The sequence below is a fragment of the Neovison vison genome, chromosome 4 (assembly GCF_020171115.1).
Source record: "Neovison vison isolate M4711 chromosome 4, ASM_NN_V1, whole genome shotgun sequence".
Taxonomy (NCBI): domain Eukaryota; kingdom Metazoa; phylum Chordata; class Mammalia; order Carnivora; family Mustelidae; genus Neogale; species Neogale vison.
In genome coordinates this window covers 138,282,449-138,570,806 of record NC_058094.1, presented here as the reverse complement: position 1 = coordinate 138,570,806, position 288,358 = coordinate 138,282,449, and the positions used below count along the sequence as shown (strand labels likewise).

General features: G+C 43.0%; 1 protein-coding gene across 4 annotated transcripts; it reads right to left on the bottom strand.

The window, feature by feature from the left end:
- Positions 1-115,467: 115,467 nt before the first annotated feature.
- LOC122904684 (contactin-associated protein-like 3) lies at positions 115,468-272,138 on the bottom strand. 4 transcript variants are annotated; one of them, XM_044245777.1, is made up of 23 exons: positions 272,034-272,138; positions 260,348-260,541; positions 213,484-213,631; positions 206,038-206,241; positions 197,410-197,594; positions 196,189-196,332; positions 192,759-193,020; positions 187,291-187,437; positions 178,185-178,356; positions 169,937-170,043; positions 165,861-165,980; positions 155,151-155,351; positions 151,792-151,948; positions 145,668-145,795; positions 138,518-138,688; positions 137,382-137,600; positions 134,739-134,978; positions 133,965-134,195; positions 132,615-132,748; positions 131,714-131,801; positions 119,963-120,193; positions 119,667-119,738; positions 115,468-115,741 (listed from the first exon to the last, which is right to left on the bottom strand). In XM_044245777.1, exons 2-23 carry the CDS (start codon positions 260,471-260,473, stop codon positions 115,548-115,550), a joined length of 3,681 nt encoding a protein of 1,226 aa, XP_044101712.1. In that variant the 5' UTR covers positions 260,474-260,541; positions 272,034-272,138; the 3' UTR covers positions 115,468-115,547. The 4 variants fall into 4 exon arrangements, with proteins under 4 accessions (XP_044101712.1, XP_044101711.1, XP_044101708.1 ...); XM_044245776.1 differs by lacking the exon at positions 119,667-119,738; XM_044245773.1 differs by lacking the exons at positions 119,667-119,738; positions 260,348-260,541; positions 272,034-272,138 and adding an exon at positions 222,934-223,001.
- Positions 272,139-288,358: the final 16,220 nt, after the last annotated feature.

The following is a 288,358-nucleotide window of genomic DNA, read 5'->3' as shown; positions in this document are numbered from 1 at the left end:
GCAGGAGAGAAGGCCCAGCCCAAAGAGTAGGATCAGCAAATAGGAAATGACCAGAATGGAGCCGTGGCTTCGGCGTGATGGAGGGACATCGCCACAGGGGACATCTGCCTCCTGTGAGCTCTGAAGCATGCTAAGTAAGCAAGGTGGTTAATGAGGATTTTCAAAACTTGAGGGTAAGGTACACAGCTAGGTTAAATCGTATGGAGGAAAGTTTTTGGTTAAAATAGCATAGTCCTCGTTAGGATTTAACTCAATAACCTCGACGTACACTTCATTCCAAACTCAGGCTGAACCACCTTAACCTCATCAACACTCAAGAGGGCTCCTGTGGGCAGAAGCTTCCTGTCCCCCTTCCAGTTGTTTCTGCTAAACTGCCTCCAGCCTCTTCTGACTGGTGCACTTGGGGGTCTCTCCACTCTTCTGGGCTTCTCCATCCACTGCGATGATCTCCGGCCAGGACTTTGGTAGCGATGCCTGTCTCACCTAGGGTCCTTCATCTGCTGACTTCCGGCTGCTTCTACCATGACAGTCCCCAAACCTGAGTGACCCCCCCGTCTCTCCTCCATAGGGTTCTGGTAAAAATGCCATAAGATATCAACTGCAACAAATTCAGTCCTCTGCAAATTTATAATTTCTAGTATCACCTGTTGCCACAGTTTTGCTCAACATATGGAAGTCAGTCTCCGTTGTGTTTTTCTTTTTCTTTTTAAATTCCCTAGTAATTCCAATGACATCATCTTCGTATCGTCCAACTCATGACCTTCTTTGCTCCTGGATGTCCTTAGATGAGCTCGGGCCTGCAAGTGTTTCCACAAACTCCATTTTTCCAACTTCAAAATGCTCTCTGGTCTCCTTCCATAGGAGCTCCTCTTCCTAAGGGAGATCTCCAGCGACGCCTGCCTTTTCCACACACAGTTCTCTTCATCATTTCCTCCTGTCAACTCTGAAAATGTGCCCCATCCATTATCCCAGATATCACATATCTCATCCCTCTCTCTCTGTGGACTCCTTTTACTCAGCCTAGAAACAAATCACTCACTTGCACAACACAGACATCCACTACAGGCTGAGAGTTTACGTCCACCTCAAAAACCAGAGAGCCTTAGGTGACACTACCTTAAATGAGATTTTTAGACAGAGTTTTAATATTATTGTATGAACCTGAAAATTGATAATCCATGTCTGATTAATATAACTCTCAATCATAGAAGCAGAAGAAAATGCCCTTAGTTATTCTGAGGAAAATATAAATTTCCAAAAGAAAATTTTAATACAAAATTTATAGGGTAGATTTTATTTGGACTGTGAAGTTGTTTATGGCTGAATGCAATATAATATCCGCTCACTTGTCATTTCAGAAATATTGCTTGCTGTTTCAGGAGTACATCTTTGAAAGTGCAAGAAAGTTATATACTTTGTTTGTTAATTTAATAAAAAAAATCTTTAGTTTATAGTGGCAGTTGTCATCCAGTGATAAACATCAAAAGTGGATTTTCCAAGAGGATGTATAGCTAAAAAGAAGCAAATCTAAAGGAATTAATACCACTTGACCTACCAGGCAATGAATATTTCCTCAATATATATTCGTGTTTTTAAAAGTGTAATTTAAAAGCTAAAAGCTACAATTCTCATTCTTGGCAAAGAATATATGCATTGACATTTTCATCCATATAATGCTGAACTTTGAGAAACTGGTAAACATGCATTTCTTAGGCTATTTTCAAATAACCGAATGTAAAGGCACTAACTGGAACGTACACTGATGAATGATGTTCCTGTTAAAACAAAGCCCATTTTTATCAGGAGGGAGACAAACCATAAGAGACTCTTAATGTCACAAAGCAAACTGAGGGTTGCAGGGGGGGAGGATGGTAGGGAGGGGGGTGGGGTTATGGACACTGGGGAGGGTATGTGCTTTGGTGAGTGCTGTGAAGTATGTAAACCTGGCGATTCACAGACCTATACTTCTGGGAGAACAACGGTGTTATTTCAGTAATTTCAGGGGGTTTTTTTCCTTTGATTTATTTTTGAACTTTTGCTATAGAATTAAAAGCCAAAAAAGAAGCTTTAGGGTTGAGATAGAAAACTTCTTAGGCACTTAAAAATAAGAGTAGGAATGATCAGTTATCAACAAATACCTAAACACTTGTGTGATAAAAGCAAAATTCCACTGAGTAAATGTAAAGCGCCAGTTAACTATGTTAAATGATTCATGACTAGGACAGCATCCGCATCCCCTCGTGGGGAGCAAGTAGAAGAGAGTTCCACAGAACTCTGCAGAATGGAAGGTTTTTACAGGCAAAAAGAGGGTGAAAAAAAGGAATTTATTAGCAAGGAATGCATTGTTTCAGGGGAGCTCACCCTCTGAGGGGAACAGAAGGGGCCTATGGAGGGATTATCTCCTAGTGCTGACCAGGAAATTCCAGTCTGCTTGGTGAAAGGTCAAGGGGTGGGAGGGGGAGGGTAGTGGTGATACTGTGCTTAGGGGAGGTTTTAAGACTCCACTGACTAATTTGGGTCCTTAACATCATTAAGTGACATCATTTTGGGCCTGTGATTTTCTTCTTAACAACTGGAACATATATACCTTTTGGCAATGAAAATTTCAGCACCGCAACTAAAGTGGAAAATTGAGGCAAATCATTAGGCCACGAAGCTTATTTACTTCTTCGGAATAGCTTGAATATTTTGCAACTTAACATTTCTCTCAATAAGGAAGAAAGCATGTTCTTTGAATATACTTCTCAATGTAAGGACTGTCGTGTGCCCATTTTCAGTAGATTTTATTTATCATGCAAATATGATAATTATGTATTTTTAAAATATAATGGAATATGAAGTGTAATACTGATAATATGAACTCAATATAGAGGAAAAGATAAATCCAGTGTGGTCTCTTTTCCCACCTTTTCCTGCACACAATCCTAGTTGAGAGGTAAGCCCGACACCCAGCCATTTCCCCCCTTACACAAACCAGCACACCTACCCACACACCAGCAGGATCATACTGACACCACGTTCCTTATCTTGTCTCTTCTAGCTACCTAGTTTGCTTAAAAAAGGAAGCAAGTAAAAATAAAATTTATCTTCTCAGAGTTCTGGAAGCTAGAAGTCCAAGATCAAGTTGTTGGCAAGGCTGATTCCTTCTGAGTCTGCTAGAGGAAATCTATGTCAGGTCTCTCCTAGATCCTGGGGGTTTGTTAGCAATCTTGTGTGTCCCTTGCTTTGTAGATGTGTCACCCCAATCTCTGCCTTCAAGTTCACATGACATTCTCCCCATGTGCATATTCGTCTCTGAATCCAAATCCCCTCTCTATCAGGACACCAGCCATATCGGATTAGGGGGTCCATGCCACCCCCACATGACCTCACCTTAACTCTATCTACAATACCCTATTTCTAAGGTTGCTTTCTGAGATACTGGGGATTAGGTCACAAATTTGGTGGATAATTGCAATTCCACAAAGGACTTTGACTGTGTGTTATTTTATGGAGAGAACATAATGAGCGCACCATGCCTCACTGAGCTGGGTCAGTCCTGAGCAACCATGGGACTGAGCAAGGGTGGAGCAGGTCTCTTGCACCTGTTCCAGTGCCATCAGAAGATGGTGGTAGCACAGGTGCTGGCAAAGGAAGGCAACTATTGTCACGTATGGTAATGATGGGGCTTGGGGACAAAAAGCCTTTTGCATATAAAAATTTGAAGTCAAATCACAGACATGACAGTTCTTCAGTGAACAGAATTTATACAGGTACTCAGTCTCTTGAGCTCTTGCTTGAGGAAGCCATCGGTTGTGACCACCTATCTTGAAGCACGTGTACTATTCAAGCGTGACTGTGTGTGCACATGCAGAGACGTGTGTATGTACAGATATATGAAAGTGTGTACATACACATGTAGGCTTTTCATGCTTCTTGAATGTTTATTGATCTGTCACTACCGCACTTTGAGTCAGGATGACACTTGGTCCAGCGTTCCTTCCATTTGCTCCAGTGGGACTGCCTCTCCTGTAACTACAACATGAGAACATTTGACTCTGCCTGTATTTTCAGTTATCTACAAAATTTTGGTTTAAGAGAAATTCCCGAGTTTTGTAAAGGAAGAAGTCCCTGACTTATAGAGAATCGGGGGAGTACTTTTAAAATCAACCTGATGGAATTCATATGAATTGGGTTGGGGTTTGGGAGGATTGGTTGTACCATTAGAATTTCTCCGCTGGGTATCATCTGAGGAATCATGGAGACCATCATGTGGTCTCATCACAGAGAAAACCAAAGTCCCAACCCATGCCAGTGGGATCTCAAAACGCCCGCACTCTCACAGTGTTTGAGTTGGAGGAGATGTGAGTAAGCAGTCTGCTTTTGATATCTGTAGGTGATGAGAAAGGCCCATTTGATGCAGTAGAAGAGCATGAAGACAGCAAGATGGGATAAAGCTGGTTTACAGTAACGTCCCTCACTCCACAGGCTGCGTTCAGTTTTCCAGGGTCAACTCTTGTATCTAGATGCCAGATGGAGTCCATCTCTTCCTCAGGGGAAAATCTAAGGAGCAAATACCATTTTCCCCAGGATTAGTTTCTCCTACCTTCAGTTTCAGATGATAATTAGAAGATCATTGATGCCTTCTAGTTAGAGAAATTCCCATAGAAGAGAGCGACCAAGGAAATAAAGATCTTTTATATCAACTAAGAGTGATATTTTTTTGATACCTTCATCTACAGCAGCCTCAGTAAAACAGATAAGAACAATACACGTGCCCTTTCCAAGGGGCAGCCTTTTATTTCTAGACAAATAGAAGTAGGTCAAGAGCCAAGCCCATGTTTTAAGTAAATAGAAGAATAGGAAGGTGAGCCGCTGTAGAAAGCCTGAACATGTTTCATGGGCTTAAATTAGGTGAGAAAATTTTAGGCAAAAATGAGGAGTAAACATGTGAACAGCTGACCTAGATTCTTTGAACAGACTTCTGTAAAAAGGAGCTTCCCTGAATTTCTACTGATTACTCCTAGATCCTATTACTAGTAATTTAAAGAAGCCATTATTTGGTTAATTGATTAAATATAAGAGGATGGGTGCCTGGGTGGCTCAGTGAGTTAACCATCTGCCTTCAGCTCAGGTCATGATTGCAGGGTCCTGGGGTGGAGCCCTGCTGTGGGCTCTCTGCTCAGCAGGGAGCTTCCTTCCCCCCTCCCTCTGCCCTTTCCCCCACTCATGTTCTCTCTCTCTCAAATAAATTAATAAAATCTTAAAAAAATAAAAATAAAAAAATTTAAAAAGAGTAAGAGAAATAAGAGATTTTATCTGTATTTCCTTCGCTAGAACCTTTCCTTTATTTATGTTGTAAGGGCCTATTTAGCCAGAGCGATTCCATCTTGGATTAGACCGTCATTTTGTTGTTTATGCAGTAAAACTTAAACTGACCCTGCCCCGCCCCCCCAACCAGGGGACTTACTTAAAAGCAAGCCCGGAAAACCAGTCCCAGGTAACAAAGCCCAAATACAAAGGTAGATCAGGCCATGGTGGAGGTATCCAATCAGTGGGGCACACACTGTCTCCCTAGCTACCAAGGAGTGTGGGTCCCGCTTTTTGGGTGCCAATTCTGACCAAGGTGATAGGCTAGTTCAAATATCTACTAGGGTAAATTGTAATTCAATTGGTCACTTATGTGTGACCTAGCATGACTGTGCAGTTTTCTCTGTGTGTTGCGATCTCATTGGCCACCTGTGTGTGGCCAAGCTCAACCACATGGTCTTTGCCCTTAAAAGCTAGTCTGTGGGGCAGAGAGAGGTCGCTCTCTCTGTAAGAGGCACGGCCCTGGCCGGTCGGTTTGATTCTCAATGCTTGGCATGAAATAAAGCTTTGCTTGACCTTCGCTTTGTATCAGTCTCGTTTCTTTGATCATGGACCCAACATTGTAGATACAAGTTTCTGACCAATATTTTCCTTTTTCCTAAAGAATTTATTTTAACATTTCATGCAAGGCAGGTCCACTGGCAAAAAAAAAAAAAAAATCTTGATTTTCATTTGTGGGAGAAAGTATTTTCCCTTCACCTTTAAAGCATCAGTTTGCTGGATACAATATTCTGGTGGGTGACTTTTTGTTTCTGTTTTTATTTTTCCTTTCAACACTTTAAATAATTCACTTTCTTCTTGCTTGTGCAATTTCTAAAGAAAAGGTCCAACATGACGCTTCCCTTGCTTCTCTGTACATAATTAGTTTTTTCCCCTCTTATTTCTTTAAGTGTTTTTCTTTCTCTGTGATTTCCTGCTCTTCAGATCCGGTGTCCCTGCGTATGGAGTTCTGGGTGCTTGCTTTGCCCGGTGTTCTCTGAGCTGCTGGGGCCTGGGGCTCCATGTTTATCATGAACTTGGAGAAATTCTCGACAATTATTAATTCAGACATTTCCTTTGTGCCTTTCTCTCTCCCTCCTGTGTCTGTAGTTCCCATGACCTCTGTCACACCTCTGCTTACTTATCTTCCTATTGAGATGTAAGCGACATCCTGCATTTTCCACTGAAGCATCCACCTGCTGCATTTGCAAAAATCAGGGCATCAGATTAAGGGTTTGAACTCTTTCCTAGAAAATGCCTTTCTCCAGGGGAGACTGCAAAGATGTTGTGCACTGGCTTCCATTCTCTTGGACACACCTCCTTAGACTTCTGTAAGTATGACAGAAGCTTGCTCCTGAGGCTAAAGCTTGTGGACAAGCAAATAGACCCCTTTCTCCAAAAGGCAAGGGTGTGTTTTGTCTATCTGAGCAGAGCACTGGGAGTCTTCCCAGAGCTCTCTTTCACTGTTGCATGGGACCCAGAAACACAAGCTCCCTGGCCTTTCAGAGCCAGGTGATGTAGGGGTGACCCTGAGGTGGCAGTCACAAAAACTAGGTCACCGGACATAAACACTAGGGCACTGGACACCTGTAAAATCTTCTTTCTGGAAGATACTGCACAGCAGGGGAAGAGCACAAAGATGGACCTACTGGCTGGAGAAAGAAGAGAAGGAACACAGACATGGCACCCTCTGGAAAAAGGAGAAGAAGAGGGGGAAAAAAAAGAAAGAAGTGAAAAGAGATAAAAACTGTTTTAAAAAGAGAAAAAGAAAGATGTTGGCTGTCAAGCTTGAGCAAGATGAGATTATACCCACCAGCTGGATTGTAATGATGGCCCCCCTGGAAAAGGAGAAAAGATGGTACCCACTGGCTTCAGAGAAGCAGGGAGAAAGCAGAAGATGTGCCTATGAGCCTCTGTCCCTACAGTGTTTTCTTCCAGCAGGTACCTGACCCTCAGACTCACATTCCAAAAATAGCAAATGTGTCCCTTTCACAGAAAACCTGGGTGCTTTTCAAAAGGCTGTCCAGGTTCCTGGACTGGCTGAGTCCATGGACTAGCCTGTTAAGAGCCATTTTTCTGGTCTACCATAGCCCTGAAGATCTCATGGGCACAAGCCCCATTGTTTATCAAAGTCAGATGGTTTTGGTGCCAGTCTTTACAAGTTGAGTTGCCCAGTGTGGGGTTGAACACTTCACCCTTGAGGGAGAACTCTGGGTATTGCATTCCCTCCCAGCTGTGAGTTGCCACACCAGTGGTGGGGCTTATGGTGAGATCGCTGCCGTGCATTCTACTTACGGACCAAGTTCTTCAGTTGTTGCAGGTCCATTCTGACTTTGTATTTCTTTTGCGTCAATCTTGGTGATTTGTGTGTTTCCAGAAAGTTTCCCACTAGATCTAAGTTTATCTACTTTGTAGGCAGGTAGCTGTTCTGAGCACTCCCTTGTGAGTCTTACTTCATGTAAGATCTGTAAGATCAGTTGTAATACGTCTTTATCATTGCTGATTTCAGTGGATGTTTCAGCTGGTCTAGACAAAGTTGCTCATTTTGTTAATCTGAGAAAAAGCTTTCAATTTTGATTTTTTAATTTAATTTTTGTTTTAATTTTGTTGATTTTGTCTCTTTTCCTCTTTTTTTATTTTTAATTTTTTTAATTTATTTTCAGCGTAACAGTATTCATTGTTTTTGCACCACACCCAGTGCTCCATGCAATCCGTGCCCTTTCTAATACCACCACCAGGTTCCCCCAACCTCCCACCCCCTGCCCCCTCAAACCTCTCAGATTGTTTTTCAGAGTCCATAGTCTCTCATGGTTCACCTCCCCTTCCACTTTTTAAAATTTTATTTCCACACTATTCTTCATTGTTTTTTCCCTATTTTCTGGTTTGGGGCTCAGTTTATTTTTCTCATTTCTCAAGGCAGAAATTTAGGTTATTAATTTTTTTCTTTTTTAATATAAGCATTAATAACTGTCAATTTCCCTGTAAGCACTGCTTCCGCGGCTTCCCATATGTTAAGGTATGTTGTATTTCTGTTTTCAGGCATCTTAAAGTATTCCCTAATTTTCCTCATGATTCTTAACTTGAACCTTTTGTTATTCAAGAATATCTGGTTTAACTTGCACTCATTTGTGAATGTTCCAAGTTTCTGTTGATGGCTGACTTTTAATTTAGCTTCATTGTTGTAGAGAGCATACTCTGTATGATTTCAGTTTTTAGAAGTTTATTAAGACTTTTTTTTATGGCAAACCAGATGGCCCACCTTGAACAGGGTTTTGTGTGCCTGTCGGGAGAAAGCATACTCCATTGGGGTGTGGTGCAGGGCTCTGTAGATGTGCGTTAGCTCTAGTCGGTTTGTTCTGACTAGGAATTCTAATTGATCCTCTGGTAAGTTGTTCCCCGTGACTGAAAGTGACACTTTGATAGTCCCCACCCACTATTGTTGAACTGTCTACTCATCCCTTGAATTCTGTTAAGTTTGCCTTCATATATTTCGGGCTTCTGATTCTAGGTGTCTACATATTTATCATTGTTATATCTCTGTGAAGGATTTATTCCTTTCTCATTATAATATATTCCCCTTATCTCTAATGAAATGTTTTGCTTTCAAATCTATTTTATCTGATATTAACATAGACATTGCAGTTTTTTATGATTTGCTATGTGGCTAGTATACCTTTTCCTATCCTTTTGCTTTCCATCTACTTGTATACTCAATCTTCAGAATTTCTACTATAGAGAGTATATAAGTTGGGTCTTGCTTTTTTTATAGTCCAATCTGAAAATCTCTGCCATTCCATTGGGTTGTTTAATTCATTTGTATTTAATATTATTGAGAAGGTTGAATTTAAATTGGCTCTTTTGTTCTCTTTTCCTTTGTGCAGTATGTCCTTTATGTTCTGTTCCTCATTTATCAACTTCTTTAGCATTAGGAGGATATTTTTTGTTTTAAAATATTATTTCTTTTAATGATTTTCAACTCTATGCTTTTAAGTTAATTTCAACTAAATTAACTCCAGTGAGATAAATATTTTGATCCTATATAGCCTCTGTCGTTATGCACATAATCTCTATATATTATGATAATGGACACATTTTTATAATTATTGCTTATAATTTTATAAAATTTAATAAAGTTCAGAGGAGGAGAGAGCAAGTATATATTTCTAGAGTTTGTTGTATTAACCTATTTACTGTTTATTTTCATTTCTTAATGTGTAGCTAAGTTACCATCTAGTATTATTACCATTTAGTATTATTTCCTCATTGCGATACAATCTTTTTTTTTTTAAAGATTTTATTTATTTATTTGAGAGAGAGACAGTGAGAGAGAACATGAGCGAGGAGAAGGTCAGAGAGAGAAGCAGACTCCCCGTGGAGCCGGGAGTCCGATGCCGGACTCGATCCTGGAACTCCAGGATCATGACCCGAGCCGAAGGCAGTCGTCCAACCAACTGAGCCACCCAGGCAATACAATCTTGTTCTCACCTTCCTTCTTTTTACTGTTGTCACATGTATTAAAGTTTACAGTTTATATTTTATAGTCTCACTAATACATATATAATGTATACTTCTTATTTATTTATTGAGACAGAGAGAGAGAGAGTTTGCAGGGTTGCAAACAATGGGAGGGGCAGAGGAAGAGGGAGAGAGAGAATATCAAGCAGTTTCCCTGACACGCAGCAGTGCAGAGCTAAGGCAGAGCTTGATCTCACGACCCTGAGATCATGAATTGAACCAAAATCAAGAATCAGTTGCTCAACACACTGAACCACCCAGGCACCACAGATATATTTTTTAAATCTGTTAACAGAAGAAAGGAGAATAAGTGTGCAATTATATTGTCTTGTATAATTATTTACATAATTTTCTTTACCAATGGTCTTTTTCCTCCCTATGGATTCACATTACTGTCATATTTCTTGCCTTCAGGCTGAAGAATTTCCTTTAGAGTTTTGTTTAAATCAGGTTGGTGAGTAACAAGTGCTTTCAATTTTTGTTTATCAGAAAATGACTTTATTTCCCCTTTACTTTTGAAAAAATAATCTCATGTGATATAAGATTCTTGTCTTAAGGTTTTTGTTTTTTCTTTTTTCCTTTCAATTCTTCAAATACACCATTCCTATCTTCTGGTTTCTACTCTTTTTGATGAGAAGTGACCTGTTAACTTTACTGCAGTTCCCTTGTACATAATAAGTTGTTTGTGTCTTGCTGTTTTCAGGATGTCCTGTATCTGGTTCCCAGCATGTCGAGTCTGGTGGGTCTGAGTATAGATCTCCGTCCCCCGGACTACCAGGAAGCCCCTTTGTAACACTTTGATTTTGAACCTTGGCAATGGTTCCAGGCAGGAAGTTTAGCTTCTCTGAGCAACACCTTTGCTCTCTTGATCTTGTTTCTACTTCACATTTGTTGGGTTTATATTTTTTTTTAAGATTTCATTTCTTTTATTAGAGAGAGAGTGCACGTGAGAGAGAGAGAGAGAGAGAGCAGGAGCAGGGACAGAGGGAAAGGGAGAGGGAGGAAGCAGACTCACTGCTGAGCAGGGAGCTGGATGTAGGACTCGATCCCAGGACCCTGGAATTATGACCTGAGCTGGAGGCAGACGCTTAACGACTGAGCCACCCAGGAGCCCCTTTAGGGTTAAAAGAAAAACAAAAACAAAAACAAAACAAAACAAAATCCATGAATCCTAGTTCTAAGAACTCTACCTTTCTGAACAAGTCACTCAACTTCCCTCATCTGTAGGAAAAATACGACAGCTGAGCCTTCTTACTGGATCTTTAAATTATGTTTCCAGGACTCCAGCAATCAATCGCTGGTATACGAAGCAATTTTAATGTTTTCATATGTTTTTGAGTGGGATAAACAATTTGAAAATGCTTTAAAAATGTTTTCCCTTTGCAGATTTTGAACTTCGGAAGCATGTCATATGTGTTGCAGAGCTCTGTGATTTTGATCACTGTAGATCTTCAGGGGCTAGGCTAGCTCAGAGCCTACAGGTGGAGGTTTCTGTCTGCCTTTGGCTAATCATGTGACATTGGTTCCAGTCAAGGCAATTTGTACCCGAAGTTTAAACTCAAGATTTGGTATCTGGAAATGTAAGGGGACCCTAGGGCTTTTCTGGTATCTTAGCTGAAATCATTCTAGCTTACTTAAAGAGCTAAGTGGTATGATTTTATGGAAAAGATTATTGTTGGCATAATTTTATCTTCCCAACAAGGTAATCCCCTTCTTTCTTACAGGAAAACAATATGTTTTTGACAGCAGCTCTGCATTTTAGCCAATGTCACAGAATGCCCTATTATTGTCTAACTGAAAATCGTTTTGTTTTTGTCTTTTCCCTTTGGAGACCTGTGTTAGAGGTTATGAATGGGTCACCCAAGGGAAATATTCAAGGAAATTACAAATGACAATTCTTTAAAAAATTAAAGTAAGTCTATGAAATATTACAATGTCAAATATAATATAAATGATTGCAACTCTAATGAAAAGTTGATTATCTATTTAGCAATAAATTTAAGGACAATTATTTTAAAATATTATTGGGTTTAAATAAATTGCAATCATATTGAGGCTATGAATAAAACAACACTAAAGTTTGCAAAATAGCATCACAAAAATCTGGACACCTACGTACTTGGATATGGAACCCCTTAGTCATGTAAGTGATAGTAAATGAGGTAACACTATGTTCCAATTACTCTATATGAAATGGTGCATAAAAACATTATGTCTAGATGAATCAATGTTTAAAATTATTTAGAATCAATGTAAGGAATTTCAAAAATTACTTTCTATTGGCTTTTCATTCCATCACAGATAATTTAAGATTTTGTGCTAGATTATTGTTTAATAGATGTTAAATCAATGCACTGGAAAAATGTAAACCTAAGTCACTTAATCTGCATACACATTGATTTTTCTTTTTTAAAAAACAAGTTCCAAAACTCTTTTTCTAAAAAACCTTTATTTTTATAAAAATGAAATCTAGCAATTGCTGTTATTATATAATATCAGATTTTTTAGATGATCTACCACTACCAATAATATCACCACTATTAGTTGAAAACCTGCTAAATTCTAGGCTTGTTAACATAGAACAATAACCATAGTTCATACTTTGAAAACCGTTAGATTATTCCAGGCATCACTCTAAGCATTTTTTCTGTAATAATTTCTTAGTCTTTCTGTTGTTATCACCATTGCCTAACTAAAACAGACACAGAGAAGTTAGCCACCTGCCCACTGTCACACAGTGGAGCCTATATCCGAAACCAAGGCTGACCGGGGACTAACCCCAGTGCTGGTCCTGTCCATCCTGGTGTCATGGAGACTAGAATTTGAGCACTTGTTTGCTATTCATGAGGTCTGTAAACTCACAGACCACTTAGATGCCCTGAGCCCCACTTAGTTTGTTTATAAAATTGGTGTTAACAAGAACAACAATGACACCCATCTGATGATGCCGTTAAGAGAAGGGAGTAGGATATGCAGGTAAGATTCTGATCTAATGGCCTGCACATGGCTCGTGGTCAGCATCTGCCTGTCTCTCACCATGCTTGCCTACACTTATCACTGTCCCACAGTCCTCATGTTGCAATTTGTCTGTTGTTCTCAGCCTCGCCAGTCATATATGTTAGATCTCCAAAACCAAACCACTTCTCCAGGGTTTTCAAGTTTCTTGACTTTGAAGACATCATTTGTGACCAGAACAGTACAAAGTTAAGAATAGATGTGAAGGAACACGAATGAGGGAGTGAATGAGAAGTCAGCCCCTGATGTAGACTTATTGATTGTAAAATGCATCTCAGTTTCAAGAAAAAATTCATTGATTGACTTGAATTTTTCCTGGATATATTAATTATTTGTGTAAATTAGGAGATCATATTTCTTTTTTTTTTAAATTGAACTATAGTTGATACCCAATGTGCATTAGTTTCAGGGGTACAACATAGTGGTCGACAAGTCTGTACGTCATGCTGTGTCCCCACACATGAAGCTCCCATCTGTCACCACACAAGGCTTTCACAGGCCCCCTGAGGACACTCCCCATGCTACACCTTTCATCCCGTGACTTATTCTCTCCGTAACTGGGAGCCTGTATCTCCCACTCCTCTTCACTCATTTCGTCCATCATCCCGACCTCCTCCCCTCTGGCAACCACCAGTCTGTTCTTTTTACTTATGGGTCTGTTTCTGGTTGTTTATCTGTTCTGTTTGTTTTTCAAGTTCAACATATAGGTGCAATAATATGGTATTTGCCTTCCTCTGCTTGCCTATTTCACTTAGCACAGAGATGGTATATTTTCTTTCCAGTGGTTACGAATATCTGTTGTTTCCCATCTCATTCTATTGTATAAAGTTAGCATTCAATAATCATTGCATTTACAAGTGATTGGGCCTTCTTTTTAAAAAATTTTATTTATTTTTATTATTACATTCAGTTAACCACTGTATAGTGCATAATTAAGTTTTGATGCAGTGTTCAGTGGTTCATCAGTTAAGTGTGACACCAGCATATTACATAATATATATAATACATAATACCCACATTACACTGTGTGTTAATAGCACGTGCCCTCCCTTATACCCATCACCCTGTTACCTGTTACCACCACCCTTGTCCCCTCTGAAACCCCCAGATTGTTTCTCGGGGTCCATAGTCTCTCATGGTTCATCTCTCTCTGTGACTTCTCCCCCTTTGGATTTCCCTCCCTTCCCCTATGGTCCTCCGTGCTATTCCTTATGATCCACATGTGAGTGAAACCATATGATAACTGTCTTTGTCTGCTTGACTTATTTCATTGGACCTAATCCCTTCCAGTTCCATCCATGGTCTTCTTAAATTTTATAAAAATGTGTGATGTTCACTATTTAGTATGGCCATTTTTTCCTACATTAAAATAAACACAACAAAGGCATCTTACATGACTTTAAGTCATACTATACAAAATTCCACCAATAGAAAGAAGTTCGACATTCTAAATAGATGCCTATCATATACAAGGCCAGAAGTGGGACAGATATGCTATTTTTAGGTCAGAACTCTTTGAAAACAACAGAAACAAAACTCAAGCAAGTTCATGGGCAAAAGAGAAAGTATATTTACCTAATTTAGAAGTTGAGGAGGGACTGATTTGACTTCAGGAACATTGATATTCAGGGGTTCAGTAAGCAGGTATCTTCCCTCTTTAGATCTCCCGGTTTTTGTTTTATTTGGTTTCAGGGTGGTCCCTGGAAGTTCCCGGCCATTGTCCTTGAGATTTGATCTTTTGGTCTCTTCTCCCTTTTATGTTACATAAATGTCCCATATTTGTGGTCCATTTCTATCAAAGTAATTTATACTTTACATTTTTAATTACTCCATTAGAAAAGTTGACTCGTGATTTTTAGTTGTAGAACTAATTACTTAACACAGGGTGAGCATGTTTGCCATATTGTTTGTTCAGGAGAGGTTGTGATATATTTATGAAAAATACTTGAGAAAGAGTCCAAGGTTTGACATACGAGCAGTTGGCCTCTGTCTGTGGTCTGATCTGTTCAAACCAGGACCTTCAACCTCTGTAGGACTCAACACGTCTGCATAAGTGAGAATCAAGTCAATTAATTTTGACAGACTTGCTCCACTGCCTTCAATTCAAAACTCAATAACACTTAAGTGGGTAGGAGAAGAATCCATGAAACAAGATGGGATAGGGAGGGAGACAAACCATAAGTGACTCTTAATCTCACGAAACAAACTGTGGGTTGCTGGGGGGAGGGGGGTTGGGAGAAGGGGGATAGGGTTATGGAAATTGGGGAGGGTATGTGCTTTTGGGTAAATTGGAAGGGGAGATGAACCATGAGAGACTCTGGACTCTGAAAAACAATCTGAGGGGTTTGAAGTGGCGGGGGGGTGGGAGGTTGGGGTACCAGGTGGTGGGTATTATAGAGGGCACGGCTTGCATGGAGCACTGGGTGTGGTGAAAAAATAATGAATACTGTTTTTCTGAAAATAAATAAATTGGAAAAATAAAAATAATAACAATAAAAAAAAAAACTCAATAACACAGAGTGTTCCAGAATCAGATAATTCCAGTGACCAACAGAACTGGGATTTTTACTTAGTTACACAAAGGTCCTGCCTTGTTTGAGTTTTCAGTGAAATGAAATGTTTTAATTTAATCTCCTAGAGCATAGATCTATAATATACTTATACTCTGCTAGTGCGAAGAAATCTGTTCTTCCATTGATGTGAGAGTAATTTAAATGGACAATTACTGCCACTAATGGCTCTGCACCTTTTCTCCATGCATTTCCAGCATGTACACTTACTGTCCAAGGGGCTTTGATGAGTGTTGCACCAGTAATGTAAAGAATTTGACATCAGTATTCCAGCAAACCTGGAGGAAGGGAGTGAGAACCAGGTCTGTAAGGCATTTTCCCCTGTTTCAGGAAAAGACAGAAGGAAGGTGACTCAATCCTCTCAACTTGTAAATATGCTGCTGAGAACCAACCAATACATTCTTTCCCTAGCAGGTGTTTTCAGCATGATATTCATTGTTGTTTAAAATTCTCATGGTTAAAAACAAACAAAAGAAAACCCCGAACAAACAAACCTGGATTCTACTCCAATATTACACTGTATGTTAGCTAACTAAAACTTCAATAAAATTTTGAAAAAAAAAAGTTACATAGGAAAAAGTCAGAATTTTGCCAAAAAAACAAAAAAAAAAAACAAAAAACAAAAAACCTGAAATCTCTGGATTTGTTGAGTATAGCTCCCTGAGAAATGCGATATAAGCTAAGCAACTAAGTATAAAATGAGGCTAATTGACAGCCCAATTCTTATATAAGTGAAGAGACCATATACCTCGATTATGACCTAATATGTTCAGGTGCCTGGGTGGCTCAGTCAGTTAAGTGTCTGCCTTTGGCTCAGGTCATGATCCCAGGGTCCTGGGATTGAGCCCTGCATCGAGCCATCCCTCCCCATCCATAAGGTTCCCTGCTCAATGGGGAGTCTGCTTCTCCCTCTTCCTCTGCCTCTCCCCCTGCTCATGCTTATGCACTGCTCTCTCTCTCTCTCTTAAATAAATAAATTTAAAAAAATAAAGAAGACATAATATGTTAATGTGAGCCACACCATGTTCTCCCATCCAAGTACTAACCAGGCCCGACCCTGCTGAGCCACACCATGTTCAATGCAGGAAGAAAACTCAGAAAGCATCGTTACAGATCCTTGATTATCTAAGGCATGTTTAATTCTTCTTTAGCTTCAAAGAATTGCTAGACAATTCTTTGTCAGCAGGGGTTTTTTGTTTGCTTGCTTTGTTTTGCTTTGTTTTGTTTTGTTAGGATATTTATCATGTCACTGCAAAGTCTTCAGAGCTTCATTATTTCTTTTTTTGTTTGTTTGTTTGTTTGATTTTTTTAATTTATATTCAGCATAACAGTATTCATTGTTTTTGTACCACACCCAGTGCTCCATGCAATCCATGCCCTCTATAATACTCACCACCTGGTACCCTGACCTCCCACCCCCACCGCCACTTCAAAACCCTCAGATTGTTTTTCAGAGTCCATAGTCTCTCATGGTTCACCTCCCCTTCCAATTTCCCCCAACACCCTTCTCCTCTCTATCTCCCCATGTCCTCCATGCTATTTGTTATACTCCACAAATAAGTGAAACATATGATAATTGACTCTCTCTGCTTGACTTATTTCACTCAACATAATCTCTTCCAGTCCCGTCCATGTTGCTACAAAAGTTGGGTATTTGTCTTTTCTGATGGAGGCATAATACTCCATAGTGTATATGGACCACATCTTCCTTATCCATTTGTCCATTGAAGGGCATCTTGGTTCTTTCCATAGTTTGGCGACCGTGGCCATTGCTGCTATAAACATTGTGGTACAGATGGCCCTTCTTTTCACTACATCTGATAAGAAGTCAACTGTTAATCTTCCTCAGGTTCCCTTGTGCACGATAAGTTCTTTTTCTCGTGCTATTTTCAAGACTTTGTCTTTCTACAATTTGACTGTGGTGTGTGTAGCAGAGATTTCATTATGTTAGAGAGAACTTGAAGTATGTTGAGGTTCTTGGAGTTGTAGGTTAATGTTTTCTATTGAATTTGGGAAGTATCCAACTTTTTTTTTCTTTCAAATAATTTTTTGCTTTTTTTTTCCCTCTTTTCCTTCTGGGACTCCCACTACATCTGCATTTGTACACATAATGGTGTCCCACACAGATCTGAATTTCTGTTTTTTTTTTCTTTATTTTTTTCCTTTCTATTATTCATATTGGAAGCTCTCTATTGATTTATCTGCAACCTTGATGACTTTTTTCTTCTGTCAGCTCAAATCTTTTGTTGAGCACTTACAGTGATGTTTTTCATTTGAGCTATTGTGTTTTCTGAGTAGACTACACAAGACTGTGGGTCTACAAAGAGGAATTTGTCTCAGACTCTACTCTTCAGGATGTTGACGTCATTAAAGCTAGAAATACAAAGGACGCGGCAGATCATTTAGAAGAATATTCTCATTTTACAGAAAAAAAGATAGGAGATGAGGGCCATTAATTTATTTATCTAAGAGTTATACGTCCCCCAAATTGCAGAGTTTGCATTCGAGTTCATCGGTCCTTCATACAGTGGGAAGGCCATTCCAGCAGACAATACACCCAGAGCTCTAACACATGCACAGGTCATTAGCACAGAAATATGAAGTTATTCACAGAATGAGAGATGAATAGAGTGATAATATACTCGTGTTCCACTTAATTTACCTACCTGTTCAGTGCAAACTTTCAGAACACCTATGGTATGTGAGCAACTTACAGAATCGTAACATCTAAGATATGAGCATTTATAAGTCCATGGACTTTGGCACAAATCCTATGCACTCTGTACGTGCCCTCACAGGATAGGTATTGCTACAATCCCCTGTTAGGTGTGAGATCTACACCTTTAAGAGGTTACTAATAATAGCATTATGGAGCCCTGAGTTAGAGTCAGGCACTGAGTGTTCATGGGATCCCCATACTATCCTTCAAAGGTAGATATTACTATCTATGGCGACGTTTTCTGCATTTAACAGATAACCAACAAAATCACAGATTAAGTTAAATGACCTGCCCAAGATTAGACATGGAGGAAGTGGCCTGTTGAACCCCAGAACCTGGCTTCTTAGCTATACCACTTAGCTACCAGGTGAGGTTTGCTCTCACTCTTAGCAGCTATGTTGCACCATATGTATGCAATAGACTTCTGCGTGCTGAGTACTACAACAGCCCTAAAGCTATAAAATCAGTTTCCTGGCGCTGCTATAACAAAATCCTAAAAACTAGGTAGTTTAAAATAACAGAAATCCATTGTCGCATAATTCCGGAGGTAAGGAGTCTGAAATTAACATGCTGGCATGGCCCTGCTCCCTCCACAACCTCCAGGAAAGGATACCTCTGTTGCCTTCTGGCTTCTATGGGTCCAGGCATTCCCGGCTTGGCCAGTCTCTGCCTCTGTGTTCACATTGCCCCGATCCTTCCGTGTGTCTCTCTCCTCTTCTTACAGGGATACCCATCACACTGGATTAGGAACCCATTCTGCTCTGTGTAACCTCACCTTTTTTTTAACCTCTAATTTTAGAGAGAGAGAGCATGTGTGTGAGCACAGAGAGGGGCAAAGGGAGAGCAAGAGAGAAAATCTCACATAGACTCCAGGCTGAGCACACGACCCTGAGATCATGACCTGAGCCGAAATCAAGAGCTGGTCTCTTAACCAACTGAGCCACCCAGGCGTCCCCAGTGTGACCTCAACTTGACTTAGCTAATTACATTTGCAACAACCCTATTTTCAGATAAAATTGCATTCTATTGTACCAGAGTTTTGAGCTCGAACATTATCTCTGAGGGAGGACACTATTCCCCCAGAAATAGCTCCTGAATCAGAATGTCCCTTGGATGAGGTCCACAGAAATACACACACACACACACACATGCACATGCACACGCACACACACATGTGCACATGTGCATGTACTCTCTCTCTCTCTCTCTCATATTGTATAATCATGACATTTGAAAAAGAATCTGAGGGTTTTGAAGGGGTGGAGAGTGGGAGGTTGGGGAACCCAGGTGGTGGGAATTAAGGAGGTCACATATTGCATGGAGCACTGGGTGTAGGGCATAAAGAATGAATTCTGTTATGCTGAAAAGAAATAAAAAATTTTTAAAAAATGTTAGGGTTTTCTTTTCCTGTTTCTAATAATTTTGCTTTTTTATTTTGGTAAGTACACTAACGTGAGATCTACCCTCTGCAAATTTGCAAGCGTACAGTCTATGCCATCTGGAACTTGTTCGTCTCACATAACTGAAACTTTATACACATACAGCCAAGAAACTAATACATTTTTTTAAAGGCTGAGAAATAAGTGATGAATTTACAACCTCAACAAAACCTCTCTTTTTAATTTTGCTTGGTCCATGTTTGCTTGTCTAAGAATAGTAAAACTATGATTTATATGCTGTTCTTTACATAGTTCTCATGTTTATGCTTCTAAAGAATCTTCATAGATAACAAATGTATGACTTTCTAAGTTTATGGCTTCATGTTTTACTGTTTTTATTTTCTATTCTCTCATTATTAGATATTTAGTGTCTTTTTATTAATTTGACCAAAGAGGCAGTACTATCATTGACATTTTCAAAAACATACTTATTGCTTTTAAATTGACATGTAGTATAAATTCTTGGGAGCAAGATTTGATGAATAAGAACATGTCCATAAATTATAATGAAGCACCATTATATACTTGACGTATGGCATCATTTTGTACTGCCAAGAGCCAAAGGTGGAAAGACTCCAGATGACCATAGTGGGGGAAGAGATTTAAAGAAATGTAGCGTACCCATAGCATGGTGTTCTTTGGGGCATGTGGAATGACTATGGACACCTGCTACCAAACATGGGTAAACCTCTGACAATACCATGCAAAGGGAAGGCAGCCACGCTATAGGCCAGAATCGCATGATTTCTTTCGCAGGAAATGTCTGGAGTGTGCAAATCCGTGGAGACACCAAGTAGACTCCTGGTTGCATAAGGTTAGCCTGGGGGTGCAGGGCAGCATGCAGACTGGCTGATGATGGGCACAGGGGTTTTGTTTTGGTGATGGCAAAAAGGTGTTAAATGCAGCTGCAGCGAGTGGGCACTCCTCTGCAATATTAAAAGCCACGGGGTTGTGTGCCTTAAATGTAGATGGTGTAACACATGAATTTATCCCAGTAAAGCTGTGAGCACAGACAGTGCCAGCTCTGCCAAGGACCCCAAATCAGAAGGAAGGAAGTCAACCCAAGCTGAGGAAGGCTTCCAATGCATGCTTGCTCCTGTTCAGGAGTCTCTATGTCCAGAAAAAGCTGAGAGTAGGGACGTTTCCAACAAGGGAGCATAGAGACACTCATTCCACATCAACAAAGCCCTGAATCTCCCCAAAAATTCCTCATGAGGTATGTGGAGGCAGGCAAAGCCTGGAGGCTCTTGAGGGCAAGGACTAGTCTCTCCTCAACCCAGGGTCCAAGGACCTTTACCAGTATCTACTATATAGCAGGTGCTTAGTAGTTTTTCACCTGAACTGACCTTAGTTTAGCACTATTTTTCCAATTTTTGAGATAGTGCCATGAACTAAAAAACAATGACAAGTAAAGCATAAATGTAGATACTAAAAAACCTACTTGTAGCTCAATTTAAAAATATATCTTTAATTCCTTTTCCTTATTATTGATAGGGAAGCCTGGGTTTAGGTTTTATTTTTCAGATTTTTAAGAAATCAAGAAATTATCTAGAGGAGTTTGTAAAACAAGGTGTGTGTGTTTACAGAGGGCAAAAGAGTCAGAAATTAGAACACAGCAGTTGGCTCATGGGTGTTTACTAAACATCCAGGCACTCATCCAACATGTGGAAAAGGAGACTCGGGATTGCCAAATAAAGAGAATTCCTATCATATCTCAAATGTTTGGGTTTGAAGAATGCACAATTGTGCCTTCACATTTTACTCAAAGGAGCTTGGTCACTCTTAATCCATTGGGTTCTTTATCAGGAAGGCTTGGTCTCCTGTAAGACATCAGCTCCATCAAATGCAGGAGACACTTGAGGAAGAATCCTCCTTTCACTGTCCTCAAAACAGAAGATGTTTCAGTCATGTCGCCATATGCCTCAGACCAATCCCCTTCTCCATCTGCATCAGCTCATGGGACTCACTGAGGGGCAGAAAAGGTAACCAGAAGCGGTGACTAGTCCTTCTTAACCTTAGAAACAGAAAACAAACAAACAAATGGACAAAACCCAGATACGAGATCAGCGTTTAGAAGCCCAGAGGCCCGACTGGGCTTCTAAGTGATGAGGAGCATCTGACATGCCTTAATGTGTGCGTAGTAGTTGCTGAGTTTGCCCGCTGATGAGGACACTCTCTGGAGGAACTCTCCACCATGCCTTATCTGGTTTCAAGGGTCTTAACGAACCTGGTGTCTCATATGTAAGAAGAATTTAGGGGGAGGGAGAAACAGTGAGCGGAGAAAGAGGCTCCGGGGAGGTGGACCTTCAGGAGAGTAAATGGATGGACCCATGGAGGAGGTCGAGGACACACAGAGAGACCCAACATGAAGAAAGTGACAAGGACACAGAAAAAAGGGGCCAACACAAAATAGGGATGAGGAGAGAAGCAGTGGCTGAGGAGAAATGAAGCTTGATTCTTTCGTAAGTTGGGGCTCTTTGTTCTTTCTGCAGATGTGTTAGCTCTAGGTTCCTACCCCAAGGCATTAGCAGGGCTGGGGCTCAGCAAGGAGAAGAGCGCTGATCTTCAGTTTGAGGAATGGCTCTGGGAGAAGCAGGGACCCCAGCTCCTCACGGGGACACACTTACCCAGAGCTGAGCCCCGAGAGCAATTGCCTGACAAGTGGTTGCGGGAGGTTGTTTGCAGGTGATAGAAAATAAAGGCCACAAAAACACCCATTAAAAATGGTAGGAATTGAACAGATAAAGAGGACCTGGTGCGGATCGAGAGGGAACAGCCCCCGAAGGCAAGGAACTGAGCTGAAATAACCATCGTCACGGAGCGATGAGCAAACAGTCCCATGGATCCAAGGGTGTAGGTGAGGGAGTCAGATGCTGCCCCTGGGTCAGCCGCAGGGTGTCTTGATGGGAACTGGCACCATCAGTGCGTTCATCAGTTTCGTTTGTAGATAAATGACAAATAGAACGACTGAGGGAAAATACTGGAGAACGTGCTGGGTGCATAGTATATGCTCAAAAAAGGAAGTTGTGGTTTTATTCATACATAAATTTGGATAAGCCAAGGCCAAATATTCAGATTAACTAATACTCTGCTTTAACAAGTAAAAATAATATCAAAGTACTGAAATTCACAAGAAGATTTTTCTGTTGTATTAAGAGAGAGTCTCCCCAAGGCTATGGGACTTCTTACTCAGGTTGAATAAATCAATACAGTAATTCTTCAATTTGTATATTGTTTAACACTTCCCAAATCTGATGCTATTTCCCTGGGTTGATAGACACCTTTTGGAAGAAAACAGGACGGGAATCAGGGGGTCATCCGAACAATTAAATAAAGTGATTGACAGAGAAATTGTCCTTATTTAAAGTAATAAATTTAAGAAGTGACAAAAAGGAGATTAGACAGATTATTCTATCATTTTTGTTTGTTCAGATTTAAAATTCTCATCTTCCTGTTAAGTACTGCTCTTTCCGTTAACTCCTGCTACAGCTTGTTTCTAGAACGAAAAGTGGTAAAAGACTTCTATGCATGTGAGTGGAAGGTTGTAGAACTTGAGTCTCCTAAACACAGGTAATGCCAATTTGAAGAAAAGAATATTTTTCCCTTGGAAGATTCCCCATGTGAATGTGAGTGACTGCATTTATCTAAAATACAGTGAGAGGATTAAAGGAAGGCCACCTCCTCATTCCATTGTAAAACTGCTGAAATTAAAATGGAAACAAGTAACTAGGATATCAGTCAAGATTTATCAAGACTGAACAAACATGCAGGGAAAAAAAATTAAAAACTGTAGGATTCTGCTGGGGCCTAAGACTTACGGGTTCTAACTTAAAATTAATAGTTGCCACTTACCTAGTTATTACTTATGGTGTAAATGACAGAAGGAAATAAATGGGTTTTTTCTACATGTGTTAGACTTCCCTTTGTATCATGAGCGATGTGCCAGGAATATGGAATTATTTGATTGTTCTTAAATCCTCATTTTCACATTTTTCAACATTGTGAAATGTTGCTACATACAAAACCTAATTAAGAACAAACAAAAGAGGGAAAAAGAGGGAAAGTTTTTATTTGTTTTCCTTGTTGAAGCATTTAGAAATGACAAATCTGTGCTTGGATTTTCTTTACGTGCTGTGGTTTCGGTTCGTTCAAAAGACAAACTGTTCTGTCAGATCACCGGTTCAGAGCACATCTCAGCAATGGGCTCACTGAATAGAAATCACATCATTCTACTCCCCATAAAAGACACTTGTTTCTCCAAGCAGGAATTACACCATAGACATTGGTTTAAATGGCATTTAGCAGAAGAGCGCTTCCACTGACAACTCTTAGAGGTCTTCATGAAAGAACAAAAAGGGAATAAAAGATGTAGTTGTTGCTTTTTTTAGTGTTGTGGGGAAATTCAAATATTAAAAAGGACAGATTATCTACCAGTCGTGGTGCCTCTTGTCACCCATGTGTGTATTAATTAGCTGTTTCTGCAGAATAAGTTACCCCCAAGACGTTCGTGGCAGATTCAGATGACAAATATAGAACAGCTGACACCGCTCCCGAAGGTGAGGAATCTGCTTCTGGCTCGGGATCTCTCCTGAGGTTGTAGTCAAGATGGAGTCCAGGCCTGTGGGATTTGAACATTTGGCTGAGGAGCCCATTCCCACATCCCTCCCTTCGCTGCGGGCAGAGTCTTCAGCTCCTCACCTCTCCATGGGCTGCCTGACACAGTGGCCGGCCCCAAGGACACCAGATGGGAGAGAAGCCGTAGGGTCTAGTCTCTAAGCCCCAGCATCCTTACTCTCTCGTTGCAGGTGGGTCACTAAGCCCAGGGAGCACTCAGCAGAGTTCACCAGGTCAGGGTGTGGCGAGCAGGAGGTGGGGCCATTGAGCACCATGGAAACTGTTCCAGCAGCCTAGAGGAAGCAACCAGGAAATTCGATTCCCTGAATTCGAGAAATAGCTTAACCATATTTAATTAACTTCCTAGCTCAAAAAAAAAAAAAAAAAAAAACATTGTTTGTTCTCTTCAGTTTAATTTTTTCCAAATGCGAATTGTGTCCTACGAAAGCTCTGTTATTCCTGAACCAGAGCATTCACCTCAGAAGTAAACCTCAGACCTTCCCATTTACATAGATTTCTGCAATAAGCAAGCATCTAGTGAGAGAGCCGTAGCCTCATTAAACTTCACCTGGCAGAAAGACCCTTGATTTTAAGATAAACATTCTGTGAAGGAATGCACTGCAGAAGATACAGACTGTCACAGACAGTGAGCGCCCATGTCACTGGCATTTAGTGTTTCTCAGAGACCGGGACAGGCCAGAAGGGCTCTTGGAAGCACTTCATTTCTGTAATAAGGATCAAGTGTCAATGAGTAGGTTTGAGCTAAATTTCCCGGCAGTTCTGTTAAAATGGTGGTTAAAATACAGGTTACAATTTTCCACTCTCCAGTTTCCTTTGTAAAATAGAAGTTGGTGACTTTGGTTAAATTAGATAATTACTCTAAGTGGCTGATACTTCCCTAGGAGCAGCAGTGAAATGTACATACGTCCGTGCTTCAGTTTTTAAAGGACAAGAGTCCTGTTATCCTAAAGCAGCGGTACTTAGGATATTTTTGTGTTTTAGTTCCCAGGTTCCTTCACATTCTGAATGCCTTTTAAGGGCGCTAACAAACTTCTATTTGTGTGGATTCTGACTATCAATTTTTACCATATTGGGAACTGAAATTGAGAATCTTAACTTTTTTTTATTGATTGATTTGAAAATAACAATAATAAACACATTTTATGTTTGTAACATGTTGGTTTTGCCATGAAATGAATTCTGATTTCACAGACACCCTGAGAGCAGACATAAGTATGGGAATATAAAGGAGCATAATGAAAGACAAAACTTGGAAAGGGAATCTGTTTGCCTTGGCTTGTGGTTCAAAAATCTGTGAGACATTTTAATGTCCTAGCAAGTTCTGTTCCATCATGGTGAGTGTGTTTGCCTACAGTGTGAATGGTACCCGGTTTTCTATTGCCACCAGGGCATGTTACCACACACTTAGAAGCTTCCAGTAACAAACACTGACTTACTGTCTCGTAGTCCCTAGGCCAGAGGTCGAGTCACAGAATGGTTCATGCAGGCTTCAGCTTCGATTCTCCCAAGCTGAAATCGAGGTGCGGGCAGGACGGGATTCCTTTCTGGAGAACCTGAGGGAGAAGCAGTTTTTAAGGTTATTCTTTTAAAGAATGTATTTATTTATTTTTGAGAGAGAGGGAGAAAGAACATGTGTGTGCACACGTGCATGAGTGGGGTGAGGAGGCTATGGGAGAAGCAGGCTCCCCTCTGAGCAGGGAGCTGGATGCAGGATTTGATCCCAGGACCCCGGGATCATGACCAGAGCCGAAGGCAGACCCTTTTAAGCTTATTATTAATTCAAATACTGGCCAAAATCATTCCTTGTGGTTGTAAGACTAAGTTCTCTGAAAGTTCTCTTCCTCTCTGGAGTCAACTGGATATTGTTCTCGGCACCTAAATTTCTTCAGACAGAAGGAAAATCATATGGGTCAGAAACTCAGATCTACATGAAGAAAGAAAGAGCACTGGAGAATGAACAATTACAAGTCAAGTTTAAAAAGTTCTATTTTTCTTATCCTTAATTGACTTAATATATAAAAGTCTGTTTAAAATAATAATGAGAAGTGCATTGAATTATGTTTGTTTTGTATACATAGGAGCCTATTATAATTTATGCCTCTATATAAGTGAAATAGCTAACAACAATGATCCAGGGTGTGGGAGGGAGAAACTAGACATCTTCCGTTACTACAAGGTATTTGCACTACTAGCGAAGTGGTATAGTATAATTTGAAATTTGAGTTGAGTTAGTTGTGAGTGTATATTGCAAAGACTAAAAAATGTTTTAAAAAGAGTCATAACTGATATGCTTAAAAGAGAAAATGAAATCATATTACGTTCAAGTGAAACCACAAAAGGCAGAAAAAGAGGGGAAGACAAAAATAGGAACAAAGAACAAGAGAAGAATTAACACCAAACCTTTTCAAACTCTTCCAAAAATTAGAGAGGAGGGAAGAGTGCCTAACTTATTCTATGAGATGAGGTTTACTCTAAAACCAAAGCCAGACCAAGACATGATGAGAAAACTGTAGACCAGTATCTTTTGTCAATATAAATGCAAAAATTCCTCAGTAAAATACCAGCAAAATAAATTTAGAAAATATTATTTTAAAATTATATACCATGACTAGCTGGGATTATCCCAGGAAAACAAAAATGGCTCAACATATGAAAATCAATAAATGAAATACACTACATTAATAGAATAAAGGAAAAAAGAGCACATAACCACCTGAACTTATGCAGAAAATGTATTTGATAAAATCTAACATCCTTTAATGATAAAAACACTTAAAGAAAATTGCATTAACATGACAGAGCTCATATATGAAAACCCACAGCTAACATCATGCTCAGTGACAAAAGTTAGACTAACAGCTTTTTCTCTAAGGTCAGGTACAAGGCAGTGATGTCTACTTTGGCTACTTCTTTTCAAAATAGTACAGCATTAACTTGGAGACTGGTTGAAAGCACTCCAAAAGAGCAAAGGATCGCGGGGGGAAATTGTGGGAATCAGGGCGGCTAGGGACCGGGGCTTAAGTCCCTGGTCCCAGACGGCCTCCCCGGTGCTGAGGCAGAGAGAGTGCAGCGGAGAAACCAGCTCCTGGTCCCTAAGCCACCAGCGCGCCTGAGAACGCGTGGGGTCCATCTCCTGTGAGGGGATGGGAGCCAAGCCGGTCTGCAGAACGCGCGCTAGCCCTACCACAAAGCTCGAGATAGGCGCGCACTTCCCTCAAGCTCCCCTGAGTTACAGAGGCCGGGCCGGCGCTCTTTGACCGGCGCCATTGTTTCAAAGTATTGGAAGTTCTAGCCAGAAAATTAAGCAAGAAAAAGCAATAAAGGACATTCAAATTGTAAAGGAGGAAGAAGTAAAACTACCCCTACTCACAGATGGCATGACCTTATATACATGCAAAATTATAAAGCATCTCCAAATAGCTATTAGATCTAATTGAAACCAGCAAAATTACAGGATATAAGGTGAACATACAAAAGTCAGTTGTATTTGTCTGTGCTAACAAAGAACAATTTAAAAAGGAAATTTAAAAAACTATTCAATTTATAACAGCATCCAAAGAACAAAGTACCTAGGGAAAAATATAATCAAGGAGATGTAAATTTGTACACTGAAAATTCCAAGAGATAATTGAAAGAAACGAAAGAGGACCTAAATAAATGGAAAAACATCCCATATTCTTGGATTGGAAGACTAAATATTATTAAGATGGCAATACTATTTGAAGCAACATATATATGACAATTCATGTAAGGGTAGATATTTAAACCAATGGAGTAGCATTGGGAGTCCAGAAATAAATCCATCCATCTTTGGCTAACTGATTTTCAACAAGGGTATCAAGACCATTCATTGGTGAGAAGAATGACCTATTTAATATCTGGTGTTAGAATAAATATTTACATAAAAAAGAGTGTACTTCCACTTCACACCATATTAAAAAATAAGCTCAAAATGTATAAACAACCTAAAATATGCAAACTGTAAATATAAAACTATTAGAAGAAAACAGAAGGATGACTATTTAAAACTTATATCTGGCAGTGGTTTTTCAGATCTGACACAAGCAACAAAAGAAAAAATAGATACATTGGACTCCATCAAGTCAAATCCTAGCCTCCAAGGTCATTGTCACGAAAGCAAAACAATAATCCAGAGAATAAGAGAAAATATTTGCAGGTAATACGTCTGATGAAAGTCTTTTATCCAGACCACATAAAGAATTTTTATAATGCAACAAAAAATAGACAAACAACCCAATTTAAAAATGAGCGAAGGACATGAATAGACACATCTCCAGAGATGATGTATAAAGAGCCCACGGGCACATGAAAAGATATTCAACATCAGTAGTCGCTGGGGCAATGCAAATCAAAACCACAGTGAGAGACCATGTCACACCCTGCTAGAATGGTTACAATAATGATAATATAGTTTTTTAAATGAAAAATAAGTGTCAGTGAGAATGTGGGCAAATTGGAACCCTTGTACATTGCTGATAGGGATTCCACTCCTAGTTACAAATTAAAAATAAGTACCCAAACAAATCTTGTTCATCCATGTTTAAGGCAGCACTGTTCACAACAACAAAAATGGGGAAGCAACCCAAATGGCTGTCCATAACAGATGAGGCAAAAAATGTTTAGTATCTGTACACAATGGGATACTATTGTGTCATAAATAAGAGTGAAGAATGGATGCCTGCAAATACTTGCTATCTAGATAAATCCTTGAAAACATGTGACATAAAAGAAGTCGTCCACAAAAGACTACATATTGTATGATTCTGTTTCTATGGAACTTCCAAATTAATTAGATCTGCGAAGACAGAAAGCATATTGACTGTAGCTAGGATCTAACAGGAGAAGCAAGTGGGGCGTGGCTATTTAATGGGTAGGAGATATTTAATGGGTAAGAACACATTTCAGAAACTGAGACAGGTGTTGGTTGTATGACACTGAATTTTCTAAATATCACTAACTTTTCATTTTAAGAGGTTTCATTATTTATTTATTTATTTTTTAAAGATTTATTTATTTGACAGAGAGATCACAAGTAGGCAGAGAGGCAGGCAGAGAGAGAGAGGAAGGGAAGCAGGCTCCCTGCCGAGCAGAGAGCCCGATGTGGGACTCGATCCCAGGACCCTGAGATCATGATCTGAGCCGAAGGCAGCGGCTTAACCCACTGAGCCACCCAGGCGCCCCACTGACTTTTCATTTTAAAATGGTTAATTTTATGTTATGTGAATTTCACCTATATTAAAAAATAACAAGGAAAACACAAACCAAAATGAAACAACGAAATGGGCAAACTTGACAGATGGCTTTTTTAGGACTGTGTGTGCTGCCTGCTTTCCACTCAATTCATTCCCAAACCTATGGGAAGGGGAGTCTATACTCTATAGTCACTTCCTCGTGTGCACATAGAAACCAGTGTTCCAGCAATGTCCTCTTTCTGCAATTCCAATGGACTTGCCTCAAGCAGACAGAACTAGCCTCTTATTTTCTCTCTTGAGCTTTACTGACTTCTCTGGTTCACTGGACAACTTATGTGCTTTCAACCATTTTATAGATTAAGAGGAAATAAAGAATTATAGGTACAAGTTTCAGTACAAGTTAAATAGTGATTTTTCTCACAGAAGAGAGGAAGGTTATTTTTTGGCACTGGGATGAGTGAAGACTTACAGAAGATGTGACATTTCATTAACTTAATAAGTGAAAAGAGTGAATGCTCAGTCTCATTGTGACAAACATGGGGGAAAGGGGGATAAGAAAAGGAAAAGAAGATAAAAGTGTATTTACAGATAGGAAAGCAAGAGACCTAGGGAGAAGAACCCTCTGACTTCACCATTTTAAAAATAAGATTCAGGGGGGACAAGATGGCGGGGTACTAGGAAGAGGCGTCTTTTCAGCTGGTACCCCAAAGTGAGCTGATTACCTGCCAAAGAACTCCAATCACCCATGAAATCAGCCTGAGATCAGAATTATACACGTCTGAATCTCTACAGGGGCAGAAGGCGCCAGTGAGCAAGTAAAGCGGAATGGGAACGGCGGACTGATATCAGAAGATAAACAAAAGGAGGAGGGAGCCACCAGAGGCGACCGGTGGGAAAGTAATACCCCAATACAAGCGAGAGTCCCCTGCGTCTGGGGACCAGCATTAACTTGGAGTCTGGTTGAAAGCACTCCAAAAGAGCAAAGGATCGCGGGGGCAAATTGTGGGAATCGGGGCGGCTAGGGACAGGGGCTTAAGTCCCCGGTCCCAGACGGCCTCCCCGGCGCAGAGGCAGAGAGAGTGCGGCGGAGAAACCAGCTCCTGGTCCCTAAGCCCCCAGCGTGCCCCAGAGCCCGTGGGTTCTGGCTCCTGTGAGGGGATGGGAGCTGCGCAGGTCTGCAGAACGCGCGCTAGACCTACCACAAAGCTTGAGATACACGCGCACGTCGCTTGAGCTCTCCTGGGTTACTAAGGCCCGGGGGCGCTTCTTGACCCATGCCATTGTTTCAAAGCCTAAGCCACACACACCAAACTCTTCCCCAGACAGAGGCACGCAAAAGCTCAGCCTGCGGCTTACGGACCAGCGCCCCGTTCTCAGTGCCCCAGACGTGCGCCCGACCCATAGCCGCCTCTGAAAAGAGGTGCGCGCAAGCAGGGCACTCCCAGCCCCGGCCGGCGGCAAAATCTCAGTGGGCGATCGCTGCTTGGAACCTCTCTGGCGGTCAGGAGCTCCCAGACAGCTGCCACTGCCATGGCTTTGGGGACGAGCAAAAGATCCTGCGCCCCCAGGGTCTGCAACTTGGAACCTGCACTGCCAGCATCCAAGGGGGGATTTATTCAGCTTCTGCACCCAGACTGAGGCTTCTCTCTGAGACGGAGATCAGGAAGTGTTCCAGGGTGCACCTTGACTGCACCAGAGTTGATACATCCAACTACATCTGTTCAGTCTTCTCCCACCAAAATGACTAGGAGGAGGAATGCCCAACAGAAGAAAAATACAGAGGATGGACCTTCTGCAACAGAGCTATCGGCTATCAACATAGACAATATGTCGGAAAGAGAATTCAGGCTAACAATTATCCAGGCAATAGCTAGGTTGGAGAAAGCCATGGATGACCAACCAGAATTGATTAGGGCCGAACTGAAAGCGACCAGACAGGATGTTCACAATGTTACGGCGGAGCTTAAAGCTACCAGGGAGGAGGTCCACAATGCTCTCAATGAGTTCCAATCTAATCTAAACTCTCTCAAAGCTAGGGTAACTGAGACAGAAGATAGAATTAGTGATCTGGAAGACAAACAGAGAGAAAGGATCAGGAGCAAGCCTGGAACAAACAGCTTAGATCCCACGAAAGCTGAATCAGGGAAATAAATGACGCCATGAAGCGTTCCAACGTCAGAATTATTGGAATCCCTGAAGGGGAGGAGAAAGAAAGAAGTCTAGAAGATATAGTGGAACAAGTCCTTCATGAAAATTTTCCGAATCTCGCGAATGAAACCAGCGTTCATGTACTAGAGGCTGAACGGTCTCCACCCAAGATTATACACTCCAAAAAAACATCACGACACCTGATAGTCAAATTGAGACATTATAATTGTAGGTATAATCTCTTGAAAGCTGCCAGGGCAAAGAGGCTCCTTACTTACAGAGGGAAGCCCATCAGAATAACGCCAGACCTGTCCACAGAGACCTGGCAAGCCAGAAGAGGCTGGCAAGATATATTCAGGGCACTAAATGAGAAGAACATGCAGCCAAGAATACTTTATCCAGCAAGACTGACATTCAAAATGGATGGAGAGATAAAGAGTTTCCAAGACCGGCAAGGCTTAAAAGACTATGCAACCACCAAGCCGATACTGCAGGAAATATTAAGGGGGGTTCTATAAAAGAGGAAAAATCCCAAGAATAGCATTGAACAGAAATATAGAGAGTCTACAGAAAGAAAGACTTCAAAGGTAACTCGATGTCAATAAAAACGTATCTATCAATAATCACTCTCAATGTGAATGGCCTAAATGCACCCGTAAAACAGCACAGGGTTGCAGATTGGATAAAACGACAGGACCCATCCATATGCTGTCTACAAGAGACCCATTTTGAACCTAAAGATACATGCAGACTGAAAGTGAAGGGGTGGAGAAGCATCTTTCATGCCAATGGGACTCAAAAGAAGGCTGGGGTAGCGATTCTCATATCAGATAAATTAGACTTCAAACTAAAGACTGTAGTCAGAGATACAGAAGGAGACTACATAATCCTTAAAGGGACTATCCACCAAGATGATCTAACAATTGTAAATATCTATGCTCCCAATATGGGAGCAGCCAATTACTTAAGAAAACTGTTAATCAAGATAAAGAGACATATTGATATGAATACACTAATCGTAGATCTTAACACGCCTCTTTCAGAATTAGACAGATCATCGAAGCAGAAAATCAATAAAGAAATAAGAGCATTGAATGACACATTGGACCAGATGGACCTCATAGATATATACAGAACATTCCACCCTAAAACAACAGAATACTCATTCTTCTCAAGTGCACATGGAACCTTCTCCAGAATAGACCACATACTGGGTCACAAATCAGGACTCAACCGATACCAGAAGACTGAGATGATTCCCTGCATATTCTCAGATCACAATGCTTTGAAACTGGAGCTCAATCACAAGGAAAAGTTCCGAAGGAACTCAAACACCTGGAAGCTAAAGACCACCTCGCTTAAGAATGCTTGGATCAACCAGGAGATCAAAGAAGAACTGAAACAATTCATGGAAACCAATGAGAATGAAGACACTTCGGTCCAAAACCTATGGGATACAGCAAAGGCGGTCCTAAGGGGAAAATATATAGCCATCCAAGCCTCGCTCAAAAAAACTGAAAAATCCAGAACACACCAGTTGTCTCTACACCTTAAAGAACTGGAGGATCAACAACAAATCAAACCAACTCCACACATAAGAAGGGAAATCATCAAGATTAGAGCTGAGATCAATGAGGGAGAAGCCAGAGATACAGTAGAACGTATCAATGAAACTAGAAGATGGTTTTTTGAAAGAATCAATAAGATAGATAAGCCACTGGCCACACTAATCCAAAAGAAAAGAGAGAAATCCCAAATTCATAAAATTATGAATGAAAAGGGAGAGATCACAACTAACGCCAAGGAAGTAGAAACAATCATCAGAAGTTATTACGAACAGTTATATGCCAATAAGCTTAGCAACCTAGATGAAATGGATGCATTCCTGGAAAAATATAAACTAACAAAATTGAACCAGGAAGAAATCGACAACCTGAATAGACCGATATCTAATAATGAGATTGAATCAGTGATCAAAAACCTCCCAAAAAACAAGAGCCCAGGACCCGACGAATTCCCTGGGGAATTCTACCAAACCTTCAAAGAAGAAATAACACCTATTCTCCTGAAGCTGTTTCAAAAAATTGAAGCAGAAGGAAAACGTCCAGACTCTTTCTATGAAGCCAGCATTACCCTGATCCCCAAACCAGGCAAGGACCCTACCAAAAAGCAGAATTTCAGACCAATATCACTGATGAATATGGATGCTAAGATTCTCAACAAGATCCTAGCCAACAGGATCCAACAGCACATTAAAAAGATTATCCACCATGATCAGGTGGGATTCATCCCTGGGCTACAAGGATGGTTCAACATTCGCAAATCAATCAATGTGATAGAACAAATTAATATGAGAAGAGAGAAGAACCACATAGTCCTCTCAAATGATGCAGAAAAAGCATTTGACAAAATCCAGCATCCATTCCTGATTAAAATGCTTCAAAGTATAGGGATAGAGGGAACATTCCTGAACCTCATCAAATCTATCTATGAAAGGCCCACAGCAAATATCATCCTCAATGGGAAAAAGCTTGCAGCCTTCCCATTGAGATCAGAACAAGACAAGGATGCCCACTTTCACCACTCTTGTTCAACATAGTATTAGAAGTCCTAGCAACAGCAATCAGACAACAGAGAGAAATAAAAGGTATCCAAATTGGTAATGAAGAAGTCAAACTCTCTCTCTTCGCAGATGACATGATTCTTTATATGGAAAACCCAAAAGACTCCACCCCCAAACTACTAGAACTCATTCAGCAATTCAGCAACGTGGCAGGATACAAAGTCAATGTGCAGAAATCAGTGGCTTTCTTATACACTAACAATGAAAATACAGAAAGGGAAATTAGAGAATCGATTCCATTTACTATAGCACCAAGAACCATAAGATACCTGGGAATAAACCTAACTAAAGAGGTAAAGGATCTGTACTTGAGGAACTACAGAACACTCATGAAAGAAATTGAAGAAGACACAAATAGATGGAAGACCATTCCATGCTCTTGGATCAGAAGAATAAACATTGTTAAAATGTCTATACTGCCTAGAGCAATCTATACTTTTAATGCCATTCCGATCAAAATTCCACCGGCATTCTTCAAAGGGCTGGAGCAAATAATCCTAAAATGTATGGAATCAGAAGAGACCCCGAATCACTAAGGAAATGTTGAAAAACAAAAATGAAACTGGCAGTATCATGTTACCTGATTTCAAGCTTTACTACAAAGCCGTGATCACCAAGACAGCATGGTACTGGCATCAAAACAGACACATAGACCAGTGGAACAGAGTAGAGAGCCCAGATATGGACCCTCAACTCTATGGGCAAATAATCTTCGACAAAACAGGAAAAAATATACAGTGGAAAAAAGACAGACTCTTCAATAAATGGTGCTGGGAAAACTGGACAGCTATATGTAGAAGAATGAAACTCGACCATTCTCTTACACCGTACACAAAGATCAACTCAAAATGGATAAAAGACCTCAACGTGAGACAGGAATCCATCAGAATCCTAGAGGAGAACATAGGCAGTAATCTCTTCGATATCAGCCACAGCAACTTCTTTCAAGATACGTCTCCAAAGGCAAAGGAAACAAAAGCGAAAATAAACTTCTGGGACTTCATCAAAATCAAAAGCTTCTGCACAGCAAAGGAAACAGTCAACAAAACAAAGAGGCAACCCACGGAATGGGAGAAGATATTTGCAAATGACAGTACAGACAAAAGGTTGATATCCAGGATCTATAATGAACTCCTCAAACTCAACCCACACGAAACAGACAAACACATCAAAAAATGGGCAGAAGATATGAACAGACACTTCTCCAATCAAGACATACAAATGGCTATCAGACACATGAAAAAATGCTCATCATCATTAGCCCTCAGGGAGATTCAAATTAAAACCACATTGAGATATCACCTTACACCAGTTAGAATCGCCAAAATTAACAAAACAGGAAACAACATATGTTGGAGAGGATGTGGAGAAAGGGGAACCCTCTTACACTGTTGGTGGGAATGCAAGTTGGTGCAGCCTCTTTGGAGAACAGTGTGGAGATTCCTCAAGAAATTAAAAGTAGCGCTTCCCTATGACCCTGCAATTGCACTCCTGGGTATTTACCCCAAAGACACAGATGTCGTGAAAAGAAGGGCCATCTGTACCCCAATGTTTATAGCAGCAATGGCCACAGTCGCCAAACTATGGAAAGAACCAAGATGCCCTTCAACAGATGAATAGATAAGGAAGATGTGGTCCATATACACTATGGAGTATTATGCCTCCATCAGAAAGGATGAACACCCAACTTTTGTAGCAACATGGACGGGACCAGAAGAGATTATGCTGAGTGAAAGAAGTCAAGCAGAGAGAGTCAATTATCATATGGTTTCACTTATTTGTGGAGCATAACCAATAGCATGGAGGACAAGGGGCATTAGAGAGGAGTAGGGAATTTGGGTAAATTGGAAGGGGAGGTGAACCATGAGAGACTATGGACTCTGAAAAACAATCTGTGTGGTTTGAAGTGGCGGGGGTGGGGTGGGAGGTTGGGGTACCAGGTGGTGGTTATTATAGAGGGCACGGCTTGCATGGAGCACTGGGTGTGGTGAAAAAATAATGAATAATGTTTTTCTGAAAATAAATAAATTGAAAAAAAATTATTTTTCAAGAACAATGCCTAAAGAATTAACATCTTCATTTCATTTGAAAAAAAAAGTATTCATACTGAATACAATATCATTACAGAGCTCTCATTTTACTGGCCCACATAAGACCACATCTGCCTGTCGGGGAAGGGATGACTCCTTTAATCCTTGCCACATGTGGCTTTGACAATGGATCCTCGGGGGTACATTTCTCAACATTGATATAAATTATAATTTCTGTCAAAAGACTGACATACTGGTTGGTTTAGAAAGGTTTGTTTTTTAATTCAAGATAGGCTTGGCTGGTTTTGACACAAGTCACATCCTCAGAGACTGTCACATTTGGAATCTAAGAGTTCTATCTTGCTGGAGATGTGGATTTAAAGCTTGCTGGTGTGAATTTGAAGCATGATTGCTTTACAGGTGCAGTAGCTTGACAAGGTAGAGTCATCAACTGTCCTATAAAAAAGTCACATTGCTGTGGACAATACACAAACCTCACCTGCAGGCCTTGTGAACCTCAGGGCTGAGTAAAAGGAGACTTCATGTGGCTCTTACATTGTACAAAACCAGCAGAATGGCTTTAATTTTCAGGCCTGGCACTAAGATATTATTCTGTCAAGACTGGCATCTTTGTGAATTCCTAGTGTTTGTTTCCCCATTCTGATTCCATGTCCACATGAGAAGCAAAAACTGGCATAATAATTAAAATTACAATACAAGAGAACTATTAGAGGGATCTCACCTATTCTCTGGAGAGTTAGATAAAATTTAATGAAATGCTCAATTCTATGTTCTGTGGAATCCCAGTACTTTCCTCCAAACTCATGAAATTTTCCAGATGATAGAAAATCTCATTATCTTCCTGGATGAGAATTTCTGTTTCTTCATTTCATAGATCACTTTGTATCCATGATGCATATATATTAAGTCATAAATGAAACTAATTCCCTTCCTCAATTTCTGCAATCAAGCTAATGAGGAAATAACAAGATTGTCATAGCAATCAATACTGGGCCACAAAATATGAAAATAGACAAGTGGACATCTTGGAAATGTGAAATGACATTGAAATGAAAACCAGGTAAACCTCAAAAGAGATGAGTAGAAAATTACCAGAATTAGTCAATTATAATAGAATTAATAATTTTAAAGTTTATTCTGAAAAATAAATTTCACTTATTCTGAAATGAGGTTTAATGTAATGTAGCTAGAATAAGGACTATACTCTGAACACAGTACAGTGATATTAAGAAACAGAAAGTTAAATAAAAGTTTTAAGAGAGATTGAAAATGTCACTCAAGATAAACCAAATAAGTTACTGGAGTTTGAAAAGTAGAGAATAGCAAAGAAAGGGGCATTATTTTATCTTGTCTGCCTAATTCCAAAACACAATACATCAATCAATTTTGAAATGACTACATGCTCTGTTGTCCCTCAGTTCATTTTGTTCTTGAGCTGGCAATGAGCTCTCCTCCACATTTCCTTATGATCTGTACTATGTCTCTCTTTTCTTGTAGATTTCCTTTCTGGCAGTAGAAGTTAAAAGGAAAAATGTTGCTCAAAGCGTGCTATACAAAAGGATATCGCCAGAGGCTGTGATGAAACACAACAAATCCACGGTCAAACAAATTGGGAAATCAGTCTGCCTATGAAAGGCTATGGGAAGTTCCACAGCAAAGAAACATGCCTGGCCTAATTATAAGTCATGTTCTAAAATGACTTCATTTTGGAACTTCTTTTTCACTTGTAAAATTGAACGATGCCAGAACTTCCAGCTCTAACCGAGGAAGGAAGAAGGTCTGCCACTCCCTCCCCACAAAAGCAGCTATACATGAACAAAAGTAACAAAACAATGCTTTCAGATGTCTGGGAAATCAACCAAAGTCTTGAAACAATCTGAGAATTGTCCCTTCTCAGAAAAGTGCTAAGTCTGGGGTCAGAACAGAGGAATCGCAGGCGCTCTAGCCGGGGGCTCAGTGGGTGCAGACAGGCTGACATGAAGTGGCGGGCGGTGACAACCACCAGCTTCTCTCCCATGGTAAACAGAGCTCGCTGGCAGAAAGAAAGGGCTCCAGTTAGCCACAAATACAGCAGATCCCGAGGCTGTCTTCAGGCACAGAAAAGAGGGGAATGAGCAAGCACAATGTATAAGCCAGGCTTGAAAATGTCCCAAACCTTGAACTTGTTCTTCCAAACCCACATACACTGGCAGAGGTAAATACCTCATGGGCTTGAGGTCTTGGAGCACAATCCGCTCAAGCTTCAGATTAAGCAATGCGGATGCAGGGAAGTCAGAATTGTAAATTAAGAATATAAAAATTTTTTGAGCAGAGACATCAGCTTCTGCACGCCACAGAACTCACAGAGTCTGTCAAGACAGGATAATAAACAGAGAAACCAGCAAGTGAACAAAACCAATAATAATAGCAACCAAAGAGGAAAGTCAGAGTCGAACTCTGGTATGTTATGTAAACTGTTCAGTTTTTAACCAAAACTAGGAGACGTGGAAAGAAAGAGGGAGCCATGGCCCGTGCTCGAAATGAAAAGGAACAAATCCGTTCATATATGCCCAGATGTTATACTTGTAAGAGTGACTTAAAGCAGCCATGACAAGTATGTTCAAACAAGTGAAAAAAACCGGACATAAGGAATTATAGTGTGAAAATAATCTCTGTTTGAATAAACCAGTAGAGAATCTAAAAGGGATAAAATTTATTTGTTAGAGAAATGATCTAAGGGAATTTCTGCAGTTGGATAAGAATAACTGAAATGAAAAAAAATCACCTAAGGGGCTCAACATCAAATCAAGATAGCAGAAAGAAAAGCGGGGAAATAGCATCTAGATAAACAACAATTAGCTTATCTACAGAACATGGGAAATGACAGAATAAATCCCAACAGGAGAGACCCACGGGAAACCACTGAGTGCACTGACCTGTCATACAAGTCTCAAAGGAGAAAACAGAGAAGAAATGTAGAAAACATATTCTAAGAATGAATGGCTAACAACATTCCAAGAAACTCAACAAATCCCATGGAAAATAAATATAAAGAGAGCCACACCTACGCACATCATAGTCAAAGACAGAGTCAAAGGTAAAAAGAAAATCATAGAAGCAGAAGAGAAGAAAGAAAGAAAGAGAAAGAAAGAAAGAAAGAAAGAAACTGATGACTTGTCACACATAGGGAAGTATCGATGGGATTCATCATGGCTGATGGACATTTAACCAGACACGATGTGAGGCAGAGAATATTGGAATGCCATAACCAAAGTGCTGGAGGACAAGTGGGATAGTCCACCAATAATTCTATTTCCAGAAAAGGGATTTAAAAAAAAAGTGAAATAGAGACATTTCCAGATAAATGGAGTGAAATAGTTTATTGCCAGCAAAAAGGACATACTGGAAATATTAAAGAAGACCTGTTGTCTGGGAAAAAAATTTCTATCGGATGGCAACTTGAAACCATGGGAAGAAAAAAAAGCCATGAGAATGGTTAATGTGTGGGTTAATATAAATATTTTATAAGCGATGTTTTTCTTATTTCTTCTCTTACCTATGTTAAAAAGCACGAGATTGTGCAATTGATAATTATACAGTATTATTAGACTTACACAAAAATGGAATATATATGGCAATGATAGCACAGATGTGGGTATGCAAATGCATCTATATTAGAGAAAAAGTTCCTATATTTTACCAAAATTAAGTTCTTGCTAATTTGACCTAGGTTGTGAAAATTAGGAAATATTGTAACCCCTACAGCAACCACTAAAAACAAAAACAAAAACAAAAAAACTCGAAAATATAATTAAGAATCAACATAGTCTTTAAAATACTGCAGTGAAATAAATTTATCACAAAAGGTGGTGGCGAGTGCAAAGACAGAGGATCAAAAGACAAGATGTTTTCTGACTGCCATAGAATCAGAAATTGATGGCAAAAAGAACGGGGGTAAACCTAAACATAGGTGGAAATTAAAGAACTCATTTCTAAATGACCATTCAAAAAAATTCACAAGAGAGTTTGGAAAAGATCTTAAACCAAATGAGAGTAAAAACATGACCTGTCCTAATTTATGGGGTACAGTTTCTGTAGGGTTGAGAGAAAAAACCTATATATGTAATGCTAATGTTAGGGGAACAGTAAGGCTCAAATTAACCACCTAAGCTCCCCTTCAAGAAACTAGAAAAATATGTAATAAAAAGTCTGACTCTTTGATGTTTGACTACTGATAACACTTAACATCTCACTGTCCTGGTTCCCCCTCTGCCCACCATCTGCACAAGCTGGTAAGAAAGTCCCTGGTCTCCTTCCTTTGTGCCCATGGGGAGTTGAAATACACCTGAACATCCACACCCAAGCCCCAGATCCTAAGCACTGTCAGAACTGCAAGTCAGTCTTCTCTTCCTGGTTTTCTCCAGCAATTCTCATTTCTGCCTGAGAGCTGCCTTTCCCTCTGGAGAAACCTTCGTTATGCTAGTAACAGACGTTTCGGCTCCTCGTGGTGCAAGCCTGTGGCATCATCAGTTTTGACATCCAGACCAAATTTGGGGTGTAGAGGAAATAAAACGGAGTTCCATTGAGGGGAGGAATCCAGTTAGTAGGACACAGCAGCCTGGATGGGGAGGAACCAGACATCACTATGGGAGGATGGCAGTTTGTGGGGGGCCACAAAGTAGCACAGAATCTCAGAGAGAGAGGACTCAGGGGTTAGCAGGAAGTGCTGAATGTGGCATTTTACCTGACCTCCTCTACTGGGCAGGAGGGAAACTCACAACTACCAAGAGAAGCGCCTAAAATTTGGCATATCTTAGCAGATTGATTCTTATGTTACTATAGCTTAAGAAATTTATGCAAAGCAAAGCTACATTTATTGATTTTTGTTTTTTTTTTAACAGTGTTCCAAGATTCATTGTTTATGCACCACACCCAGTGCTCCATGCAATACATGTCCTCCTTAATACCCACCACCAGGCTCACCGCCCCCCCCCAATTCCTCTCCCTTCCAAAACCCTCAGTTTGTTTCTCAGAGTCTATAGTCTCTCATGGTTCATGTCCCTCTCCAACTTATTTCAATTCACTTTTCCTTTCCTTCTCCCAATGTCCTCTGTGCTATTACTTATGCTCCAAAAGTAAGTGAAACCATATGATAATTGACTCTCTCTGCTTGACTTATTTTACTCAGCATAATCTCCTCCAGTTCCATCTATGTTGATACAAAAGTTGGGTATTCATCCTTTCTGACGGAAGCATAATACTCCATAGTGTATACGGACCACATCTTCCCTATCCATTCATCCGTTGAAGGGCATCTTGGCTCTTTAGACAGTTTGGCGACCATGGCCATTGCTGCTATAAACACTGGGGTACAGATGGCCCTTCTTTTCACAACATCTGTATCTTTGGGGTAAATACCCAGTAGTGCAATTGCAGGGTCCTAGGGAAGCTCTATTTTTAATTTCTTGAGGAATCTCCACACTGTTCTCCAAAGTGGCTGCACCAACTTGCATTCCCACCAACAGTGTAGGAAGGTTCCCTTTTTTCCACATCCTCTCCAACACATGTTGTTTCCTGTCTTGTAAATTTTGGCCATTCTAACTAATGTAAGGTGGTATCTCAATGTGGTTTTAATTTGAATCTCCCTGATGGCCAGTGATGATGAACAGAAAATGGTCACCTTTTAAATGCATGATGAATGTATAAATATGTTTACAACATCATTTAGTAAAAAAATGAGGTCATGATTTATTTCAGATGCTAGGCAGTTGTCAAATAGTATTAACGTCTGCAAATCAATAGATGAGCACAGAAGAATTACAGCAAGGTCTGTGACACAGATGGAAGCATAATGGAGTCCATCTTTCATCAACTTAACCAAATTCCTCCTGTTCATAATGTCTCTTCCCATAGGATGAATGGGCTTTGCTGAGGCGTGTGCACAAGCTGTCTCCTACTTAACAGCTGCTGAGGGCTGTGTGCTGACAGGGAGCAGCCAGATGGTTATTAGAGAGGCCCCTCGCATGAATGACAACTCTACGCAGAAGTGACAAGACATAAGCAGACTTCTCATCTAAGTTTAAGAGCGTTGGAGGAAACAGAGCTTACAGATAATGCGGATGGAGGGTAAACATTGGCCGCACTTAGTTCATGTTTGGCTCAGTGAAAGCCAAAGCCCAGGGTTAGGGAAAGCCAAGCCCAGGTTCAGTGAGGAGGAGCCAGGAAAGCTAGCAGAGACCTCTGGGAAAGCCTTGGGAGTATGGCCATGCTGTGAGACAGCCTCCTGGAGTCAGAGCAGACAGAGCCTAAGGGGAGCATACCAGGCTCTGTGTTGAGTCCCACTCCCTAGGATCAACTAGGGTGGTTGGAGGGGCCTTTTTTCTTGGCCATGTTGCAACCTAGTCTCAAGGGGACCCTGACCTCCATCATCCAGCAGGAAAAAGTGAGTCCATTCTGCTAGAGATGACAGATGTGAAAGAGGCTCACCTAAGATTTCTCTTCTGTGAAATCCAAATGCCAGTCCATTCCAGTAAGATTCCATAGCCTCTGCTCCAGCTGCCCAGTGACAGTCTCCATGGGACAGCACTCAGCAGTCCATGGGTAAAGCGTGCACCCTGTGTCATTCTTCTGCCCCTGTACTTAAAGCATCATGAGATTTACTGGGGATCCAGGAGACAAACATAACCATTTGGCTGCATTTCTTAACTTAAAAAATCAATCCCAAAAGTTGCTTATCAAAGCAGATTACATATTAGTCATTATAAAAAATTTAACAGATATGCACGGTACTCAAAACTCCCAGGGCCCAGAAGCTAAATCAAGATATAATGAAGAAGATCAGGAGAATATCAACATCTGAAACCATATGTTTTCATGCAAAGAGAAGCGAAGCTGAGGGAAATGAAAGCTAGAGGGAGAGATGCAGAAAGCAAAAGAAGAGAAAACCCAACTTTATGTTTTGTGTGTGAGAGTGATGAAAAACCCTGCCTGCCATTCAGAGACAAAGAAAACAGTAAAACTTCTTAACTTCACAAACTGAACAAACCATAAATCACTCAGTCAAGAATCCTATCCAAATTAGTGACGTGTAGTTAAGAGAAAGTTCACAAAGTACTAACTACTTTCTGGGTGAAATTTTAGTTGTGATTAAATCCAGTGTCTAATGCATGATGAATTATCATGCTATAAAATACCATGATTTCTAAAATCACTTTTTCTTCATAAAATTGGAGGTTCTCAACTTTAAAATTAATCTAGGGACAGCTCAATGAAAAATGGAATGTAAAATAAATGATTAAAATGTAACAGGTCTATTCACATGAAGTAGACAATCAGGAGGGAAGTGAACACAATTTGATGTCACTGAGGAAATACCAAAAACTTTGTTTCCTTTTAAAAAAAAAAAAAAGATGTTTGTGACTCTGCACCAGAGAAAGAGAGATAGTATCCAGTAGGGTTTTTTTCTTTTAGAAGAAATTTCTAAACCACATTTTATTCTTACATGTACTATTTACAATCTAATCTAAGCTTCTGGTAAAATGTTTTTGTTGTTTTTCTTTCCAATAATAAGCCATCATTTTTAAAATAAAGTCAAGTGTAATGGAAACACATAATTCTTAGTATTTATAATATTTTGATAGAGTTAATGGTGGAGATTCTGAATTTATAGACACTCGTGGAAGTCTTCTCCTTAGAATTTTGACTGTATGACTTCTTAGTTAGCCTGGCTAGAGGCTTGTGTGTTTTATTGATCTTTTCAAAGAATCAGCTTTTTGTTTTGCTGATTTTCTCTGTTGATTTCTTACTTTCAATTTCATTGATTTCTGCTCTAATTTCTATTGTCCCCTTACTCCTCTTTACTTTGGACTTAATTTACCCTTCTTTTTCTAGTTGATTAAGGCGAAAATTTAGATCATTGGTTTTTAGATATTAGGTCTAAATATAGATCTGTGAAGAAGGAGTTTCTTAGATCTTTCTTCTTTTCTGATGCACACAGTGAATGCTATACATCTCCTTTGAAGCACAGCTTTGGCTGCACCTTGAAGACTTTGATGAGTTATAGTTTCATTTTTACTTCATTGAAAATTTTTAAAACTTTCTCTTGAGATGTCTTCTTTACCCATGTGGTATTTAGAAGTGTGTTGTTGAATCTTCAAGTATTTTGAAATTTTCCAGCTATTGATCTCTACTCTGATTTCAGTATGGTCTGAGAACAGACATTGTATAATTCCCCCCACCCTTTTTTTAATCTGTTAAAGTCTGTTTTATGGCCCTTGATGAGGTCTATTTTGGTGACTGTTCCAAGAGAGCTTGACAGTGATGGGTGCTCTGCTGGTGTTGGATGAAGTGGTCTGTAGGTGTCCAATATGTCTGGTTGGTGGAAGATGCTGCTGTGTTCAACCTTGTCCTTACTGCTTCTCTGCCTGCTGACACACCCTCTTCTAACTGACAAGGGTTAGTGTCTCCAACTATAATAAGCCCACTGATTTATCTTATTCTTCTTATGGTTCTATCAGTTTTTGTCTCATATGTTTAAATGCTCTAAAATACACTTTCTCATTATGTAATACTTTTCTTTATTTGTTTTACATTTATAATCTCTACACCCAGTGTGGGGTTTGAACTCATGATCCTGAGATTAAGAGTCACATGTTTTCCTGACTGAGCCAGCCAGACATCCCAGTGCTTTTCTTTATCCCCTGTAAACTTTCATTGTTCTGAGGTGCTCTGTCTGAAACTAATAGAGCCACTTCTGCTTTTTTTTTAATTAAGGTTAGCATGGTATATGTATCTTCACCTTTCTACTTTTAATCTATATGTCTCTTTATATTTAAAGTGGGTTTCTTTTAGACAACATATAATTGTGCTTTGTTTTTTGATCTACTGATGGTCTGTGCCTCTTAATTATTGATACAGTTGGATTACTATCTACCATATTTGTTACTACTTTCTATTTGCTGCACTTCTTTGTTCCTGGTTTTGTTTTCCACTCATTTTCTGCACCGTGTGGCTTAAACATTTAATATGATTCCATTTTCTTTCCTTTCTTAATGTATCAATTATAATTATACCTCTCTTTTTTATTAATAGATTTTATTACTTCAATCACTTTAATTTCTTATTTTTATTTTTTTACTTTAATTATTTTTAATTGGCTTTGTCATTTTTTGTGCCTCTTATTGTAAAACCACCATAGATGTCTTTTGGAATTAAGTAGATATAAATGATTAATAAACATAGGGGCAAAATCAATTTAACATATCTATTGCATCTAAGAAAATGAAAAGTCAGCTCTTTTAATCCAGAGAGAAATAAGAAGACAGAAATTACATCTAAAATTAAAAACGCATTTTAAAAATGTAAATATTAAGTCTGGTTTTATAATTGTATCTTGACTTTATTTGGTTTATGTCATCTGGGACATTGACCTCATGATTCAGGGGAAAGAGAAGAGCCAGAGAGAAGGATCTCTAAACACCATGCAGAAGAAAGTAACTGAGAGTGTCAACGTGTTCAAATAATTATAAAAATCAGGGCTAAAAATATGGCACTGGACTTGGAAAATGGTGAGTCACTCATTGGCTTGGAGAGAAATTGGATGTTGTTCCCATAGGGACAAGGTGTCTCCTGTTGGAACCTTTACTGGGGCTCTGATTTCTTGAAAGAAATGCTGAGAAAGCACTATTTGTCTTAATTATATCCATACTATTCAGACATTTCCCATTCTCCATGAACTTGGATCATATTTATAAAATACTAGAATAAGTACCAAGGTAAAATTTATGTGAGAATTTCCAATGACTATGCACAATTTTGAGAGACTTTAATGCTTGATGCATTTAAATAAGATAAGCAAAGACTTATTCTATTTAGTTGGGTTATTTATTTAATAAACTGAAATTCACAGGATTTTTTTACTTAAAATTGGAAGTAAATTTGGAAAATGGAAGTTTTGTGGAAAAGCAGTAAAGCTTGGATTTCACCTGAACCACAAACTCAAAAGATTATTTCATTTTAAAAGAACACAACTGAAAAAAAGAAAAATCCAAGACATGAAAAACATGGATAAGGTCAGAAGTAGCATCTTCTGAATGCAGAATTGAGCAGATAATGTAGACATAAGGAATGAGGTAAAATTCAATGAAAAATCTAGAAATGCATTACTTTGACATTTTGCTTCCCCAATAGAGACTTGGGGAATAGTATCTGCTTTTGGGTTGTGTTTCTAGTAGGTGTATGTCCAAAATCTTCAATATACACATCAGGGAAATGAGGGGCCGGCAGGGGAGGAGTATCAACGGCTTCCAATTCAATTCAAAGGATTGTAATATTTATCTCTCCTCTCTCATCATATCTTTTTAAAAGGACAGTAAATGGATTTATGAAAGACATGTACCCACAGGTCTATAGTAAAATAGAGAAGATAATAGCAAAATAATTTTGCAAGTGAGCAACAAACCCAAAGAAACCAATCCCAGGCTGGGAGATGGAAAGCTGAGGACACCTAAATCCGTGTTGTGAGAGTCCCTGGAAGCTGGGAAGCCAGAGATAGCCCATGTCCCTGGAAGTGCAGGCAATGGGGCCGTCAGCAACACCCCGCCCCAGGGAATGTGTCTGAAGGCCAGAGGGTGACACGGGGCATTAACACCTGGCTGCTGAATCATCAGGGGCCATTCTGGGGGCTGGCCACCTCAGTCAGTATCGTCTTCCCCGAGGGAGAGTCAATGTGAGAAAAGACCATCTTTGGTAAGAATTAAGTGAAGTCAGCCTTAGAAATGAGAAATGTTAAATGCAGTTTTCAGAGCTTTGTCAGAGATGGAGACTGGAGAAAATAATAGAAAAAGGCATTCAAGCAGAAAATGAAGATGCTAGGAAAACCTTACGCTGTAGGTAGTTGTTACTCACCTGACTGATTTCTTCCTCTCAGACCAATGGACTGACTTTCAGACTCCCAGACTCCTGAACAGCTATTTTAAGAGTTACAGATAAAAGTTCAAGGTTTGTGAACTTGGCATGTTGACATCATGTAATTACTTCCATTTGTCCTTCTGCAGTAATGGTGGATCATATTGTGCCGAAGTTCATGAGTCGGTCAATAATCTGGGTTGTTATGTTGGTTAATTATCACTGCTGTAATAATACCCACTATTTACCGATAACCATTATGTTCCAAAACACCAGGTGAAACTTTTTATCATGACTCTAAAAAATGTACAGGCTTGACCTCTCTGGGCATCCTCTCATGGTCCAGACCATCGGCTTCTAGCATATATGACGTGGTTCTGAGATCGGCTGAGCAATGGCCAAGCCCGCAGTTTTGGACCCTCCCCCACTGTAAGGCTCACTTTTTCCTCTCGTCAGAGTGAGAGTCTCAAGACTGGTCCTTTCTTCATGGCGGCTTTTCCGCTTTCCTCTGTGGAGAACCCGCAAAGCTAGAAGACCATGCTAAGTGAATCATGTGGCCTCCACCATCGTAATTAATGACTTCTTCCAACAAATGATGCTTGTTTTAAAGAGCAGCATGGGTATGGCGCAGTCTCTGCCCGGTCGATTCACTAAAACCCACATGAAGCTTTAGAGGTGGCCAGGTAATTTATCAAAGGGAAACGGGAAGAGTCATGAAGGGTATCTTGCTCCATTGGTAGAAGGATGGATGAATGCACAGAGGAATTCTGAATGAAGCTAGGATTACTGCACGACAGAGGAATGCTGCCTTCCCCCTGGCAGAGAGTACTTTGAAGGGAGGAAACCTGGACAAGGAGCAGAAGAGAACACTAAAAGAGAATAGGATGGAGAACAGAGGCCAGTGATGGGAAGCTGCGGAGAGGACACTTGGGGGCGGGGCCTCATCAGAGACAAAGCACAGCCCCCACCTCTCCCGAGCACACCTGCCCCCCTCAAGACCCCCTACACAGGGCTGGTGTAACTTAAATTACAGAACATCCAAAAGCCTTTGCTCGAAGGCCTTAGTGTGCCCCACAGGAGACAACGGCAGGAGCAGGTGTGAGTCTAACCCAAAGGAAGAGCACAGGAGGGTCCTATGGAAGCCGCGGAACCAGCGTCAGTGAGGTCCATTTGTATTTTAAAAAAATAGCCTAGCACTCTGATCTCTACTTTATTTAGCACTCTTCTGAAAATACAGTGCTTCTAATTAACTTAAAAATGGAGGAAGAAAATTGCAGCCCCACCTCTGGATGGAAGGAAGCCCTCAGGCCGCACCCCAGCCTGGCTGCGTTGCAAGCCAGCCCAGCCTGGATCTGCCCCACTCGAAGTCACTGAGCTGCCCTGCCTAGTCAGCAGCGAGCAATGCTGAGGAGTTGTTGAGGAGTTGTCCCCCCATCAGATGACCAGACCCCAGGGAGTGACGGGGCACCCTGGTGGACAAGTTATGTGAGGGTGGGGCCAGGAAGGCATGGTTTCCCTCCCCCTTGCAGTACAGGACTATGATCTCCTTTTGCTGGTTTCTAAGATTTCAAATTTAAAAATCCTTTTATAGCTTCTTCTCCGTTGCAAGTGATGGAGAGAAAATAGAGCTAAGGCCATGGGCTGCTGTCTACCAGTTAGTGGGTAGAAGAAGGGGACATATTTCCATGATGATAAAGTAGGTATCCATAAGTCAGTTTCCCAAACAGGATGCCTCTTTCAAACAATACTTGCATTTCAAAGTAATGATGTCTATTTTCCGATTTTTACTCATAAATAAAACTTACTTATTCTATGTTGTATCTTCTAGTTGATGGTGTTTTGGAATCTAGGAGATATGGAGGGATGAGGCTTTATCTGGCCTCAATAGGGTAAACATTTACTGTTGGGGGTGAATGGGGAAAATAAGAAAACAATGTCTGTGAACGTGATCCTTGATATAAAAAGGATGATCAGAGGAGGACAAGGGGAAGGAAGGAAGGCTGAAGGTTTTACCCAGAAGAGGTGGAGGAGAAGGTGAGGCTCCCCCCCCCGCCTAAAGCTGCTGGTTTCCCCATTGTGAAGGACAGATCTCTGTTAGGACACGCAGTTGTGCAGTCACCCCTTAGCTGGAACCCATTTATGATCCGTGTGGACATATTTAAAAGAAGAGTTGTTAGCCATCCAGAGAGGGAAGGATCTTGAAACTTGGGAGGTTAAAAGTCAGCAGCAGGGAAGAGAGACAAAGAGGAGAGAACTGGAGAGGCCCCATGATTAGCAGAAGAGACTGTGGAGCCTGTTGGAGGAGGGGAGTTGGAAGCGAGGAAGAGAGGTTCTGCATGCCCTGCAGGACAGCTTCTGTCTGGGACAGCATGTGTGAGCACCTGATCTCCTCCTGGCTGCTCTGTCCACAGTCACGTTGGGCTCAGGGAACAGCTCAGAGACCCAACACCGAAAAAGGGAGCAAGCAGTGTGAAAGGCACAGCTGTACCCACCACGGATACATACTTTATTCGGCCGCCGTTGTTAAACAAAGTGAGCCGTCAAGCCACGGAGGCCACCGAAAGGGTCTTGGCTCCCTTGGTAAACCCTGCCTGCCTGGCCGTTGGAAATCAAGCAGGAAAGAGGCACTCTGGGAGAAGTAATTAGACACAAAACTTCTAAGAGGCCGGCAGAGAAAACCTCAGGGTCAGTGTTAGGGTCAGGGTCAGGGTTAGGGTTAGGATCAGGGTCAGAGTCGGGGTCACGGTCAGGGTCGGGGTCAGGGTCAGGGTTAGGGATTGCCAAGACAGAAGGAAATCTCACCCTTCCATACAGCCGTGCATTATACGTGCATAATCTTGGAGTAAGTGACAAGCTGCCCACAAGGACAAGGACTAGAAAGTGCCATTCATCACATGCAGCTCATCCTCAGCACTCCTGGCCCTCAGAAGGCCACCTGTGTTTGCTAGTTGCCTTTATCCCGGGGAAAAAGAAACTTCTCGTGTCTTAACGATAAGAGATCATTCGTACACTTTGGGCCAAGCAGTTGGGTCAGTCTCCTACCCTCCCACTGAGACTGGGAGATGGGGCCTCACCTTTCTCAATGATTACATTTTAGAGACAGTTCCTGGGTCCCCAAGAAGAGCGTCTTGGGTTGTAAAGTGGCCAGAAGCTTGTGCAGTCTGTACAAGGATTTCAACTCATCTGAAAAGCAAAGGGCAAGGATTGATAATTACAGGGTTTCTAAAGGAAACGTTCTCAGAAAAGGGAAGGAGAACATACTTTTGCCCTCCTTTCCACCTGGGACAGCTAAAAAACACCTCTTTTTTTTTTTTTAATTGGTATTTGCCCTATAGCACCTGAGCATCTGAGATTTTACTTCAAGAACAGAAAATTTCCAGGCCTTAGAAGCTCCAAGTGTGCTCTGTTTGCCCCATAGGGGATTCTTCATTTTTAAGTTTGCCATCAAAATTTAAATATCACACGATGGCCCATGAAATCCAGACTTCCTGCATCTCAGAGAATTCAGAGCATTTTGTAGCAGTCAGCTGGACCTAAAATTAAAATATTAAAATACCATCCCAGGGTTATTTCAGAGTGAATTTATTTACTGTTAATGAGATACACACTAGGCTAAAATCTACATTGCACAGTACCGGGGCTGAGGACATTTCCAGATATGATAAAAACAATCACTTGTTGAGCACCTGTCATGTGTCGTGCTGTTGTAATCATCTCCTCTTCACCCCCTTGGTAAGGGAGGGATTTCCGCCCTAGGGTGGCAGGGATGGCCGCACACACAGTCTGGACAGACCTGAGGGGCAGCATTCAGCACCCACGGACTGGGCAGGGGAGGTCAGTGCACACACCAGGAAGAGCACATGGGGCATGCCCTCGGAACCCAAGAGAGCCAGCAGGTTGCCGGAGGCAGCTTTGTGGTGACAAGAGGGTGGGGCACCAGATCCCGCCAGAGGCTGATCCTGCAGCCTGTCAGGGAGTTGGAATCTGCTACTCAGCCCAGAGCAGCCACCTCGCCTGGTCTGCTGGACGAGGAGGACTGTTTGCCGGGGGGGAGGGGGGGGGCACCTCACCCATGGGTGCAGAGGGGAGCTGGAGGTTGGGCTGTCTAAGGCTCTGCCCACTTCCCGTGTCACTCACTAATACTAACTTGGACCTATGGCCACCCTTGCATATAGACTATTTCAGGGCTCAAAGCCCCTTTGTGAAGTAGTCCTTCTCTCATGCCCATCTTACAGAGGGGGAAGCTGAGCTGCATCCCTGGAAGAGATTCAACCACAGTGACGGCCCCTACAAGTAACAGGGATGAGCCAGGCTCCAGGCGCCAGGGCTCCAACTCCTACCCAGGGAAACAGATAAAATGACATTGTCTCCCAAGTTAGATTTTTATCAAAATACTTGTCTCTATTATATAATTTTACCGTTTTACCATGATGTAGTTAAGCTGTGTACCAAAAGGTACTATAGGCTTTCATTTCACTGAACCAAAGTGAAATGAAATTTTTAGTGTCTTTGGTCATAAACCAGTAGTTCAGCCCTTAAAAATGCTATGAATAAAAATAAATAGATAAAGGTCAGAAAGCCATCTAAACATTAGAACACCGTCTTCGCCTCTTGAAGTTAATATATTTCCAGAGTAAGGTGCTTTGATTCCAAAAATTGTTTTTACTTCTTTTGAGCCATGATGGCTAAATGATGACACCAAGCACTGATCCATGGTTGGTTCATGGAATAATTACTCCAGAATGCAGGTAGTTCCCAAGAGCAACTGTCAGGAAATGTGGAGAAAGACTTTCAAGTGGGTAAAAAAGATTATTGGGTGTCATCTCTAACACATTTTTGGTTACCTCTTCGAATGAACTACTTTATAACGCTGCAAGTTGTAGCATATTTTTATAGCAATGCAAGTCTTCCTATCCTTAGAAATGCAAATTTGTCCCTGGAAATGCAATTGAGAATTGTCATGTGGACATTGGGCTGCTTCTAGCATTCCTGATACTTGTAAATATGCCTGTGTGTGCTGAATTCTCTGTTTAACTACTTGTTACATTAACCTGGTTCCCTTGTGGGAAAAAACATCTTGGACACATGTTTATCTTTTTATTTACACGACAGTCATTATTTACCCCTTTCTTTTTAACAAAGTATTGCTTCGCACAGCTGTCTATTACAATGTTGCCTTTGATCTTTGAAATGACACCGTCCGACTCTGGTATAGATGTAATTTAGATTTGTATGAGGAAACACTAACCTGCCGTGAATCAGAAAACAGATTCTTTTTGGTGCTTTAAACATGTCAAAACTAGTTCTGGTCCTTAAAACTGAATATCTAAGAGTCAAAGTCAGTAAAGCACGTGGAGGAGGAACTTGGTTTTGGGGTGGTGATAACAAGTGTCTCGTCAATCCGCAACAACGTGGCACCTAAAATCGGAGTCATCACTCGTGTCCCAGTGTGAATTAGTTCAAAGCAGCTAACGGAGGTGCACTGGCCGCCTGCACAGTTCACCCTCGAATGAAACTGCTGGAGTCAGGTGTGCTCTGCTCCTCTCAACGCCCTGGGTGAGCGTTGGGCTGGGCAGGTGCACCAACAGCTGCATTCTTTGTCTGTTTCAGGCTCACACAGTGTGTCCTTGGCCTTCCAGGGTCTGGCGTAAGTGGCTTTGACAAGTGGCTTGAGAGGCCCCGTTGGGCAAAGACAATTCAGGCACAGTGTTCTGGTTAATTTTCACTGTAATTTAATTTCAAACTTAGGGAAGAGTTTTGAGAGTAAGACAAAAAATTACTCTTTCCCCATATTGTTATTGCTAGTCTTTGTTTTCTGGATCCTAATGCTGTATTTGCCCACTTCCTTTACATTCTTCATTGCATGTTTCTAAGGAGCATAGACATTCTCCCACCCAACACTGTACCATTATCAAAATCAGAATATTTAACTCGATACAATACTATTAACTAATGCACCATCCTGCAAACATTGGCAATTGCACCAACAGAGTCCTTCATAAATTTTTAAGTTTCTTGTCTGGCACCCGACGCATGATCACAAATTGTCATTATTTGTTTGCTCCTCTTCGATTCAGAAGAGTTCCTCTGCCTTCTTTTGCCTTTCTTGACCTTGACATTTGCAAAGATCACAGGGCATTCTGCGGAGTGTCCCTCATGGGGCGATGGTCAGATGTCCTCTCATGAGTGTCAAAATGTTATGGATTTTGGAAGTAACAGCAAAAGCCATGTGTCCTCCACAGTACGCTGTATCAAAAGACACATTCTGCCCATCTGCTCCTGTTTTGGTCACTGTTGTAAGGGCAAATACATTTTATTTGTGTCATAAATACAGTGGAAAAAGTTTAAGGGTCTCACGACCAATCATCTTTATTGGACACAAGAAGTGGTTATTGGACACCAAAAATGGCATTTGATGATAAATCTGTAATATGCAAAAGAAGATCTCCATCCCCCTGCTCTTGAGTCACGTGGACACAGCTTCTGGCTTCTTGTGGAAGACATGGTGACTGGTGAACTCTTCTGACCTCATGCGTGCACACCCCAGAACACTGTCTGGCCAGGGTTAGGATACGTACAATGCCAAGCTGAATGGTTCCCTGTGTTTGTGCTGAATAACGACAGAGAGTAAATGAGACAATTTTTCACTGTAATGAAAGACTTCACAAAGCCGGCTTCTTTTTTCTCACTTTTCTTTCTTTCTTTCTTTCTTTCTTTCTTTCTTTCTTTTTTTTTTTTTTTGGTTTCTTCCTTTTCCTGCCTTCCTGTCTTTTTTAGTCTTAGATTCTATTTATAGTTATTCCTTTAAACACTCTTAAAATACAATTACAAAATAAGAAATGCCACTTGCCACACATCTATGCCAATCCATTATAATTTGACTATAGCTTGTTCTATAGTGGTCTTTAAAACAAGTCTAAAGGTTTGCTGATTTGCACTGCATTTACTCTGCAAAGACAAATAGTGGTTGTATTAATTTTGATTTAAGGTGATGCATTTTGTTCTGATTTAATCTGAGAAGCAATGAGTCTCCCATCGATATGTATCATATAAGAGTGTGATTTCACCAAGAAAGCCCAGCACAGCAGCTTTCTTCATATTGATGAAATATTAATTAAAAGTAGTCAAATATATTTTGCTTCCAACAATGTGTAGAGAGAGAATTGGTTTTCCAATGTACCAATTTCGAGCATGTTAAATAGCTAGATAGTCATGAAATTTTATGCAAATAATGGTTAGGAGCTAACTCATAGGATATTATATATGACATACCTAAAAGTGGATATAAATTACATTCAGCCTTCTGGTGGTATCTGGGGAATGAATTTCTGATTTAATTAGTTCTATAATTTCCATTTCAGAATTTATAAGTGTTGAAAATCATCCAATGGTGGCAGATAACTTTCAGCTGATATAACTTTATTTAATTTAGCACCCACCATTTTGAAAAGAATTTTAAACTAAATATTATATAACCACATGAGTCATCTTCTCTAAACTTTTTGCTAATAGTCTTTAAAGCACAACTATTTGAAGTTGTAAGAGGAAACATTGTCCTTTATGTTATGAAGCATAAGGCATTTCTCATTAATTTCATGTAAATCACATTCACTAATATTTTTAAAAGTCATGATTCATGGGAAACCGTGTCTTACAAAGTGAAGAACGTGCAGTTCAGCCTTTCTGATCCACACACACTAAGAAAACGCTGTACTAGGAAAGACCAGCATTGCAGTGACATTTCTCTTTGACACTGTGAAGGAGCACAAATACATCTAGTTCAATTTAAATCGTCTCTGTCTCCTAACCACTGTGCTACTGCAAACACATAATATGTTTGGAGAAAAACCTCTTTGGGCTCTAGAGGAAAAGTTTGAATATTTTTCTTTAGTAGATGGAGTTATATACAAGCCTGACTCGGCAGTGACTTTGTCAGATGTGATGGGAACTCAGTAGGACTTGTCCGTCTCTCAGTGATGCCAACCTCTCATTTTGGAGGCACATTTCAGGCTAAGGAGTTGCCCACCTTGTTTTTCCAGCTGCCATCACTCTCCCTTGGTCCCTCACCTTTCATTGGTTCCATCTGCTGTGTGACATTCTACCTGCCTCGGGATAAGTGGGTCCAGTGGGAGGTGGGACTTGAGGTTAGCTGCCCTTGCCTCTGGGGTTGAGGTTAGCTGTCCCCTGCCTCTGTCTAGATTTTTCCAACAAGCTGGTTAGCTGCTAAAAGTCACTACATCACCTTGAAAGAGAAAGAGAGAGAATCCTTGGCCCTGATGACAAATATTGTTGTGTTTTTTAATACCAGGAGTTGCCTAAAAAGATTTTCCAGGGAAAAGCTATCTGGTCATACTAGAAAGGCAAGGGCAGCCTGGGCAGCATAGAGGCTGGTGTCATCAGCTTGAACCCAGGAAGCTTAACCCTATGTTAAGCTGTGTCACCCGGAGGGAAATGACTCCTGCTTCCTTCTCAGAGAAGCCAGCTCAGGAAGCAGCCATGTCTGTCCAAGTAGGCACATATGCTCCTGTTCACTAACACCTTGGACAGATCCCCACAGCACCTCCAATGGACCAGGAAGTATGGGGAACCCTGGGTGCACAGGGGCCTGGACACTACATGCCCTGTCATCCCACGGACCTGCTTTCTCCTGAGGAGGTGGACACTGACAAGAACAAACACAGATGACATTGTAGACACAAGGAGCCTGGGGGGTCTGTCCAGAAAGGTCAAACCAGTTCACTCAGTCAGTGTGTCTGGGGTGTTCAGTCAAGGAGGGGATGAAGAATGCATATGTGTGTGTGGGGGGGTGTAGGTGTGTGCTGTGTGGTGTGGGTGTATGTGGGGGTGGGGAGGTGAGTGGGACTGAAGGTGGGACCAGAGGACTGGCTTGTGATTCGAATAGTGAGCATTTACTAAATTTGCCTGATAAAGAGCTCTGATTTCTATTTTAAGCTGGTTTGTGACCTGTGGGGTTCAGGTTAGAGAATAAACATATTGTTTCTTCTCCTCCATGTTCTCTCCAGTACAAACAATGCCAGTTGCTCTGGTGTTACTGCTGGTAATTCTAATTATTCCACAGTTTCATGCTCGTCCAGGCAGATGCAGGAAACCTCTTTAATTAAGTGCATCCAAGGAAATTCAGCTCAGCAAAGTCATGACAAGTATAAGACAAGGGCCTCGGGGCTCCCCAGGTCGTCCACCAGCCTAGCCTCCTAGAGAACAGGTCTGACCCAGACCTTGTGCATACAGCTCAGACATGCTCGGAGGGGGTTTGAATGGTTTTCCAACCTGTGTCTCTGAGTTCCTCTCCTGGAGGAACTGGCCAGCTGGGCTCTGGGGCTAAGACCCACCACTCCCCCGGGTCCCCTCCCTGAACAGAGCAGGAGAGCCTATGAGTTCTATTTCTCAGCCTCTTAGTTTAGCTTCTCTTCCATCCAGGTCCCTGTGTTCACACATCTTGACTCCAGGTATATGAAGACCATTAATTCGACTATGCTCTTTTTATAACTTATCATGACTTAATTAAAAATGTTCTTTGCTGTTTTGTCTTCTTTTCCCCGGGATGATGGGGGTGGAGATTTTGTTTCCTGTGGCTGTCGGTATGTGACCTGTCACTCTTTGCTTGTGAACCCTGAAACAGTGTGAACCCCAGAAGCCTAAAGGAAGGCATGGGCTCCCCTTGCACCCACCCCCACCCTCCAATCCCTGGAAGTGAACCTTTGTCAGTTGGATACCTCCAAAGCAGGAGGCTCACAGAGCACTTGGAATTCATGCTGGGGGCAGGGACGAGTCCAGTCACTGTGGGGCTGTGGCCCTGCTGCACCCCTGCCTACAGCATTGCACAGACAGGTTTCCTACAGAATGGGGGGAACCCTGGTTGAGCCCTAGACTTCTCATCCACCTGTGATTTGTCTATATCTCCCAGTTAATTTCTACCTCCGCTCTGGAGACTGTTTCCGTGGCTGATAGTCAAGAACCCCATGTTTGCAGAATTCGTCTATGCTGAAGGTGATGTCATCGCCCTGACCGCATCAGACTCCACTTTGGAGTCCTGGACCTCCATCCTACGAGGCGAACCCTGATTTTGCAGATTTGAAAATGTCTTGGCGGAGTTGTGGAACTACAGAGCCTCAGGACCAGGGTTCAGACGTGGGTCTATACACTTCAATTCAAGTCAAGAGTATTAACTCAGGGGTCCCTGGGTGGCTCAGTCGTTAAGGGTCTCCCTTCAGCTCAGATCATGATCTCAGGGTCCTGGGGTCAAGCCCTGCATTGGGCTTTCTGCTCAGCCTGAAGCCTGCTTCTCCCTCTACCCCTCCCTCGACTCACATTTTCTCTCTCTGACAAAAAAATAAGTAAATAAAATATTTTTAAAAAAATAATATTAACTTAAATCCTCTATTCTAGTTTTTTATGGGGAAGAAACAAACAAGGTGTTGGAACTGTTTAGTAAAAAGCTAGACAACTAGTGGAATCAAGTGCCCATGGAGATTTCATGCTTTCCTTGTCACATGTGACTTCCATCGGCAGTCACAAGAGTTCACACCCCACCCCCACCCCAGACACAACGGCTCTGGAATCATCTTCCAACCATAACGGTAAACCTGGTTCTCACAGACTCAACACATCACCATCTTGATTCTTCCGGCTCTTCCTACACTCTCTGCCCCAGGGACAGCTAGTATCTGACATCACAGACAAATCCACCTAAGCCTCAGGCTCATGCATGGTCCATGGAAGAGGCAAGCAATGACCCATGTGTGTCTAATTCCCAATCCTCGATGTGGCCTCCTCCCCACATGAAGGTCCTGTAATGATCTATTCACGCTATGGACAGCCACTGCAGTCATCCTTGGTTAACAGTTACAGAACAGGAGTGATCCCACTCCAGCAGTCCAAAACCTCCTCAGAAATTCTCCAAACAAAGAAGGATGGATGAAGTCAATGCGTTGCTGTACTCTCCGAGTTGTTGCTGTCTATCCTTATTAAGAAATGGTTGCTTGATGTCACTCATTCACTCAAATACACACAGACCGCCTTCTCTGTACCTGGCCCTGTCCTTGGTCCTGGGAGATGCAATGATAAACCAGAAAGAAACGGTCCCCCCCCCACCCCACAGAATTTCCATTCTAGCCATGGAGTGAGGGCCAGACTCTCTCAGTGTGGAAGGTGAAGGAAGGGAAGGTGCACGCTACAGACTGAACACTGCTTGGGACACTCGTGCAAAGTAAGAAATGTACACCATGGATGTATACAGGGAAGCACTGGAAAAAGTGTACATATCTGCTACAGGTAACACATTATATGTCAACCGAAAAAAATGTCATGAGCCTTCCAGTCAATGGTTAGAGACAATTTCCATTTGACTCATAAACAAAATAAAGGCAAAAATGAAGATAAACTTTGGGGGTAAAAATTAAGATGTGAACATTGACCAAACCCATGAGCACAGAAAAGCAGAGAGTCTGGGAGGAGAACAATTTGATTTTTCTTACAAAGGGAAGATAATGTCAGGACTCTACAGTTTGTTGACACTGGAATGATTTTCCTAGAAACAGGAGGCAGTGAGGGATTCACATCTGCAAGGCTTCAAAATAGCTCTTTTTTTGTCTGCTTCTCGGGAGTCATGTCTGAGTTGGCCCCAAATGCAGCTTAATTCCTTTCTTATTGTTTGTGCTGCTCTGTGAGCTGCATCATTTTTGCATTCTTACAGGGCTTTGGGCCTTATCTTTGTCAACAAGGCACAAAATGAGAGTACTGCACACGTGTGGGCAGAACCTTTCAGCCTGCCTGGATACTCCCAGTCTCTCTATTGTTGTTGATGCCCCTGGCCAGTGGAGCCTGGTGTTTGTTCTGTCCAGAAAGCATGTGCACCAGATAAGGTCACTTTAATTAAACTTGAAATCAAGAACTGAAGGAGATGCTTACACTAAGCCCAGCACAGATGAGCTCAAAGCTGTTGTCTTGAGTGAAGGAGCCTTACACATAAATTCATCCTGGATGTGCCCATGCCTACAATGTTCTAGAACCAGCAAGTAAGGTCAGGGCCCCGGCTGGCGCTGAGGAGGAGTGGGGGGTCAGGGATGTGGCAGCTGCTCAGATTTGATGGAGAAGACCTGACGAGTGGTTTGCTGGGGTCTGTGGGTCCACACTCTGGTGCGGGCAAGGCTGCCCCTCCCCTATTCTGCCCACAGCCGGTGATCAGGGCGAGGCTCTAGGGCAGACCATTGCTGCCCACTGGGAGCCTCCTACCAGAGCAGCTTTGGCTTCTGGACTCCCCACGGGGCTGGCCAAGAATCCCCAGCACAACACTGCAATGAGACTCCCACGACTCCCTACACCTCTCGCAGGGTCAGAGGGCACCGTGGTCAGATGGCGTCTCCTCCCTTCGTCCCTTCCCAGACCTTTACCCGGCAGGTCTCTTGCGTGTTTGGTCCCATCCTGGTTCCTCTTCTCAGAAGCCCACACAGACACAGTGATGGAAGGCAGAGCCAGATTTCTCATTAAAAGAAATGTTGTGACCAAATGCTGAGACCTGGGTCATTTTATATGCACGTGGAAGTCTGCAGGAAGTAGCAGGTGGACATTTGCAACTTTCTCTAAAAAGTATCCGAAAGGGACACCTGGGTGGCTCAGTTGTTAAGCGTCTGCCTTTGGCTCAGGTCACGATCCCCAGGTCCTGGGATTGAGCCCTGCATCGGGCTCCCTGCTCAGTGGGGAGCCTGCTTCTCCCTTTCTCACTCCCCCTGCTTAGTTTCCCTCTCTCACCCTCTCTCTCTCTCAAAAAGAAAGAAAGAAAGAAATACAAGGGTACAAAAAAAGCAAGGTTAGTGATGTTAATGGTGGAACCTGAGCAGGGGGAGTGATGGATTCTCTCGGGAGTGTTGGGAATGTTCCCATTGGGCTGGGAGGCAGGTGCCCACCGGTCAGGACGTGATGAAGCAGGAACACTTCCTGGCTGCTCACTTTCCAGCCAGATGTGGCAATCACTTGCAGACCCTTGGAGAATGCAAGTGGTCCCACAGGTGGGCTGAACCCTATCCCTCCAGAGGCACCCCTCTTGGGGAATGATCCAGGAGGCAGAGGCAAAGCCTGAGCTCTGACTGTCTGCTTCTGATTCTCATCTTCCTGGTGAAACTCAATGCATGCGGGATGAGGAGACCAAGGCTCTGTGCCCCTTCTTCCCGTCCTCTTGGGCACTCTGCCTGTCGGGGCGACTCACCCCAGTCAGCCACAGAACTGCTGGCCACGGCTGAGGGTCCTCCAAGCTGAGCCCAGCCTGGCTGTGGGCGGGTAAGGGGCAGATTCTGCATGAGGTGTCCTGTGGGGTGTCCAGGGCCAGTGCCGGTCTTCTTTAGCCCAGAGCGTGAGAGCTGCCAGGATGTGAGGGGTCATCCTCTGTCCACAAGTTCTCGGGTTCCCTGACCACCTCACCTGTGACACACACAGGGCTGTGGGTGGCACACAGCATTGGCCATCATCACAGTCAGGGGCAAGTTTGAAAAGAAGGAGAGCAAACATTGCTTCCTAGACACGCACTTCTTGTCTTTGCTTACCTGAGAGCCTGGGGGGATCACTCCCGATCACGCTCAGTCATCCCTGGGGGGATCACTCCCGGTCCCGACCACTGAGTTGCAGGGTGGAGAGAGCTGGGGCCTCCCTCCATGCGGGGAGCCCCACATCCCGTGGGCAACACAGCCATTTGGGGGCATCTACTGTGTATTTAAGACTCCCTGGCATCCTCGCAGCCTTGATCAGGATGCAGGACATGGTGCTCAAGTTGCACACAACTGAAATCAGGCTGTCCTGGAAACCAGGACCCAGCTCTCTTAGTAGTATCGCTGCTGAAGGGCAAATCAACCCGGTGCAAAATCAACCCTTCGTCCTCGCTGTGGCAGCAGACACCTGCCGACTGGGCAGTGGCTGTGCTCATGCCTGGGGCCCTTCAAATGTTCCACCAAGTGTCTCCACCAGCAACAGAGCTTCTCAGGGCACGAGACCGTTCAGTGCCCCCCACCCCCCCGGTGATCGCCCAGCAGGTGGCCCCATTCAAGCATTTGAAATCAATATTCTAGAGATGGAAAAGACTCAGAAAACTGTCCGGGGTGGAGGAAAGGCACATAAAGGAAGGGGAGTCAGTTAAGGGCAGACAAATCTGTTAATCGGGATCTCTCCTGCAGAATTTATGCCTTAACTTTCTTTTATTTTTCTTTCCCTTTTCTTTTATTTTTTGGTAAAATACCCGAACAAAGCCACCTTTGCACAGCCAGGAGATTTGGAGATAATAGGGAAAAGATTTCAAGCCACTGTGAAAACTGCTGGGAAAGAAAACTCATGCCAGCCGCCTTTAACACACACACACTCACACACCCTCACACACACAGAGTCACACACACACTCACTCACACATACACTCACAATCCCAAACCAGCTCGTTGCCCCTGTAACTGCAGTGGGGCCAGCTTTGTTACACGATAAGGAAGGAAGAACCATGGCAGGTACCAAAGGGCTCTCCGTGGCTGGTTAGGCCTGTGAACCTAAGCTCCTCCAACTCACAGGGCTGGAGTTCAGTGAGATGCTAGACATGTTTCCAAAAGAATACAGTTGAAAGACATTTACAGGATAATAGCACCATTCCTGCACATTAGGCACTTGGCATGATTAAAGAAATTCATATTAGTGTATTCCCAGTACAAGACACTTTAAAGTTGGTGAGCAAATTTTCAGCTCTAATGCTAATAAAATATTTATCCTTCAAAATCTCAGATAAAATATGAAATAGATTAATGATGTAGGAGAGCACAGACTATGTACGATGTTCTGCTCTAAGCCTCTGGCACATCCCAGCGAGGCTTGAATGTGATGATCATTCCCATCAGTCACGGAGCTCCACGTGCAGCAAAGTCAGGCAGAGAGAAGTGGGGAGACTCAGGGGCGTGTTCACTCCTGCCAGGTTCAAGGGCACGTGTGTTGCACATGTGTCCCTCAGCCACTTTACCTGGGGGTGGTCTGGTGCTGCATGGCCATGGACGCCGGTGAGGGCAGACTCCTTCAAAGGGCTTTGCACCAGACATGAGTTCCCAACCCTCTGTGATTCATCCCAAAGCACGCCCCTCCCTTGCGCTCCTCCTGGTAGTTGAAGGTCAACTGAACTCACCGTGTGCATCCAGCCCCGAGAATTCCGCCGACCGGAGCCTGTGAATTTCATAAGGGGTAACTCACTTGTCATGCTTGACCTTTGTATTTGCAGTAAAACCTTCTCTGTCTTTAAAATCAGATAGGGAGGTCTGGGTGGCGCCTTGGTTAGGCCTTGGGCTCTTGGTTTCAGCTCAGGTGAGGATCTCAGGGTAGTCTTGAGATCCAGACTCATGTTGGCTCCATGCTCAATGGGGGAGTCTTCTTGAAATTCTCTCTCCTTCCTCCTCTGACCCTCCCCACTGGGCACACACATTATATTTCTAAAATAAATAAATACATCTGTAAAAAAAATAAATAAAAATCAAATCAGACCACAGTATTGGTTAATCCAGCACAAGGAGCCTCAATTAATTGAGCCCAGAGTGGTGTTGCACTCTTATGACCTCTGGTATCTCTTTCCTCTTCTTTTCACTTTTCACAGCATGTGCTAATCACCATTGAAAGTTGCTCAAACTTTCATCTTAGTCATATGTAATACATGTCCTTGTTCGTCTAAAATTCAATGACATCCCTGCTCTGGGCCACTGTGGTTTGTCTTCTCTTCTCTAAATTTCTCAAAAAGTAAATTATATTTTATGATTAGCTGGATTTTTTTTCTACGTCTAAACATTTAAAATATACTTAAGTGATTTTATAAAGTACTCGATATGCCATCATTTTGCAGAGTTCCCCCAGAAAAAGGTTATTTATGTGAGCATAACATTCATAATATTTATATTTCACTCTATTAATACTATTTACACAACCTGGATCTTAGCTTTCTGTCCAAACTTACAAGGACGGCCCTAGAAGCATTGGTTACCAACCTGGCTCTCCTAAATACTCCAGCTTTTTTAAAATGAGGAATTCTGCATGAATGATGGCTTCTGCCATGTGATGCTCTTTTATCTGTCAGTCACAGACATTGCTGGGGCACCGTGAACAGCTTCACTGTCTCCAGGGCTCCTCTGATGCCACCTGCTTCTTCCTTCCAAAGCTGGAGGCATTTGCAGGAGGCGGGACACACAGCCCCATCTCCAAAGCCAGCATGCCACACACCATTGTGCCCTCTCCTGGCCTGAACCTCAGAAGAATGCTACTACTACATCAGTCCCTCCAAGCGACTATCCAGTGCAACATTTTTTTCCTCCAAAAAGCTCTTCTCAGAGCTTAACCCACATTGCCCTGGGTGGATTCCAGAGCTGGTCTCTACATCATGAGTCATTACTTTGTGAAGGGGGTAGATGGAGGGTAAAGGTTTGGATATATTCCCCTCAAATGTGTTACCAGACTCCATTCAGTTTTATCTGGTGAACATAATTTCAGTCAGTCCTCAGTCTAGGCCAATGTAGAGACAGCACAGAGATGCTCATCACAATAGTCAGTGAATACTGGGGAGATGCCCAGTATGAAGAAATTCTTAGTAGCATCAGCAGCTGGAGGTGAGAAGCAGCCCCAAGACTTAAGGGGATGGTAGAGCTTTCTTTTCAAACAACAAGCACTGCTCAATACCCTCACAGCTAACTTAGCACATAAATCCTGAGTGAAGATGAAGTACCTGGAAATATGATGCAGGGGGGTGGGTTCGAGAACACTGTTGACAGCTGCTCACCTCAGAGTGGGACAGCGGCATGTGCAGGTTACGATAGCAAACCCACAGACTTCCCCTGTAGTGTGTATCTTGATGCCAGGAGAAACCAGACAGCAGCTCAAGTTAGCATAAGAGAAAGATCCTCTGAACACCCGGGATCAGGGAGATGCCCGGGAGCCAGGAGCGGGGTCCGGCTACTGCTCAGGTATCTCGCTCCCTGACGATCTGTTGGAACAATGCCTCCAAGAGCCTTGATTTTCTGTCCAACAAGCTGAGGTCAACTCAGCAGCTGAAGTCTTTTCTCACTTACTCCCAAGCAGGCATCGGAACAGTGAGAAGGACCTTCACTCCTCCCGCAGGCCCAACATAACTGAATTACTGTAAATTAACCCCACGCTTAGAAGAAAGGATTTAGAAAATACCTTCTAGCCACAGGGACCATGGATGCACATTTCCCTGCTCTCTGGGCTCAGACTCACATTCTGTCACATCCCAGCCAACCGAAGGAACAGAGGAGACCGTGCGGCCATCTGGGTATTCACTTACACTGGGCATTTCTAGTTCTCTGGAAGATCAGGAAGGAGTATCAAGAAAAGACAGTCAGTACTGAACCTGTGAGAATTTTATTCTCACAAAGAAAGTGAGAAATAATGGGCAGCCTTAGAAAATTTGCTTTCAAAAGTTTTGCTTTTAGAAGATATTCACATTTGGGTTAGACGTACTTGGCTTTTAAAGCTCCTTCAGTTCCTACTAGTACTATCCCTTAGATCAATGGCTGGCCCTGTCCAAGTCTTCACAATATCCACTGAGGCACTTGGGGTCTGTTACTCCTAGAGGGTCTTCATGAGAAACAGATGACACCATGTGCGAGGGGTACTCGGCAAAAGGCTTGGTCACAGCCTCTGAACGCACAGCTGCCAGCTCCCCACCCAGGATGAGAGGTGGATGAGCTCGTGCTTTCCACTCTGGTTCTTGGAAGCAGAAGGCGTTCATCAAATTCATCTTCCCCTCAGGGTCAAATCTGACCCCAATATTGCCTTCAAACACTATTGCCTTTAAACAAAAAAGCATCTCTGTATTAGACACATGCATACAAAGATAAATGATTACAATTAAACACACAGCAAATTTCTAGAATAAGACCACTGTTGGAAGCAGCAAACAGCTGTTAATACCATAAAAAGTAAGAAATAGAGGATGGGTTCGAGAAACGAGTACTGAAATGCAGAATTAACTCCAAACTATTACACAAAGAGCCACCCATCTTCTACTGGAAATGTGCTTTAAGTTCACAGCATCACTGTTTGCTTAAGAGTTGCAGAACACCATTGATGGTCAATAGAGCCATATTTCCTTAAGGACAGCTGTAGAATATTTTAAGTGAATTAGCAAATTGCTGAATACCGTCGTGCATGACTCATTTTAAAAACATGTGCACGATTGAGTGTGGGGTGTGTGCGTGTGTGCGCACGAGTGAGTGTGTTGTGTGTGAGTGCGTGTGCACGAGTGTGTTGTGTGTGTGTGTGGGCACAAGTGAGTGTGTAATGTGTGTATGTGTGTGGGCGCTCAAACCACTTTTTAAAAACTGGGCTGAGAATTCTGGATAGCTGCAAGGAATTGTTAATTGTATAAAGAGATGCTGAAATAGACTTGGACATTTGATTGAGAGGATATTACCTTGGCCACAGTTACAATCAGATTAAACCTTGGTAAGATTCCAAGTGGGCTCAAGAAGATATTACCAAGGCAGAAGTATGGGAATGGTGCTTTGAATGTTACACAGAGATCCACTTTCCCTAGTGTGCTTTTATGAATGGCAAACTCTTCTCTTTTAAATTCAGTTTCTTCTCTGTATCATTTTGCACACACAAAATCTTTTTAGTAGAAAGCCCTGGAATGAGAAGCTTGTTGAATACCTCATTTGATTAAGCAGAGAATGTGGTGACTACATCTTATAAATAATTGAAAAGCCATTTTTTATAAACTTCGTGAAAACAGAAATAACAGATGTGACCTAGTAAAAACATTGCTTAAAAGCTTGGGTACATAGATACTGATTGTCATAATTTAAAACTTATTAAATCCAAATGACAAACAGTGAGCTTCTTTTTGAAGTTAAACCTTGGTTTCCCAATTCAAAATAGTGAATTAAACACGTATGTGTACATGTGGTCCCCCCCCATTTTCCTCCCCATTTTCTATTGAAATGACAGAGATGATGGACAGAGGGATCCAGTCTGCAACTGGGATGATAATTGTGGTATTGATGAATTCCTGGTACCCCCTGGATTTTGTAGCCAGGTGGTTGGAGGACACAGTTGACACAGGACGCAGACCCCGTCCTCTTCCCCCAACCCTAACACACTCCCGTGCCTGAGCAACAGGGGTGGATTGTGCTAACGGGGAAGAGAAGGAACCATGACAGTGCTAGAAGACTGATTTTAGAAGGTCCTTGCATCATGACCTTTGCTCCCTTCAATCCTGGCATAAATGTCAACAGAGGTATTTATAAGAAACCCAGAAAGCCAGCCAATCTATAGATAGCAGGGTAAGAAATGAGCCAAGCCCAGAAAAAAAAAAATGAGCTAATCCTAAATCTTCTGGCTCAGGACACACTAAGGGATGCAGGTTCAAGCCTTGGGTTTGGGGTGCTTTGTTGCTGCAGCGATAGCTAATTCATACAGAATTTTGGATTCATGGAGTCATCATAACTTCACTGAACTCCGTGATCCCAGAGGCCTGAGCAGTGTGGCCTCAGGAACCTCTGTGAGTCCTCTCAGAGGATCCCTATTTGACTTTCTAGAAAATCCAAGATGTGTGAGCACACTGGGGCTTGTGCTGGTGTTAGAACATGCAAGGACATTCAAGGGAAACACAACTAGTGAACAGAATCTGCTGAAATAAACAGACTCCCATGGAAAATTCAGCTCAGTTTGCTTAAAAATGTATTGACAACGGGCCAACGTCAGACTGTTAAAAATAACATCAATTGTTATTTGATCTCAAATGAATTTTTCATTTGTAGCCTTTATTTTATGCCCAAATTACAAATGCGTCTTGTAAAAACTGTAACTCAAAGAGAAAACAAACCAATTCTTAGTTTAAGGATCAGATCTTTCAGTGTAACAATTGCTATAAGCAATGCATTTAACTTGCACTAGATGCCCAGGAACTGGGCACAAATCCATGTTCTCAGTTTTTCTTTCCCTAACTCATGTTAATTAAGTTTAAACTGTCTTGACATCTACCTTTGGGGACCCAAGTTTATGGCTCAAGCCAAGTTTTCATAAATTGTAATTTTCCCTTGGCCATGAGATTTCTTAATCTTTCATGACTGACACTTTTCTTAATATAGAGCCCAGGCATTGTAGGTCCTTACTAAATCTATTCAAACTGCACATATTTATTTCTGTATTTTATATTAAATATCTTATAAAAGCTAAGTGTAGAGGACAGCCATGTGTATCCAGCCACAGCAGAATAATTCAGCTCATTTGATCTATCCATGCCATTAGTCGCAGTAAAGGCAAAATACAGACAGTCCTTTCTAAAACTAATTAGACTGCAACTCAAAAATGTTTCTACCACATCACTGTGGAATACCAATTTACATTATAAGACATAAGAGTAGCTCTTTAGCTCTTGATTTTCTAGGAAAAAATGAGGGAAAATACTACAGTTACCCTTTCAAGAGTTTGCATGTTGGGATTAACCCAGCCTGAGAGGCTCATGTCCTGCCCCTAGAAGGGCTCACAGGGACAGGGAGGGCCAGTGCTCCCCAGAGCACTGCTTCCATGAACAGCGCCTGTCCGTAGCAGAATTGTTCCAAGACAACATGACCTCAAGACCCTAGTTTTCCCTTGTGGGAAATGCATCGCTTCTCAGGAGGGAATCCTGTATCCCAGTGCCCTGAAGGACAAGTGACCTTTCTGTTTCCCTTTTCCAATTCAGGAATCCTTGTCCCAAGGATCCAGCACTCAGAGACACACAGAGTCTGGCTTCCAGGGCACCAGCCCCCTCAGACTCTGCTGCCTGGCACCTGGCGGTGGGTAAAGGGTCTACAGGAGATGTCTGAAACAGAAAGGTCCTTTCTTGACTAGAAGGGCCCATTAAACACATTTCAGAAACAATAATGTCCTTCAATAAAGTTTCTGTTTACTGGCTAAATGACAGGGGTAGAAGCAGAAAAGATATTATAGTAAAATTCTCATATTTCCTCTCATACCATGATTTTTTAACAAAAATTTCCTATTTCCTATATTGAAAATATGTGACTTTCATGTATTCAGTTGCTTCGAAACCTGTCTCTACTTCAGCTGTGTGGAGAGAGGATTTCTCCCTGTCTCAGAATTTATGTTTCCCGCTTTTCTGGGTAAAATATGCCCACTTAGCACCTTTGAATGTCCTCTTCTTCATGTCCTGTCTTGTATTTAAACAGCAACAGCCCTCACACAAAGGATGATGATCTGACAAAAGTAAGGCAGGTGTATAAAACGTAAGATGGTGTCTGCTCTACGACGGGTGCAGAAGTGGTCAATTTGCCTTTCAGTTTTCCAGAATTTATGGTGAAGAGAAGTCTCAGCTGTACAGCTGACCTGTGATGTGACCAGGTCCTCAGGTGCTGGGCGTTTGGCGGGCTCTCAAGTAAATGTTCTCTGTCAGACCTCACAGAATGGACCTTGAGTACAATACTGAGCAACATTTTAAACAATTAAGTGTATTGATGGGGTTGTTTCCTTTCCTTCCTTTCCCTTCCTCTTTTTCTCTTTCCTTTTGTCATTGGACAAATCTACTTTGTGTTCATGAGGCTTATAAAACATCCCTCTCCAAGTCAGGAGATGGCAATAATGATGCAAAGCTGTATTCCAGAAAAAGCAGATCTCTATGGGGCCAAAGTAACTGGTTTCCATTTAGGCTCACCCTTCACCCTGCTTAATGGAAAACAAATGATCAGATGCAGAGAAATAGTTGAATTTTACATCCTCTAGACCATTCTGAGCAATTAATTATTCTTTTCAATCAACTTTCATTTTGTTCAGAACAAGAGTGACTCCACAGTCAAGGGCCCTGGGAAGAACATGGCATGCTGGTGCTCTGTCCTACAGCAGGGGGGACATGACCAGATGACTCAGCAGGCGGCCAAGCTCAGGGAAGGATGAGTTCCTCTTATGAGAGGTGACCACCAGGGAAGGGCTCAGATCTGTGCATGGGTGGTCCCCTGGGAACCTGCAGGTAGAGTCTCATCAGAGCAGAATCACAGTCATGTGTCCCAGGGCCTAGCCCCTAGGGCCAGTGCTCCCAGACATATCCACATGCAGGAGAACAAACGTATAGTTATGAGGCTTTTTCCCCATAAAACTTCATGGAAGCAATGAAACTCTCTGGTTTGTCCAGAATTAAATGTATGTAATCATTGCCTGCATCAGACTTTGGATTTCGGGGATCTTAAAGCCCACACAAGCACAGAAACATAAAGAGCAGGCACACGCAGGAGAATCTAGTGTTGCCTGATTGGCCAGACAGGGCCAGAGAAGGCCGTTAGACCCAAACAGATTCCCCTTACTGTGATCCCAGCTATTTCACAATGAAAAGTTGTAAAATACAGAACAGACAGAAGAGTAAAAACAGGAGTCTTTAAAGTGGAAAATACCCCATTGTGACAGTCTTCTTTTTTCTCATTTTTCTATGAATGAAGTTTATCCATATTTTGATCTTTTTGTCACTGTACCGGAGTCTGATAAGCCCTGGGGAAGGTGAGTTAGATGCCTGCAGCGAACCTGCCATTTTGTGCACAGATTTCCCAAAATTGTGTGCATAATGGAACCAGATTCTTCAGATATATGATCATGTAATGACAGGCTTTCATACTGGATTTCCATTCAAACCGTTTCATGAAAGAATATTTTATTCTTAATAAAGTTTCATTTTCTTAAAATAGTCACAAAATTTCCTGCTGCCTACTACATGTGGATAAAATTTACAATCATTCCCTAACTTCAGAAGCTCACCGAAATCCTTATCAAGATGAATCGTTCTCATCTTGGTAGACTCTCAAACTGAGAAGTTGAATTCGGTGATGGGTGTGTAGTTTGAACACTCTGAAGACATGAAGTCTGACTTCTTGGTTGTGGCTCGGTAGTGGACAGCATTGATCTCCCATGCGTCCCAGAGCAGTGGAGACAATGACCTGTTTTGTGGAGGGCACATTTCCTCCCCCTAGTCTCCTTGCCCCATGTATCACGTCAGACAGTAGGTCCACCTGTGGCTCAAGCCAGATGAGTTGGGTAAATTTGGCTCACATATAGGACATGGGCTCCCATACCATATCACCCAGACATAATCAGCTCCAGCAGTGTATGGACTGTGTCTGTGATAACCAGCCCTCCTTCCCCAGGAGCCAAAACAAAACAGCTGAACAACTGAACAATATTTAACACTTAAAAAACTCTATGGAGTCCTCTAATGAAAACTCGGCATGTAGCTCCCAGGCACAAACATAACCTACTGGACATAAAGAGTCACTTCTCTCAAACGAACTTTAATAACTTGTGAATTCAGAGCTGCTATTCCAGTCATGAAAGATTAAGAAACCTCATGGCCAAGGGAAAATTACAATTTATGAAAACTTGGCTTGAGCCATAAACTTGGGTCCCCAAAGGTAGATGCCAAGACAGTTTAATCTTAATTAACATTAACTATTAACTATTGCCCAGGTCTTGGTTATGAAGCTCTCTGGTTTCCATGAATGCAAGCAACTCTGAGTCTCGTTCCCCACAATGTGAATTCTCTGGCTTCCAGTTGCCAAATAGGCATAGAAAGAAACTTGAAATGAGTAGCTCAGACCATGCATATACAGGGCATCTGATGGGGTGTAACCGCCATGGGGTATGCGAAGTCTGGCTATGCGGCGATCGTCCTGACGGTGTGGGAGAGACCACAGTCTGTGTTGTTGGAAATGACTTTCCAGTTTCGAGGCAAACTGTTTCTACAGCTGACCTTCCAAAGTTAAATTACATAACTAGCATCACCTTTTCCATGAAAATAATTTCTAATACATATAGAATTTAAATAGTAAATAATAATATTTTAATGTTCAGTAAATCCTAGATTCACGTGTCCAAAACCAAGAAGATGAAGAAATGACGCACATTACATTGTTCTCAAATCATCCCAGGTCAATGAGCTCCTGACCCTGGGGGAACACGGTGTGCTCCCTATGCCCCATGCAGCTCCTCTCTCGTGCTCCATTTTCCCAAGAGGCAGGCTCCGGGGTGCACACTGATGGCTTGGTCCTGGCAGGAAGGCTCAGGGTTTCACCCACCGTGCAGTTTGCTGGGAGTCAACTTCTAGTGACTCAGTGCCTGGTTCTGGAAGTGACGGGATCATCCTTTGTCTCCATTTCCATCACAGTGACTGGAGAGGGACTCTGGGACCAGAGATGAAAGCCTCTGAGGGACTCGGTGGAGATTTGGTTGATGGAACCTGCTACTAGGCACTCACTTGAGGCTCTCTGAGTGTCTCTGAGGGCAAGTGTGCTTTTGCCTTAAATGATGAGGCCTCAGCATATCATTTCTTCCCCATCCATGTTTGCTGTCCTAGGAAGCATTTCTTTGAAGATTTATTTATTTATTTATTTATTTATTTATTTATTTATTTATTTTAGAAAGCATGAGAAAGGATGAGTGGTGCCACGGGGCAATGGGAGAGGGAGAGAACTACAAGCAGACTCCCTCTGAGAGTGGAGTGTGATGCAGGGCTCCATCTCACGACCCCAAGATCATGACCCGGGCTGAAAGAGACTTGGAGGTCCAATAGACTGAGCCACCCAGGTGCCCCAGAAAGTATTTTCTCTTCTTTAGCTGTTAAAATTGTTCTTACTAATTTCCAGGGCTTCCCTATGCTAGGTGGGAGCATTTATAGAAACTCCATACTTTCCTACACCAGTCATTCAAAAATCCTAAAGGGCAATATTTACGAATGAAAATATGACAATTTTTGTTCTTCGGTTGAAGAGTCTTTGATATTTACCAAAGGAAAACATTATTTGCCATCTTAAAAGTGGGGAAGTGAAAAAGCCAGAGGTTTAATAACACAGAGCCTAAGAGTTTCATCTTGCAAACTCAGACTGCCCAGGTTTGAGACTGGATTGTATGCTGGGGTTTACTAGATGTGTGACCCTGGCAAGTCACTGACCTCCGCCACCTGGTGATTGTCACCATGCCTGCCCCACAGAGCGGCTGTGAAGATCAGATCAAAGGAAGGAGCCCCCTCACGTGCTCAAGATAAAGCAGACTCCCAGGGACAGATTCGAGACCCCTGGGTGCTGACGACTGCACGTTTTCATGCTACCACATAAAGCATCATCAAGAGTCTGACGATGGAGAACTCCAGAAGGAAATCTTTGTGGACTTTAAGAGGTTTGAGTATTTTAAAGACTCACTAATTCATTCATTCTTTTTTTATATATATTTTTTATTTTTTTATAAACATATAATGTATTATTAGCCCCAGGGGTACAGGTCTGTGAATTGCCAGGTTTACAATCCATTCATTCTTTGATCAAACAGTTACTGGATCCCAGCTCTGTGCTGAGCTTTAACGCGAGTGCTCCATAAACGCAAATAAATAAAAATTTAATAGAAAACAACCAAACACGTAATGCTGGACTTGAGTTGTGGAAGTGGGAGATGGCAGGTGATCAGAAGATGGGCTCCTGAAGGTCCTGGACAGGAATGGCCCCCAGGAAAGTTTCGTACAGGGCGGCCTGGGGACACAAAGCTGTGGGCAAGAACCATCTGCAGACACTCCTTGGAATGGGTGGGAAGAGGGAACCCCAGGTGCCCTCCCTGCTGTCATTCAAAGTCACCACCCCACCTGCCCATCAGCTAAGGAGCTTCCAGTCGGAGGCCAGTGTTAGAGGAGCCTGGAGACTCACGAGGGTCCCCTCACTGCCACTTTTACTGATACACAGCCCAGTGCAGGATGGGGATGGTGACCTGTGCCCTCTGGAGAGCAGAGACTCTGACAACCCACGTTGTAAGATGTTGGGACACCACAGGAAAGCCCCTGCCTCATAGATAGAACCATCTGGAAACTGGGCTACACACAATAAAATTATATCTTTATTAGACTCTGGGAGGAATTTGGGTTCAAAAGAAAACAGTTATTACCAACAGGAATTTGAGAGCTATCCCAACTGCCACTGTGCTATGTGCCGCACATGTCAATACTGATCAAGTGTAATGCATCGTGTGTTATTATATATCAATTAAACCTCAACGAGATTGTCAAAAGTGAAGCTCTGTTCTATTAAGTTACCTGTAGAATTTGGGTTCATAGAGAGAATATAACATTTCCGACTAGTTTATGGCTTTGTTCATAGATTAAAATAATTGGAACTTTTTGTGATTTGATTGAAACTTCATGTATTTAAAACCACATGTACCACAATTATTTCTACATATTAGGCAGCTCTTTTATTCTCAGAATTCAATGGGGAAGACATTTAGACCTTTCATGCTGAGTCAATAAATATCACTGAAGCATTTTGATAGTATTTAAACTTATTTTAGCTTGAAAACTTTGGGTGTTTAAAATTATCTAATGTTTCAAAATCAATAATAAATTCTAGGGGCACCCAGGTGGCTCAGTGGGTTAAGCCTCTGCCTTCGGCTCAGGTCATGATCTCAGGATCCTGGGATTGAGACCTGCATCGGGCTCTCTGTTCAGCAGAGAGCCTGCTTCTCCCTCTCTCTCTGCCTGCCTCTCTACCTACTTGTGATCTCTGTCAAATACATAAACAAAATCTTTTAAAAAAATCAATAATAAATTACAGATGAAGAAACACTATGTTCTCCACATTCTGAGCAGCATCAGATTTCTTCAGTGCTTTGACTGTAGCTACGGCTCACGGTGACTTTTCTGGTTGACCAGAGTCTGCTAGGCAGCTGGTTGTTTAACAAATATTTATGAAATATCAATTATGTACAAAATGCTACAGACACAGGGGTGAAAACAGATACACCCCTACTCTCCTGGGACATATATAATTCAGATATTAAAAGGAGATGACACTGGTTCTGTACCTTAAGAGCCTGGAAGTCATCCCTCTATTCTTGTAGCAAGTATGGAGCTGGATAAGGTCACGCAGTCAGCTCTTCCCCACCGAATCTATAGATTTAATGTATTTCCAGACAAAATCTCAGCAAGTTATTTTGTAGATATCCACAAACTGATTCTAAAATCTATACAAAGAGGCAGAAAGCCCAGAACGGATGATGCAATACTGATGGCGAGGAACAGGTTGGAGGACTGACACTATCTGAGTTCAAGTCTACTACAAGGCTACAGTACTCAGGACAGTGTCATTCTGGGAAAAGAAGGAAACAGATCAAAGGAACAGAACAGAGAGCCCAAAAAGAGACCTTCATAAATGTAGTCAATGGACCTTTCACCAAGAAGCAAAGGCAAAATCCAGTGGAGCAAAGATGGTTTCTTCAACAAATGGTGGACGTCCACATGCAAAAAATGATTCTGAACACAGGCCTGTCCCCCTTCACAAATATTAACTCTTAATGGATCATAGACCTAAATGTAAATGTGAAACTGTAAATCTCCTAGAAGATTGAGGAGAGAAAATCCCATACACACAGGCAGCAAACCCTCATTACACTACAGACGAGGAGTGACTCTGTCACACAGGTCTACAGAGGCAGCGCTCCAGCAGGGGATGTCGATCATGGGGAGGCTAGGGGGCTGTGGGGACTGAGGATTTATGGGAAGCCTCAGTACCCTCTTAGCAGCTGTGCTGTGAGCTGGAAACTGCTCTAAAGAGTAGGTTTTAATTTAAAAAATGCAATGACACAAACAGCTGTGTATTTTCAAGTTATGACAAATGCTGTCGAGAAAAAAACTCCGGTACTCAAGGAATTTTCCCTGAAGGTGATCACACTCTAGGCAAAGAGCCAGAGAAGTGCATTTCCTGAAGTCGGGGCTCATGGGCCAAGGCTGGGGCGTGAGGAGTCTGGTGACATTCCAGGACCAGAGAGACCAGGTCCCAATTGAGATGAATCATCCTTTTTCGCAGAAGCACAAGCACTTAGCTGTTTCTGAAATCTTGCCATTTGCTCCTGCTCAGTGTACGAGCTGTGGGCGTTTTGCAAGCAAGTGGTTGTAGCTTCATTCATCCTGAATTCCGGACTGTCTGCCTTCGCCAAGAAGGCAGCTGCCAGGTACTCCCAGAATCACCGTTTCAAGACGGGCTCTTCGTTAGTAACTGAAGACTTCTTAATAACTGAAGGTAAGTGTCTCGTAACCAGGTTGTTGAGCCTTAATGAATTTCCAGAACTGCATTGTGGAGGATTTTGAATCTACATTACTCCTTCCCTGTAATCTCGAAGTCATTCTCTGGTTTATGAACACGTTGAAGTCTTCTCATAACTGCCTCGGCTCACAGCTCGCCGGCTGCACACTTCTTTTCAGATGTCTCGGGCTCATCTGATTCTTGAGTTGTTCTCACATCAGTTCTGCAAAGGAAGTACGGTCTCTTCATTACAAAACATAAAATAAAACAAACTTTAAGGAAGAATCGGAAGCTGTAGCTGGTGACAGATGACACATGAAGGGACCAGAGGTTAATTCCCTTCGGACTGTCCAGGAGGAGTCTGAGGCTCTCCCTTTGACGCGGGACAGACACATCGTGTCCTGCTGTGTGCTGTGCTCATGTAGGAAAGGGCAAGGGGGTCAGTGTGCCCCCGTAGACATGAATAACTTTTTTAAAAAGATTATTAGATTGTCTTAATGTATTTCCAAAAAAGTCTTCCATTCGATAACGTAAGCAGGAAAGTTTATTATAATGACAATTAATTATAATAAGCAGGAAAGTTTATCAAGCAATCTCCTGAATGACAGGAAGTTTTTTGGACAGCCTGGCTTACCACTGATTAAATCATAAATAGTTTAGATAGCATGTAGAAGGAGACGTCCCCCTTCCCTTTACTGCAGCTCAGTTTTTGCTAGAAAAGCTCGGCTGACTTGAAATCTTTCAGATGCATTTTACATGGCTTTGGGTTAACAAGTGTGGGGCCCATGGCAGGACGGGAGCACCGGGGCAGTGTGACTGGCGTGCCCCTTTGGCCTCAGCTGAGTGGAGGCTGACAGCTACTCTGTCAACAGCTAAGGGTGAAGCATTACAAACCCCCCCCTTCCCACGAGCACAAGCAGAAACCCAGATGGAAAGACCAACAAAGCGAATAAAGTTTTGGGAGTTGTGCCTAAAGGCAGCTCATCATGCGTGTTAACAAAGCCATAGCCAAAAAAGTGATTGCAGGATTTTAAATTCTGTAATATTGTAATTCCATGAGTTAGTCTGTCGAAGAACATTTGTATTCGTTACCTACTGCCCTACAGTGAATCACCACAGACTCGGGGGCGCACATGTATTAGGTCAGAATATCTGGGGGAACCCAAAGCCAGCTGAGCTAGGCTCTCTGCAAGGTTACAGGACACCAGCAGGGCTAGTACTCTCCCTAGGACTCTGGGCCAATCTAGGAAGGGCCTGCGCCCAGGCTCAGTCTGTCTGCAGGCAGAATTCACTCCTTCACAGTTGTAGGAACGGAATCCCATTTTCTTGGTAGCTGTAAGCCGGAAACCCTGGCAGTCTGATGGCTAGAGTTTACGTCTATTCCTCAAGGCCACAGCCAGTTCTTTGCTCTGTGGGATCTGTAATAATGCTGTCTGCTTCATTAGAACCCACAGCAGAAGGAATGTGAGTCCCTTAATGAGATGAGTCACAATCCTATGTATGGATATCGCAACGGGGAGTCACAGATTCCCATCACCTTTGCCGTATACTATGGATTATTAGCATGTGACAGGTCCCATCCTTGGGAAAATGGACAAGGAATCCCAGAAGGATGAGAACACCAGGAGGCGGGGGTGGGGGTTATAGGACACACCTTTAGAGTCTGTCTGCCTCTGCTAATGGTGACTTTTTCTTAAGGGTGAACACAATAATTGTGAAGGGCTCGTCCATCATCTAGAGTTGCATGGGCCAGTATCTGAGGTTTCTTGTCCAATACTGCAGCCACAAGCTACACATGAATATCTAAATTTAAATTTAATTAGCTGGAATTAAAAGCTTGGTTATCTGATCGCACCAGTCACAGTTCAAGGACTCAATGGCCACAGGGAGTAGTAGTTAATGTATTCAACAGCCCAGGTGATAAAATATTTCTGTCATCACAGCAAATTCTATGGGAACCAGTTGTCTAGAGTGACTTTCAAGTTGGTCTATTTTGTTTACAGTTCTGGACAGATGACACTGCTTTTCACAAATTATGAAGATTCTTTATATTTTATATCTTGTTAGATCTCTCTAGACATAATTTTTGACATATAATTCATTATGAAATTTTCTATCCAATTTAAATATATAATATAATAACTCTAAAATAATGAGAATAAATAAAAATACATATTTTTTAAAATAACAAAACACCACCAGCTGTGCACTGTTAGCATATATGGGTAGAAGGATTTTAAATTCTGTAATATTATAATTCCAAGTAGATAAAGTTGAATTCTCTCAATTTTCCATCAGTATTACAAACATACATAAACACATATTCAAATATTTCCTTCCTTCCCTCTCTCCCTTTCTTCTCTTCCTTTTGCCTTCCCTCGACCCCTACAAAAATATTTATGTAAGACCTACCATGAGCCAAGCTCTGTTGCAGCTTGGGACACATCAGAGAACCAAATGTGCATTCTAGCGATGAGTAAAATATTTTCTGAAACTCAATCTCTTCCCTACAAGATTATGATGGGAAACGACCAAATAGAATAGAGCAGAGTTCCTTCGCCTGTGTCCTTTTCAGCTTCCAGATAGGCATGTCCCCACGCACAGGAGGAACCCTTCCAGCCTTTTCTTCATGTTGCCTGGCCTTGCCCAACTGGGGAGACTCCTAGGGCACAGTTAGACCCCATTTCTAATGTTATCCTTATAATAAATAAGCAAAACAAAAACCCAGTGAAGACAAGCAAAGAAATAAACAAAAATGAGGTTTAACACCTAAAGAGAGTCGATTTCTCAAGCTAGAACATCTCACAAAGTCAATGATGCCAAAGTTTTCCAACTTCACATTACATCCCTAACTTCAGATCTGAACAATCATTGAGAGTCACACAAAGCCCATTAGCAGTCGGTCCCTCACGTTGCTATAATTACCAGGAGTATTCCAAAGTATATTGTCATTTCAGTTATTTTTAAATGTTTCTTGCTGTCTTGGGATTTTTTTTTTAATGAATTGAAACATAACTTTGAGATATAGGGAAAGGCCGTTCCAGAATACAGATGCAGCCGCACTTCACTGAGAGATGGGAAAGACCTTGATCACGAAGCATTCTGTAGCTCCTTTTTGCTTCTCTTCATTAACTGGTGAAATGTTCAGTTAATTCAATCAAGTCAAAATAATTTCGCTTATAAGAACATTGATTAGGGGAATTATTATAAGCCTCCCCCAAAACACCTAATACTTAAATGAAATGTTCATTCTGTGTAACACATGACAACAAAATAATAATACACCAGGCAGGAGTAGATCACTGCATATGAATCTGCTGATTTTTGTGGCTTTAGTTATGTTTCTGGGTGAAGAAGAAAACTCTCTGAGGATAAACACTTTATCTGTATTCGTCCCGATCCCACATAATAAAAGCTGTGTCATTCTCATTTCCATGGAAACTTCCATTCTCAACACCAGGGTTGTTTTTTATCCACTACTTTCTGGTTAGGAATGAGTGCAATCCTATTAGATGCCCGTGGCCCCCAATCAGATATGTGTGCCAATCAGTCAGACAAGCACGCCCTGCAGGCAGACGTGCAAGCCCTCCAGGTAGACACCTGTATCCGCCTATTGATATGTACATCCTCCACCAGACCAGCTCAGCCTTCTGTTACAAATGCAAGCTCCCCAGTTAGAATGCTTTGTCCTCTGACTGTACACAGTGGCCCCTCTGTTAGCTCTGCCTGCCCTCCGGTATGACAGACCCAGCTGCAGTTAGGTGTGTCCTCCCTCCTATGAGACTGGCACACGCTTCATGAAGCCGGACGAGTAAGCTGTGTGGCACACGCAGAGGCTTGAATGACCCCAGTAAAAGACCAAGGGTATCCCACGTCTTCAGATGGCTGCTGAGATCTTTCAGGGCCCTTCATCCCTATGCTGAGACCTGTCAGAGGAAAAACTCCCCCGTGTGAGAGGGCTCAGATTCTCCAGCGGCAGAAGATGGTAGGTGCGGGAGTTACATCTTATGGAAAAAGTGAGCAGTTGCATGTTGCCTAGTTTGAAGAGGCTCGTTTGTCAGAAGGCAAAAAATGATGGGGGGTGGGAGGAGGGCTAAAACCAAATAACCAACTAGCATTAGCCGGCGCTTGGAACATTTAGTAAGAATGTCTGTTGGTTGCTGGCATGTAGGTGACATTTCTCCTGGGTGCCTCATTGTGACCTCTGCTGGTCCTAGGAACTTTTGCTTTTGTGGGCCCCTTCCTCCATAAAAGATATTAAAATTTATATTTTGTGATTATATGGATTTAAGGGTTTATGTAATTGAGTCTGAATTACTTTTATTTTCCATGTATATCTGTTTATCTCTCAGTTTTCCACAGAAGTTGCCTCTATCAGATTCTTTGGGCTGCTGTGAAAAATCAGTAGTACAAAGTTGGTGGCTTCAAACATCAGAAATTCATTTGCATATTCCCGGAGACCAGAAGTCCGAAATCAGGGTGTTGGTAAACCCCTGCTTCCTCCAAAGCCTCCAGGGGAGGGTCCTTCTTTGCTTTTTTTGGCTCCTGGTGGCTCCTGGTGATTCCTGGTGGCTCCTCGATTTCCAGCACATTATCCTTATCTCTGCCTCTGTTTTCACAGGGTTTTCCTCCCATCTTCATGTGTCATTTCTCTGTCTCTTATAGGACACACTCATTGGATTTAAACTGTAATTTAAGCCGATTTGATCTCATCTCCATCCTTATCTTAATTACATTAACAAGGACTGTACCCAAATGAGGTCTTATTCTGAGGCTCTGGGTGGCCATGAATGGTGGGGAGACCCTGTTCAACCCCCAACACTGCACAAAAGAAAATTTTTGACCTTGTGATTTTTAGATGATGGAATTGTTATCTTTTCTGTGACTGTGCGAGAAAGTGGCTGAAAATCAAAACGGAGGCAATACAGTAAAATTGTAATCATAAAGGGATTTGCACTTTTAATACATGACCTGCCACTGATGTAAACAAGTTCCATTCATTTTGCTCATGGCCAGTTTCTTCATGCAGATCTTGTTGCCTCCACCCATCTGTCCCTTCCCTCTTGCTTTTCAACTGCCTTCATCTGACTCCAGTCTGAGACCTCCTCCATCTTGGCCACTTGTCCACACCATTCTGTGGTCGTTCTGTGGCCTTCATGTGTTCAGATCCCCTGGGGAATTATGACCCGTTCTGAGTAGACGGGACTCCACTCCCTCCTGCCGAGCGCACTGGTGGGAGGCGAGTGTGCCCTGGAGAGGTGTTTCCCATTGCTGACTGCCATGAGTTCACGGAGCTCACAGAGGAACCTCCTAGGTCCACTTCACAGACTCTGATCACGTCATGTTTTCATACTTTGTGTTTCAGACCCAAGGGCAGGGTAAGGATGTGTGTTAACACAGTTCCCATCACCAACCAGACATTTTCTGTTGCCCAGTGCAATGTATGAGTGTGAGCTTTTTATGTGTAAGACACCAAAAATGTTTCCTAGTGTAAAATTACACGGAGAGTCTGTCTTTTCTTCCACTCTCCCCACTCTTAGTACATCCAACCTGCCCACTGTGGCCAGTGGCCCCTGTCATGGCACGCTGAAGCCTGGGTCCCATGTGCTGTTCCACCTGGCCAGTTTCTGGGGATGGGAGCCATTCCTTCTCCTCCTTGCAAAATTCCTATGTCCCATTTTCTTGCAACCCCAGGAGATAATTAATATGCTAGTGGCACCAAATCAACTGAATTCATGTCAGTATTGCTAGTAGCTTAATGTTCTTCTCCTCAGAAAGTATCTGTGCTGTAGTCGCTTCATTTTCACATGGGTCATGGGGGGATTCTAGAAGGAATTGCAACTCTAATACGTGAGCAAAACCTCACCGTGCACGCACACAGCAGACCCATACACAGACCGAGCAGACGTGTTGTCAAACCTCCTCCTAAATAAACCCAGTATCTGCCATAACTTGCATGAAGTTTGTGATGGGTTGTATTCCGCAAGATAAAGAAGTTCTTGTTCAATGAATACCAATGTAAAGGGTCAGAACCATAATGCAGTCTTTTAGAAAAAATCCACAATGAATATTTATCTCTCAAATATTCACTTGCCTTGACATACCTCATAATTGACTGTAAAGCAAAGTATAAGAAGGAAATGGCTTGAAAGATAATTTATAAAGAAAATATTAGCAGAGAAGCTCTGTTATCAGGGAAAAGGCTAATGTATAATGTCACTTTTTTGACAATTGGTCTTGAAGAATCAGATATTTTTAATAAGTTCCTCATTCCATCACACACAAAACATCTAGGGAAAAAATGTATTAGAGAAACCTGACACTAGCTCATGATTTGTGGTTTTGCCCTAGAAACTATCCTGATACAATGCGTAACTTGTGTTTGCCTAAAATTAGAATATAGGTAGGACTACTCACAGCCACACATAAACGCTCATTGATGTAAAGTGATGTAAACCATCACCGGAGTAGACTACAGGGTGAGTGTCGAGTGATCTGACTTGAGCTGACCATTGGTTATATGGTGATAGAGCCTGCTAATTTGTAAAGCTCAACCTCAAAATGACTGACTTAGGACAGCTAATTTAGCCTCTCTTGGCCTCAGGTTCCTTACTTACATAATGCTAATAATTAATAAACATAGTAAGGCCCCACCCCATAGAGTCGTTCATGTGAGTGAAGTGAGTCAAAATACAGCAAAGCAGCACCTAGGCTATTTTAAGCAAACTATCAAGATCTGCTGTTATCGGGGTGCCTGGGTGGCTCAGATGGTTGGGCATCTGCCTTCAGCTCAGGTCATGATCCTGGGGTCCTAGGATTGGGCCCCACTTCTTCCTTTCCCTCTGCCTGCCGCTCTTCTTACTTGTGATCTCTCTCTATCTCTCTGTCCAATAAATAAATAAAATATTTTAAAAATGTGTTATTATTTGTGACTGTATCTGTCCCCAAACTAGAAGCCCTAGTGCTAGCCTTCACATTGCTCTTATATGCTTAACGAAACCTCAAGAATCTGTTGCCTCACTGACTCCTGAACTGTCATTCACACAGGCTGACCTAAGTCACATTTTCATTCTGGGTATCTGAGCCCCTCGTTCTGATGGAAAGATCACATGTCTACAGGATGTTTTCATAAATGAGCAGGATCGAAATGTTCCAAGAGCCTGCTCTGAGATTGGACTGCACAGATGATCTCAAAGGCAAGGAGCAAATGGCAGACAGCTGGTGGAAAATCTTAAACAGAAGAGTTTGCAGAGCATAGTCCTTGTAGGGAGAGGGAGCAGGGAGCAACTAAATATGACAGGTGGCCCATGAGACTAGGATGTCAAATCAGGGGTCTGGAGAGGACCTGAACCAGGCTCCAATGCACAGTCAAACCAGGGTCTCATTGGTCAAAGATAGCTTGTGAGCTGCGTCTGCATTAGGGCAGGTATATGTATTCCTAACAGGCAAGAGTTTAGCTGAGCTGGGTGCTGTCCATCAGATGCGATGAAAGAGGAAATGTAAGAAAGCTAGAGCTTTGCTAAACAGAAGAAAGAAATTGTATATTTATTCCAAACCCTGACCGTCGGGCACCAACATGCAAGCCGGCATCTGATATCTGTTTATATAATGCATGTGTTATCATTACGTGAGTAGATTAGGTGGTATGTTTGCCTTATATCAAATCACCAAGTTTTATATTAGAGTGATATACTTGTAATGCTTTGCTTATTAAACCAGAAAATTCATCACACAAAGTCCATTTTTCACAGCACATCTGGGTATTTTTTTCCTAGCAGTCAGCCTGGCCATGCAATTCCTTTCAGCATCACTGCCAAGCTTGGAAATCAGAGCATGCCCTCTGGGAGTGCTGAACGCATCGTGGTAATGGCTTTCAAAGACTATTTGTTTTTCCAAAGTTGAAATGCTAGTTACAAAACTGCGTTATAGGACACTAAAGATGTTTATCTAAAATTGCACACAATGATTGTTTATTTATATGCAGTACAAAAGCCCAGGTGCTTTCCTTAAACAATTCTTGAATAAAAAGCAAGTGAGGGTATAAGTTTAATATCAGGGCCTGACATTAAATGTATTATGTATGTTGTCACAGAGAATGGACTTTATTCCATAAATGTCTCCTGACACAGGAATGTAAATTTAAGGAAACTGTGTTAATAAGTTGACATTTTCCATATTTTTATTTTCCTGGAACTGAGTTCCCTATATATGCAACTACTTTTCAATTAAAATATACAGCTTAGATTGGAAAGAACCAATTAGGAGTTATGGGTTTACTTTCAGAATAAATAAACCCAGAACCCAATAAAACATGTCTTTACCTGTAACAATTTTTTTCTATTTTGCTTTTTTCTTAGTTGCTTTATATGCAATTAATTGAAATTTCTGCAACTTTGATTAGATAGAGAAATAGGTAGATGATAAAGACAACTGATAGAGATAGATGATAGATAGATGTTGGATGGATGGATGGATAGATGGAAGACAATGGTAGATACAGATAGATAGATGATAGATAGATGAAAGATAGATGGAAAGATGATAGGTAGATGATAGGTAGAGAGATGATAGACAGAGGGACAATGGTAGTTAGGTACCTAGAGAGACAACAGGTAGATCTAATTGTCACCTCCCATCACCTCTAACTGCCTACTGTGGAACTTCACCCAGTTTGTCTGAGGTCTCAGTTTGCTTGGAAGAGTAAGAACACCAGGAATGTCTCCAGAGGAAAGAAAGAGAGAGACTAGGGAAATTTCCAGCTCTTGCTCTATGGAATGTAACAGAAGAGCCCACAGGGCACACTCCTGGGCACCTTGTTCCTGGGGACTAGGAGAGCAGCTCGGCTCCTGAGCAGAGCCATGTGGCAGCTCGTCAAACAAGCTCAGTGCCAAACTTCACCAAGTCCTTTCACCTGTAGTTTTAACTGGTTTCCATTTTTCCTTCTTAATAGTATTTTAAGGAACATTTGATTTGTCACTGCCTCCCTGACCCTGATTCCGGAGACTTAAGAATAGAAAGAGAGCTAGAGCCCTGAAATGTATTCACAAGATTATTGAATAGGATGAATGCTTAAGACTCTCTTTTTATTTTCATCAGGATGCATTCATATGATGCTCTTCCCACTCAAGAGCGTACTGAGGATACATATATACATAAAAGAGAGTGTTCTTTGAGAATACATTCCTAATGTATACATTATCTGTGAATAAGGCCTATAACAAGCTTTCATTAATGAGGAGAATATATCCATGGGAAAACTTTACTGAGAAGAAATCCTCTCATTCATGAACACATTCATGTGAATGCATTTCTCTTCCGTCCCATCAGCTTGCCTCGTTTCGGCCTCCAGATACAGCAGCAGGGAGCTGCCACAAATAAAGTGGACATTCTTTAATGTGCTCTTAACCTGAAAATAAGTCAACCCCAAAAAAGAGAAAGAAACATATTCTGCCAAAGAATCATTCAACAGATTGACCCCATGGTTACCTGGTTTTGTCTGCTGGCCTGGGTATGAGCGTGTGGGCCCTGTTGCTGCAGGACCTCCCAGGTCTGGAAGAGATGACCCTGAAGCACCTGGGGACAGTTGGCCAGATGGAGAAGTGGCTAGGTCTCAGGGGTCTGAAACCAGCAAGAGGGAGAAGCAAGCAGAATCAGGAAGGATCTAGGGCAGGCATCACCCAGGGACGTTCCCGAGTCCAAGAGCGGGCCCAAACTCCGGTGAAGCCCCTGACCACCAAGGCATCCAGTGACAGGCCATGTCCAGGGCACATCCAAGGACACAGTGACCCTGGAGGCCGCTCCCCATATTCACAACCCCAGTAATCCAGGGACGATCCACCTTCCTGCCTCAAACACCCACATGAGAAGAAGGAGGGAAACTGCCTTGAGTCCAAACATTACAGCATGGCCCTTGGCTCTCTGTAATCAGAAGCAGAGCAGAGGTGGCTTGCTTTTGCCTTTCAGCTACTGACTCTGACCATTCAGTTTCTGATTTTTTTGATTGGGTTTTTCGAAGGCGCTAATGTTTGGGTTTGTTTCCAAATCCCTGGTGGAGGCTAAGATGACCCACCAGTATGAAACAGATGGAGCAATGAGTTCATTCAGTGACCAGACCATGCTCTTCTGGACACCTGTCTGCTGCCTCCATGATGCCACGCAGTCCTCTAAACATGAGAGAAGTTTCTGGAAGCAGAAGATGAATTATTGACTTTCCTGGTGCTTCCACTGTTGCATTTTACAATTGCCCTGTTTCCTTCCAAGTCCAGGCCATGAACATTTAAATGAATTTGTGATGATTGAATCACAGTAAATGACTTTCATGCAGATTATCTGCCTAGTTGGAAGTTAAAACTGTCTTTTCCATCCCACAGGAAGTCACCAATAGGCAGAGGCATGTTTTTAAAACTGTTGACATTGATATTTTGTTTCTTGTTGGGTTTCTTGGCCAAGATGCTTCTTGGAATTTGAGAGGGAAAAAAGTTTTCGAGAGGTGTTATTTAGCTTTATGTGTTATAATGAAATTGCAAAGATGCTCTGAAAATTATATTAAAAAATATAAAAATAATGAAGTGGATACCCATACCCCGCACTGCCCTTCCCTACGCACTATCGCCAGCACAATGAAGCAATCCGCACATTTCCACGCAACTGTTAAACCATTAGAGCCTCGTGCCAAGGTCAGTGCTTTCTTGGAAAATATAAACGTCTGTTGACACTATCGTCTTCCCTGCAGACTGGTTCCTTATTTGCAAAACATGGTTTATACAGTGGTAATAAGAGTGTCAGGTAATCTGGTAATCTGTGGTGGCAAGACTGGGCCCCTGTGTCCATCTGTGGTCAGATCAACCAGCAGGAAGTTCTCACTCTTGTGCTTCTCTGTGTATCCTTTTTTATGTAAGGATACGACCCAGCAAGCCCCAGTTAAGTCTGAACTCATAAATAGTCGAAATCACGCTGGGGGAGGTCCGCTTGAAATTTACTCTTATTTCTGCTCATGTTCAATAATTGCCACGTTATTTTAAAGAAGTATACATTCTTAGATGTCATACATCTGAAAATAGTCTACCTTGAAAGAAATCTTAACCACAGAAACAAATATTTCTATTTCTATTATCTGTAGAAAAAGTACTCACTACTAAGTTTCTGACCAAAAAGCTAAAACTGGTGTCTTTCCTCATTTTCCCATAATTTAGAGGACACATCAGTATTGACACAAGTGCATAAAGCAATGCATACTCATGAGACCACAACGTCTGTTTAAAATAAGTCACTTCAAAATAAAATCAAAATCCACCTAGATATATAGCTGGTACTAAAAAATAAAAAAAAAAAGTATTTTCTTTAAGACTTGAATTTCTTTTTTTTTTAAATATTTTATTAATTTACAGACAGAGATCACAAGTAGGCTGAGAGGCAGGCAGAGAGAGAGGGGAAAGCAGGCTCTCTGCTGAGCAGAGAGCCCGATATGGGGCTCGATCCCAGGACCCTGGGATCATGACCTGAGCTGAAGGCAGAGGCTTTAACCCACTGAGCCACCCAGGCACCCCAAGACTTGAATTTCTAAAAACAGTATCACACACAAGCTTGAGGTGTATCATGCTGCTTAACTCAACTCTGGTCACTGACAGGAACACGCCATAAACAGAACGTGGATGAGGTGTGTTGAGGTCTCAGACGCAGCTAGTATGGACGTGCCGTTGGGGGGTGGGGTTGCAGGGTTCTAGCTGTGTTTCCCATTCATTCATCACATGGCATGCATTCCTAATGAAAGGAAGGCTCTTTATATTCTTGCCTTAACCCCGTTTGTCTGTTTACTCATTGACTGATGAACACAGCTATTTTCACTCCCTGTGACTATCCAGACTCAGGTCCAGTGTTTACACTCTTAGAATGCACAGAGTTAGAAAGGAATCCCAGGGCTCCCTGGGGGGCTCAGCGTGTTATGCATCTGTCCTTGGCTCAGATCATGATCTGGGGTCCTGGAGTGGACCCCAAGCCAGGGCTCCTGCTCAGCAGAGAGCTTGCTTCTCCCTCTGCCCCTGCCTCTCCCCTGTGCTCTCTCTCTCAAGTAAATAAATAAAATCTTAAAAAAAAAAAAAGGAATTCCATCTAAAAGGAAGTATTTTATCTCACTTTCTCTGACATTCCCTTTCTTGAAAGGTAATTTTTTTTAAAGAAAGGTATAGTTCTCATAGAAATACAAAGTGAACAGATGGCAGAGTTTTTATTCATTGCGTTAGTTGATGAGGGAGCCTGCAAGGTGTAATGACCATATGAAAAAGAATCAGAAGGACAGGCTATACAAAAGGCTACTAATAATGCTGAAAGAATGTGCTTAAGAGATGTGGACTGGGCAGCATTCATGCCAGGGGAGGAAAATCAGTGGCATTTCCACCTGACAACTCCTTCGCCCGCCGTCCTTCGCCCGTTGTCCTTCGCCCACCGTCTCGGCACGAGGGCCATTTGCATGGCTCTGCAGTTATCTACAATTCACAGAATTGTGGAACAGCTCAAAAGCATTGAAAAGCAGGAGGGAGCGCTAAAGGACAGGCACTGAGTATGCTCAGTTTGAAGTCCTTCATAATGTGTCTCTTATAACTACTAATTATCACATAGGCATACACAAATTATATCATTTGGCTGCATAAATGGGGGGTCTGACCCAAAGGTAAGTCTCAATCAAATAAGCGAGTATGTGTGTGCTTAAGAGCCCTGCCAGAAGTTCAAGTGTGAACTGACCCTCGGAAGAAATACAGCTTCAATGCAGCACACGATTCCAAGTTAGCACCTCTCTCTATTGCATTCCCTTTTATGAGCACTTTCGTTACTAAGTGAAAATTACCATCAGGCAGAATAGTAACCCCAAACCATGAAGCCTATCCTTAGGCAGAATGGTGAGGCAAAGGGAAACTACTTTATGTGATGCATTTTCTCGTTCAAAGATGGAGAGTTTACACTAATACATGTTTAGGGAAGTTACAGGCAGCATGCAAGTAAGTCTCACTCTTCTGATTGGATTAGATCATGTTAATTCACACACATTGAAATGCACCTGCATTTATTGGTCTGTCTGTGGGATGCAAACCATCTCCTAGACCTGCTCCCACTGTGGACCCTAAGTGATCCTCCAGTTTTGCCGTGAACTGAATATGATGAACCATACCCTTATCCAGTTACCTTTAACGCGATATATCTTTTCAAGCTCTGAAAATCCCCTAAACTGCAGCCCATAATGGAATGGCAGAGTCTACCGTTGTGGGTTCTCCAAAGCCGTGGGGTTGATGAATGTCTTCGAGTCCCCACTAACCCACGTTTGAAATGGATTTGATTACGGACGCACCCTCTGGACTGCTGTGCCATTAAATGAGATCACCCACGTTAAAAGGTGAAGGGGTTTAGAACAAGTGTCCCCCAAATGTGCCACTTTGTCATGTGAATTGCTTAGGGCTGAAGGCAATCAGCACCCAGCAGATTCAAGAAAAACATTTACCTCTCCCTTAAACTACCTGAAAGAATTAAGATAGGGAACTTGGTCCAGAAAAAGAACTATGACTAAGAGATATATTGTTTTATCTGAAAGACCTATCTATATGTCAGAACAAATATCTAAGTACCCAGCATCTGGTCTTCTTATCAATCTGTGAATCATCTCCCTCCGCTTTGAAACGCCAGGGCCCCTCCCATTCCTCAGCTCCCGATGGCACATGACCTTTGACTGCCCAGGTGTCCTTAGGTCACATTGTCTTTGTGGAGTAATTTACATGTGATTAAATTTGTTTTTCTCCTTTCCATCTCTATTTTGTTACTTTGCCTATAAATTAGCCTAAGAACCTGGAAGGATAGAGTAAAAAGTCTTTTCCTCCTAAACAAAGGTCTTCAAAGGATTTGACATTAATCACTTAAGTATTGTTATTGTCATTATTATCACTATTGTCCTCAGCTGAGAGACTGAATATACAAACCACCAATGGCCAGATCATATAGGACAAGAAAACTCTGACTCCTAACTCGGCACCACGTGCCCACTTGTATCCCTCATATGCTTTCCGAACCACCCGAACCACTAAGTAGAAGGGCTTCCTTCTACTTAGCCTGCCTCTTGCTTCTCTGTGCTAACAAGCTCCAATGACAGCTTACCTACAACCTGACTTGTTTCCAACACCAAGTTTTCCCATTCTCTTACCTCCTTTGAGTGTCTGCAGGCACAGATGATGGTGGCTGACCTTCTGCCTCTAGCGAGGCCCAATGGCCTTTGGTTGTTCTCATTGGGGTGATGCATCTCAGATGAATTTGTTGTTGTCTGCTCCTTTTTTTTTTTTAAAGACTGTATTTATGTATTTGACAGAGAGATCACAAGTAGGAAGAGAAGCGGGGTGGGGGGGCAGGTTCCCCGCTGAGCAGTGCCAAATGCAGGGCTCGATCCCAGGACCCTGAGATCATGACCTGAGCCAAAGGCAGAGGCTTTAACTCACTGAGCCCCCAGGTGCCCCCATGTCTGTTCCTCTTTGCCAGATGGCTTGTGCCTTCCTCCCTGGTGCCATGTCCCATTTATCTTCGCATCATTAATGCTTAACACTCGCCAAGTCACCACCAAATACAATTTGCTGAGTGATGGAGTACATCCCTGAAAGTACAGAACACTGCATTTTCCAGTTCTTTAGTTCCTGAGCTAGGACTCAAGAGACCAGTGGCCTGTTCTACCTAATTGAGGTAAAAAGAAGAGAAAAGGAAGAAAAGAGCAGAGAAGTGAAAGATCTGTTCTGGGGATGGAAGGGATGGGAGGGGGTAGTTGATGTGACTGTGAGCTGCTAGCTGGGCTCTGAGTGAGGTGGGTCCAGAAGCTTAGGCACTTCTGTAAGGCAAACAATAGAAATTTAGGTACAAGCATTGGAAGAGGCTGGTGCAAATGGGTGCCTCAAACGTAAGCCGTCTTAGCTTCCGCGTGAATCTTTCTCCAGGATCTGTGGGTGGCAGAGGTTAAGTTTTGTGAAACTGACACGTCCCTTGTGGCTGACTTAGCTTTGATGTTAGAACTGTTAAAAGTTAAACAGAGGCATATAAAACTAGCAAGGGTTTATCTGAGCAAAAATCGATTCCAGTCGGAAAGCACGCAGTGTAGCAGATAGAGAGGAGCTTAAAGGAGTCACACAGAATGAAAGACCTTTGCAGGCAGAAGGGAACGGGAACAAGGCAGAAAAGCAGATTGATCGTTGTTCGTTGAATTTCTTTTGGGGGATGACAGGGCATCCACCAGGCTGATGACCTGACTAACACTGATCAGGTGATTCCAGCCTGGCTGGTTTAAGATCCCATTTCTGGGAAAGACAAACCTCCAAGTCTTGGTTCGGTGATGTCGGACTTAGAATAAGCCACCCGTACTGGGCCTGTCATATTATTTTTTACAGACTACTGCAGGTCAACCTGGGACCCTGTGGAAAATGTCTAGAGTGTAAGAGGAGGAAGACTACTATAAACTGAAGGTGGCTAGCACACTGTTGAGGTCACCTAACTCCCTTGGTGACACCCTGTTTAGAGTCAAAGTCCCATGGTACTTTTTTCCTAACCTAGGCTGCTTCTTATACCTTTACAAAATGTCTTGCAGGGAATATTCAGAAGTGTCCAGAATATTCACCTGTGGCCTAGGGAGGGATGCCAGGCAGTGGAAAATGACACTGAGCTCCTGAGCATCCCAGTTCCTAACCTTGCAAATGTTCTGGCTGCGTGTTCCTTGCTTCCTCGCTGTTGATGATAACGAGTCCAGAACTCAGCTGCGAGGACGTCGTTGCTCTGGGAGATGTTTGTTTTACTTGGTGTCCGCTGGGTTGTTTAATTACTTAGGCACCAAGTTCACAAAACACAATTCTTCAGTATAATAAAGAGATGCTCAGGAAGCAAGGGGACCCAAGAAGGAGATATTTTTTAAATGCCATTGTTTTTGCTGAAGGGTTTTATCTCTATTCTTAATTGCGAAGGAACAGATAGGACAACTAGGATCTAGGGGACTGGGAGGAGTTACATAGAGCTGTTCCTGTGCCAGACGTTTTGGCTGCAAAGACTAAGGTAAGGTGTCCATCCTATCCTATGTTTGACATTAAGGCTGTTCACATCAAATCTTTTCAGAATGACACATAAACCATAAAATAGAACTCATCTGCTTATAATGAAAAGCCAAGGCTCCAAGCTCCTAAGCTCCTGCTCTCGGCCTGTCCAGTCAGATGTACCCATCGTTAAAATACATGTGCTTCTGTGGAAAATGGCACCATGTTTGTGGGAAGCACACCCTTCAGGTCATCTGGCGCAGACCCTGTGTTTGCGCTGAGCCTCTTACTGCCCCTGAGTGATTTAACAACTGAGAAAATCTCTGACAACTGAGGCTATGCTGAGGGATTCTAGTCCACAGACACTCAGATACACTCTTTCCAGTGGGAGTCCATGGACTCCCTCATTCTGGGGAGCAGAGCAAAATATACCATCCCCAAACACGCTTCTTTGACATAAATTTTATCTTGAACTGATTATCTTTAAGAAATGGCAGACACAGAAGAAGCTCCAAAAACGGAACACAAGGAGCCCAGGGACCCCTTGACTATAACTGGTATGCGGAGTGCAGGGCTTGGAAAAATTCAACATTGTCACCTGTTAACTCAATCTCCTATTTTCCAGGTTTGGCCTTTTATTGTTTTTGTTGACCATGAGAGAACCTGAACAAGTCATTCAAATCATCTTGAAGCTTAACTATTGAATTCATATTTAAAAATATTTCCAAGGGTAATTTCAATTTCCTAATTTTTTTTCATTTTCTTATTATTTTTTCTTGGAAAGGGATTTTATATCTGCATCATTTTCTTGAATCCCTTTGAGGATGCTAATTAGAATTTTTAATAAAACCATTACTTCTGTTGCCTGAATTATTGATCCTTCCCCAGGGTTCCAGTCTCCACTTTCCCTACCTTACAATTTCTCTTACATCTTTTCTGCTTAGATCTGGTGATCTCTGGCTGCACATTTATTTTTAAAACTCAAGGATTAGCGATCAAAATGAAAGAGAGGGCTTGAGGTTACTTTTCCTGCATATTGTGAGATTGAAGTGGAATGGGGAAAAGAGCTGGTGCAGGTCAGGGGGGACACATGGCCCCTGAGATCCCCATCTCAGTGTTGCCTCTGAGTGATTTTAAGGGAGGCAGCTCGGGTGCCTGTGCTGAAGGAAGGTGTTTTCCCAAGAATTCCCTCCCCAGGTTAGAAGTCTGCCTGGAAACCCCATGGACGGGACCAGGCTTTGTTTTAAATTCTGTGGCTGAGCCACTGCTCTTCAGAAACCCTGGCCCTGGAAACCGAAGTCACCCACCCAGCCCGGCGGACGGTTCAAAACATGACTTTGCTCTTCCCGTCTTCACCGACATTGCCCCAAGAAGCTCAACCAAGGCACCAAAGCTGCAGAGACCCGGAGGCTCATTCCGAGCTCCCTGAACAGCCTCTGACCTCTCAGGAACAAGCGTCCATGACTGCTTTACCACTAGTTCTGGGGTGGCCGCCCCGCCAGGCCCTGTCATTCCCAGGCTCCCAGGAACTCCAGGCATCCCCCTGGTGGATGAGCCCATCACACAGTGGTCTCTGTGCAGAGTTACCCTCCTCTGGAACAGCTCGTCTGCTGTAGGACTCGTTGGGCACTGAAGGGGAGGACCCGTACGTGTCTGCTACCATTTTCCACCAATTTGGTCTGTGATGGCCCCAGAGTTTGCAAAATTTCCACAAGCCAGGTTGTACTTGGACTCTAAAGAGAAAAACTTATGTTCGTGTTTAAAGATACCAGTTAGTGATTTTCTAACCCTGAATTCCCAAGTTCACGCTTTCCAATGCCCGCGTGTTGATAAGGGTCTGTAGCTCCACACAGGCCTGTCTCTGTGATTAATGCTGGAGGGCCGTAGCCTCTGCGCCACGCCTCGTTTCTTGTGCCCCACTTTCTGCCCGAGGCCACCCTCTGTTGATGACAGCTGGGAGTCCCATGCCCTCTGGCCAGCAGGGCTCTGGCAGGAGAACAGAGAGAGAGAGAGAGTGGTCAAGTTGTTTGTTTCCCTACTTCCCTCTCGGTGTGGTCGTCCCCGGCTCTGTCCCCAACAAAGGTCACTGCTGCTGCCAAAGTGGCCTGTTCTACAGAATCTTCCTCCTTCCAAATTCTAGTGATCTCTATCTGTGTGCCTTCCAACCTGGGGTGTTGCGGCCAGCCCTGGGTCCCTGCACTGTCCTTCCCTGAGACCTGCCCCTACTTTATAATTGGGCTCTTTGGTAAATAAAACTTCTTAAGGAACCTCCCTGGTGCGTACCATCTGTTTTCTGTTGTGCATCTGACTGATACAGCAGACCAGTGAGAATTTAAAAATACCATTTTCTGCACAAGGAGAACACCACACCTTAGGGACTGGCTGGGTGGTAGGTGCACCCCATTCATTGAGTAATGACAGGCCCTTCGCTCGGCACAGCAGTGGTCGGTATCCTGTGTGTCCTCAGCTTTGTTCAGCTTTGGTGTGCGCATCAGCACTGGTCTAACGCACTTACATTTCATGACAAAATGATGATTCCTCAAGTATCTTAGTATTTAAGCAAACGGCCACCATTTGTACTCATTACAGCACGAGTTTTTGCCATTTTGTGATTTTATTTGCCCCATTGTCCTAAAACCGCCATACTCAAGATCCAGGATTCTGAACCGTCCAACAAAGGCAAGGACAGTCCTGATCCCTAAGGTCCTTCCTACTATTGTACGATGTTCTCCAGGGATTGGGTCTCAGCTGCCCCCCAAGATGGGATAGCAAGCCTCATTTCCTCCTTCCTCTGGTCCCCACCTTATCCTGCTTAATTTTCTCCCCAAACATTTACAACCCCCTGGCATTTAACTTGTTTGTTTGTGTGTTTGAATTTCTGTGATTCTCCACAGTGGAATGTGAGCTCTGTGAGGAGGAGGCTTGGTCTGGATTCAGCTCTATCCTGGATGCTCAAGACAGTTTTCAATGTTATCATTTCAAAATCCCCTATTGAATGAAAGAGTAGTGGATGTGTCTCTGGAGCTCTGGAAAGAGAAGTGAGTCTTTGCAAATGAGAGAGAGAGAGAGAGAGAATTTCATTATCATTAATGAAGAAATGGTGGTTGACTCTCACTGCATAACTGGCCACTCAGAATGCCTCTGAAGGCCGAAGACAGAGGAGAAAGAAGGCTGGAGGCATCCTAAAATGGAGCGGCCAGAGGAGAAGAGGGAATCTTGGGGTGCTAAGTGCTGTCATGGAAAGCCATGTCATAAGGGAAAGGCGTGGAGAAAGGACGAGCCCCCTAATGTTCAAATGCAGCAGAGAGCCCTGGTGAAGTCAAGGGACATGTCCACAGGCTGGGGGCTGCCTCACTGAGTGTCCACTGGGCACAGTGTGCATGATTTTTGCCCCAGGGCCCCTTCCTGGGAAACATGCATCAGCACCATCTTCCCTGTTGTCCTGGGAATGGAGAGGGGCTGGTCTAAATCTACCTCGTGTTCATGTGTGGCCATACCGACTATCTTCCAGGTCTGTGCACAGTTACACAGAAGGGAGGCGGGGCCCTGGGAATCTTCCTGTGCTGTGGCTGGTGGATGTGAGCACCCCTGGATCCTGACGTGGAAGTCAGAGGGAATGCAAAGGAAGGAGAGCTGCCACTACCAGGCAGCATGAGTGAGAAATAAAAATCAAATGCCTGATGCTTACGACCGGCTCCTCATAGCAGCAAAGCTGGCTGGTACTCCTTAACATGCACAGACTTACTCTAGTACGCACTCGTAAGCAGAAGACCATCACCGGGTCAAGAGCAAGCCAGGCTAATAGGGTTCAGATCTACAGTCCTAGTGAACAGCATGAACCTGATACAACCCCTAATCAGTGATTTTCAAATATTCTGTGGCCATATATGATGGGCTGGTTACGTCTCTCGATCATGGGCATTTCTGGAAGATGTCCCACTCTAGAAGGTGAAGTAAAGACGTGTGAGGCACGATCATAAATTAGTAAAAATATAGACTCAAAAACACAGTGACTGACTGGTCATATATTAATATAATTGATTCATATAATCAATTCATTTATTCCAAGACAACAATGAGCAAGTTTGCTCCTCATCCCTTATTCCTCCTTCAAATGTATTCTGCAAGTTTCTACCAAAAGGAGCTCTTTTTCCTACCTCATGCTGGCACCAAGCAGCTGAATCTCACTGGGGGAGGTCACGAGGGCTGAGCGATGCTGCTGTAGTTAGTTCACAATGGTCCCAAATGGGCACTGAGGAGCTGCCAACAGTCCTACTGTGCTTCTGCAGTTAGCTCTGTCTCCTGTCTGTAAAGAAGACGCTGTGACATATTGTCAAATTTTTTCATTGATCTCAGCCCAGAGTCATGCTTCCCATGGGAAAAACACTCTCAGAAACATTGTCATCTTTCCAGTGGTACAATAATACCTCTCCATGTGTCCTTATCTTCCATCTTTTTCTGACTTTTATCATAAAAAGGAACATCCCATCTCAGATCAAAGAGGGAATAGGACTCTCAACTCTCCTGCCTTCTCTGGGGACTTGGTCCCACCCTTAGGAGCAGGAGAATCTCCCACAGACCATGTACCCTGTAGGACCTGAGGTCAGCAGCGAGCCAGATGCTGGGGGCAAGGGAAGGGTGATGGCAGCCTTGGACTGCAGTAACTCTGCAGATGGCAGTGCTCTGGACCAACATAGAACTTACCGGAGGAAGAGGGAATTAAGAATTCCATTTTGGTATGTCTAGGTTTCAAGCTGTCCCTGACCTAAAATGAACACGCTTATCTGAGGAGGTTCCAGGGGAATTTATTGAGAGGCAGAGCCTGAGATGAGTTACCCATGGACACAATGGAGCTACAGGAGAAGACCCCGGAGTGCTGCTGAGAGCCTCTGACAGCCTGCAGTCAGGTGATGGGGAGTCAGCAAAGGAGCCTTAGCAGGAGCTGGCAATCTAGAATAGAAACCAGAATCTGGTGGGCAAGTTCTTCTCGACATGCTGGGTTCAGATGACGTGAGTTATCATCACTAAGAATTGGCATCTCTGCTGCTCTAACCCAGATTTCAGAGGACCAACAAGAATACTATTCAAGAGCCTCAAGAGTGTCCCTAAAACCCCATTCATCCACATTGCATCTAACAGGCACATTATAAATAATGTATTAGAGCAGTTAAGATGTGGGAGTTTAATTAGAAATTATAGGCCTTTACTACTCACACCCAGGAGTAGAGAAAGCATCAGAGTTGTTGGAATAGAAACCATCCATAAAAAAAGTAAAGTAGGCCCAGCTGCAATCAGCATGGGCAGGGAATGCCGCCCGTACTGCATGACCCAGTCTAGGAGCCAAGCTGGCTGGTCATGCTCTGTGGGGGGCTTACTGGACCTTGTTGTTCAGACGCTGCTTCCTCTGACCCCAATAACGTGAATCTTACAGAGCCATGTGGGCAGGGAAGTAGCCCTGAATAGAAACTGTAAATGATCTGCTTGTTAATTCACAAATTCCAAGATTTTTGGAAGCCTGACTAATATGGAAATATGTAAAGATTTGTTATATCTATAAAAAGAGGGAGTATACAACAAAAAGTATATTTTATCTATTGCATCAGAAAAAAAAACACGGAGGGGCACCTGGGGGGCTCAGTCTGTGAAGCATCTGCCTTTGGCTCAGGTCACGATCCTGGGTCCTGGGATTGAGCCCCACATTGGGCTCCCTGCTCAGTGGGGAACCTGCTTCTCCCTCACCCTCTGCTGCTCCCCCTGCTTGGGCTCTCTCGCTCTCTCTTGAATAAATAAACAAAATCTTAAAAAAAAAAAGACTGCCTCAAAAAAGATACAAACATAACTTTTGTGCTATATGAAAATGAATCTCTGATTCTAGGTTTGGGTCTAGAATGGAAATGATAAAACGACCCAGGAAATCATGATTCGTCTCCATGCATTTGGAGATCAGCTTCTCTATAGCACAAAGTGACTCAGAGGTTTGGTAGTTACCCACTGAATCTAGGCCATATAACCTATCAAAATAAATAATTTAAGATACATTTGTTGCAATAAATAACAAATTATATTTTATTATTACTACTTTAAGTAAGTAGGTAAATCTGTACATAGAGAAATATTCGGGGGAATAACCACATCTACATCAGATTTAACAGTATCTCCTGATGGTTATTTTTTTCCTGTTTTATCGACAATTGACATACATCACTGTATCTGTTTAAGGTATACAGTGTAAGGGTTAGATTTACGTACATCACAGTAGGTTTGGTTAACATCCATCATCTCATATGGATACAGTAAAAATAAAAGACAAAAATTCTCTCTGTGATCAGTTTTTAGGATCTATTATATTGACTTCTGAATGTTATCACACAGCAATGTGAGCCCTGGTCCTCACATTGTACACTGCATCCCTCGTACTGATGCATCTCGCTGCATTTTGTTTGTACGTTTTAGCCATCTCCCCCCAGGTCCCTTCCCCAGGCCCTGTCCTCAGTAACCACGCTTTTGACATTTTTCTGTACGTGTTTAGCAGGATTTTTCTGTTTTATCCTGTACTTTTTTTTTTTAGATTTCACACACAAGTAAGATCCTGTGGTATTTGTCCGACTTATTTTCCTTAGCATGACACTTCCCAGCTCCATCCGTGTTGTTGCCAGTAGTAGGGCATGTATGTGTGTGCATGCGTGTGTGTGTGTGAGAGAGAGAGAGAGAGTGAGAGACAACTGCTTTATCCATTCACTCACTGACGGACGCTTAGGCTGTTCTCGTGTCTTGGCTATTACAAATACTGTCGCAGTGAACGTAAGTATGCAGATAACTTCTCAAGCTAGTGTTCTCATCCTTTTGGCTATATTCCCAGAATGGAGTTGCTGGATCATAGGACAACCATTTTGACGGACACTGTCACCAGCACGGGGTAATATCCCACGTGGTTTAATTTGCATTTCCCTAGTGACTACTAGTGGTGGTGACCATCTTTCTATGTAACTTAGCCACCTGTATGTCTTCTTTGGAAAAATGTCTATTCTGGTCTTTTGTCCAGTTTTTAATTGGATTGTTTTTCTGTTGAGTTGTATGAGTTCTTGAAGTATTTTGTCAACACTGGGTACTATATTCAGTAGTAAATGGGGGTATAAATAAGCTTCCTTCCTCATCACAGTCAGATTCTCAGTGATTGAGCCCCTCAGATTCTCCTGCAAACCCTGTGGTGTGATGTCAGAGAAAGTGACCCACAATGCTGGGAAGGCATCTTCTTTCTCTTCTCCCCTCAGGGTGGTCCTTGCCAAGGGGTGCTGCAGTGGCCTGGAGGAGGGACAATGAGGTCAACGTGTAGCTGACCCTCTGCCATCTGCCTTTGTCTAATTCAATCTGACTTCGTCTCTGTGGTACAGGGGAAGTTTCACCCTCACGCCTGGTTCTAAGATTTTCTCAGCAGTGTCTTGATCACAAAGAGTTGTTAGGTGTTCTTCTTATGAGAGGGATCAAAGTCAGGCATAACATATGATCCTATCTTGGTGGCATTACTTTCCTGGCAGTTATTAGAAATAAATTCCCAAAAAGGATAAAATAATGACTCTCATAAACAAATAAAATAAACCTGTGTTAAAGATTTTATTTAACCCATTGGTTAAATGGAATAACCAAGCACAATGTACACATGAAGGCAACACAGTTTTGTTTTGTTTGTTTCTGCATTGGAGGTGGGGGTTCTCCCTCAGGACCAAATTCACCTGCACGTCTCTAAACAAGAATTATTCTGCGCTACGGCTTATTAACTACAGCTTGCAGAACTCTAAAATAGCTCCTATGAAGTCAGCATCTGATTATCCAGAAAGCGTGCTCCACAGTGAACGCAGACTTTCTCATTGAGGCACAGGTCTTCTCTACACGGCCCGCATCACAGGAATGCTCATGAGGAAACTAACCAGGAGGCTGTGTGGCATGTGCTCTGCTTTGCCTGCTTCCTGCCCAGCCAGCCTTGGCTGAGGGATGAGAAGGTGGCCAATGTAGCAGTGAACAGTGTAATACTGAGAAGGTCTCGTCTGCCTGCCCACCGTGCATTAACCATGACAGCCTGGTGCCTGCAGACTATGAAGACTTCCATGGAGACCCTCCAAAACCTGCCAGAAGCTCCTGGGATCCCTTAGATGGCAAATGTTTGAAGAGTTCCAGAAGGCATATCAGAAGAGGGTCTGCTTGTAGGACTAGTCACTGTTACAGAAGACAATTTTTTTTAATTTCTTTTCAGCATAACAGAATTTATTGTTTTTGCACCACACCCAGTGTTCCATGCAATCCATGCCCTCCTTAATACCCACCACCTGGCTGCCCCAAACTCCTGCCCCCCGCTCCTCCAAAACCCTCAAATTGCTTTTCAGAGTCCATAGTCTCTCATGGTTCATCTCCCCCTCTGATTTCCCCCAACTCCCTTCTCCTCTCCATCTCCCCATGTCCTCCATATTATTCCTTATGCTCCACAAGTAAGTGAAACCATATGATAATTGACTCTCTCTGCTTGACTTACTTCACTCAGCATAATCTCTTCCAGTCCCATCCATGTTGCTACAAAAGTTGGGTATTTCTCCTTTCTGATGGAGGCATAATACTCCATTGTGTAGATGGACCACATCTTCCTTACCCATTCGTCCGTTGAAGGGCATCTTTGTTCTTTCCACAGTTTGGCGACTGTGGCCATTGCTGCTATAAACATTGGGGTACAGATGACCCTTCTTTTCACTCCATCTGTATCTTTGGGGTAAATGCCCAGTAGTGCAATTGCAGGGTGATAGGGAAGCTCTATTTTTAATTTCTTAAGGAATCTCCACCCTGTTTTCCCAAGTGGCTGCACCAACTTGCATTCCCACCAACAGTGTAAGAGGATTCCCCTTTCTCCACATCCTCTTCAACACTTGTTGTTTACTGTCTTGTTAATTTTGGCCATTCTAACTGGTGTAAGATGGTCTCTCAATGTGGTTTTAATTTGAATCTCCCTGATGGCTAGTGACAATGAACATTTTTTCATGTGTCTGATAACCATTTGTATGTCTTCATTGGAGAAGTGTCTGTTCATGTCTTCTGCCCATTTTTTGACATGATTATCTGTTTTGTGTGTGTTGAGTTTGAGAAGTTCTTTATAGATCCTGTATATCAACCTTTTGTTTGTACTGTCATTTGCAAATATCTTCTCCCATTCTGTGGGTTGCCCCTTTATTTTGTTGACTGTTTCCTTTGCTGTGCAGAAGCTTTTGATCTTGATGAAGTCCCAAAAGTTCATCTTTGCTTTTATTTCCTTTGCCTTTGGAGACATATCTTGAAAGAGGTTGCTGTGGCTGATGTCAAAGAGGTTACTGCCTATATTCTCCTCTAGGATTCTGATGGATCTCTGCCTCACATTGAGGTCTTTTATCCATTTGGAGTTTTTCTTTGTGTACGGTGTAAGAAAATGGTCGAGTTTCATTCTTCTACATATACAGAAGACAATTCTTTTTTTTTTTTTAAGATTTTATTTATTTATTTGAGAGAGACACAGTGAGAGAGAACATGAGCGAGGAGAAGGTTAGAGAGAAGCAGACTCCCCGTGGAGCTGGAAGCCCGATGCGGGACTCGATCCCGGGACTCCGGGATCATGACCTGAGCCGAAGGCAGTGGTCCCAGAAGACAATTCTAATTCCCTTAGATAGCAATGTTTTGAAGGAAGGCACCACACAGTTCCTGCCAGTATGACAGCCTCCTTTTGAACAAAAGATGGACTGGATTTGAGGGCACAGACAATGTTAGCAGCCACGTACCATCGGGCATGCACGGCACAGCTGTGGACTCTGCAAACGATGGAGTGGAAAGCAGTCACCGCAGACAGACTGCATGTTGGCATCACAGTGAACCCCCTCAATCCCCAATGGATTATTGCTGACTCCTAGGTCACATATTCAGAAGGCAGATTGTAAGATTTCTTTTAAAAATGAGAATTATTAACACATAATTTCCAGGAGTCGAGGGCTGGGGGTACTAGCATTAAAGTTACACTTTACTTTTTCTGGTTCTGAGGTTCTAATCATTCTGCACCTGTTAAAACCAAGAAATAGAAGAGATGCATTAAAGCATGGCTTTGCCTGGTCACCTACTGTGTTTTTAAAAGAAAACAAAATTATATATTCAACCAGCAACTGGAAAATTTTCAGAAAGCCTTCCAACAGAAAAGCTTTGTTCTCAATAAACAGTGCATGTGACCAGGAAACTGATTACACAAGCCTATGTTTAAGTGCTGTGAAACCTATTATGTAAATAAGGCAAAGTCAGTAATAATATTGAGGTCTAGAACTATAGTGGCCATTCCTTTGATTGTGGCTGGGGTCACGGCCACATAGATAGAATTTGATTTGTGAGAGAAAATGGCTATTATGAGACATATTTTACAGACAAATGTAAAATGCCAATTCCCTAACAATGTTTGGGAGACACTGGGTCAGAAAGAGGGGAAATATAGCAGGTTACCCCTGAAAGCTCCATGAATTGATATACTTTGCAAAGCAAGGGGCAGGACACCTTTTTGTACCATGAATGGGCAGCATCTTAGTACCATGTTCCTGCCCCGCTTTGCCTGTTGCTAGGATCTAGTGGCTTCTTGGTCCTAGAAAGGATCCCCTTCTCTCCTTCAGTAGGGTCTGGACTCTAAGAACCAGGCGCAGGGTAATGATTCTGGAGGCCAGTGCACAATGGCTTCTTGTAAAAGAAAGATGGCAGGTATTCGGAAACGAGTGGATGAACAAAGATGGATATGTTTGTTGGAAGTTCTCAGGCTTGTTCTTGGTCTCCTTTCTGGTTCCCCACGTCTGTTCATCCTGCTGTACTATATTTGCCATGATGGGGGAGGTCCCAGGTCTCTTTAGTCAATTCTCAGTCACCTGGTGAGCCCAGGAATCCCTCTAGATCATCCTCCACCAAACCCACACTGCACATCTCAGGAATGTTTCTCCTGCTGGAAGTCTTCACAGTGGGGCTGTTAACCTCATCTGACCCCCAAACACACTGAGATGCACTGTTTCTTCATGGCAGAGTGAGGACCTCAGCAAACTGCTCTTCCGGGGGAGGGGGGCGAAGAAAAGAAAACCAACAAAACAACAAAATGCCAAGCAAAAAATTCAAAGGCCAATATATTTATGGATGCATAGAATTGCTATTTTTTAAAGTTATGCCTTCTGTGATGCCTTTAATGCCAAGCACAGCCACTGTCTACACACTTGGCTTAGCCCCTGAGAATCTGCTTTGTCTGCCAATGACCATGAGTTATAATTGCTTATTTCTGTTTCTATGTATAGCTCCTCATGAATTCAACTTCCACTAAATACAAATTATTAAGATACATGCTTGAGGGTGTAAAATAATGAATGGTATTGCACAGGGTCAGCTCACCCACCTCCAGAGACCCATTGAAGAGCACCTGAATCGTTGACAGAGACGACCTCCAGCAGCTCTTCCCGGGTGAGTCGTGCTGAATCGTCGACAGAGACGACCTCCAGTAGCTCTTCCAGGTGTCGTGCTGAATCATCGATGGGTATGACCTCTTCCTGGGTAATTTGTGCTGAATCAGATGTCAGCTGATGTGAAACAGCGGAGCCAAAAGCGTGAAGAAATTTAACCTAAGAGAGGAAATGTGTTCTTTTCCTATTAATTAGGAAAATGCCAGTCTCCTCAAAGTTAGCAGAGCACTTCTGTAGACATCACAAAAAGTTAGAAACTGAGAGAACCAGGGCGATTTCTGGAATATCTGAGGAGGGCTGTTAATCTTCTCTGACCCCAAAATACACTGAGGTGCAGTTTCTTCAACAGCAGAGTGAGGACCTCAGCATGCTGGTCTTCCAGGAAAACAAAACAAAACAACAAATGCCAAGCAGACAATTCAAAGTAACTAGTTTTGAATTCTGGAAATGAACCCAGTCACAGAACAAACCAATAGCCGTCTGTCCAACAGAAGCAACTGATCCTTGTGAGACAGCAGCATCTGGAATGTTCTAACTCCCACCTCCTCACACACTCCCTCATCCCACACCCTGCTCAGCGGAACAATGCAAAGTTGGCTGGACGTATTGACATTTAATAAGACTGGCCTCGTACAGAACATCAATTAATGTCATACACCAGACTGATAGAAGGAAAAACAAACAAAAAACAGAAGAAGCGTGATAATCTCAATAAATGCATAAAAAGAATTTGACAAAATGCATTACCCACAAATGATCCAACATGCAATTAAAGAAACAATTACATTTCAAATAGCATAACTGAGAATAAAATACCTAGAAATAATTTTAGCAAAAGAGGTGCAATACTTGTACACCACAAACTATGAAGCTGTGTTGGAAGAAGTTAAAGCAGGTGTCAGGAAGCAGAAAGACATCCCCGCTCGTGGACTGGAAGGCAGCATCATCAAGGCGGCTGTCTCTCAAATGGGGATGCAGCTTCACTGCACACTCTACCGAAATCCCAGCTGTCTTTCATGCATAAATAGACAAGGATGATCCCAAAATTCACATGAAATGTAAAAGGTCCAGAAAGGAAGAATTAATCTTGAAAAAAAAAGCAAAAAAAAAAAAAAAAAGAGGAAAATTTAAGGTCTTGTATTTCCCAATCTCAAAACCAGCTACAAAAGTACAGTGACCAAGAGAATACAGAACGTAGGTAGGGACAGACACAAAGACCAAGGGCACAGAACTGAGAATTCAGAATGAAACCCTCACTTTTATCAATCGATTTTTAACAAGTGCCAGGACCACTTGATGAGGAAAGAATAGTTTCCTTAACAAGGGGTGCGGGGAGAACTGAATATCTTCGTGCAGAAGAGTGCGCCCCGTCCCCCCATCACACCATGCACAGAGACCCATTGAGAGTGGGCCACAGAGTGACACACAGGAACTGAGACTGTAGCTTTCCAGAAAAAACACAGGAGTAAATCTTTGTGGACTTGACTTAGGCAATGACGGGCACTTTCTTAGAAAGTTGAGTGTAGACTTAGCATGGGACCCCGCAAATGCACTCCCAGATGTACATCCAAGCTTACTGAAAACCTACGTCCACACACTGTGTTGTGGGGTCTGTGCACCAGTGTTCCCAGCAGCTCCATTCCCAACACCCAAAGAGTGGAAACTCCTCAATGTTCGTAGGCGGGTCCATGGATACACAAATCCTGCATCCATCCAATGGGCTCTCATTCAGCTTACCCAGGGGCCACAAAACTGGAGGCCACAGGCACAGCCCTCTAGACTGCCCCGCCTGCCCAAGACAGCAGACACCAGCCCAAGTCTGGAAATCTCTGAGACCCTGTTCACTTCAGAGCGGCTACGAGTTTGTGTGTCCCTACAGACGCATTCAGGTCTGGTCACTCTGCTGGAATGACCCACAGACCTCAGGAAAGTGCTCTACTTCCAGTTTTATTATAGCAAAAGGGTAAATCAGAACCAGCAAAGGAAGAAACATACACAGTGGGTCTGGGACAGGGAGGGTTCCAAGCATCAAGTCCTCCAAGAGGCACTACCCTCCTGGCATCATGTGGGCAGAGCGCACTTGGAGGACTGTCTGCCAGGAGGCACTCAAGCGTTGCTGTTCCGAGGGCTTCCTGGGGCTTTATCAGAGGTACATGATCGACTGAGCCACTGCCGACGTGACTGACCTCATTCTTCAGCCCCAGTTCGTTTCCAGAGGTCAGGTTGACATCATCTGGCACATCCTGTGAGCCCGTCCTGAGACTGTCAGTGCAGCCAGCCCTACCACGAGCTGTCTAGGAGCAAACTCTAGCAGCTGTGGTGTGAGGGGACCCACAAGGACCTTGTAATGCTTGGGAAATTCTAAAGATTGGGAGGTTGTCCCCCAGGAACTGGGGACAAAGGGCAGTAAAATTCCTTATTACAGAAGCCGTAGGATGGAATGAGCTACCGACTCATGCCACAACACAGATTCAGCCCAAAACGCATGATGGTAAGCGAACGAAGCCCGATGTCAGAAGCCACATGTTGTGAACCGCAGCTTCTATGAGATGTCCAGGAAAGGAAACCCATAGAGGAAGGCAGTAAATCATCATTGCCAGGGGCTGGGGGAAGGAGGCATATGGGGAGGGACTGCTAATGTGTTCATGGTTTCTTTGCTGGGGGTGGGGGTGATGGAATGTTCCGGATTTAGAGAGTGGTGATGGGTGTACAACTCTGCCTGTACACTCAACACAGGTGATGTTCATGCACTTGAATTATCTCTATAGGAAAAAGCACATAATTCAACTAATCTGTATTTAAAATTTAACTATTCACTCAAACTTACTTGTCCCCCAAAGTCAATACTTACGCTGCTTTCAAGCCATTCATTCACAGACATGCGCAGGGCGTTGAAAAATTTGTCACCCAGCGCACGTGTTTCCAGCTGAGTGACAATGGGGCATGGACACCTTTCTTGTCTTGGCTTTCAGACAGAGATGGACAGAAGACATAGACAGCAGGGAAAGCACAGTGTAAAGGAGGCACCATCCACTCTGACACCTGCTTGGGGGCGGGGGGTGGCCTCAGGCAACTCCTTAACACTTCTGAACCCTCCTTTCTCTTTCGTTAAATAAAGAAAATCAATGCATTGCTCTTAGGATCTAAGGTTTTAATCTATGGGGGGGGGTGTTTGTGTGCATGTGCACACATCCACAATTTTCCCTAGGGGAGATGTTTCAGTATTCACTAATGCAGTGCTCACTGTGACTGTGTAGAACATGAGGGCTAGGAATAAACCGAATCCAATGTACATATTGGGTTCTCTCTATATATGTATATATATAAAAACACATATGTATCTTTACACACATGTGTCAGTCATGTGTCTGTGCCCGGAAGTCTATTTTAGCTGATAGCGGACTGCTTCCTCCTGATGAACATGTGTGCGATGCGACATTCTTCATCCTTTTCCTTCCAACCTGCCTCTATTATCATATTGAAGATGAATTTCTTTTTTTTTCCCCAATTTATTTATTTTCAGAAAAACAGTATTCATTATTTTTTCACCACACCCAGTGCTCCATGCAAGCTGTGCCCTCTATAATACCCACCACCTGAACTTCTTATAGACAGCATGTTTCCAAGTCTAGATTTTCATTCCATTCTGCCCATCTTTATGGCATTTGGTATTTTCATTGGCTTATTGTGACCAGTTATATAAAAATAATTCATTTTGTTAGGGCTTAAGTCCATCATTTAATTTTTGTGTCCTGTTTCTTCTCTTTAATTTTTTTTAACCCTTTCTCCTGTCTTCCTATGGGTTTCTTGAGCATTCTTCTAGAATTCATGTTGATTTACCTCTAGTGTTTTGGAGAGTGTCTCCTGCATAGCTTTCTAGTGGCCCTCTAGGTGCTACATTTTACACACATCAATGACTGGGGTCTGCTGTTGAAATGAGGTCCCTTTACTCTTCCCTGTTATAGTTATCTCAGACATTTCCTAGTCATGCTTTTGGAAACTCATCACACTGTTGCGATTTTTCCTTTCACCGTCCAATGTAATTTAAATAGTTCAAAGGGAGAACAAAAATCCCTTGATCTGCCCATATTTCTGTCTACTGTGTCCTTTTTTTTCCATCCTGGTGTTTCAAGGTTTCTTCTTTTGTCATCCACTGTGTAGAGCACTTTCTTCTGCCATCCCTTCTGCTGTCCCTAGTTCTGCTCTGACAGACAGTCCTGCTTTCTCTGTCTGAAAATGTCCTGATTTCCCCTTCACTCCTGAAGGACATTTTGGGTGGACAGAGAATTCTGAGTGGACAAGTCTTTTCTTCCAGTACCCAGGCAATAGTACACAACTTCCTTCTGGACCCCACGGTTGCTATAGGAAACACCCCTGCATAAGTGGTGTTGCCCCCGAGGGGAGGTGATGGCTCCCTCTTGAGGTTTTCCAGACATCCTGTCTTCTGTTTGGGGGAGATTGACGACATGTGGTGGGTTAGAGTTTTTGGGTTTCACTAGCAATCTTGTCTCTACAAGTTTATGTCTTTTGACAAATTTCAGAAGTTTTCTGCAAGCCACTGTTTCTTTTTCCTTGCTGAAGTGCAGTTGGCACATAGAATTGTGTTGGTCTCAGGGGTACCACAGAGTGATCTGACAGTTGCAAGGATGCCCTCACCGTCTGTAACTGTACAGTCATTATGAAATTACCGACTATACTCCCTGCACTGCACTTCCCACCCACAAATTCTTCCCTTTCTAACTGGAGGTTTGTACCTCTTGATCCCCTTTTTGCCCATCCTCCACCCCTCCACACTGGCCACCGTGAGTTTGTTCTCTGTATTTATAGGACCAATTCTGCTTTTTATTTGTTGGTTCATTTGTTTTGTTTTCTAGATTTCGTGTGTAAATAAAACTGCATGGCCTTTGTCTTTCTCCAGCTGACTTAGCATGTTACTTCACATGATACCATCCAGGTCCATCTATGCTGCTGCGAGGCTGGTACTTCTTTGAATACTTTTTCAGCCCGACGTCCTTCTGTCATCCTGAGGCTCCGAGGACACATACACTAGAGCTTCTGTTACAGTCCCACGGGATCCTGAGTCTGCATGCATTTTTTTCAGTTTGCTCTCAGTCTCTTGTCCAAACTGGCTAATTTCTATTTTTCTATCTTCCTATTCATTCATCCTCCCCTCTGTTATTGTGCCATGCCCTGAGCTTTTTATTTTGATTGTTATATTCTTCACTTCCAAGTGTCTCATTCGGTTCCTCTATAAGTGGTCTATTTCACTGCCAAAACTGAACTACGAGACCTGTCTTTTATTTTGTTTCAAGGGGGCTCATAATTGCTTGTTGAATTTCTCATATGCTAACTTATTTAACATCTCTGTTGGATAATTCTAACGGCTCTGCCACCTCAGCCGTGACATCTATCGACTGCCTTTCCTCATTCAGAGATCTCTCCTGGTTCTCAACATGACAAATGGTTTTCTTCTGAAGCCTGGACAGCTTGGACATTACATTGTAAGACTCTGGATCTTATTTAAAGCTACTGTGTGAGCTGGCTTACTTTGACACTCGTCAGTAGAGGAAGTGGGGAATGCTAGCTTATGTCTGCCAGGTGGGGGCAGAAGGGCAGGTTCCCTTTTTGGCCCCCTTTAGCCCCCATCCCATGAGGGGGTCCTCATTACTTTTAGGCAGGGGTGGGAGATGTGGCCGCACACTGAGGCCTGTGTGATACTTCCCTGGCTGGGATAGGTGGTGGTGTCTTTTGACTGGTACCCCATGGCCTCCAACAACATGCCTGGGAGGAGGGTTGGCCTTGTTGGATTTCCCTAGGCACCTAGGAGAAACCCCAGCCATCCACCAGGCCTCCTCCCCCAGCATCCCTGTGGGGGGAACCTTGCTGCTGCTGGGTAGAGGAGGGAATCCAGGCTCCCATGTGCTTTCTGCACTAGGACTTTGGGGGATGGAAGTCCTGACAGCTCAGCAGAACTTCGTCGACACTACCCTGGTCATGAGCATGTGTTGGGACAGTGTGTGATAGCCTCACAAGGGAAGTCTATGATCCGCACCTGACCCTGCTGGCATGTTGAGAGTGGGACTATGGGTTTCCCTGTGCTGTGATCAAGAGTGGAACAGTTACCCGAAAAGTTTTCTTCCCCAATGGGCTGCCCCTTCCCTGTTCCTTTGGTTCGAGAGAAAGCAGGATTTCATAAGGGCTCTGTGTGTGTGTGTGTGTGTTAATTATAATAAAAACAACACACCACATAAAATTTTCTACTGTAACCACTTTTAAGAGTCCTGTTCAGATCAGTCGTGTTAAGTATATTCACCTTGTCATGAAACAGGTCTCCAGAACATTTCCGTGCTGCAAACTGAAACTCTGTACTCACTAAACAATTCCCCTTCCCCCCATCTCATGGTAACCATAATCCCTAGCATTTGTCTCTACAAATGTGGCTACTCTAGGCTCCTCATACAAATGGAATCACACAGTATTTTTATTTTTTGTGACTGGCTTATCCCACTTAGTATCATGTCCTCAAGGCGCATCCATGATGTACCCAATGACAGCATTCTTCAATAAAACTGAGGGTTGTTTTTGAAAAGATTGACAAATTTGACAAATCCTTAGCTAGGTTAAGTAAGAAAAAAAAACAGAACACTCAAATAACATCAGAAAAGAAAAAGAAAGAGGGGACATTATAACCAGTGCCACAGAAGTAAAAACGGTTATAAGAGCATGATGTGAAAAATGGTTTGCCCAGTTTGCCATTTCAACTGGGTAATGAAAAGAAATGGAAAAATTCCTGCAAACTCATGACCTACCAGGGTTGAATCATGAACTGGAAGAGCTGGACAGACCAATAAGTATTAAGGAGCTTGAATCTGTGATCAAAAACCTTCCCACAAGGAAAAGCCCAGGACCAGATGGCTTCACTGAAGAATTCTACCAAACAATTAAAGAAGAATTAACACCAATTCTCTTGAAAGCCTTCCAAAAAATTGAAAAGGCGGGACCACTTTGAAGCTCATCCTCGGAGGTCAGTATCACCTTTAGACCAAAGCAAGACAAAGAAACTGCAAGAAAAGAAAATTACAGCCCAGTTCCTCTGATCAATATTGGTACAAAATCCCCCAGCAAATACAAGTGAACTGAATCCAACAGCATATTAAAGGGATTATACACCACAACCAAGTGGGGTTTTTCCCGGAATAGAAGCATGATCCGGCACATGAAAATCAATTGTGGTAACTCACCACACTCTCAGAGAGAAGGTCAAAACCACCCTGACTGGTACAGAAAAGGCTTTTGACAAGATTTCACAGCTGTTCTTGGTGTACAGTCTTGGACCAGCAACCTTCAAATCCTGCCTTTTTGTTACCTTTGTCTGGCTTTATTATCAAGAATATGCCTTTTTCCCCCTTAAATATGTGGCATTACATTGGAAGTACTTACTCTTTGAGTAAGGGTAGAACTTGAGTCCACCAGGACTTGGACTTCATGAGAGGAGTTTTGACTACTGATGTCTGGGGTCCTGGCTGGGATGCTTCCCCCAGAGAGGAAAGGGCCACCCAGTCCAATACACTCCACACCACCCATTGCTGAGGTTGTGAGGAAGAAACAGACACAGAGGATAGCCTTCCAATGCCTCTCTGTTCCCTGGGCTCTTGAACCCTGTAGAGGGAAGGATTGCTGGGTCATCGGAGGTGTCACTTGCTAGCTGACCGAGCTCAGCCCAGAACACCCGAGATAATCTCCCCTGCCAAGCATGCTCTTTTGGTTCACTACTGGTCTTCTTAGAATGGAATCTCTCTTTTTCAGTTACACCCCTATCCAGACTCTTGCTGCCAGCTTGAGAACCTAGAACAAATGAAGTAGAGCCATATGCAGTTACCATGTCATTAATATCACAGTTTCTAGATTCACCAGCTTATCCACATGTTATTAATTCTTTTTCAAAATTCTACGAAGATATCAGCATTATTATTTTGAACAATTTTCTTGCGGTTTATCCACATATTTAACTCTGTGCCCTTCCTTCCATCCTGCATCTTAGACCCTGCAGTTCTAACAATTGCTGCTTTTGTGCTCAGGACACATCCTTTGACCCGTGTTGACCCACATAGTAGCCGTTAGTCACATGTGGTTATTTAAATTTAAGGTGATTTATTTATTTTATTTATTTATTTTAAGAAAACAGCTTTTTATTTGTTACTATAAGGTGATTTTTTAAAAAAGACTTTATTTATTTATTTGACAGAAAGAGATCATGAGTAGGCAGAGAGGCAGGCAGAGAGAGGAGGAAGCAGGCTCCCTGCTGAGCAGAGAGCCTGATGCAGGGCTCGATCCCAGGACCCTGGGATCATGACCTGAGCCAAAGGCAGAGGTTTTAACCCACTGAGCCACCCAGGCGCCCCAAATTTAAGGTGATTAACATTAACATTAACATTAACAAGGGGTTCCCCAGTCAGATTAGCCACATCTTACATGCTTATTGATAACCACATGTGGCAATCGTCGTAGAAATTTCTACTGAGCCAGGTTGCTTTAAAATGTCATTAATGAGGGGCGCCTGGGTGGCACCTGGGTGGCTCTGTTTATATTGAAAAAAGATACCCAAATAATCACTTTCATTCCCATTTCAGTTTACTTTGTATGTATGAGATCTCCAAAGCCTCAGCTGACTCAACAGAAGGAGTAAACTAACAGACTCACTGTAGGTTAGGGGGCGCACTAAGCCCTCCCAAGGGTTAGGTCAGTGCTTATGAATATGTTCGTCCTCCCAAAACATTGTAATACCCGTATGTGGGTTTAAGTAGCCCAAAGATCTAGCACTAATAACATTTTTGTTCAGCTGTAGTATTTTCAACATGTACAGAATCTTCCAATGCCCTAGAGCTTGAAAATGAGCCCATGGTCTCTGGGGAGCCGTGGACACACATACGCACCAAGTCCATTTCCTCATTTGGAACGCAGACCACTTCATATTTGTCACTCTCTTCCTAATCCTTCCTTCCATGTTGCCATGCCTGACGAGCCAGGCTGGCGTAGGAGATCGCCAAGACCATGGAGAGCACCGAGAGACTCCTTACCATGTTAGTTACATGCACTGCGAACAACAGATTAAGCAACCCTATAAACGTGTTCATTCACTATGGGTCCACGGCCCCCCGCATGGGAAGATGGTCCATGCCCCCCCGCCGTGTGGGAAGATGGTCAAGCCCCCCGCCCCCGCCCCCATGTGGCAAGACTATTTCAACATCCCAGTCGCATCGTCACCGTCAGTTTATACCCTATACAGGAAAGCACATTCATTGCCTTTGTCCTCCTTCAGGGCAAGAATCATGAACTTTATATTTTATCCTTAAAAAATCCATGGAAAACAATTATTCACCAGACGTTCTATAAGGAAAGAAAACAAACAAAATTCCAGAAGTGATGATTATTCTACACGCAGAGAATGCCCCAATATGTTTTTCTCTATGGCTACATAATGCTGGGTGGTAGTGAAGGGGGCTTTACTTCATCATGAAGTAAGGAGGGGTTCTGAAGTTCTAGTCGCAAAAGTAAGTGTTAATTATGTACTCTTTTCCTTTACCATTTTGAAATAAATCTTGGGGAATTATTATCTTTGAACATTTATTTCATAGAAAGATGTTATTTGCAAACTGGGATTTGTACATTTATAGTGCTCAAGAAACCCAGCTCTGGGAGGAAATCTTGTGTAACCTGTTTTGAGTACATAGTAAACATTCAACAAATAACTTACTGGATGTTAAATTATTGTTCTCTGGCAAAGGTATAAATACCTACATTCATAGGTACTTTGAATTGTAGTAATCAGTAAATACTAGGCACTTCATGTTTTACTTTGTGTTTGACAATTTAAACACCTTCACAAATCATACTAACAGAGCACAGTACTCTCTATATAGAGCAAAGATAAAATAATACACATACCACAACAGAATATATGCATTTGCACAATTTTTAATATTTTAGGAGAAAAACAATATAGTTTCATAGTTCAAATTGCATTTGATTTCTCTTAAAAATATTTTCCTAATTTAATTCAAAAAGGTTATTTCATTAACAAATAAGCAGGTAAAATTTACAAATCAGTAAAGTGGGTGATTTGTCACTGCAGTTTTGTACAAATATTTTGTTTTCTCTTTTAAAAAGAGAGCAGAATACAGTGAATTTCACAATCTATAAATCTGCAAAATGCCAGCTACCAAAGTGAGGAACATTTCCAGAACTTACCATGATCATTTGTTAAAGTCATAGTGATTTCAGGGTGTTAACAGTCAGCTGTGCATTAACTAGAATCTATCATTTTTGTGCTGAATCCTTCACTCTGCATAAGACTTTTGCAGGGGGGAAGTATGTATCCTTCACCAAAGTAGGTTCTTCATATATTACCCTATTGAGACCCTGGAAATCCTTCATTCTTCACTTAAAGAAAGTTCAATATAGTACTGTGGTAGATTAACCTTCACGTGACTCCCATGATCTCAGCCTGCTGGTTTGAGTCCTTCTGTGATCCCCTTCTCTTCAATGTGGGCAGGACCTACGACTTGCTTCTCACCAACTGAATTTGGCAGTGGGGATGGGCCGTCACTCCCATCATCACATTACAGTGTATAAAACTCCCTCTTGTTAGCAGACTTGCTCTAGAGTCTCTGTCTCTCTCTCTTTCTCTCTCTCTCTCTTGCTGGTCTCGAGCAGAAGCAGGCTTCCAGGAATCTCCCAGCAGTAAGGAATGGAATGCTGCCCATAACTGTAAGACCGAGGACTTCCCCAGCTGAGGACACAGTCCTGGGTGATGCCTCAAAGCAGCCTTGCAGAAAACACGGTAAACCTGTGCCCAGCTCCTGATCCACAGAAACTATGAGATAATATATTGTGGTGACTCATTAAACCTCACAGAAAACTAATATGAAACCATAAGAAAAAAGGGTTGGTGTTTGGTTTTTTGTTTTGTTTTGTTTTGTTTTGTTTTGAGAAAACACTTAGTACAGAGGATATCTTTTTCTATTGTTTAAAAAAATCAGAAAAATAGGCATACACTCAAAGGTCATAGCAAGGCTCGGTGTATGGAGTTCTGGGTGGTCCTGTTGTGGTCAAAGGAAGCAACGTGATTCCTGACAGGCACGTGGCAAGTGGCTTATCAAGACCATAGCCCGTTTCACTTAGAAATGGCTAGTGAGTGCAAATGGTCGGCTCCGTGCAATTATCCTCCGACCCCTACCACAAAAGTTGTTACTGGAACAATTCCTGTGGTTAATACAAATTCTTTGTGCCCCGAATATGAAATGAACTGGTGGATTCTGGGCGCTCTGGTGGAAGACTGTGACTCTGAGATCCTGGATCCTGACCAGCGTGATAGATTGGGTCCAGATCCCACAACCTGCACTTCCCCTGGCATCAGCACCCTTCCCCCGACATTCCAAACAGTGACTAGACTGAGACGGTGTTTCAGGGGATGGCTTGCCTAAATTGTTCGAAATTTAGATAAAAGAAATGGAGAGCAAATAGCATGGAGGACATGGGGAGTTAGAGAGGAGAAGGGAGTTGGGGGAAATTGGAAGGGGAGGTGAACCATGAGAGACTATGGACTCTGAAAAACAATCTGAAGGGTTTCAAGTGGCGGGGGGTGGGGGGTGAGAGGTTGGGGTACCAGGTGGTGGGTATTATAGAGGGCACGGATTACATGGAGCACTGGGTGTGGTGAAAAGATAATGAATACTGTTATGCTGCAAATAAATAAAAAATAAATTTAAAAAAAAAAAGAAAGAAATGGAGAGCTTTTGTTCAAAACGGGACTTTCCCCAAGTAAATGAAAAGATAGTCACAAGACATCCAGTTGTTATGACAACCTTCAGAACAAGAGAACCACAAGGCTGCAAAGAATCCTGACCGTAGCACCCCACATTTGAAAGAAACAAATTTAGGATTAAGTTCATTCTGATGAAAGGGAGGAAGGATACATATGCAGTGTTAAGGACAGAGTTTATACCTGGGCACTACTTCAGTTAGAAAATACACATGTTGGGGAGATCGTCAGCTGATCTTTATCATAATTTACAAAGATTAAAATGGTGAATTACAAAGAAAAAAAAGCAAAGTAGCACAGACTAGAATGCTTTACACGCTTTGCTACCTATGAATTTTTCTATTCCTTAAATGAACCGAATACTACAATTTCATAGCTGACATTCATTATTCATTTCATCACTAAAAATGTATGCAAACTGACTAAAAAGAGAAAGATCATAAAAACAATTGGCAAAAAAAAAAGTGTTTTTTTCTAGGTTGCTAGTGCACTTTTGGCCTGTGGGTTCTGGTTCACACGGAGATAGAAACGCACTCCAAGACCATCAGAGAAGCACTTCCCGGCTTACAAGCATCCACAGATGATCGATAAAGGAGGCAAAACACAGATTTCCACGCATCACACAACACTAGGGTCCAACTTTGACTTTTATAAACTTCCAGGTCTCATTTTTAAGAGAGTAGGACCATAGCTCACATCCTTGTTCTCACTTCAAACCCAAAGTCATTATGCAAACCACGTGTGAATTTTTGACAATCAGACAAACACCGCCGCACAGGGGTTAATGGGCACAGCCGAGTCCTTCTACACACACAGGTCATGAAGCAGCACAGAGCAGAGCCTCCCAGGACCACACTCGAGCAAGCTGATGGCGCTGCAGGATGGCCACCTGTCCGGCGGGTGCAGTGGTGGGGGGGGGGGGTTCGGGCTTCGTCCGCTGGGAGTGCCTTGCTTAGCGAGAAAGTCCCATCACCAGAGCCGGAAGTGAGCCACCACTGCCCTTCAGAAGAAGTACTCTCTCTGGCTCTCACTGACTGAGCTTTGCACGTTGAGCTCACTCTTCAGAGCCGTCTCAGCGCTGTCTCCAGCCGGGGGAACAGTTGACTCGTTTTTTTGGTACAACCACCTCTGCTGATAAATGCGTGCAGCTATGGTGGTGAGACAGAGCAAGACAAATACCACCACCGCTATCACACCTGGTGAGAGAAGGAGGAGGCGCAGTCAGTACACAGACTTGTAACACGCAGGACTCACGTAGCTGATAATAAGTTCACATACATCACACGCGCATAGTCAGGTAAGTGGGCACTGGCCTACTGGAACACTGAGTTTACTTCTAAGTCCACACGCCCTTTGGATATAGCAGTTTTACATCTTTAGGTTAAAGATCTATTGGCCTGGCTTTCACTTGGTGCCTGCCTGTTAAAATTCAGAACCACAGCATGGCCTCTAGGTCATGGCCCCACTTCATGCTAACAAGTGAGCACATTTTCATTATTTTAAAAGTGTATAGACTTGTCATGGAATAATTAAATGTTTATGTACAAGTACATTAAGAAGATCTGTTGCTGACATTCTGCTGATTTACAGTTCTGTGGTGAGTACACCAGTTCCTTCTATGAGGCTAGAAGAGTCTTACATGATCTCTGCTGCTGGGGGCCATGTCTTGTGCGTGATCCCCTTCAAGTGCTTGTGTGTGGGGTCTGTGCTGTACCTTGGTTATGTGATTATGGTATGTGAGAAGGTAGCACCTGTCTTACAGGACCGTCCCTCTTCCTGCTGGCAGTAAGTGACAGGCAGTCATGATAGGAGTCCATATGGGAATCCCTACATGGCACAGAACTACAGGCAACCTCTCGGTGCTAAGGGCAGCCAGCAACAATTGAGACACTCTCAGTCCTACAGCTACAAGACTCTGAATGCTGTCAACACCCATGCAGAGGAGGAAGTGGATCCTTCCCCAGAGGAATCTCCGGATGAGACCTCAATGCTGGCTGACACCTTCATTGCAGGCTTCTGTGGCACTGAGCAGAGGACCCAGCTAAGCTCTGCCCAGACTCCTGACCCACAGAAACCAGGACATACTAAAAGGGAGTTTGGTCAAGTTCTAAGTGGGTGGTGATCTGTCAGGCAGCAGTAGATAACCGATATACCACTGTATTAAAAATTTGTAGAAAGAGAGACAATGTTCAGCGACAGGGAAAGTAGATTATTTGACATCTTTTGCTGGTAATGCTTTAAGTCCTGAAGTGTTAGCTGTATCAGTGTTTCTCAATTTTGGCTGCATGGCAGACAATAGCTCAGAATCTTCGGTGGGAGGCTTGGACACCAATATTGTTTTAGAAGTTCCTCTGATTTTTTTCAAGGGCTGCCAGGGTTGGGACAGTCAGATGAGGCCTAGAAGGGTTTGCTTAAGCTGCTGAACTCATTAAAGAATGAGTGTTAATCAATACTAAAACAGGAAGGTACCAAAACAGTGTTCATCAGTCAAATACTTTTAAGATGACTGACACAGGCATTGATATTGCAATTAGCAAATGTTAGAAAATGTATTACTGTTTAGTTAACTGAATCCAAATTCGTGTTGTTAAATAAAGATTCTTCACTATGCTCTGGGACAGAGATAAAGACCTAATGGAGCCCAACAGACCTGCAGCTCGGTGGGTTCCTCTGGTCACAGGGATCCCTGAGCAGATGCTCAGAACCTCTGGAAAGGTTCTTAAATAGTAACAAGTAGAACAGTCATCACGTTCACTACAACCTGCACCTCACCTGACAACAAACAGTTGTAGCTTTAATTACTCTTAAGTTTTGTTATAGGACTTCACTTTGAAGAGCTACATTGTATCCAATTTTAGTGTCAGGGACAGGAACTCAGTAACAGTGATCAGGCCACTTGATTATCCATTCACTGCCACCATTGCCCTCAAACACCCAGGATGTTATTGTGTATGTAACTGAGTACTAGCTTGTTTGTTCTGCGAGACTTGGTAGGGTCCTAGAGCAACCTCTATCTTCATCCGCTCTCTGAAGAGACTGAGATGTTGTGACTAACGCATCCGATGCCTTCCATAACCTTCCTTTCAGCAATCCTAGTGTGAATGTGTTTGTGACAAGCATTTAGGTCTGTCTGCCTCTCCATCCATCTACACATCTGTGTCCTTCTGTGCCTGTCCATCAACATGATGGATCTCGTGGCAAGAAACACTCCCTCATCTCTGGTGTCCAAGGTGTGAGCATAATTTAGGTTAGTTCCCCTTCCTGTATTGTTCCCTTTGTTTGCAAGAGGAGAGGTGATGGAGGGCAGCATGTGGAGAAATCCACCTGCTGGGGTGGTTCTTTAACCGGACTAAGTACTTTACATGTGGTGCGGTCTGTGGTCATTCAGACACAGGGCTGAGGATTCCACCCAGAATTCTACACTGCAGCTCAATACACTTGGCAGCGGACACACCGCACAGCACACCCGCACAGGTCGAAGGCAGAGCCATGTCAGTGGCTGGGGCCGTAACCTGAGCTGTTACCTCCCTCACACCCATGTGCTCTGATTCTCCCTCAGTCTATCAGGAGCCAAGCAGGATTTCTCAGGGGAAAAATACAGGTGCAATTTATTTACTTTGAACAACTTGCCAGTGATATTTAACCAAAGGCGATAAAGCCCCAGAGACCATGCCTTCTGTTCTAGCACCAACCTGACTACCATCGTTGCTCTCGCTAAACATGGCACCAACTGTGACATTTTGCATTTTGGGACTTTGATTCCTATTTCAAAAACATGAATCACATTTAATTCCATTTATTTTACATCAGCTTTTTGCTTTATACTGAAGTTTTCTCATTCAAAATAAATGAGAACAGTTCAGGATTAAGACTTGATTTGTATTTTAACACAAAAGTAATTCCTTTTAGGTGTATGTTATAAATAACACATATGTTTCTTTGTTCCTGGAGTTGTGAAATCAGAAGATCATGTGTCTCATTCATTAGAAAAACAGAAGTGGTTAAGATAGGAATGGGCAAGTTCACATTCTTACACAGATTTGGTCAGCATGTGAAAATGTCTGAGTACCTTCCTAATAGTCTGGAGAAAACTGGCATCTTGATGAACAGAAACCCAATGGGCAGATGCAGTCTGGTCTGCTTGAGAAGCAGACACCCATTTGCATCCCCCATCTTGGGGACGACCTCCCTTATCTGGAATAGCCATGGAACAGAGAGCAGCTCGCTCCCTCCTAGCCTGCAGAGTCTGCAACGGGCACATTCCAGTCGTCTAAGTAAATAAATGTAAGAGTTCCCTGAATCATAAGGAGGAGAATTGAATATTCATTTTTTAAAGCAGGCCTAAATAAATTCTGTTTCAGAGAATACAGTGGGAGATATTTAAGATAGAACTACCTGTACCTCGTCAAATATATGTAAGTACATAGAAAATATCAATATACTTATATGTGAATATTTATGTAAATACATGTATGGTTTATCTATAGGACTTTGCTTTAAAGAGCTGTGTTATATCCAGTTTTACCATCACATGTATAGAACACATGTGACACTGAGCGTGTATATATAATACAAATATATGTGAATAGTTACATTTAGAAATACAAATAAATATATATAAATCTAAGATAAGACTGACACCAGGAAACAGTTCTGTATATTTATGTTTAGAAAAATCTTTAGGTTTTCTATCTTTATGTTTATGAAAATGACAATTTGCCTAGTTTAGGTCGTTCTAAACTCACTTAATATTTTACTTTTAGTTTTGGGCGAATGGACTGAGAGGTTGTGGCTATTTTGGATCAAAGAAGTAAAGGTGAATATACGTACATGTGTATATATGATCTCCTGAGATATATGAATGGGTATTTTCAAATGAGAAACCTTATTACTCTGTAGTTCAGCAACTATCCTTTAAAGAGTGTCTTGGTCCTACCATGGGTTCCCTCCACTCAGCCCCCCTGAGCCCCTGCAGAGGCCTACATGGGGGCAAGCCCGTGAAGAACGCCCGCAAAGGGGTGTCCTGCCATTGACCTCGCCCCTCAGCTCGGACTCCCGGACACGGGCTTATGCCCGCGGTGACAGCAGCGCCAAGGACCAGGTTGTTCACAGCCCTGTTACCTCCGATGACAGCAGGGCCACTTCTGTCAGTGCTAACTAAGGGCTCTCCCCCGTCTGTCGGTCCAGAACCACCTACAGCAGAGAAAGGGAGAATGACAGAGGCAGAGCGAAGAGGACTTTGGTGACATTCGCAAACGTCCGACAGGAGAGCAGAGCCCTGCGCGGGCGGGAAGGAGCAGTAAATCCAGACCAGAGCTGGGCCAGGCGACCCCACCTAGGGCCTGGGAAGCCCTGGGGTGCAGACGGGGTGGAGGACCGCGGGCGGCAAGCGCGACCGCGGTCGGAGGGGCACGCACCTGCGCCACCTGCGAGAGGGCGGGTGGTCTCCCGCGCCGGGGCTCCAGGCCCCGCGGATTCCCCGCAGCTGGACGTGGCAGCCACGTGTCCGCGGACTGTGACCGTGACGGGGCCGCCGGGGCGCAGCGCAGCCTTGAGCGGAGCAGCGGGGCCGAAGCGCACAGCCGACAGGCAGCCAGTGAAGCCGCGCAAGCTTGCCCGCAGCGTGTCTGGGTCCGCGCCTGGGGGATCTGCAGGCAGACAAGCGGGGCACGCGTTAGGGCACGGAGGGCGCAGGCCTGGCCCGCGTCTGCAGGGCTGCCACCAACCGACCCGCCCTCGGAACCCTCGGCCCTTCCTTGTGTAGGGCAAGACAGGCAGGGCTGTCCCTGCGGCCCCCGCTAGTGCCCGGCGGGCGCCAGCTCTGCCTGCGGGCAGGCCGAAGCGACCCCTGGTGCAGTCCCGCCCAACAAAGGATTCCACTCTCTGCCGTTGCAGAGATCATGTTACAGAGATCAGGGCAGTATTTTGAAACAGGGTCTGTGGCTGGTAATCGAGGTGGCACTGTGAAATATCACCCGCGCGGGGACAACGTGCTCTGGGGCATTCTAACCTCCCCATTTACACTTGACTCTGGCCCCCTTCTCAGCCCCACAGAGGCCCCGCCCTAGCTGCAGCTGCCACTGGGGAACCCCACCTCCCGTGGCCTTTCCCCCATCACAGCGGTGGGCTCTGTCCCCTTCCCGTAAATCTGGGCTGGCTCCCTGTCCTAGCCCCCGACCTGGCTCAGATCTGACCGAGGGTGGTTAGCAGGAGAAGGGCCTCAACGAACCCATGAGAGCAGAGCACCAATCCCTCACCTCGAGGACGATTAGCCCCTACAATGCACTTGCTCAGTGTGCCCCAAATCTGACCCGGCCCAGTTACGTGCAGGCTTCGGACGTTTCATGGATGCGCAGGGAAGCCGCCTCAGTGTGGGGACCTGCGGCATCTGCGTCTGACTCCCTCCTTGCTTCAGTGTGTCCACTGGCCAGCTGACACCTTCTCCTACCAACCATACACAACAACCAAGAATTCACCTGGTGTTTTCCGCAGGCCGGCCACCGTATGGGGTCATTTTATTCCTGCTGGAAGCCAGTTCACATTAGGTTTCAGAAATGTCTGAACGTCTCTCACGTGGGGTGACCTGGATCCAGGCTGATCACGGGAACCCCCTTTTCAACAAGATATTCTCTCTTTATCCTGCCAGTGGCTTTTGGACATGTTGGTAATTGCTCGCATTAAGGGAGGGGCAAATGGGGATCCTTACACTATTTTTAGAATGAATGCTATACCTTCCGCAGAAGAGATGCGTGACTCTACAAGTCTTTTTAGTTAGCACGACAGCAGGTCTTAAAGTTCACCCTGAGGACTCAGCTGTGATCTGTCCCTCTTGATGTTGTGTATAAACTCTTAGGGGTAGTGTTTGCTTCCTTGGAGATTTGAGGGGCGCTCTAAATGCTATGTAAAAGACCTCTAAAAGCAACTAAAATGAGGGGCATGTTTACACTGCTACAGTCCTCATAAAGAATTCTCTGAAACACACAGCTCTCTTGGCTGGTTTGGTCATATGAGGCATCAAGGCGGCTTATGTATGATGAATTCCAGCTAGATTCTCACAGTGAAGTAAGCCAGCTAGAGACAACCCAGTTGAATGATCGTTTTACATTGAAGAGCTCTTCTGGAGCACCTGGGTGGCTCCGTTGGTTAAGGGTCTTTGCCTCAGGTCATGACCTAGGGGTCCTGGGATTGAGCGCCTTCGTGCTCCCTGCTCTGCGGGGAGTCTGCTCTTCCCTCTCCAACTGACCTCCCCCCACCCGCAGCCCTTCTGCGCTCCTCTCTCCCTCAAATAAAAAAAAAAAAAATTAAAAACAGAGTTCTTTAAAGATCACATTTTTTTTTGCATTCAGACAATATATATTCCATAAAGAAAGGCATCCTTGCTTGAATATACTTAAGAGAATGTCAAGAAGAACTAAAACAGAAAACACTGTGACAGTAACATAGGGCTGCCACAAACGCTAAAATACTAAAAACAAAAACAAAACACCATAGACCAATTGGAAGTCCCAGTCACTGATCAAAAAGAGGAACTGGACAACACTTGCTTTCCTGGTCAAAGTCTGACACAAGAGCTACCAGGCTAGGGTCACAGAATCAATCCTGGGCAGACATGTATCTTACTAATTAACTGGACTAACTTTGTGAAATTCATTTTAAAGATAAATTTAAAAATGTCTATAGGCAGTGCTATAATTCAAAAACAGAACGCCGGTAGAACACAGTATTTCAGTCAAGAACTTGTACTTGACATTTATACCTACGGTGGATTGTAGGTATGGGCATGTGTGGGTGGGCTCATGTGCGCCCATACCCTGTTATTCACCCCACAGCTGTAGCCATGACTTTGTATGCATACGGGGTACCAAGAGGCATGCAAGTTTATTGCTCACTGCTGCCTGCTGCCTTCATATTTTCCATCGTGAGGTCATGCCTGTGATTCGTTGTTTGACTGGAATAATTCTCTAGTATTTTCCTCAGATGGGAGGCACAGTCCATATTTAATCTCCATCCTTTCTTGTTACCCAAAATACCTTTTTTTTAACCTTGTCAAATACATTATATATTAGATGCTTGCATTGTGGCTTATTCCTCAGCCATACTAACGATAATCCACATCTTTTTTTTTATCCTGCTGTAACAAATGAGACATTAGATGCTGATGCCACAATCATTATTTTTTCATTGTAGTAACTTCTGTCTGAAAAGTCTGGAGGATTTTTCTTTGTGGGTTATGCAATTCAGAAATGTTCCCAGTTGCATGTCTTTTCTTGTCGGAATTGATGTGTTCTTTCAATCTGCAACTCCAGTTTTCCTTTAGCTCAGAGAATTTTTTTTCATGCATAATTACTGTCTTTACTTCCAGTTCGGTTTCTGGACCTCTAATTATTCCCATTAGGTTTTCTCTTATTTTCCCTTCTAATTTCTCTCTCTTGATCTTTTTTTTTTTTCTCTGCGGTTTGAGATAGCCCATCTCTGTAATATTTCAGATCGCTATCTAATGAGAACCAATGATGATTCTCTCCTTCAGATAACCCTGTGAAATCGTGAAAACCTGTATTTGCTTTAACCCCCAGAGTTGGTGTGTGACTTTTTCAAGTGTCTTTGAGTGCCAAGTCTCATCGCAGTTGTGTTCTGTCTTCTTTAATGGCTCCATTTTGATGTGGGAATTGTAGTTGTTGTCTTCAGTCCTCCTCCCCATCTTCTTAGGGGCAACATCATCTTTTTAGCCGTTGATTTATCGGTCCGCTAGTGAGAACTCCGTGGCTGAGAATCTTAGACGGTATGGGGGTCCTGGCAAGCTAGAGGCTGCATTTTTTCTGCCCCATACCCGGCAGCAGACCTGCAGGCTCATGATCTGGTCCCAAGCAGAATGTAGGAAGAAGTCTCTCTCCCTTACCACGGCAGAAGGAACATGGCCCAACCATCCAGCCCACCCCCTGCTCTACAAGGGTCACTGAGGATAGGTATAACCATGCTTAGCAATGCTGACCTTCCCTCTGGAAGTCAAACCTTTTTTTTTTTTAATTCTAGATAAATGACATAATTAGAAAATGAGTAGAAGACAGACTTTTCCAATCCATCTTTCCAACAATTCAGAGCCAAGGGGCCCTGATTTTCAGAGTGAGAAAGAAGTGATGAATTATTCCTTCCTCCCCAAAACACATGCCCACCAAGCATCAGGCTTTCCCAGCTAACACCAGAGAAGAAATCAGGGGTAATCTGGTGCCCGATGTGCCCAGAGCAAGCAATACCAGTAGGCACTTCCTGGAGCACTAGTCCTTAGAACATAACACAGACTCTTCGTGTAATGACATTTCATACAAAATAAGTCATACATAAGTCATAAATAAGTCAGTATTTATCCTCATTTATCCTCATAAGTCATAAATAAGTCGGTATTTATCCTCATTTATTTAGTACCATGTTTTCACCCATTTATAGCCTGTGTTGCTACTTCATTACATTTTATGGCCAATATTTCACTTTTGTTTGTGGCATACAGTGAAACACTGGCACAAAACGTAATGCTGTATCACTTAGTTGATAGTCACTGGGGTTATTCCCATGCTGGGTTATTAGTGGAGAACACAGCTATGGGGATTTGCGTACACCTTTCATGTCTGGACATATGTTTTCAGTTGTCTTGGGTATATACCTAGGAGTGGTCAGATGGTAACTCCGTGTTCAACTTCCAGATAAACTGCCAAATTGTTTTTCCACAGTGGCCACACATTTTACATTTCTATCACCAATGCACAAGCACTCAAATTTCTCCACCTCCTCCACTTTTTACAGTTTTTTAGTGATATCTTGTGGTTTAGATTTGCATTCCCTTGCCGGCTAATGATCTTGAGTGTCTTTTCATATTGGTCCTTGGTAAATCTTCTTCATGTCTTTGATTTCGGCCTTTAACCAGATCTTTTGCCCATTTTTAAATTGGGTCATTTGTCTTTTTGTTGTTGTGAAGGCTCTGTATATACTCTGCACAAAATTTCTTGTGAAGCTGGAGCAAACAATCCTAAAATTTATATGGAATCAGAAGGGACCCTGAACTGTTAAGGAAATGTTGAAAACGAAAAACAAAACTGGGGGCATAATGTTGCCTGATTTCAAGGTTTACTACAAAGCTGTGATCACCAAGACAGCATGGCACTGGCATAAAAACAGGCACAAAGATCAGTGGAGCAGAGTAGAGAGCCCAGAGATGGACTCTAACCTTTATGGTCAAAAAATCTTCGACAAAGCAGGAAAAAATATACAGTGGAAAAAAGACAGTCTCTTCAATAAATGGTGCTGGGACAATTGGACAGCTGTATGTAGAAAAATGAAACTCGACTGTTTTCTTATACCATACACAAAGATAAACTCGAAATGGATAAAAGTTCTCAGTGACACAGGAATCCATCAGAACCCTAGAGGAGAATATAGGCAGTAACCTCTTCGATATCAGCCACAGCAACTTCTTTCAAAATACGTCTCCAAAGGCAAAGGAAACAAAACCGAAAATGAATTTATGGGACTTCATCAAGATCAAAAGCTTCTGCAGAGCAAAGGAAATAGTCAACAAAACAAAGAGGCAACACACGGAATGGGAGAAGATATATGCAAATGACAGTACAGACAAAAGGTTGATATCCAAGATCTATGAAGAACTCCTCAAACTCAACACACACAAAACAGATAATCATGTCAAAAAATGGGCAGAAGATATGAACAGACACTTCTCCAAAGAAGACATACAAAAGGCTAACAGACATATGAAAAAATGTTCATCATCATTAGCTATCAGGGAGATTGAAATCAAAACCACATGGAGATACCACCTTACACCAGTTAGAATGGCCAAAATTAACAAGACAGTAAACACCGTGTGTTGGAGAGGATGTGGAGAAAGGGGAAACCCTCTTACACTGCTGGTGGGAATGCAAGTTGGTGCAGCCACTTTGGAAAACAGTGTGGAGATTCCTTAAGAAATTAAAAATAGAACTTCCCTATGACCCTGCAATTGCACTACTGAGTATTTACCCCAAAGATATAGATGGAGTGAAAAGAAGGGCCATCTGTACCCCAATGTTTATAGCAGCAATGGCCACAGTCGCCAAACTGTGGAAAGAACCAAGATGCCCTTCAACAGACGAATGGATAAGGAAGATGTGGTCCATATACACTATGGAGTATTATGCCTCCATCAGAAAGGAGGAATACCCAACTTTTGTAGCAACATGGACGGGACTGGAAGAGATTATGCTGAGTGAAATAAGTCAAGCAGAGAGAGTCAATTATCATATGGTTTCACTTATTTGTAGAGCATAAGGAATAACACAGAGGGCTTGGGGAGATGGAGAGAAGGGAGTTGGGGGAAATTAGAGGGGGAGATGAACCAGGAGAGACCGTGGACTCTGAAAAACCAACTGAGGTTTTTGGAGTGGTGGGGGTGGGAGGTTGGGTCAGCCTGGTGGTGGGTATTAGGGAGGGCACATATTGCATGGAGCACTGGGTATGGTGCATAAACAATGAATTCCGGTACACTGAAAAGAAATAAAAAATAAATAAATAAAATGTTATTTGTAAAAAAAAATTTCTTATGAGATGCCCGACTTGTGAATGTTTATCCTCATTTTGTGGATTGCCTTTTTACTTCTTTAGTAGTATCTTTTGAATTACTAAGGTTCTAATTTTGAGGAAGTCTGACTTATCTATTTTCCTCTTTCTGCTTGTGCTTTTAATAAACGATGATCTAACCCAAGGCTTTTGAGAAGCCTTCTCTAAGAAACCAGTGACTAAGCCAAGGTCACAAAAATGCACATAGTTTGGTCTAAGAGTGTTATAAATGCACCTCCTACCTGGAGGAGTATCATTCATTTCGAGTTAATTTTTCTAAATGGTATGAGGTAGGGTCAAGTCACTTTTTTAACCTGTTGGCTCTGTCCCATCTGTTTAAGACACTAGACTTCCTCCACTGGATGGGCATGGCAACCATGTCTAATGTCAACTGACGATAAATAGTTTGACTTCTCAACTCTCAGTCTACTCTGTTGGTCAATATGTTTGTCCTCATGCCAACAGCACACAGTTCTGACACCATGGCTTTGTACCAAGTCTTAAAATCTGGGTGAGAACTCTAGCTTCACTCTTCTTTTCAAGATCGTTTCAGCTAATTGCAGTCCCTTGCATTTCCATATGCATTTGGGATCGACTTGCCACTTGGACTTGGATCGGAATCGGATTGAACCTGTAGATCAATTTGGGGAGCACCACCATCTTAGCAACGTTAACACTTCTGGTCCACGAACATGGATGTCTTTCCATTTGTGTGAATCTTCCAAATTCCTTCCAGCAGTGCTTCATAGTTTCCAGCATATGTGTCTCATACCTCTTCTGTTCAAGTTATTCCAAGGTATTTTATTCTTCCTGATGCTACTTTAAGTGGGATTTACATTTTGGTCTTCATTTCATTTTTGTATTATTCATTGCTAATATAAAAATACAATAAGTTTCTGTATGTTGATCTTATATCCTTGCTCCAACTGTGTACTATCTCCATTGGCTTTTTTCATGGATTCCTTACAAGATCACATTCTCTACAAATAGAGATAGTTTTACTTCTTCCTTTTTATTCTGGATACTTTTTACTCTTTGTTTCTTACCTTGTAGCCCTCAGTCAAACCTGTACTACAATCCTGAAGGAAGGTGATGAGAGTAGACATCCTTATCTTATTCCTGATCTTAGGGAAAGATTTCCATTATTTTCCATTAAGTGTGATGTTAGGCATGGAGTTTTTGTAGCTGTCTTTTTTCATGCAAGGAGGTTTCTTTCTATTCCTACTTTGTTTTTTGGTTTTATTTTTTTATGAAAGCACAGTGGATTTTTTTCAAATGCTTTTTCTGTGTCTATTGAGGCAACCATGTGGTTTTTGTCCTTTATTCTATTAATATGCTGTTTCACGTTGATTGTTTTTATCTGCTGACCCAACCTTAAATTCCTAGGATAAATCTTATCTGGTAGTGTATAACAATTTGTTTATGTCACTGGATTAGATTTGGTAGTATTTTGTTTAGGATCTTTGCATTTGTATTCATATTGCTGAAATTATATAAACTTTTGGTGTCTTCCACCCTATGACTTTCCTCCCAAATGAGATAAATTCTTAGGCAGAGCACAGCAAAGACAAAACATACGTCACAGAAGTCAATGGAGCTTTTAATATCTGAACTGTAGTCTGTCCATGAGGGCATCAGTAAGTAACTCCCACATTATTTATAACCCAATTCTCATATATGGAGTTCCATTTCAACACAAGATCCTTCAGCGGGTTTCTTTTCCCCACTAAGGTTTATCCGCATGACAGTACTGACTTGAACTACCTTCAACATATTATACTCTTTCCCAGGAGGAAAGAGAAAGGCACATCTTTACTCTGCACCCTTCAAAACAGATTTTCGTTTTGGTATTTTGGGGATATTTGCTGTTGCTGTTTTTTAATGCACAAAAGACAAAATCCACAGAATACCATTTACACAAAAGTCTTAAGAGAGATAAAACCTAGTGAAAATGCCAGGACACCTTACTGGGTTGTTGTATTTTAAAGCTCTCATACTTCAGGGTTACAGGCCATATCCGAGTCAAGACTGGACAGAAAATTAGAAGCCTAACAATCTTCACTTAAACTAGGATTTTACTAAAATTATTTTATAGTAACCGGGAGCACTTGACCTGAGTAGTCGTCGTTAATAAGACCACTGAAGAGTGGGAAGAGCAAGAGCAGCCTGTTAATCTAGAAGATGACCCTGAACTGCTCCTCTCAGCACGTATTAGGGTAAATAATAATGATGATAAAGGAGATCCGTCATGAACACACCTCTATTCTTCATGTTCCCTATTGTCCTGACAGCGCTTTGAGGGCAGGTACAATATGTCTTGTTTCTAGGATTTAAAATGTCCAGGGAAGTACAAGTGCACATCAGGGACGCTCAGAGCTTTTTTACTGAATGGACAGGTTTTTGAGTCAAGGGAGCTCACCAAAAATAAGTGGAGGACTGCCTGCCATAGCTCAGGACAACTGTCTTTGGAAAGTGAACGGTCTTCACTAGCCAGTCTGTTGGTCTATTTTACTGCAAGTTTATGAAAGGAAGCTCAGCTTCTATTTCCCAAATCTGAACACAAAATAGTCATCTTCTCATAGTTACTAACTGCTAAGTAGAAGTTATCCTGAAATAAAGTTACGCAAAACAGGAAAAGTTTTATTAGCCTTTGATCAAGATGTGTACCTCTAGGTACAGATGAGATGAATATTTATAGTTTTATTAGACTCAGTTGCTTCAGGCAATAAACTTCATTGCTGAATTTCAACTTTAATTTCTACAGCTTGAGAGTGATGCTTTTTGACTAAACCATTCTTGAATAGAAACATTAACATCTTTGATTCTGTGCTACTGCTCTCTGCATATGAACTTGCAGGAATATAAAAATGTATATGATAAAATGTATTATTCTCCTTTTTTATTAAAATGATTCCCTTTATATAAGGCAGTTTAGTTATTAAATCAGTTTCCATAATCCATGACCTATCTTTTTACAGATAATACATCCAAAGCTAAATTGTCTTTAAAAATGTTTGTCAATTTCACACTTCCTGTTGGCAACTTCCTACCTGGTGCCACAGTCACCTCTGAACCTGCCTCATCTCTCCTGTCAGAGCCAGAGTCACTGAGGGCAGGCACTTGTGTGTGGTGTGTTCCTTTTGTTCCTTGATCCTATCTGTCCTCCTGGCTGGGAAGAGTGGCCACAGACACCTGCTCCAGCAACAAAGGAGGGATGACTCTGCTGGGGGCAGGCCGGGCCATCCCTGCACTCACAGACCACACCTGCATGTAAGTAAGCTGAGCTCTGAGGCTTGCACACCCCTAAGATGATCTACTCCTCACTCTGTTCAAGCCATGAATGGTAACTGTCAGGCCAGAGAGTGGAGCTCAGCAGCACATAAAAAGGGAGCAAATTCTTTTCCACTTGGATATTAAAAATTCTTTTCCACTTGGATTGTATGAAAAATTACACTATTCAGCTGACAGGTCAGGATGGGGTTCCATCCCACTGTCCTGTGAAACTCAAAAAGGCTCTGACTTTTTAGGAACTTCAAAACCTCTTCCCGCTAATTGTATACTGTTATTTCATGGGTCAAAGCCAGAGAAGAACCTTATCTCTTTCCATTGTTTTCCCAGTTCTTGTGGTTTTTCTATACTATGTCACTGTTTTTGTTTGATTTGGTTTGGTTTGGTTTTGGTTTTGGTTTTTAAATTTATTTGACAGAGAAACAGTGGGAGACAGAACACAAGCAGGGGGAGTAGAAAAGGGAGAAACCAGCTTCCCACTGAGCCGAGAGCCCAATGCAGGGCTCGATCCCAGGACCTTGGGATCATGACCTGAGCCGAAGGCCGATGGTTAACGGCTGAGCCACTCAGGCAAACCTCCTCAACCCTTTTTTTTTTTTTTTTTTTTGGCCACTGTTCTAAATAGAATTAAAAAAAAAAAAAAAAAACTTACTGAGTGTTGTATCTAACTGATGAATCACTAAATTCTATACCTGAAATTAATATTACACTGTATGTCAGCCAACTAGAATTTAAATAAAAACTTTTTAAAAAAGAATTTTTAAAAATCTACTCAAATCACAAAAACATGGATGTCCAGAAACGCCTAGAAAACACACCTGAAGTCATACATTAGAGACTGAGCTGTTCCACTCCCTCTCCCATTGGCTGGATGAGCTATAGACTTCTCCCAGTGCTCTAGGGGAACAAATGAGCTCGTCTGCATTTCTGCAGCAGTTGCTGGAGGCCCACTCTGCATGTGCGGAGGGGGCAGGAACAGCGAGCCACAGCAAAGCCTTTCTGCCAACACATCATGGGGCCTGACTCTTTATCCACCTAAAGCACAGTTAGAAAGCAGGACCACTTTGGCCCAAAGTTGGTGTCCATCACATGATGCTAAGACTATGTTTTCACAGCAAAGAACCCCAAGACCCTGCTTCACTGGCTTAACCTGCACCTGTAACTCCCAGGACCAACATGGAGCTTCCCGTCCCCTCTACTATCTAATGATATGCATCTGCATTTACCATTTACAAGGGCATGCCGGGATTTGCCCCATTTCCTCTGAAAAACAAGAACTCATAATTTTATTGCCCATCATCTTTTAGAAAAATGTCACTGTTTTAATAGTTACTGTGCTTCTCACCCTATTTTGAACATGTGCTTGTGGGCTGTCTCTAAATCTCCAGCATCTGTAGGATGTTTTCTGTGTCAGGGATGGAAGAAATAATCAAAGAATCAAGGTACAAATGGTTGAAAAGGTAGTAAAGAGTCCATGAATTATCTCGGACTAAACACAGCCAGATGAGTATCACGTACCAGAGCAGGAATTCTACCCAAGACCACCAGAGGATTTCTCCCAAATAGCTTTAAATATCGACAGCACATACAGTTTACAATATAAACAATCAAAAGAAAAAAATACCTTCCAAACTTTATTTTTATTTCAATTTAATTCTTGGTGACAAGAGGGAAAACAAAAGCATAAATAATTTGATGCTTAAGCAGTCTGATATGCTTTTACTCTGCTACTTTTATGGAGAATAACTCACAGTCCTAAAGGGGACTTCAGATCCTGACCTTCCAAGGGTAGCTGGAAGCACTGAACACATTTGAGAGCAGGGCCCAGCCTACCACCCAACACGTACTCACTTGCTCAAAGAAAATGTAAGTCCCTTCTTCTCGTAAATGTAAATCTCTATTTACTGTTGGGTGATTTCTGCATTTGACCGCTGATTAATATACAATTAGTGAACAAGATGCCTGCTTTGATTTTGCCTTTCCTCAATTGTTATAAAAATACCAAGTTTCTTTCTGCTTGATTGCCAAGTGAGAAAGCACCTGTGGAGACACTTCTCAGGGGTCACTGTGGCTCACCTAGCAGACAGCCCTCACTGGTGATTACAGGCACACTCGGACAAAAGGGCTGCTTCTACCTTGATTGTCACTTGCTGGGAAACCATGAATACGACAAGGAGCTTCTTTCAGCCTTATGAACCCTTCCCGTGTTTGCAGCCTGACACTTCTGATCCATGTCGGGGGTTGGGGGTGGGGGGGACGGTGCTCTTTCTGACACTTACCTAAAATTGTCCCCAACATAAGGGATTTGACAGCATTGAATTCTGTCCCTGATGACAGGACGACTTGTCTCCTTGCACTCTGGTCAACCTATTAAATATTCCGCAAGAAGCAAACATCAAAATGGTGAGTAATTTTGGTGATAAGAGAATGGGAGTCTGAGGGAGACCAAGGAAAACGGTAAAAACGAGCCATACATTCATGCTGTCACAAAGGTGAAACGGTTTCATAGCAATTTTTTTAATACCTCGGATTTCACACCACCCCATTGCCTATTCTTTTCCCTTTATTTGTCTTCATGGTTTAGGGATCCGTAATTGGTATGATCCACAAAGAAATGCAATAAGCTATTTCAAACCTTAAAGCTTTTGCTTATTTCAAACAGAAATCAGTAACACAAGCCACAAAACGTATTACTGGCACAGAGTCAATATATGAAGGTTATTCTTCAAAACCCAGTGACAATGAATAATTGAAACACAGAGGCATTTAAAAAATGTATTCCCACTTTCAGCAAAATCTTGCTTTTCCCCTTGTGTTTACATTTCTGCCACCTTTGCTCTTTTGTAGTCAGATGGAAGTAGGCTCTCGTTCTTGTCGGAACGTCTCCAGTAATCGCTGGGAGAAACTGGGCAATATTCCCCTATGGAAGACAGCTTGGCATTTTTGCGGTCAGATATTAACAGCTTGGCATTTTTGCGGTCAGATTTAGCCTCTTGCTAAACAAACAAATGACACTGCTAAAGAAAACACTTTGACTATGTTTTCTGTCCCCAGGACTTTCTGGGAAGACTGCTGAATGTATATCTCTTTTACTAGGATTTATTCTCAAAGCCTTGCTGGAGGTCATACACTGAATGCCACAAGTCTGGTTACTCTTGCTGCTGTGAACCTACCCCTTACCTCCACAGAGACCACCGCCGCTTCTCTGTGAATCGTCACCTGGTGAAGCTGCCCATCAGCGAAGTTTTTAAAACCAAAGTTAAAAACATCAGGTTCTTGGTGCCTGTCCAGCTTATACCTGATCTGCAAACTTCCTAAACAAGACCAAAAAAATGAAATTTTTAACTAAAATAGAATTTTATAAAAACCGCCAATACAGGTTCTAAAGCACACTTTGTTTTTGTTTATTTCCTATAATTTGACTTTATTGAGCATTTGCTTAAGGACACTGAGTGTCTCTATTCCTGGAAGAGTGATCATTTATGTGCTATTCCAGGGCTGAATTTGGAATCCTATTACACTATTTTAAAAGTCAAGCCCAAATGGTCCTTTCCCAAGTTCTTCCATTTTCCTTAACAAAAGGAAAAAATTCTAAGTTAAGCATATGGGAACTCGGAGCTAGGCTCAAAGTTAATTATTCATGTGGTATTCATAGCATTTAATGGTAAAACCTCAAGTAATATTGAATTAACATTCAGTTTCTATAAGCATCACTTCTTTTAATGTGACTTATTTTAATGCATTTTAATGTATTGCTGGAATTTGCATAATAATTTTTTTTTGCACAACTAGAATTTTTTTCCTAATGTTTCTGCCATAATCAAGAAACAGAAGAAAGACCAATGATTTTCTATGACATCTAAATCTCCTGATGTCCTTTACAGGGATGCCCACTGCCCCATAACCCCGTACTTCCTGGAGCAGATCTTCCAGAAAGTAGGTCTCTGCCCTTCCGCTCTGTGAAGCAAGGTTACAGCTTGGGCTAATGCTCCATCTGCAAAGTCTTGGAAAGACTTGGTGGCCATGAGTTGGGTACCTCTCATCCCACTTTTCTTCGTATGTAGATATTGCCATGAATGGCTTCCCAGCCACCGATGAGTAAAGAACAATCCTGTTCATGTGATGCGTAGGAATAGTGGATTTTAGATAGTTTAATATAATTCTTTACTTTGCTAAGAAGGAGGAGGAAATATTTTCCATGTACAAAGTGAGCTATCTTGTTTCAAAGTGAATTGCAGAACTAATTTATTCACGTACAGAAGGAAAGACTTCCCAGAATAGCAAGAAGCCTAGCGGTACATCAAATGCCTAAAATTATCAAATTTCCATGGGGGAAATGTATCTTAAATGTAATCATGGAAATGTGAACTTTAGTGATAAACACTTGAGGGTTATCATGAACTAGTGTAACAAGCATGGCAAGCCATGAAATTGTGTTTCCTTCTCGTAGTTAAACACCTAACGAGTCCCCCTCATTGTGGTCCTTATTTTCTAATTCAGCCTCCTTGTTCTTATAGTCTTGACACTCACCGTTGTGGGTGAGGATCACGGACAGGTACTCCTCATAGAAGGAGATCACGTAGAGGAGTAAGCTGGGCGTCCCTGTGGTCCGGAAGCTCAGCGTGGCCACTTCTCCAGCCAGCGTCAAACCCTCATGAAGTAAAGCTGCAAAGGAGCTTGAGTTCTTGCTGGCGGTGTAGTTAGAATGTTCCTGAAAGTTGTAGATAACCGACGAGCCAGTTCCAAAATACGCAGAAATCTCTGGAATGACACTCATTTTTGTTATGTTAGCATGAAGTCAAGGCAAGGCTCTTTTCTATGTGTATTTACACACCATCTCTAACCCTTAGTCTCTCAAGACAGAAAACAAGAATGTCACACTTTGCTGTTTTTTTTTAATTTAGAAATATTTCAGATTAAAAAAATAATCAAGTATGGATAAAAAGATACCTTATCCCCGTGTATATTCGCATGATGTTGAACTGAATAACAATATTTTATTATGGCCCACAAAATGCTTCATCTCAGAGTTACACAGCATTAAATGCCCAAGTGTGAACATATATTTAGAGTTATTGTCCATCTCAGCGTCACGTGAATGATGCTGAATCCAACAGAAGTCATCACGAGCTTCTCAAGAACAGAATCATAAATGGACAAATTTGGGAGAGAAACAACTCTCCTTTAGCTGATCAGAGAGAACTGCCTTATCCTTTCATAGAGAAAGGGTCAAATGCCAGAAACATGAGGCAAACAGCCAAATGAAGTGCCTCCTTCTCCCCGTCCTGCCCAGGGTACACTCACCGCTCTCGCAGAATGGCCCGTCATATGCAGAGACGGCACAGTCACAGGTGATGCCCCTGGGTCTCTCCCTACATCTCCCTCCATTGTGACACAGGTGTCCGTAGCTGCTGCAGTGTCCCGGGCAGCCTGGGTCCACGCCCGGCGTCATCGTGGCCCTTTCTTCCAGGTCCAGGGCCAGGCCGTTCAACCGCAGCGACCGAATGCACCCCAGGAAGCCTCTCTGTCTGGTGGCCGTCCCGCCTGCAAAGGAAACAACTACAGCCGTGCCCTGGGGTTCTTGGTGGTGTTTCCACCACACGTCCAACTGCTGGTCGACCAATCGCATCAGAAAAGGGACCCGCTGGAAGCTTTACAAACACATACGATTTTGAAAACCTAGGCTGTGACCACATACTAAGAATCACCAAACGATATCGAATAAACCATAGATGGAAATACTTTTGGAGTTGAGCTTGGTAAATATTTACTCTAAAAAGTACTTCTTCAAGTTAATTGGAAGGGGTGGCGAACCATGAGAGACTATGGACTCTGAAAAACAATCTGAGGGGTTTGAAGTGGAGGAGGGGTGGGAGGTTGGGGTACCAGGTGGTGGGTATTATAGAGGGCACGGCTTGCATGGAGCACTGGGTGTGGTGAAAAAATAATGAATACTGTTTTTCTGAAAATAAATAAATTGGGAAAAAAAAAAGAAATATTTGTACATTTTTAAGTCGATTTGTACATTTTTAATCCTTCATTAAAAAAATCTCTCTTTTATAAAATGTATAAAGTTTTTCTTTCCTTTTTAAGTGTATAAACTGTGCTGGGCACCATAAAGTTAGATAGTTGAAAATCTTTGCAATACAATATATATTACAAATTTGTAACATGCAATGTATATACATTGTATAGAGTTAATATGTAATATACATTATAATTTGTATATGCATTTGTCATACATATTTTGTTACATATTTGTTATGCACTTGTTATATATAATACATATACATATAATAACAAATTATATATGTAATACCATCCTTTCTTAGAAATGCTCCCATTAACAATGCCATGAAAAAGGAATTGAGGAGTGGGCAAAGAAACAAAGTAGGGTTGACATTAATACCCAGGCTCGAGGCACCTGGGTGGCTCAGTGGGTTAAGCCTCTGCTTTCAGCTCAGGTCATGATCCCAGGGCCATGAGATCGAGCCCCACGTCGAGCTCTCTGCTCACAAGGGGCCTGCTTCCCCCCACCCACCTGCCTCTCTGCCTACTTGTGATCTCTCTCTCTCTCTGTCAAATAAATAAATAAAATCTTAAAAAAAAATTTTTTTAAATAATGATACCCAGGCTCAGGCCTGCCTTGCTCCAGCCTGCCAGCTCTGAGGTCAGGAGGGTAACAGTCACTAAACACTGAGTAGCTCTCTCTCTTTCTATAATGCCTCACACAAGCCTAATCTCAAATCTGAGGGTGCGGGGTCACCTGGAGCACTTGCTAAAACAGAGTTGGGGATCATTCCCAGGGATTCTGGCTCGGTGGGCCTGGGGCACATAGATCAGCATTTTCCACAAACTTCCCACACTCTGGAAACCTTGTTTCTGTGAGGATGTCAATTCCGGGTAGGTGTTCATGCCAACTTTTTTCCTAGAAATTCCATTCCTTGATCCTCAGGATTACGAATCAGAAAACAGAATTGTTTAATTTGCATCACAGTTTGATGACTTGACGTGAAGCCTTGGAGTTTTCTGTGTCATGGGTTGTGTGCGCGCACACACACACACACACACACCTCCCTGCATTGCACAGCCTCCAGAAGCTGTAAGTGTCCTTTGTAAAGCAGACTGCAGGCTAATCGGTGATTTATATTAGTTCCTAATTGGACCAGCTCCTTATTTACTTGAAAACACATAAGAAATGACCAAGGAAGAGCTACCTCATTGGTTTGCTTGCTTTCCAAATTAGAATAGAGTTGTCTGAAAAGTAATGTAGCAAAACTTATCTCTCCCTTTGAGAAAAAGAAAATAGTCTTAAAAAGAAATAAGCGAGTAAATGAAACAGAAGACTTCCACTAGCCTTTCATCCCTGAAGCACCGGCAGCGAGAATGGAGCCAGCCCAGTTCCGAACCCGGTGTCTGCAAGGACCGGGCAGCAAAGGAGGGAGACACAGCCATGCGAGTCCTCCTTCGGTCTGTGTTAGAGGGGACACAGGAGAACTCAGGGACAGTCACATGGCAGCTTCTCCGACTGCACTGGGAAGTGAAGCCGGGAGTTCTGGATTAAATTTGTTAACCATTTTATAAATAGCACTGATAAGAAGTCACTAAAGCAAACACAGGTCATCAATACTGTTGAGGTCCAGCCTGGGAATCCACCCACTGGGGACTGGGTTTCTCTTCTATTTCAGTTTCTAGACTACGTCACTCACTCTCTCTGGACCTCCATTATCTCATCTGTGACCTGGGAAATCTATGGAAACCATGATCCTGAACATCACACTATGGAAACTGTATTAGCAAACATCTGTGGAAAGAGAGCCCGACTCTTGCTGGAGCTCTTGGTCGCGGTACCGACAGGAGCTGCGTGCACCTGCTGACATCATGGCTGGACGGCTCGCGACTTCTGTGTCCACCAGCATGGCCCAGCCAGAGGGCAGCCACACTCACCCACGAAGAGCTGGCTGTTGAGCTGCAGGCGGGCATGGCCGTCCGCGGGTGCGGCTTGCGTCTTGCTGGGGAGCTGGTCTACTTGAAGGGTCGCCTCCTTCACGTTCCTCTCGGCCCTCACGTGGTGCCACCGGTTGTCGTTAAAGGGGGTAGGAGACCGCACTGTGACCTCACATTGCCCGTTCCCCACATCGAAGGAAAAGGTCACTTCTGCAGGAGCTGCAAACACAGAGAGGAGAGTATAGCTCGGCTCATTCTGCAGGGAGGAAATTCGGTCTCGAGAGACAGGAGGGCAGCGGCACAACACGCTCCTTATGAAAGCGGACGGTGACACTGCTGCCGACCAATGTCATTCTGAGCTGGCTAGGAGGGCAACAGAAATGTGTGTCCTGAGGGAAGAAAAACAAAGCCATTTTACCCTATTTCTCCTCAGAGAAGGCTCATCTTGCTAATCCTTAAGGAGTAGAGATCTTTCCCCACCAGAGGGAAACTGGCCTGTGACCTGCCTTCTTATCTATCAGTGAATTTATTTCAAAGTGGGTGGAATCCTCATGTGCTTTATTTAAAAAGTCCTCCGTGAAATTTTGAAGTAAGGAACCAAGCCTTGCATACATGTGTGAACAATGTAGCAAGTCAATTACATGAAATGATTCTGCAATTTAGGGAGTAGTTATCGGACCAGTTTTGTTTAAAAGATCCTTATTGCACACACAGTTAGGGCAGCACAGAATTGGACAGACTACTGTGTGTTTTGTGAATCACTGTTTTCCTCTCTATTAAAAATAGGGATTTAAAATAATGGAGCTTTAGGCGCTCCTGGGCGGTAAGGTTGGTTAAGCGTCCGACTCTTGGTGTGAGGTCAGTTTGTGATCTCAGGATCACGGGATCAAGCCCTGCACTGGGCTCCATGCTCAGTGTGGAGTCTGCTTAAGACTCTGTCTCCCTCTTCCCTCCTCCCAACCCTGCTCTCTCTCTCTCAAATAAATAAATCTTTTTAAAAAAGGTATTAGAACTCTAGTATGTACTAAAGGAATACAAGTGATGAAGAAAGCATAGCAGTACTTTGGGAATTAGGTTCCCAGAACGGTTATTGCTATATACTGAGGCCTGGTGGCTTTGCCCAGGAGGCAACTCACTGTGCAGCTCTAGCCTGATGAAGTCTGTGATCCCCAGGTTCTCTACAAACACCCCAGAAGGCGCTGTCGTCTTAAAAAAGAAAGACACATCAGCACTGAGCTCTCCACGGAATGTAGGGAAGTGAAGGTATGAGGTCTCAGTGTTGAAGGAAGCGGAATTCCAAAATGAATCTGTTTCCAAAAAAAAAAAAAAAAAAAGACAGTGACAATAGCAAGGAAACAGAATAACAACCATATCTTGTATTTCTAAGCAATTTTTTATCATTATTGCCATTTTTACCATTATTAAATGCATTCATTATCTACGCGAGCCTTCATCTGGGGGTTCTTCCAAATATACAGCCATGATGTGAATATCCAGATAGTGACTCTTTCAAGGATTAAGATGGACAAGACTGCAACTGAGTGAACCGATAATCACTGGAAATACTGCGTTTTTAGAAGACGACATTATTTATAGATTACCATTAAGTCAAATTGACTTTGGTGGGGGGGACATACAGTTAGATGAACTTTAACACACGTATAGGGTTGTATAAACACCACCAAAATCAGGATAAAGGACTCCATCTCCCCTCCTCCCTCAGGCTGTAAAGTCACACCCTCCTCCTGCCCCTAAGCCCTGGTTATTGTGATCTACAGTTGTGCCTTTTCCAAGTGTCATATAAACGGAATCACACTGTAGGTAACCTTCTGAGACTAACTTCTCTCACTCAGTGAAATTCGAGGTTTATTCATTTTGACACAACTTATTGTGGATCAGGCCACCATTTCTTTGTCACTGGAGAAAGTCAGTGCGGTTGCTAGCTTCGGTCATTCACAAACAGAGCTGCTCTAAACATGTCTGCCGATCACACGTGTATCTACTTTCCAACATAGATGCCCTTCCTTTCTTCCTCGGTTACTGCACTGGCTAGGATGTCCAGTACGACTGATGTCACAGAAAAGAAGCAGTGAGATTGAATATCCTTATCTCGTGCCCACTCCTGCAGGGAAAGTGTTCAGTTTTTCACCAGTAACCATGCTGCCAGCTGTCCGTATATAGATAATCTTTATTAGGATCAAGAAGTTCCCTGTTATTCATAGTTTGCTAAGAATTTTATTGTGAGTGGTATCTGATATGAATGTATCATGTTAGTTCATGATATAATCATAGTAATTCAAACAATTGTGTTCATATCAATTGATGCAAAAAAAGCATCTGGTGTGATTTTTCTTCCTTAAACTGTTAATATGGTAGATGACATTGATTGATTTCCAAATATGGTCAACCCTTGAACAACAAGGGGATTGGGGCAATGACCTTTGCACAGCTGGACATTCACATGTAACTCTGGACCCTCCAAAAACTTAACTACTAATAGACTACTGGACAGGTTGACTGGACACCTTACCAAGAAGCATCAACATTTGATTAACACACACTTTGCATGTTATAGTATTATATACTATATTCTTACAATACAGTGAGCTGGAGAAGACAAAATATTATTAAGAAAATCACAAGGAAGAGAAAACACATTTACAGGATGGTACTGTATTTATTGAAAAATATCTGCACATAAGTGGACCTGCCCAGTTCAGATCCATGTTGTTCCAGGGTGAGCTGCACTGAGTCAGCCTTGTGTCCTGAGTAAACCCCAATTGGTGATGGTGTATTATTCTTTAAATGTTCCTGGATTTTTTGCTAATGTAGTTGAGGATTTTTGCATATGTGTCTGTGATGATGCATAGTTATCTCTTAATTTTTTTTTTGCATTTTCTTTGTCTAGTTTGGGTATCGGGGCAATGTTGGGTCCTCATAAAATGTTGGAAAGAATTTCCTCTGCTATTTTCTGAAAGAGATTATGTAAACATGGTGTTATTTCTTCTTTGGTGGAACTCACCAGTGAAGTCATCTCCGACTGAATTCAATTCTGTCAATACTTCTAGGTCTCTACTAGTTGTTCAGTTTATCTTGAGTGAGTTTTAGTAGTTAGTGTTTCTCCAGGAATTAGTCTGTTTTATCTACGTTGGAGAACTTACATGTCATGTGCAGAGTTGTTTGTGGTATGCCATTATTATCCTATTGATGTCTGTAGGGTCTGTAGTGATACTCCAACTTTCACTACTCATATTGGTAATATTTCTCTTCTCTCTCTCTCAACAATTTTGCTAGAGATTTATCTACTTTATTGTTCTTTTATAAATATTTTGTTTTTATAGATCTCTGCTTTTAATTGATTTCTCTTATCTTTATTATTTCCTTCCTTCTGCTATTTTGAATTATTTTTTCTTCTTTTTCTAATTTCTTATGGTAAAAGCTTAAATCATTCAGTTGAGATCTTTTTCTTTCATAACACAAGCATTTAATGCTATTACTATCTCTCCAAGCACTGACATAACTGCCTCCCACTATTTTTGATATGCTGTATTTTCCTTTTCATTCAGATCAATATATTTTATAATGTCTGTTGAGACCTCCTTGACTCATTTAATATTTAGCAGTTTGGTGGTTAATTTCTAAGTGTTTGGAGACTTTCTCATTCTCTTTGTTCTTTGTTTCTAGTTTAATTCATTTTAGTCAGGGAATGTGTTTTTGTGTGATTTATTTGATATGCACTCAAGTTTGTTTTGTGACACAGAATATGGTATATCCATGTGCAATTTAAAAGAATGCATATTTTACTATTGGTGGTGTGTTCCATAAATGTCAATTATATTTGGTTGCTTTGTGGTGACATTAGGTTTTATGTACACTTTGCTTGTTTCCCCCATTAGTTCCAAAGATTAATGAGAGACGAGTACTGGATTATCTAATTATAATTATGAACTTGTCTACTTCCCCTTTCCATCCTGTCAGTTGTTGCTTAATGTATTTTGAAGCTCAGTTATCAGTGTACACATTTAAGATTCTCATGTCTTCTTAATTGCTTTTTGTATCTATTAATTTTCTATGCTTTCAAGCAAAAAGTTTAATACAGAAACTCCAGCTTTCTTTCAATTAGTGTTGGTGTAGTATATCTTTCCCTGTCCCTCTTTTTAAACTTGTGATATCATTATATTTAAAGTGAGTTACTTGTACAAGGTACATAATTGAGCCATAGCCATCTGTCCTTTGACTGGTTTGTTTAGACCATTCATATTAAATATAAATGTTGACAAGTTTAATTTAGTTTTATCATTTTATTATTTTTGCTGTTTCTTAGTCTTTTTTGTTCTTTTCTGTCTCCTTTGGGGTTAAACATTTTTTAGTATTCTATTTTTGTTTGTCTATAGCAGTTCCTTGGTTGGTTATTATAGGAGTGACAATATATACACTTACCTTTTCAGAGTCTGCTCAGAATCTAGATTTTAACCACTTGGACTCATATGTCAAAACCTCGCCAGCAATTCTGTCAGTTTACTGAGTGCCTTTTATTGATTCCTGCCAAATGTATGCCATCTGTACAAATTAAGAGCTCTATAAAATAATGTTGTATTTTTTTGCTTTCAACCACAAGTATATTTAAAATAACTCAACAGGAGAATAGTCTGTTATATGTACCCTGATATTTACCATTTCTCATGCTGATTTTATACCCCTGAGGTCCCAAATTTCCTTCTGATATCTTTTCCCTTCTGTCTGAATCTTCCTTTAGAAAGTCTTTTAAAGTATCTTCGGGTAAGGAATGGTTTTAGCTTTCCTTCATCTGAAAATTTATTTATCTTCATCCCTGAAGGAGGTTTTTGCTGAATATGGAATTCCAGATTGACAATTTTTTACTTTTAGCCCTTGAGAAATGTTTTGCCACTTCCTTCCCGGCTTCCATATTTCCCATGAGAAAGTCACGGCCATATGAGTAGGAGTTCACCTACAGATGATGCATCACTCTTCTCTCTGGTTGATTTCAAAACATTCTTCATTGCCTTTGTTTTCAGCAGTTTGATAATGATGTGTCTGGAGGTGAATTTGAGTTTATCCTGTTTCAAGTTCATTCAACTTCTCAAGTCTGTTTTTTTCCAAACTTGGACAATTTTAAGCCTTTTTTTTTTCCAACTTTTTTTTCAGCACACTCTTCTGTCTGCTTCTGGATGCTCAATTAATTACATGAATGTTAGATCTTTTGTTGTTGACTCAGAGTTCCCTGAGGAACTCTGAGGCCCTGTTCATTTTTAGATTTTATTCTTTCTTTTGATCAGATGAGTCATTCCCATCATTAAGGCCACTGACTGTCTCATCTCAGATCCACTATTTGGTCCACCCAGGACATCTTTTATTTCAGTTTTGTATTTTTCAGTTCTAAAGTTTTCATTTAGCTCTTTGGATATCCTAATTTTTGGTGAAATGTTCTTTTTCTATTTACTACAAAAGTGTTTATGATCACTTGTTAGAGTTCTTATGTAATAGCTATTTTAAACTCTTTATCAATTCGTTCTAACCACTGTGTCACAATCACATTAGTATCTGTTGACTATATTTTCCTAATCCAGCTTAGACTTTTCTGGTTCTTTGTGCTAAGTAATTTTGGATGACTTCCTAAAAATTTTAAATATTATATTAATAAATTCTGGACTTTGTTTAAATGTTTTGAAGCATGGTGATTTCATACATGCACACACACACACAAATACACACACATATACATATATACAAATTTTATTTTTTGTTTTTAATTTATTTAGTTTTTTTTGCAGGCCCTTGGCCTAGTTAGGATCTGGCCACACATTGCAACCTGCCTTCTGTGGGCTGTCTCTAATGCCAGTCCAGTTTCCAAAGCCTTTGCAACATGACCCAACTCTGCCTCACTAGTGCACAACCCAGTGGCCAGCCTGGGTCTTGGGTTATCAACTCTCCATTTAGTTCTCAACATCTTTGGTCTACAGTTAGGACCGGATCCATGCATGTGTTGCTCTGGGATGAGCCCAGGACTTCATAAACAACATAGAGTATGCTTTCCTGAATGGCTGCCTCCCTCTGCTTTTCCAGGTACTTTCTGGTTCCCTGGTCTCCCTTGTCAGTCACAGGACTGGAAAACAGGTTCTACTGAGACTGCTCTGTAACGTTCTCCTATGCAACTGTACCTGGTCCATTGCCAAGCAATGGGTGAGTGGAGGAAGAAAACAAAAATAAGAGGAGTCTTCCCACCATCTCTGAACCCTATGCAGAGCAAAAGTCCCCTTCTAAAGTCCTGGCTCTTGTGCGTTCCCTGGGCAGCTTCTGCTGCTATAGTCATGGGTCTGCCTAGATAGAAAAAGAGGGAAATGGAATTCCTGCATTCCCTGAGAGTTAGGAACTTTCTGTTCTGGCTTCTAGCCAGGGCTCAAGGTCTTCTCCTAGAACCTCTCTGTCTGTGACCCAGTGCCCATATCTGGGTTGACTGACAGATGCTGGAGGGAAAAGTAAATGATGCCTTCTGGTTTCTCCTCCTTGTCTCTCCTGGCTTCCCAGAGCCCTGAGATAACTGTTCCAGGCATTCTGCCCAGGTTTCATAGAGGCACTAATGGGAGAGATGAGGTGGGCGTGCTTAGTTCGTCCTATCTGGACACAGAGTGTGGTCTGCTGTCTAAGGTCATGAGTGGGAAGAACAATTCTTCGTACTATCATCCGTCAAGGCATGTTCATATGTTCTTTACACTGTGACTATCCACCTCTCAATATTTTTGTCATCTGAAGTAGGAAACTTCCTTTTTCTGAATGGCAAGGCTCAGAAATGCCAGGATTTCTCCACATGGCAACATCTCCTATATGGCCTCAGGAAGGGGTGGCTACCACAGCCTTGGTAGATGTTAAATTTTGGTCTCTGCTCTGATACTAGTGCCACTGGAGAGTCTGGGCCAGAGGACTGACGTGCCCTGAATTTTCCCTTTGGCCGTTCTGCAGCGTCTCCGCTAAGTGGGCAGAAGCAGCTGCAAGCAGGCCAGTCAAGCCACTGGGAGGGGGGCGCTGGATCCGGTTTTGAAATTCAAAGCAATACAATTTGTATTTGTGGATGAGTCTGATGTGTGTTAAGAGAGGAAAGAAGTTGTGAGTGGCTGTTACGTTTTCCGTCTAAGCGAAAGGAAGCATGGAGTTGCCATGCCCTGAGTTGCGGAAGGTTGTCATGGAAACACTTTTTTTTCCTTCTTTTGGACAAACTGTTCTGAAATGCCTGTCAAGGCAGAGAGGTACAGACTAAGCAGCTGGGTGGCAGGGGTGGGAGTGCAGGGAGATGGCCTGGGGTATAGAGATGGCAGAATCATTGACCTCAATGTGGGATTTAAAGCCACAAGCCTGTTGGGAACAGCTCATCTCTGGAGAGCAGAGAGATGGAGGGCTGAGGACACAGGCCGGGGGCACCACAACAGGATAATGCCACTGACACGGGGAAGGAAGGAGGGAAAACCCAGACTTTTGTAGGTAAGCTGACAGCTGAACAAAGACGTGAATCAGAGTGAATGAGGACAGGAGACCAAGGTCAGGTCTGATGCTGAGAGAAGAGTGTGGGTTTAGCCAGGTCAGAGTTTTACTGACACCTGGAAAAGGCAGTTTTTAGGGAGTGATGGAGAAGGCCTGAAGAGAATATATTCAAAAGGGATTAGAAAGAATTAAGTTAAAGGTAGAGTGGATCTGCTTGGTTTCAGTTAGTTTGGGAGAGGGAAGGCTTCGGAGAAATCCACATGCAATGGGAGGGGTGAGGACAGTTAGGACCATTGAGGTTCGCCAACTGTCAGAGGGTGACAAGAAACAGGCACGTGATAGCTTCGGTCACCCCATTTCTCAGTATCTTTCCAGTGTTAAGCATCTCAGCACTCAGCCAATACTTACTCCAATTACACCCCAATTCTCAGTATCTTTCCAGTTTTAGGCATCTCAGCACTCAGCCAATACTTACTCCAATTAATTTATTATCAAATCACTAGATTTTGCTGACTGGGTGATCAGTGTTTCAGATCATCCCACCAACATTCACAGCGATAGTCCAACTCAAATACTACACAGAGGACACACACTCTGAAGGTAATACAATATTCCTCATTTTTTTCTCAAGCAGAACGCCGATATACACTTCTTTTGTAAGTTAACACATTCCCAATGAGATGCAGAGTATTAGCATAGACAGTGTTTTTACGGACTCAGGCTGCTACATGTCTCCTAAAACACTGACATGCATTTCCAGGGGTCAAGACAGTTCCTCTTGCCACTACTTACTGTCCCCCGAGCAGAGCAGAGGCCCCAGTGCATAAGCCGCTTCTGAATATGGTCGGTCTGTGTCTCTCATCACAACCTGAGTGACTGGCAGGTGCTCCTTATGGGAAAGGACTACTGTGTCGCTGGTCCTACAAAACAAATATGACCACCTTAGCGTTACTCTGAACGACATCCAAAGAAGGAGCAAATAGTCTCTAACTGCAGTGCAAGACATGATAAGCTAAATTTGCAAATACATAACAATAAGGAAATCAAAGGGCTCCTCTGAACTCTGACATAGTAATGTACTTAATAAAGTCTGAAGATTGGAGCTCCTTGTCTGTCTGTGTGACCATAGAGATAACAGCGGGCAGGGCTGAAATCATCACCGTCGGTGTGAGCATGAGGTTATGTTTCCCTGCAATGAAGCAGCTCGTGGCCCTTCCCCATCTGGCCGCCTTGTGAGGTTAAATGCAAAACTTACACGCACAAGATCTGCCTGACTTCGTTAAAAAAACAAAACCAAACCACCCAACTGAAAAGATTTAGGTTTTCAGTTCCCAGATTTTCTAAAATTCCTATCGTGGTTACTAAGCATTTCCTTACATATTGATGCCATCCATTAAAAAAGAAAAAAAGAAAGAAGGAGGAGGTTGATTAAACCAAACTGAAGGCATGATACAATGTGCTCTTAAAATTAATGCATGGAGTAATGCAGAGGAAGAGCTCGTCATGACTGTCACTATCCATTCATTCAGCCAACATTTGATGCACAGCAACTCCTTGCCAGGTCCTGCATGTCGGGGGCATGGGCATAAGACCCACCATCAGTGTCCCCAAGGAATCTAGTGGATATTATAAACAAGGACAAAAATATAATTATAATATAATAAAATCATGTAAGTGAATATCTGGGACAGAATATCTATAGTTCCAATGTAACAAACACTGGACTAGAGCCAGAGGTCCTGGTAGGAAGCTAGCTGTGCCACCAACCACTGCTCTGGGCAAAGAAAGAAGATTCTTCTGCACCTTGTGAATTGCTCACATTTTTACATCCTGCTTCAATTACATATGTGCTTTGGATTTAGAACAAATAGCAGTATGTCTACTGTATCCTTCAGGTGCCCTGCATCTGTGTAGAACCTAGGAAGTTTTGGTTTCTAACAATTATAAAGCCCCTACTCGCTCTGATGTATACAAATGGAAGCATCTGAAACTGACATTTTTGCAAGTCAAAACAACCAGCAATTTCAAATGGTTCAGTCTAATAGCTTTGTTTCAAAAAGACCCTGCATCACTTAATAGTTAATCATTCCAATTCTGTTGAGGTATCAAAAATATTCTTTAGAGGTGGGAAGTTTAAAATTATTAGCATTTTTATTTTGCTTTAAAAATGTAACAAAGTGACTGCCAGTGCGTATTAGCAAGATATCAAAACTTTGAACTAAATATCCTGAAGTTCAGAAACAATTTTTTTGGAATCAGATGGTTTCCAAAAATCAGATGGAACAAAATCCCAGAGCTTTATCTGGGTGAGGCCCTGTGATTTCTGTGCTTAGAAGCACACAGGCAGGTCGTCCCAAACACGGTGGTCGGTCACAAGCCAGAAGGTGGCGTGGATCATGGGGGGAGTCAGTCTGAAAAAATGCTTGTTATAAATGTGGGGCTAACACAGCAAAATTAATTCCTGGTGTTAAGTGTCAGGAAATGTTACAAATAAGCATTTTCATTCCTGTCATTGCTATTTTGGTAGAACATCTAGAGAGAAAATGTAAGTTCATTAGTTATTCATTGAGTAACCCTGAATTTTAAAGAACCATTTAAAAGCTACATTTATAACATAGTGAAAATCTACACTTTAATTGTTTTTAGCAATGACAAAGCACAGAGAGCCCTGCAAAAAAAACCTAAGGAAAATCATAATGGGTAATTGTGTGTGTTAAGGCAAATATCATAATACGTTCTTTTTTCATTCTGTTGTTTGCAAAGTAACTTCCCGAGCCTGAGGAAATTTTAAACAGCTCAGAACTGAGAATTCTTTCTCAGCACAGGTCATTCCCAAATGCCCACACTTCATGAAGGACAAGATTCATTGCCAGGGTCGCCAGACTCACTGGAAATCACCGAATTTAGTTACATCTCAGGCTTTTTCTTGCCTCTCCATGTTTCTCTCTTTTCCCCGAAGGCTGGGAGTGTTGCTCTCTCGGCGTGACGACTCTCACCGTAGGCTCCACGCACTCAATGATGGGACTTCCAAGGCCACTTCTTCTTGGTCTTCAGTTCCTGGCGCTATTGAGACGCTTCTAGCGTTGGCCGTTTCACAGAACACCTTTTCGCAGGTGCAACACAGCCCACCGAGACTCCTGAGTTCTGGGAAAGGCTGCAGGGAACAAACACTGGGTTGGCTTTCACGTTTCCTAATTCTTCCAGAGAAAGGGAGCCTGGGGACCATGGAACCATTGCTGCCCAGAGTTCCCTGTTTTGAAAGCTCCCGGGCTCACTCTCAGGCTGTGCTGTTTCCTTCGCTGATTCCCGTCGGCAAATGCCCTCCGTTCGGAGCCTGTGGTCCCCTGATGCTCCAAGTCCTAGGGGGCCAGTCTCCCGTCCTTGCTTCCACCTTCAGGACCGTCATGGACCACTGCTTTCCCACGTGCATCTTCCCAGCGCGTCACCATCCCAAACACTCAGCAAATGACTGGCGTTGGAATGAAATGGAATCAAGAAAATACTGATTTTTTCCTACTCATGGCAGTCATGTGATATCTCCATTTAGATACATCTTCTTATAATCTCATAATAAAACGTAAAAGTTCTGCATATTGTTATCTTTATTCCAGAATCTACCATCTTCATGCTGATTTTGCAAGTGGTTTTCATGATATTTTCTAATGGAAATAAGCTCTTTGTAGGAATTCAGTTATTCTAAGATTCAATGGATAGCCCTACTAAATTCTCATTAATTTCAATAATATTTCTGTCTATCCTTGGGATTTCCTGGTAGGCAACCATGTTTTCTATGAATAATGTCATCTTCATTTCCTTGTTTCTAATCATTTGTGGCTTTGAAATGCCTCCTATACTTTTGTCCCTCTGCTATTCATTTCTAACCTAAATGTCCTGTAATCAGAGAAACTGTCCATAGCAAAACAACTACTGTAAACGTTTTGGGGTTTTGCTTTATGAAACATTAGGAAAATCAGTTTATAAAAATGTGCCATGTGTGCTTGAGAAAATTATATATTCTGTAATTTTCAGGGCCTACCAAATCAAGCCGTTGATTTCATATAAAAATATTCTGTGTCCTTAATAATTGTCATCCGCATGATTTACCAGTTGCTAACAGATGTATGTCTAAACCTCTCCTTACAATGGTTGCCTTTTATTTTCCTTCTTTCAATTCAGACAATTATTTTCTATATACATTTTGAGTCATTTTTGTTAGAAACATACAAGTTTAGGATTATTAGGGGTTTTTTGGTAAAATTAAAAAGCATCATGATATGGTGATACTAATCGTTCTATATTAAGACGTCAAAATTTTGGGGCGCCTAGGTGGCTCAGATGGTTAAACATCTGACTTTGGCTCAGGTCATGCATGATCTCAGGGTCCTCTGATGAGCCCCAAGTCGCTGGGCTCCCCACTCAGCAGGGAGTCTGCCTCTCCCTCTGCCCTTCCCCCCCACTTATGGGAATAGGCACCCTTTCCCCCTGTCAAATAAAATCTTAAAAAAAAAAAAGACTTTTAAACTTTAATTACTTCTGTGTACATTTGCTTGCTAAGTTGTTTTAGGATTTTGCTTTTAACATTTCTAGGTGTACAAACAAGATATACTTATTTTTAACTCAAAATGACCTAGCTGCATTTAAATAGCTATTTTTGTCACATTTATTGTGCCTCATTACTCATAATATTCTTATGTTATTTTGTTGTTCGTTGTTTTCCTCTTCCTTTTTAACTTTTTTCCCTACCTTCTTTTGAATTAACTTTTCTTAAAATCCCGCTTTTCCTTCCTTCCCTCTTTGGATTTGAATATTACACTGTTTCTATTCTTCAGTGCTTAAACTTGAAATCTTAATGCGTGCACTATGAGCCGTTTAATGCTGACAAACTTCTACAAAACAAGTTTCTAAGTTCAATCATATTCTTATTTCTAACCCTGGCTGTAGTCCTCTGTGATCACAATCATTTTGCTTCCTGGTCAGGATCGCTCCCTCCTGTTGCTGTACAGTACATGCCTGACACATGACTGGTGTCTCGTATTTGCCTCTTGTGTTCTGTTAACCTCTGAGTTTATACATTGCTTTCCTCAATGTTTCTTCTGGCGTCTGGTACTCTCCTTACCAGATCACCCACGTTCATTTTGAAAACATTCTTTGAAACTTTGTCTTCTGGAGTCAGCTGGTGGTGTATTTCTTCTGTGTGTGTCTGTCCTTCTCCCTCCTGTTGCTGTACAGTACATGCCTGACACATGACTGGTGTCTCGTATTTGCCTCTTGTGTTCTGTTAACCTCTGAGTTTATACATTGCTTTCCTCAATGTTTCTTCTGGCGTCTGGTACTCTCCTTACCAGATCACCCACGTTCATTTTGAAAACATTCTTTGAAACTTTGTCTTCTGGAGTCAGCTGGTGGTGTATTTCTTCTGTGTGTGTCTGTCCGTCTCAGTGTCCCTGCATCTTGGCTGGGGACACACTTGGAACCGGACAGTTATGGTACTTACTGCTGCACAGTGAAGGGAGTGCTGGCACCTGCAGGCTTTGCTGGGTCCACAGAGGGGGTCTTGCCTGGCTCTGACAGTCCTTGCTTTGACACCTTCTGGTCACCTCTGCTCCCTTTCACATTCTCTTTAATCTTCCTTGATTTCAGCATGTTGCTTCTACAGATGAATTTACTCTTATTTATCCTACCTGGTATCCTAGTATTTTCTCAAGTCTGGCCACTTCTTAGCTATGTTGGCCCTTAATTATCGCCAGTCTCCTCTGTTGAAACTTGACTCCGACCCCAGTTCTCCCCTCCCTGTCCCCCCTTTTCTTCCTCCCATGCCCATCTCCCTGGCCTAGAGTCCCTGCCACTTATCCACACTCATTTTCTGTTTCACCAGTGTTCTGATCCCGTGTGTCTAGTATCTGACCTGACAAGTCTTAAATTTCAATGAGAATATTTTCATTTCTAAATGTTCACTCGGTTCTTTTGTAAGTCGCGATCACCTTTGTTGATAGTATCTGGTTGCTTACTCAATCAATCCCAGGCCTTATTTTTCCAACAGCTTACACATTTATTTTATCTGATGTTCTTAAGGTATCCGTGATCTGGGATTTTTAGGCATCTGTTTACTCTGTGGTCTCTTCTGCCTCCCACTTCTGTCCCCTGGGGCTGTGTAGCCCTGATTGTGAGCTCATGTTTGGTGGCATTTTTATCTGTGGGAATTCTCGAGGAGGGCGGGCCTCTAGCAAGAATGTCACATACTTCCATGATGAGCCATGATACTGCTGACCTGTGGCCACACTAACTTAATCCAAGGACTGTGTAAATTTGAACTCAGGATCTGTGTGAGGGCAGGTCTTTGGATGTGTGTTTTCAGGGAGTTATTTCTTGCTACCTGGGGGGTTAGCTGGAAGGATGATCCTTTCCACCTTCTCTCTGGGTTTGGAAGCCTTCTGAGACCTCCAGCGACAGGGAGAGGTTTGTGTCCCATAATCCCCTTTTATGCACCCTAGACCCTGTTTTATTTCCCCTATGAGGCCATTTAAAAATGCAGCTGGCAGTGAGAGAGGTGAGCAAGCATGCCAGGGTTGGCTACGGTGCCGTCATCGTATCTATCAGGTTAAACTTAATGGTAGGAACTCTGATAATGGTACTTTCAGTGAATGGGAAACATTAATCTGGTATTCTTATCTTGTCTTATTAGGAAAAAAATAAAATGGACATGATTAGTTACTCACAGGTAAGCAGAATTAGCTACCTTAACGCCTCAGTCCTCAGATTAATTACACTGTACACATCAAAGCTTACACCTCGAACTGGCTGGGGAATACTTTAATCTGTTCTCTTTATACAACTGTCTTGTCCAATGTCTGCCTAACTTACACAGTTTAAGCAACACAGAATTACAGTTTGCACAGGGAAATCATATGGAAATCACCATTCATTCCGGGCGGCATCACAGTTGCAGTGATATTGAGAATCAAGGCAGTTCCCCTGTAATCCACAAGCACATTTTTGAGCACCAGGCAGAGAACCTCCCCAGTAAGTGTGTGTCTCATTGGTTCTTCCAACCCACCAGCTCACTGGGGTTCCATCTGAAAGACAAGTATGAGAAAGGTGACGCCTACTTTGCCCCCCACTGCCTGCCTCCCCAGCATAGTCCTTTACTCCCCTCTGTCTAAAACACAGATAAGCAGAGGTCAACAGAGTCCTAAGAGGACTTCCAAAGGTGTAAGACATATTTTCACATCTAGACATACGTTCTCACCATATGTTTTACTTTTATTAGAAAACGAGCAAGATATCCCTAACTCATTCAGGCATGATATCTACACATTTCTCTTGAGGACTCCAATGACATCATTTATTTGGACAGAACACTGAAAGAACTGTCGTTTAAAAAAAAGGAATGAATGAAAACCAGAGTAATTTGTACACTGCATCCAAAAGCTGTTTGAGAGCCTAAAATGCCATTCGAAGATGTAGTATTATGAGACAAAATACGGATTTCTTATCTATTGGACGAAAACACTGGTACTCTCCTGTCATGTCTTCCAAGTCTGCTGGAGGAATGAGCTTTTTGTACTGACACGTTGGCTTTGTATCTGGAAACCACAGACATGGCCTGACAAGCCTCCCTCATGCCCAAGGTGGGTCCTGGGCTCTGGACAACTGAGGCCAGTCTAGCTCAATGCTCAAATGCTCCAACAGGGCCAGAAGCCATCTCAGCTCTGCTGGACTGTGTCCTCTGCTGAGGCCCCAGGACAGACGTGCAGGGTCAGGGTGACAGGGAAGGAGGGTCCTTGGGAGGGTGGAGGGGAACAGAGAGAGACAGAGCAGGAGAAATGGAAGGGACCTCCATCGGCCGCCCACGAAGATGCCTGTCCATTTCAGCATGCTCCCTCCCTCAGACCCTCAGGTTGTCCCACCCGGCCCCCACCGGGAGTCTGGAACACGTCCCACTTTCTCCCTAACTTCTAGCTGCCACCACTCCTTACGGCTCCCTGTTCAATGAGCCTTCACCTGCTGCCCACAGCCTCCCAGTGGGTGCACATGGGCCGCACTCATTACCGCCCACTGCAGGCCCGCTGGGTGAGATGTACGCCAAGAAATCGATGTCAGCAATGTTTGTTTTTTCCCCTCAGTGTGTTGAAAACTTATCTGTAGGGGGTGGAAGATCTTTTCCACTCAACAGATATTTTTTAAAAACACCATTTTAAACACGGGATTATTCAACATTCTTTTCATAGATGGAGGAGCAAAGAAATCATTGCCCACAGATGCACAATTGTTTGTTTACATCTGAATCTCTCATTTCCTCTATCAAGTAAGAACCAGCAAGTGTTGTACAAGGTACAGAATGCATTTGGCTCAAGGTTTCTTGGGGCAATCCAGAGAGTTTGCAGAAGGATCATTAAGAACAAGGTGAAGAGGAAGAAGAGGCTGAAGGGAAGGGAATAGGGCTCTCCACACCTCCGGCACCCGAGCCCCTGGCTGGCTGTCCTCTGCTCCGGCCACAAGGGCAATCCTCAGGGACCTTAACGCTCAGGGCATGGAGACTGAACAGTGTCCTTGGATCAGCACTTGCCGACCTCAAGCTCCTCTTAGGCCCCCAGAACCACAGCCCCTGAAACCTTCTGCAGCACAGAGACCTGCCAACCGCTGCAGGCAAAGGCCGCGGGACCCTCAACAAGCTGAGGCCCATGGCTCCCCAGCAACCACCCAGAACACCACAGGAGCCAGGGCTCTGCCTTCTCCCCTCTCACAATAAACCCCGGGGACCTGTTAACAACCGAGGATTTGAACACGGGAATTCTTGGGGGAAAAACTCGATTCTGACACTCCTGTTCCCAGTCCGCTCCATGACACTCTTTAGCTCCCGGTCGCTGCCTAGGGTGGTTTCCCACTACATAACCTTCCACTGAGGGCTCCCAGGGAAGGCTCCTTGTGTCCATTCGTGTCCATGGATGACACACCGTGAAGCAGTGCGGCCCTTTTAAGTGTCAGGTGGCAGTGTTTAGGCCTCGCGCGCACCGTAATGAAAGGCTGCTGGGATCACGGGCTGGACTGCGTCCGTCTAAATGAGGTTTGTGCGAGTTCTCCAGCAGCAGCCCACGCAAGTGCAGCCTCCAGCCTGTGTAGTTATGACGTCCCTCGTTCCACCTCCACCCCAACCCCAGTTAAAGCCTCGGTTTGGTCACGGCTGTGGCTGCATTATTTACTGCTGTGGGAGGGAGCACAGCCGAGCAATCCCTTGCGAATCAGGTAGGGAGAGGCCTGCCCTCCGTGCGGGGATTCGCTACTGACCCGGGCCGCGTGTCCGGGCTGTGGCACAGACCACATGCCAGCGTGCATGAGTTTGCTCCCAGATTCAAGGGGGTTTTGCTTTCCGACCCTGCTAGCGGCTGGCGTCTACACCACTCTGCCTTCGCCTCTTTCCTGGTCCAGCAGCCCAAGCCGCCCTGAGTTCCTCCCCTGGAGGCTGCTTTCTCCGTCCTGGGAGCAAGGCAGTTTAGCTCGCTCATCTGTTTGGCAGGAACCCAGTCACAACGAGCACTGAGCCCCCTGCACGAACTACACAACGAGCACTAAGCCCCCAGCACAAACCACGCATCCACACGCTGCAGCGAGGCCAACAAACAGCATTTGCTTCACACGTTTCATTGACATTGTGCAGTTCGGTCCCGGCGAGGTCAGTGTCTGAGGACAAAAGTCTTGGGGAGATGAACCCTCGGGCTGCTGAGCGGCAGGCTCAGACCCTGAGCTCAGAGGACCCTGACGACCATTCTGACAAAATGAGGTATTTCAGAGGAAGAAAATACCAAACCAAAAATAAAATTTTCAAGAACAGAAGTGCTATGAAGAATGAGCCGCTAGCTGGTGTGCCGTGTGAGAGGCGCTGCGTGACACCGACAAGGCTCCCTATTAATAATGACCGAGAGACTAATCCCACTCAGCCCATGATGAAGAATCTCTGGATAACTGAGCCCACGTGCTGTTCCCCCATCTATCTAAGACCGAACATTTCGGAGGCATGGCCACCCTTCTTGGTGGCTGAGCACCCGGCATCCCGTGGCCTCGTAAGGGGCTTTCACTGATCCATCACCCACTTGAGTCGGGAAGAGACTTCCCAGCTCATTCTCCACTTTGAGCGAGGAGCCACACATTCGGACCTCGCTCTTTGCTCCGAGGAAAAGCATCTCTGTAACGTCCCGATCGTGACATGGGCACCTGGGTCAGGCCCCTGCCACTGGTGGGCACGGCAGCCCGCGATGGCGAGGGACTCTCACTACTCACCGCGGCCAGCTGAAAGCCTCGACTTCTTGCAGCGCAGGACCAGCTCCTGTCGGCAGTCGTCCGCACCGTCCATGATGGCTTGGAGCTGGTCCGGGCTGGCCGTGTACTTGAAAAACACAGGCTGGGGGCTTTCTCCATTCGAGCTTTTGACCTTGGCCAGCTGGGAGCCATTGTGCTGTACCGAGGTCCAGGTGGTGTCCTCTGGGCAGAAACAGGGTTGGGAGGGATACAAGGACTGTGACTAGGTTGGAGCAGTTAAACATAATGTGAAAGTCAGAAGTCTTCTTTATCTGAATTAGGGTTTTTTTTTTTAATTTTTTATTTATTTTCAGCATAACAGTATTCATTATTTTTTCACCACACCCAGTGCTCCATGCAATCTGTACCCTCTATAATACCCACCACCTGGTACCCCAGCCTCCCACCCCCCCGCCACTTCAATCCCCTCAGATTGTTTTTTAGAGTCCATAGTCTCTCATGGTTCACCTCCCTATCCAATTTACCCCAACTCCCTTCTCCTCTCTAACTCCCCATGTCCTCTATGCTATTTGTTATGCTCCACAAATAAGTGAAACCATCTGATAATTGACTCTCTCTGCTTGACTTATATCACTCAGCATAATCTCTTCCAGTCCCGTCCATGTTGCTACAAAAGTTGGGTATTCATCCTTTCTGATGGAGGCATAATACTTCATAGTGTATATGAAACACATCTTCCTTATCCATTCGTCCATTGAAGGGCATCTTGGTTCTTTCCACAGTTTGGCGACCATGGCCATTACTGCTATAAACATTGGGGTACAGATGGCCCTTCTTTTCACTCCATCTGTATCTTTGGGGTAAATACCCAGGAGTGCAATGGCAGGGTCATAGGGAAGTTCTATTTTTAATTTCTTGAGGAATCTCCACACTGTTCTCCAAAGAGGCTACACCAACTTGCATTCCCACCAACAGTGTAAGAGGGTTCCCCTTTCTCCACATCCTCTCCAACACATGTTGTTTCCTGTCTTGCTTATTTTGGCCATTCTAACTGGTGTTAGGTGATATCTCAATGTGCTTTTATTTTAATCTCCCTGATGGCTAGTGATGATGAACATTTTTTCATGTGTCTTAGGATTTTAATGTTTGTAGCTATCAGGTCTCTTTGGTGTTGGAGTCAGCATAAGAGACACTAAACTATTAGGAATGGGGACTCTCTTTATTGGAATTCGTCTTACCCTGAATGCAGCCAACATTGTCAGGCGGCCAATTCTTAAAATTCCGTGTTATAATATTCAAAGTTATAAATAAAACATTTTGTCCCTTAATTTATGTCTTTCCATTACTGTAAGAAGAAAGCTAAGTTGTTATTGTGTGTGTATATACCCTTATATTAATATACATATTACTCTTCACTGAACTGAGCATTTTTTCCTGTGGTAATCAAAGAAATGCATAAGAGACACATGAGGGGAATAAGCAGCTCACATGATCATGCAAAACGATAGGAAGTCAGTATTTTTGACAAAAATTGATCATGTGTCAGCATCTCGTTCAGTGCTCAGCCCTAAATGAGGCGCCCGCTGGAGTCGCTAACACAGCCATTCCTGTCAGGAACATGACACACTAATGTCTGCTGGCAAATTCTGACCTGTTTCTGTTCCATTGACTACCCATATTTTTTAAAGAGATTTTAAAATAATGGATGAGCACTCCATGGTGTTTAAAACAGAAGAGAAAGAACCCCCTTTCTTCTACCTTCCCCCCAAACCTAGCTCCTCCCACAGTGTGAAAGGGCCATAGTTCAGGGGCCAAAAGGCTGGCTTCATGTGGTCCTAACCCAACTTCATTTATAACAACAAATCACATATAACTTCCTCTGGAACACGCATCTGGTACAGACATGATCGGTCGACATATTTCCAAATTATACGGGCTGGAAACAGTCACATGAGGTTTGTTCTTATTACTTTTAATGGCTAAGACCTAAACAAGGTTAGAAAATCAAAACGATGTTACCAGGAACCCTCAGAGCCCTCCCCACCCAGCCCTCCCTGTCCTGCCCCAGGAAAAACCTAACAGCCCCACTGGTGCTCATGGACCCATTTAATACAGTCAGAGACCCAGAGCAGAGAACGCCCAGGGGCCATAGCTCGAAGCCTATGAAAAACACCATCAAATATGCAAAATCCAGCAGGGACAGGAGCAGACTGTGAGTCAGCATGACTAACGCAGTCAGTCAGTCAGTCAGGGAGAAAAGGCTTCATAGATTATCCCCTCTCTCCACTCGTTTAAGGGGCTCTGAGTGTTCCCATAGCAACTTGAATCCCACAGGTTTTTCTCCCCCCTTTAATCATGTTTTCACCAGACATTTTACACTTCAACATTTTCCTGGAAAATTTCTTAAACGGACCTGGTGTTATTTTTTCCAGTCCCCTACTCACATTCCCGGTCAGGGTTTCTTCCACCAGACAAAAGGGGGTAAGAGCACCGATGGAGAAGCCAGGGGCTGGGCTCGGGGATTCATGGGTTCTAAGGCCGGAGGGTCATTTATGTCCATGGTTTATGGCACAAAGAGAAACGATGTGCCTGAGGGGCTCCCGCAGGCCGGTGGCCCTGTGAGGGACTCACGGTCGTGCATGTTACAGTGTGATCCGAGAACTCTTTCTTGAGTGGAGAGAAAGGAAATCTCACATAATCTCCAAGCTGCCTTTGAATAAAAGAGAAATTTCAATCTTGTCCTTTCTAGAAGTATCACTTGCAAGGCCCCAGCGAGGACTTGTTATGTTTCCTCGATGTGGCACAACGTGGGATTTTCATAGGTTTCCGACTGTAGCTGGGAAGGCACCCTGGAGAGGCAACATAACGGAAGCTCTTGAGGACGAAGAGACAGACCAAGGAACTGAAGGGACCAGCATGATGGAAAGACACTTCACTGTTATGCACTGTAGCACAGAGCACAAACGAGATAGGGGGAAATTAACTGTAATGGGGAAAACTTAAAACAGGACTTTCAAACTGTTAAATGAGGCCCCATCATATCACGTTCTCCAGCTCAGCAGAGCCTCTTGTCTGCACACGAGCAGGGAGGCTAACCAGGGCTCCTGGCCCACCATTCGCTTGGGCAAACCAACCTACATTAATGTGACACTTTGGTGTGATAAGCAGGATACAAAAAAATAACACTGACTCACCATATCATATGGCGCCCCTAGTTTCTCTTTTTATTTTGCCAAATTATATCCACTTGGCAACCTGCAACACTTTGTACACTGTGGATTGTATCTCTGAACTATATAAGGCATCTTTTAAGGAAAAGCAGGTGGTCAAATGGGGAAAAGGAAATGAATGTATATTTTCCACGGTCGGGGAAATGTGAACCCAAGGTGTGTCTGCTATGCTCGTTTTCATCTCCCCAAGGAAAAGAAGAAAAAAGGCTTGATTGTAAAAACCCCGATGCCTGTGTAGGTGGTTGGTCTGTCCCTCAAGAGATGGACATTGATCTCCAGGTAAGGGAAGTCAAGAATCCCCTTTCTGACAGATGCCTGAAATGAAGTCCAATCTGGGTCCAACACCACCTCTTCAGAAACGAAGCCGGATGCCTGCATCTCTTCTGATGGGAAGTGGGTGCTCGAGTTCAAAGATGAGGAGGAAGGCAACATGTGAGGTGGTGGGACGTGCAGAAGAAGAACCAGTGGAGGACGGGCACTCACAGTGACCCAGGATGGCAGAGGGATGGGAAGACTAGCAGGTGTCCCTGGAGTCACCAAGATGACGTGAACACTGTGTTCTGGGTGGGAGAGCCCCAGCCCTTCTCAGGACTCTGCAGCGTCACAATCCAGAGGGAAACACCACAGCAGGTGGCTCCCATCTGCCTCACAGCCCAATCCTCCTGCTGCACAGAAAATGGAAGAAAAGCCTGGGAACACCCACTCACCCGACTTTAGGAAACCGTGCTACGTCACCAGGTAGTGCGGCCACTAGGCTTTCTGAGGTGCTCAAGTTCTCAAAGAGTGCTGAGGCCCATGACCTTTCCAGAGTGCCTCATGCACCTGGGTCTTATCCTGGATTTCAAAGGAAAACACTCCCAGGAAAATAGAACCAGATCATGGGCTCTGATGGGCACCTATGTGCACACAGGGCTGGGAGGGCCAAGCAGCTGCTGTGAATGTCCAGTGGGGGCCAGAGGGAGACAATCAGTGGCTCTGATCTGCCCCTGCCCTAGACCTAGGAGGCACCGACCCTGCCATGTTGTCCATGTGCCAGAGCCCAGGAGGATTGGATGCTTGTGTTTCACCAAGGAGAGGGAAGGCTCCTTGTAGCAGGCAGCCCCTGGGTCCTGGGAGAGGCCCAGAGGCCCTGCTGTCTCAGCACCACCCCTTTGGGTCCCTCCGGATCAATATTTGCATTAGGGTCCTTACAAAGGCTGCCGTTCTTGTCACAGTTCGGAGGCCTTGAGCTTTGCATGATTTACTTTAATATTTTTCCACATAAGACAATGCTCTGAGACACAACTAGACACCCCTAAGAAGTGTAGCTACTTCAGGGCCTTCTTCTCCTGGTGCTTCAGAGGGTCATCCTGTCACTTAATAGGTCATACTAAGTGTAGCTTTATGTGTCCACTCAGTCATTAGTGTGGACACCTGCTGTGAAATGTGGATCAAGCTGTCCGTGGAAGCTGTGAAGGCAGCACTGACTCCTCCTGTCTAGCCGGGAAGTCCTCGATTGCATCTTCTTCCCATGGGAGGCTCTTGCATCCACCCTGAAAATCTGCTGGTCAGTGCAGCCACCTTTGGGAACGATCTCGATCTTCGGATCTTCTGGATCTCCTGGTCACTTGCTACAGCTCCCACGGCAGAGCGTGCTGCTTCGCCCTGCGCTTTCATGCCATGGACGCGGCCTCCTTCCTTAAACCTCAAGCCCGGATCTCTCCTGGTGTCAGGCTTCGCCTGCAGCTTCCTCCCCTCTCTCTGCCTGCACAGAACCGGAGAGAGTGAGGACCTTCCGCTTTGGCTGAGGAGAATGATGGCATGGCTGGCTGGAACTCTTTTCCACTAAATGTTCTCTGTATCAGTAATAAAGCTGTTTCACTTTCCTATCGTTCATATGTTTACTGAGGTAGCACTTTTAATTTCCTTCAGGAGCTTTTCCTTTGATTCACAACTTGGCTAACCAGCATCAGAGGCCTCAGCTTTCAGCATGCCTTCCTCACCAAGCTTTAGTCATGCCTAGCCTTTGGTTGACAGTGGGAGGCAGGCAGCTTCTCCTTCCAGCTGAACACGTAGAGACTGCTGTAGGGCTATTCATTGGCTTAAATTCAGTACTGCTGTGTCTTGGGAATAGGGATCCCAAGGACAGAGAGGGACCTACGTGAGGAAATGGCTAGTCAGTAGAGCCATTTACCAATGAAGTTCACGGTCTTGGACGCACATAGTTCACGGCGCCTGAAAACAACCCCAATAGTAAAGATCACTGATCACAGACCGTCATAGCAAATATGATGGCAACAAAACAGTTGGAAATACTGTGAGAGTTACCAAAATGTGCCACAGAGATGCCAAGTGAGCAGGTGCTGTTGGAAAATGGGGCTGGTAGACTTGTTTCACCCAAAGCTGCCACAAACCTACAATTTGTTTAAAAAAAAAAAAAAAAAAGCAAGTCCCTTTGATCTGAATCCAAGTTCAATAAAGCAAAATGCAATAAAATGAGGAAATGAGGTATGCCTATATTTAAAATAGCAAATGCAAACTTATAATAGTCATAATATGTTCAGTGAGCTGAATTACATCTGTCCCCCTTTCTAGTCTGAAGGTCAACGGGAGATGTTGCTCCCTCTTCTAACTCAAATTCGGTGTGGCCCCTGGAAGCCCGCAGCACAGCTCTCAGGGGTGAGCATGAGTGACCAAATGCCTCAGTTGAACATCTGACTGAAAAGGGAGGTGACTGAGACAGAAGATGTTACAGGAAGACAGAGGCAAAAGAAACAGAAAATCCAAACAAATCCACAAACATAAAAAGCACAGCAGGATGCCTTAACAGGTGCCCATTGCGTAGAGAATTTCCTTTTGAAATTAATGGGAGAGTATGTAAAGCAGCTGACTGGCTGTCCTCCATTCTACCACGACACCAGCTGGAGGCCACTCGCAATTTGTCACGGGAAGAAGGAGGCTGTTTAAGAAACACGGTGGCTCAGTCAGCACAAGCGTGACAGAGTCCGTGGTAAGTGCTAGGTCACTGACATGCTGAGTTGATGAATCAGGATCTGAGTGGGGCAGCGGGCAGGTGTGCAGCCGACCACGCCCTCGACGTGTTCCTCGAGCCCCTGCCGACTCTTACGAATCTGATGCGGAGTCATAGCTCTGCCTTCATGCCGTCTCCTCCCTGAGACAAATTCTCCCACGGTGCCGGGTCTGGGGACCAGTGTTTGGAACACGACTAGGAACACATCAGAGGACAACTGTGGGGGGTTTCCGGGGGCACAGACGACCCCACTGTCCCTGCGGGCAGAGCCATCGAGCTCACGTTTCTCATCCCGCCATCATTGAAGTTAGATTTTGTCTCTTCTGCATAGGAAGGGGATCGATCTGTTAACAAACCGCATAAACAGTGCCTTCAAAATAGTTTATTTTTGTTGTTGTTGTTTTGGTTGCTTTTATACTAAAGATACTAAAATTTATACAGAGTATATTCAGAGTATATTCTGGAACCAGAGTTTGGAAGGCTGTTACCAAGTATATACTTGCAGCCATTGCTTTAGAATTTTGTTTATTGCATGTTTCTCCAAGTGTGAGTATTTGTTTATAATAATTAAAGAATACTTCATTGTCCATGGGCATGGTAGCTTCATGGAGAAGGTGACCTTGCAGTGGAAATACTTCCCTCCCGGGAGAAGAAGGCCATAATCTCAGTTCTTCCACTGTCACAACAAGGTCTGTTGGGGGACCTCATGGGACTGTAACTCTGGGTCCTTCCTGGATCACCCTGGATTGTTTTAAACTTTTGATTAAAAACTTCGCGGTGTAGCTTCTGGAAATATTTGTCGTCTTTGACTTGGCCTCTGCATTTCTCTGTCTTTAGCACGGCACTTTCCTTATGGCTTTGAGTTTCATAAAAACCCTTGGCATTTAACATTATTTGGAAATCCTCTCTGCAGTATTTCTAACAAAGCAGGATGTGTGTGTGTGCACGCATACACGTGTGCATGTGTGTATGCATGCATGCATGTTCCATGCTCCAGCTCAACCCTAACTCATGGAACTTTATGACATTTATTCATCACATAGAATAAGAATATACTAACCTTAGGGGTTTTCTTTTATGAAAGGCAGCTAGAAACTTTTCTAAAAACTTAATTACCCAAAAGGTCTTGTGATACACTGATCTGTACTTTGCTTGGTCATTTGCAAAGTAATATGAAGGCATACATGGTTGTTAAGTGTTATCTGATAATAAAAACATATAGCAATATCAATCATTAAATCATTACCCTAATGTTCATGAATTCCTACACAGACACGCACATGCACACTTCAAAGCTCTAAGACTTTCCAAGATTAAGTTAGAGAGTTTGGAAGATGTTTAATTTACAGAATTCATGCCTTCAATATTATCTTAATGCATGTGAGCGATTCTGATGCCTTTGTGGATGCGGTGGTCATTAAATTCCACCAATTTTACAAACGAAGCAACAGAACCGTGGCCTGGACCAAGAAATGAACAGCGGCACCGAATTTTACAGCTGCATTGGCTCTATTTCTCCTTTCTGTGATGCCCTTTGCCCTCTTTGCCCTCCATTTTAATTTTGGTGGACACAGGGCAGGCTGTGCCAATGAAACCAAAGATCCAAGCCCCATGGCCATGGCTTCTGAATCTGTATGTACATCGGAAAATCTCAGGGAGCTTCATAAAAACACAGCTTTTCCTGGGATGCTGCCACAGAACCCGATTCTGCTGAGAGCAGAGCTGCCCTTCCGTGGACAGTGGACAAGGATGTGGAGACCCAGAGATGCCTATGTTGCTGTGAGATGCTGGACAGCATCCACCAGCCACCCCAAAGCAAAGGGGATCCTGCTGGTCTGTTCAATTAATATGTAAAGTCACTCTCCAAAATATGTTTTTAGAAGTTTGTATTGCCGAGGAGATTCTAACTACCCAGCAGGCTTTCAGATGACACACTGTGCTTGTTTTTATGATCAACAGGTCCCCACTAACTATTCGCACAGCCGGCCACCCAAACCTCAGGTGTTCACTGTGGGGATCCTGCTCTCCTCTGCAGACCCGCCTCCTCCCTCTGCTAATACCTGCACCCTCCTTCCAGGCTTGGATGCAAACATGGAAGACGTTCCAGATGCCTGTCTTCCTCCAGCCACATTTGGTCCATGGATTCGGCCCCCAACTCCCTCCCCTCCTCCATTCCCACCGGCTCCACCCCATCCCCACTAACGGTCTCCTTGCTCCTGCCCGGCACAGCCTGGTGGCCCAAAGCCCCAACTACTCTGCCAGTGGGAGTCCTGGACCTGTCACTTTCCAGCAGCGTGACTTGAGGGTCCCCCTCGAGTCCCTGGCCCGGCGTCTGTCCAACAGATTAGGATCCCGGGAGCACTCCCTTTGCTTGAAGGCTTGCTCGGATTTTCTGGAAGCAAACCTAACTTTCAAACTGAGTGCTTCCCTGGATGGCTCTATTTAAAATTGTGACCCCCTCCCCCCATCCATGGCCTGTGCACCCCGCCCCCACCGTATTCAGCGTCACAGCACCTGCTGCCACACACCAACCCCCTGCTCCAGCAGCAGCTCTCAGGGCTCTGGTTCTGCGCACGGACCTGCGCATCGCACACCAGAGGTGGGGAGTGTTTTCCTCCGCTCCCTGCCGCGGTTACAGCTGTGCCCAGCGCACAGCGGGTACTGAGGACACAGGAGCTCCGTATTGGGAGACACTGTTTTTTCAACTCCTCAATGTGGGGCATTACTTGGACATTTCTCTGAGTCACGCCTGGGAGGAAAGTGATTTGCATCTTCAGGAGATAGTCGGTGAGGCCTTCCTCTTATATAAATGGATCAAGAGATTTTACCTTTTAGAGGCTCCTTCTTGCCTCCAGGATTAAAAAAAAAAAAATCCCTGTCTTATATGTCATCGGGTAGTTTCTTGTGTTACCCAGAATCGAAACCTGAGATCTATTCTTGCTTTCTCTTCGCACTTTGACCATAACTACTCTTCCCTCTGCTAGTGGGCTCACTCTGAAAAGGCAGCAGCAATGACAGACCATCAAAACACATCAGTGATGTTATGAAATTCATATTAAAACAAGTGTCTATGAGCCAGCGGTACATTCCAAAGGCACTTTATAAATATGCACAACGAAAGCTTCCTGGTGAAGCCTGGACCATGTGTCCACTTGCATGATTAAACTATTTTTCTTTTATTATAACCATACACTGCAATCAGGCAATTAGCTGTCTGTTATGACTTTTGGCAGCAAATGGCTTTTTTTTAAAAATAGATATGACCTCAGCCTTACCAACCCTGCCAGCAGTTAATTATCAAGAAAACAGCTTCAGTCATTGAAAACTTACTCATCTTTGCAATATGCCAGCTGGGATCATTTTCACTTTTCTCCGGATCTCGAAATTTTTCAGTGTATAAGGAACTTTGCTTATAGAACAAAATATATTAAAATCTTTAATAGGTCCTAGACTTCTGTGATAATTAGACATGTGATTGATAAAAGTAGAATGTATTACTGGGATGCCAGCATCTTTATTTAGCTTTCTCTGTTCCTGGCATTCATTCAAGCCATGAAAACCAAGCAGAAATTGAGTAAAAAGTTGAAGGCCTGTTCAACCACTGGAGCCCAGGATGTCTAGAAAGATCCTTACATACATAATACATTGCATACCTTTCAATAAAGTAAGTCAATATATTTACCTCCTATCCCGTTGCAATGTTTTGGTCAGTTTCTATAAGATGCTTGCCCCAAAGTCCCCAACAGTCATACATCCATCCAATGCAAAGTTGGGGGTAATTTTGGGGCTGGAAGATATAATTGATCCAATTCAGATCAACACTAGATCCACCACCACCAAAATGCTCAGATTTTGTGTATGGAGTGAGAGTAGGTGTAGAAACCACAGCAGAACTTCCAGCTTATCACAAACCTCCATTGTCAGTTCCCTATAAATGACTCCTTCCATCCAGAAATTGCAACCCTATTGGGGTAACACATAGCCAGAGCAGAGAAAGCAAATTATTACCAGGTCAGGGTTACCTGAGAGCCATTTACAGCTGACTCTTTTCTGACCAGTGTCTCAGACTATGCAAGGTCAAACTCTAAGGTTGTCGAAGTCCCTGCCAGGTCCACACCACTAGAGTAGCACGGGAAGTTTGTAAAGGAGGGTTGTTTCTTCCAGCGAAATGTGACATGAGCACAGAAGAGAGGATGTGGCCACCAACACACACACACACACACACACACACGGAGGCGTTTGAAGTTGCATCAGTTCACGGGCGGCAGTCATTCACCACGGTACACGCACTGATCCTTTGCAGAACTTGCCTACAACACACCTGTATCCATCTGCCATATATAAATGGGTTTCTAGGGAAAATGAAATATTGCTTATATATAGTTGCACAGGAACACACACATTACTCGAAGGAGCTAAACCTCATGGTTTTGCACACAGCAACCAATCACATGAGCTTAACGGGCACAGTAAAGCATATCATTAGCGTACCTGTCATGTTGCAGTACACAAGAGCAGGTCCCAGCGGGCCACTTCCGTCTGAATCAATATAGTAGAATCCTGAGGAGTCCCCTCTGTGCCTGTGGGCGTCACAGGACTGTGCAAACAGAGCTGCAAAGGACAAGGGTCTCAGAAGGGCTGCAGTGGGTTGGATCCCTCCCTGTCCTTAGTATGGGATGCTTTCCCCAGTGATACTCGTTCTGCCTTGCTCTCCGGGACGATTTCTCCAGGGGAGTATTCCCCTGTGTCAGGCAGCAGGAAGATCCTGAAGCTTGGAGCAAAAGATTTTAAGAGGTTATCACCATGTGTATCTGAACCCTGCCTGCTCTAGCAACAAGATTCATTCCAAAACCACGGTAACTGGCCTCACGCTACCTCCTTCTATTCTGCCCCATGATGTTTAAGTCTTGGAAGTGCACTGGCTTCGACTCCCTAAGTGATCTGTTATTATCTAATAACCACATCGATGTATTAAATTACTCAGTAATTATATCCTCTGTTTACTTAAAATGATCTACTTGTGCAATGCATTACTTTCCAGAGGAGTTTTATAAATCAGCAACTCTCCTTCACTCCATTTATAATGTGTGTTTTAAAAGGAAATTTCCTAAAATGTTTCACAAATGATTATTCAAGCAAATTGAAAGTCAAAATTATATTATATACAACATATATATATATATATATATACATACACACACATGAAATATCTCTCAGTAATTTCAACATATCCCGATTCTTAGTTGAATTTTTTATACAGCAATAAATGTTTTGCTATCACAAGGCAAGTGACTAACATCGGTAGATGATGGACTTAATCAATGTTCGGAATAAGTTTAAATGACTAATCAACTGAGTAATAGCTCCCACGTTTCTCACTCATTTCCTTGACAGGAAAGCTCCTTTGAAAACCTGAGAAGTGGCTAATGGCAGCCAGTCAAGAAGGACAATGTGGACTGGGTCCCTCAGCCCCCCTAAGGCTGAGACCTGGCATCCATGAACAGAGACCTGCAAGTACCAGGCCAGAGCCACAGAGCGGAGTGATCCTAGCAGGGACAGAGGGGGCTGAGCATGAGTGGAGAATAGACAACATTCTAAGCTCGCTGAATTATCTACCTTTTAAATCTCTGCCTCTTTTGAAGAGAGAAGAGAATCCGGGAGAAGCAGGGCAGCCAGGGCAGACGGATTTTCTCCTTTCTCACAGAAGAAGATCAAAGTCATGTCTGCCTGCCCAAGGATTTTGCAAAATATGGCATTCTTTTATAAATTATGGCTGAGTATCAGTGTGTCAAATTAGATTGGCCCCCCTCTGTCACACACCTAGCACCACCATCCACTCATGGCTACAGAGACAACACGGATTGCTTTCCCAGATATGCTGACAGTTTGCCCACTCAAGTTTGCGTTTCTGCAAATACATAAATATGCTCATAACTGCCTAGGAGAGTGTCCAGAGGGACAGACGTAAAGTGCTAATGGTGGTTACATTTGGGTTGGGGCTGGGCCTGCCTGGGGACCAGAGGCAGAGAAGGAAACACTAGGAAGACACCTGCTATATGTGTGAATGCAGACACATTCGCTGGACACTTACACCAAAATCTGATGGTCTCTGATCCTTTCCTGTGGCTTTGAAACTATCCAACCTTCACTTCCATAGACAGAGAATCAGAGTAAAGTCAGTTCAGTCATCCAACCAAATCAAATTGTGAAGGCCACGAGTGAAATACCCTTTTTTATAACACTTGGAACTTTTTCAATCTGAGTTGTTTGGAGCGATGTTTAAATCAGAGTTACTGATAACTCTTTAGCAACTCTGCCTTAGTCATTAAGTCTGTGTAGGACACCTTGCTCAATGTGATGGGGAGACACTGTAAGTAGGAGGCCACCCCATTCCTAGCTACAACTCTAGACCAGTCACTAAGCCTCAGACTGCCCAGATGCCCAGCTCCTTCCAAATAGTTACCTCAGCAAGTTCTTACCTGGCACCATAATAGTAAATAGAGATGCAGGTAGAATTGCTCTAGTTGAACTTACGGGATTTTGGGTGGGGGGGTGACCTCCCAACCTCTGGCTCCTCTGCAGAACCCCCTGGGCTGGGGACTGGGCCTTCTCATCCCAACAATGATGCCTGCTTCCCTGGGGTTCCATTCACTTAAGGTTAGATACAGGATAATCCAAGCTTTGCTCGGGGAATTTTCATGTCATGCTGTCTCTCTAAAGGCCCAGAGAAGGGAGACATGCTACAAAAGAAGGGACTTAGAAATGGTGGCAGCCACTCTGGAAAACAGTACAGAGGTTCCTCAAAAAGTTGAAAATAGAGCTATCCTATGACCCAGCAATTCCATTACTAGGTGTTTGCCTGGAAGATACAAATGTCGTGATCCAAAGGGGCATGTGCGCCCCAATGTTTATAGCAGCAATGTCCACCATAGCCAAACCAGGGAAAGAGCTCAGATGTCCACTGACAGATCAATGGACAAAGAAGATGTGGTGTGAAAATACAATGGAATGTTACTCAGCCATCAGAACGGATGACATCTTGCCATGTGCCACAACATGGATGGAACTAGAGGATATTATGCTCAGTGAAATAAGTCAATCAGAGATATACAACCATCATGTGATCTCACTCAAAATTGGAATTTAAGAAACAAAGCAGAGGAGCATAAGGGAAGGGAGGGAAATATAAAATAAGATGGAATCAGAGAGGGAGACAAACCATAACCTCGTTATGAAAACAAACGAGGGTTGATGGAGGGGAAGGGGTAAGGGGATGGGGCCACTGGGTGATGGGCTTTAAGGAGGGTATGGGATGGAATGGGCACTGGGTGTTACAGAAGACAGATGAATCACTGACCTCTCCCTCTGAAACTAATAATACACTATGTGTTAATGAATGGAATTGGAATAAAAATAAATTAGTTTAAAAAAAAGAAATGTCACTGATACACAAAAAAGGAAAAAGTAGAATAAAAACATAGACAACAAAAGCTAGTAATTAGAAAGCAGTGAGGATCTTGGGGCTCTGTCGTGAGCTTCTAGTAGTAATGAATTAGGGATCAATAAAGTGTGCTTTGCTGTGAAATTGAGAAAATAATTCTCCAGGAAAGAGACTGGAATTCAAGGTGGAAGAAATGGGATGGAGAGGTGGTCGAGAGCCCTCGCTGGCAGTGGTGTCACCACAGTCAAAGGAGCTGACCTCTGTCTTTCCTCAAGCACACAGTGTGGAAAATAAAGCACTTACCTTCCAGGGCAACTCTAAAGGAGTTGAAACGTGCAGAACTAGACAGAGTGAGGGTCACACAGCCATGCAGTAAGTCCCCAGTGTGTAAACCACCACCATCATCAAAGAGTATCAAGATTGCAAGGGATCTGAACGTTTGCCTGGCTTCTGGCTGACATCTAGAAATCCCTTCCTCCCATGATATTTCCCATCCTGTGCTCGTCCAGAGACTATCTCCATGTGGTTTTATAAATACGGACCATCAGTACTTTGTCCTCTTTACTTTGGCAGACAGGACTTGAGAACCAAAGTTGGGTCCAACCCAAGGAACAGAACAAGTAACACCATGCCATCTAGATTGCCTTTTGTATTGGGGGGGGGACTTGTTTTTTCACTTTTTGTTATATTTTATCTTCCTATACTTATCTTCCTTTGCCTCCTATTTTATTTAATTTTTTCTGTCCTATTTGATACTATGGATTTCTGTAAGCTGTTGTAACATTAGTAGGAAATAAAACTGATTAAAAATAAACCAGACAAGGGCACCTGGGTGGTTCAGTTAGTTAAGTATCCGACTCCTGATTTCAACTCAGGTCGTGATCTCAGGGTCATGAGATCGAGTCTGATGTCAGGTTCCATACAGGGCTGGGATTCTCTCTCTCTCCCCCCGCCCCTCCCCACCTCTAAAATAAATAACCAAACCAGACACAAATTAGTCTCTAAAATACCTACTGGTTTTGTTGTTTTCCACCACATGGTTGCACAGATACAGACACATATACACCAAATCACAGAAAGGAAACAGAACTGCACAGAAATTGGGACAACGAGGTGTGAGGCTTACAGGAATGGCAGGTTGCACCAGTGTATCCAGTGTGCGTGCAGTCACAGCTGAAGGTGTCCCAGGACTGGGAGCATTCGCCCCCATGTTCACAGTAGCTGGGCAAACACCTGCAAGAAAACAGATACACTGGCTTTTCCCCATGTTCTGTCAGGAGAAAATGTGTGTCTTAGCACTAACCTGCTACAGTGAAACATGGTACCGACAGGGCCTTCGGGAGAAAAATGAGACCATGGACAAAACCTGCTGAGTCTGTAAAGAAGGTTTCCTAATGCAGTACCCACCACAGACTAAGAAACCCACTAGATGCTACCAATTGTTCTGTATTGGCAGCAGATCAATTTTTTACACATTGCATTCTATCAAAAAAATGTGTTTGATTTTTCACAAATAAGGCAAGACTGGTTTCATCCATGACCTGGGAGACAAAGTGCTAGCAAAGACCAAAGGCAGCCAGCTGCACCTGTTCCCCTCCCGGCCTCCATGTCCTTGCAGTGGGACCTGCAGATCCTCCCACTGAGAGGTTTAGCCTTCTTCAACCTGGGTTGGGCTTGGGACCTGCTCTGACAAATGGGGCATTAGCAAACTGAGACATCGGGGGCTAGAAGAGTGTTTGGGCATGAAAGACCTCTACCTGGAAAACTATAACATATTGATGAGAGAAACCAGAGATGACACAAACTGACAGAAAGACATGCTATGCTCACAGATTGGAAGAATTAGTATTGTTAAAATGTCCTGCTGCCCAAAGCAATCTACCTATTGAACACAGTCCCTATCAAAAGGCCAATAGTACTTTTCACAAAACTAGAACAAAAAAATCCTAAAATTTATATGGAACAACAAAAGACCATGAATAGTCAAAACAATCTTGAAAAAGAAGAATAAACCTAGAGGTATAATTCTAGATTTCAAACTATACCGCCAAGCTACAGTAACCAAAACAGTATGGTACTGGCACAGAAACAGACACAGAGATCCATGGCATTGAAGTGAGAGTGCAGAAATAGACCCACAATCGTATAGTTAATCTATGGCAAAGGAGGCAAGAATATACAACGGTGAAAAGACAGTCTCTTCAATGAATGTTGGGAAAACTGGACATCCACATACAGAAGAACAGAACTGGACCACTTTGTTACATGACACAAAAAAACAAGCTCGAAATGTATTAAAGGCCTAAATGTGAGACCTGAAACCATAAAACTCCTAGAAGCAAACATAAGCAGTAAACACTTGCCCATCAGCCTTAACAATATTTTTCTAGATATGCCTCCTCAGGCAAGGGAAACAAATGCAAAAATAAACTATTGAGACTACATCAAACTCAGAAAGTTTTGCCCCGTCAACAAACCAAAGGGCTACCTTTCGAATGAGAGAGGGTATTTGCAAACGATATATCTGATAAGAGCTTAATAACCAAAATGTATAAAGAGTGGATATAACACAAAATCAGAAAAACAAATAACAAATTAAAAAATGAGCACTGAATCTGGACAGTTGTTTTCCCAAAAGGCCATCCAGATGGCCAACACACACATGAAAAGATGCTCATGACTCATCATCAGGGAAATGAAGATCAGAACCACGATGAGATCTCATCTCACTCTGCTCAGAATGGTTAGTATCAAAAAGACAGGAAATAGAAAGTGTTATAGAGAGTGTGGTGAAAAGGGAAGCTTTGTGCACTGTTGGTGGGAATGTAAACTTGTGCATCAACTATGAAAACAGTATGGAAGTTCCCCAAAAAAGTAAGAATAGAAATGACATATGATCCAGTAATTCCACTTCTGGGTATTTATCCAAGAAAAACAAAAACACAAATTCCAAAGGATACATGCACTCTATGTTTATTGTAAGCATTATTTACAATAGTCAAGACATGGAAGCAACCTGAATAGTCATAACAGATGGGTGGACAAGGAAGATGTGGTATATAAACACACAATGGTAGACTGCTCAGCCATAAAAGAGATGAAATCTTGCTATTTGGTAGAACATGGATGGACCTAGAAGGTATTATGCTCAGTGAAATAAGTCAGATGGAGAAAGACAAAACTGTATGACTTCATTTGAATTTGAATCTGAAAAAAATAAACAAATAAGCAAATAAAAGACAATAAAAAAGAGAAACAGGCTCATAAATATGAGAACAAACTAGTGGTTTCAAGGTGATGGGGAGGGGAGAAGGGTAAAATATGTGAATGGGATTGAGAGGTACAGACTTCCGGTTATAAAATAAATGCCAGGGATGAAAAATACCGCATAGGAAATATAGTTAATAATATTGTAATAAGTTTGTGTGGTGACATGTAGCAATGACACCATTGAGGGTGAGTTTTTCATAATGTATGTAACAGCTGACTCACTCTATTGTCCACCTAAAACCAATACAATATGTCAACTACTTTTCAATTACAGATTAAAAGAACTTCAGGTTAACTCAACTTAGATCATAGACCTAATTGTGAAATACCAAACTGTTACACTCCCAGAAGAGAACAGAGGAGAAAAATCTAGCTGAACGTGGGCATGGCAATGACTTTTCAGTTACAGTCTATAAAAGAAAAAATTGATAATTCAGGCTTCATTAAAATTTAAAACTTAAGGGAATGAGAATAGAGGCCACAGACTAGAAGACTGTCTGCAAAATCCATATTTGACACAGGATGGATATCCAAAATATAGATAAAACTTTTTAAAATTCAATAATAAGGGCAATGAACAACCAATTAAAAACTGGATCCAAAGAGTCAAAAGATCTGAACAGATGCCTTACAAAAGATGACCAGATAGAAAATACACGTATATAATCATGAACAGATGCCTTACAAAAGATGACCAGACAGAAAATACACGTATGTAATCATGAACAGATGCCTTACAAAAGATGACCAGATGAAAAATACATGTATGTAATCATACTCGACATCATTAGTCATTAGGAAAGCTCAAATCAAAACCATGAGAGACTATGGACTCTGACAAACAGTCTGAGGGGTTTGAAGTGGCGGGGTGGTGGGAGGTTGGGGTACCGGGTGGTGGGTATTATAGAGGGCACAGCTTGCATGGAGCACTGGGTGTGGTGAAAAAATAATGAATACTGTTTTTCTGAAAATAAATAAATTGGGAAAAAAAATAAATAAAAAAAAAACACAATGAGATGCCACTTCTCACCCACTGGAATGGTTCTCATCAAAAAGACATCATAACACAGATAAGCAGGGATAAGGAGGATTTGGACCACTCTACGTCACTGCTGGGAATATAAAATGGTACTTTGGAAAGCAATCTGGAAGTTCCTCAAGCAGTTAAACACAAACTCACCCTTCACCCAGCAATTCTGCTCCTAGGTATCTGCCCAAGAAAACCAAAAACACAGGTCTGCACAAAAACCTGTACATTGATGTTTATATCAACATTATTCATAAGAGTCAAAAAGTAGAAACAACCTCCATGTCCATCAAACAAGGAATGGGTAAAACAAATTTGTTAATGTCCTCACAAAGGAATGTTATGCATCACAACTTTGTCAATGATGTAGAACTGAAGACTAACATCAATTTAAAGGCAGATTACTTGGGTCCTGACAAGCCACATGGCCTCTCTTGTTATATAGTTAGAGCTCTCAATATAGTCAAAAGTCTCATACATTTGCAGGAACTTACAGTAAGTACTTGTTATCCTCTGGAGCTCAATGCCTATTTCTCTCAAGGAGTCAAAGGAATGGATAACTCTGGGTTCCTTGTACTCCTATGCAGTTAGCACTCCTTTGCTATTTGGGAGGAAGGTGCTGGAAATGAGCCCAATGTCTTCAAAGGACACACATAAACACTCTCCTGCCAGGTCTTCTGGCATTTGAGTGGAAGACACCTGATTCCATGCCAAGAACTAGAAGTTGAGCTTCTTGGGGAAATGGAAGAGTATCTCTTCACCTCCAATGATTATAGAGCAGGTCTGTTCGTATCTGGGCCCTTCCCTCCAGTGACTGTTGTCCCATGTCCTTGGCCTATTTAGGACAGTTTCCTTGACTCTACACACCTGAGGTCAGCTTCCTTACCCCAAACCTCTAGCTTTCCTGATAGGACCCAGCATGCACAAGGAAGACTAGAGAGAGGCACCAGCTGTAGTAAGAAAATTAAAATGGCAGCATACTCTCACGTTTGTGATTGGTGGAAATCACAAGTCCAGCATGTTGGTGGTGATGCTTACACTCAGATGAAGTGAGCTTAGCCTGCACCAGTTTCTTTGGGAAGGGAGGTTATGAATACTACATATCATGCATGGACCAGGCCCCTTCCATATTTAGGGAAGATGTTGATCACAATTGGTGCAGAGGAGGGCAATCAGGATTGAAATAGTGCTTAATGCCTTGACCTCTAAAGAATTGCTAAGAGAACACACGTTAGCCTAGAGGAGAGCCAATGAAGGGAATTCACTGAGTATTTGTTGGACTACAGGGGTAAGTTGTGTCTAGACTTAGAGCAGGAAATATGAAGATTCGTGGTAGAAATCTGGGTGGAAAAGAGGACACTGATGAAGCATTTGGTGAATGGGCAAGGGTCTCATTCCCAAAAGATGGAACAGAAGCAGGATTCTCTTCTCTATGGTGAGAAAGAGATCCCCACGTTGAGACAGAAACTTCAATAGATGTCATGCTTAAGATTCTTCTCAACTTTAGGATTTTGTACTTCTATGATTCCCAAAATATCTTCAGATTTAATAACTAAGCCTCTTGACTCTGTGCCTCCAAAAATCGTGCTTCTTCTTCAGTGTTCCACTAAGTGGTGATACCACCTTTTATCCAGATGTCCGAGCCAGAACCCGAGGGTCATCCTGACCAGTCCCTCTCCATCCCCCCATAGCCATGCACTCATCAGCTTGCACTTCTGTTCACCAAACACCGTGTATGTCATCTACATTTTTCTCTTCCCTACCTCAGGCTATCATCCCTTCTTTCATGGGTATGCAGCCCCTTACCTGGCCTCCGGGCCACACACCCTCTCTCTGTGGCCCACACCCAAAGCATCTTCCCCCGTCAGTAGTATTGCTTAGCTGTGCAAGTGGCTTCCTAGCACAGAGCCCTCAGTGACTTCCTGGGGAAACTTAGATCAGTGTCTGGATTTTGAGCTGGCCGCCAGGCCTCTGTGGTGTAGCCCCTTCCCAGCCAGGCAACCCCATCTCTCACCATCCCTGCTGCTCATCCTCAGACACCCAATTTCTACAGCAGCCATGTTCAAACAGGCAGACTCATGGCAGAACTTTGGCTTGGGTTCATGGCTGAAACTTCACTAGATGTCCAAACTCTCTCACTCAACTGACATACTCACCTTCCACCCCAGGGTAGGTGTCTCTTCCTCCTCTCTGATAGCCCTGCCTTGTCCCAGCACAAATTAGGCACCCGTCCCGCATGTCTCCACAACTTCCCCCACAGTTCCACTTCAGTCTACTGATCTCTAAAAAACTCTCTAGAGCACGTGATGTTGCATTTAGCATCTAGAAGATGAATGCTGGCCAAAGTCCACAGAGGTGGGCAAAGTGGTCCCATCAGTACAGTCTGTGCCTAGAAATATTCAAGGTGGCATTCCTGTGATCCTAAAAGGAACCTGGAAAGAACTCTGTAACCTGAGTTATAGGACACGAAATTCTAATGTCCAAAACACGATTGCTGTAAGACATGATCCCTCACCACGATAACCCCATTCCCAAAGCCTTGTCCCCAAGAACCCACAACTTTCCCAGTGTCATGGGAGCCTGTGGTGCACAGAGCACCATATGCATGAGTCCTTGTGCAACTCAGGAAGGTCTCCTGTATCCCCAGCTGGTTTCAAACATCTTTTCATAAACTGCTGTGCTGTTGGGCCAGGAATGCTGTTATACATCATGAATTATTAACTCCTTTGCCCGACAGATAAGAGTTACAAAATCGCCTGCATTTCAATCATAAATCTCAGCTTCACCTGAGTACAAGCATGACTGGCTCTGGACAAGCAAGGTACAGGCTGGCGGACAGCCGGGCTCAGCACAGAGCAAGAGCCTGGCAAGAGCCTGGCATGGATGGTTGCTCTGTCATATTTCCACATGAATCTACATCATGGTGCATTGAACATGGAGGTGGAGGTATGGCCTGAAGCACCAAGGAAGAGTGAACATTTCTAACAGTGCAGAGTAAGGACATGTTTTCTGATGTTAAACCACGAAAACCATAAAAAATTACAATTATTGGCTACATCAGCCAAAGTGCCAATGGCTCTTTCCAGGCCCACGTACGAGGTTGCCATGAACCTCAGTTTCTGCTTTGAGCGGAGAAGGTAACTTAGTATCCCAGATCCCAGAGGTCCCTATCCATTGCTGGTACATACTTCTAACAACCATTTTTAGGTGTGATATGGGAAATCTTTCTATTTTGATGATACACACACACACAGACAGAGGCATACCTCATGCATACTTTGTTGTTGGTTTTTTGTTTTGGGGTTTTTTTGTGTGTTTTTGGCTAAAGACCTTTCTGCACAAAGGCTCAACATGCATTTCTTATGTAAGAGAAACACTGTGATTGCATCATGCTTTTGTGCGGGAATTCCCAGGGCACTGAAGTAAGTTCCTGTGAGCTTCATGAGCTCCACAACTGAACAACAACCCGACCCCTGACCCCTGACCCTGCTGAGCCACTGACAGCCATTCCCATCAGCGAGGGCTGTACCCTACCTCCAAGCGAGTGTTTCTGAACACCCTCCCAATACTAAGATTCAGGATTCCAGAGCTGGCGAAAGCTATAACTTACAGACGAAGCCAGTTCCTATGCCAGCATACATTTCATAATCTGAGAATTAGGATTCAGGGTTTTTGCCTAATTCTTTGACTCTCCTTTTGCCCCTGCAAATGAACAGAATATAAACTATACCCATGAACATCTGCATTAAGGAAAGCAAGTTCTTATGAGTTAATATTTTAAGCTACTGGAACTTACGGTTTTCTAACACTGCCAAATTGCAACAAAACTTGTACTTTATTGGACACGACATGGGATTCCAACTAGTGCCGCTAAACTGGGAACAGATTTGCTGCACAAAGCACTTTGCACAGCGTGAACTTGGAAGAGGCTGGCCACACACGGATGTGGGAGGGTGTCTGGAGTGTGCTCGCTTATTCAACAGGAACGTAAGGCAGTCCTGCTTCAGGAAGGGCAGACATACCAGGCACAGAAAAAATTTAATGTCATCAAGCTAAGCCATCCCTTTTATCTAGAAAACCTGAAAGCCCAAGAGTGTGGCAAACAAGACAGTTTGAATAAAGTTGCAAGAATTCGTGATTTTAACGTCCTACAGTTTCAGGGATTTTCTTTCTTTCTTTTCTTTCTTTCTTTCTTTCTTTTTTTAAATTGAGGTATAATTGATTTATAACATATGTTATAAGGCGTGCAATAGAATGAGTCAATATTTGTGTATCTTGTGACGTGATCACCACGATAAGCCTCACTAACATCCGGCACCACACACAGTCACAAAAAGTTCTTTCTTGTGATGAGGACTTTCAAGATCCTCAGTGACTTTCAAATACGCATGACAGTATTCACTACAGTCTTCATGCTGCTTGCTATGTCTCCACACTTGCTTATTTTGGAGCGGGAAGTTTGTGTCTTGTCCCCTTGCACTCATCCCCCACTATGTCCTCACTGACCAGTACCATGCTCAGTGTGTGGTAACTGGGTTCCCTCCATTCCTCCTTGTGTTTATGTGACTAGGAATCCCCGAGGCTGAGACCCTTCTAGTGGAAGAGATACTTTTCATTTTTCATATAGAGAAGGGAGCGTGGGGTGAATCCCTCTGACCACATGTGGCTTTCAACCTCCTGGTCCTCAATGATTCATCATCTTTCTAGAATATTCTAACCTGTTTTGTGCCATGGAAGAATTTTTAGAAGTATTTTTACTCATCAGTATTTACACTCATCAACAATTACTTCACCATGAACAGGATTCTGTAAAAACTAAGTGGCTTGGGGACACACGCAAGGAAAACTCACGACAGTGCATCTTCTAAGAAGACACCATCCGAAAGGAGCAACTGTTTGAAATTAAACAGGGTCGTTTTCTAGTCTTCAATTAATTATAGTTTTCCATACGGGTTGGCTATCAGGAAGAGAGAAGGGGCTAGAAGGAGGTGTTCTCCCTTAGCAGCTCATTTGTTCTTAACCCCCTATCCAAAAATTTTGAAATCAGGAATGCCGAAATGACATGGGATGGCTTTACCTGTCAGTGAGGCCGCAGGTGTCTATCTGGAGGTCACGGAAAGTCCCCAGCGAACCCTGCTGTACCATGATGGGGTCCACAGCCTGGTCGCCAATGGAGATGAGCCTCAGGCAGCCCTGAAACCCGGCCAGGGGACCTCCGCATCCAGGGCCAGAGCTGCTGTCAGGACAGCCTGAATGAACATGGAGACACACAAAAGAGAAAATCAACAGTCGTAACCAAAACAGCCATCCGTATTCTGTACGTGCAAGTTTGCCGCCTCCTGCTCGCAGACGCCTGAAGATTACACCTCCTCGTGGATGGGGTGGTGGACGGGGCAGTGGACGGCTGAGAACAGACACTACTGGTTTTGGTAAAGCACAGAAATAACAACTCGAGCCAGGCTGGTGGCTGGCCGAAGGTAGCCGAAGATAGACACTACCAGTAGAGTCAAGGCCCATTTCCTCTAAGCTGAGTTTGATTTCTTTTTCGAAACCGCCCGAAGAAATCGGCCCTTTCAGCATGATATTAAACTCTCTAAAGTAAAGACCATGGGAATAACAGAATCAGAAAGAAAAAAATCACAGGCCTACTAGGACCTATGAAATTTAAAATGCTTGAGAAATAATTACGTATGTGAGATTCTTACTCTGGGCATGTGTGTGTGTGTGTGTGTGTGCAAGCACAACACAGTTAAAAAAAAAAAAAAAGACGACCTTGAAAGACAGAATCTCAGTTATTTGGTCTTGAGTTTCAAACTCTTTGGAGAATTCTTTTTTCTTCCCTCCTCTATTCCCGCCTTCCTCTTTCTCTCTGTTTTGTCCTCTTACTTTCCATCCTGCTTTCTGTCCCTTCTATCTCCTTCATCTTTTCTCTCTTTCTTTCCACCACCCGCTAATGCCATATTCATTTTAGATTTTTTAAGAAAAAATTTAACAAAAATCTGATTTCATTTTTGTCTGTCCTTTTTTCATAGAAAACCACTATTTTGTTTCATTACTTTTATTATGTGCATGTTTTTATGCTTTTTATATAAATACAAACTGAATGTTTCACCATTCATTAAAGCATATATTACCATAAATTGTATCTATAATGAATATGTCATATTTTGCATATTTTTTGGACTTTATATGTATTATGCTGCTCTAAGGGCTTTGTACCTCCCTTTTTTTGTCAACACATTGTGTTTTTGAGATTTATCCATGTTTCTACAAGTGGGTAGATTCAGTCTGGTTTTTAGCTGTTGCACAGTGTCACATTTTATGAATATATCAAAATATATCCTATAAAACGTAAATATATCTGAGCTCCTCTTATTTTGTCTTTAAAAGAATGCTGAAATTAACATTTTTTATGTCTCACTTGGATGGATGCATGTTAGAGAGTTTCTCTAAGATACACACACAGAGGCAGAACTGCTAGGTGTTGGACAAGGTACATCTTTGACTTTACTAGACAGTACTAAATTGTGTTCCAAAGTGGTTGTTACAGTTCCATCAACCTTAAGTGGAAATTCCTGTTGTATCATATCTGGTCAACAATAGGTATTTTCAAACTTTAAAGATTAGTTAATTTAAGGGTGCCTGGGTGGCTCAATTGGTTGAGCATCTGACTCTTGATTTCAGCTCAGGTCATGATCTCAGGGTTGTAAGATAGAGCCTGCATTGCGCTGCCCATTCAATGTGGAGTCTGCTTGAGTTTTTTTCTCTCTCCCTCACTTGCATTCTCTCTCTCTCTCTAAAATAAATAAATAAAATATTTTTAAAAAATTAGTCAATTTGATAAATGTGAAGTTTTATCTCATTGCTTTAATCTTGATTTTCTTAGTAGTAGTAAGATTAAAAATATTTTCATATATTAAATGGCCACTGGATTTCCTGTTTTGTGAATTGCCCATTTTCTGTTGGGTTATTGATTTTTCTTTCTTCTTTTTTCTTTAATTTTTTTTAGTTTTTTTTTCATTTATTTATTTTCAGCACAACAGTGTCATTGTTTTTTCACCGCACCCAGTGCTCCATGCAATCTGTGCCCTCTATGGTACCCACCACCTGGTGCCCCAACCTCCCACCCCCCCGCCACTTCAAACACACACACACACACAGAGAGAGAGAGAGAGAGAGAGAGAGAGCTAACAAGTATCTCAATGATACAGCCCTGAGAATAACGGAGAAAAGTTAGCATCCTGGAGCACCCCATGCAAGAAGAAATGGGCTTTGACAGTTTTCAATAATAGAAAAGTTTTACAAGTTTGGCTGCATTCACTAATTGGCTTGCTGTAAATTACTGTTAAATTAATGAAGGAAGGAGGCCATCAGACCGCGGTGACTCACCAAAAGCTTTAGTGGCCCAAGACAGCAAACCAGAGTCTGAGGCTGTAAATGAGCTTCTGTGTGGCTTCGTGTGGCTCGTCAAGGCTCTGAAACTGGAACCTATGGACAGCGGCCCCAGACAGCCACCCCCGATCAGTAATTCCTCTTCCTGCTGCCGCCCCTCCTCTCCGGGAGCCCTTCCCCCACTCCTGCCCACGGAGCACTCCTGACCACTTCTACTTCGGTGTTGTGTGATTTGGATCAGTTTTTGCTCCAAAACACCCTTAAAAATTTGAATCAGGTTATCTTCTACCATTACAAACCACAATGCCTAGGCGGTGTTATTGTATCCCCCTGGTTTCCCACGAAGACAAGGCTCTTATACCCATGATGAGCAAGGACACATCTTTGAAATCAAAGTCAAAGCCGATCGGGGTTCAGAGCTGCCTCCTTCTCCTTGTGGGGTCAGCAGGCTGGCACGTGCTCTCCCACCCTCTATGAGCTGACCACAAGGCAATCACAGGTCCTTTGATGTGAGCACCACCAGATTCCCAGGGGACAGGAAAAGAGAAACACACTCACTGCAAATGCTTTGGTGAAAGGCCATTATGTGGAGAAATCTAAAGACACAGCTTCATCTCCATTTCGCACACATCCCTCATTTTGGGGAATGAGGCTGAGGTTCTCCCCAGCAACTGCCCTGGCTACAGGGATCTGAGTCTCATGGGTGGTACCCTCCCCAGGGACGGCCAGTGCCCACGGATGCAATGGATGGGTCAGTGAACCACAGCCTCATCTGGGACGTCCCTGAGGGGCAATGCTTCTTCAGAGCTCTCTTGAGGTTTTTATGCAATGGCATCACGCTTCGCCTTGTCTCTGCTCATCCCAGCTGCTCTCTCGCCCCCAGGCAGGGGTCATTCCTGAGAACTAACCTCAATAACCACCGTACACACAAGTCTACCAAGAAGAGAGCCAGCTTCCTGAGGAACCTACCTGTAGCCACGCGGGATAAAATCTAAAAGCATTCACTTAATTGAGTATTTTACTTTCAGATGCAAACACAATAAAAGCACATTTTTAATAATTTAATATTCTTTTAATTCCTAGAAATTGTGAAATAAATTTTACGCTTCCTGAGAAACTCACCTATTTAATTCATTCTGTGCCTTATACAATTATGTCTCATTGACATCATTTCCAGGAGAATGTTTTCTTTTAATTTGTTAAATACAGAGTCATAACTATTCATCTTTCTAAAAAAAAACATTAAAAAATCATTTTCCAAGCATTTAAATATTAAGGAAGTTTTTGGTAATATTTACAGGTGGGATTTGAGGTTACTTTAGAAGTCTCTTACATTTTAAATGAAATGGAATCAATAATTTATTTTTTTTAGAAAGATTTGTTTATGTGAGAAAAAGAGAGAGAGAGAGACAGTGACAGAATGAGGGGAGGAGGGACAAAGGGTGGGAGACTCAAGCCAGGAGCCCAATGTGGGGCCGGATCTCATGATATTGAGATCATGCCCTGAGCTGACATCAGGCATCAGACATTGAACTACACTGCCCAGGTGCCCCTGGAATCAGTAATTTCATAAAGATTTTACTCATTATACCTATATGTTTTTCGTTCTCCTCTCTCTGAACTTTTGTCATGAGGGTCACTGGTGCACCTTCAAAGGGCAGGGACTGAAAACAGAGCCTCCTCTCGTTCCTGCCCAATGGCCACAAGCTTGCGCCTAAGAATTTCCACAAGATGCACATGGTCATCTTTCCTCTTCTTTCAGTGACTGAGGCTTTGCATTCCTGACAAATATACCCCAAAACCAGCCAAGGCCTTGGTCTGGTGAAACTCACTGTTGGGCACAATGAAGCCCCATAAATTAGCCTCGTGGAGATACTGACGCTTCAAATGTGGTGTTACATCACAAAGAACGGATAAACTGTCCAGTTTCCCTTTCCTTTTTCCTTGTTTTATGTGAAAATATGCACATTTCTGTTTGTAAAAGAATTTCTGGAAGGTTGGATATATTTGGAAGACACCTGGTGTATCTTTGTGTCTTTATAGGCGACTTCTACTGACAGTGCTTAGGGACTGAGAACATTAGGATACAGGATCAGAAACGTTCAGCCAATAAACCTTCCCCCTTTCTCCAGATCACAAACTTCAGACGCATCTCAAATACAATGCAGTATCTGGGGTGCCTAGTGTCTCAGCCAGCTGGGCATCCAACTCTTGATTTCCTCTCAGGTCATGATCTGAGTTGTGGGATTGAGCCACGTGTTGGGTTCTGCACTGGGCAAGATTCTCTCTCACCCCCTGTCCCTCCCCATCCATCTCCACTCACATACACACACACTCTCTCTCTAAAAAAAAAAAATGAAAAAATGAAAAAATAAATATAGTGCAGTACCTAAGTGTTCCTATAAAGACTCAACTGAATCCAGCGGTCACAAAGAAAATTTTCTCAAAGTGGAATATTAAGAAGGAAAGGTCAAACCACAAAGTCCTTCCTTGCTCCAGTTATGAGAGAGAGGTCAAGAAGCAAGGGGTGCCATGGCCCAAGACAAGCCCAGACCACCAGCTGTCTGTTCATCCACACAGATTGCCCGAAGTCCCAATGGTAAGATGGCAGAGGGTCATTCCTCTATGATCTGATTCGGGATGGACAGTGAAAGTGGACAGGGGATAGTTATTGCTAAGTCAGTGGAACATATCCATCACCATGGAAGGAGTCAGAAATTTAAGTACCTCTGAGGATGACAGAGAAATTGTCACTGGATGTCAAGACCCATCAGAATAAGAATGAGTCATGAGGTGAGACCTCGTTACAGCCGTCATTGTTCCCTGGTCTGCTAAGGCTTCACACACAGAAGGACCCTCGAGAGATTCAGAGCAGAATTTGATGTTTCCCAGCTCTGCAGGGCATGTGTGCTGGTGGACAGCATGACGATTCCACAAAAGTAATCCAGAGGGCAGCGGCTTCCCACTACCCTCCCCAGCAGGCACCGAACTCTGTGTACTGTACAGTAGAGCAAAACTGTTGTCAGAAGAATAATTTACAAACAAAGCTCACACTGAGGATAAATAGAAAAGGAAAAGGGGGAACCTGCATTACATGTAAAAAGACTATGAATCTTTGAGAGGAACTTTGTCATGAAAAGAAAGCCAAAGAGCCCTGCTTTACGCCTGCTGTCCTGCCATGCCATAATTATTGAGATCATCCCCTCCATTTACTAAAGCGTCCTGGTTTGGACAATAAATTATATGGCTACCCTAACTATAATAGGAAGACGCCCTAATCTGCCCTTATGGGAAAGCACAGCAAAAAAGAGTTACTGACCACATGGTGAGCAGGGACTTGCCACTGAACCTCCATCAGGAGAGCGGGCTAAGGAGGGTCTCGGAACATGGGGCACTGGCTGCCATGAATACCACATACGGCTACGGAGCATGGACTGGATAAAGTGGATTTCTCTGTTAACACAATGCATATTCTGGTCCCAATGGACATCCATTAAGAAGATAATTTGAATTTACAGATTAGTTACAGATAATATGCTGTGATTACAAGATCTTACACTATTTTTGCCACTCAGTGCCAAATTTTAATTACAACCAAAAAATAGCAAACTGGTAATGAAGAAAAGTCATTATACTCTCTCATGGGATGTTTAAACTTTGTAATTCTGCTCATCTTAGAGATACAATTTGTTATTGGAAACTATACTAATGAGACAGTTTTTCTGCACATCAACACAATTTTATGAAAATACGTTAAAAAAGCCTATTATGCTTTTTTTTCAACACATTGCCTCCAAATCTCTAGGGTCCTTTCATAGACCAAAGGCTGGAAACAACTAAAGGTTGTTTCATTGAATTGGCTATGCATATTAGGAAAGCTTGATAGTTTGCACATAAGGAAAATTTAAAAATCACTGGCAAGATGATTCTTGGCAGCTGTAAGATATTTATCACATTTTTTATAATAGCAAAAAAATAGGCACCATCAAGTTGTTGCTCGACAGTAAAACAGGACGGCGGATTTAATAAGTGAAACATGATGTCGTACACATCAAAACCACAGGGCAGTAAAAATTAATTAACTTTATCTATAAATACTCACAGGGCTGGATATCCAAAACTAATCTAGAACAACAGTGACAGCAATAACAATAAAAAGAACCCAGAAGAAGGCACAGAGTAGTGCCCTATGCATAAACTGAAAATCAAGGGAACACAGAACACAAAACACTACTGTGTGAAGTCACCTACATAGATATAGCTTCTAAAGAAAAGCAATACATTAGAAATTATGAACTTTCAGTTGTAAAATAAATAAGTCATAGCAATGCAATGTACAGCATGGTGATTACAGCTAATAATACCTTATTGTCTATTTAAAAGTTGCTAAGAACGTAGACCTTAAAATTTTCATAACAAGAAAAAATTAAAACTATGTATGGTTGTGGATATTAACTAGTTATTGTGGGATTATTTTCTAATGTATACAAACCCTGAGTCATATGCTCACATCTGAAACTGACATGGTGCTACACGGTGATTAAAACATAAAAAGCTGATACAAAGATTAGTAAAAAGTGGGGGCAGGGTAATATTTAACTGGGGGAGTGAGAATTTATAGGAGAGAGGGAGACATTAAAAGCACTGTAGTGTTTAATTGTGTACATTAGGGGGTTAGCCCACAAAAGCTCTTTCAAGAAACATGAGTAGTATTTTAAAATGCATACATGAATTATATAGTGACTTCATATCACATCACGTGTAAGTAATTATGGAAAGTACCTATTCTTATGCAGCTGTGCATTGCACATTTGGAACATGCCTGAAGCTCAAACATGAGAGAAAACTCTGTGTTTTTAGAAAGGTTTTTTTTTTTTTTTTTACTTTTTTTTTTAAAGATTTTATTTATTTATTTGACAGACAGAGATCACAAGTAGGCTGAGAGGCAGGCAGAGAGAGAGAGAGAGAGCTGGAAGCAGGCTCCCTGCTGAGCAGAGAGCCCGACGCGGGGCTCGATCCCAGGACCCTGGGATCATGACCGGAGCCGAAGGCAGAGGCTCCAACCCACTGAGCCACCCCAGTGCCCCCTTTTTTTTTTTTTTTTTTTTTTTACTTTTTAATACAAAATAACAAGCATTCCATTTTGCATCATTAAACATTACAGCAAGGATTTTTCTTCCTGTCCCTTTTAGTGCTTCAAAATCTTTTATGTTTTAAGTTACAGCTCCTGGGTAAATTCTTTATTTAGTTCTGAAGGGATCAGCTCCTCTGCAGAGCTCTAAAATCCGTCACAAGCATAAAGGTTTAAGAACCTGTCTGGGTCAGAGGCGCACCGTATTTGGCAGGGGTAGAGCAAGCAATCCAACATTCTAATGCTCCTGGCGCCACTCAATGCTCATAGTGACGCTTGCTTCAGGGGGCTTGGAAGATTAAACGCCCTGTGTGGGCTTACTGTCAAATCTTTGGGAGGATTTTATATTTTCTTGTTGGGATATCAAGTTATCTCCACCATGACCTCAAACTTATTTTGGAAAGAAACAACCATAAAATGCGAAACAGGGGTAAGAGCAAGGACGGCTTCCAGCCATAATTAGAAGGACATCTCACAACTGACAGGCCTAAGCTTCTTGTGGCTAAGACTCTTCACAAGGATGCCTCAGAATGGACATTTGTTACCCTCAGGAGCCCCCCTCCCTGGCTGCATGGATCCTGCACAGACTCAGTTGAAGTTCTACTGAACAGGCAAACCCACCGTCTCCCACAGTCGGGGTGATGGCCTGGTGTTGTCTTGGTAAAGTTCACCACGAGGTAGTGAGTGAGTGTCAGTAGCCATTAAGTTCCTCTCTTGCTCTGGTGTAGGTAACGGCGTCTTTGTGTGTACATAGTGGGCAACAAAATGCTTCCTGAACATTTAGGGTACAGAGCAGCTGGGGATCTTGGGGAAATGCAGATTCTGGCTCAGGAAGTCAGGGGAGTTACGTCTGCACCTGTGACAGGCTTGAAAGTGGTGCTGCCATGGGTGGCTCCCAGGCCACACCAGAGGACCTGGGCCACCCAGGGAGGAGAGCAGCTGACAAAAAGAAGACCACCCACATGCAATAAGATAACTGTTGCATAAAAACACCTGAAAGAAATGTTCTAAGGGTTATTTGGCCTCCCAAAAATACTCTACAGTGAAGCACAAAAGGTTAGAGACAGAGAGCAAGGACCCTCAGAGTGGCCTGCACAGAGTCACCTGGAGAACCCACTCTCCAGGCCTTAGAGCCAGAGAAAGCAGATCTCTAGGGACAGAGACAGGTCCTAGCATTCTGGAAGCATTCAGGTGACTGCAGTGAAAACAAGTGCTAAATTCAAAATCAATCTTAGCAAATGCACATCGAAACAAGGCCCCCTACAGACTTGTGTTTTAGGCCATAATTTACCGCCTTTGTCGGGGGCACCTGGGTGGCACAGTAGGTTAAGCACCCTATTCTTGGTTTCGGCTCAGGTCATGATCTCAGGGTCATGAGATCGAGCCCATGTGTGGCTCTGCACTCAATGGGGAATCTGCTTGGGATCCTCTCTCCCTCTCCTTCTGTCACTCCCACTCATGCTCTCTCTTTCTCAAATAAGTAAATAAGTCCTTAAGAAAAATTTACTGTCTTTGCTCAACATTCTCATTGACTAAACTGAAAGAGAAACCTCACTCTTCAGTATTAACCTTCATTTAAAATTACTGGTTGTCTCAGAAAGCAGGAGCTAGAAAGACAAGGATGGTTTGATTGCCAGCACCACCAGTTCTTTTCACTTACCACCCAAATAATAGGTCTCCCCTGAATCAATCTGCCCATGCAGGGAGTGAGCCACAGAGGCTGCCTCACCATCCACCATCACATTCAGGTGATTTCCTTTCAACGAGAGGGACACTGAATGCCACTGCCCATCACTTAATCCAGCACCTGGAAGTAAACAAAATTGGGTAAGAAATTCCTAAAAACCCTATAGATGCAACTACATAGAGCCATACTTGAAAATAATACAATCATGATCTTGGACACCCTACCAAACTTCACCATGAACTCACCTGAAACCCCCCAGGTTATTTAGCTGGCTGGGCAATGGAGACCCACCACAGAGGACAGCTGGGCCTCTCAGAGAGAAAGGGAGAGGCTTGGGACAGATGTGAGCTTGGGGGTTTCTTAACAGGCAATGAGATCACGTGGTATCCTGATCATGTTTATCTAGGAGGAAGGGGTTACCTGTGGAATGAGGCTCATTGAGTAAATGTGTGGTTCCAGAGGGTCCTTGCATCTGAACTCCCACAGTCATAGATTGACCAGTCATGTTCTAAAACAAATTATATTCTAGCAAAAACTACTGTGGTCAGTTAAGAGTATTAAGACATATGTGCACATGGCAATGACTGTGTTTCACTTTCTCATCACTCGGTTAAATCAGAAAAGTACAGGGAGGAAAAAAAAAGAGAAAATAAAGAATGCTGAATTGAAGGGGGAAGGAAGAATCAAGAGTGGACAGTCCAAACATTCTGCCTTGGACAGTACAATCCTAGTTTCTCCCAGTGCTAGGCCTTTAACGGACTAACATAAAAGGATCCTGAACAACCTTAACATGATCAAATATCCTAATCCCCTGGCACAGGGCATACTTCCCCCTCTTATAGTTTGTTAATATTTTAGGATATTGAGAAGCATAAAATTTTCCAAAATTTTTGTTATAAATATAAAATCTTGTCCCTACTTTCATGTATTATTACTATATATAATCTTGGTAGACTATATAGAAAAATATATCATATATACCAATATAACTCTTTAGAAAAAATGTATCAGCAACTTAAGTATTACTAAAATATAAAAATTCATAGAACAAAATGTAAAGTTTAGAAAGCATCACATTAAAGTATGTGTGTCTGCATACTCAATCACTATCTAAAATTGGACAAAAACTGGTAGGAAATATTTTTAAATGTTAACATTAACTTTGGATGAGGGAATTGTGTTTGCCTTCATTCCCATATTCCACTGGCCAAAGCGAGTCATTCGTTCAAAGGCAAGGGACTCCTCCCCTCCTCGGGGAGGTCATGGCCACTGTCGTGGCCCCAGAGATACCTGCTGCTCTGAAGGAGCACAGTGAATAATTGGAATCTTCAGAAATTGTCTTTCCCAATAGGCAAACAGGTCATAAACAAACACTTCCGCTCATTGAAAAACAACAAAGTGAGACTCTTTTGATTTCTTTGATGTCGTGCCCAAGCTTGCGCATGACCCTGCCTGACTCTAATTTGGTCATCTTGGGAAATCGTCCTGATAGATTAGCCTATACCTCTTGGAAATGAGAAAGGCGCCGACTGCTTAGAGCCCTCTAAGTTTGGAAGTCAACCTGCAAGGGTCAGAAGTTATTTTCTAGCTCATGGGGTATCAGCCCCAAAGAAAATATGGCCATGTTTCTGGTGGAAAGTTAACCAGGCATATTTAATTTAGTATCAGAGTTTGGCCCAAGTAACCCAATCAACCCCATAAATCCATGTCCCTCCAATGCTCTTTAATATGTCAATGATACTGCAATTAAAAATGAAAATACAGCTTTTTTGGTCTTGGCTTCATTTCTCATCAGTGACATTGACATGGATTCAAGACCCATGTGCATGGGAAATATGTTTCTGGCCTGATCCAGAAGGTCATAGACCCTACTGTAAAAATAGCAATGCCTCTGCTCCTCTCAGACTGTGAAATAGGAGCGATGATACTTCCCAGCACTCCCTTTCAGAGACTTTAGCTCTTTGCCATGTACACCCATCTCTCACTTTCTGTGTCACATTTGTGAATCCAAAACTGTTGCAAAGACCTCACACAGGTTAGGTTCATGAGCAATGATGAGAAAACCGACAACAGAATCCAGAGGATTGTGGTTAGATACTCAAGACCTACATTATGACACTAGTCCTAAGGGAAATCCTCCAACCTTCCACAAACAAGAACCTGGGAGTGTCTCTTCCAGTCTCGTCATTCGGTATTTATTTTGAAGTTTATCTAACATTATCTGTTGGGACGGAACCACATCCACCTAAAATCTGATGTTAATGGGGCACCTGGGTGCCTCAGTGGGTTAAGCCTCTGCCTTCGGCTCAGGTCATGATCCTGGGGTCCTGGGATTGAGCCCCATGTCAGGCTCTCTGCTCAGCAGGGAGCCTGCTTCCCCCTCTCTCTCTCTGCCTCCCTCTCTGCCTATTTCTGATCTCTGTCAAATAAATAAATAAAATCTTTAAAAAAATAAAATAAAATCTGATGTAAAAATTCACTCCTGTCCCCTCCCCCCTCCACCCACCTGTCCAGGACTTAGAGTTATTTCCTGGGAGAACTTGCAGAAAACACTCCAGAATATCTCCTTGAATGGGTAATAGATGCCATTTACTTCTATAATATAAGACTGTTTTTAATAAAATTCAACATTCTCATTTAAAAGTGAAATGCCTGCTCTTATGATCATTCTGTTTCTCCCCATTATAATTCTCACCCTTTGTGTTTCTTTTGTGTGTCTTCTACCCTCCCCACTTCTGATGGAACGAACGCCTGTCTCCCAGGCAGCACTTACAGTCAAAGGATGGATGGAGAAGGGAGGGGAGGGGGTGTTTTGATTTGTGCTACTGGAAACACGATGCTCATTCTCCCACCCACCCCCAGCTCCACAAAGGCTTCAGTCTTGGCAGGGAGTGGGGGGGTGATGGTCTTGGGACTAGTTTTGGAATAATGAGAACTAAAGGTTTTGGAGTGACTGCTGACTAGCAGGCACTGGGCTCATGGTCTGTAGGCTCAACATCATTGCTTCTACCATCGGTCACAATAGTGTCACTCCAACGACGAGGACCCGAGGCTTGGGGAGAACACAGGTGGCACTTTTCAAGCCCATCAGCCCTAGCAGCACAGAAGTGGTTCTGGTAATGGGCCTGGGAGGCGAGTCCTCTCAGGCAGCCCTCCCACCAGCTTATCTCAAATCTGTCCTGATTGCAGAGAACACTGCCCTGAGCAGTCGAGTCCCTTCAGGAAAGGGTGGACTGTGTCTTTTCCTACAGAAAGGGACTGCACACTCCCCTCCCCCACCACTGACCTTCTGTTCCCAGCACGCTCCACTGGCCCAGCTCCACAAGCACACGGACACTACATTGTACACTCTGGACCTTTCTAGATCCCTTCACAAACACACTGAGGTAACTATTCAGAAATAGGACCCAAAAGCTGGAAGCAGGATGAACTGTGACCGGGTGTCCTTTCCTGGCATCCGGCGTGATTGCATCTCCCTCAGCCTTTAAACTTTGGTTCTTGGTTTGGTAGGTGCTTTCGCACTTCATCCGAGGTTTGGAGTGAAAACCAGTCGCCATCTGTCTCCTCTTCTTCACTTTCTGTGCCTCGCAGACACCGCGCCTTTCTCCAGCGGAAGGCTCGTGGCCCCCTGCCCAGAGCGCGTCTCTCAGGGACATTTTTCCAACAGCATCTGCTCATTCTGTGCCTCCGTGTCACGATCCTTCAGACTTTTTCATCACTGTGACATTTGTGATGCTGATCTGTGATCCGTGATTACAACTCACTAAAGGCTCACGTGACACCATTTCTTAGCAATAGAGTATTTTTTTAATTAAGGCATGTATATTGTTTTTCCAGACATAAAGTTCCTGCACATTTAACAGACCATGGTATACTGCAGACATAACTTTTATATGCATGGGGAAGCAAAAAAAAAATCAATTTCGTTCACTTTATTGCAATATTTGTTGTTTTGGGGTGGTCTGGAACCAGACCTGAGTATCTCAGAGGCAGGCCTGTATTTCAATGTTTTAAAAAAAATCACCCCTCAAATGCTTCTAAAAAAAGCAGCAAGAAAAATGCACCTCCAGGGGTACCTGGGTGGCTCAGTGGGTTAAAGCCTCTGCCTTCGGCTGGGGTCATGGCCCCAGGGTCCTGGAATCGAGCCCCGAGTTGGGCTCTCTGCTTGGCAGGGAGCCTGCTTCCTCCCCCACTCTGTCTGCTTCTCTGCTTACTTGTGATCTCTGTCAAATAAATAAATAAAATATTTAAAAAAAAAAGAAAAGAGAAAAATGCACCTCTGGTTTGCTTCCAAAAGTTAATACGTTGTCCAGTGAAAGCTTAAAAAATCAAGTCATTAAAACGTTTCTATAATATTTCAGTGCCTGCCTTCAAAAAAAGTTAAATAACTAATCCCACTGTGTTGGAAGGGAGAGCGGTGTGTACTCACGTGAAGCAACAGCAAAACACCATCTCTTCATGAATAAGGCACGCGGCTTGTAAATCTACACAAACCAAGATTGAAGCGATTTCCAAAATCTGACTTGACACTGCCGGTTGTGCCCATCTCAGGTCCACAAGGGAACTCCCTACACCAGTGGTCAGATTTTGTCTTTTATTTATAAAGAGAAACAAAGAGCTATGTTTCACTCCCGGCTTTCAATCCCAACCTGGTAACCTGGATCAGGCAAGGCGCTCCTTCCATAGTCAACACTCGTGGAATGACACCTACCTGGCTTCACATTTTCACCAGCCCTCTAGCGCAAAACAGCCCCCAGACTCCAAAGATAACATAGCCCTGGAGTGCGTCCTTCTTGGAAGCCAAGCAGAACATTCGCCCCTAGTTATAAGAAGCCTTATTCAAAACAGGGATTCCCGAAGGAACAGAAAATCTGGGAAAAATCATAACTTCAAATATTATGATTGGTGTGCAGATAGGCTCCAAAGACGGGATAAGGAACCTCTTTTGTCAGGACTCCGACTTAGGCTACTGTTCTCCAGTGTTTCAAGCAGACTGCCGACTCCCCACCATCAGTTGATAACTAGGTTATTTTTTAAAACTTTTAAAAAATATTTTATTTATTTATTTGACAGAGAGACATCACAAGTAGGCAGAGAAGCAGGCAGAGAGAGAGGAAGGGAAGCAGGCTCCTTGCTGAGCAGACATCCCGATGTGGGGCTTGATTCCAGGACCCTGAGATCATGACCTGAGACGAAGGCAGAGGCTTTAACCCACCGAGCCACCAAGGCACCCTATTTTTTAAACTTTTTGAGAGGTATGTGTGATCTGCAGCTAACTTCGGGTCAAACTGACTCACACGCCAACAGCCTGGAGATATCTAGTTCAAAGGTAAAAGAACTCTAGTTCCCTCTAGAAGGATTATGAGTATCTTACTGATTCAGTTGCTCATTTAATGCAGAGGTGACAGGAGGACCATATGGTCACAGCAAACACCTATTACCTGCTGTGATGTCCCTCGCCGGATGTCCGGGCTGGGAGAGACTCAGTCTGAGTTTTCCATCATTAAGAACGAGGACTAGAGCCACTGGCCCATGTTGGAATTGAGTGGTCAGCAGCAGCCCTGCCCTGTTCCACGTTCGGAATTGGAAAGTGACCGACACCTTGTCCTCTCCGATGGTGCCTGGCAGAGCCAAGTAACTCCTGGAGCTCAGAAAAGTCACAGGCACAATTTGTGGGTGTGAGCACGAGAAGGACACATTTCCCTGTGAATACAGTGGAAAAGGATTTAGGAAGGGGCAGAAGAAGCAGATGCTTTCATGAACAACAAGCTTTCCAAGAGGTGCAGTTAGTTTCCTATCAACCTTCCTGCAAGCGAGGACCTAAGAACTAGGCTTCCCCCTCCAGCTGCAATCCAGATTTACCTGACAGGTCCCCCAAACCATGACACTGCCCTGACTGGGAAAACCTCCTTCTGAGGCTTTTAGGGAAGTTCTGTCTCCTCCATATCTGGGCATTGGCAAAGGAATCCCGAGGCATGTCTTTTCCAGGCCTTGTGCTGGGCACAGGACACAACAGAGGAGACAGATTTCTTTTTTTTTTTGTTTTGTTTTGTTGTTTTGTTTTTTGGTGTTTGTTTTGTTTTTAATTATTAATTAAGTTTATTTGTTTTCAGCATAACAGTATTCATTATTTTTTCACCACACCCAGTGCTCCATGCAATCCGTGCCCTCTATAATACCCACCACCTGGTACCCCAACCTCTTAAACCTCGAGGCACTGGCTGTTTACTTGCGGCATGAAGCCCAGCACCACGGACAGCGGCTCTGGAAACCTTCCTGCACTCCCCTTGGTTGTGTGAATGCTTACAAACTCTTCACTCAGGGGACACAAACATCTGGCTCAGGCAGGGCCTGGGCTTCGGCTGTCTGAGGCAGGGGTGCGGCTGGCCTGAGCGGGCTGCCCACTTCTTAGAGGCCCCCATGGGCTGTGTCAACCAGCACGCTCTCCCCAGCCTGACCTCTGACCGCCAGCTGCCTGTTGCCTTTACTTCATTCTATTTTACTAAAAAACACACCTTTGAGCTTTAGATTATCTCTCCTGCTCCAGGAGCAAACTTACCTTTAATCATAGTGTTTGGGAGGAAGGAACTTAAGTTCTTAAAAGAACTCCAATTAAGTGGGGCGTCTGGGGGGCTTGGTTAAGCCTCTGCCTTCACCTCAAGTCATGATCTTAAGATCCTGGAATGGAGGAATCAGCAGGGGGTCTGCTTCTCCCTCTCTCTCTGTCTCTCCCACTGCATGTGCTCTCTCTCAAGTAAATAAATTCTTTTTAAAAAATTTAGATAAATTTTCATAAATTCCAGAGGAATATGTGCCCAAACATTGCCCTTCCTCTCCAAAATATATACCATAAAAGCACTGTAATCAAGTCAATACAGCATTGGTATGGAGTAAACACAGCAGCAGAGCCCAGTGACTGACCCACAGAAAGATCTGAGACCACAGGTACAGCCAGTACGTGGTGAGAGGTAAGATTCAAGCCTGTGCACGGAGGTTGGGTCTGGTCACTAAACAGCTCAGACACAAATGGGTACTCTCGAGACCCAAGATAACTATGATCTGCACAGAGTAAAGACCAGACAGTCGAAGACTTAATTTTTTTTTTCAATTTTAAAGTAAATAAATGAAACCGCCTTAAAACTTTTTACAGGAAAATCCTTGAGACTGTACCTAGAATCTAGGGTTTCAGAAATATTTCAAAGCAAGACCAAATACTATGAAGTTATTTAAAAAATACATTGAGACATTGGCTATGTACCAATAAAGGCATTTATATCTTCAACATGGCCCATAACATTTAATATAAAAGATATGATATATGATATATAATTATATTATAACATGATCAGATTAACGTGGTTAATCTGAGAAAACATTTGGATCATGAATGACATAGGGTGATCTATCAAACCTAAAACTCTCTTATAAATTGGGGCACCTGGGTGGCTCAGTTGGCTGAGTGACCGACTCTTGATTTTGGCTCAGGTCATGGTCTCAGGGTCCCAGGATCGAGTCCCATGTGGGGTCCCGAGCCCAGTGGGGGGTCTGCTTGAGAGGTCCTCTCTCTTTCTCTCCCTCATGCTCTCTCTCTAAAATAAATAAACCGTTTAAAAAAAAAAAAAGCATTCCCACAGGTTTCGCTGAGTTGGAAAATGGAGATGGAGAAAAGCTCACATAAAACAATCCCACTTCTGTAAATCATGCTCGATAGGGAGGCGTCAGTGTTCACAAAGCTGGGTGCACTGATTGTAGAGGATTCGGGTCTAAGGAACCAAACGTGGAAGGACAGGTAACATGCTGGCCCGGGGGGATGGCTGGCAGCCATGTGGAGGGATGGAAGCCTGACAACAGTCCAACCCATCTGAGGGATCTACCTGCCTCAAGATAACATGCTCCTTATTCGCTGACCTAAGTCCCTAGATCCACAGCAGACAGAACCCTTGCCTTGGGGCGAGAAGGTCCCAAACGTGCCCAGTCGCCTGTTCAAAGCCACATCCACCTTCCGAAGAGTCAAGCAAGTTTTCTGGCAAATCTTTTTCTTTCTTAGGTCACAGGAATGATTTTACTAACCTCCCTTCATGTGTCTGTGGGCTTTGGCCTCCCTTTGCAGAACAATGGGGTGTTCCTGCACATCAGCAAACAGGCACCAGACCCGTGGGGCACAGCCCCTGAGCACAGAGATAGGGTTTGTGGCCGGCACCAAGGAGTCAGCCCGGGATGGAGCAGACCACCTCCTCCCTTTAGCGACCCACTCCTAACCCCTCTGCAAATCCCTGGGCGAGGCAGAAACTTGGCAGCTGGCTTTTGCACAAGAATCCACCTTCTCCCCAAGTTCCTGGCCTCAAATTAAATTAAGCTCAAATTCCTTTCCAATCCAAATTCATCTCTCGAGTACTGGCCTTTCCAGCAAGCGACAGGCACTGAGCTAGAAGTTCAGTAACAGGAGAAAGGAGCAAGAGGAAACCAATCCCAACAGAGACCCTGCCCCAAAAAGTCTTTATTCAGAGTCGCCATGACACATTTGCGAAAGCGTGCCTCTGTTTCCACACACCTGTAAAAATTAAGAAGCCAGTGATGGGGATGGAGGAGGGCACTTGTGAGGAGCCCGGGTGATGCAGGGAAGTGCCGAATCCCTGAACTGCACACCTGAAGCTCATACTACACTGTGTGTAAGTGACTGGCACTAAAATTTTAAAAAGTTAAGTTTAAAAAATCAAGTTAATTATTTAGTGAATTAATTCAAAAACGAACTAAAAGGCGTACATACATGACTGGCACTTTCCCTGCCTTCAGGAGAGGCACATTCTAGACTGGGCCCATTGGACAAGCTGCAGTTCCCTGCTCCGCTGACCTTGCGTGTAGCACTCTTACCGTGACAAGGATCTGTGGTGTGTGTTTCTTGGACAAATCAATGATATCCACTCCATTATAGTAGAGATTTTCGAAGCAGCCATGAAAGTCTTTTTGTGGGAATGCCACTGATTTTCCGTGTCCAGGAATCCCCCCAAAGCTGATCTTAGAAAGAAAAAAATGACATAAATAATATTGTTTAATGATTCTCTGATGGTCTGTCTAAAACACGTATGCTCAGCAGGTATAGCATAATTGCCTCCGATCTATCTGGCATTATTTTAACATTATCATGTTAATTTCAGGTGAATTTTTCGATGTAGATGTACCGGTTCTTTCTTTATTACATTTATATAAGTAGGTTAAATACCCCCTCTCGCAATTTGCTATTCAAAGGGCTATGTCACTTCAGCTGATGGGGAAAGTTGTACGTTCATTTCCATGGTCACTCTTGATCTGGGTGACAAGGCAGCTGACCGTGATGACATTCTACTTTACAAACCTTCCTAGAACCCAGCTTCAGGGTCCGGGTCTATGTCAGGACACTGCTGATGGGTTAGAATAATGAAGGCATCGATAATCTCATTCAGGACCAGGCTCTGCAGCTGGCCTCCTCGACTGAGGCCACTTACACTAAATGAATGTTGAAATCATCCCCTTTGCTCTGATAGATGTGCTGAACAGAACTGGCAGAACAAAAGGTGTTCTCCAGTGCTGGTTACATACATGCGGGCTACACGCTGGGGATGCGTTAAGCCTTTAAATGTCCCAAGAAATGGTATTTTGAATCGCCTGACTTTGGCTCTCTCATTCCTCAAAAAAGCAGGTTGGAATGTATGGTGATTACTTCTCCAAGCACCCTAGACTGCTAATTCTGCTTACGATCGGTCTAAAACACAGATCTCCAAGGGAACAGGTCACAGTCAATACCAGAGGTAACATGGAAAGCCGTCCAGACTTGTGTATTTTACTGTGCCCCCTGTCATACTGATAGCTCTTCATCTACACCTTTCCGAATTCAACGACTACTTCCTCCCAGGGGAGAACTCACACCTATGAGTGACACAACATCTCAACAATGCACGTGGGTCTCCTGCTGGGCCGATGTCACCCGTAGGAAACGTTTCACCAGAATTCCAAATTACTAGCAAAGGGAATTTCTCTGCATAGCGGTATTTTCTTAAAAGATTATGTTGCGTTTAAATAACAAAATCTGTAATACTTGAAAAGAAATGTTCACACCTTATAATCAAGATCCAAGTAGTCGCACTCGCCATCGGCCTGGAAATGCTGACTGTGCCTGTCCAGGGTGAAGTGGACATGCGTGTTCCCAAGCTCGATGAGGACAGAATGCCAGTGCTCGTCGTCCAGCAGGCTGCCCAGGGTGAGGGTTGCATGGGCATCAGGGGAGGGCAGGTTAGCACAGCCTACAAGGACAGCGAAGCAAATGAACCGCCCCATCCAACCCAGTACCATGGCTGCTGTGTGGGAGGCCAACTCAGTACTATGGCTACCTTGTGGGAGGTCAACATGTCCCCCAGTCACTTTCCTGGCACACTTCTACCCCGAGAGCTGGCCAACTGCCTTTACCTCAGCCTCCTGTACAACCTTCTCTCACTTGGGAATGATTTCTTCTACCTTACTTGTATTTATTATTATTAATTATTGCATTTTCATTTTTCTTAGAAGTATCTTCTTCCAAGAACCTCATGAAGAGCACCACCTCACAGGTCGGGGATCCACCCCTTGTCTTTACAATATTACCAGGTTGTTTACTGAACATATGCAAATGGTCTTACACACTAATTGACCTATAAAACTTGTTACAGTAAAGTACATTCGGGATACATGCATGTTCTCCGTAGTACACCTCAACTGTGGAGCGACCACACTTCCATTTGCCTAGACCGTTCTGGGTCATACTTCTTGCTCCAGAGTAATTATTTCTAGGGTCTTCTTTCTTTCTCAAAAGTGTTCTGGTTTCAGGATAAATTAGCTACTTAACTGTGAAAAACTAAGCATAAAAAGATACTTCCACCGAGGAGTCAAGATGGCGGAGAAGTAGCAGGCTGAGACTACCTCAGCTAGCAGGAGATCAGCTAGAGAGCTTATCTAAAGATTGCAAACACCTGCAAATCCATCGGCAGATCGAAGAGAAGAAGAACAGCAATTCTAGAAACAGAAAAACAACCACTTTCTGAAAGGTAGGACTGGTGGAGAAGTGAATCCAAAGCGACGGGAAGATAGACCCCGGGGGGAGGGGCCGGCTCCCGGCAAGCGGCGGAGCAACGGAGCACAAAATCAGGACTTTTAAAAGTCTGTTCTGCTGAGGGACATCGCTCCGGAGGCCAAACCGGGGCGAAGCCCACGCGGGGTCGGCGTGACCTCAGGTCCCGCGGGGTCACAGAAGGATCGGGGGTGTCTGAGTGTCGCAGAGCTTGCGGATATTGGAACGGGAAAGCAGCTGCAGAGACAGAGCCAACAGTAAGCTCGCAGCTCGGAGTTGCCTTGAACCGGTCGCAAGCTCGGTGAGCTCGGAGCGCAGCTGGAGGTTGGGCAGACGCGAGTTACTGGGAGCTGTTCGCTGAGGGCGCAAAGGGGAGCGGGGCCCCAGGCTCTCGGCTCCTCCGGGCCGGAGACCATGAGGCCGCCATTTGTTTTGTTTTGTTTTGTTTTTTCTGCAAGTCGCTTTTATCTTTTCCTCAGTAGCATGTCTAAGTCATGTACACTTACGATGTTTCACGGTAGTTCACTGTAACTTGAGCATGATACTGCAGAGCACATACCTTCCACTTGAAAGGACTGGGTTGGTCCCATTTTTTATTACTACAAAATGGTACATTTTCTCTAGCTCTAGCAGCAGAATCAGTCTTTCAAAAGGCCTGCTCTCTTCAGCCTGGCCCAGGTCCTGGTGAAGCATTTTCTTTTCTTTTTTTTTTTTCCCCAATTTATTTATTTTCAGAAAAACAGTATTCATTATTTTTTCACCACACCCAGTGCTCCATGCAAGCTGTGCCCTCTATAATTCCCACCAACTGGTACCCCAACCTCCCACCCCCCCGCCACTTCAAACCCCTCAGACTGTTTTTCAGAGTCCATAGTCTCTCATGGTTCACCTCCCCTTCCAATTTACCCAAATTCCCTACTCCTCTCTAACGCCCCTTGTCCTCCATGCTATTGGTTATGCTCCACAAATGAGTGAAACCATATGATAATTGACTCTCTGGCATAAAAACAGACACATAGACCAGTGGAACAGAGTAGAGAGCCCTGATATGGACCCTCAACTCTATGGTCAATTAATCTTCGACAAAACAGGAAAAAATATACAGTGGAAAAAAGACAGTCTCTTCAATAAATGGTGCTGGGAAAGCTGGACAGCTATATGTAGAAGAATGAAAGTCGACCATTCTCTTACACCGTACACAAAGATCAACTCAAAATGGATAAAAGACCTCAATGTGAGACAGGAATCTATCAGAATCTTAGAGGAGAACATAGGCAGTAATCTCTTTGATATCAGCCACAGCAACTTCTTTCAAGATACGTCTCCAAAGGCAAAGGAAACAAAAGCGAAAATAAACTTCTGGGACTTCATCAAAATCAAAAGCTTCTGCACAGCAAAGGAAACAGTCAAAAAAACAAAGAGGCAACCCACGGAATGGGAGAAGACATTTGCAAATGACAGTACAGACAAAAGGTTGATATCCAGGAGGCCGCCATTTGTATTCCCGTCCTCCGGAACTCTACGGAAAGCGCTCAGGGAACAAAAGCTCCTGAAAGCAAAGCCGAGCAGATTACTCAGCCCGGACCCTGGTAAGGGCGGTGTAATTCCGCCTGGGGCAAAGACACTTGAGAATCACTACACCAGGCCCCTCCCCCAGAAGATCAACAAGAAATCCAGGCAAGATCAAGTTCACCTACCAAGGAGTGCAGATTCAATACCAAGGAGAGAGCAGCAAAATTCCAGAGGAGGAGAAAACAAACCACGGAACTCATGGCTTTCCGCCTGTGATTTTTTAGTCTTGCAGTTAATTTAATTTTTTTCTTTTTCACTTTTTTTCTCTTCTTCTGCTAAAATTTTTTATAACTTTTACCCTTTTCTTTTTTAACGTTTTTTAACTAGATTATCTAATATATATATATTTTTCTTTTTTATACTTTTCTTTATTCATTTTCTTTTTTTTTAATTCTTTTTTTTTCTTTTTTTTCTTTCTTTCTTTTTGAACCTCTTTTTATCCCCAAATCAGAAGAGATCCTAATCTCTTCAATCTTTTTTTTTCTTAATTCTTTTTTAAATTGTTGATTGAATTTTTAATTCAATCTCTTTTTTTTAATTCTTTTTTTCTTTTTTTTTCTTTCTTTCTTTTTGAACCTCTTTTTATCCCCAAATCAGAAGAGATCCCAATCAGAAGAGATTGGGAGATCCCAATCAAAGGAGATCCCAATCAGAGGAGATCCCTCACCCAATCGTGAGGGGTCCTCCCTCACGATTTGGGATCTCTTCTGATTTGGTTAAAGCATATTTTCCTGGGATTGTTGCCACCCTTTTAGTATTTTACTTGCTCCTTCATATACTCTTAGCTGGACAAAATGACAAGGCGGAAAAATTCACAACAAAAAAAAGAACAAGAGGCAGTACCGAAGGCTAGGGACCTAATCAATACAGACATTGGTAATATGTCAGATCTAGAGTTCAAAATGACAATTCTCAAAGTTATAGCCGGGCTGGAAAAAGGCATGGAAGATATTAGAGAAACCCTCTCCAGAGATATAAAAGCCCTTTCTGGAGAAATAAAAGAACTAAAATCTAACCAAGTTGAAATCAAAAAAGCTATTAATGAAGTTCAATCAAAAATGGAGGCTCTCACTGCTAGGATAAATGAGGCAGAAGAAAGAATTAGCGATATAGAAGACCAAATGACAGAGAATAAAGAAGCTGAGCAAAAGAGGGACAAACAGCTACTGGACCATGAGGGGAGAATTCGAGAGATAAGTGACAACATAAGACGAAACAACATTAGAATAATTGGGATTCCAGAAGAAGAAGAAAGAGAGAGGGGAGCAGAAGGTATACTGGAGAGAATTATTGGGGAGAATTTCCCCAATATGGCAAAGGGAACGAGCATCAAAATTCAGGAGGTTCAGAGAACGCCCCTCAAAATCAATAAGAATAGGCCCACACCCCGTCACCTAATAGTAAAATTTACAAGCCTTAGTGACAAAGAGAAAATCCTGAAAGCAGCCCGGGAAAAGAAGTCTGTAACATACCATGGTAAAAGTATTAGATTGGCAGCTGACTTATCCACAGAGACCTGGCAGGCCAGAAAGAGCTGGCATGACATTTTCAGAGCACTAAACGAGAAAAACATGCAGCCAAGAATACTATATCCAGCTAGGCTATCATTGAAAATAGAAGGAGAGATTAAAAGCTTCCAGGACAAACAAAAACTGAAAGAATTTGCAAACACCAAACCAGCTCTACAGGAAATACTGAAAGGGGTCCTTTAAGCAAAGAGAGAGCCTACAAGTGGTAGATCAGAAAGGAACAGAGACAATATACAGTAACAGTCACCTTACAGGCAATACAATGGCACTAAAATCATATCTCTCAATAGTTACCCTGAATGTTAATGGGCTAAATGCCCCAATCAAAAGACACAGGGTATCAGAATGGATAAAAAAAACAAAACCCATCTATATGTTGCCTCCAAGAAACTCATTTTAAACCCGAAGACACCTCCAGACATAAAGTGAGGGGGTGGAAAAGAATTTACCATGCTAATGGACATCAGAAAAAAGCAGGAGTGGCAATCCTTATATCAGATCAATTAGATTTTAAGCCAAAGACTATAATAAGAGATGAGGAAGGACACTATATCATACTCAAAGAGTCTGTCCAACAAGAAGATCTAACAATTTTAAATATCTATGCCCCCAACGTGGGCGCAGCAAACTATATAAACCAATTAATAACAAAATCAAAGAAACACATCAACAATAATACAATAATAGTAGGGGACTTTAACACTCCCCCCACTGAAATGGACAGATCATCCAAGCAAAAGATCAACAGGGAAATAAAGGCCTTAAATGATACACTGGATGAGATGGACATCACAGATATATTCAGAACATTTCATCCCAAAGCAACAGAATACACATTCTTCTCTAGTGCACATGGAACATTCTCCAGAATAGATCACATCCTTGGTCCTAAATCAGGACTCAACCGGTATCAAAAGATTGGGATCATTCCCTGCATATTTTCAGACCACAATGCTCTGAAGCTAGAACTCAACCACAAGAGGAAGTTTGGAAAGAACACAAATACATGGAGACTAAACAGCATCCTTCTAAAGAATGAATGGGTCAACCGGGAAATTAAAGAAGAATTGAAAAAAAATCATGGAAAAAAATGATAATGAAAATACAACGGTTCAAAATCTGTGGGACACAACAAAGGCAGTCCTGAGAGGAAAATATATAGCGGTACAAGCTTTTCTCAAGAAACAAGAAAGGTCTCAGGTACACAACCTAACCCTACACCTAAAGGAGCTGGAGAAAGAACAAGAAAGAAACCCTAAGCCCAGCAGGAGAAGAGAAATCATAAAGATCAGAGCAGAAATCAATGAAATAGAAACCAAAAAAACAATAGAACAAATCAACCAAACTAGGAGCTGGTTCTTTGAAAGAATTAATAAAATTGATAAACCCCTGGCCAGACTTATCAAAAAGAAAAGAGAAAGGACCCAAATAAATAAAATCATGAATGAAAGAGGAGAGATCACAACTAACACCAAAGAAATACAAACTATTATAAGAACATACTATGAGCAACTCTACGCCAACAAATTTGACAATCTGGAAGAAATGGATGCATTCCTAGAAACATATAAACTACCAAAATTGAACCAGGAAGAAATAGAAAGCCTGAACAGACCCATAACCAGTAAGGAGATTGAAACAGTCATTAAAAATCTCCAAACAAACAAAAGCCCAGGGCCAGATGGCTTCCTGGGGGAATTCTACCAAACATTTAAAGAAGAACTAATTCCTATTCTCCTGAAACTGTTCCAAAAAATAGAAATGGAAGGAAAACTCCCAAACTCATTTTATGAGGCCAGCATCACCTTGATCCCAAAACCAGACAAGGATCCCATCAAAAAAGAGAGCTATAGACCAATATCCTTGATGAACACAGATGCAAAAATTCTCACCAAAATACTAGCCAATAGGATTCAACAGTACATTAAAAGGATTATTCACCGCGACCAAGTGGGATTTATCCCAGGGCTGCAAGGTTGGTTCAACATCCGCAAATCAGTCAATGTGATACAACACATCAATAAAAGAAAGAACAAGAACCATATGATACTCTCAATAGATGCTGAAAAAGCATTTGACAAAGTACAGCATCCCTTCCTGATCAAAACCCTTCAAAGTGTAGGGATAGAGGGCACATACTTCAATATCATCAAAGCCATCTATGAAAAACCCACCGCAAATATCATTCTCAATGGAGAAAAACTGAAAGCTTTTCCACTAAGGTCAGGAACACGGCAGGGATGTCCATTATCACCACTGCTATTCAACATAGTACTAGAAGTCCTAGCCTCAGCAATCAGACAACAAAAGGAAATTAAAGGCATCCAAATCGGCAAAGAAGAAGTCAAATTATCACTCTTCGCAGATGATATGATACTCTATGTGGAAAACCCAAAAGACTCCACTCCAAAACTGCTAGAACTTATACAGGAATTCAGTAAAGTGTCAGGATATAAGATCAATGCACAGAAATCAGTTGCATTTCTCTACACCAAAAACAAGACAGAAGAAAGAGAAATTAAGGAGTCAATCCCATTTACAATTGCACCCCAAACCATAAGATACCTAGGAATAAACCTAACCAAAGAGGCTAAGAATCTATACTCAGAAAACTATAAAGTACTCATGAAAGAAATTGAGGAAGACACAAAGAAATGGAAAAATGTTCCATGCTCCTGGATTGGAAGAATAAATATTGTAAAATGTCTATGCTACCTAAAGCAATCTACACATTCAATGTAATTCCTATCAAAGTACCATCCATCTTTTTCAAAGAAATGGAACAAATAATCCTAAAATGTATATGGAACCAGAAAAGACCTCGAATAGCCAAAGGGATATTGACAAAGAAAGCCAAAGTTGGTGGCATCACAATTCCGGACTTCATGCTTTACTACAAAGCTGTCATCATCAAGACAGCATGGTACTGGCACAAAAACAGACACATAGACCAATGGAACAGAATAGAGAGCCAAGAAATAGACCCTCAACTCTATGGTCAACTAATCTTCGACAAAGCAGGAAAGAATGTCCAATGGAAAAAAGACAGCCTCTTCAATAAATGGTGTTGGGAAAATTGGACAGCCACGTGCAGAAAAATGAAATTGGACCATTTCCTTACACCACACACAAAAATAGATTCAAAATGGATGAAGGACCTCAATGTGAGAAAGGAATCCATCAAAATCCTTGAGGAGAACACAGGAAGCAACCTCTTCGACCTCAGCCGCAGCAACATCTTCCTAGGAACATCGCCAAAGGCAAGGGAAGCAAGGGCAAAAATGAACTTTTGGGATTTCATCAAAATCAAAAGCTTTTGCACAGCAAAGGAAACAGTTAACAAAACCAAAAGACAACTGACAGAATGGGAGAAGATATTTGCAAACGACATATCAGATAAAGGACTAGTGTCCAAAATCTATAAAGAACTTAACAAACTCAACACCCAAAGAACAAATAATCCAATCAAGAAATGGGCAGAGGACATGAACAGACGTTTCTGCAAAGAAGACATCCAGATGGCCAACGGACACATGAAAAAGTGCTCCATATCACTCGGCATCAGGGAAATACAAATCAAAACCACAATGAGATATCACCTCACACCAGTCAGAATGGCTAAAATCCACAAGTCAGGAAATGACAGATGCTGGCGAGGATGCGGAGAAAGGGGAACCCTCCTACACTGTTGGTGGGAATGCAAGCTGGTGCAACCACTCTGGAAAACAGCATGGAGGTTCCTCAAAATGTTGAAAATAGAACTGCCCTATGACCCAGCAATTGCACTACTGGGAATTTACCCTAAAGATACAAACGTAGTGATCCAAAGGGGCACGTGCACCCGAATGTTTATAGCAGCAATGTCCACAATAGCCAAACTATGGAAAGAACCTAGATGTCCATCAACAGATGAATGGATCAAGAAGATGTGGTATATATACACAATGGAATACTATGCAGCCATCAAAAGAAACGAAATCTTGCCATTTGCGACAACATGGATGGAACTAGAGCGTATCATGCTTAGCGAAATAAGTCAAGCGGAGAAAGACAACTATCATATGATCTCCCTGATATGAGGAAGTGGTGATGCAACATGGGGGCTTAAGTGGGTAGGAGAAGAATCCATGAAACACGATGGGATAGGGAGGGAGACAAACCATAAGTGACTCTTAATCTCACGAAACAAACTGTGGGTTGCTGGGGGGAGGGGGGTTGGGAGAAGGGGAGTAGGGTTATGGACATTGGGGAGGGTATGTGCTTTTGGGTAAATTGGAAGGGGAGATGAACCATGAGAGACTATGGACTCTGAAAAACAATCTGAGGGGTTTGAAGTGGCGGGGGGGTGGGAGGTTGGGGTACCAGGTGGTGGGTATTATAGAGGCCACAGCTTGCATGGAGCACTGGGAGTGGTGAAAAAATAATGAATACTGTTTTTCTGAAAATAAATAAATTGGGGAAAAAAAACTTAAGTAATTAAAAAAAAAGATACTTCCATCTAAAGAGGCATATTTTTGAAAACACCCACTGGGAAATTTTTACCTGAATTAAGCAATAAGATGAGCTTTCCTCTAACTAACTGCAGGGTGACATGTTTGCTGTTTTGTCCTTCTCTGTGGAGTAGAATCCCGTCAGTCTTCCTTGTTTTAAATTTCAAAGAAATCACATCTTTTGCTGGACTCACAGATTTCCGATTAAACGTGTATAGCAAGGAGCTTTTCCCATCAAAGTTAACCATCTCGGATCCTACAGCAGGAGACATTAGAAAATAATCAAAGTATAATACATCTTTACTCAGGCACTGAAATGAGCAAGTTGACACATGCACACGCACACATAATTATCTCTGGTCTGTTTAGTGCAGAGGGGAAAAAACGGTGCTGCCCATCCTCCCTGATACCCATAGTTGAGATCCCTAACCTCCACTCTTTGCCTTTTCTGACATTTTCCCTAACATGTATCAGCTAGAAATACTTCTGTTGACTAAGCCTAATTCCTTCTGCCTCTGTACTGGCCACTTCTCATCCTGTAAACAACGAAGTTCAGTAAAACAGTTGAAGTCACTCCCCACAGCAGCACATCATTGTCCTCAACTCTCCAATAGTCTTATTTTTCCCACTATCAAGGTCACTTGCATTCTCTTTATTGAAAAAGTTATATTTTATCATTAATGTAAAAAGAACACTGGCCAAAGAAACCAAAGACAGAACAGAAGATGCACAAAGGGATTTATACTAACTACCCAGAAGAATCTCTCATATTTCTCATATTTCACAAGTAAAAAGATAAAACGTTACTGACTTAAAAAGTTAAAAACCGTATGATTTTACTCACATGTGGAATCCAAAAACAAAACAAAAAAATGAATAAGTAAACAGAAAGCAGAACCAGACCTATAAATTCAGAGAACAAACTGGTAGCTATTAAAGGGACGAGGTGGGAGATGGATAAAGTGGGTGATGCGGAGCGGCAGGTTCTGGCTTCCAGTCATGGAGTGAGTGAATAAGTCACAGTGTGAAAGGTACGGCCAGGAAAATAGTCAACGATATTCTAATCGAGTTGTATGGGGACACGTGACAACTATGCTGGTGGTGAACATCGTACAACCCATAAAATCATCAAATCACCATGTTGTACACCTGACGCTAATGTAACATTGTGTGTACACTGCACTCACATTTTTGAAAAAGAGGTTTTTTCAAATGTGTGTGTGCAATAAATGAAGGTGCAAGAGGAAGCCAAAGAAACAGGAAGCTGATGTCTTCTGAGCCAGTGATACGACGTTGGGTTATTTAACCTCACAAAAGCCTGGGGCCAATGTACATTAGGACCTGCATTTCATTGAGACGAACTAAAATATTTACAGCAAACCCTTTACATTCACTACTCTAAGGAATCCTTTATTTCATGCAGCCACCTTTTGAAAATTCAGGAGTTTGATTCCGGTTCCCATACATGGTGGAAAATATATAAACACAGCAGTGTGTCTAAAAATCATGGAAACAAGCAATTATTCCCCATTGCATAGTTAAATGAACATCTGATAAAAATATATCCCTTTGTCAAATTTAAATGATGTCCCTTCTGCAGTTAGTGAAGAAGAAACATTTGTTCCACAAATGATTTTATCCGGCATCTTTTGACCAGATCAGGTTTGTCCCCAGCTTCCCTGTTGCCACTATAGCTTTGTAAGAGTAACACTGGTCTTCTAAGGATGAGGACGTCCTTGTGTGTTGGGTGAGCACAGAATCCGACCCCATCCCAGAACTGCGACTCTGCTGGCCTGGGGTGAGACCTAAGAGTCTGCTTTTCTAACATGTCCCCTAGCGATGTTGACAATGTTGATGCCGCTGGTATGGTGTCTACATATGAGAACCACTGCTCTACAGAACCTAGATTATATTTCCTGGAACATTCCCCTGAGGCAAAATGGAGTAGTGAAAAATTTATTGGATTTATAGAAACACAAAAGAATGGGCTGAAAATCCTTTTGTTATAATGTTTTCGTTTCCTCTCCACTGAGATCCCTAACACTCGTACCTAGAACAATCAACCACAAGCTAATCATCACATTCTATCTTACAAGGCACATTTAACATGTGTTTTGACAGGATCTCTAAGCCTAGAAGGAGACTGAGTTATAATCTAGAAAGGTCATCAATGGAGTAAAACAAAACCACTTCAAACAACATATCTTGTAGTAGTCCTGGTGGTTTCACTAAAATCTTAAATGGTAACAAACGTAAGCTCAGTGGAGAGGAGTTAAAACAGCACAGATAAAAATGAGGAATTGCTTTCAGAAGTCTGGAATGTGAGGCTGCTTTCTCTTCATCTGAAATGACCCACATCACTCTGCAGCCTGTACGGCCCCATGAGCTAATTTTTAAACGTTTGTTAAAAAACAAAAAAATGAAGAATTGTGGCAGAGAGTACAGGTTACCACAGACCTAAAATGTGCGCTGTCTGGCACTTTACAGACACCTGTCATCCCGCACTCAGCGCCATTAGCCAGTGATCCTTTCTGAGCCAGATTCCTGACTGCTTACGGGTGGCCTTGATAAGAACCAGCTCACCGCAAGACATGTGGCAATCCGTCTTCGATTTAAATATTAAAAACCCTATTTTAGATGGGAAATCACAAATTTAATTATTTTTGTTGATCTACCTGTTGCATAATTCAATACACTTCGTTTGTGGCTTTTCATGAATCTATATTTATGAGGTCAAAAAATAGGTAAATATTATGGCTTCTGTGGAATAACAATACAGACCATCTTCTGTAGCTTCAGACCCTGACTTGGCAGGGATTTGGCTTTGGAAAATACAGCTTTGTTACTAAAAGACCATCTTCCCCATATTCCCTTCCTCCCCAACCCCCACACTGCCCTGACTTAATTTCCATTTGTTCCCTCAAGTACACTCTATTTTCATTTAACATGGGTGTAGCACCCACTAGGTGCTGGCATAAAACCCAAGAGGACAGACATGGCTTGGCCTTCCCAGAGCTGACAGTGCTCCCCTCACCTTCTCACTTCAGCTATCATGAAAAGAACACATTTCAGAAGGAGTAGCCTAGTCTTACTGCAGGCTGCTTAGGAAACTGGAGATAAGGAAGCTCACAGTCAGGAAGGAGGAAGTGGAGCACGGGGGAGGTCTTCTCTGGGGAAGTGTCTGGAAAGAAAGAGGGTAAGACCTTCCCAATCATATGGCATGTGTCACATGCAATTTACAGGTAGGCACCCAAAAGCAGCCAACACGGTTCAAACAACGGGCCATATTGTTGATCAAGAAGCCCCTCATGACAAACGTGAAGCCCACGTGATAAGTAAGAGTGTGCCCTGTCACAAGGACGACTTACAACAGGAATGTGTGTACTGGAAACTCAGTTTCAGGCCTCGTCAAAGAGAATCAATTCTACAGAACTTTGTTCACTTACAAACGTTCATGAATCAGTCTGAATATCTGAAAACAAATGGACATGTCACTAAACATAAAATGACATTTTTAAACATGTGTCACTCATACACCATTTTTAAAAGCAATAGATTTTTTTTCAAAGATTTTATTGATTTGACAGACAGAGATCACAAGCAGGCAGAGAGGCAGACAGAGAGAGAAGGGGAAGCAGGCTCCCCACTGAGCAGGGAGCCCGATGCGGGGCTCGATCCCAGGACCGTGGGATCATGACCTGAGCCAAACACAGAGGTTTAACCCACTGAGTCACCCTGGTGCCCCAAGGCAATAGATTTTTTTTTTAAATTAAACCAAAACATCATATTGTGGGACAGAGAAGACAGCTCAGTGAGTTTGCAGTGGCTAACTCTCCAAGCATGGATGGGGGACAGCCCATCTGTAGAAGTAGAGGTTCCCTCACCTTCATGCCCATGTTGGTGATAGCATCAAAATATAGCCCCAGTTAAGAAAACTAATAATTACAAATTGAAATCACATAAATTGGAAAAACACTTCGTATTTTCAATGAAATATCATATCACATTTTCCACTTTGGAATGTAGGTTCTGCACTCTTGCAATGGACAAAACTACTGGTTCTCATTCTGATTCATAATAAGTGATCTCCATCTCAAGTACCCCAATAATTTAATTAGTTGAATTACATATGAACACATTTTTCAGGAGCCTTCTTGTAAAAGTTAAGTGTGATGCTAAGGGGTAATTTAATGCATTATTTTGGAGTTTTTATTCAAATAAAAATATGTTAGAATTGGTTATTTGTATTAATTATGGACATTTAAATTTTTATAATATTTATATTACATATATTTATAGAAATATATAAATATCAAGGATGTTTTGAGGTTGCTAAACAAAACCTATAAATTTCTGCTGTAACAGTCAGTACATTTTTAAAATAAACACAATATTTGAATTTTTTTTAACTAGGCTCCATGCCCAGCATGGAGCCCAAAGTGAAACTTGAACTCATGACCGTGAGAGAGCTGAGCTGAGATCAAGAGTCGAATGCTTAACTGACTAAGCCCCCCAGATGCCCAGATAAATACAATGTTTTAAAATGGCCAATTGCATGTTTTACTCTCAGTTTTATTTTCATGCCTGACTTGACACAGGAGCTGCCTACATAGTCCATATTCCCAAGGACTCATACACTCCTTTCCTCCCTCTTCTCTCCTTCTGTCCTCCCCTCATTCTCTCTCTCTTCCCTTATTCAGACAAACAACACACTAATGAACACAAGACGACACCACACCACCACAGGATGGGACTAGTACAAGCTCAAGGCAATGCTTGAGAAGACACAGACCATGAACACAGGAGTCAAAGCAGAAAAGAAGGAGCAGAAGATGCCCCAGGGAAGAATAATAGTCAAGAAAGAAATGAAGGAGGACGTGGGGCCAGTGTCAGTGTCTGTGGCTTACAGAGACCTACATCGAGGATGTCAACGTGAAACTGATCAGAGTGTGTAAATGTTACTGAAAATTTAAGAAAGCAGAGGACACCCAAACGGAAACCTTTTCAGAGTGGAATACAAAGCCTAGAACAAGTTCGTGGGGAATATAGCCTTGGACATCCCCCTTCCTCGGGGCTGCTGGAGAGGGCATGGGACTCTAAGAAGACTTCAAACACACACTCCATGTGCAGTCTAGGAGTTGGGGGAAGGGAGGGATTTCCAGGTAGAGAACGTGTGTGTGCCACCCCAGGAAGCCATGAAGAACGCCTGGTGTTCGTAGGAACAGCAAATATCATTGTAATTGGAGTTTAAAGAAGTGAAACCAGAGAGAGAAGCTGCATCTAAGAGACATTATATGCCACGATAAGCAATCTGGACATGTTCCCAATATCAACAGAGCAGTGAGACTAGAAATGGGGAGGGGGGCAATGATTAACACTTGGGGCTATAAATCATATTGTATACAATTACTGTCAAAAACAAAGGGCAAAGCTCTATGCTTGAACAATTGCTCTTATTAATAGTAAGAATGAAGACAAGACAGAAGCTCCACTAGTAAACCACGGATGCCACATAGTTTTGCGAGTCAGTGTGACTGTTATTGGTCCATGGTTTTAGGCTAGGAGCCCCCCATGGTGCACAGCTCGTGTTTGCTGACTTTAGGGTGCACTCAGGTCCTTCCCGGGACTAGGCCCGCAGCTTTGATCTCCCTGGGACTGACCTCTCCCCCAAGGAGGTGGTACCGCCTCATGAAGAACATCAGGCTAATGGCAAATCACCATCAAAGACCTTGTTCTGCTTTGAAGTCAGTAAACCTGAAGGAGTAATGGGAGGAAGGAGAAGCTGATTTTATGGGATCAAAGAGAAAACGGAGTATTGGGTGTCCCAGCTGCTTGCAGGAGTAAGCACGTTCACGGATCTCAGACACAAAAGGAGGGAAGGTGATGGCCCGAGGAAAGAGCGGGGAAAGGGCAGACAGCATCATGAAACCATCTCCGCTGAATGTTGCATGAAAGGGCCAACACAGAGGCAGGGTTTGGAAATGAGAGTGAAAGCAGAGCCTGTCAGAGCTCAGGAAGATAGTGGAGCTGAGGCCAAAGGGGACGCTTGACTCTAGGATGGGATCACTTCTGGGACAGTGATCCCCACATCCAGAAGGTCTCCCTGCCCGTGGGATCAGCAAAGGGGCGATGGTATCCTTGCTTTGCAGCAGCTCCCTCTGCCCAACAGTGCCCACACCCTCCCAGACCCCGAGACCACAGAAGCCCAGAGTCCCAGAGCCACTGTGTGCATGCTCCTGCCTTCCTCACCCCATAAGCCCCTCCCTACCCCAGCTCACTCTGCAAGCCCTTCACTCAGAAAACTGACTGGCTGCCCTCCTCCCTAGGCCCCAGGATCGTGTTCCAATATTTCACATTTGTTTTGTACAATTTTATGACAATCTCCTTACAAAGAAAACCAATAGAAGGGCCCCCTACATCCAGTCCCTAACATAATTCTTTGCAAATAGCAAGTGTCTGATAAATTCTGACATGGAATGTAAGGGAACAAAGAAATGAAAGCCTGCATAATATAGTAGTTGAGAACCAAATTTGGGGGGAAAGACAGTTTTTAAATCTTAGGTCCAGTATGGAATAGCTCTCGCAAATATCTCCATGTCTCCATGGTCAAGTTCTTCTCCCTCGAGGCCATACCAGATCCATCTGGCCGGTCTGGTTGTTGAATAAGAAAATGTCTGCTAGCTAGGATCTGACATATTAAACATTGTGCCTGTGACAGATCTCACTGACACTTTTCGGCAAAGCTAATGTTCTGCTCAGGTATGAAATAAAGTGTGACCAAAAACCCAGCCTCCCACGATGTTCCCAGCCAACATACGCTTTGGGCTATTCTTCAGTTTTCTAGAAATTTTCCGTTAATATTTTTTTTCTTTTTGTGCTCATTTAAAAAATTCCAGCATATTCCAAATCATCAAAATGGCAACGGTAGAGTCGATTTCCCCACAGACGTCACTGAATGTGTTTCTGCTTGTGATGACGTTCACATTGGCTGTGACTTTTGTCCCTCTGCTCATCAGTGGGGAAAAGAGGGAAGACACAACACATGAGTGATGTTCAAGCAAAGATTCACATCAAGGAATGTGGGGATTTGAGCAGCGAATATGGGAGAAGCCCAGAATCATTTTGGGTTATGGGGAAAACAAGATCACCGGCTGTCCCCTTCGTCCCCACACCAGGGTCACCTCAGTGCCCAAGAACGGCACCATCCATCACAGTGAATTGCTGTGGTTGACTTGGACCTCGTTGTTTGGATGACACACCCACTCTAAAACAGGTACCCCGCTCTCTCCTGGGACTCTCAGATTCCGAGGCTCAGTTCGGGTCCACCTCTATGTTCACCTAAAGTAACTAAAGACAGCAGTATCCAGGCTTTCCACACAGACACACAGAGATACCTAAAAAGTTAGAAACAAGTCAAGCTCGGTTTTCAGCCTGGCCATGAGAGCATGTCCCCTCTGTCACTGATTTTGGGGCGGGGAAAGGGGTAAACAGCACTTACGGTATGTGCATCCGTACACTTCTATCCTCATCCCAATCCTGCCCTTGGGGCTCCAGGCTAAGGGGAGGAAGCGCAGGAACCTGGCTTCAAGGGGAGGCTGCAGTTGGTAATGCATCACACTGTCCGCGTTTGTGTTTCCTGGAAAACCCTGGGAGAGAATGGAGAAAGGATCAGTGTGTCTGCAGAACTCGGAGCCCCTGGCTCTTCTCCTGTAGGTTTGGGACAGAGGCTTCACTCTGTTCTTATGCAAAAGCCTGCTGAGTGAAATAAGTCAAGCAGAGAGAGTCAATTATCATATGGTTTCACTTATTTGTGGAGCATAACAAATAACGTGGAGGACATGGGGAGATGGAGAGGAGAAGGGAGTTGAGGGAAATTGGAAGGGGAGATGAACCATGAGAGACTATGGACTCTGAAAAACTATCTGAGGGGTTTGAAGTGGCGGGGGGGTGGGAGGTTGGGGTACCAGGTGGTGGGTATTATAGAGGGCACGAACTACATGGAGCACTGGGTGTGGTGCAAAAATAATGAATACTATTATGCTGAAAATAAATAAAAAATAAATTAAAAAAAGGAAAAAAAGAAAAGCCTGCCTGCTTCATAGAAAGTCTGCTAATGTTTAAGAGGGATGTGACCACATTTCCTCAGGGCCTGGATTAGTCACCATTGTTCTAAGCTTTCCTTATTTGCAGGGTGATTTACATTTCAGTGGCACCAATAAGCTGGCTGGAAACCTGCCACCCTTGAAGGCTTGCTCTTCCCCTAAAGCCTTTCCCTCATTCCTAAGCAGCAAAGACGTTCTCTTGCAGCCCACATCCAAGGCAATCAAGCACGATGTTAACTTGCCATCCATGCAGGAAGAACCCTCAACTCGGGTATGAGCACTGGGAGGGATCTACACAGGGTTCTAGTTCCAAACCCTTCACTTATAAAGGCAAAACCGAAGTCCAAGAAAGTAGAAAGAGTCTGTGGCGGTAGGACAGCGGCTACCCGGCAGGGCCACGACTAGATTCTGGGCTTTGGATGTCAATCGCAGTGTTCTTAGTGTGCGGTCAGGTTTCCCCCAAGATAGCCGCACTTTGGGAGCACTGGAGAGACCCACAAGATAGAGGGGTGCCCTTGCCCGGACACAGGCACCTGGCCTCAGGCTTGAAGAGGCCAGTGTGAGCACAATGGACATTGTTACAGGGGACATGTGACTCGTTTCTCACCGCATTGATTTCATGTGAAGATCAGCATATGGGGAAACCCAAAAAAGAGTGATGCTCACATATACACATATCGATCATGACACTGGTGATTTAATCTATTTCAAACAGCTGTGTCACTAATGATTTGCTCTGTTTCTCAAAGGTAACATACATGCAAGAGGAATGGGAGAACCAAGCACAGACTCCAACACCAGGAAGTGCGTCCCCACGCAGCCTCTCTGCCCTGACCTGAAACTTCTCTCGAATGCTCCTGAAGTGCTCCCTACTTGTGTCTGGAGAGAAAAAGGTCGGTGCGCTTCTGACGACATGGACTTCGTTATCCCTGTGGCGAATCCGCTCCCCTCACCCCTATGGCCCTGCCTTCCTCAGCATTAACTTCTGCACAGCGATCTTCTGGAAGCTAGAGTGTGAGCCACAGGACCACGGTTCTTGTGTAGACAATTTGTGCCTGCAAAGTCCCCTGAGATGCTGGGCTCCTCTGTCCTGCCACCTGGGTCCCAGAAGCTCCTCTAGCCTCCTTTGCACCAGGATTTCGACGGGCTCTTCCTGCTCTTCGGTGTCAGTGTCGACCCCCAACACTGTACACCGCCTTTTAAAACTGATTCCATCGACTCTTCCTCAGATTGTCCATCAGTTTTCCCAGAGGACCTATGCAATAGCAAAGCCATAACAGCCTAAGGGTTTCCAATCGTAACACAGCATCTTAGCAGAAAATGCTGCCCCATCCAAGGATCTTACCAGTCTATGCTCTGAAAACAGACAGCTATGGTGCGTCTCTTCTAAAAACCTATGACAACTGGTAAATCTACCTCAATGCTATCAGTTCTTTGGAATCCCCCATCAAAAGCTCAAGTTCTGCATTCTTTGATCTCTCCAAGTTTTATCATCCAGAGGGCCAAAGATGTTCTCGTAATACTCCTTCATATAATAGTAATAAAATGAGGGAACAGAAGACATGACCCTTTCTTATGCTCCCTTGCACCACAAGGACACACTCTGCCTCCCATCGCAGTTAAAAGGGTCAGACATACCAATGCCGAATGGGAGCAAATCTCGTAGTTGGACCAAAAAGAATGCCCATCTCATCGTTTTGCTTTTTGAAACCCTAGACCTGGCTTAAGACCCAAACCCAACCAAACCAAGCCCGTTCACTGCTCGGGCTTGTAAGCCATGACAAGTAGATAGCAACAGACAGAACCAAGAATACAGAAAACTCAAATGTGGTATCAGGGCCAGTCTCAGACCCTATAACACTTCCTTTTGGCTAGTGAATAAAACATCATCTGGGAAGCCCTCCGGCCTCTCTCTCTTGCTCAGTGGAAGCACCATTTTGTCCAACATCACCCGTTCTTCAAGGGTTGGCAACCGTTACACCAAGAGCAGGCAAACCCTCTCCATTGACTCCGTGCTCCGAATGTGCCCTCCCTGTCCCTAGCTTCCTGCAGGCTGGCATGGGTAGGAGCTGCTTTGTACCAACATCACCACTGTCCAGCACACGCTCCTATTATTACAGGCTCCCAGACCCACTGCCTTTATCCACAAAACCAGCTTGGTCCATTGAACTCTGAAGGATGAGAAGCTATTACGTGAGATAATACCTGACAATCATGTTCCCACACCTGCCTGGAGGTAGGCGGTCCATGAGCACCAGACACGGTGGCCACAGCCTTGGCTGCCATTTTGGTTATGGTGGGCGCATCTGGCAGAGGCTCCTCATCTGTCCAACTCTGCATCCCGTTCCTTACACTCTGTCTCAGGTTCAAGACCTGAGACGTGCTGATGACTGTCGGATCCCGCATTCACTGTGATGCCAAGGTTACAATTCAACCTCAGAACTGAAGTCCATGTTTATCTGAGGGTAACTGACAAAAACTAGGAAAGGTATTTGAACAAATCGTTTTATTTTCCTTGGATATCATTACTTCCTTCTGAAGCACTTTGTCCGTGGAAGGTAAATTCTGGACACTGTCACTCAGACTGTGTGATGACAATGCCATATAGCAAAAGGAATTTCTAGTGCTGTTTTAATGGAACTTAGACAGAATACTATTTAAGGAATATTTCAAGTGTCAATAATGTCTTAATAGTCTATGAAAATAAGAGATTCAGAAGGCACTCTTTAAAACTTCTGAGAACCTGTATATGAAGCATTTGTCACACACGATTTTAATTACATTCAGATATTGGAACATATATATGTATGTGTGCACAGCTCTGTGACCATGTTAATTTGTTCTAATTTTAAGGAATCACGTTATTTTTGTCTTACATAGAACTATCATCAGTCTCTTTGTGTACAAATCAATCATGTGTTTCTTTTTTTTTAAGGTTTTTAAAATTTTTATTAACATATAATCAATTATTAGCCCCAGGGGTACATGTCTGTGAATCGCCAGGTTTACACACTTCACCGCACTCAAATAACACATACACTCCCCAAAGTCCATAACATAATTAAGATTTTCAAAACAACCCTAGAGTTTTCTTTTTTAAATGTTTACCATATTCACATCAGCATTGTATTTCTTTGAGTTTTTATAGAATAACGAAATTCATCTAAATGCTACTGTATTTTTGAATTGTGATAAAATTATTTTGTCAAATCAATAATGGTATTTATTTCCATTTCCATCCTAAAAGTAATACATGCTCAAATACAAAGTACAAATCAAAAAAGTAATTTCTGTTTGTGTATATGTGTACCACATAATTTCTAAGTAACATCCCAGGGAACTCACTTTTGTGACTTGATAGTGTATTTTCAAAACTGTAGTATCTAGAATAAATGTATTCATCTATGAGTGTTAAATAATAAGAAAGTTGAGGAAAATTTATAAATATTGTAACCTCTTTTATTGACCTCTTCATCTCTTTATCATTATGTAATGCCCTTCTTTTATTGCGGTCTTTGTTTTAAATTCTATTTTGTCTGATAAAAGTACAGCTACACTAGCTTTTGTTGTTGTTGTTGTTGTTTGGCTTCTGTGTGCATGTCATGACTTTCTGTTTGCATTTCCTTGGATCTGAAATGAGCTTCTTATAAGCAACATATGGATGAGTCTTATTTATTTATCCTTTCCGTACCTCTGTCTTTTAATTAGAGATTTTAGTCCATATATATTTAAACTAATTATGGATAGGTATGCAATTAATATAATTTTGTTTACTTATTTTTGGCTGTTTTCTTAAATTTTTTTTATTTTTAATAAACATATAATGTATTTTTATCCCCAGGGGTACAGGTCTGTGAATCACCAGGTTTACACACTTCATAGCACTCACCACAGCACACCCCTCCCCAATAGCCATAACCCCAGCACCCTCTCCCAAACCCCCTCCCCCCAGCAACCCTCAGTTTGTTTTGTGAGATTAAGAGTCACTTATGGTTTGTCTCCCTCCCAATCCCATCTTGTTTCATTCATTCTTCTCCTACCCCCTTAACCCCCCATGTTGCATCTCCACTTCCTCATATCAGGGAGATCATATGACAGTTGTCTTTCTCCAATTGACTTATTTCATTAAGCATGATACCCTCTAGTTCCATCCACATCATCACAAATGGCAAGATTTCATTTCTTTTGATGGCTGCATAGTATTCCATTGTGTATATATACCACATCTTCTTGATCCATTCATCAGTTGATGGACATCTAGGTTCTTTCCATAGTTTGGTTATTGTAGATATTGCTGCTATAAACATTCAGGTGCACATGCCCCTTCAGATCAGTATCTTTAGGGTAAATATCCAGTAGTACAATTGCTGGGTCATAGGGTAGAGAATTTCCAATCATGCATTTCTTTAAAGACACAGAAGTTAAATGAAATGACTTTGGCACAAGATGGATCTCTACTAGCAGGTCACTCTCACTTTTGTGGCTCATTACTGAAATGATCCCATATATGTTGGTGAAGCTAGTGTTTATCTCTTAAGAGGTGGTGTGATCTGTTCCTTGCCATATGAACTTTTGCTCTGGTTTTCCAGAACAGATCTGGGTGAACAGGCCACACAGCCTTGCAGACACAAAGGCCCACTCTGTGTTCTAGTAAGTGGGAAGATGAACGAAGACCCACTCTGTGCTCTAGTAAGTGGGAAGATGAAAACCCCATCTTCCCCATCTCTCGTGACAGGAATAACCTTGGGGAAGCCAGCATTTTCGTGTGTAAAGTAAGAACAAGAAAACCTCTCTTAGAATTTTGATGAGTTAGTGGGAGGAGTTCCATGGGCCTGTCTTTCTGGCATCCCTCTTGGCTCGCTGGCACTAAGAAACACACCGACGAGACTCTCCCCACGACTGATCACAGGGACACTTCATCTGGACACGGACTCAACATCCGGCATCATGTTGAATCCTTTGTCCACTATTAGGAGCAGACGATGTCTGATGAAGTCTTCTGTTTCCATGTTAGTTAGGTTGAAGGTAACCCGAGTCCACAGCTTAGGCTCCATTCACATGCTAGAAACATGTTTCCGAGATAATTTGTTTTAGGAGTCGGTGAATTTTCTGAAAAGCTGCCAACTCTGCACTGATTTAGTTAGCAGTCATGTTAGTAGACTCTAAATCCGGAGAAGGTATCATTGGGAGACTCCCTTGGAGCCATGGTCTCAGTTGTAAACTGAGTCATCACAATTCTGCATTGGGGTCAACAAATGACCTTCAAGATGCCTATTATGTATTTGTCATTGTGTCTGTGTCCTAAGGTTGGCTTTTATACCAATGCCTTCTTTCCAAACACAAGCGGTGTTGCCTATAGAAACAGGTCTTGGTGATTTTAAAAATAAATAAATATTAAGCCTCTACTGCGGGCCCCTAGGAAATCTGAGCTTCATTATTCACTCACCACTATTCGTTTAAGACCTCTGAAGTAGGAGGAAGGAAGTTGCTGGGATCGAGAGAGTGTGCAAGAATCCCCAAGCTCTACTTCTGGCCATTTTAATTATGGGGCCATGATGGTCTTGGACAAGATGCTTAAATCTCCCCACATCTCAGCTTCTTCATGAGCAATGGGGGAATAATAATAATCACTGTTACTATTAAAAATAATATTTTGTCCCCATTATTTCCAGAGGTTCACAGACCATGAAAGGACGTACTAAAATTATTTCCTATAGTTAGACCACATCAAAGTTGTAGTCAGGTGCTTTAAAGTAAGTGGTCTTATGAATTATTTTTAATATTTGAGTGAATTAGAAAGTACCGTAACATTTACACATAGATAAATCAAGGAAATCCTCCTCCTGTCATTTTACTGAGCGAGTTGGACTGGGATGTCAGAAGTATGACCCGGAAGGAGGGCCTGACCCCTTAGATGTCAGTCAGCCCGGCGCCTCATGCGAGGTGAGCACTAGAGTTTAACTCGTGCAGATGAGTTGACTTCAACAGTGTCCTGGAAAGTGAACGAATAATCTCCGTTCTCACTTAAAACAACCAGACAGGCACCTGATGCGCATCTTCTGATGTGACAATCTCAGTGTGTCACAAAAAAATGTGCACTTAGTTAAGCATTTCCTAGTTTCTTTCATGGATTCAGTGGAAGCAAGTCACACAGTCAAACCAGTGACCGAGCAAAAAGAAACGACCATGTCTCTGGGTCCCAGCACCTTCCCCTACCAGGAGAGGGAACCCACCCCATGACTGAGCACAGCTACACCTCCCAGAAACCCATAGCGCCTGGCCCTGGACTCATCCACATCCTGGGGCCAAAGCAGGTGCAGGAAACAGGGTCCCTAATGCTGCTCTTCATTAACGTGCTTCTGTAATCTCAGCTGTATAAAAGGATAATGTAAACATTACCAAAATATTTTTAAAATGAAGTATTTTTAAAACACATTGAGAAGTTGTAGGCCTTTACTGCTTAGTTTTATCTTCTGCTTGAAATACGAACCCAGCAGACAAGACAGACAGGTCTGACTCTGCAGAAAAACCAGTAGGGTTTCTCAACGCTCCTCCCTTCCCTAACTTCTTACGTGATGAGGAGAAATACCTTTTATAAGCTATCTGGAAGGCCCACTGATGTTGGCAAAGAGGTTGAAAGTAGAGAAAAAGCCATAAAAAATATTTCCAATAACAAAAAGATCATATTTTAAAAGCAACATAATGTTACTGAAAACAATACCAGAACATCGCAAAAAAGGTGTGTGGTTTGATACGTGGCACAAGCTTATTTTCTGGAAACCAAATTAGCTTTCAGTATTTGAAGAGTGACACCAAAGAACAAAAGGAGGTCTTGTTAGTGTTATAAGAAATGCCTCAAATGAGTGTTTAATAGTGTGCCTCTCCTATCAGCAACTTGAAGGAATTAAATAAGTTAATTGAATGAGAAGAATTAAATATATAACTTGACTTAAATATAAACTTGACTCCAGGCACAGTTTTGGGGCATTCTTTTTTTTTTTAAGATTTTATTTATTTATTTGACAGAGAGAGATCACAAGTAGACAGAGAGGCAGGCAGAGAGAGAGAGGGAAGCAGGCTCCCCACTGAGCAGAGAGCCCGATGTGGGACTCGATCCCAGGACCCTGAGATCATGACCCAAGCTGAAGGCAGCGGCTTGACCCACTGAGCCACCCAGGTGCCCAGTTTTGGGGCATTCTTTAACAACTCAGATTATTGGCAAAATAGCACGATCCTCTTAGTCTCCTGCATATGTTCAAAATAATGATATATCAAATGGGTTATTTGTACAAAATTTAGAAGATTTCTCATTGAGAAGTACCTGTGACTTGAAGAGATACCATATGTATTTAATTCAACATTAAAATACTTTATAAAGTAGGGAACCTAGGGTGCCTGGTGGCTCAGTGGGTTAAAGCCTCTGAGGAGCCTGCTTCCACCTCTCTCTCTGCCTGCCTCTCTGCCTACTTGTGATCTCTGTCAAATAAATAAATCTTTTAAAAATCTTTAAAGTAGGGGACCCATATAACTTGCTGTGATGGGCTGAATTTTGTCCCCCACCCTAATTCATATGTGGAAGCTTGAACCCCCCATGGTTCCGAATGTGACTGTTTGGAGACAGGGTCTATAAAGAGGTGATCAAGGTAAAATGAAGCCATTGGAGTGAGTCCTGATCCGATGAGCCTGGGTCATTACAAGAGGAAATCTGGACACACAGAGACCCCAGGGAACGTGCACATGGAGAGAAGACCCCGTGAGTACCAGGGAGATGTCACATGTAAACTGCAGCACAATAAATTGGGGGGGGGACTTCACACCAGCATTAGTCATCTTGAACAAAACTCCCCATTTTTAAATAACTTCTGAGGGAGACTGAATACCACTGAGAAACTAAAAAAATTACTTCTGAAACCTTCTCTGTGGCTTCCTATTTCTTTCAAGAGGTTAACTGCCAGGTGCCTGGCCAGCTCAGGCAGAGGAGCATGCAACTCTTGATCTCAGGGTCTTGAGTTCAAGCCCCACTTGGGGTTTATTAAATAAGTTACTCAGTAAATAAACTTTAAATAAATATATATTTTTAAGAGGCAATTGGCCCGTTTTAAATATTTTGTTTATTTATTTGACAGACAGAGATCACAAGTAGGCAGAGAAGCAGGCAGAAAGAGAGGGAAGCAGGCTCCCTGCAGAGCAGAGAGCCCTATGTGGGCTCAATCCCAGGACCCTGAAACCATGAACTGAGCTGAAGGCAGAGACTTTAACCCACTGAGCCACCCAGGCACCCCAAAATGGCCCATGTTAATACAGGGGAACAAGCAAACAATCCTGCAGTAGTAGAATGAAAATGTTTTCCAAAATGAAATTCTGAAATGAAAGTTCCGAATGAAACGTTTTTCAAAATTTTCTTCCCTAAGAGAGATTTGGATTTATCCTAGACTGTTTATAAGGGAAACACACTCACCCTCCCAAGATTCCGCAGTCATACATACAAAAAATCAGAGTCACTTCTGAGTGATAGGCACAACTTTACATTCAAAGGAAGTGTTAATTTATATAAGATTTAGCCAAATAAGTTAAAAATTGTATCAAGATCAAATAGCTGTTTTTCAACTAATCATCTATCTGAAGTTGTTTTGGTCATTTTAGAAACCCCTCACCCCCAAAAATGCTCTTTTCTTAGCATTTTAAATTTGAGTCACCAATACTGTTAAACCAAAATGATTAGGGTCTCTATGAGTTCAAAATTAACTCTGACACAAGAATTACACTTAGAATAGGATAAAAGCAATACATATCTGAGAAGTAAGTCGAAATGAGTATGAAGTAAGTCCTTTGCCACATCGACTCACCGTTTTCCAGGGATGATAAAAGGCTGTGGGGGCCAGAGCAGAGGGAAGACAATTCTCCATGGGTTTCTCCCATTTCTGCACATCTTACAGAGCGAAGCCCTATCTTCTCCTCTGAACTGCCTTGCAAGGGCATTTATATAGAAAGCAGCCCTGTAAGATCATTTTTTTTTTCCTTCTAGGCGAAGGGCAGGCATGCTTCCTGCACAAAAGACTCAGGTTCCGGGAGCTCTTGTAACGTAAGCCCCTGAGTGTGCAGTCATCCACCTGGGCATGACGCACACTCACATGACGCAAGTGTGACGTAGGGTTAAGGGGAACCAAGGCCAGGATGCTATGTTGCCTGCCAGTATCCAAGTCAGTCCCACGCTCCCCGTCTCTGACCCAGGAGTCTCCCATCTCCTCCCACATTCAGGAAACAGGCAGGCGACCTTGTTGCAAATAGAGCAAAAACTCAAACACCTCACAGTTCTAGACAGAAAGTTTGAAGTTCATCTCCCTACAGACTTTTGAGAACTTATAGGAAAAGGCGTAGGACTGAACACTACTTCATTTAAGCCAGTATGCGAACATTTGTACATTTGACTATATTGGTCTGTTATGTTGTTCTCTTTTGTTTGCTTTTATTCATATGAATCCAAATTATTTTTTAATTTATTTTCAAGTGCTACATGTTACGCTGTTTCTTAATAAAAAAAAAAAAAACAAGGAAAAACAAAATGCGGTCTCTGTTCTCACTGTTCCCTGTTGACAAGGAAAATAAATGAGAAACATAGATGGCTTTGGCTGGAAAAGTCAAGTAGTGCGGAAAAGCTTAACATGCAGAAGCCACTCTTCCTGCCCCCTCCCTGTCCCCAGTTAGCCATTGTTTATGGTTTATTGTAATTGTCTTCTGCGTTTACTGCTTCCCACTTTTTTCCCCCAGATTTTCTAGTAGGGATCCCGTGAATAGAGATGGGCAGACATGAGGTCCCCGGCTGAGGCACAACAAGGGCCATACTTCTGCCACAGAATCCTTCCCATCACTAACCATGTTCTAGAGAAGCTCCAGCTGACATCCCGGGCACTCGGGGAAATACTAGCAAATACTGCTCATGCCTTCCCCCAGCAGGGAAGCAAGCTGGATCCACGAAACACCAGTCCCTGACACCTGGAGACACCCTTCCTCTCTTCTCCTCCAAAAGGGAAGCAGGGAAGAGAGATCTGCCCACGTCCCAGTCTTCAGAAAGACCCATCAGGAGCTCATGTTTGGTTTAATCACTTAAACCGGATCAAGTGAAGTCACGTTAGTAAACTGTTTACCACTCATTTTAAATCAACACATGGCATGATAAGAAAGCATGCCTCTCATTACCTACACACTGCATTTGCTCAATGATAAGTTTGTGACACTACATTTGACTCACATAATTGGTCTCCACAGTTTGTCTCCGCATAAAACTTCCACCTACATAAAATTTTCACAGAATTGGAAGAAATTTGCATTATGTTCTGTGTACAACCCAGATCTTTTCCATTTCAAAATGTTTACCTCTATATTTCAGTATGCTTGACGATCTCATTTATAATCTCAGGGTATGTTTTAGACTCTTTAAATATGCAGACTAAACTAGAATCTGGGATTCCAGAGACATAGAAGACATCTGAGCTCCTGCTAGTGTCAGGGAGGAAAGACTTCCCATCTCTTGGAGAGGGCCCTAGACAAAACCGACGAGAAGCAGATGAAGAGGAGAAGTATATTCATACAGATGGGAGAGGAGAAGCTAGCTCTGGGCTGAAGCTGGAGGCTTATCAGACCTCGTTTAGCAGGGAAAGAGGGAGGAGACAGGGCTCCTAAGTGAAGAACAAATAGTTGCTTTAGGAAAGACAAATGGGTTTTAGGGAGAATGAACCAGAGATGGGGGAAGTTTGTGGTAAGATTTGTTTATGCAGGTGAAAGAGGTTTTTCTTTTTCTGTACCATGAACAGAGGATGTGGCAAGGATTTAGGGTAGGTTTATCTCAGTCTCCCTCCTGGGAGTGGATCCACCTCAAGGAGGGGACTCACAGCCGCCTCACCTCTTAGAAGCGGCTGCTTTGAGTCAGATTAGCACCTTGAAGGCTTCTTTCTGCAGCTGTTCCCCAATGCCTTTGGGTTAAAATCTTCTTCATGCCAGTTCGGGGTTCAGAGAGGGTCCACCTGCTAGGAGCCCCTCCCACTGTGTCCTCACCATGGGCTCCCTCCCCTCACCCCATGTGGCCATGATTGTTCTTTACTCTGCACAGAGGACAAAACTGGCTGCCCCGAGGTCTGCTGGCCAGAGGCAGAGCAGAGTTCTTCCCGGGGCTGTCAGACTCCAAAGCCCTTTGAGATCCGACCACTCGAGACATTTCAGAGCCACCTCGATCCAACCCTTCTTGTGATCTTCAACCAGTTTGCCTCACTGTCAGCCACTACCTGAGATTCTGGACCATCTCCTTAGCCACTCTGTGCCTGTAAGAGGACAGCAGCACTCACTGCTAATCATGTTACCTCTACTGACTATCATCCACGTTGTAGACAGCAAGTCCTTCTCAGAAACGCCTGGAGACCAAGCCTGTCCTGCACCAAGAGACACCTGGCAGCTGTTGCTGTTGGGCTGTGACCAACACCATGGCAGGGGCCATGAACACCCTGGTGCGAACGGGGGAGTGGGGAGGGCGCCCTGAGGGCAGGCATCCTGCACTGCCGACTCCTATGAGGAGGATCTCCTCCAGAAGCTTGTGCGCACCCCACTAAAGACCACACTAACCCCTGTGATGGAGGAGCTTTGCTATGCATCATTGCAACCCATTCCTGATGGTGTTTGGCCACTTACGGAACGGAAGACCATCAGTTTCCAAAATGTCGTGAAATTTACATTAACTGGAAATCTTGTTTTTGGACTCTATTTTTTTGGGGGGGAGGGCAGAGGGGTAGGAGCAAAGCAGGAAGGGAGAAGGACAAACTGACTCCCCACTGAGCGGTGAGCCTGGGCTGCCAGATCTCAGGACCTGAAATCATGACCTGAGTTGAAACCGAGAGTTTGTGCCTTAATCGACTGAGCCAGGCGGGTGCCCCTGAGATTTTTGAACTAACTTTCGAAGTACGTGAGAGAGGAGAAAACACATTACCAAAGGACTCACAAAATGGTAATGATGATGATGTCCTGTGCTTGTGGAGGGTTTCCTCCCCATGAAGCCCTGAGTCAGGACCCTGGCTTTAGAGCACCTGGCTCACAACCCTAACACCTCCTCTAACCCCTCCCCTACACCTCCTTTAATCACTCCCCTAACAAGGTCCAATAACCCCTCCCCTAACTACTCCCCTAACCACTCCTCTAACCACACCCTCACCCCTCCCACCTTTGCATGAATCAATCCATGTAACTGATGAAGAGCAGGAAAGTTTGTTGCTGTTGTCTGCTTTGTAAAGGAAGGTTGCTTGTTGTCACCTCTCTTCTGGATTATTTCACAGACATTAGACAAAGCTTTAGAAAAAGTTCTCCCTCATCTAGGAGAGTGGATCTTCCCACGTTTTATCACAAACCTTCCCTACAAACATTTCAGAAATGCCAATATAATACATAGTATTTTCTACAAATGAATAAAAGCAAAGCTGTATCTCATTCACATAAATGCTAAGAAAGCAAGACAGCAAATTAATGACTGAAGCCTCACACCTGAGGCTTGTACAGACGAGTAGAGACCTGCAGCCCATAAGCTACAGAAAAGGACGTACACGTAAGCGACGTCGACTTTGCAATCATGGGGAAAACTATGATGTGGGATTTGAAAAGTCCTAGAAAAGGTCACTATCTTTTAAAACATCCCTTCTATTCTTTCCCACAGAGTCTGAGGGGCCGGCGAGGCCTCAAACTTTTGATTTACCATGAGTCGTAAAACTTTTCAATCTGGAAAAGTCCCTTTCTGAAATGGAACTACCCTTTTGTGGCATTCTTTTAAGTCAGGTTCTCTCCTTCGTTTTTTCACCCAATCATAATTTTCACCCAATCATATTTGTCAAACAGCCAGGGTCGGCATGGAGCCTGGAAGAGGACCCCCATCAGCCTCTTTGCTGACTTCAACCAGACAGACAGACAGACATCCAAAGAAAAGGGCTCACCTGTGCTGAGCTCTGACTGTTTCCAGGACACTAAACGTGATTTTTTTCATAAGCAGGATCTCAATAAATTCATGCCATGACCCTGTGGGTTAAGGTTAATCAGGCTGTTTTTAATAGAAATAAAGAAAAACAGAGGTAGAGGTCGGGAAAGTTTCTTGGCCAAGGGTCATCCCCAGAGAGGCCTGCCCCTGAGACTGAGAGTGGGAGGTTTCTGGAATAACATCCCCCACTCTAGGGCACGTGCTGGGAGGAACCCACTTATGGATGGGTGGTTTTATCTACACATACTCCTCAGTTTTCCTACCACATAGGACTGCTGAGCGATGGAAACACTAAGTAGGAATTCTCAGGGGAAATGCCAAGAAAGAAACATTGAGACTAGGGTCCTGAGTGACTGACTGTCTTAAGTCAATCCTTCATCCCTCTCATGCCTTCAACTACGCTGTTAGCACGCGGAGGGTTTGGACGGATGGGCTCAGAAGCCCTACAAACTCTGACTAAAAGAAAGACCCCATGACAAGATTTCATCAATGCCCAGGAGTTTAAAGGACAGCAGAGAGCGCCAAGGTTCCGCATCAGAAGAAGCCAGGGTCATCTGGAGGAGAAAGGTACAGCTTAGCCCCTCACAGGCCTGCTTCGCATGGAAAGGAAGGCAGAAAATTCTGGCACTCCTTCCCGTAAGCTTCGAAAGACCATCCTTCCTTCACTCAAAACTTACCATCCGAAAAATCAAATGAACAAACAAACAAATGAAACATGTGGAAAGGCTGAGCCAGGGGCAGTGGTTTCTACCCCAACTATTCCCAAGTTAGTACTATGGTCTTACAATACTTCACTTTTATTGTTTAACTGTCTCTGTTCTGAGTACATTTCAGAGAAAATTCTTAAGTGAGCATTCAAGTGAAGCCATAAAAATGTTCTGTACTGTGATCAAGCAGGCATTTTAATGATTTATAATTACACTTCTACTGTAGGAAATGCTCCATGCCTCCCAAGCTAAGCTTGTTAGGAGTCAGACAGATTCATGAATGTGTGCAGTCTCTGTTATATTTCTGTCCTGGGCTGTTTTTCTTCTAAGTGTTTATAGCTGCTTAGGTAGTGATTTAGAAAAAATACTTTGACTACTTTTTTTCACTCTACAAACCCACTTCAAATATTGTGGAAATGTTAAAAGATATAATTCTCCCATTCCATTCTTGTGCCTCCAAGTCTTTTAGTTTGAGAACGCTGTGCACTGAAAGTGACATAAGTGTGCTGGGTGTCCTGATACAAGGGTGGTGTTTTCCATTCGATGATGTTTCTTGAAGGTTCACATCAGCACAGAGGAGCCGCTGACATCTTCTGTGGCTCCTGTGCGGGTTCCTGTGCTCCTGTGCAGGCTCTGCCAGTCCCATCACTGGGCTTACTTGCCCACTCTGTGCCACCAACAGTTTATGGGACCAGTGGGGTCTGTGTTCTAGGACCCTGGCTTCTCAGCTGGACCCACTGGGAGAGCCCTGGAGACCATCTGATCTGCCCATAGAGTCCTACCACGGCCCAGGGTAGTAACAGGGAACATCAAGGGCAGTGAGAACGTTTAGCACTGCTTCCCCTGGGCTCCTGCGCCCCTCTCACCAGGGCAGGACCACACCTCAGCTCCCGGCCACCCACTCCCAGGACGCAGTGGTGACTGCTGCAAACTAGGGTTATAAGAGCCTTCTGCCCCATGTGACATACATGTAATCTTAGTGAGGCAGTAACGGACCTGGGAAGAAAACAGTATCTGCTGAGAAGCTCTAACACAGAGTTCCCGCCTGTCCTGCAGCATCCGTGCATGAATCTGTGACTCTTCATGAACTTCCACTCTTTCCATGCGAAATCGAGGGGACACTGACACCCTGGCTAGCCCTCACCATGGAGGAAGGAAGGAAAGGGTGCTTGTGACTTATACACTGAGAGAAAGCACACGATTCCCATGGCTGATGATATGTGGAACAAGGCCCGGTAGGAAGAAAGAAGTAAAAGAAGGAACAAAAACAGAAAGGCACAGTGTCCTTTTCTTGCATACAGTAACAGATGCACCAAGGAGTCTGAAAGGTGGCCAGGAGCTGGGGTCCAGGGCCCGGCGGACACCACAGACCCCTGAGCCTCAGCAGAATGTACAAATCTCAGTTCCGTGTCACCATTAATGAACAGAAATGTTTCCTCTCTATCAGTTTCAGGTGATGGAAGACTGTTTATATATTTTGGAACTGTCCCAGGCAGTACTAGAGTCTTGGTTCTCTTACCTGAGAACGAAAATAAGGTGGAAAATGAGAATAAAGGCTGAAGACCGGATTGTAAATTGTTAGCATTTCCTCTCTCCCTGATGACTCAACATCACCACGCAGAGACTGAGTCCCCTCCCGGACCCATCAGGGCGGGCAGGCAGGCTCCTGTCACAAGGTCCCCATCTTGCCCTCCCCTGTCTGTGACCCAGGGGCTCCAAACATACCAGTGAAATCCCCTCAAGGCTTTGTGGCCATCCCAGCCCAGAGTACAGGGACCTGCCCAGGGGTTCTCAGTGGTTCAGGTCTGCACCTGCTGGATAGGGTTACCGCCTGGGCCCACCTGTCGTGTGGCCACCAGCAAGGAGTGCCAGTTGTGCCTCCCGCCCTAGCACCTGTGAGCGTAACAAATCCGGTCATTTCTTAGCTTTCCTGCATGTGACTTCCATAAAGACGCTGGAATGTTCCTTAAAGACCCCACAAAGGGGACTGACCTACCCCACTCACAACACAGTGATATTGGCCGAAAACAGAATCTTCATTACAAATACATGCGATCTGGGAAAGCTAACTGATTTACTAAGCCAGACTTCTAGAAAGTGTCCTGTATCCTAGATGCCTGATGAACGCAGAGCACCTGTTTCCTGCACAGTGGATCACAACAGCTCAGTTCCTCTGCGCCCCAAATCCTTGCTTCCCTGCTCATGACTGACCCCATTCTCATCAGCCGGGGCTTAGGACTAGTCGATTCCAATTGTGTAAAATACACTAGAAGGAGGACCTTGCATGACAAATGATTGAGACAGAAGAAGTCATACTTCTGCCACAGTTTCTTAAAACACTAAGAAACTTCTTAAACCATGAATCAGAAGATGTCAGGACATCTGGCACAGGAGGCTATGCAGCTCCATCTGAGCGGGCCAGTCCCTCAGATCACTCACCATCTGCGACTGATTTTCAAAAGACAGTGTGTGCTAAGTAAACATAATCTAACTTACATAATTTTGGAATGCTTTACAAAAAGGAAAATCACAGTTCCCGATATTATCTTTTTTGATTATGAAAAGAGTTAGTTTGACCTTTGCTCGGGGTTTATTCAAGTATGATTTTTAAGCCTCATTTTACTAAATGAGATGAACCATAAAGCTATGCGATACTGTAGCATGAGCAGTTCAGAAGTCCTGAACGCAGCTGGAGGATGAACCCGTGCAGAGAGGATCTAAGGGCAAGGGACCGGAACAACGAGCTTGTGGATGTTGTCATCATAGGCTTATGTCACACACGACTTTTCAGTCTTACAATGAATAGGGTTTTGTGAATTCAAAATTATTCTGCAGAAGCTGTCAGAGCTGTCCTTGCCTTCTGTCATCACTCTGGTGACTGGGCACTAGGAATCCTGTAAAATATTTTACATCAGCCCTGCCCACCCACAAGTGATAGAACTACGATATGCTCTATACACAGGGAATCATTTAAAAAGGTTATTTTCTATGAGATGACAGTTGCTTTCACCTGGAAATGCAGTAAATACTTCCTTACAAGATTCCAGTGACTGACGGGTGAGGAAACACACCAGGCACTGAGTGCAAGAGGCCGGAGCCAGGCTCTCAGGGCTGCATAGGCGGGGCTGTTGGTGGGAACCAGCACCACCAGATCGGGAGCCCCAGAGCCCAGTGTCCACAGGGAAATGCAGCAGGTGCGTTCCTCGAAGTCAGGGAATGCTCCCTGGAGGAGGAGGTGGTAGATGCGGGGTTTTCATGGCACGGAGTTTAGATGGAGGCCACCAGAGCTGGGACGACTGGGGCAGCGGACACCTGCAGGGAAGACACCAAGCTGGAAGGAGGCTGTGGGGAGCTGGCAGGCTGCCCCCAGGACACGGGAGGATGTTTAGGACGCAGAATGGCAAGGGGACAAGCCCACAAGCTGGGTCAGGTTGCCGCACTGTGAGGGACCCTGAGTGTCCGAGCCAGGAAGGGTGACGTGGTCCCCAGACAAGGGGCACCCAGAGAGGCTTCAGGGCACAGACCCACACCTGCTCCCGGGACAACCCCGCAGGGCCTGGAGTAGGGGAGGGGAGTGGGGCTGCTGTGAATCTGGGCCGGGAATCTGTCTCTACAGACTGTATCTGAAATGGAGCTAATTAGTGATCAGAACCGAGTCAGACGGAGGGACACCAGTTCTTGGAAGGTTGCAAGGTGGTTTGCCTCCTGGTACCCAGCCTGGCTTTCGTTGTTGTCCGGTTTCCCTTCTCTTCCAACCACTAGCCATGAAGTCAGCATCTGGCAGAGTTCCTGTGACTAGCTGGACATGGGTGGGGGCCGTGGGAAGCAGGGTCCCCATCTCCACAAGTGGACGCGGCTCCCCCAGGGCTCCCCAGGGGGAGGGTCAGAGCCCTGAGAGTCTCACGTGGATCCTGGGTCCTTCACCCTCCCCAGCCTGAGGTCGGAGAGGGGGCTGTCCCTCCTTCCTCTGGAGGGGGTGCCTTGGAGCGGGCCTGAGAGGGGGCCTGTGGACCTGACCCTTCTTTGCCAGTGGCCTCCCTGCTGCACTTGTTAGGGCCCCTGGGCTGTGAGGATGTGCCCCACAGAAGTGGTCATTTAATGAGTCTCCAAGATGGAACTGCTCCCGCCCCCCATCATGGTCACATCCATTTGGCCCTTAGGAAACATCTGATAGGAAATGGGATGTGCGGGTGCCTAAAAATGGGCTAGATGAGGGAAGGGCGGAGGGGTTTTGCAGAGCCAGCAATGGCGGCACACAGGACACGGCTAGAGGTCAGCAGGGACAGGTGAGGAGCCTGAGTGCTGGGGGTCCAGCTGTCCATCAGTGTCACATGCTGCCCACAAACCTCCCCTGAGGAGGGAAGTCTGCTTTGGTCGCTCCATGTTATTACAGTAACTGTCACTGCCTGAGCACCAGTGGAACAGTCCCTGATACCCAGGAGCCTTGGCAGTGTCCTTTCATGCTGTGAGCATCCAGACACATGGTGGTGTTTCCAGCAGCATCTGGAGAGACAGATACCAGCCCTCAGTGCAGGAAGCACATCTATGTGCAAGGAGGACCCTCTCTACTCACACACTGTCACTCGGTCTCTGTAAAAGTGACCATATCCCTGTACAGTTTGAAGGTCCTCTTAGGCATCACACATATCAGGCTGGCTGGGTAAAGACCTCTTCTTCCACCAGTGACTGGAACCCACTCAAACTGTGTTTTTATTTTAAAAATATGGTAATTGGCAGATGAAAATAACAGAACACGAAGATGTATGTACCAGCACATTTTGAAATAGACTGGATATTTTAAAAACTTACTTTAAAATTAAGGAAAGTGATGTCAGCAAGATGACACATGAGAAAACTCCAGACATCCCTCCACAGAAACACTAAATACACAACTAGATACTGACCAAAATAACATATGGGAACTATGGGAATGGCCAAAGAGTCACAGCAACCAAGTGAGTGCCCGGTCAAGAATGAGACACATGTGGCAGGGCAGGAAATTCCGTGACCTTGCTGGGCAGAAGAGCTTGAGCAGGGTGGTCACTACAAGCTAGTCTCCTCTGCAAACCAGAGCGAGCAGAGTGGACTCATCTGCAGCCCTTTGATTTCTAACCTGTCTAGGGGATACCTGAGGGACTGGTCTTGGGACACCCAACACAGAGTTCAGACAACCAAAAGTGGCTCACACCACACAAGGGGGGAAATCACTGGAAGCAGCAGGTATGACTTGCGAAAACTTTCCTAAAGGTAATTACAGACACAGACATCTGGGGCAAGTGATTACTGACTGAGGAATACAATAGAACAGCTCCCGTCCCTAAAATGAGCAAGGGTGTGAGCCTAAGAGAGGAGGACATTAAAAGCGGACATACTGTTTTTCTGAAAATAAATAAATTGGGAGAAAAAAAAAATGGACATACCAATGAGAGACCTGGGAAGAGAGCACATACACAGATAGAGGGACAACACAGGCATGAGAAAAATGCATGCCAGGCTGATTAGTAAGGGTTCCTTTTGTAAAACTATCAGTGGGTTCCTCAGGCATAAAGGCAGGCCAGGGAAAATTCAACTTTAGGCAAATATCCTGCAAAAATTAGGTAGAAAGAAAGACATTCCCAAATCAACAACAAAAACTGAGAATGGCCACATTACCACTAGATCTGCCATTTAAGAAATGCTAAAGAGAGTCTATCAAGTTGGAATTAAGGATGCTAGATGGCAATTCAAAGTCATATGAAATTATCAGATTCTCAGGAGAGACAAATACATAGACAAATATAAAAACTATCAAAGTATTATTCTAATTTTTAATTGTTACTCCTTTCCACTTTTATTGAGAATACTGACATACATAACTCCACTTTTTATTCTTCTACAAGATTTACAACAAATAGCCATGAATGTATACATAAGTATATATAATAATTACAAATCTACACTACTAAGTACAAAATATATAAAGATGTAATTTGTGACATCAATAAGGTAAAGTGTGGGTGAATAAATAAATAAATAAATAATAAGGTGTGGGTAGAAGAGCTGAAAGAAGGGGTTTTGTATGTAATAAAGTTAAATATCAAGTAAAAACAGGTTATTATAACTTTAAGATATTATATGCAATCCCCATAGAAATCACAAAGAAAATATTTCTAGAATTTACAGAAAATGAAATGAAAATTAAATCAAAATGCGTAAAGCAAAACGAGTAAAAAAAATTAAATACAAAAGAAGACAATAAAGGAGAAACAAAACATTTAAGACATAAAGACAACAAATAACAAAATGCCAATAGTAGATCACCCTACCAGTAACCACTTTAAATGTAAGTGAATTAAGTTCCCCAATCAAAAGGCCTGTATTGGTGGAATGATACCAAATCAAAACAAAACAACACAGGATCCAACTTTATTCTATCTATAACATACTCATTTTAGATGTAAGGACACAAACATAGATTTGGAAGTAAAAAGGATAGAAAAAGATATTCCATGCAACTAGTAACCAAAAGACCAGGGTTGGGTATACTAATATCAGATAAAACAGACTAAGGCAAGAAGTGTTACAAGCAATGAAGAAGAATATTATATAATGATAAGAGATCAATTCACCAAGAGGATATAAGAATTATTTAAAAATGTGCAACCAACATCAGATCACCTACATATCAAATGGACAGAACTGAAGGGAGAAATAGATTGACCTAGAATAAAAGAAGGAGACTTCAATACCACATTTTCAATAACAAACAGAATAATCAGACAGAGGATCAGTAAAAATTAGGGGACCTGAACAAGACTACAAGCCATTTGGTCACAACAGAGATTTACAAAATACTCCATCCAACAACAGTAGAATACACATCTTTCTCAAAAAGACATGGAACATTCTCCAGTATAGACGAGATATTAGCCCATAAAACAAGCCTTAAAAATTTTAGAAAGATGGGGATCAGGCAAAATATCTTTTCTGATCAAAATGAAATGAAACCGAAAAGATTTCAGAAGGAAAACTGGAAAATCTACAAATATGTGGAAATTGAACATTACCTTAAACAACAAATGAGTCAAGGAATAAATCGCAAAGACAATGTGAATATTTATTAAGACAAATGGGAATGAAACTAGAACCTAGCAAAACTTATGGGATGTAGCAAAAGAAGTGCTAATAGGGAAATTTGTAACTATCAATACTTACATTGAAAAAGAAGAAATATCTCAAAGTCAGCAACCTAACTTTACACCACAAGGAACTAGAAAAAAAAAGAACAAATTAAATCAAAAGCTAGCAGAAGGAAGAGAATAATAAAGATTAACAAAATAGATAGCAAAATAGAGAATAAAAATAAGATAAACAAAACAAGATAAGCAAAATAGAGAATAGAAACAGAGAAAATCCACAAAATCAAGAGTTGAGTCTTCAAAAATCAAAAATTGACAAGCTGTTAGCAACACCGACTAATTAAAAAAAGAGAGAGTGCTCAAACAGCTAAAGGTGACAATGAAAGTTGGTCATTTCAACAGATTTTATAGATAGAGAAGGATTATAAAAAAATCTGTGAACACTGTATATTAACAAATTGAATAACTGAGATGAAATGGATTAATTCCTAGAAATATGAAATTTCACCAAGACTAACCCAAAAAGAAATAGAAAATATGAACAGATCCATAACAAGTAAGGCTGCTGAATCAGTCATCAGGTCTCCTTACAAAGAAAACCATCGGACTTGATGGCCTCACTGGTGATTTCTACCAAATATTTAAAGAAGAACCAACACCAATCCTCTTAAACATATCCAGAAATATGAAGAGGAGAGAGAACTCCCTGACTCATTCAATGAGGCCAGCATTACTCCATAATCCAGAGATACTACAAGAAAAGACAACTACCGACCAACATCCCTGATTAAGACTGGTGCAAGAATCATCAACAAAATACTAGCAAACTGAATTCGGTAGCATATGAAAAGGATTATGCACCGTTACCAAGTGGGACTAATTCCTGGAATGCAATAATGAGTCAATATACAAGAAACAATCAGCACCATAGGTCACCTTACGAAAGGAAGGGTAATTCACAAGATCATCTCAACTGATGCAGAAAAAGCACTTGACAACATTCAGCACGTTTTCAGGATAAAACACTCAACAGACTAGGAATAGAAGAAACTATGTCAACATAATAAGAGCCATATATGAGAAACCCACAGGGTTTCTCATCATACCCACATCATACCCACATCATACCCACGGCATCATACCCCACAGGGAAAGGTTACAAGCTTTTCCTCTAAGATCAGGAACAATTCAGGGATGCCAGATTTTGTCACTTCTACTAAACATAATACTGGAAGTACAAGCCAGAACCACTGGGCATGAAAGAAATCCAAATTGGAAAGAAATACGTAAAATTATCTCTGTTTGCAGATGGCATGTTCGTATACGTAGAAAACCCTAAAGATTCCAGGAAAACAGCAACACTTTTAAAACTAATCAGTGATAGTTGACCAAAATAAACATAAAAAATCTGCTGCAATTCAATAGCCTAGCAATGAAGGAAACTAAGGAGATAATTTCATTTATAACAGCATCAAAAAGAATAAAATACTTTGGGATAATCTTAGCCAAGGGGTAGTAGAGTTGTACACTGGAAGCTATGAAATGCTGCTGAAAGAAATGAAAAAATACAATTATAATTGGAAGGCTACACCATGTTCATGTTTTGGAAAACTTGATATTTTTAAATGTTAATGCTTTGCAAAGGGATCTACAAATAATTTTCAACATGGGTGCCAGGATTACTCAAGAGGGAAAGGACAGTTTTCCAACAACGGAGGCTAGGAAAATTGGATAATAGTATGCAAAGGAATAAAAATGGACCTTCACCTTATACTGTATACAAAAATTAACTCAAAATGAATCAAAGTCCTCAGCATAAGACCTAGGGCTATAAAAAGTCTTACGGAAGAAAAACAGGACAAAAGCTTTATCATGTTAAATTTGGTGATAATTTCTAGGATAGGACACTAAAAGCACAGACAACAAAAGGTAAAATAGAGAAATTCGAATACATCAAAATTTAAAACTTTTGTGCATCAAATAATGCTATCAGCAGAGTGAAATGGCAACCCACGAATGACAAAATATCTGCAAATCGTCTATCTGATTTGGGGTTCATATCCAGAATACATAAAGAACTTTGTACATCCCAACAAACAAAAAAGTCAAACACCTTGATTTTAAAATGCACAAAGTACTTCAATAGACATTTATCCAAAGAAAACATACAAATGCCCAGTGAACACATGAAAAGATGCTCAACACCGGAATTCATCAGGGACATGTAAATCAAAGCTACACTCACACCTTTTGGCTGTGTTTTCAATGGGAAGTAAGATGTGTTGATGAGGGTGAGTTGGAGACATTGTGCGCTGGTGGGAATGCAACACAGCAAAGCAGACAGCTCTTCAAAAACTCAAAAACAGGCGGCGCCTGGGTGGCTCAGTGGGTTAAGCCACTGCCTTCGGCTCAAGTCATGATCTCAGGGTCCTGGGATCGAGTCCCGCATCAGGCTCTCTGCTCAGCAGGGAGCCTGCTTCCTCCTCTCTCTCTCTCTCTGCCTGTCTCTGCCTGCTTGTGATCTCTCTCTGTCAAATAAATAAATAAAATCTTAAAAAAAAAAACCCTCAAAAACAGAATTACACAGAATCCAGGAATTGCACTTGTTGGTACACACCCAAAAGAACTGAAAGCAAGGTCTCAAAGAGGTATTTGTTCACCCAAATTCACAGCAACTTTATCCCCTACAGCCAAAAGGTGGGGAAGTCCATGGATCCCTCAAGGGAAGAGCAGAACTGCCATATACATGCCATAGAACATTCCTTAGAATTTGACACACATCCCAGAATGGATGGACTTGGAGGACATTATGCTGCGTGAGATCTGCCCGTCATGGAAGAACAAAAATGGTACGATGCCACCTAGATGAGGTGCCCGGATGAGTCAAATTTATGGAGACAGAAAGTGGAACAGTGGTTGCCAGGGTCTGGAGAAAGGCAGGGATGGGGAATTAGTATCTAGAGGGCAGTGAGTTTCCATTCAGGAAGATGGCAAGGATTCTGGGGAGACTACAGTGTGAAAATGCTAATGCCATTGACCCGTCTACTTGAAAATTGTTACAAAGTTAACTTCTATGTTGTGTCTGTTTTACCACAATAAGAAATATTTAAACAAAAAGTGCGCTTTCGTTAATGTGAATGAGACCCAGCCTGATTTGCAATCCAGTGAGAAACCCAATTCCTGCACATATACTCCCTGAGGTGATGGGGAACCCCACCCACCCCACCCCCCAGTGCCGATCTCCTGCTCACCCTGTGCGTCATCCACTGTGCCCACCACCAACATCACAGCAGTGACATGGGACCCACCTGCCATCATGCCTCGTTTGGAGTCACAGAGTGGCAGGACGCTTGGCACAATTTCTCACCTGTCCTCACAGAGTGGGATATACCCACCACCCACTTCACACAGTGAGGGCCCCAAAATGTCCATTCTGGTGTTTCTTTTTTTTTTTTTAAGATTTTATTTATTTATTTGAGAGAGAGAGAATGCATGTGCATACACTGAGAGACAGCACACGAGCAGGGACAAGAGAGAGTGAGAAGCAGCCTCCCCACTGAGCAGGGAGCCGGAGACTGGGCTCGATCCCAGGACCCCAGGATCATGAAGTGAGCTGAAGGCAGACACCTCACTGCCTGAGCCCCCCAGGTGCTCAGAATGCCCACTCTCTTAACCTAAATGTAGCCGGCACCACCACATTTCTTCAGGGTAATGAACTCTGTCTGACTCATTAATCCACACAGAGCAGTGAAACACAGGTAGTTACAATCCATGACTCCATTGGGATAAAAGCAGAGGCTCCCCCTCCCACCCCCTTATGATTTGCACGGGAGCAGGTCATACAGCTGAGCAGTCACGTCTCACTGAAACTGCCCCCCACCCTGAGAATGGGGAGCAGCCTCTCCCAGAAGGTTGTCTGTGAGCCTGTCCCCACTGGGCTTCTTGGGGACTGCAAAGCAAGAGCATGACCATCTCCAGAGGCTGCTCAATAGGCTAAGCAGGACTGAGGTAACAAAATCCGCCTTCAGCAAACAACATAAAATGTCTAATAAAAAAAAAAGTATAACTTGGAAGTCACAATGCTAACATCAGGAGTAAGAAGCAGAAAGCAAAACCGAAGCACGTTCAGTCACAAAGTGTGAAGGAGAAAATGAGTGTTGAAAATGACACAGAATTGCTGAATGGAGAGCCTTGGCTCTGGGGTGCTGTCCCTGTCCAGTGAGTTGGGGGGACGCTTGCAGTCAAGTGGCAGGCATCTGAGGCTATGCACGTGGAGATGGAGCTGGGAACTTCCAGCTGCCTCTCCCCTGTGTCCCATATCCTAATCTCTTGAATTTCTGATTCATGCTTGTCCCACGGTGATTCCTCAGGACCAGGCTCCAGGATTGGAGTGATCCACAGAACAAGAGGTATAAGGGCTGGAGAGGAGGATCTCCTATGACAACGGCTTCAGAGAGAAAGGATATGAAAGCCATAAAGGCGGAGAGAGAATTGAGCTCAGAGACACTGTGTCCAGACAAGGGCCACAGAAAACCAGAGACTTCTAGGATGGCCATCTTCACTGCCTTGCATTTCCCTGAACCAAGATGCCCCGAGATGCTGAGCAAGTCCCCAGCCCGGGATGAAGCAGGCAATGGGTTTTCCCAACGCTGAGCAGCTCTCTTTGCTGGCGCCCAAACCTGGAGGGAACCGCCATGCCTACTCTGCATCTCACTCCCACCGGAGAGAAACCATAAGCAGAGGCACTGTGCGGGAACTCTGAACAAGATGGCAGAGCTCTCAGAACTGAGGCCCAGGCGGGGCTGGGATGGCAGCCAAACCACATCATTCTGGAATGCCGCGGAGGATCCCGAGGGCAGCAAGTCCCCAGACATCTCCTGACCACTGTCCTTGGGTGCACCTTCACCTGCAAAACCCAAGCCTTGGGGGACCCAGATCTGCCTCTACCTCACCAAGGTCACGGCCATCCTCTAGTGTTTCCTCCCCAACTGTTCAGTAAGGCTTTCTTCTGCGTGTGACAGGAAGCGATCTCAAAGCAGTTAACAAGAACAAAAAGGAAAATAAAGGACTATGTTGACCATATCTAACACTATTCCAGGGTAGCCCTGAAACTGACCATTGTATAACTTGGAGCTTCAGTTTCTCGTTCTGCAACATGAAGACACCTGCTGAACAAGATGAAATGACATAAAGCACCTAGAATCCTTAAAACCACACCTGGCTCATAGTAAATGCTCACTAGATGTCGGACACCAGCCCCTGGGCATCAGCTGGCTCACACACCTGCTTTCCTCTCTGGGTCCCACTGCACGTTGCACTTGGGGTGCTGTTTGCTCATCTTCCCTGTTCTTCAAAAGCATTTTTCTTCAATTCCCTATCAATTCCAGATTACGTTCTTCCTCCCTTATAAAAAATGGTCACAACAGACAAAATGAGAAAGTCTCTCTCCTCCTGTCCAATAACTATCACTTGACTACAGCCGCCTTTGACCTCCCAGGCCATTGTCATGTTGGGATGTGTTGGAATTCCAGCTCTGGGACCTGTGAATGTGACCTTGTTTATTATCTGGTCTTTGCAACAGTCAAGTTAAGATGAGGTCACTGGGATGGGCCCTAAATCAGTACAACTAGGTAGTTTATAAGGAGAGAGACGAGAGCAGAGGGCAGACAACAAGAAAACACAGGGAAGATGCCACGTGATGACTGAAGCAGACATCGCACTGATCCATCTACATGTCAGGGGCCCCAAGAATCACCAACAGCATCAAACCATTAGAAGGACATGGAAGGTTCTCCCCTAGACCCTTGGGGGTAGCATGGCCCTGACAACAGGTTGAATTTGTACTCTAGCTCCAGAGTCATGCAAGAATAGATTTCTGTTGTGTTGAGCCCGAGGCACTTAGTAACCATACCTAGGAAAATCTTACAGGGATAGACTTAATTCCTTCCCACCTCAAGGTGCCCAGGAGGGTCTGAGAGGCAGGTTTTCCAAGAGAGCCAGGAGATCACTGTGTGCCTCCTTAATAATCAATTAGAAGATTTATTTAATTAAGGGTAGAAAATCTCCACAAGGTGATGAATGCATTGAGCATTTCACTTATTATTATTTGGGGGCATACAGAAAAACGCACTACCACAGTAACTTCGCCTTCCATTTCAGACACTTTTCTACTAACCCTTAAGTTTCCTCCCAGAAAATAGGAGCTTGTGCTGGGTCTGAATCTTCCCTCAGTGGCAACTTCCCATAATAAAGCTCTTTTCTGCAGAAGGCTCCCAGCTCCCGGGGGGGGGGGGGGGGGGGGAGTGTCTCTTTCCATGGTCCTGAAAATTTTCTCTTCTTCTTTTAAAAAAGAAGGCTATTGAATCCTTACAGTGATCAAAGCTCTGAAAGGAAAAAAGCCACTCGGGTTTGAATGATTAAGACCATTAAAAAACAATCTGAGGGTTTTGAAGGGGCGGGGGGTGGGAGGTCGGGGTACCAGGTGTTAGGTATTATAGAGGGCACAGATTGCATGGAGCACCCGGTGTGGTGCAAAATAATGAATACTGTTATGCTGAAAATAAAAAATAAAAAAAAATACACAATAGAAAACGGGATCAAATCCAAATAAAGTGCCTTTGTCTTATTCACATCAAATGGGGAGGATTTTAAACTTCTCTCTCTTGGTCACAGACGTGACGTGAGGCAAAGTTCTGGGACATCCGCTGCCTGCCCTCTTTTCTTGCTCACCGCTCCTTCTGGAAAAGGGGTCTAACCTTGAACTCTTTTTCAAAACTGGGCTCTTTTAATAGTTTTAACTGATTTCTCCACAAGGGCATGAGGAAAAAAGAGTATGCCAATAAGAAAGTAAAAAATGTTTTGAGCACAGCACAGCGTCACAGGGACTATGACTGGCAGGAGGTCTGGTGTCTCAGGCATGGAGCTCAGCTGGTGGACAAGAACGGAACAGACAGACATGCTCGTCTCCATACACACCTACCTCTGTACCATAATTCCAGAGGCAGCTTGCCCTTTTATATGTAAGATGAAAGTCACCTAAAGAAGTTTTCCTTAAATTGGAATAGTATCTATTCTTATCTGTATCATCAAAAAGCCTATATTAGGAATATAGTCACAGTGGAGATGACTTAAGATTCTATTTACATGAAGGACACTCAAGCCTAAATCCTCATTTCAGCTGACAATCTCAAATAAATAGCGAGCATATTTTTATTTTTTATGTGTAATAAGAACAGCATGAATGAATATACCTTGTAGCCATTAGCCTCTAGATCTTAGAATCGACACAATTTATGTCAAGGTTGGGGAGAAAGGCCAACACAGAAGCACCATGAAAGAGAGAAGTCAGTAACTAGAAGTTTCCAAATGCCATCACGGAGAAACTGGGCATCATGGAAGTCATGGTCATCCAGGAATATAGCCAGGAATGACACCATTTTGGAAGCCATTCACCCAACAGAGAAGTTGTGGCTTCGTGAATATGGGGTCAGCTCATCACGCCTTCTTGAGAACCACAAAGATGCAAAGGGTCCTACTGCTTTAGAGGAAAAGAGCACAGAGCTTGGGGGGATCCACACAGAATGAGAAGAAGCAAACCTGGACTGGGTCTGGGGAGGCAGCCCCTCAGCTCTCAGGGTCGCTATTCTGACACACCCTGAAAATGGCCTCCATTAACCACAGCCAGGGTCCTGCACTCCTGGCACACCCAGCAAGGACGTGTGGGGCCACTCAGGGTCCACCGGGGATTATCTGTCCTTACAAAGCTCAAGGGTAAGAGAACCACAGAAACACACTGTGCAGACAAGAAATTAGAACCCTTGTGCACTGTTGGTGGGAATGCAAAATCGTGCAGCCCCTGAGGAAAAGAGTTTGGAGCTTCCTTAAAAACTTAAAATAGAATCACCATATCCAGCAATTACACTTCTGGGGATATGTCCAAAACCTTCAAACCAGGATCCCCAAGAGACAGGTGGACACCCCTGATCAATGCAGTATTATTCACATTAGCCAAGAGGTAGAAGCTCCTCAAGGGGCCATTGATGGATGAAGGGATATCTCGGTCCATTCAGGCTGGTAGAACAAATCACTGTAGACTGGGTGCCTTCTAAATGACAGAAAATTACTGCTCAAAGTTCTGAAGGCCGGAAGTCTGGGGCTGGTGTACCAATGTGACCAGTGAGGACCCTCTTCTGAGCCACACACGTTCACTGTGTCCTCACAGGGCAGAAGGGGGTAGGCGTGTGTCTGAGCCTCTTTGATAAGGTGCCGTCCATTTCTAGAGGATTCTGCTCCCATGACCTAAGCACCTCCCAAAGGCCCCACCTGCTAATATCGTCATCACCGTTGGGGGTTTGGGTTAAAGCAGTGACTTCAGGTGGGACACAAACATTCAGATCATCGCAACAGATAAAAAGAAAAGATGGTGTACCAAGACAATGGTATATTATGCAGCCATTACAAGGAAAGAGGTCCTGTCCCGTGTTACAACATGGATGAACCTCAAAGACCTTATGCTGAGTGAAGTAAGGCAGCCACAGCTAGACTCATGCTATAGGATTCCACTTACACGAAGCACCTGAAGCAGTCTAAGTCCTAGACACAGTTAATAAAATGTGGTTTCCGAGGGCTGGGGAGAGGAGGAAGGGGAAATTCGTGTTCAGTGTGTTCAGACCTCCTTCTATTTTCTATTATTTGACTTCTGGAAATGTGTAACTCGATGGCATGAATATACCTAATATATTACTTAATATAATTAACTTCAGTAGTTATACCTATCACCTAAAACCCGTTAAGATAGTAAATTTAATGTTATGTGCTATTTATCACAATAAAAATTAACTGTTTTGTATTTTGTTTTTGTAAACCCTTTCAAAACCCAGTATTTAATCGAACAGCAATATATACATGTAGTTTAAAAATAACAATTATTGTGTATTTTTAGCCCCCAGCCCCTTCCGCAGAGTGAGAAGTGCTATTACTAATTTGCTGTGTGTCTTTCCAGAGTTACCGCGTACGTGCACGGTCATCTTGGGGACCTCGGATGGGGGCACAGTGTGTGCATCATTTTTCCTCACTTTAAAATAGCGTTTCCTGAAGCTCGTTATCAATAGATTCACCTCCCTCTTTTCAATGGAAGGCACTTGATGTAATACTGCTCTGTAGCATGCTTTATCTCTGCGCTCACCAGCGGCAGAGAACCAGACCGTGACTGTGAGGACATGACACTGTCCTCACAGGCATATTCTGTGTCACTCACATGTCCCTGTGGGATTCGTTCCCAGGAGTGGAGTTTCTACTCGGTGTAGACGGAGCACTGAGGGGACTTAAGGTGCTATTCCTTCTGAACTGTCATCTTCAGAGCTACACAGCAGGCATTTGGGACTCCCTTTACTTAATTTTTATGGAAATTGCCCTCCAAGGGTTTGTGAGACTGAACAACTTTTCATGCAATTATAAAACTCTTTCATTTTGTTTACAGCCTATTTCTATCTTTACCCAATTTTTTTTCAAGATTATTTATTTATTTATTTGTCAGAGAGAGAGAGCCGAAGCACGGAGAGCAACAGATAGAGCAGGCAGAGCAGGCAAAGGGAAAAGCAGGCCCCCCACGGAGCAAGGAGCCCGGTGTAGGACTCAATCCCAGGACCCTGGGGTAATGATCTGAGTAGAAGGAAGATGCTTAACCCACTGAGACACCCAGGCATCCCTATCTTTACCCATTTTAAAATGATTTTTTTAAATCATACCCATTTATTTACAAGAATGCTTTATAAATGAAGAAAACTCATTCTTTGTCATATATATTTAAATTTTCTCCAATTTATGTTTGGTGTCTTCTCACAGCAATTTTTTCCACACATCATTTTAAAATTAATCTGGTTTATCAATCTTTTTTTTTTTTTTTTGCAGCATCGGGGTTTCCCATTTTCCTTAGCATGCTCTTTCCAATAATCCATACAAAACATTTTCTAATTGCATCTAGCCCTTTCTCTGTGGCTGATTTATTTTAAATTGTATCTATTTAAGGTATAAAATAGGATCCAACTTTATTTATTTTTTTTCCAGGTTGTCCCAGTATCATTTATTGAATAATCTATTTTTTGTCACTAATTTGAAATGCCACACTTATTTTTTGCTAATTCTGTAAATATATTTATTAGTGAATCCTATTATGTTTCTTCACTAATCTTTGCATTAATATGCTAATATAAACAATGTTAATATTAAGTAGTTTCAAACAGCTACATTTAAGCTTTGTAAGGCATTTTAGTAACTTAATAGGAATAATTCCCTTTAATACTATTCTTTTAATAAATTGCTGTGGCTACTTCAGCATAAAAAACATTTTAAAATGAAAGTAAGAAGACCTCATTTCAGGGGTGCCTGGGTGGCTCAGTGGTTAAGTGTCTGCCTTCAGCTCAGATCATGATCCCAGGGTCCTGGGATCGAGGCCTGCATCAGACTCCCTGCTCAATGGGAAGCTTACTCTCACTCTCCCAATCCCCCTACTTGTGTTCCCTCTATCACTGTCTCTCTCTCTCTCTCTCTCTCTCTGTGTGTGTCAAATAAATAAAATAGAAAGAAAGAGAGAAAGGAAGGAAGGAAGAGAAAGAAAGACTTCATTTTATTTTATTTCAGGGTTAGTTAAGGATGAGCATACATCACACATCATTACACTACCAAGTCTTGATACCCAAGGACAAGCACTAATCTCACTTTTCTTTGATGCCCCTCAGTGGTGTTTTAAGTATTTTTTGGAACATTTCTTGTCAATTTTATTGTTTGTGATTCTAATATAAATGAAGTCCATGGTTCCTTTATCATTTAACTAATTACTTATAGGTACAAAGAGAAATTAATTAATTTTGGAAATTACTTTCATGAAGAGAAACATTGCTGAGTTATTTTATTTTTTTTAATTCTTTCCCAGGAGATTTTCTACGGTTCTCCAAGAATGATAAATGTGCGTGATTATGTGATAAATGATAAATGATAATTTATTTTTATTTCTAATTTTTATGCCTCTCGTATTATTTCCCTCTCTATGTGAATGCACTTCATAACTTGAGAATGCAAGGTTAGAGGCTTAGGAAGGAGAGCTTAACACGTTCATCTTTTTTTTTTTAAAGATTTTATTTATTTATTTGACAGAGAGAGATCACAAGTAGGCAGAGAGGCAGGCAGAGAGAGAGGAGGAAGCAGGCTCCCTGCTGAGCAGAGAGCCCGATGTGGGACTCGATCCCAGGACCCTGAGATCATGACCCGAGCTGAAGGCAGTGGCTTAACCCACTGAGCCACCCGGGTGCCCCTACACGTTCATCTTTTAAGGTCAGGTGGGATAAGTGCTTTTAAGAAGCCCTCCAAATTCTCAAAAGTAAAGGAAATCCCAGATTGACTATCTCTGAGACAGGTTCTGAAATAAGGCAGAAGTAGAAGCTTAAAACTGAATCCAGAGATGAACAAACAATAAGGGGAAAGACTACTTTTAACCTAAGTAAGACAACCCATTATGAAGACAAGTCACCCATAAAACCTCATGACAGAAATGTGAAAAACACTGGTCTCCTTCAGATTGCCGAGCAGGTGTCTGTTTTACATCCATGCTAATCCTGTTTCCTGCCTAACACTGCTCAGTAAATGATACTGTAGCAACTAGGCAGCCATCTGGAAAAATCCATGAGCACGGATCCTTACCTCATGCCTTAAACAGATACAAAATGGACTAAACCAGGGATCAAGCAACATGTAGCCCAGAGCCAAATGCAGCCTGTGCATGTTTTTGTTTTATTAATATATTTATATTAATATATTAATATATAATTATAATATAATTAATAATATAATTAATAATATAACTATAATTAATATATTAATATATTTATTAATATAACAATAAAGTTTTATTAGAACACAGCCACACTTGTTCACTTACACAATGCCTCTGGCTGCTTTCACACAAGGGAGGAGCTACAACAGGGACTGTATGGTCTACAACACTGAAAACATTTGTCATCTGCCCCTTTACAGAACAAGCTAGCAGACCCCTGGAACACACCAGCAGTCCTCTCAGCGTGAGAAAGCTGAACGTATTTAGAGGACCTCCAGCTTCTCAACTGATGCCCCAACAGTACTGGCTGGAAATTTGAGGATTGCTAATCAGAAATCCTCACCATTTTGGAGTTTTAAGACCAGCTACATTAACATTTTTTTAAATACTGAAAAACCTGTCGTCCTCTTTTGCAAAATAATATAATTTATTTCATTGCTGCCTTTGTCTACACAAATTTACAAAATGTGCTCTGCATCCAAGGCGGAAAACTTTCTAACTGCAGGAGGGCACAATTTCTCCAACTTGCAGAGATACTGAATGTATACAGAATGCATAAGTACACACCACACTTGCGCATTCTGTATATTTACGGTATCTGCAAGTTGTAGAAAGTGTAGAGTTGACGGTCCCTCCACCTGAGACCAACTGTTGGTACCATATCCTCTGAAGCTCTGCTGCCTGAGTTGCAAGGGACTGGGAAGAATCTCCAGGAGACTCTTCTGGAGATTCCCTGAGCTGCCCTGCCTTCTGCCTCCCCAAGACTCAGCTCAATGATGGTTCCTTTCCATGACTGTGCTACTGCAGAAACTTTTCTGTAAGAACGTAATTTTTCCATTGTTCACTTTTCCTGCTTAACACAAAAAGGATTTTTTTAAATTTTTATTTTTGTGTTCTTCCAAGAAATTTTTTTAAAAATCCTACTTTTAATGAAGTAGGTACAAATGATAGACAGAGAAACAAGTCAGAGACCCTGACTCCAGAGCTGATGTGAAACAGTCACAAGATGAATGACTGGAGTGAGAGTGGTGTGCGGGACATGAGAGAGTAAGTGTGCGGGACATGAGAGAGTGGTGTGCAAGACAAGAGAGTAGAATGTGGGACACGAGAGAGTAGTGAGTGGAACATGAGAAAGCAGCGATTGCCCTAGCAATTTCAGCACAGAGTGAAGGTTTTCGGGTTGGGAGCACTGTCATTGACAGAGAAGGAAGGAAGGAGGAAAGGGAGGGAGGGAGGGAAGGAGAAGGACAGTTTTCCAGGATGGAATCCAGCATTTATCTGCTGTCACTGAGACCTGCAGTTAAGGGCACACCGGAGACCACCTTAGGCTCAATAGGGATCATCCATGTACAACTTTGTGGGAACAAAGTGTTAAACTACTCACTCTCATATTTGGCACCAAAAGCCTCCCACCGCATAAGCCACATCCCATGGGTGGCTAAAGTTTCCATATCGTTAATTACCCATGTGGCTGAGGCCTATTGGAGAACAGCAACTTTCCCTTAATTCAACCCAACAGCCCTTTATCGAGAAACCATAATAGGCCTGGGCTTCCCTGGAGATCAGTCCTTGACCTAATGGGCCTCAGAGCCCAGGAAGGGAAGACACATGGAGAAAATCCAATCGCCGTCCACAGCAGTTAAGTGCCATCCATACAGAAGGGTCGAGAGGGGCTGCTGTGGTGATCAATATGCTGTAGGTGAGCAGCAGGATGGTTAAGCAGGAGAAACCCATGTCCCCGCAAGGCTGAGTACATGGAAGTGACCCATAATGGAATCATCAAGTGCTGCTCCCATTCTGTTATAAACCGACTGGTCTCAGAACCTCACTTGGACCTGGTGAGCCTGGCATTGGCCCAGACCCCAGTCTGACCTTGCAGGCCCTGCACACCCTTTCTGCAACTGCCTACGTGAGGTGGGGCCTGGTTCTGTCGGGTCGTCAGCTCAATAGTGAAAGTGCACATCCAGACCTGAAATAAACTGGCACAGACTTAGCGACTGACCTCACAGGGGCTGCGTCCAACGAGTTTCCACTTCAGCTCCCAGCCAAGCTGCGTACTCAGCAGAGTGGCTACTATCTTGCACACATGCTTCCTTATTTCTGATTGAAGTTGATCTTATTATGATTGGACGTGGTTCTTATCTCTTTTTATTCTGAAATCAGGTATGGGTCTCGTGATTTTTCTACTTACACCAGGTAACCATGGTTCATTTAAATCCGAATTCAATAGTTTGGGATTTTTTTCTGGTGAATCCGTGTTTCAAACATATCCTGAACCACAAACACATGTGCCTGTGACCTGGATTTCACAAGCAATTATTTTCCTGTAGGCGCACCAGCCCCTTCCCTCAAACACACGAACCACTGCAGAAGTAACTGGCGGCCCCATCCCATCTGCATTGCTCCCAGCATTTTCCTGTCATTTCTTCTACCCTAAAACTTTGGAGTCACGTCTGTCACTCTTGTAGAGCACTACGAGGTTGTCCTGTCTTTCCATGTAATGTTACTTAGCCTCACTAATCAGTCAACACTTTCTGCTTGGTTCAGGTTGTAAATTATCCAAAGTAGAACAAAGTTTCAAATTCTTTGCTATTTCGCGTTGGTGGTATAGTGGTGAGCACAGCTGCCTTCCAAATTCCTTGTGATTTCTCTTTTATTTTCACCCAAGGACCTACTGATACACATTTTCTCAAGGCAAAAGAAATCTATTCAATAGAATTATTATACTAGATCCTATGTTTATTTCAAATAATTTCTGTTGTTGTTTTTCTTTCTCCAAATCCATTTACCAGTCTATCCTTAGAGTATGCCTTTCTCGTGCAAACATCCTGCAGAGGAAGAAAACGCCACTTAAATTCTAAGTTGTCAGTATGTTCCGGGTAACAACCCAGTCTTGAAATCCTAAAAGATACATAATCTTTGAACTTGAGTTCTCAGGAGTTAAGAATAAAGCCCTAATTAATGCAAAATGTACAGGTTTAGGAAATAATCTATTTCTCAAAGATGGTACTAACTTTAAGCACTTGGTCATTGTTGATAGAAGCAAGGAGAAGACACTCCGGGGTTTGTTCCAGTAGGTTGGTGACTACTGGGGAGAAAGCAAGTGTCCTGCAGCCAAAAGACAATGGAATGAGAGTCCTGAGGACTCATTAAAGGGAAGAACATGGCTCAGGGTAACAGGTGCCCGGGACAAGCTGCATCCTCCAGCAGGTTGTAATCTCCGCAATCCAGGCAGGTAAGGTCACTAAAGGAGCAGAACCATTTCTCCCACAGATTGGACATCTTTTCAGTCAGCGCTTCTGGAATCCTCTGGGAATCTTGTTAAAATGCAGATCTGCGGGGCGCCTGGGTGGCTCAGTGGATTAAGCCTTTGCCTTCAGCTCAGATCATGATCTCAGGGTCCTGGATCACATTGGGGTCTCTGCTCAGTGGGGAGCCTGCTTCCCCCTCTCTTTCTGCCTGCCTCTCTGCCTACTTGTGATCTCTGTCTGACAAATAAATAAATAAAATCTTTTTTTAAAAATGCAGATCTGGGATCCAGAAAACCAGGATGGGGGTTGAAACCCCATTATCTCTGTCAGGATCCCAGGTGATACTGATGGACTGTAGGCCTCCTGTTGAGTTGTAAGGCCCATTGTCGTCCAGGTCCTCTCTCTTGCAGAGAAGGGGAGGACAAGAGTAGAAAGACGCAATGTATAGGCAGAGGAAAGCAGACAAATATAAAAGAAAGCAGAGGATCATAAAGAGAGATGAAGACTAGGAGATTTGAAAATATGGCCCTCCCAGCATCCCTCCTTTCTTAGTCCACGGCAGCCCATTAGGGTGGCTGCAAGGCCTTTACATGGCTCTACCCACAGCCCAGGCTGCAGGACCCTCAGTGCCTAGTGTGGGGCAGGTGGGACCACCCGGTGGCAAGGACTCTTCCAATGACCACAGATAGGAGTTCTCAGATGGCCCCTCCGCCAGAGCCAGACAAGTCTGAGTGCTTCCCCAGGCTTCCGAACCCATCCATCTGCACCAGGAAAAACATGCCAGTAGCTGACCCAGGGAACGTGGGGGTCAGGCCTCCCTCTTGGATTCAGCTGAGCCCGAGACCACCTGAATCTTCCTCATCACAGTGGTCGGACTCCTAAATCACCTAGACCGATTCAAATCTCAAGGCTGGCGCAGTCCCAAGACCCTAATAATGCGAGCGGCTCACTGTGCCTAATGTTTGTGCGAACAACTCATTTACACTCAGTAACCATCGTCCTGGTCAGGGTCTTGAAAGGAGGGAGCCTGTGTGACCGGCCTCCGATAAATGCCCAGGCTGTTGAGTCTCTAATGAGTTTCCGTGGTGGACCACACTTGGTGAGGACAGTTCTCACTTGTTCTGTAGATAACTTAGCACGTTCCGTACGTCTCCGCTTGGAGAGGACTCCTGGAGGCTCATGCATGGTTTCCTACAGACTTCATCCCATCTACCTTTTTCCTTTACTCTTTCCGCTTTGTACCCTGACACATCAGTTTTATGACTATACATCGGTCCCACAAGTCTCCCCAGTGAATCACAGCACCTGAGGAGGATCCCAGGGATCTCCAGACATCCAGGAGGGGAAAAAATGCAGATCAGCCAACAGCTTACCCAGAGGATCCAGCCAGGTGCACCAGACTTCAGACCTACAGAAACCGTGACCTAACAGCTCTGTCTCATAAAGCGCCTGATCGTTTTTTATAGGAGTAGCACAAAACTAGGAAAATGACGGTATCTCTTCTGCTGATAAGAGGGTAAATATCTCAAGGAAAGTTTTTAGAATCATAATTCACTCTCAAATTGATGTCAGGGAAGCACAGATTAAAAACCAGCGCCTGAAGAGTGGGAAGGGCTTCCGGGAAGGTACCTGCTTTAGGGTTAAGAGCAGGTCCTCTGTGTGAAAGGGGCAAGAGAGCAGCCAAATCTGCCTGATTGTCTTCAAGAGACTGTGGGTAGAATCTCCTAATTATCAGCTCGTGGGACTTACTGTGGCCAGAGCCGGCCGTGTATGCAGCCTGGGGCGGAGACAGCACCATGTGCGCTGTGGGGATGGCTGAAAGACATGCCAGGAGGAGTGCCTTTCCTAGAGGAGACCAAAATGCAAAGGAATCCCTGCCCTGGAGGAGCTTCAAGAAGCCCTGAGCGGAGACGAGGGCCTCAAAGGGGGCAGAGCAGGGAGCTCAGGAGAAGCGTTCTACCTCAAGGGAAGGTAGATTCCACCCCTGCACTCATCCAGCAAACATTTACCAAGGCAGGTCTCTGTGAGCGAGCTCCCTGAGTGTGGGAGGGAGGCCACCACACCAGACATGACCATGTGATGGCCAGTGGGGAGTCCAAGCATCCATCCTCACCTGAGTGGTCTAGGGTCAGTAACACCACTATTCTTGGCCCTTACTCCCCTGGGCTCCTTGAAACAAGATGCCACATGGTGATGCTTGGGTTTGAATCCCCCCAAAACCTCTTAGCTAAAAAACAGGAAAGGTCACAATGTCGCATCCATGTATTGGGGTGGGATGGGGGTAAAAATATGAACCTTGTTTAATACAACTAAGAATAAGCACGCATTAGTGACCCATTACCTGATTTTGAAAAGCAAGATTTAATTTGGAACAAAAGCTCTCTATATAGGAAAATGCTTCCTTAACTTTTAACTGTTATTCATTCTTAATTAATGTTGGTCTTAACCCTGGTTTGGACCTGGCATGCCTAGAATTAGCTCAATGTCGAGATGTACTTCCAATCACACACTTGGCAACTGCCTGTTTGGGGTATTAAAGTCAGCTGGTCCCCTAAACACAAATTCTCGCCGATTTTGTTCTTTTACCCAGTGTTAGACAACTGACTAGTTCTTCCTAATTCAATTTAAATCAACATCTATTGGGGGGGACAAGATGGCGGGGTACTAGGAAGAGGCGTCTTTTCAGCTGGTACCCCAAAGTGAGCTGATTACCTACCAAAGAACTCCGATCACCCATGAAATCAGCCTGAGATCAGAATTATACACGTTTGGATCTCTACAGGGGCAGAAGACGCCAGTGAGCAGGTAAAGCGGAATGGGAACAGCAGACTGATATCGGAAGATAAACAAAAGGGGGAGGGAGCCACCAGAGGCGACCGGTGCAAAAGTAATACCCCGACACGAGCGAGAGTGCCCTGCGTCTGGGGACCAGCATTAACTTGGAGACTGGTTGAAAGCACTCCAAAAGAGCAAAGGATCTCGGGGGGAAATTGTGGGAATCCGGGCGGCTAGGGACAGGGGCTTAAGTCCCCGATCCCAGACGGCCTCCCCGGCGCGGAGGCAGAGAGAGTGCGGCGGAGAAACCGGCTCCTGGTCCCTAAGCCGCCAGCGCGCCCCAGAGCGCGGGGGTTCCGGCTCCTGTGAGGGGATGGGAGCTGCGCCGGTCTGCAGAACGCCCACTAGCCCTACCACAAAGCTTGAGATGCGCGCGCACATCCCTCCAGCTCTCCTGGGTTTCTAAGGCCCGGGGGCACTTCTTGACCCGCACGATTGTTTCAAAGTCTAAGCCGCGCGCGCGAAACTCTTCCCCGGACAGAGGCGCGCAAAAGCCCAGCCTGCGGCTTACGGACCAGCGCCCCGTTCTCAGTGCCCCAGACGTGCGCCCGACCCACAGCCGCCTCTGAAAAGAGGTGCGCACAAGCCGGGCACTCCCAGCCCGGGCCAGCGGCAAAATCTCAGTGTGCGATCGCTGCTTGGAACCTCTCTGGCGGTCAGGAGCTCCCAGACAGCCGCCACTGCCTTGGCTTTGGGGAAGAGCAAAAGATCCTGCGCCCCCAGGGTCTGCAACTTGGAACCTGCACTGCCAGCATCCAAGGGGGAATTTATTCAGCTTCTGCACCCAGACTGAGGCTTCTCTCTGAGACAGAAATCAGGAAGTGTTCCAGGGTGCACCTTGACTGCACCAGAGTTGATACATCCAGCTACATCTGTTCAGTCTTCTCCCACCAAAATGACTAGGAGGAGGAATGCCCAACAGAAGAAAAATACAGAGGATGGACCTTCTGGAACAGAGCTAACGGCTATCAACATAGACAATATGTCGGAAAGAGAATTCAGGCTAACAATTATCCAGGCAATAGCTAGGTTGGAGAAAGCCATGGATGACCAAACAGAATTGATTAGGGCCGAACTGAAAGCGACCAGACAGGATGTTCACAATGTTAGGGCGGAGCTCAAAGCTACCAGGGAGGAGGTCCACAATGCTCTCAATGAGTTCCAATCCAATCTAAACTCTCTCAAAGCTAGGGTAACTGAGAAAGAAGATAGAATTAGTGATCTGGAAGACAAACAGAGAGAAAGGATCAGGAGGAAGCCTGGAACAAACAGCTTAGATCCCACGAAAGCAGAATTAGGGAAATAAATGATGCCATGAAGCGTTCCAACGTCAGAATTATTGGAATTCCTGAAGGGGAGGAGAAAGAAGGAAGTCTAGAAGATATAGTGGAACAAGTCCTTCATGAAAATTTTCCGAATCTCGCGAATGAAACCAGCATTCATGTACTAGAGGCTGAACGGTCTCCACCCAAGATTATACACTCCAAAAAAACATCACGACACCTGATAGTCAAATTGAGACATTATAATTGTAGGTATAATCTCTTGAAAGCTGCCAGGGCAAAGAGGCTCCTTACTTACAGAGGGAAGCCCATCAGAATAACGTCAGACCTGTCCACAGAGACCTGGCAAGCCAGAAGAGGCTGGCAAGATATATTCAGGGCACTAAATGAGAAGAACATGCAGCCAAGAATACTTTATCCAGCAAGACTGACATTCAAAATGGATGGAGAGATAAAGAGTTTCCAAGACCAGCAAGGCTTAAAAGACTATGCAACCACCAAGCCAATACTGCAGGAAATATTAAGGGGGGTTCTATAAAAGAGGAAAAATCCCAAGAATAGAATTGAACAGAAATATAGAGACAGTCTACAGAAAGAAAGACTTCAAAGGTAATTCGATGTCAATAAAAACGTATCTATCAATAATCACTCTCAATGTGAATGGCCTAAATGCAACCATAAAACGGCACAGGGTTGCAGATTGGATAAAACGACAGGACCCATCGATATGCTGTCTACAAGAGACCCATTTTGAACCTAAAGATACACGCAGACTGAAAGTGAAGGGGTGGAGAAGCATCTTTCATGCCAATGGGACTCAAAAGAAGGCTGGGGTAGCGATTCTCATATCAGATAAATTAGACTTCAAACTAAAGACTGTAGTCAGAGATACAGAAGGACACTACATAATCCTTAAAGGGACTATCCACCAAGATGATCTAACAATTGTAAATATCTATGCTCCCAATATGGGAGCAGCCAATTACTTAAGAAAACTATTAATCAAGATAAAGAGTCATATTGATATGAATACACTAATCGTAGGAGATCTTAACACGCCTCTTTCAGAACTAGACAGATCATCGAAGCAGAAAATCAATAAAGAAACAAGAGCATTGAATGACACATTGGACCAGATGGACTTCATAGATATATACAGAACATTCCGCCCTAAAACAGCAGAATACACATTCTTCTCAAGTGCACACGGAACCTTCTCCAGAATAGACCACATCCTGGGTCACAAATCAGGACTCAGCCGATACCAAAAGACTGAGATGATTCCCTGCATATTCTCAGATCACAATGCTTTGAAACTGGAGCTCAATCACAAGGAAAAGTTCCGAAGGAACTCAAACAACCGGAAGCTAAAGACCACCTTGCTTAAGAATGCTTGGATCAACCAGGAGATCAAAGAAGAACTGAAACAATTCATGGAAACCAATGAGAATGAAGACACTTCGGTCCAAAACCTATGGGATACAGCAAAGGCGGTCCTAAGGGGAAAATATATAGCCATCCAAGCCTTGCTCAAAAAAATTGAAAAATCCAGAACACACCAGCTGTCTCTACACCTTAAAGAACTGGAGGATCAACAACAAATCAAACCAACTCCACACATAAGAAGGGAAATCATCAAGATTAGAGCTGAGATCAATGAGGGAGAAACCAGAGATACAGTAGAACGTATCAATGAAACTAGAAGCTGGTTTTTTGAAAGAATCAATAAGATCGATAAGCCACTGGCTACACTAATCCGAAAGAAAAGAGAGAAATCCCAAATTCATAAAATTATGAATGAAAAGGGAGAGATCACAACTAACACCAAGGAAGTAGAAACAATCATCAGAAGTTATTACGAACAGTTATATGCCAATAAGCTTAGCAACCTAGATGAAATGGATGCATTCCTGGAAAAATATAAACTACCAAAATTGAACCAGGAAGAAATCGACAACCTGAATAGACTGATATCTAATAACGAGATTGAAGCAGTGATCAAAAATCTCCCAAAAAACAAGAGCCCAGGACCAGACGGATTCCCTGGGGAATTCTACCAAACCTTCCAAGAAGAAATAACACCTATTCTCCTGAAGCTGTTTCAAAAAATTGAAGCAGAAGGAAAACTTCCAGACTCTTTCTATGAAGTCAGCATTACCCTGATCCCCAAACCAGGCAAGGACCATACCAAAAAGGAGAATTTCAGACCAATATCACTGATGAATATGGATGCTAATATTCTCAACAAGATCCTAGCCAACAGGATCCAACAGCACATTAAAAAGATTATCCACCATGATCAGGTGGGATTCATCCCTGGGCTACAAGGATGGTTCAACATTCGTAAATCAATCAATGTGATACAACAAATTAATAGGAGAAGAGAGAAGAACCACATGGTCCTCTCAATTGATGCAGAAAAAGCATTTGATAAAATCCAACATCCGTTCCTGATTAAAACGCTTCAAAGTATAGGGATAGAGGGAACATTCCTGAACCTCATCAAATCTATCTATGAAAGGCCCACAGCAAATATCATCCTCAATGGGAAAAAGCTTGCAGCCTTCCCATTGAGATCAGGAACAAGACAAGGATGCCCACCTTCACCACTCTTGTTCAACATAGTATTAGAAGTCCTAGCAACAGCAATCAGACAACAGAGAGAAATAAAAGGTATCCAAATTGGTAATGAAGAAGTCAAACTCTCTCTCTTCACAGATGACATGATTCTTTATATGGAAAACCCAAAAGACTCCACTCCCAAACTACTAGAACTCATACAGCAATTCAGCAGCGTGGCAGGATACAAAGTCAATGTGCAGAAATCAGTGGCTTTCTTATACACTAACAATGAAAATACAGAAAGGGAAATTAGAGAATCGATTCCATTTACTATAGCACCAAGAACCATAAGATACCTGGGAATAAACCTAACTAAAGAGGTAAAGGATCTATACTTGAGGAACTATAGAACACTCATGAAAGAAATTGAAGAAGACACAAAAAGATGGAAGACCATTCCATGCTCTTGGATCGGAAGAATAAACATTGTTAAAATGTCTATACTGCCTAGAGCAATCTATACTTTTAATGCCATTCTGATCAAAATTCCACTGGTATTCTTCAAAGAGCTGGAGCAAATAATCCTAAAATTTGTATGGAATCAGAATCGCTAAGGAAATGTTGAAAAACAAAAATGAAACTGGCAGTATCATGTTACCTGATTTCAAGCTTTACTACAAAGCCGTGATCACCAAGACAGCATGGTACTGGCATCAAAACAGACACATAGACCAGTGGAACAGAGTAGAGAGCCCTGATATGGAACCTCAACTCTATGGGCAAATAATCTTTGACAAAACAGGAAAAAATATACAGTGGAAAAAAGACAGACTCTTCAATAAATGGTGCTGGGAAAACTGGACAGCTATATGTAGAAGAATGAAACTCGACCATTCTCTTACACCATACACAAAGATCAACTCAAAATGGATAAAAGACCTCAACGTGAGACAGGAATCCATCAGAATCCTAGAGGAGAACATAGGCAGTAATCTCTTTGATATCAGCCACAGCAACTTCTTTCAAGATACGTCTCCAAAGGCAAAGGAAACAAAAGCAAAAATAAACTTCTGGGACTTCATCAAAATAAAAAGCTTCTGCACAGCAAAGGAAACAGTCAAAAAAACAAAGAGGCAACCCACGGAATGGGAGAAGATATTTGCAAATGACAGTACGGACAAAAGGTTGATATCCAGGATCTATAATGAACTCCTCAAACTCAACCCACACGAAACAGACAAACACATCAAAAAATGGGCAGAAGATATGAACAGACACTTCTCCAATCAAGAAATACAAATGGCTATCAGACACATGAAAAAATGCTCATCATCATTAGCCCTCAGGGAGATTCAAATTAAAACCACATTGAGATATCACCTTACACCAGTTAGAATGGCCAAAATTAACAAAACAGGAAACAACATGTGTTAGAGAGGATGTGGAGAAAGGGGAACCCTCTTACACTGTTGGTGGGAATGCAAGTTGGTGCAGCCTCTTTGGAGAACAGTGTGGAGATTCCTCAAGAAATTAAAAATAGAGCTTCCCTATGACCCTGCAATTGCACTCCTGGGTATTTAATCCCAAAGATACAGATGTCGTGAAAAGAAGGGCCATCTGTACCCCAATGTTTATAGCAGCAATGGCCACAGTCGCCAAACTATGGAAAGAACCAAGATGCCCTTCAACGGATGAATGGATAAGGAAGATGTGGTCCATATACACTATGGAGTATTATGCCTCCATCAGAAAGGACGAATATCCAACTTTTGTAGCAACATGGACGGGACTGGAAGAGATTATGCTGAGTGAAATCAGTCAAGCAGAGAGAGTCAATTATCATATGGTTTCACTCATTTGTGGAGCATAACCAATAGCATGGAGGACAAGGGGCGTTAGAGAGTAGTAGGGAATTTGGGTAAATTGGAAGGGGAGGTGAACCATGAGAGACTACGGACTCTGAAAAACAGTCTGAGGGGTTTGAAGTGGCGGGGGGGTGGGAGGTTGGGGTACCAGGTGGTGGGTATTATAGAGGGCACAGCTTGCATGGAGCACTGGGTGTGGTGTAAAAATAATGAATACTGTTTTTCTGAAAATAAATAAATTGGGGAAAAAAATAAAGTGACAGAAACTAAAAAAAAAAAAAATCAACATCTATTGATGAACTAGAAAGAGATCCAGAGATAAAAAATTAAATAGGCCATAAGCTATGAAGTTATACTAAGTTACAGAGTTCTAAGGGAGTTTAAATGAGGCCAATTTGTTACCCAATAGTAGTATCATTTTGTCGCTTGTTAGTGTTACAGATAAGCTAACGAGCTACCAGCTAACAAGTAACGGCTTTTTCGCTGATACCTCCCCTCTTACCATGACAAGACAATTTTTTAAGACTTACCTAAATATCCTTACCTAAATTAAATGGAACCTAAAATGTATTTTTTTTATTGTGGGTAAATTGTCCTAATATAAAATTTACCACTTTGGCCACTTCTAAGCATGTCGTTGTGTACCACTGACAATCACACGGCTGGGCAACTGTCACCGTCATGCACCCCCAGAACTTTCTCATCTTCTAAACTGAAGCTGTCCCCATTAAACAGTAATTCTCCATTCTTCCCTTCCCCTAGCCCCTGGCAACCATGTAAAGTGTATTTTTTTAAAGATTTATTTATTCATCAGACAGAGTGCATGGGAACAAGGAAGAGGGGAGAGCAGAAGGAGAGGGAGAGAGAGAATCTCAAGCAGACACCCCACTGAGCATGGAGCCAACAGAGAGCTTGATCCCAGGACCCTGAGATCACGACGTGAACCAAAATCAACAGTCGGAAGCTCAACCAACTGAGCCACCCAGGCACCCCTAGTTTATTTTTAATTATAAGAAAGTAATTCCTTCTCCACCTGAGAAATCTTCTTGAGGCCACAGCCCTGCCCCTGTTGCCCCAAAGGCCAACAGCAACACAGCAGACGCTTACCCCACTCTATCTTCAGAGTTCCTCCCTCAGGGAACACTATGATCTGAAGACTCAAAACTCTGAATATCTGATAAAGTCCATATATTTTAATATTCAGAAAGTCAGGAGAGCGAAATTTAATTCTTCTCAAAGAAGAGCGGGTATGGAATCAGAAGCAGAAAGCACGTCCCTGGTGTAAGAGAGTTTAAGTCATTGTGACTCCAAAGAATCCCTGATATCTACCCCCATGAAGGACAAGGGACCACACAAGTGCCCAGGTTCCTGCTAGAGCCAGACGTATGTCCCTCAACATGCCATCATCCAAACAGAGACTGCCCATGACGTGTGTGTGTCAGTGTCTGGAGACATTCAGAAATCTCACTTAACTGGAAGACTTGGAGGAACAGATTTACTTGGCTGAACAACGGACACCATCTTCTGGGCTTTGGGAGGGAAACTACACTGGGCTGCACGTGACCTCACCCCTTCGATCGCACACTATGTCCAGGAACAGCGGGGAGACATTTTCAGTGTTTCACTGCAGCACAGGGCTATTTGACTTAGTGCATAGATCATACAGGGCCACACGCATCTTATATTCACTTGAAAATACACTCAGGTACTTTGGGGGGCTCTGTCTCTGTGCTCAGTCTGATCTGCAGCAACAGGGAGTGACTGGCACAATTCATACCGAGAGACAGCTCTCAGGAAGGAACATACCGAGATGCTTTCTTCTCGCCGGTACTGCTTCCAGTTCCTCCCGCTGTCACTGAACATGAGGACGTAGCTGGTCACCCAGTCGGAGCTCCCATACCCTCCCTGCGTGGCCACAGCTGTGACCTCCATTCTCTCTCCAAGGTCGACCTGCAGCCACTGGTATTTATCTGACACAAGTGGAGACCAGCCACCGGCCCCTTGAGGGGAAACAGAAGTGGGAGAAAATAGTAAAGGGAGAGAAATCATTAAGATCTGCATTATCCTGTAAAGAAAGAGATCATAAATAAAACTTACAAAAATCAGAGTTCCAAATTCTGGAATGTATAACCCCCCATGATCACACACACAGATACACACAGACGCACACTCAGAACCACGGGTTAAGTAAACAGGTGAATCCTACATTCCTCATGAATTGCTCTGGTTTCTCAGTCATAACCCTGACTCTTGGGTGTCCAACGGTCCCAGGCGACACGTGGCCGACCAAACACCAGGTCACCGCATCCGTGTCTGACACTAGTGTCTCTGCCCGTCTGTATGTATGACATACCTTTGGCTGGATCTGAAGGAATACATGCAGACCATGGTAGAAATAGAAAAGCTTAATTCTGGAATCCCAGCACGAGGAAGTGCCGTACCGAATGACAGGATAGGAAGGGTGGTGATGGCAAACCCTATACTTGATACGCTTACTGGTTCATGCGAAAAACAGGCATTTCGAAGAACCATCTGAAACACAGAGCAGCAGCGGTGGACGTGAAGGTTTTCCTGTGCAGGGAGGGAGAGCCTGAGGGGCAGTGGGGAGCTAGAGGGAGAATACAGAGTGAGGGAATAACAAGGATGTTCCAGGTTTTCAAGACGACAGGTGCAGAGCAGAAATCACGAGGCTTTGTCTTGTCCAGTGAGAAAGAGACAAAACACCGACTCAGATGAGGCTCCCGGAGGCTGTGTTGGGACATATTTTGTTCTTCCAGGTCCCAGAAACGTGGGTTTTGAATGTAGAGTTAGACATCACATTGAAGTTTCTGGTTTTAAAATAATAAGCAATTTAAAAAACTGGAAAATAAGCTTGAAGCACATTCTGGAACCGTTATTTTGCCAATTATCGATGTCCAGAAAACATGAGGCATGGAAGTTGTCTGTAAAATGGTGAGAGGGATTTTGGAAAACAATTTTCCCCACCGTCTGACACCTCACTTGAGGTTCTCGTAATGAGGCCTAATGCATTAGACCGCATTGACCGTCTTCCTGTGAGGGTCTCTTACTGACCCCTACACTGGGTTTGCTAAGGCCTGTAGGGCTGGGGTATGTCAGGAAGTATGTGACATGGTCCCAGTATGGCTGGGAGGGAAACAGAAGTGGGGCGCTGGCATCAGGATTGGGGGTGTTCCCAGGGGGCAGGCACAGATGTCTCTTCACCATGTCCTCCCTTCGCCACCTCCCCCCTTCACTGCACATGTTCAAGCACGGCCTTCCGGAGAACACAGGTTCTTTCTCATTTCTTTCTACCCAGATTTCCCAGACTGAATCTTTGTTCAAGTATTCCAAATTTTCCTCTCAATGTACCACAAGCGCAATGCCTTTTTCTTTGACTCAGAATCCAAAGTGTGCTGCATTTTGGGTTGTTCTGTAATGCATCTTTAACTTTTTATTCTGAAATAACTTCCAGTTGCCCAAAGAGCTACAAATGTGGTAGAGGGGATTCTTGTCTCCTTTGTACCAGTTTCCCCCAAAGTTGCCATCTTATATCGTCATGGGGCTTTTATCAGGATGAAGGTATTTACATGGTAGAGTATTAATGCAATGGCAAACGTTATTTCAATTCCCCAGTGTCCCCACTGACCCCATTCCTCTGTACCAGGAGGCTGTTTGCACACCGAGTCTCCTCTGCGTCCTCAGCCCATGCCAGTTCGGCCACCTATCCTTGCCTCTCGTGACAAGATTGGTTCTGCTGCTTTGTCCGAGGGCCCCGCTCACGGCTGATGACTGGAAGTCCTTCTGTATTCTAGCTGAGAGCCACTCACAGTCGGAGGGACATTCCTTGGCAGCTGGGCATGATTTTTATAATTGTTGCAAAAATAACCTTAAAAATTAGGTGTTGGCATTCAACAGATCATTTTAACGTGGAGATTCCACATTTGAAATTTCCTATGGATCAGCTTAGATCTCTGAGGGACTACTGACGTCCTGTATCCAGGCTCATCCTAGTTCGCAGCAGAGCAGCAGAGTCCTGTAGAAGGTACTGATGATATTCTTGCTGGCATTTTGCTATGTTTCCCTGTGAATTTTAGCCTCTCTCAAGGCCAGGAAGTATCACCAGCATGGTGTCACCCGTGCGGGGAGGCAAATTCAGTAAACAGATCACGATGCTGCTGGCATGTTGCCCCAGGACCAGCCTCTCCCACAGGTGCCACTGCCTACCTGCCAACCAGCCTCCCCCACCTGCAGGTAATAGACCCCAAACATCTCCTGACCTGCGGTGAGGACGTGCTTCTGGCATGCATGCCAAGCCACCTGATGAACTTGGGGGCAGCTACAGGCACGGAACGGCAGAATCCCCTATGCCGGGGGTGGTTCGCTCCAGCAGGCTAATGAGGTCCCATGCTCCCAGATCGCTGCTAGGGGGTGATGCGCAGGGGGAGTGGGTATTCCCCCACCCCCACCACCTGCCTCTCTCCCACCTCCACCCCTTCCTGAATACAGTGTCACAACCTGTACCAAGGAAAACCTATCTGAGCCCCCCACTTGTGCAGAGAAAACTGCAGGGCCTGGAAGGTCACCCCACGCAGAACATCCTTCTCCCTCCCTGGGGACAGTGTGCTAGCTGTGTGTTGCAGCACTGAGGGGGACGTGGCAGGAGGATGTGTGCAGCACCCTGTGTCATCCCTCCCACAGGCTGCTGGGTGCTGGATGATAGTCACCATTACAACGGGCCATCCCTGCCATGGCTTCCAGGTGCATGAGGGGCCATAGTCCCAGCGCTGAGCTTTCCAGTGACCTTATCACTGAAGGTCTGTTGCCTGCGCTTCTTCCCCAAGGTAAGACGGCAAAGAAAGACAAACTTGTCACGCATGTGTGATGGGCCGAGGATCTCGCCTGGGGCCCCATGTAGGACCCCACAAGTCCCACACCTAGCAAGCGGGACCAGCGTGACAGTCCCTGCTCCACTGATGAGGAAGACACAGCATTTGAGGTTCCTGTGAGGGTTTGGATGAAAGCTCGGCCCCTTCCACTCTCGACCCCTTGTACGGACATCTCCCCCCAGTTCCTGGGTTATTCAAGATTGTCTGCTGACCACCGGCCAGACTGTATTTAAATCGATCTGTTGGAAGGTTTCTGTCTCTAGTTAATCCTGTGTGACTGCCCCCCCATTCCCCCCTCCCCCACTTTGGTGGCTCCGACAGCAGTAGGGACACTTCCTCGGGGAGAGGAAATGTTGGCTAGGAAACTCTCAGCGGGGCCTGAATTACTCTGTCCACTTGTGGTGATGACCGTGACTGCTGACCCTGGTGCAGGTTATATTTTTGAGTTGGGATTATATCTTTCACACCCTTAGACTTGATATCTGGTTGAGGAAGGGCCGCTGGTCTGCAGTTGTCTTTGTCTTGTCTTTTTGTTGTCTGTTGTATTGTTTGTTGTGTTTTAAAAAATGGAGCAAGTGGGGAGTAAGGGACCTGTGACACCCCTAAATCTTGTTCTCCAGTATTTCAAGGATTTTCAGGGTAAAGCCACCCAGTCGGGTGACAAGGTTCACCCGGGAAAACTAAAAACACTCTGCCAGTTAGAGTGGCCCACTTTCTCCACAGGGTGGCCACCGGAAGAAACATTTGCCTTGGCTCAAATCTACTCTACCCAGAGTAAGGTCTTTGATCTTCATTGAAACCAAATACCGTACATCGTGGCCCTCCTTAAGGTGCGGTGTACACCCTACTTAAACAAGATGACCCCATTTGAAATAATGTTCAGGAGACCCCCCACCACCACTCTACCCTCAGCCACAAAAGGTCGCCCTAGCAGAAATATCTGATCAGTCTGTACTCTAGTCACTGCAGGCACTACAGTCTGTCTTAAAAAGAGCCCACGCAGGGATCCGGACTGCCCATAGTGAGACGGAGACAGAGATGGATCCATATCCTTACCAACCTGGGGACTTGGTTTAAATGCGCCGCCACCAAGTGGGAAACTTGAAACCTCGCTAAAAGGGACAATTTACTGTCATCCTGACCACCCCCACAGCAGTAAAAGTAGAGGGCATCAGGGCCTGGATTCACGCAGATCACGTCAAATGAGCCGAGAACAAGGACGCCCCCAGAGATGGATGCCACTGCCGATGGATCCCGCCAATCATGGACTAAAGTTAAGACTCAAAAAACAATGAATTTGTTGAGTTCACTGTTGCTCCTATTGTTACCTGTTTATGTAAAAACTTCTGAGTCACCTCATCAGACAGAAAAGTATAGATAGAAAATTAAACAAATGAAATTACTAAAAGTGAAAAAAGTTATACAAAACAGTGAATAGCTAACTTATCAGCTGACTGTGCAATTTAATGTAACCATATGTCAACTGGCACCTGTAACCCCCTGCATCGCGAACGTCCCTTATTACATATGTCCTAGTACAAGGTCTATACAGAATATGGGGGGGCTTCAGACTATTACTGTACACGATGGGGTTGTGAGACAATAGCCTCTGACTGGGAAACAAACCATAACCCCTACATAACTGTAGTACCCACCAGAACAAACAACTATGTAACACAAAAAAAAATTTGTTGGAAATTTGGCTGCGGGGATCTTCCCCTCAACCACATCCCACCAATATGGGAGATTTTGTACAACTATATCTATCACAATCATCAACCCCAAAGACCGTCTTTGGGAGTATGGCCGATCTTGGGGCCTCAGATATTATAAAACTGGCACAGACAGAGGTGGGCAATTCACCATCCAAAAAATAAAAATTAGAGAACTACCCCGGTCTATAGGGCCAAACCCAGTTTTAAATCCTCCCAAGCTACCAAATCCCACCAGACCACCACCCACCCCAACCCCAAAAGAGGCTGTCATAGAGGATAAAAAAAAAAAAAATCTTGACAGTGACAACAGCGCCGCCAAAGTTTTACTCCCATTGGTAGATTCAATGTTTAGCTTTTTAAAATACTTCAGACCCTAATATTACTCGAGACTATTGACTATACTTAAACCCTCAACCCCCATATTATATTAAAATGGGGGCTAACATTATCATAGGGCTTGGAAGGGACAGATTAGAAATAAAAGTTCTTGTAACTCTTGTGAGAGAAAAAAGGTGCTTAGACTAACCCTAGGAGATATAAAAGAAAAGGGACTTTGCCTTGTCACACACACACACACACACACACACACACACACAAAAGCAAGCTTCCCAATATAAAGACCTATATGAGACTATAATAGTCCCTACTGTCTTCACTAACTTCCTTAAGACCCCTGCAAGGGCCTGGTTTGCTTGCAGTTCAGGGCTTACACCATGCCTTAATCTTGCTTTGTTCCAAAACTCTTCCTGGAACGAACTCTATATAACTGCCCACATCCTTCCCCAAGTAGATTATTATGAGAAACCAAGGGGTTCCAACATCTTATTGCAGGGATAGAACGAACAAAGCTTGTGGTTCCCATCCTAATTCCAGCACCCCCTGGTGGCAGGGATAGCAGAGTCCACAGCAGTAGGAACCACAGCCTTAATAAAGGAGAAAGTAGATTTTGAGGCTCTTGGGTCCCAAGTAGATGCTGACCTACACTATATACATAAAAATATAGACAAGCTAACTGATTCCTTAAGCTCTTTAGCTGAAGTAGTACTGCAAAATAAAAGAGGGCTTGACATACTATTCCTTAAAAAAGGAGGGCTCTGCGTAGCCCTAAGAAAGAAATGCTGCTTCTGGGTAAATCACACAGGATCATTAAAAGCAGTCTGGCAGCCATTAAAAAGAGACTAGATGAGTGCAAGCAACAATGCAGGAACTCTCAGGGATGATGTAAAAGTTTATTCAACTGGTCTCCATGAATAACTTCCCTAATATCAGCAATTACAGGCCCCCTGGTTTTACTATTACTGATGTCACTTTTTGGCCCCTGCATTATAAATGCCCTAATGGCATTTGACAAAACAGAATTGGGGCAGTAAAAATGTTAATCTTATAAGCTCAATATAACCCCTTACAACAGGAGGACATATGGTTAAAAAGTCAAGGATTTGACTAATCTCCAAAAAAAAGGGGGGGAATGTAAAGGCCTACTTAGCCAAAGTGACCCCCATCTCAGTAGAACAGCTATTTTGTTGTTTATGCAGTGAACTTAAATTGACCCTGCCCTCCCAGAGGAACTTACTTAGAAACAAGTCTGAGAAACCAGTAAAATATGGCAGACCAGTCCCTGATAACAGAGCCCAGATACATGGACGGGTCAGGCCAGGCAGAGGTAACAAAGAGCCCAGATGCAAGGACGAGTCAGGCCAGATGGAGGTGTCCAATCAGTAAAGCGCACACACTATCTCCCTAACCACCAAAAAATGTAAACCCTGCCTTGTGGGCGCCAAACTGAGGCGCCATTTCTGATCAAAGTGATAGGCTAGTTCAAACAGCTACTATAGGGTAAATTGTAATTCAATTGGCCACCCTTGTGTGACCTAGCATGACTATGCAACTTTCTCTGTGTGTTACAATCTCATTGGCCAGGCTCAACCACATGGCCTTTGCTCTATAAAAGCTGGTCTGTGAGGCTGGGCAGGGTTCATAAGAGATGGTCCCGGCTGGTCAGTTTGATTCTTGGTGCTGGCATGAAATAAAGCTTTGCTTAACTTTCACTTTGTATCAGTCTTGATCCTTTGATCTCGGACCCCATCAGAGCCCATTGCTGCCTGCCCCAGGAAGATGACAGGCATCCCCAGGAAGGCGACGGGTGTCCCCAGGAAAGAGGGGCCAGCGGGCAGACAGGCTCTGGTGACGGTGTTGAGGTCCCCCTGACCTCCCCACTCAGGGGTCCTAGGGCTGGATGTGCTGAAGCCTCGGTCAGACGCTGCTGTTACTGAGGGGATTAAGGCGTTTGCTGCAATTTTGATTCCTCAAGAGGCAGCACCAGCTGTATCCAGGTGGCATTCCGGTGACCAGGACGGAGTAGGCCCAGAAACCCTGCCTTGGGGCCCCCAGCTCCCCTGCCTGTGTGCTTCCTGTACTGCGCTAGGAGCCTCAGCCAGGAGAACGGGACATTTCCCACAAAGGGCACCCGGAGGGGAATGGTCACCACAGCTGCCTCAGTGTGAACTGGGTTCCTACGTGCAAAGACGCTCAAAATGGCTTGGTAAACAGACCCTTCGACAGTCAGATGAAAATACATGCTCGGTGCACACCCATCACCTTGAGTTTGCTTTAAGTGCCAGAGATATTGAGGAAGAGAAAGCACCCCACAGGGATTCACGTGTGACCTCCCCAGGGACTGATTTCCATGCCCTACGCACCAAGCATTCTGACTGCAGCTCTGTCTGCATAAAACGGACAAAAATGGGTGGATCCCATGCGTTTTGTTTTGCTGTCCTCACACAGACTCCTGAACGGGTCATGGAGACCCACTGAGATCTGACTAGAGGCTCTCAGCTCCGACTCGTTGGAAGTTCTGCCCTGGCAAAACATGAGACGGTTCTGCTGATTTCCCACCATGGAAACAGAGCAAGAATTGCCCAGCAAGCCTATCACGACCCGAACAGGTCATAAATCCTTCATTTATGACCGAATAAAACATGTGACTGAGCTCATTCATGTCCCGTGAAATCTCTGTTTACAAGGAGTGTGCAGCTCTGGGACGTGTCCTAATTCTAGGAGGACATCCTCTCAGCAGCCCCCTGACTCACGCAGAACAGAGGAATATCAGATCACTACCGAGGCCATCGGAACAGGGGCACCTCCCTCTGCTGTGGGCAGACCCCTGGGGAGTCCAGGGCCTAGAAGGGCAGGAGGCCAGGCCAGCCCACTGCTCCCGACAGGAGCTCAGCTGCATGCTCTCAAGGCAATGTCTCCTTTTTAAAAAATCCAGTATGGTGGAGGATTGTGTCAGGAAATGCGTGGGGGGGGTGATGCTTGGAAAACAAAAGCATGACAACTAAATTAGCCACCCATTTGTGACTGCTCAGTCAGCCAAATGCCTCTGGGGAAAAAGAAAGAAAATTCCGTTGATGCTACAACTCGAGTTCTCTTGAAGGATGCTGCATGGCTTAATTCCTAACTGTTCATAAGCATGCCATTAGAGCCTCTGATGAAAAGAGTCGAGGACCAATTACCTGCTGTAGGAAGCAGAGTATCCTAATGAATGCAAAAATGGGGAGGCCTGAGCATCACGTGATGTGAGGAGCAGCAAGGGGGGGGGCATTCAAAAGATGGCATGTGAATGTGTCAGAGCAAAGCCCACTCCCCCGATTTCCTCAGCAGGAACACAGCAATGGGACAACAGTCAGGCTGAAAGGATGGCAGGAAAGAGAACAGGGGGCCCTGGGATCACCATCCCCCCATCAGCCCCTAGTCCAGGCAGGTCTCCCTTCACGTTCACGGCAGCAGAGCAGCTGACCATGGGGGGCCCAGAGAGACCCCAGCAGCTCTTGTCCCTGACTATGGTCTTCCTGAGTCACAGGTTAAAGGAGCAGTTCAGGACTCCCGTGTCAATTTCAATATGGCGCCTGTGACCCATCAGGGATCCCAGTGCCTCGGGAAGGATTGTTAACTGGACCCCACTACTTTGGCAGACAGGAAGGCCACCTTAGCTGGCGAATTCTGAGCCAGGGGACCTGGGCAGAAATAAAAAAGAAAATTCCTAGAAGGGGCAATTCAGATAAACGTGGCTGGATGGAAAATCAATGTAGAGATTAAGTGTTTATATTTTTCTTAGGGAAGTGATCTGAATCACAGCCTTTCTTCTTTCTTCTTAAGTAAATTCTCAAGTGTTGATCTACGCTCAAGTCATGATCTGGAGGGTGTGAGATCGAGCCCTGTGTTGGACTTCATGCTCAGTGCAGAGTCTCCTAGTCCCTCTCCCTCTACTCCTCACCTCACTCATGTTCTCTGTCTCTCTAAAATAAGTAAATAAAATCTTTAAAAATAATAAAAATAAAGAAACTGTATGTACTGACTGCTGTCTTACTACCTTCTACACCAGGTAGATGCAGCGATCAGCTACATACAAAATCCCTGGCAGGAGCCATGAGGGTTCAGATGGTTCTATTTTTCCATAAAAATATTGAAAGCTCAGAGACTGCTGGGCAAAATAGGGAGGTAAGACAGACACCTTCTTTCCAACCTCCAGGTACCATAATATAGACCAAGGACATTTTAACCACATAATCAAGTTGTCTAACATGACTTCCATCACCAGATCTTGTGCCAATTTTTCAAAAAAGCTACAACTACTATATAGGAAGAATCATCATCATTATTATTATAATCTTCCATATTTTATACAATCCAAATTTTACATCATTATATCCTAAACTAAACTAATCTGTTCTCCAGCATTTACAAAGTCCAAAGAAATTCCAGGAAAGAATCTGAAATGTTGGCTTTAATTTATTTTAAGATTTTATTTATTTATTTATTCGAGAGAAAAAGAAAAACAGAGAGAAGACAAGCGGAGTTAGGGGGAAAGGGAGAAGCAGGCTCTCCTCTGAGCAGGGAACCTGGTGCAGGGCTCAGTCCAGGGACCCTGGGATCAGGAGCCCAGCCGAAGGCAGACGCCCAACCGACTGAGCCACCAGATGCCCCTGGGATGCTGGCTTTCAACGGAAAATATGCACAGATAATCCTTCAGAAGGATATTGACAAACCGTGCTGTCTGAATCCTGCCTTAGGAATGGGTATAAAATCATATGGTAAAATAAAGGAGCATTTAATGAAATATGTATTGTATACAATCAGAGTAGCAACAACCACAAGAAAAAACCTCATCAGTTGATTGCCATGCTCTTAAAAAATTAATTTAAATCTGCAAAGAGTGATCTGACTATAGTAAATGCATTTTATACTGACCATTTTACAATGGCTGCTTATGATAGTCTAATTATTAATTTTTTAATTAAATATAATGGAAATAAATTCATCTTAAACACTGGGATTTTCCTTCTGATGCTTATAAACTTCCCAGTGCCACCACACTGACAGGACCAATCATAAAGATATCCTGTATATGCACATCAGAAACACAATACACAGGCCCCTTGGGATCCTTTAAACTAATTAAGGATGATGCTTATCTGGTTTTTACAGTCTTTGGGCAACCATTGGAAAGTTTAGATGTTAAGCTGGTATTAGAGGAACCACCAGACCAAAAATAGTAAATTTGATCATTTAATTATTAATTGAAAACCAGCTTCAGTGAGAGGCTATTTTCACCAGAGGAATGAAAGTCATCATGACTGATGCTTCCTAACTACCTGGAGGAGAAAATATCTGGCCAGAAATGGTTCTTCATAGTAAAAGGTCATGAAGGTGGTCCTCAGTGGTGTGATCTCTCCACCCCCCCCCAAACTCACCAAAATCCTTCCCTGTACCTTTATGGGGCCCCATCAGTCTATCTGATCACTTGTGGGGGTTCCTGCACTTGACTTTTGAGGACACAATAAAATTCAAGCTATACTTAAACTGTGATCTTAGAAATACCGAATAAAGGGAGGCAAATGCTCTGTTCCATTGTAATAATCTTCAGAATTTACATTTACCTGGGACACAGTCAATTTAAAATTTTACTTTCTGAAGGATCATTCACCAAAAAAGTTAATCTATCCCTTTCCAAGGTAGTGAAACATCTGTGTTTTCAGTGCATGTATTACTCAGTCTGCTGAACGACTGTTTGTGCAAAAGTGAAAGCAATTTCATCCATGATAGTCAAGGAGCAAGAATGAATGAACGAACACCTCCCCACCCTGAGAAAGGAGCCCTTTAGCTCCCTTCCCATGGGTACAAACGCAATCTATTTTCAACAGGAGGCTTTGCCCCAGCTCCTTGCAGGCCAGGTCCTGGGATGGGGCTGTTTCCCCATCACTACCCTGTGGCAGCTTCCCATCTCACTGGTGCCAGCCCATCGCTTGCTGGGTGTTGCCAGTGCCCATGACATTGGCTCATTCATTTGTTGTTGGGGTTTTTTTAAGACTTTGATTATTTATTTGAAAGAGAGAGAGAGATAGAAGAAAGAGCAGGAGCTAGAAGGAGAGGGAGAAGCAGGCTCCCCACCAAGCAGGGAGCCAGATGTGGGGCTCCGTCCCAGGACCCCGAGATCACTGAGCCACCCAGGAGCCCCGTGTTTGTTGTTTTAGTTACCCACGATAAGCACACTTGCTAGTCACCTGTCCACGGAGTGCTCTGAAACTAAAAAGGGATGACAAAATAGGAAATAATCTGGAGCCTCCAGTAATTCCCTTCTGATTCAGGTCTCATTTATGACCACTTGCTGACCATCAGCAGGGACGGGAAACGTCAGAACCAACAGAAAAGAAGAATGCTACAGACGCAGGAAGCTGGAAATGACACATCACTGAACCTGCTTCTTCACTTCCACCCAACTGCGATATAATTACTCTTCGAGCCACAAGAATGAATATGAAGTAAGAATGGTCGTTATTCTCTCTGAGAAAGACTCGTGATGGGCTAACAGCAAGAGAGCATCAGACTCACCATCTCTGCGATTAAGACTTGCGAACCCCGGGCCGTGGCTCCTGGACAGCTGTGACGAGCAGCTGAAGGACTCTCGTGGCAACGTGGACGCCAGCGGGACATCACAGTGATCTGTGCGGAAAACCCCAAATTCAGATTAACCCCCTGCTCCAGGCATTCCCCACTTCTGCCCTCCCTGCCTTCCTGCTTCCTTCTTCCTCTCCCTCCTCCCCTCCCTCCTGTCCTTGCTTTCAGTTAACAGGCCAAGAAAATGCTAGAATCTATGGCAAACGCTGGTCTTGATCAGAGGTGTGTTAGTGGGTGGCAAAGAAAATAAAACCCCTGATTGGCTGCATTTGCCATCTTCCGTGGTGTACATACTCCCATCGTGGGCAATTCCCAGCTGTCAGCATGATGTCACCAACCATCACAAGGGTAAGAGGGTCACACATGTCACTTCATTATACAGTGTTTCCACCGTGCAGATTAAGAGACTAAAATAACCTCAAGAGCATAGACAAGAGTGAGATGCCATGAAAGAGAGTAGTACGTGGTGAGTTTGGAGAGTTTACCTTGGTTTTAACATGATTAACTTAACTATAACTTTATACAACTTAATCTTTAAAAATGACTGTGTTTTAACAACTGGCTTACAAAATTCTTGAAAAGTGAATGAATGGCTCTTGCTGACTGCCAGAAGTTGGTTCCAGCCCACTGCCCCTCAGTGGAGAACTATTAGAAGAATTTCCTTTAAAATCAGGAAGAAGACTTTAACAAGCATCATGGCTTCTGCTGAAAGCCACTCTCAAAGTCCTTTCAGTACCTAAGAGAACATTTCAGAATTAAAAGCACAGAACTGGGAAAGGAAAAAAAAAAAAAAAAAGCAACCACCATCACTTCCAGATGATACAACGGCAAAGACAGAAAGTCCAAAAATCAGTAAGTGACTGGTTTAATAGCTCAACATCCCAAAACTGATTTCGTTTTAAACTCTAGCTGGGGTCCAACGATAACTAGAATAACAAATAACAACAAAACACACCAAGTATCTAAGAATGAATCTTACAAAACTGTGCAAAACATTTATGGGGATTATTATAAAAACTATACTGAATGACCTTAAAGAAAAGCAGTAAAATACAGACTCTCGCAATCACAGACAGGAAGACAGTATTTTTAAACTCTCAGTTGTCCCCAGTTTGAGGTAAAGACTCATTAGAAGTCCAATCAAAAGCCCAAGAGGGTTTTTCATAGAAACTGAATCGGGGAACCATGACTCAGCAGTTCATAACATGGGGTACAGATATGATTTAAGGGGCCTGAGAAGATAGAGAAAAGCTACATCTTTATTTTCATTAAACCTCCAGCTAAAATTCAGCATTTTCTTTAATCATGAGCATAGACAAACCACATCATCTTCAGTAGTGCCCATGCTTCTTTGTTTGTTACCATCATAAGTTACAGACAGTCTTATAGCAATCTTCACAGATATCTATAAGTATCATTTATGTTCCTCCTTACTTCCAAATAATCGTATTCGACTCAGCACTAGATTTTGTTATTTAACGAGCTAATAACAAAGAAGACATTATATTACAATTTCTGATTGATGGATATCAGCCCTTCACTGTAACTGGCATATATATATATATATATATATATATATATATATATATATATATATATAATGCATTTATAACCATTGCTATGAGAAGGCGACACAGACTTCAGTGAAGTTCCAAAGGGGTCTGTGGCACAGGTAGGCCCAGGAAGCCCCTATGATGGGTGTGTGCACAGGCACCACAAAGAGTTGGCCTATTACTGGGGTATGATTAGTACTTCAGAAAATTCCAGAAGAGGGGTGTTATCTACATGTCATGGTCAACAGAGCTAACTCGAGTGTTAGCCTAGAAGTTCTCAGGGTCTAGAACGTTGAGCAGAACAGGACTGTATTAGTCTCCCTATACACAGGGGGTCCTGGGGACCTCACCACCACCTTGAAATCACACAGCAGATTGACAGCAAGAGAGGGCTATTCCCATTAATTGTGTATCTAGTGAAACCTGCTCTCTTCCCAGCTCTGGTCCCACACAGTCTCCTTTAGGGGTTTGTCCTGATGCTGGTACCCTCTGCTCACACTGTTGTCATCTCACCACTGAAGCTAGCATAGATTTTGCAACTGGACTTGGGTGGGACTGGCATTCACCAGCCTTGCCGACTCTTGGGTATCACTCACCCTTCGCTAAGCCTCGGTTCTCTCCTCAGTTCAATGGGGAATCACATGACTGGCCAGTGATGATATCACATGATTATTCAATGGAGAGCCAACCCCCACAACTGTACAGTGAGCCATTACACAACAATACAAGGGAACGCACACAGCAACATGGCAGGGAGTACAACAGGGACTCACTCACTGAGAGGACTGCTGAGGGTTGAAAGTATTTGCTTTTATTCTTCTCACTCTGCTAAGACAAGTCAACACTTATTAAGTTCCTTCAAAAGATGCTATAAGCACATGTTCCCCATATAGAGATGTGAAAGGCAGTGTTCAACGCTCCAAACCATATTGCCATTTTTTATTCTTACTTCAGAGAAGGCATATGAAGCTTAGTCTTTAAAAAGAAAAAAAAAGAATAGCTTTTGTGCTTTAATCTTTCTTTGGAAGAACAGTTTATAAAATTTATTTTTAAATGACAATGTTTTTTATAACCCTAACTTAAAGACTTCAAAACCAGTGTTCCATTTTACTCCAAGGTAGTAGAAGTCGAGGACTTGTGCGCTCAAAAACAAGGCGGTCACATCCTTATAAGGTACCTGGAGAGGAGAGGCTCAGAATTTGGACAGTGTTTTCCAGGCATTCAGTGTGTTTCTAACTGAATTTAATCCATGTAAGGTGAAGCCTCCAGAACCATCCCAAACCTCCATTAACTACTGTTTTCAACCTGAAATATTGACGTATTCTACTACAATTCCTGAAGCAAAAATTGTCAAGACCCAATTTAATTTTCTTTTTTCTTTTCATCATTATAAAATATGTGAATCCTACTAAGTGAGTATCATTCTCATGAATAATCTGATAAACATTATTTCTATCCCAAAATAAAAATGATGATTCCTGAAATGTTTCAAAGGTACAAGAATTATTCACAAAGTATGGATTTTGACAAGTGAAATGGCAAAACAATTTTAAACAACTACTATTTATCACTTAGAGGGAAAAGCAAGTTGAGTACAAATAATAAGCTTATGAGAATTAACATATGAAAATAGAGAATATTGCAGTTAAGTAAGCTAATGCAATTTTATTTCCCTTCATAATAACCACCTGTATTAATGAGAGTGAGTCCATGGAATAATCTTAATTTTGAGATGCATTCATCCTTCAGTGGTTCAAATGTACTCCAAGTGAGGTTCTCAGAGGGGCTTAAGAATGCTAAAGGAATAGTGGTGGTCCATTGTCATGGGTTTTAGAGAAAAAACAAAGACACCACAATTGTTCATGATTTTTGTATGACTCAGATCAGAGTGCTAGAGACATCCTTATGTGCATTCTGATATAATAAATCCATATTTATGAAATACTCAAAGCTTGTCTCACTAGGTGCACTTATTACAATGCCATTTTAATCAAAAGCCTATTGTACGTCTTACCAGCAGAACAGCCTTAGACTGAGATTATAAAACAATATTCCAGCTTCTAATTTTTAAAATTATATATATTTTTTCCAGGTGAAATCTTAGAAATTTGGAACTTCTCACAACTGGAGAAAATAGAGCTGGCTTAGCCTTCCCACTCTAGGTGAGCTGATCTGGGGGTTTTCTAGGCTCTTGATCTCCTTCCTTTAAATGATTTAAATTTATCCTTCCCCACAGACAGAAAACAAGCCCAGACAGACTCCGTCAGTTAGCCACAGCCTGTCCTTAATACATTTGTTCTGATTTCTTCGACACTTCAAATTCAGTTTGTACTCAATTACGTGTAAGTGGTATCTCTTCAGGATGCCTTATCTTCTGGATAAGATTAAAAATTCCTCAGCACAGAAAATTCATGTTGGTTTGTTGCTTGTTTTTGTTTGTTTGTTTGTTGCTTGTTTTTCATCCTTCAGCATATCACAATGGACTCCAGTCCCTGGAATGGAACAGAAAGTATGACCTAAATTCCCCTCGACTTCTGGCCCTACTTGCTCCTCCCACTTGGGCAGCGGGAATCAAGGCCCAGAGGCACACGGGGGTGCCCAGTTGCCACTGGACCAGCAAGAACATCTAAACTCAGAAGAGCCTGAAGATACCTGGGAATCTCTCTCCATCAGGAGGAATGAAGCCTGGAGCTAGGCTGCTGCTCCAATATTCCCCGATCGCTGGTGGCCCATCAAGGCCACTGAGAACTTTGTGAATATCTGGGGCCCCCACACCTCCCTTCCTGAGGTGTGGGCTTAAAGAGTCCCAATCCGTACAGGTTCCGAACCATGCTGTCAACACTTTTGACGGCGGTACAGACCTTGGCCAGGATTCAGGGGCACTGGCCAGTCTCCAACCCTCAGGTGCACACACCTGTGCACATGTTTGTGATGGCAATGCCCCCCTAGAAGCGACGGGACATTCTGTAAGCATGGCACACAGGGTGCTCTAGGGACCCGTGCCTAATTCTCCAAGCCCATCTCAGCCACCCCCACCCTCACTTGCCCCTGAAAATGTGTGCTGCTGTGTGCTCAGACTGACCATTACCCCTTGTGGGACTATACTTGGCCACCAACTGGGCATCCCATGAATTTGAACAACTGTGAGTCTGAGTTGCTTAGTTTCATGATCCTCAAAGCCCAGCCTGTTAGGAGCCCAGCTGAAGGAAAGCAGGGGTGATTTCAGATCTCTTGTCTGTTCCAATAAGTTGTGCACGCTAATAATAGAATACAGTTATATCTCTGTGAGAACCAAGTCAGAAAGGGCAAATTACACCAAGTTCCTGGCTAATTTATTTATCTCACCCATGCAGAGAGTGCTAATCTACCCATTAGCACAGTCCGAAGTTAAACACTCTTGTTTTTACTTCTAGGCTTGCTTTCCTATCATAACCTATGCTGTGAATGATTTCAAAGGTTTGGTTTATGTTCACTGCATTAAATGAGAGCTATTTAATGATTAGCTCTAGATCCAGATGTTGCCTGTAAAATTATTCCTCAGCATTGAAGGATTCACTTTTTTTTTGTAAGTCAAACGGTAACACTACAAAAACAATTTACCATTAATTTTAATGGAGTGATATAGAAAATTAATACCCATTAATTGCAACTATCATTAAGTATTAATTTAAAATAATTATTGTTCTTATAATTAAATAATACCTCATGTTCCCTTCAGCTGAGTGAACTCATACTGATAGTGTTTCCTTTTTTAGATCAAAGCATTTGTAAAATGTCTTACATATTTTTGATAAAATTCTAAATTACAAAATAATATATTCCAAATGCTGAATCCAAATGGTAGAGAAGATGTAACTTGGCAAATATTTGTTAATAAAAAGTGCTTCCTGACTAATGATCTGGCTTTGATCTTCCAGAAAATCTGCAACTCAAAAGCACAAAATCACTTTTGAAAGTCTTCTTGTTAGAGTACCAATCAATAAAATTGAAAACAGGAAATCAATGAACAAAATCAATCAAATCGAAATCATTTACCAACCTTTGAAAAGGTCAGAAAAGATTCTTGCCAGGCTAGCTTAAAGAGAGAGAGAGAGAGTGTGTTCACAAATTACTAATAACAGAAATCAAGGAAAGACCATCACTACAGATCCTGCAGACATTAAATGGGTAATAAATAAATAATATGAACAGCTCTACACCTACAAATTTGATAATCTAATTATCAAATATGGACTAATCCCTAAAAGAAACAATTTGCCAAATTCACACAAGAAGGAAGACAATCTGTATAGGCCTATATCTATTAAAGAATCTGAATCTATAATTAATAACTTTCCAAAACAGAAAGCACCATGTCCAGATGGCTTCAGTGACAAATTCTACCAAATATTTAAGGAACAAATGTTACCAATTCTCTACAAATACTTTCAGAAGCTAGAAGCAGAGGGAATACTTTCTAATTCGTTTTATGACAACTGAATTACCCTAATACTAAAAGCAGTCATAGATATTAAAAGAAACACATAGATGAATACCTCTTATACACATAGAAGCCAAGTCCTCAACAAAGTATTAGCAAAATGAATCCAACAATGTACAAAGAGAGCAGGTGTAATTCATCCCAGGTATGCAAGGCCAATTCAACATTCAATAAGCAATTAATGTAATCATCCACATCAGCAAGCTAAAGAAGAAAACCACACAATCATATAGAGATGCAGAAGAAAGTATTTGACAAAATGCAACACTGTTTTTTGCAAACACTCTTAAAAAAGGAACAGAGGGAAACTTTCTCATCTTGAAAAAGAATATGTACCAAAAACCTAAAGTTAAATCATACCTAAAGATAAGAAAATTGACACTTTCCCACTGATACTGGGAACAAGACAAGGTTGTTCCCTCTCCCCCTTCCTTTTCAATATCCGACTAGATGTCTTAATTAATGCAATTAGACAGGAAGAGGAAATAAAAGGGATACAGAATGGGAAGGAAGAAATCTTTGTTCACAAATGACATGATCATCCATGTAGAAAATCCAAAAGAACTGACCAAAAACCTGGAACTAATGTGATTATAGCAGTACAGAGGATATAAGGTTAATATACAAAAGTCGACCCCTTCTTATATACCAGCAATGAACAGGTTGAATTTGAAATTAAAACACAACACCATGGGGCGGCTGGGTAGCTCAGTGGTTTAAAACCTCTGCTTTCGGCTCAGGTCATGATCTCAGGGTCCTGGGATCGAGGCCCACGTCAGGCTCTTTGCTCAGCAGGGAGCCTGCTTCCCCCTCTCTCTGCCTGCTTCTCAGCCTACTTGTGATCTCTGTCTGTCAAATAAAAAAATCTTTAAAACACACACACATACACACACACAACACCATTTACATGAGCATCCAAAAGTATGAAATACTTGGGCATACATCTAACGAAACATGGACACAATCTGTATGAGGAGAGCTACAAAACACTGATGCATAAAATCAAAGTACTGCATAAATGGAGAGATAGTCCATGTTCAAGGACAGGAACATTCAATACTGTCAAGAGATCAGTTCTTCCAATTTCGTCTATAATTCAAGGCAAATCCATAAAAATCCCAGCAAGTTATTTTGTGGATATCAACAAACCAATTCCAAAGTTTACATAGAGAGAAAAACTACCCAGAACAGCTAACAGAATATTTAAGTTGGAGGACTGACACCAGCTAGCTCAAGACCTATTACAGAGCTGTGGCAGTGAAGACAACGTGGTATTAGCAAAAGAACAGACAAATGGGTCAATGGAAGAGAATAAAGCCCAGAAGCAGGCCCACACAGTAGAGCCAACTGATCTTTGACAAAGGAGCGAAGGCATACAATGAAGCAAAGACAGGCTGTTCCACAAATGGCGTGGGGACAACTGGGCATCCACGTGCGACAATAAGGGTCTAGACACAGACTCTCACCTTCCAGAAAAATTGACTCAGACAGATCACAGATCTAACTGTAAAGTACAGAACAATAAAATTCCCAAAAGATGCAGGAGAAAATCCAGACGCAAATGACTTTCTAGACACAACACCCAAGGCATGATCTATGAAAGAAAGGATTGACCTGCTGGTGTTGATGAAAGAATTTTCTGCTCTGAGAAAAGCACTGTCAAGAAAATGAAAAGATAAGTCACAGACTGGGAGAAAATATTTGCAAAACATACATCTGCAAAGAACTGCTCTCCAGAATATAAAAAGAACTCTTAAACTCAATAATTAAAAAGAAAACAGGAACTCCATGTAAACATCGGTCCAAAGACTTCCTGGCACCTCAACAGAGAAGATGTGTAGATGTCACTTGAGTAGATGACAAGAGACCCAACATCACCTGTCATCAGGGAAGTGGAAATTAAAACAATGGGATACCACCACACACCCATCAGCATGACCCACACCTGGAACTGGGCTGACATAAAATGCCAGCATGGACGGAGGGCAGCAGGAACCCTCACCCATTGCTGATGGGAGTGCAAAATGATATGGTCTTTCTGGAAGACAATTTGGCAGGCTCTTAGAAAACTAAGTATACTCCCTCCGTGCATTCCAACCACTGCACTCCTTGGTATTTACCCAAAGGAGGTGAAAACTTACGTCCACACAGTAACACACACACACTGTTTCTAGCAGCTTTACTCACGGATGGCCAAAGCCTGAAGTCAAACAAAGTGTCCTTTAGTCAGCGAATGGCTAAAGAAACAGTGGCACAACCAGAAAATGGGATCTTTTCAGCACTAAATAGAAGTGAGCTATCAGGCCATGAAAAGACATGAAGGAACCTTAAGTGCATATTAATAAGTGAAAGAAGCCAATTTGAAGAGGCTACACACTTGGAAAAAGTGAAATTACAGAGACAGTAAAAAGATCAGTATCTGTCAAGAGTTTTAAGAGGTAGACAGGAATGAAGGTGGGGGGGAGCACCAGGACTCTTAGGGCAGCAAAGCTACTCTGTAGGGCACTGTCGTGGTGGATATAGGTCTTTATACATTTGGCAAGTCCCATAGAGTGTACAACACCCAGAGGGACCCCTCACATAAATCATGAGCTCTGAGTGATAACGGGTTCATCAGTTTGAACAAAGGAAGCCTCTGCGGTGACTGCTAGCAATAGGGGAGGCCATGCATGTGTGGGGAGAGGGGGAATATGGGAAATCCCTATACGTTGCATAATTTCATTGAGAACCTAAAATTGCTCTAAAAATAATGCCTCCTAAAAAGCAAAGGCTTTCTTTTTATCAACAACTGAGAATTTACTTAAGAATAAAGTCTGTGATCCAAATAAATTCCCTGTGACAAGACACGTACAGTTCATCTTTACACTGATTTTATTCCAGCTCTATGTCAAGAAGACTCTGAAATTTTGCTCTAGCGCTTGGCCAAAAAATTCAAATCTATTCTTTCCTGGTTTTAAAATCATGCAAAACTGTGTGACTTCCCAACCTCAGAAGAACCGCAACCCTGGGGGAGAACTGTCCCAGGTTTCCCACGAGTTGCCCTCCTTCTGCACACTAAAGAGCCAAGAATTTGCACCTGTTTGAAAGGCAGAATTTTAATGATCCCAATTATTATCCACTAAGTTCCCCCAAAAAACTTATATTCAGCAAAAGGCACGGACAACCAATGGTGACTGTGGCTTCAGCATTACAACGACACCGCTTTTAATGACTCATCCTGCTTCTCATGGAGGATCTGCAAGTTTTGTAAAGAACCAATATTTATCTTTATTTCCTCAGCTTCTAGCCCACTGCCTGGCAAGGGGCAGGCATCTGATAAACGTGCTGAATTCAACTGGGCCACGAGGTGGAGAGCGACTTTCTGAAATCTCCATATCTAAGTTATATTTCATCTCAACACGTGTTGAGCCAAGTTCGTCCTGATAGGAAAAGCCTGCAGGCTTATTTTCCAGGCACAGCAGCTCCACGGGCCACCTGCTGTCACGGGAGCAGCCAGGCACCCGTGCTGTGCTCTGTGGGTGGCATTTAAACCAGGGCTGGGGAGTCAGCAAGTAAGAAACATGACTGCAAGAATCCGGAACCCTCTCCTGCTCCTACTCAGAGGGCCGCACTTGAGAAAGTCAGCTGTCGACTCACGTGCGCATTGATGTGGCCCTAAACCTTGAGTTTAAAAAGAATTTAACTAGTCGTAGCTCACTAACTGGAGACCTGCCTTGCTGATCCGTAAATCTGAACTATCCGTTTCGAGGAGCAGAGTCTAATATCCCACAGACTCTACTCACATTGTTAAAATGGCCACAGAAAAATGGAGTGCACCTGTTTTTAATTTTTGTTCAGATATTTTTCCCACGCCTTACCAAAATACTGTGATTCTCATAAAATCACGTAGCTCCATTCCATAGATGGTGCTCCTCCGTAAGCTGATTCACAGAGCAACAGCTAATAAATATTTCTTGGGGGAATACATAATTTATTTTGAAACTTTTAAGCAAATTTTTTAAGTTTCTCAATTTGCGCCACCAGAAATTTGGAAACAACATTATTTCATTCCCTCTCTACTTTCTGACAGTAAAACAATCAAAAACGACAGGACAGGGCACCTGGGTAGCTCAATGGATTAAGCCTCTGCCTTCGGCTCAGGTCATGATCTCAGGATCCTGGGATCAATTCCCACATCCGGCTCTCTGCTCAGCTGGGAGCCTGCTTCCCTCTCTCTCTCTCTCTCTCTCTATGCCTGCTTCTCTACCTACTTGTGATCTCTCTTTCTCTCTGTCAAATAAATAAAAAATCTAAAAAATAAATAAATAAATAAATAAATAAATAAAATCTCAAAAAAAGAGAATATTCTCAATATCAGATAAGAGACAAATGAATGAATAAACATACAATCATATTAAAATATGAAGCAGGCAACACTTTTTCCTAAAGAGGGAAAAATGCGATCTCTCTCTCTGTGTCCAATAAATAAAATCTTAAAAAAAAAAAGACAGGACAACGTTTTTAAAAATTTAGGAGGACACACAAAAGGATTTAGATGTCCATTTATATTTTAAGGAATGTTTCTCCTGCAAGTCCACATGACAAATCTTAACCAAAAAAAGTCAACAGCACTCTACCTTATTTGACCCATAAATATTATCACCAATACGTGAATTTTTAGGACAAGGTTTAGGTGACTCGAGAACTTACTATCTTGGAAAGAATATTTAGTATTCGGGCATTTTCACTGGAAAGAATTTAAAACAACAAATACAAAATAACTAACATATTCCCAAGCTAAAAACTCACTGCTTCATGAGAATGAGAAACAGAATACATGCCATTGCAGAGAAATATGTATTTTGTGCTTTAAATAATCAAGTGGGAGGCTCAAAATCTGGTGTGACCACTGATGAAATTCTGGTCACAAGCTCTGCTTTGTAATTTGGATCCACCTGCATTTTGCTCTCTCTCCTGCCTCCTTCCCATCCTCCCCTTCTTCCTTGTCTCCCTCCCTGTCTCCTTCGTTCCTCTGACAGAGTCAACAAGGACAGTTGTTCAAAAGAGTCTGCAGTTGGTGGCAGCAGGTACAATCAATGCAGCCCAAGCACGAATATTTGTACATGACCCTTCCACAAAATACCATTTTTCCCCATTTTGTGGAGGGAGGAAAACACAAGGCAGTAATTTCTTTGTAGAGCTCCAAGAATGTATACAAGACACATGGTGGGGGAGGAAAGTTTTTATATTGTGGGATTTGATATATTATGGAATTTAGATGATTCTGAAAGTTTCAGTACAATCCCCTCACAGTTGAGTATTTTCTGGAACAGCCCACTGAGGTCCTGGTACACAATAGCATTGCTGTTTAATGTAACGTTTACCTAAAAATTATTTGAATTTAAATAGTAACAGTTCACTGAAAACTTGGGTCTCTGTCCAAAAAATTTCCATAAAACAATCATTTTGTTTAATGGTTCATGTTTATTCAAAACTAGAGGCTACTGCTGTTACACAAGTGGAAAATCCAATCATTTTTAGGAAGCGTGTGTGTGTGTGTGTGTGTGTGCATCAAGCAAATACAAACTTAGATCACTATTGAATAAAACAATACATTTTCCAGTATCTCATTAGACACACTTACAAAGGTAATGGATCTATTTGGTGTTATTTCCAAGGGTGCAACTAAACATTTCTTTTCAAAATTCACCCAAAGAGCGTGGGGTTTTTTCACTCTTCTACTAACCTTTTGAGCCATGCTGAGATACAGCGCTCATGTCAAAGACACGGGAAAATGCTGAAATGTTCGGCAACGAGTAGAGATTAAAAATTCACAGCATGTGTCGAAACACACCGTGTATATATACTGCCTTTTCTTTTATAAACCTCTCGATCTGCATCATCTAGGCATTATACAAGACCACAGAACGTAAAATTAGTTTACAAAAGATACAAATCTGCTAACCTCGGGGAACTCCAGATTCTAACAGAAAAATACATGATAAATTTTTTTGTTTTGTTCTGTTTTAAAATATGAGAAATAGCTCGAGATTCCAGACACCCGTAGAAAAATGCCTCCATAATTTATTAGCAGTGATTGTTGAAACTTAATAACATCGCAAGTATACGAGTAAAGTGCTACGAGCACGAATTAAATTGTGCCACCCACATCCACCCACGGTGCCAACAGCCACACTTAGGATTATCACTGTAACCCTAACAGCAGTTCATAAGTGAAAGAGATCAGATGAAAACCCACACATTTAAATGATCCCATTCACCTGCTTTCGAGCATAAACACATTTTCTTTGTTTAATCAAGAATATTCTCGGGGCCCGGGTGGCTCAGTGAGTTAAAGCCTCTGCCTTCGGCTCAAGTCATGATCCCAGGGTCCTGGGATCGAGCCCCACATCAGGCTCTCTGCTCGGCAGGGAGCCTGCTTCCTCCCCCTCTCTCTGCCTGCCTCTCTGCCTACTTGTGATCTCTGTCTGTCAAATAAATAAATAAAATCTAAAAAAAAAGAATATTCTCAATATCAGGTAAGAGACAAATGAATGAATAAACATACAATCATATTAAAATATGAAACAGGCAACATTTTTTCCTAAAGAGGAAAAATTTCACAATGTTGCACAGCATGCAAAATATCCCATTTAATTCATTTTTCGCTGATTATTCTCCTACTTTTAACACAATGCTTACTCTCAATTTTTGAACAATGCCTTGAGTGAAATTTTACTTATTTCCCAAAGATCATTAGCAAAAGTTCACTCTCCCTTGTCATTCTCCCCACTCATGACTGTAAATTTCCAATGAAAAAGTTATTTTCTCTCATAACGTATATCTATTCCGCTTTTCCTTTTGCTTCTGATCTTACTATTCCAATGAAGTCAACCAGCTCTCGTTTCATTATAGCAAATCAGCTTATGCCATTATCTTGGGTGACCAAACTGGGACGATGTTTCCCTGTTTTTCCCACTTCCACAATCTTCAGTCAACAATTCCCATTATTGTGTTCCATTTATTTAACTCGGCACAAGAGCTCCTGTAATCGGAATATATTATTCCTCTTCAGTTTTAGGAAATTTTCTTCTACTTTTAAGTTGCTAATTCTTTCAAATTTATTGAAACTAGGTTTGATTTTTGGTTTGGGGTTTTTTTTTTATTTTTGGTCAAGTAAAAATGTAATATCATTTACTTTTTAAAGATTTTATTTATTTATTTGACAGAGAGATCACAAGTAGGCAGGAGGCAGGCACAGAGAGAGAGGAGGAAGCAGGCTCCCCGCTAAGCAGAGAGCCCGATGTGGGGCTAGATCCCAGGACCCTGGGATCATGACCTGAGCTGAAGGCAGAGGCTTTAACCCACTGAGCCACCCAGGGGCCCCAAAATGTAAATATTCTATATGTAGTTGAAAGCCTGAATAATATTATCCAATATATTCTATACTCAAAATATAAAAGCTGGAAATAATTTCTTCAAATCTCTATATCATTATCACTTCATTACCATTTATTTTATGTACTTGTTTGCCTATTTTATCCAAAGCTTTCTTTTTTTTCTTTCCCTCTCTTCTTGCTTTCTTTTGAATAGTCTGAAATCTGTCCCCCACCTAGTCCATTTTTTTTTAGTCCATTTTTTTTTATTCTATTGGTTTAGAAGGTATACTTCCTTTTACAATTCTTCTTGTGGGCCTCCTTAAAATCTTATACTACACTCTGGTTTACAATTTAACAAAGGCTACAGTCAAACAGATTTTAATTCCCTCCACAAAATAATTCAAGGATCATAAAAACACCTTATTCTGATCACTCCTTTCCATGTTGACCTTCCACTGCTCATGTAGACTTGTCTTCTTTCTTTTCATCGCACCAACTGTACCCTGATGTTATACATTCAGCTTTATTGTTGCTCAAATGTGTGATCGGATTTGCACACTAGCTACTAGATTTTTACGTCTCGTACTGCCCTCTGTAATCATTTCCTTTCTTGCTAAACTTACCCATCAACATTTCTTTAGTGAAGCTTTGTTGGTCTTTCATACTTTTTTGGATTTTATTTTTTCTATGCATGACTTTATCTCACCTTCATTCTTTTTTTTTTTTAAGATTTTATTTATTTATCTGACAGAGAGAGATCACAAGTAGGCAGAGAGGCAGGCAGAGAGAGATAGGAGGAAGCAGGCTCCCTGCTGAGCAGAGAGCCCAATGCGGGACTCGATCCCAGGACCCTGAGATCATGACCTGAGCCGAAGGCAGCGGCTTAACCCACTGAGCCACCCAGGCTCTCACCTTCATTCTTGAACCATAAAGCAACAAGTCTACACTTCCTGGTTGGCAATTATTCCCTCTCACAAACTTAAGAGTTCACGTCCCTGCTTTTATTGTTTGTCATTTATCTCTCAGACAACTCTTACCAGCTTCTCTCTATTATGGTGTTCAACAGTTCCAACATAAAGTGTTTCTGTGCATGGTAATTTCTTTATTCTGGTAATACTAGGGATTTGGGGGCGCCTGGGTGGCTCAGTGGGTTAATCCTCTGCCTTCGGCTCAGGTCATGATCTCAGGGTCCTGGGATCGAGCCCCGCATCGGGCTCTCTGCTCAGCAGGGGGCCTGCTTCCTCCTCTTCGCCTGTGTCTCTGCCTGCTTGTGATCCCTGTCTGTCAAATAAATAAATAAAATCTTTAAAAAAAATAAAAATTAAAAAAAAATACTAGGGATTTGAAGGTCTTCCTGAATCTAAAGTTTGGTGACTTTTCAATTCTGGGCAATTTCTATAGATTGTCTCTATGGATTGCCTTTCTTTAGAAACACTTCTTAAGTGTTTCTCCTTTCCAAATCTCCTCCCAGAACTCCTATCTGACACAGAGATCTTGTTGTGTTCTTCTCCATGCTCCCTGGCCTGGTTTTCATATTTCCTGCCTCTCTGTCTCCCCATGGAACATGCTGGTTTTTTATTCCACGACTGTCTCCCAATTTGCTAAGTCTCTCTCCACCTGTGTCTAATCTGCCATGTGAGCAGCCACTGAATTCTTTACACCAATGATAAAGAATTTCATTTCAACACTGTTCTTTCTCAATTCTGCTCAATCATTTTGATCATCCTTATTTTTTCCATTCTCCCCTTCTTTTATTTCCTTACACCTATACAACAAATTGTACATTATAAATTGATCTCAATATCTACATTTATTTTTATCTGCACAATTTCTCATTTCTTCTGATTCTCCCTCGTGGTGCTTTGTTTCTTCTATGTATTTTGTTCTTATTTTTATTGTAGGTATGTGTTTCCTGGACATGGATCCATGAGCCTAGATGATCGCAGAAGCAAAACACATTCAACAGGAAGACAAGACATGAGGAGACAGAAAAGGAAACAGGTGTGTGTGTGTGTGTGTGTGTGTGTGTGTGTGTGTGAAAACCCTGGTGAGAATGCCAGTCATTCAGGGTCAGTTAAAGGAGGAGATGAAAGCAGTGAGTGAAGAGAAGGGACCTTTCAAGGAGTATGTGTGTGATATGAGAAAATACATGAAAGTTTTACCAGGGAAAGTAAGATCGTCTTTAGAAAGATTACTCTAGCAGTAGAAAAAACTGAATTAGGAGGAGGTAAGCTGGCGACAGGGAAACCATGGAGACAACTATCGCACACCAGTTCCAGAGACATGGAGGGCTTGAACAAGTGGTGGAATAATTAATGTGGTGGAACAAATTGAAGAGAGAGCGTTAACCCTAATCTTTCGGAATCAATCCAGAATGCTCCCTCTCTAGAGGTCCACACCAGTGTCTTCATACCCACTTTAACTGAGACTGCATCCCAAAGTGCATACAGAAACGTCTGGCTTGGAGACTAACACTCATTTAACAATGACAAAAGTCGAACCCTCTGTATTGATGGCCAGATACTATGTATCCTAGAAGACTTGTGAAAAAAGCAACCAGATAAAAAGTAAGGTCAGTTGGATTATACAATCCAATACCAAATAAATAGATAAATAATGTGATTAAAAATGGGCAGAAGACTTGAATAGACATTTTTCCAAAGAAGACATCCAGATGGCCAACAGACACATGAAGAGATGCTCAAGGTCACACGGCATCAGGGAAACACAAATCAAAACCACAATGAAATCACCTCACACCTGTCAGAATGGTTAAACTCAAAAAGACAAGAAACAACAAGTGTTCATGAGGATGTAGAGAAAAAGGAACCCTCATGCATTATTGGTGGGAATATAAATTGATGCATC

Bases quoted from the DNA above. Each gene is read 5' to 3' on its own strand.
- LOC122904684 (XM_044245777.1), bottom strand. From the start codon at position 260,473: ATGGAGGTCACAGCTGTGGCCACGCAGGGAGGGTATGGGAGCTCCGAC. The intron at 178,357-187,290 runs GTAAGTGAAAAG...ATGTTCATTCAG, and splicing joins GGAGACCTATTATTTGGGTG to GCTGTCCTGACAGCAGCTCT. The intron at 155,352-165,860 runs GTACGCTAATGA...GTTTCTGCCCAG, and splicing joins TGTGTACTGCAACATGACAG to AGGACACCACCTGGACCTCG.